The sequence below is a fragment of the Marmota flaviventris genome, chromosome 10 (assembly GCF_047511675.1).
Source record: "Marmota flaviventris isolate mMarFla1 chromosome 10, mMarFla1.hap1, whole genome shotgun sequence".
Classification (NCBI taxonomy): Eukaryota; Metazoa; Chordata; class Mammalia; order Rodentia; family Sciuridae; genus Marmota; species Marmota flaviventris.
The window spans coordinates 587,235-842,684 of NC_092507.1; the positions used below are offsets into that span (position 1 = coordinate 587,235).

At 55.1% G+C, this 255,450-nt stretch overlaps 9 protein-coding genes and 1 long non-coding RNA gene across 42 annotated transcripts; 3 read left to right on the plus strand and 7 right to left on the minus strand.

The window, feature by feature from the left end:
- Positions 1–13,163: 13,163 nt before the first annotated feature.
- On the minus strand, positions 13,164–16,344 carry LOC139707430 (uncharacterized). The gene is made up of 4 exons (XR_011708998.1): positions 16,064–16,344; positions 14,633–14,805; positions 14,004–14,116; positions 13,164–13,462 (listed from the first exon to the last, which is right to left on the minus strand). It is a non-coding gene; the product is annotated as an uncharacterized lncRNA (long non-coding RNA).
- Positions 16,345–16,612: 268 nt separating this feature from the next.
- On the plus strand, positions 16,613–30,308 carry Mib2 (MIB E3 ubiquitin protein ligase 2). 9 transcript variants are annotated; one of them, XM_071617246.1, is made up of 23 exons: positions 16,614–16,834; positions 17,190–17,313; positions 17,867–17,943; positions 18,470–18,557; positions 21,376–21,501; positions 24,052–24,320; positions 24,397–24,568; positions 25,302–25,408; positions 25,504–25,698; positions 25,818–25,960; positions 26,047–26,154; positions 27,065–27,169; positions 27,239–27,401; positions 27,475–27,608; positions 27,698–27,846; positions 27,936–28,092; positions 28,201–28,361; positions 28,462–28,588; positions 28,675–28,908; positions 29,336–29,514; positions 29,585–29,772; positions 29,855–29,920; positions 30,013–30,308. In XM_071617246.1, exons 6-23 carry the CDS (start codon positions 24,074–24,076, stop codon positions 30,249–30,251), a joined length of 2,874 nt encoding a protein of 957 aa, XP_071473347.1. In that variant the 5' UTR covers positions 16,614–16,834; positions 17,190–17,313; positions 17,867–17,943; positions 18,470–18,557; positions 21,376–21,501; positions 24,052–24,073; the 3' UTR covers positions 30,252–30,308. The 9 variants fall into 9 exon arrangements, with proteins under 9 accessions (XP_071473351.1, XP_071473347.1, XP_071473345.1 ...); XM_071617244.1 differs by lacking the exon at positions 21,376–21,501; XM_071617250.1 differs by lacking the exons at positions 21,376–21,501; positions 26,047–26,154 and having other exon boundaries at positions 16,613–16,834.
- A 1,129-nt stretch (positions 30,309–31,437) lies between these two features.
- On the plus strand, positions 31,438–34,217 carry Mmp23b (matrix metallopeptidase 23B). Of its 3 annotated transcripts, XM_027947651.2 has the most exons (8): positions 31,448–31,938; positions 32,279–32,418; positions 32,491–32,630; positions 32,697–32,864; positions 33,238–33,402; positions 33,481–33,591; positions 33,702–33,828; positions 33,994–34,217. In XM_027947651.2, the coding sequence occupies exons 1-8, from the start codon at positions 31,726–31,728 to the stop codon at positions 34,166–34,168; spliced, it is 1,239 nt and encodes a 412-aa protein (XP_027803452.2). In that variant the 5' UTR covers positions 31,448–31,725; the 3' UTR covers positions 34,169–34,217. The 3 variants fall into 3 exon arrangements, with proteins under 3 accessions (XP_027803451.2, XP_027803450.2, XP_027803452.2); XM_027947650.2 differs by having other exon boundaries at positions 31,438–31,938; positions 32,491–32,864; positions 33,271–33,402; XM_027947649.2 differs by having other exon boundaries at positions 31,443–31,938; positions 32,491–32,864.
- Positions 34,218–34,955: 738 nt separating this feature from the next.
- Cdk11b (cyclin dependent kinase 11B) lies at positions 34,956–56,510 on the minus strand. Of its 8 annotated transcripts, none has more exons than XM_071617253.1 (20): positions 56,412–56,510; positions 55,541–55,587; positions 54,766–54,881; positions 53,046–53,173; positions 52,096–52,234; positions 45,700–45,836; positions 41,104–41,226; positions 40,650–40,745; positions 40,404–40,568; positions 40,089–40,154; positions 39,357–39,532; positions 38,414–38,504; positions 37,183–37,304; positions 36,962–37,067; positions 36,526–36,647; positions 36,347–36,454; positions 36,139–36,255; positions 35,750–35,898; positions 35,279–35,468; positions 34,956–35,197 (listed from the first exon to the last, which is right to left on the minus strand). In XM_071617253.1, the coding sequence occupies exons 2-20, from the start codon at positions 55,547–55,549 to the stop codon at positions 35,105–35,107; spliced, it is 2,253 nt and encodes a 750-aa protein (XP_071473354.1). In that variant the 5' UTR covers positions 55,550–55,587; positions 56,412–56,510; the 3' UTR covers positions 34,956–35,104. The 8 variants fall into 8 exon arrangements, 7 of the variants coding, with proteins under 7 accessions (XP_071473354.1, XP_071473353.1, XP_027803319.1 ...); XM_071617252.1 differs by lacking the exon at positions 55,541–55,587 and adding an exon at positions 55,660–55,783 and having other exon boundaries at positions 40,404–40,565; positions 56,412–56,456; XM_027947518.3 differs by lacking the exon at positions 55,541–55,587 and adding an exon at positions 55,660–55,783 and having other exon boundaries at positions 56,412–56,455.
- Positions 56,511–58,278: 1,768 nt separating this feature from the next.
- Positions 58,279–77,849, minus strand: Slc35e2b (solute carrier family 35 member E2B). 9 transcript variants are annotated; one of them, XM_071617260.1, is made up of 10 exons: positions 77,442–77,837; positions 74,341–74,473; positions 69,236–69,726; positions 69,023–69,158; positions 68,541–68,668; positions 67,792–67,912; positions 66,069–66,122; positions 65,218–65,290; positions 63,520–63,665; positions 58,279–62,510 (listed from the first exon to the last, which is right to left on the minus strand). In XM_071617260.1, exons 3-10 carry the CDS (start codon positions 69,552–69,554, stop codon positions 62,267–62,269), a joined length of 1,221 nt encoding a protein of 406 aa, XP_071473361.1. In that variant the 5' UTR covers positions 69,555–69,726; positions 74,341–74,473; positions 77,442–77,837; the 3' UTR covers positions 58,279–62,266. The 9 variants fall into 9 exon arrangements, with proteins under 9 accessions (XP_071473361.1, XP_071473360.1, XP_071473358.1 ...); XM_071617259.1 differs by having other exon boundaries at positions 69,236–69,729; XM_071617257.1 differs by having other exon boundaries at positions 74,331–74,473.
- A 7,375-nt stretch (positions 77,850–85,224) lies between these two features.
- Positions 85,225–106,629, minus strand: Nadk (NAD kinase). Of its 2 annotated transcripts, none has more exons than XM_027947640.3 (12): positions 106,510–106,629; positions 96,212–96,428; positions 94,085–94,168; positions 90,735–90,864; positions 89,745–89,853; positions 89,556–89,641; positions 88,407–88,509; positions 87,980–88,134; positions 87,713–87,812; positions 87,483–87,640; positions 86,913–86,995; positions 85,225–86,586 (listed from the first exon to the last, which is right to left on the minus strand). In XM_027947640.3, the coding sequence occupies exons 2-12, from the start codon at positions 96,388–96,390 to the stop codon at positions 86,430–86,432; spliced, it is 1,344 nt and encodes a 447-aa protein (XP_027803441.2). In that variant the 5' UTR covers positions 96,391–96,428; positions 106,510–106,629; the 3' UTR covers positions 85,225–86,429. The 2 variants fall into 2 exon arrangements, with proteins under 2 accessions (XP_027803441.2, XP_027803442.2); XM_027947641.2 differs by lacking the exon at positions 106,510–106,629 and adding an exon at positions 105,452–105,559.
- Positions 106,630–109,681: 3,052 nt separating this feature from the next.
- On the minus strand, positions 109,682–180,695 carry Gnb1 (G protein subunit beta 1). 4 transcript variants are annotated; one of them, XM_027947678.2, is made up of 11 exons: positions 180,544–180,695; positions 137,253–137,354; positions 131,214–131,252; positions 129,345–129,451; positions 124,950–125,013; positions 123,283–123,445; positions 115,013–115,079; positions 113,342–113,543; positions 112,629–112,845; positions 111,467–111,578; positions 109,682–111,218 (listed from the first exon to the last, which is right to left on the minus strand). In XM_027947678.2, exons 2-10 carry the CDS (start codon positions 137,307–137,309, stop codon positions 111,472–111,474), a joined length of 1,023 nt encoding a protein of 340 aa, XP_027803479.1. In that variant the 5' UTR covers positions 137,310–137,354; positions 180,544–180,695; the 3' UTR covers positions 109,682–111,218; positions 111,467–111,471. The 4 variants fall into 4 exon arrangements, with proteins under 4 accessions (XP_027803479.1, XP_027803480.1, XP_027803483.1 ...); XM_027947679.2 differs by having other exon boundaries at positions 109,682–111,215; positions 111,463–111,578; XM_027947682.2 differs by having other exon boundaries at positions 111,463–111,578.
- Positions 180,696–196,864: 16,169 nt separating this feature from the next.
- Calml6 (calmodulin like 6) lies at positions 196,865–197,775 on the plus strand. Its single transcript, XM_027947447.2, has 4 exons — positions 196,865–197,129; positions 197,278–197,422; positions 197,508–197,608; positions 197,679–197,775. The coding sequence occupies exons 1-4, from the start codon at positions 196,865–196,867 to the stop codon at positions 197,723–197,725; spliced, it is 558 nt and encodes a 185-aa protein (XP_027803248.2). The 3' UTR covers positions 197,726–197,775.
- A 281-nt stretch (positions 197,776–198,056) lies between these two features.
- Positions 198,057–199,749, minus strand: Tmem52 (transmembrane protein 52). 4 transcript variants are annotated; one of them, XM_027947735.2, is made up of 5 exons: positions 199,657–199,749; positions 199,526–199,569; positions 199,369–199,410; positions 198,732–198,910; positions 198,057–198,636 (listed from the first exon to the last, which is right to left on the minus strand). In XM_027947735.2, exons 1-5 carry the CDS (start codon positions 199,720–199,722, stop codon positions 198,335–198,337), a joined length of 633 nt encoding a protein of 210 aa, XP_027803536.1. In that variant the 5' UTR covers positions 199,723–199,749; the 3' UTR covers positions 198,057–198,334. The 4 variants fall into 4 exon arrangements, with proteins under 4 accessions (XP_027803536.1, XP_071474778.1, XP_071474776.1 ...); XM_071618677.1 differs by lacking the exon at positions 199,369–199,410; XM_071618675.1 differs by having other exon boundaries at positions 199,526–199,749.
- Positions 199,750–201,108: 1,359 nt separating this feature from the next.
- Cfap74 (cilia and flagella associated protein 74) lies at positions 201,109–234,378 on the minus strand. Its single transcript, XM_071618536.1, has 38 exons — positions 234,312–234,378; positions 233,117–233,195; positions 232,851–233,006; positions 232,202–232,300; positions 231,627–231,731; positions 225,748–225,921; positions 224,831–224,941; positions 224,552–224,654; positions 224,201–224,358; positions 222,962–223,163; positions 222,013–222,171; positions 220,805–220,978; positions 220,171–220,289; positions 218,245–218,315; positions 217,890–217,975; positions 217,196–217,363; positions 216,179–216,302; positions 214,156–214,232; positions 213,540–213,662; positions 212,317–212,438; positions 210,899–211,027; positions 210,166–210,253; positions 209,778–209,951; positions 209,222–209,355; positions 207,729–208,005; positions 206,604–206,702; positions 205,698–205,837; positions 205,129–205,263; positions 204,885–204,994; positions 204,684–204,739; positions 204,456–204,575; positions 203,994–204,149; positions 203,062–203,191; positions 202,648–202,802; positions 202,307–202,439; positions 201,940–202,070; positions 201,721–201,855; positions 201,109–201,569 (listed from the first exon to the last, which is right to left on the minus strand). The coding sequence occupies exons 1-38, from the start codon at positions 234,376–234,378 to the stop codon at positions 201,468–201,470; spliced, it is 4,881 nt and encodes a 1,626-aa protein (XP_071474637.1). The 3' UTR covers positions 201,109–201,467.
- Between the last annotated feature and the right edge of the window lie 21,072 nt (positions 234,379–255,450).

Below are 255,450 nucleotides of genomic sequence, written 5' to 3' on the forward strand. Positions count from 1 at the left end.
GCCGCTGCGGGGGGCGCGGCGGGCCGGGTCTGGACTGCAGGCTGGACGGCCCTTTCTCGCTGGCTGTGGTCCAGAGGCGTGCATCTCTGCAGCTTCCCTTGACAGGCCGTCAAGGACTCTGTGTATTTCGGAGGGGGTACATAGTGGCTGGACCCCAGGTCCTGAGCCCATGGTGGGGACCGGCAAAATGAGGGTCCCGCCTCCTAGGTCGCGTGGGTGAGGACCCAACGTTCCTTCGCCCAGGGCTCCTGCACCACACTGCAGGAAAGCCTGAGGTGAGGCTTCGTTAGGTGCAAACTTCATTAATTCCGCACACCTTAAAAGTGCAGCTACAGAAGGGACCCTCTGTAGCTAACCCCTTGGGAGAGCCCTCCTGATGGCTCATGAAGATCCAGGGCTGTACAAAGGGAACAAGGCACCCAAGCCCATCCAGTGCGCGGCCTGGTAGGCATCGCAGGGGGAGGGGAGGAGGGACTGACCTCAGCACCCTTAGGGTCCCTTCCTGAGGACCCTGCACTGCAGATCTCTGGATAGCCATGTTCCCCCACACACCCATAGAGCCCCCTCCTTGGCGCCACTCCTGGTCACCTTGAAAACCGAGGTCAGCACCAGAATTAAGAGGTTCTGCTACAGCCTGAGGTGAAGGGCCAGGAGTCCCTTGCCCAGTCAGTGCACCTCCTCCCCTAGTCTGGGGTATCCCCACCCCAACACCAGGCAGCTGGTGAGGCCCTTGTACCTGGTGAGGGAGCTTGGGGGGCAGAGGCATGGGGAGAGGCACTCCTTGCTTCTGCCTATCCCTCAGACAGGCCAAGCCCTGGCTCTGGCTGCCCCCCAGCTTTTCGGGGAGATACCAGCTTCACAGGGAAGCAGAAAGTGAGGGTGACCTCAGAAACTCCCTGAGTCCTTGCCTCCAGACTCCCAGGGCTCTGGCTAGCCTGCTCACAGGTTCATGGTAGAAGCCTGAGGCACCACGGGCTCAGGGCATAGGTGACATGGTGTGGCCGCATCTCTGGCCCTGAGATACCTGGGTGGCCAACCTCCCAGCCCACTCCAGGAAGCAGAGGCATGGTGCACACAGATCAAGCACTTGGCCATGCTGCAGGGCCAGCGGAGTGGATACCCACAAGGCCAGTTGGAGGTCTGTGGGTGTCTGTCTTGACCATGCTTGACCTGTGCTGGGGCTGGGCGCTCCAGTGCAGAGCTTTTCCTGGCCAGGGCAGCTCCTTGCCAGCTGCCCCCAGTGGAGGGAAGGCTGCCCTCTCCTCACTGGGTTGCAGGCTCTACTCTCTCCCTGTCTGGACACATGCTCTGTCCATGGCATCTTGTCATTTTGGGTCAAAGAGAGGACCAGGTGGGGGGAGGCTGTGCCAGGCAGCCCATGGGAAGATCTTTAGGTTGGAGTAGAATCCAGCAGGTACAGTGAGTCCTGCCTCCCTCCCCAGGGTTCTGGGACAGAGCAGCAGAGGAGGTGGAGCAGTGCTGCCTCCAGAGACCATGAGAAGCCTCCCCAGACTGCACTGCCCAGCCGACACCACTTCTGCCTCTGTCCACCTCTGCAGCTGCCCTTTCCAGTGGCCAGCAAGGCCCCAGGGTGGTTTTGGGGGCTGGGGGACGGGGACCCTCTTGAGTCCTGCGGAGGCTATCCCAACCTTGGCTCTGCAAGGGTCTGGAGTGTCTCTCACCCAGGCATAGCCTGCGAGGTCAGCTGGTGCTCTGGCCATTTCAGGAGCTCTGTCACTGCCTCTGTTCAAGGTCTCCTTATGCCACCTCTCCAGGTCCCTGCCCAGGCGGTCACCTTTAAGCCACTGCCCACCAATCATCACAGAGCCCTCCCCTATGGGCAGAGAGCACAGCCCCAAGGGTGGGTGGAACAGGTGGCCCTACTGGCTGGAGCCAGCTTCCTGGGCAGTCCCATTGAAAGCCAGAAGGAAGGAGATTGGGGAGGTCATCATGGAGCCCAGGCTGTTAACCTGCTGAGCACGGGCGCGGCAAGGGAGGAGCCCAGACAGGCCGAGCTGAAGCAGAGTCTCCCAGAACTTCACCCCTGAGATCAGTGCCACTGGTGGTAGCGCTGCCTCCACTTCCTGTGAGAGGCCCCTTTCTCCGTTCTTGGTCATGGGGGCTTGGGTGGAGCGATCCTTTCCTGCCCAGGAGTTGGGAGGTGACCCAGCACCTTAACATCAACCTCTTTGCTGAGGCTCATGGGAAGGAGGTGGTTGCCCTGCCAGGGTTGGATTGCCCCACTGCTAGCGTCGTGGCCCCAAAGACCTCTCAGGGGAAAATCAGCCTGTCTCAGAAGGAAGCCAACTCTCGGGCAGGTAAGGAACCTAGTCCACCTACTTGCTTCGGGCACTGGATCCAGCCTCACTGAAGCAAGCCACGTCCTGGACTTTAACCCCTGAGTCCAGTGAGCCCCTGTTGTGCTAACGCTGAAGCACTGGCCTTCTGGCCACAGTGACTGATGGCTCCCACGGTGCACAGGCCCTACAGTTTCTGGCATAGGCCTCCAGCTACAGGCTGTGGACACACATTTAGCTCTGGGACTGGGGTCCTGGTGAGAAGCCAGTGGTGAGGGACAAGGGACCCACAGGGAAAAGCCAAGCTAAGAAAGCTGTGTAAGAGACAAACTGTTTCCCAGATTTCCTGTGGTCAGGGGGACTTGTTGGTGGGAGATGGGGCTGGCCCTGAGGAAGGAGGCGGTAACAGGGGCTTCTGTCTGGTATCTGCAGTGCAGCTAGGAGGCCCTGTGATCGCACTTGCTTCTGAGGATCACTATACATGCACACCAATGTGCTCGTTTTTGTTGTTGTTGTTGTTTTGTTTGAATCCTGAGGATTGAACCCAGGGCCTTGCATATGCTAGGTAAGTGCTGTACCATTGAGCTGCATCCCCAGCCTGCACCTAAAAACTGTTTAAAAATGGGCTGGGGTGGGCTGGGGCTGGGGCTGAGCAGTAGAGCGCTCACCTAGCACGTGCAAAGCCCTGGGTTCAATCCTCAGCACCATATAAAAATAAATACATAGATAAAATAAAGGTATTGTATCCAACTACAACTTAAAAAAATATATTAAAAAACATTTCAAAAAATGTTTAGGGGGCTGGGGATGTGGCTCAGGTGGTAGCGTGCTCGCCTGGCATGCATGCAGCCTGGGTTCGATCCTCAGCACCACATATAAATAAAGATGTTGTGTCCACCTAAAAAATAAATAAATAAATAAATAATGTTTAGGGCTGGGCTGTAGCTCAGTGGTAGAGTGCTCGCCTAGCATGTGTGAGGCACTGGGTTCAATCCTCAGCACCACATAAAAATAAATGCATAAAATAAAGCCATTGGGTCCATCTACAACTAAATAAAAATATATTTTTTAAAATGTTTAAAAATATCTTTCCAATGGGGAGTTTGTTTTGTGACCATAAATAGAATCAATCACTGTCAACAGAAGGTATTGGAAACATGAGCGTTAGGTGCTCTGCCTCTTGGGGGCTTCAGACAGACTCTGGACAGGGTGTCCCTGGAAGCCTCTGCAGTCTTTGTCCCTCTGCTACAGCCTGTGAGTACCCACAGTCCCCACCCTTGTCCTGGGAGGGGACATCCACCAGTGACTCTGCCCAGGGTACACCAGCTACTTCAGGGACAGCTCTGGGCCACCGGGGCTCACGGAAAACCCTGGTCAGGGCTGCCGAAGACCCCGGAGGGATGGCTCAACTCCCTTTGGCTAGGAAGCTGCCTGGCCTCTAGGCAGGTGCTCTCTAGGGACCCCTTCTCCCCTGCCCAGCGCCCGGGTGGCTGGAAACTCTCCACGCCAGGGAAGGTGCACCTGTGTGCAGGGACAGTGGAGACTAGGGGCTACCAGGCCAGGTGGCCCTTCCAGCCAGGACTTCAACAGAGCCTTGCAGCTGGCGTAGATCTGGAGGGACCTGGTGCACGTAAAGCCACAGGGACCAGGGGAGGGGCCTTGGTGCCTGGGTTGTCTGAAAAGAACCTCAGTGCTACAGGGCTGCAGCTGCCACTCCCTGTGCCCCATGGCCCAGGCCAGGGGGGAGGCAACAATGTCCTGGCGGACAGGCTCACAGGAGCCACCCTGCTCCAGTCCCGCACCTGTCCTGTGCCTCCAGGAGACACTCTCTTGCCCTTCCCAGGATGTGTGGTCCTCTCAAGCCCCCACTTATCTCTGACCAAGATCCCAGAGGGCCAGAGCCCCTGGTGAAGGAGGGCTGTTCTGCCTGGGTGCCACACCAGAAGGACAGTGGCCTGTGGAGAGGCTGCTCCCTTCTCACTAGCCCTTGGGCTCTGGGCACTGGGCAGTGTTGACCTGAGGTGCAGACACAGCCTGAGCTCCCTGTGGATGGTGTCCCTCCAGGGCTCCTTCAGGGCATGGGCCTGAACCATGAGGTGCTGTGGCCCATGCACCCTTGTGGCCCTGGCTGGAGAGTGAGATGACCTCCAGGGTCGCCCTGCCCTGCCTGCCAGGCCAAAGCACGTGACACATGCACAGTGTGATGCAGCTGAGAGTGCAGCCCGCGGACCTGCACCCAGGTCCCTTCTCACCTGCAGCCAGCCGCTGGCTCTCCAGTGAGGGATGGAGAGCTTTGACTCCCCGGTCCTGCTGCAATGTGGGTGTTGGAAGTCCCCCAAAGGCATGGTCCCCAGGGTAGGGCTTTAAGAGGTGCGGCTAGTGGGAGGCTTTTTTGCACCAGGGATTGAACCCGGGGGCACTTTACCACTGAGCCACAGCCCAGCACATGGGAGTCTTTAGGTCACTGGAGGTGTGCCCTTGAAGGCATGTTGGGCCCCCGGCGCCCTGTTCTCTGTTTTATGCCTTGGCCGTGAGGTTAGCAGCTTCACGCTACCATGCATGATGTGCTGCCTCACCAGAGGCCCAAAGCAGTGGGGCCAACTGGGGCCAGGTGCACAGGCAGGGCGCCTGGACTAGAACCTCTAAAACTGAACCAGCACAACCCTTTTCTCTTCATAACTTGATTGTCTCAGTATCTTGTTATAGTGATGGATAGTTGACTACCTCAGTCCCCTTGAGGAAGCCCAGCCTGCCCAGCTCCAAGGACTGTAGATCTCCAAGGGCCCCATCCAATCCAGGTGGGTGGGAGTACACTGCTTTGTGGGTTTTGGGTGCATGGACACTTCTCATCTAGGGGAGAAGCCTGTGCCTGAAGGCTCCTGGGACACAGGAACCCCACTCCTTTGACTCCCTAGTTCAGACAAGGGGGAGTGGCAGTATGAGGGGTAGCATCTGGGCCCACAGGGCCACCTGACCACAGCCTTAACCAGCCACTGGTGTCCCCTGGTGTGGAGAGGGAAACATGCTCAGAGGGTCCTTAGGCAGTAAAGCCAGGTCCCACCCAGGGCGTCACTCCCTGTGGAGGGGGCTGGAGGTGGGAGCTGCTGCTCTGCAGGTTCTCACGCTGTCCTGTCCGTCAGAAGGATGAGACACAGGGCTAGGGTCAGGGTTGGAGCACCCTGTGCCAGGAGCAGGACTCCCTGCTAGGACCTCCTGCTGGACAGAGGGAGGCCGCAGGGCCAGCGCAGAGCCGCGCAGGACAAAGCTGGTCTTATTCCTGGTGGGTGGTAGAGGGCAGCTAGGCTGGAGCTCAGGGTGTGAGTTGGCCTCCAGTGCTTTCCAAAAGTTGGCGGTTCTGAGCAGGGCAGTCAGCTGGACATCTGAGAGGCCACGTCCTGTGCGGAGTCGCTGTGGCTGTGGAGAGCCCCAGGGGCAGGGGGTGGGAGGATCAAGTTAGGGGGCTGAGAACTTGCTGTTCCAGTGACCCACAACTTGACCTTGTGTCGTCCTTGGAGACTCCTGGCCAGGGCATCCTCGCCTGCCTGTGCACCTGGTGTCTGAGGCCAGAGACTCGAGATTTACAGGGAGAGGTCCTCACAAGCCCACCAGGCTGAGTCAGGACAGCAGTGCCTCTGCCCTTCGGGGCTGGCTGGGCGGGTCTGCAGGGCTGCTCCTTCCCGGTGCCTCTCCCCATGTGGACGAGACAAGGAGTCTGCTTTTGCCCACCCTCCATTTAACTGAGCGGAGTGTCAAGCCAAGGGGACCCCATGTGTGCTCCCCGGGCCAGGCCCACGGCCCGGGGATCAGTGGAGCCTGTGGCAGCCCAGGCCCAGCAGGAAGGCAGGACAGGGTGAGCTGGCTAGCCTGGCCATGGCCTCGGCAGCTCTGCTAGCCGCTGTCCACCTGCTCCAGGTCCCTGAAGGACTCCCGTCTACTCAGACTTGTTCTGGCTCCTGCAGCGCATGCAGTCACATCTGCTCTTCAGGCCCCTAGGGGAAGGACTCCGTTGCAACAGTGACCTGTGCCCCGCCTCTCCTGAGTCTTTAGCAGCTCTTCCCGTGTCAGGCCCACCAGGAAAGGCCAGCCTCCAGCCCCTGGTGACCACTGCAGGAGAACAGCGTGAGCCCCCAGGAGCCAGGACTGAGGCAGACATGGGGTCCCTCTTCTCCAGCTGTGTGTCGTGGGTCTCTTCTGGTGCTAAGGGGGGGGGGGCAGGAGTACTTCCAAGGGTGGGGGCCCATCACCCCAAACCCACCCCGGAGTGCTGCCCTGTGCTCACGCTCTTCTGCCGGCTCGAGGAGTGCTGGGCAAAGAGTTCTGCCGATTGCCCTGTCTAAATGGAGCTGGGTCTGTCTCTGTTCACACCATCCCTGTCGGGGGCTGTCTGTTGGCATCGCTCTTTGGGGGTACTTCAGGGCTGCTGCTCCTGGTGACAGGAAGCTCTGTCCACCTCAGTCCTTGACTCCTGTTCTGTCCCTCCTGTCCCCAGCTTCTGTCTGTCCCTGGGTCTCTGGCTCCTCTGTTGCGCAGCCTGACAGCTGCAGCCCGACCCCAGGCCTCCTGTCCAGTGGATGAAGGTGCAGATCAGCTGCCCGGCACGCCGACACAGCCGGGCACCCCGACACAGCCGGGCACGCCAACACAGCCGGGGCTTGACAGGAAGACAGAGGAGAGGACAGGAATTCCTCCTGGGGATGAGCCCAGAGACCAGGCCTCTGCCTCCCTCCTCCCTGCCTGCTCTCCCCATGCCTCACCCCACCCCGTCCTCCGGCCTCCCGCCTCTGGGGTCTGGGTGCCCTCTCTGCAGTCTGGGCTTGCTCCTTGTGCTCCTGCCAGCTCAGGATGAACCTGACTCGACCCCTCCAAGGTGTCTGTGGCTTCTCAGCCCCTCTCAGGCTCTCCTCCTCGTCACTGGGCAGGACTTGCATGTGACTGCTGCCGGTCAAACGCTGCTCCCCGGGGAGCCCAGGACAGCCTGTTCATTCCCCTCACCGCTGTTGCCCAGGCCCGTCCCTCATGTGCCCTGGAGGCCTGTGGAGGGGGCCGGGTACCTGCTGTTTTGCGGCAGTTTTCTATTGATTGACTGATTGATGAGGTTTGGTTTCATTTTTGCTGCAAAAATTGTCCTGAAGCTGGGTGCAGTGGCCACACCTATCACCCCAGCAACTCGGGAGGCCAAAGCAGGAGGACAGCAAGTTCAAGTCCAGCCTGATCAACTTAACAAGATCAAAAAGTAAAAAGGGCTGGAGATGCAACCCAGGTGTTGAGCACCCCGGGGTCCAATTCCAGTACTACAAAAAAATTAAAAGAAAAAGAAAAGAAAATTACCTTGGCTCATATGCCTCTGCTCCGGTATTGGGGGCAAGGGAGGTGGGCTTTGGGGTGTTGCTGCATCTTTCTGACCACGTCGCCACCTGCTGGACACACCCCAAATCTCCATGCTGGTGGGTTCCTTTGTCAGGCAGGCAGGGCTCCGGCTTCCTTTCCACAGTGGAAATATGCTGGGCCCACGCTGCTTGTTATCACACCCCCTTTCCCAGCAGCAATAGTTCTGCCCAAGGTAGGCCCTGAGGCAGAGCAGAAGAGACCCTTTCTAGGTGGAGAGTGGGGTCTGTGAACAGGACCAGCCACCGTCATCTCCGCGTCGATGCTGGTACCAGATCACCTAGAACAAAAGCATCATCGACTTCAGCATCACCAGGTTCAAAGCCCTGGACAGTGTGTCCACACTGAGTTATGGCTGGGCTGCTTAGCCAGGAAGAAGCACTCTGAACCCCAGAATGCTTTGAGGTTCACAAAAGCCTGCCTGGGAGCTTGATCTCTGCTCCCCAGTAGGACCCTTGTCGGTTCAGAGCTGCTCTGCCCTGGGGGTGTCGCTTGGAGTCAGACACAACTTCTTTGTTTGTATGTGGTGCTGAGGATCGAGCCCAGGCCGCTCGCATGCCAGGCGAGCGCTACCGCCTGAGCCACATCCCCAGCCCTGTATTTCTTATTTTGAGATAGGGTTTCACTCAGTTACTCAGGGCCTCACTACGTTGCTGAGGCTGGCTTCGAACTGGGGATCCTCCTGCCTCATCCTCCCAAGCTACTGGGATTATGGGCGTGCACCACTGCACCTGGCTAATTCATCAAAGTGTTGTTGTTGTTGTTTTTAATATTTTTTTAGTTGTAGATGGACCCAATACCTTTATTTTATTTTTATGAGGATTGAACCCAGCGCTTCCCACGTGCGAGGCAAGCACTCTACCACTGAGCTACAACCCCAGTTCATCAAATTTAAGCTGATGCAGGTCAACTGAGCTGATTTTTTTGTTTTTTCTTTTCTTTTACCTCTCATTCTTTTGGAAGATCCATTGCCTAATTTGAGATCATGAAGGTTTACGCCTGTATTTTCCATGAAGAGTTTATTGCGTTAGCTCTTAAGTTCAGGTGTTTGATCCCTGTGGGGTAAAATTTTGCACTGGTGTGAGGTGGGGTGCACCCCGTTCCTCCCACGAGGACCTGCAGTCGCCCCAGCACTGTTTGTTGATCAGATCTCCGCCCATGGAATGACCTTGGCTCTCAGAGCGAAGGGGACGTGCAGGCTCTGCGGGCCCTGGGTCTGTGTCCTGCAGGACACTGTGGCTGTGAGGTAAGCTTTGTGTTATGGTTTAGGCGTGAGTGTCCCCCAAAAGCTCATCTGTGAGACTATGTGAGAAGGTTTACAGGTGAAATGATGGGGCTATGAGAGCCTTAACCCATTCAGTGCAGTAATCCCCCCTGCAGGGATTAACTGGGTGGTGACTGCAGGCAGGCAGGGTGTGACCAGAGGAGGTGGTCACAGGGACGTGCCTTTGGGGCTTATATTTTGTCCCTGGTCTCTGCTTCCTGATTACCAAGTCCTGAGCTGCTCTCCTCCTCCATGCTCTTCTTCCAAGAGGTTTGGCCTCACCTCGGCCCTGAGTAATGGAGCCAACCTTCTACGGACTGACACCTCTGAAACCATGAGCCCCCAAATAAACTTTTCCTCCTTAAAATTGTTCTCAGGTTTTGGTCATGGCAGCAAAAGACTGACTAGAACACCTTGAGATCAAAAAATGTAGCCCAGTGCGATGACGCACACCAGTAATCACAGTGGGAGGGAGGCTGAGGCAGGAGGATTGAGAGTTCAAAGCCAGCCTCAGCACTTTAGCAAGGCGTTAAGCAACTTGGCAAGAACCTGTCTCTAAATAAAATACAAAATAGGGCTGAGGATGTGGCTCAGTGGTTAAGTGCTCCTGAATTCAACCCCTGGTACCAAAAAAAAAAAAAAAAAAAAAAGGAAAAGAAAGAAAAGAAAAAAAAAAAGTGAGTCTTGACTGTTCAGAGACCTCTGCAACTGCACGGGAATTTTAGAAGCAGCTCTTCCATTGGTGAAAAATAAAACGAACAAAAACGGACGTTGGGCTGGGGATGTGGCTCAAGTGGTAGCAAGCTGGCCTTCCATGCGTGAGGCACTGTGTTCGATTCTCAGCACCACATAAAAATGAAATAAAGATATTGTGTCCACCTAAAAAATAAATATTTTAAAACCCCCCCCAAAATAACGGATGTTGGAATTTAAATGGGACTTGCATGGAGTCTGTCGATTGTGTTGAGTAGCAGCTGTTATCCCCCCACTTTCTTTGTGTGTGACCAAGAAACACAGAGTTCTCTGTGTTATGCTTGAATTCAGGACCCCCAAAAGACCAACAGAGACCAAGATCGATGTAAGCAGCAAAGAGGTGTTTATTGCGAGCTAGCTCGGCCTTCTGCACACAGCAACTGGTGACGCCGAGAGGCCCCAGCCCAGGGTTTGCAGCATTTTTATACACTCTTTGGGGAAGGCAGGGACTTCACATACATCATAGCATCTCTTAGCAAATCGTCACACACCGCGGGAAAATCATAAAACAACTCTAAAACATGATTAGCACAGTCACTGGCGGGAACAAGTTGGGGAGGGGTGGTTGGTTACTACAAGAGGGGGATTCATTTGAACTGATAGGTTTGGGCTACGAGGAGAGTAGTGCTGAACTACAGGGTTTCCCAACACGTTATCAACCACCATAAACTACTGGGGGGTCATCTGGCATCCCAGGTATTTCCCTGTCTCATGCTGATTGGTGGCTGCTAGGGGGTTGCTATGGGTCCCCAACTAGCCTGACTGAGTCAGGGACACCTGGTGCCACAGATCTCTCCTGTTATTTGTAGATAAACAACTCAGCAGGGTGGGTGTGTGCCTAGGAGTGCTCTGTGGGTCTTTCCCAGGACTAGGGTCCCGCCCCCTTCCTTGGACAGGCTTGGCTCTGAGGTAGAGGCCGGTTTTTCACTCTGACTGCTCTGTGCCTGGCCAGCTGTGTTTTCCCGGTGTGTCTGAGCCCAAGTTCAAACCCTGCACAGTCCCAGGTGCTGAGAAAGGCTGCTCAAAATCACCGCGGGTGGGGCTGGGGTTGTGGCTCCGTGGAGAGGGCTCGCCTCGCATGTGGGACACGCATCTGTCTGCCCAGCATGCTTGAGGCACCCTCAGCACCACAGAAATGAAAAACGGTCACGTTCCTCACGACTGAACACGCAGGGTCACTCCAGGGGAACTGGGCTGCACAAAATAACCACACAAGAGACAGAGAGCCATCTGTGATGGCTCCTCTGACCTTAGGGGTCCCAGGAGAGAGAGAGAGCGCCAGCATGCACTGCCCCTTAGGGTTAGGGTTAGGGTAGGGTGAGGAGAAGCCATTCAAATGAGGCAAGGGGTCAGGTTTCAGGGGGCTGAGTGTACCCTTGTGATGTCAGGTTGACTGACAGCTGGGAAGGCCACACCCAAAGGCAGAGCAAGACTGGGGGACACACAAAGGGCGTTTCCATGGGACATTCTGTCCCAGACAGGGCAAAGGGTCAGTAGAACGTAGCTCAACCCCATGGGTGACTTGTCTACACCTGAAGACACACCTTCGACTTCCCGGGCTGGGTTGGCGTCCCAGTGTCACCACTGTTTGCTGTTTACCGGTGACGAGTCCTTGCTTGCCCGAATGCTGAAGTATAACACTAGAGAAGCAGGCGGAGAGGCCAGCGGAGAGTGGACAGTGCAAGGCTTTATTAAAGGACAGCAGAAAAGACTTCTCCCGGAGGAAGAAGGACCCGAAAGGCGGAATCCTTGGAAGGGGGGGGTCTCCCCTTTTTTAAAGCTAAGGTCTTCTTTCAGCTTTCCCACACTCCTGTCCCTTGTTGCCCTCTGTCCTGCAGTGACAGCATGCAGGTGGGAAGGCCCAAAGGTGGGGGACAGGTGGGCTGGAGGAGTCATCTGGGCAGGAAGGGCCTGGGGCGGCCTTTGGATCAGCACCTCCCTGCTTGCTGGGAGCTGCTTCATTAACAGTTCCTTGGGGTGGGTTCCCGGCCTTGGGGACGCTACCATTTCAATTTCCCCGAGTGCTGCTCTGCTTTCCTGGCTCCGTTCTCTATAATGGCCTCCATTGTCTGCATCTTACTCCACTGATTTACGTGACTACACTAACTACCTATCTGTAAATCTGGCTTCACAAGTCACCACAAAATGTAGTGATTGGCCAGAGCCTCTTGCTTCAGCACTGGAAGGTGAGGGTCATTCAGAGTGGCTCCCCACATAAAATATATTGCGTCCACTTAAAGCTAAAAAAAATAATCTTTTTAATTTTTTTTTTAAAGAGAGAGAGAGAGTGAGAATTTCAATTTTTATTTCTTAGTTATCGGCGGACACAACATCTTTGTATGCGGTGCTCAGGACCGAACCTGGGCCGCACGCATGCCAGGCGAGCGCGCTACCGCCTGAGCCACATCCCCAGCCCCTAAATGTTTTTTAAAAAAGTCGCGGAGGGAGCCAGGCACAGTGGCCTCACCTTGATCCCAGCGACTGCAGAGCCTGAGGCGGGAGGCCGGAAAGTCCAAGGCCGGCTTCCGCAGCTTGGTGAGGCCCTGTCTCAGAATAAAGAATAGAATGGCTGGGGAGGTGGCTCCGTGCTTAAGTGAGGTGTCAGAGGTGCCCCAAGTCCCCAAGACAACACAAAGACAATGAGAGATCAACTCTCTAGAGCCCTAGCCACTGCCCTGGGCCAAGTCCCTTAGTCCTGGAGTCGCTGCCATCACAGCCTGACCCTTCTTGGACAGGAGTAGAGCATCCCTTCTCACTGTCCCTTGAGGGGACCGTGGCGGCTTTGTCAGGAGCTCCCCCGTTGTGGACCGACGTCCGACCCTGACCCTTGGGTCCTCTCTGGCATCCCAGTGGGCCCTGCCTTGGGATGGTCCTGCGTGGGCTCGGCCTGCCGCCGTGGGATTTGAACACGAGGACGGCTGCCGTGACGAACACCGTGCATATTTTTCAGGTGTTTCTTTCTTTTTTTTTATTTGTAGATGGACACGATATCTTCATTGATTTATTTTTACGTGGCACTGAGGATGGACCCCAGGGCCTCACACATGCTAGGCAAGAGCTCCGGGGCTCAGCCCCAGCCCCAGCCCCAGGTGTCTGTTTCTTTGATCTCTTTCACTCAAGGTCTTTGGCCACTTTGGTGTTTCATTCTTTTGGATGCTAGAATAATGGAATAGTTTTCTTCACTTCTCTTTTAGATTATTTCTTTCTTGTGTTCACAACTGATATTTGTGTGTTTTTGAATCCTGTGATTTTGCTAACTGTTGTAATTTAGGATTTTAAGATGGGGAGAATCTTTCCATGATTAGGAGAGTCACAAGGTAAAAATGAAGACCTTACTTACAGGCCCTGGGCTGCATAGCATGCCTGGAGGCCACACCCTGAGGTCAGAAAATTCAAGGGGCTGGGGACCAGATGGGAGACAGAGGACACCCAAGGGCACGCACCTGATTAGATCTAGGGGTTATCCAACAGCCTTCACTTTTTTTTTTTTAATATGTATTTTTTAGTTATACACAGACACAATATCTTTGTTCTATTTTTATGTGGTGCTGAGGATCGAACCCAGTGCCTCACCCGTGCTAGGCGAGCGCTCGACCTCTGAGCCCCAGCCACAGCCCCTCTCCCGGGGCTTTAACCGGCAGGTTCGCAGCTGGCAGTCTGAGTTCTGGAGGCAGCCTGTGAGGACTGCCCAGTCTGCGAGGGCTGAGGGGTCAGCAGGGCCACTCGGGCAGTCCCACAGGGAGGAGGCCTGACACATGAGGAGCTAGAAGGAGGATGGAGAATGACAGCCCTGTTTAGCCTGAGAAAGTCCAACTCATACTCAGAATAGATGCAGAGGCCATGGGAGAAATCAGTTCCACTGTGACATGGGTCTTCTTGTTATTTTCCCCCTGAGGAGTGAACCCCGGGCCACGTGCATGCTAAACCAGCCCTCTACCACTGAGCTCCATCTCCAGGTCTTTCTAGGTTTATCTGGAGACAGGGTCTTGTTGAGTTGCCCAGGGTGGCTGGACTGTGTGACCCTCCTGTCCCAGCCTCCTGAGTAGGTGGGATCACAGGTATGTGTCACTAGCCTGGCTTGTGGATTTTTTTGGAGGGGGGGTTTGGCTAGGGGGTTTTGGACATTGTCCTAGAATTTCCAGGACTTTTAGCAGTGGACTCACTCGTCTGTGGACTGAGACCTCTGAAACCATGAGCCCCAAGAAACTTTGACTCCTCTAAGTTGTGAGGTATCCCGGTCATGGCTACACAAGGCGGACTAAAGCAGAAATGGCACCAGGAGTGGACCTGTTCCTCCGACTCACCTGATGGTGCGATTCAGAAGCCCTTGGAACTGGTGTGCAGGAGGAATTGTGAAGAGTTTAGAGATGCCGGCTGGAAAAGCCACGGGGTGTTGGAAGCAGAGCTCACCGGGCGCCTGTGGTGGGAGGTGGAGGACAGAATACTGATGGGAATACAGACCACGTTCACTAGGTTGTAGAGGGAAATGAGGACACTCATGTGGCAAAGACCTGTCTATGTTTTGCCCATGTCCTGAGACTTTGTGTGAGGCTGAATTTAGCAGTGATAGACCAATTAATCTTGCAGAGGAAATTTCAAGACAGCAAAGCATTTGTTCAGTGGCATAGATATTGCTGGTGGTTTTTAGCCAGAACTGTGAGAATTGGGAGAAGATAGAGCTAAAGGAGTTTAAAACTTGCAGTTTGATCAGTAAAGTGCATGTACAGCTGGGGTCTAGGAAGGTGTTCTTGTTGAAGAGATCGCAGCTCCTAAAGTGATGTTAAGTACATTGCACAAAGACACAGAAAGATGCCTGCTGGCACCTTGGGAATTTCCAAGACCACACACACTCCAGGCTCAAGGAGCGAAGGGAAAATCCTTTTGAGATCATGTGGGCACCCTGCTCACACAGGGGAGCCTAGGAACTTTTTACCATGCTGAGCTGCTCAGGTATTCAGAGGCAGCCGTGATTCCAGGGGCTAGGTCTTGTCTTGCATGAGCTGGTAGCAGGCCTTGGCATCACCGTTGGTGCTGGTTCTGTAGGACTGCCTTAGGATTCCAGAGTTAGGGGATCATGGAGGCTTCCACCGAATTTCAAAGGAAGTCCTGCAGGACAGGCAGAGTGTAGCTGGGTCTGAATACCTAAGAGCTGTCCCTAAGTTCCCACTTAGGGGAACACATGAAGCTGTAAAGGGGAAGCCAAAGCCGGGAGGAAGACCCCAGGAACTAAAAGATGCAATAATGTGGACTGTCTGCTGCAGGCAGACAGCCATGCTCAGAGAGCCCAGGCCTCACGTGTGCTAGGTGAGTGCTCCACCGTTGAGCTACAACCCCAGCCCCACAATATCTTTATTTTTATGTGGTGCCGAGGATCAACCCAATGCCTCACATATGCATGGCAAGCACTGTGCCACTGAGCCCCAGCCCCAGCCTCAGACTTGGACTTTCGGGCAATGCTGGAACTGTCAGGACTATAGGACTCTTGGAGATGGACTTAAGGCAATTTACATGGTGAGATGCTTGTGAGCTCTTGAGGGCTGGGTGGAATGTTAGGGTTTGGATATGAGGCATCTCCCTAAAGCTCCTAATGTAAGGGACTGACGAACAACAGAGGAAGAGACCACCAAGAGACCGGCTCATGCAACAGCAAAAGGGGGTTTATTGAAGATCCAGCGCGCTGGGGCTCCGTGCTCACTCAAGGGAGCGGCCAAGAGCCCCAAGCAGGGGTTAAGCAGTGCTTAAGTACACTTTTTGGGGAGGGCGGGGGCTTTGCATACATCAGAGCAAATCGTCATGAGGCACGGGAAAAATCAAACAACAACTCTCAGACATGATTAGCACATTCATTGGCGGGAACAGGTCCGGGGAGAGTGATAGGTCAGTCCTAAGGAGGGGGATACATTTAAACTGATTGGTTTGGGCCCTGAGGTGCCTACGAGCCGAGCTGCACAAGGTCCAGGTTGTTAAGCAACTAAGTGGTCAGGGGGGATCTCGACACATATCTAATGGGCAGTTCTGGGAATTGTCTTAACTGCCACAGGAATTTCAGGTTCTGAGTGCAGTTTAGAAACTTTACAATACCTGGTCCTTTACATTTTAACTTCAGTTTCTTTTATCCTTTCCCTAATGCAGGACTATTCAGAGGTAAAGTGATTTTAAGAGCTGTAATCTCCTCAGTACATCCTAGTTTGACTGGGTCTTACCCGCAGGCAGGTGGGGTGTGGCTGCAGGGGGTGGTCACTGGGGGTGTGCCCTGGAAGGGTCGTCTTCTCTGCAGCCCCTTCTCTACTCCCTCCTCCACTTCCTGATCCAAGAGCAGAGCAGCTTTCCTCCAGTGGCCCTTCCCCATGATATGCTGCCTCACCTTGGGTCCAGAGCAACGGAGTGGGTGGTATCTAGACTGGCACCTCTGAAACCAGAGCCCCCAATAAACTCTGTCCTTTAGGTTGTTTTGTTGGGTACTTGTGCCTCCGGTACTGGTGGTCTCCGGGGATGGCGCCAGCGGGCGCAGAGCCGCTCCCCCGCTCCCGTCCTCTCCCCGGAACGTGCCCGGATGCTCCTGAGGGCAGCTTTCCAGTTCTCCTCAGGGTCTCCCAGTGAACGCCCGCCGCTGCGGCGTCAGAGAGACGCCCGCCCGCCGCCCGGCCCGCGCCCGCAGCGTCACGCGCGGGGCTTTGGGGGAGCCGCCCGCCCCGCCCCCCGGGCCTTACGCCCCGCCCCCCGGGCCTTACGCCGCGTGCGTCGAGCGCGGAGCTTCTTGGGAGCCGCCCGCCCCGCCCCGTGGAGGGGCGTCGCTCCGCCACGCGCGGGGCCTCCTGGGAGCCGCCCGCCCCGCCCCCTGGCAGGGCGCCGCGTGCGTCACGCGTGGGGCCTCCCGGGAGCCGCCCCGCCCGCAGTCCGGAGCCGCGAACTACAGCTCCCGGCGGGCCTTGCGGCTGCCCGGGACCCGAACCGGGGTCGCGGCCGGCGGCCGGTGGGCTGCGAGGCAGCGGGGCGGCCTGGCCCGGCGCTGCGCAGCAGCCGAGGGGCGGGCGCCGCCGCGCGCGCTGGGACAGCCGGCCAACACTGGCCGTCAGCCTCGCCGCTGCCCCGCTCCCCTGCTCCCCGGGGCCGAGCGGGCGCGCGGAAACTCCGGGCAAGTGGGGGCCCGGGGCGGGTGCCCGGGCGGCCTCACGGAGCCGGGATGGTGGCAGGGAGCGGGCCCGGTGGCCGGGCGGGTGGCCCGGCCGGTGTGGACAGCGTGGGCGGCGGGCCTCGCGTCCCTACCCCAGGGCGGCTGCTCGTGCGAGTGCGCGTCCGCAGTCTGGGCCGGCACGCAGCGCGGGGCGCCGACGTCCGCAGGCTCTGGACGCCCCTGGACGCCCGGCTGCCGCAGCGGGTCCCGGCCGCCGGTCCCCAGTGACCCTTCCGGGTGGGCGGGTGGGCGGCAGCACCGGGTCCGCGGCCGGCCGGCAGGCAGTAACTGCATGTCTCGGCTCGTCTGGCCGCAGGGTTGGATCGTTTGGTGCTGGCGCTGGAGCTCAGCACGGCAGAGGCCAGTCCCAGGTCTCCAGGCATCAGGGTTACAGCCCGAGTCTCAAGGCGGGCGGCGGGGGACAGTGGGCGGCCAGACAGGTGAGCTCTTCACTGGCTGTGGCCTGATAGTTGGGGTTCGGTGCCTTTGCCCTAAATGAGGCCTGATGTCCCCTCAGAGGGGCTGTGTCTGTGTCTTGAGTGTGCTTGTGTGTGGGTGAGGGAGAAATCATTTTGCTTTTCCTTTGGGTTCAGAAATGATGGAGAAAAGCAGAAGTACCAGGTGGGCTCCTGATGGGGCCAGCAGACTTAAGGACAGACCAGCCCAAGTGCAGGAGCCCTGGCCCTTCTGGGAAGGTTCCTGGCTCCCCATTCCACTCTGACCTGTTGCTCCACATGCAACAAGTATCGGTCACTCTCCTGCCAAGGTCAGCCTGGAAGTCAGTGGGATGACCTCTCAGGCTGCAGTATGCCTGAGGGTCTCCATCGAGGTCACCAAGAGTAGTAGTGGTGACATGCCTCACTGTATGTCTTTTCCCCCAGAAGGTCTATTTATTTATTTATTTTTTTAATGGTACTGGGGATTGAACCCAAGGGCACTTAATCACTGAATCACATTCCCAGCCCTTTTATTTTTTTTTTTATTTTGAGACAGGGTTTCACTAAGTTCCTGAGGCTGACCTCCAACTTGTCATCTTCCTACCTCAGTCTCCTGAGCTGCTGGGATTGCAGGTGTGCTCCATGGCACCCAGCCCAGCAGGTGCCTTGGTGTATGCTGGGTCAGGTCTCCTTGCCCCTGTCCCAGGGCTTCACCCCATTTCCTAGGGGCTGGACTCCGCTGGCACCCAGGAGCCTGTGACATACCAGTGTTTGCCAGCAATTGTGCCACACACTTGAGTAGTGTTAGAGGCAAGCAGGGTTAAAGGGAGGGGGCAGTAGGAGGGCAGCCTCGTGTCCTGAATGTTCTCAGTTTCATGTAATGTTCTCCTGAATAAAGGACCCTGCATCTTTACTACACATGACTTAATATCTATGGCTGTATACAACTTTCCAATAAAATACTCACAGACAGTGGACAGCATCCTCCTGAGTTGTCCCAGTACTTTTGTCCTGTAAGGGACAGCCGTTGCTTGTAGAAAGGAGCTCTGATGGTCAGCAGCAGCCCTGAGGCCCACATGCTGAGTGTGTAAGACTGGCTGGCTGCCTGCTGCTTGGTTTGCTGTGTTCTGTGTCAGCAATGGCTGCTAGTTTCCCACAGGAAATCTTGGTGGCTGAGCACATTTGTGACCCAGGAAGTGGCAACTAAGTGCTTGGGATGCTGACTCAAGGCTGCTGTGTGCTGTGAGGTGAGTTCTGATTTTGTTGAAGCACAATTGCCAATTGAGGCTGCCTTCTCTGACTGCCCCATGGTGGACAGCTGAAGCACAGCCTTCCAGGTGTTGGGAGTCAGCCAGAGTATGGCTCTCGGTCCGGATGGATGGCAAAACCTAGGGTTGCTGGCAAAGGGAAGAAGTTGACAACTCTGTGGGCACTTTTCCCACTGAAATGGCTACATGCACTGCCCATCGTAGCATCTAGCACCCTGCAGCATGAGTATTGGCTTTGTGTTCACAAGCAGGAATGGTTGGCAGCTGTTTCTGTGGGTCGACACTAAGACCCCTGTACACCAAGGCTGTGATGGCTGCAGTTCTTGGACCCTGCTGTCAGGGTGGTGCTCCCTGGTGCCCCTCCACAGGCACTGGGTCGAGGCTTGTGCAGGGCTGTGGGCTGTTTCTGGGACACTTTGGCAGGTCTGTGTAGGGTATCTTTCATCTCTGTGGCAGCCTGGGCCCAGAGAGAGCCAGCGGAGGGTGGCAGTGGGAATCTAGCTTATGTGCTCAGGGCTCCCAGGTACTTCCAGGAAGGTGGGAGAAGTGCTCAGAGGATCCCTGCTCTCCAGGAAGGGCTGATGTGCTGCAGTCAGCGGGCTGTGGCAGGGTATTTCCTGGAGGCTGCAGAGTGATGAAGTGCCCTCCGGGCATCCCTGTCCAAGATTGTCTGTCACCAGGACAGGGCCCTCATTCCTGCCCTACATCAGGAATTCCTGTCTTGCAGGTGCCCTGGGAAGGGACTCACTTGAGGCCTGCAGTGTGGTCTGCCTGGGTGCATGGTGCTGCCCAGACGTCTAGGCCCCTTCCCAGACTTGCTGAGTTAGACAGCAGATCCACTCTCTGCTGTTCTTAGGCTGTGCCCAGTGCCACTGGGGGCCAGGTTCTCCCCAACCCAGCCCTGAGTGGTAGCTTGTTCATGGCCCAAGGAGGACGGTGATAGCAGGGAAGCCCAGGGATGAATCCTCTGTCAACAAGCTCCATTCTGAGGTAGACAGGCCACCTGCGAGGCCTCATGTCCCCTCGCTCTCTGTGAACAGTGGAGATGGGCAGGCTCCTCACTGGTGGTCAGGATCCCCATGCTGCCCTAAGAGTAGGGACTTCCCACATAGAGGGGAGGGAAAACCAAGAACCCCTGGGGTTCCCTTCCTTCAGGGTTATTACTGCTTCCCCATTCTTGACCTGTCTCTTCCCCACTCACTGCCCCGTGTACCTGGTGGGACCTTTTGAGATGAAGTAGTGTTTACCTTTTGGGTCACTGTAACCAAAATTCCTGACAAGAACAAGTTAGAGGAGGAAAAGTTTATTTGGGGCTCGTGGTTTCAGAGGTTCTGTCCGTAGATGGCCCACTCCATTGCTCTGGGCTTGAGGTGAGAGAGCACATCATGGGGACAGGCCCGGGTGAGAGGGAGGAAGAGACACCACTGTGGTTCCACATTAACAGGAGTTTTGGGGGGACACTTTATATCAAAACCATAATAAGTAGTGAGCCCTGAGACAAGGCACAGGGGCTCAAAGGCAGGGGGACATGACCAGCAATGACATGCTGGGCCCAGGAACGAAAGTGACAGAGGCCAGGCAGGGGTGAGGGAAAGTTGTCGGGTCTCCCTGAGAGGGTCCTAGGGTGCCAAATCCCTGTGTTTCTGAGTCCCAGAAGCCCTGTCCCTTGTCTGTCCCTGTGGTAACTATGAGAGGGTGGCAAGGGGGCTTTATCAGAAGACCAGCTCAGGCAGAGGCCCTAACCAGGGCTGTGATGCCATGTAGCACGGAGGGTGCTGCCTCTGAAGACCTCTGGCATGGGCTGCTTCAGGGAAGGAGCCCTGGGGGCCACCATGACTGGTGCTTCTCTGTTCTCACCCCTTGGCACCCAGGGGGCAAGCAAGCGTACCAAGCCCTGTGTGCGCTCCTCCAGGTCCTCCCTTCTTGTCCAGGCAGTCCTGGGTGTCAGTGGGTGCTGGTTATTCAACTAAGCCCGTCCCACGTCCTGCCCGGCTGCGGTCCGTCTCTGGTGGGCTCATCTGAGTGATAGTCTTCCAGAATGTGGCAGTTTGCGGGCTAGGGCTGAGGGGAGTTGTTTGGCTGTTCTAAAACTACCAGGTGTGGTGGCAGGCAGATGCTGTCACAGGCTCGACTACCTGGTGGCCTTCCTGCTAGGCAGTTGTCAGCTGAGGTGTGGTCCCAAGTTTCTCCAGACATTGCCAGACACCCTCCACTTTGATCTCCCTGCCTCTGTCCATTCTCCTGAGGGAGAGGTTGGGCACAGGCCTTGTTGGCATTCATGCTTGGGGCACCCCCCCCCCCCCATGTCTTGTAAAAGGCCCAGCAACAAGTGGCCAGTTGGGCGATAGCTGGCAGGCAGACATGGCAGCTGGCCTGGGCAGGCAGGCTCAGGCTGGGAAGCTGGGTTCACAGAGGCCAGCAAGCTGCTTGGCTGTAGAATGACCACAACATCAACTCCCAGTACTTGGGTCTTTTCCTGCTCCAAGTCTTCTCTGTGCTGGGCCAGGTTCTCTGTCACAGGCCCCCTGCTGGTATAGCCTCCTGCTGGGCCTGTGGTTGCCTGTAACAGGGGTATGGGGTGTGGACTGTCTCCTCAGTTTGCCTCCCAGCTGTGATTAGGGTGACGGGTTCCTGGCAGGAGGGAGGGTGTGTGTGTATATCATGGAGGTCAGTGGGCTGGTGGGGGGTCACCGTCTCTACTTCCCCTGCCTCTGCCATGCCTGCAAGGAGGGCCCTGTGCAGAGGAGACTGGGGAAGGGTGGGGATGCCTGCCCTGGCTGAGCCTGTGCTTTCCCAGGATCTCCGTGGACAGAAGCTGAACTCGTTGCCAGGGCCCAGGGAGCAGAAGCCCAGCACAGACTGCCCCTAGCTGGTGACTCTGCAGATCAGGCAGTGGGGAGCCACTTGGTCCTGCTGGAGAAAGGTGTGACGTCCCTCCCAGATAGCTTTCATGGGGACTGGAGTGTTTCCAGCAAAAGGTCAAGGGAGCTGGGCCAGCTAGTGGAACTGGGCCCCAGGGCCAGGTGTAGCTGTGCTGCCTGATGACTTCCAGTGCTGGGATGTGGTGAGCACACAGTGTGTGGGTGAGGCAAGAGTGGCCTAGCCGGCTGGGCCCCTGGGACAGGGGGTCTGCTAGTTGTCCCAGGAGCACAAGCTTCCTGGGCGCCGGAGTTTTACTCGCTGTCATGCAGTCAGTGATTGTGGAGGCCAGCAGGGGCTAGCCAGCCAGGGATATGGCCATGAGTGGGCATGGGGGCAGCCCTTGGAGGCCCTGCCTTTGTGGGCTTGCTGCCTGGGCAAGGGAGTTGAATGGCATTGTGTGGGGCATCCTGGTGGCCCTCAGGGCAGTGAGGAGCTGCTCTGGCTGTACTCGTGGTAGCAGAGATGTGGGTGGCACCGCTGTACAGGCTGCAGAGGTGGCTAGAAAGGCAGAGCTGATTGCCACACCTGACTAGCCTGGTGGCTGCCCACCAGACACCCCCCCCTCCTGGACTCGCAGGTGCCCAAGAGCCTGGGGCTGTCTGGGCCTGAGGCATCACTAGAGCCACTGGTGCTGTGCCTTCTGGCCTTGGGCCTCAGTGCCACACCTTGGCAGGGTCCCAAGATCCCAGAGAGGGGAGGTCCCAGACCAGTGCGGTGCTCTCAGGACGTCTCAGGACGGCTCCTAGTTGTCCCTGGTTCAGGAGAGAGTGAGCTTTAATCCTCCTGTTTCTATGCCAGCCCTGGTGGTCCTGGGTGATGGGCAGCAGGGAGAACTGCCCAACGCTGAGTTGACCAGATGATTCACGTCCCTGAGGATCTGAAGCAGGTACAGACCAAGAGCTGGACACAAGCTTTGGACTGGTGCTGGGATGGCCTGCGGGCTTCCCGCCTCTGCCTCTAGCTGCAGGCAGAGCTGCAGTGGGGGCCTCCTGTGCCCACCTGTGGCTTCCCAGGAGGCAGAGTGTTTCCAGGACTGGCTGGCCCAGCAGACTGAGTGTCAGGCTGGGGCAGGAACAGGGACCTGAAGCAGGGCCCAGTTGGAGGGTGATGTGTTCATCTCTCCCCTCGTCACTCTCGGGCCTAGGCTGCCTCTGTTCTGTGGCTGGGCAAGGCCCTCAGGCCCCATCTGGAGCTGGAGGGACATTGGCTGATCGACGGCATCCCCTGCAGCTTCAGCCGCACCAGCCAGCCAGGGCAACCCCCAGCCGCGGTTGGAAGCTGAGCAGGAGTGCTGTCCCCTACTCTGGGGGGAGCTCCTTCGCAAGCCAGGGGCCGGACACTTAAATGAGAGCGTACATGTGACTCCTGCGTGGTCCCTGTGTCCCTGTCCCCCCCACCCCCTTCACGTCCTGTCTTTTAGCTGCATTTGTATTAACAAGTCTTCCTTCAAGATTAGCTCAATACAGAATTCTCAGGCCGTAGGTCTGAAGGAACGCCTGGGACCAGCCTCGTGGTTGGCTTCCTAAGGCTGTGACTTGGCTTGTTGCTTTTGCAAACTTGCTATACGTGTAGTGCCTGTAGCGGCCTCTCTCACACTAGGCTCTTGTCCTCCAAGCTGTTTGTGAACTTTGCATTGCTATCATTCATGGTGAGGTGGGTTCGTGCTCCCTTGGGGACTAAAACCTCGCTGTAGGTCCCAGTACTCCCTGAAGGACCCCGGCAGGTGCTTCTGTAAGTGTGCCACCTTAGACCAGGCCAGACTTCTCCAGAGTAGGTCCTAATAGGGCCATGTGCCCTCACTGTGCTGTCCCCGACTTGCGGGGGCCCAGGGCTGTGCCCTTCCTGTGAACGTCCTGGTGGTGCTGTGTGGGCTGGTGTCTGGTGAGCCTGCGTCCTGCCCAACTTGCTGCTTGTCTGACTTTCTCGTGGGGCTGTGGGGGTTCTTTCCCTGTTCTGGATGCAAGTCATGGGGGCCGTGCTCTGCGCAGCTCACCTCGGGCCCTGCTGCCTGTGCAGTTGCCAGATGGGGTCCTGTTGAACAGCAGCCCTCCACTCAGTACCTGTCTAACTAGGCTACACAAAGAAATAGTCTGTTTTCTCCCAAAGGCTGAGTTGTTTTACCTTATCAATCAACTAGCTGGGGTGTGGCTCAGGCAGAAGCCGGCCTAGCATGAGCGAGGCCCTGGGTTCCATCCCCAGCACCTAGGAACCACCAGCAACCAGCCAAAATCCTAAATAAACCAACCGACTGAAACCAGGTTACTAGCATGTGCCGCACCCTGCTCAGTCTGATTGCTGTCCCTCTTCCAGGCCAGGTTCCCTGTCCACCTTGTCTCCTGGCCTCCCCTGGTGCTGACCTGTGTACCTGTGCTCCCACCTCCCCTGGACCCAGGCCATTTGTTCCTACTCCCTGCCCCTCTGCCTCCCCCTTTTGTGTTGGTGCTTTCTGCTCCTGGCCTGCCCTCTCTCCCAGGTGGCCCTTTAGACAGGTGTCTGTGGGTAGGCTGGGCCTGGCCTCCTGACATGGCCTGAGGGTGCTCTCTGCTTACAGGTCCTGAACAGCCCCTTGCACCATGGACCCTGACCCCCAGGCAGGTGTGCAGGTGGGCATGCGAGTGGTGCGTGGCGTGGACTGGAAGTGGGGCCAGCAGGATGGCGGCGAGGGCGGCGTGGGCACCGTGGTGGAGCTCGGGCGCCATGGCAGCCCCTCCACCCCAGACCGCACAGTTGTCGTGCAGTGGGACCAGGGCACTCGCACCAACTACCGCGCCGGCTACCAGGGTGCCCACGACCTGCTGCTCTATGACAATGCGCAGATTGGTGCGTGGCAGCACGGGTGGTGGGAGGGCCAGTGTGCCCTGGTGGGTCACTGCCGCTGACCCTACCCTGCCCCCAGGCGTCCGCCACCCCAACATCATCTGCGACTGCTGTAAGAAGCATGGGCTGCGGGGCATGCGCTGGAAGTGCCGCATTTGCTTCGACTACGACCTCTGCACCCAGTGCTACATGCACAACAAGCACGACCTCACCCACGCCTTTGAGCGCTACGAGACAGCCCACTCACGCCCGTGAGTCCCCCCCGCCAGCCTCAGGGAAGCACAGGCCCTCCTCAGCCACGTGGAGGTGTGTGGATGGCTTCTCTGTGCTGGCACCCCTTGGTGCAGCTGCAGCCTGCGTCACTGAGTGCGGCCTGTGTGTGGCCATGCCAGCAGCAGTGGCATTGAAGCAGCGAGCATTCCCGTGGAGGTGCCAGGCCTGGCATCGTGGCCTCTGGCAGGGCAGCCCACTCTGGACCCAGCCCTGTGGCACAGCATGGGTGCTGGCTGTCCAGAGTGCTGTGCTGTAGTCAGAGGGTCTGTGCTGAGAGGGCGCTCCGCTGTGCTGGAGCAGGCACCCAGAGGCACCACCCCTGTTCCCTGATGCCAGCTGTCTCCTGGAGCCTCCCCCTGTGTGTTCCAGGGCCCAGTGGCTGTGTGCTGCTGGCCAGGCCAGGCCCCACCCACTGGGAGGGCAGGCTTATCCAGACTACACAGGAGGCTGTGCCCTGAGGGTCAGCCTGAGTCCCCTCCCAGCCAAGGGCATCTGATAGCTCCCACAGAGCCTTCCCCCTGAGTGTGGAAGGCACTGCCCTTCTGGGAAGGGCATTCATGGGCAGGAACTGGGTGCCAGGACACCCATCTGGTAGATCCCACCTGGTGTGGGAAGGAGCCTGGGGGTGGAGGAGCTAGTCTGGGCAGGGCAGGGCAGGGGCCTGACCGTAATACCTCTCTCCTGCATGGCTCAGGACTCACTCTCTTGCAGTGTTACCCTGAGTCCCCGCCAGGGTCTCCTTAGGATCCCACTAAGGGGCATCTTCCAGGGTGCAAAGGTGGTGCGAGGCCCCGACTGGGAGTGGGGCTCACAGGATGGTGAGTGGTGGCCGGAGGGAGAGATGGGAGGTGAGGCAGTTGGCTATGGCTCAGCCTTGAGGCTCAGCTTTGGGGTGGGGACACTGTCTCCCCAGGAGGGGAAGGCAAGCCAGGTCGTGTGGTGGACATCCGTGGCTGGGATGTGGAGACAGGCCGGAGTGTGGCCAGTGTGACATGGGCAGATGGGACGACCAATGTGTACCGCGTGGGCCACAAGGGCAAGGTGGACCTCAAGTGTATAGGCGAGGCAGCTGGCGGCTTCTACTACAAGGAGCACCTCCCCAGGCTGGGTATGGGACTGGCCCCACCAACACTGGCTGCCCTCCTGCCCTGGTTGGGCAGGGGCTAGCCTGTGATGTCCTGGGTGGGGGTGCTGCCTGAGGCCTGGCCTGCCAACCCCCCCCCCCAGGCAAGCCAGCAGAGCTGCAACGCAGGGTGAGTGCCGACGGCCAGCCCTTCCAGCGTGGGGACAAGGTCAAGTGTCTGTTGGACATAGACGTCCTGAGGGACATGGAGGAAGGCCATGGCGGCTGGAACCCCAGGATGGCAGAGGTGAGCTGCCTCCCCACTGAGCCCTGTGTGCCCTCCCCTCCCAAGCCCTCTGGACCCCCAGCCATAGTCTCTGCGACCTGCCACAGTTTATCGGACAGACGGGCACCGTGCACCGCATCACCGACCGTGGGGACGTGCGTGTGCAGTTCAACCACGAGACCCGCTGGACGTTCCACCCCGGGGCTCTCACCAAGGTGCCTAGGGGCTAGGCTGAGCCTCATCCATTCACTTCTGTAACCCTTCCATGTACTTAGGCAGCCCTGGGAGTGGGCAGGCAGGATTATGGCCCTGGTGCCCCCATGAGTCCCCAGATCTGAAAGAAGGGGCAGCCTGGTGGGTGAAGGTGGGGCCGAGGAAAAGGGGATCCAGGCATGAAGAGACCCAGAGGAGGGCCAGGCACCCTGAGGCTGCAGCAGGCAGGCCAGGGTCTGTCTGTCCTGAGGATGGAAGAAAGGTGGACACCATAGTAGGCTGGAAGTGGGGTACTGGGCTTGGTTTCTAAGATGCTACCTGTGAGTGGGAGGTGGATGCTGGGCCCAGGTTGGTGGGCACTAGCAGCGTGGACAAGGTGGACACAGTGAGCTGCCTGGAAAGCAGGACTTGGGGGATGGAGGACAGAGGGAGCAGGTGTTGGGGCGGGCATTCAGAGCATTCAGCTCTGAACTTGGAGAGCTTTGAGGGGGCACTGCAGAGCAGCGCAAGCCCCTGTGCTCCTCGCAGGGGAGGGGGAGGGGCGCCACCCTTGGCTCCGCCCCTACGTCCGGGGCCCCGCCCCACGCCGCTGCCAAGCTGCCGGCAGTCGGGTCGATGTACCGGCCGCGTGGGGCTTCACACCTCCCCAGAGCCGGCTTTTGTCTGATCGGGATGCCGCTGCCCAGCTGCTTCCCCAGCTGTCGCCCCCGATCCTCTGGGGCTGGGCCACCTGGGGCTGCTTTGGTCACCTATGGTCCTTGTCCAACCAGACCCTTAGGCTGTGCTTGGCGCAGGAACTGGGGTCAGGTTCATGCCTGCCTGACCTGTGGAGCTTGTTGGGGGTACCCTCCCCCACCATGGGCGGCCACATGTGGCCGGGGGGAGTCCCTTACGTGCTTCTCTGTCACCCAGCACAACTCCTTCTGGGTGGGCGATGTGGTTCGTGTCATCGATGACCTGGACACTGTGAAGCGACTGCAGGCTGGGCATGGCGAGTGGACAGATGACATGGCCCCTGTGAGTCCCCTTGCCCGTGTTGTGACCTCCCCTGCTAAGACTTCCTGTGACCCTACATTTCTCCCTCAGGCCCTGGGCCGCATTGGGAAAGTGGTAAAGGTATTTGGAGATGGGAACCTGCGTGTGGCAGTCGGTGGGCAGCGGTGGACCTTCAGTCCTTCCTGCCTGGTGGCTTACCGACCAGAGGAGGACACCAATCTGGACGTGGCTGAGCGTGCCCGGGAGAACAAAAGTGTGCACCAGCCCTGGCAGCCTGGGGGAGGCAGGGTGGCCCTTGGCCATCACTTACCCAGTTTTGCCCCCAGGTTCACTGAGTGTGGCCCTGGACAAGCTGCGGGCTCAGAAGAGTGATCCAGAGCACCCAGGGAGGCTGGTGGTGGAGGCAGCGCTGGGCAATGTGGCCCGGGCTCTTGACCTGCTGCGGAGGCACCCAGAACAGGCAGGCCCCTTCCCTGACCTCCTCCCAGTGGCCAGCAGGAAGGCCAGAAGGTGGCAGGTCCTGAACTCACTTGCTCGCTCTCCTGACAGGTGGACACCAAGAACCAGGGCAGGACTGCCCTGCAGGTGGCTTCGTACCTGGGCCAGGTGGAGCTCGTGCGACTGCTGCTGCAGGCAAGGGCAGGCGTGGACCTGCTGGATGATGAGGGCCACACTGCACTGCACTATGCAGCCCTGGGGTGAGGCTGGGTAGGCTGCTGGGGTCCAGAGGGGCCGCGCCTGTGGGTCCAGCCAGCACAGTGCTCCCTCCTACTCCCTCTCCCACCAGGAACCAGCCTGAGGCTGCCCGGATGCTCCTGAGTGCAGGGTGTGGGGCAGATGCCCTCAATGGTGCCCGGAGCACAGCGCTGCACTTGGCTGTGCAGAGGGGCTTCCTGGAGGTGGTGAGGATCCTATGTGAGCGCGGCTGTGATGTCAACCTTCCTGTGAGTGTTGGTCCCCAGGTGCCCTTGACCCTAACCAACCCTGGATTAAGGAGGCAGCTTGACTCCAGGGACAGTCACCTCTCAGTGACCACTGGCCCCTACTGGCAGGATGCCCATGCCAATACGCCTCTGCACTCTGCCATCTCCGCGGGGGCCGGCGCCAATGGCATCGTGGAGGTCCTCACCGAGGTTCCGGGCATCAACGTTGCTGCTGCTGACAGCCAGGGCTTCACACTCTTGCACCATGCGTCCCTCAAGGGCCACGCGCTGTGAGTGTGGGGTGGGCACCAGTGGCTGCCAGGCTTTGCCCTGCCACCTGGCCACCCCGGGAACAGCCCAAGGCTGGGGATGATCTCCCTGCTCTCACAGAGCCGTCAGGAGGATTCTGGCACGGGCCCGGCAATTGGTGGACGCCAAGAAGGAGGACGGCTTTACCGCGCTGCATCTGGCTGCCCTCAACAACCACCGTGAGGTGGCTCAGATCCTCATCCAAGAAGTGCGTGCAGGGTCCCCCCACACACACACACTGGAAGGCAGGGGCCCAAGGGGGTCTCTGGGCTGAGTTTGCCCCCCACTCCCCAGGGCCGCTGTGATGTGAACGTGCGCAACCGGAAGCTCCAGTCCCCATTGCACCTGGCCGTGCAGCAGGCCCATGTGGGGCTGGTGCCCCTGCTGGTGGATGCTGGTTGCAGTGTTGACACCGAGGATGAGGAGGGGGACACGGCCCTGCATGTGGCGCTGCAGCGCCATCAGCTGCTCCCCCTGGTGGCTGACAGGGCTGGGGGGGACCCAGGGCCCTTGCAGCTGCTGTCCAGGGTGAGGAAGTGAGGAGTGGGTGCTGGAGAGGTGGGCCCACCTTCTATCTCTGGTGACGGGCCAGGGAGTCAGGCTCTGGGGAAGGGGGCAACTTGGGGTGGGGGCATGATTTAGAGAAGCCATTCTGTGCAACCCTTGTGGGGATTCTGCACTGCTGGCCATCATGGGGAGGGGATGGTGTGGTAGCCCGGGTGGCATCTTAGAACTTATTCTTTAGGTTGCCTAGCAAGGGCACCTCTCTTGCCTGCCCTCTACACTGTTCCTGGAGCTGACAGCTTCATGCAGGAAGGGGGTACCCTTGGCTTCCCCCCCCCCCCGAGGATAGGGGTGCCCCTTGCACAGGCTGCTGGGGCTGCCTGGCGCCCCAGAGGCTTCCCTCAGGCCTGCGCCAGCGCCCATCCTCAACAACATCTGTCCTGCTGCCCAGCTACAGGCCTCAGGCCTCCCAGGCAGCTCGGAGCTGACGGTGGGTGCTGCGGTGGCATGCTTTCTGGCACTGGAGGGTGCTGATGTGACCTATTCCAACCATCGTGGCCGAAGCCCTCTGGACCTGGCCACAGAGAGCCGTGTGCTCAAAGCTCTGCAGGGCTGCGCCCAGCGCTTCCGGTAGGCCGCACCACCAGGGGGGAGCCCTCCACAGCCAGGGGCCTTTTCAAGCCCCCTCCTCCAACTGCAGGGAGCGACAGGCAGGCGGCGGCGGGAGCGCGGTCCCGGGCCCCAGGCACGTGCTCAGCACTCCCAACACGGTGACGAACCTGCACGTGGCTGCCACTGCGGGGCCCGAGGCTGCTGAGTGCCTGGTGTGCTCGGAGCTGGCGCTGCTAGTTCTGTTCTCGCCGTGCCAGCACCGCACTGTGTGCGAAGGTGAGTGGGGGCCGCCGAGGGCCGGGGCGTCTCGGGCCGCCCCGCCCCGCCCCGCCCCTCCCAACCGCGCTGCTCTCTGCAGAGTGCGCGCGCCGGATGAAGAAGTGCATCAGGTGCCAGGTGGTCATCAACAAGAAGCTGCGTCCAGGTAGGCGGGTGGGGCCCTGCCGCGCGCGCGCACGCCCACCCACCCGGATTTACCCGCCTGCGGCTGACTCCTCCCCACCCGGTCCCCCGCAGACGGCTCCGAGGTGGCAAGTGCTACCCCGGCGCCTGGTCCGCCGCGGCAGCTGGTGGAGGAGCTTCAGAGTCGCTACCGGCAGATGGAGGAGCGCATCACCTGCCCGATCTGCATCGACAGCCACATCCGCCTTGTGTTCCAGTGTGGCCATGGCGCGTGCGCACCCTGCGGCGCCGCGCTCAGCGCCTGTCCCATCTGCCGCCAGCCCATCCGCGACCGCATCCAGATCTTCGTGTGAACCGCGGCCCTCTGGAGCTGCCTCGCATCCCTGTGTTTTATAAAAAGATTCTCGGACTTTGCCGCCTGCTGCCTGCCTGCCTGGGGGCACTGGGCGGGCCGTGGGGTCCTGAGCGGCACGGGCGGGTGAGCCTGGGGTGGCCCTCGCCGCCCTGCTGCTGCTCCTGGGTCGACTCTGCCCCGGGGCGGAAACACCACCGGCGCGGCACGACACTGACCCAGGCCCCGCGCTGGCCTTCTGCCAAACGGGGTGGCCCTTCCTCCCCTGGAAGGCCAAGGCCCACCTCGACCCCCCGCCCCGCCAGGAGCTTTTGGTGTCCCGGGCCTCCTGGGTGGGTGCCGAGTCTCGGGCCGGGCTCTCGTTGGTGGTCTCGGGAAGTGGAGCAGGGGCGAAGGGAACACGGTCCTGTGGAAGAGGCAGGGCGCCTGCCGAGGGAGGCCGGTTTGTTGGAGCAGATATGTAGCCACGAAGAGGGGAGTCCTGCATGCAGCGCTTTCCAAGAACCACCCGCACTGCTCAGCCCGGCCGCCCGCCAGCTGTTTGGCGCTGTCCCCGCTGGCCAGAACGCCGCTGTCACCCTGGGCCCGAAGCCGGCATGGAGGATGGGGAGGGACAGGACGTTGACCATATCTGGCCCGGAGCAGACAGCTCCTCGACCTCACCCCCAACTCCCAGCCCCTTACCCCCAGCTGCCCCGGCGTCCCCCAGGATCCCGCCTTCCCGCCAGCATTGCCTTCGGCCGCCCCGTCGAGCCTTCCAGGCTGAGCACCGCTCCCCACCCCCAGCCAGGGCCGTTCCAGACCTCCACGCCCGGCGTCTGGCCTGGCTTCCCGGCTTCCCGGCTCCAAGAACCCCCTCCCCGCGGCCTGGCGGGGGATTCCCGGCCCTGCACCCTCCCCACCTCCAGCCAGCCTCCTCGGGGGTCCCTCCCGGCCCAAGGCCCGCCCCTCCGCCAGCCCCTTCCCGGGTTTTCGCGGGACCCTCGAAGCTCCCTACGCCTTGCCCTCTGCGGGCCCTCGCCGCCTGCCCCTTCAGCCGCCCGATACTCACTGCCACGTCCCCTTGCTCTGCGTCCCCTCCCCTCTCGCGGGGACGCTTTTTGAGCTGGCTACAGGGTCACGATGCGCTTCGCTCCCGGGTCTCACTGGGGGTTCACGGGGTTGGGGTGGAACTCCACTTGGGGGAAAAGCCAACCCGTCATGAAGTCTCACCGGCATGGGGCCCCCGACTGACGCCACTTTAAGCGCGAGCCCAGGGGCCTATCCCACTCCAAGCGACCCCACCCAGCAGGCCGTGTCTGGGCCACCGCCACCGGCCACAGGTCCTGAGTCCCGGAAGCCCCCGGGGGCGCCCGTTGCCGCTCCCCGACAGGCCAGCTGGTTCCCCTCATGGGCGCCGCGCCCCCCCACCCCCCCACTGGGCTGTAACCCGAGCCGCCCGCCGTCGCCTCCCCTCCCCGCTCCTCGGCGGCTCCATGGCCCAGGTCCCCGCGCCGCGCTGCCCCAGCGGCCCCGAGCCCGACAGCGAGTCTGCCATGGGCCGCGGGGCCTGCGTCCCCCCGAAGGTGTCAGGGGCCGTCCAGGACCGCCGGCTCGGGGCCGTGCTGGGCGGGCTGTGCCTGCTCCCCGCGCTCCTGCTGCTGGCCCGGCTGGGGGCCCCTGCGGCGCAGGCCTGGAGCGCAGCGCAGGTGAGCTGGGTGGAAGGCAGGTGCGCGAGTCGGTCCGGTCTGCGGCCCGGCGGTGCCCCCTGGGGTGGGGGTCTGTGGATGCGGATGTGAGTCCCTAGGTCTGAGCGTGACCGGAGGTGGGAGGCTGCATCTGTCTCCGGCTCCGCCCACTCCCACCGGCTCTCAGTAACCTTTTTCTCTCGCTCAGGCAGAAAACTTAAAATGGGGGGGGGGGCTGTCCAAACCCTCCATCACCCCATTGCTCTTCCACCCCCCCTTTCCACAGTCCCTTTTCCGTACCAACTCTGGGGTGTGGGGACTGTCCCTACGACTTCCCCATGCCCACTTTCTTCCCGTGAAGAGAGAGGCCTATACGCTGGATGCACCAGGGGTCCCTACAGCCCAGGTCCCCAGCCCATCTTCCCCGCTCGTGCCCCGAAAACGCCGCTACACGTTGACCCCGGCCAGGCTGCGCTGGGACCACTTCAACCTCACCTACAGGTGCGACCTGGCCCTAGGGTGGGGGCTCGGCCACAGCCTAGCCCCTGTCCCTGACCTTGACCCTCACCCCAGGATCCTCTCCTTCCCTCGGAATCTGCTGAGCCCCCGTGAGACTCGCCGGGGCCTGGCTGCTGCTTTCCGGATGTGGAGCGACGTTTCCCCCTTCAGTTTCCGTGAGGTGGCCCCTGAGCAGCCCAGCGACCTGCGGATAGGTGGGCGCTGTGCCCCTGCCCCTGCCCAGCCCAGTGGGCTCTATCTCAGCCCTCCCCTCTCCACAGGCTTCTACGCAGCCAACCACACGGACTGCCTGGTCTCTGCTCTGCACCACTGCTTTGACGGTCCCACGGGCGAGCTGGCCCACGCCTTCTTCCCACCGCACGGTGGCATCCACTTTGACGACAGCGAGCACTGGGTCCTGGGCCCCACACGCTACAGCTGGAAGAAAGGTGCCCCGCCTCCCATGGGTGCACTGTCCGCACCAGGGTGGCTGTGTGGAGAGGGCTTGGGGGCAGAGCAGGGGTTCCTGGGGTGTGGAGGGTCCTGTTCTTTGGGGTTAAGCAGGCAAGGGAAGGGAGGTTGTGGGGCTGCTGCTGGTTCCGGCAGCCCTGAGACTGCCTCCCCCATGCTGCTGGAGGGGAGCTGGGGCTGCATTCCTGGGGACCGAGCTCACCGCCCAGGCAGAACATTCTTATCTTTCCTTGGCTGTGGCCAAGGGTGGCTCCACACCACACTCCAGCAGATGTGCTGGGCCTAGGGGTCAGGCCTGAGGGCTGCAGGGCCAGGCTGGGGCTCCAGGGAGCTAACTCACAGGGTCAGCAGGTGTGTGGCTCACAGACCTGGTGCACGTGGCAGCCCACGAGATCGGCCATGCACTGGGCCTGATGCACTCCCAGCACAGCCGGGCACTCATGCATCTCAACGCCACGCTGCGTGGCTGGAAGGCACTGTCTCAGGACGAGCTGTGGGGGCTGCACCGGCTCTACGGTGAGTGTCTTGGAGAAGGTGGTGTGGAGGGGTGGGCAGGCTTGAGGTGGGCCCTGAACCAGGCTGCCCTTCCCTCAGGCTGCCTGGACCGGCTGTTTGTGTGTGCGTCCTGGGCACGGAAGGGCTTTTGTGACACCCGCAGGAGGCTCATGAAGAGGCTGTGCCCCAGCAGCTGCGACTTCTGCTATGGTGACGGCTGGGGCAGGGGCTGGGGCAGGGTCACATGCCTGGGTCTTCCAGTTGTGGCCCCAGTCTGGGGAGGGGCACACTGATGTGACACCTTCCCCTGCCATGTGCAGAGTTTCCCTTCCCCACGGTGGCCACCACCCCATCACCCCCCAGGACCAAAACCAGGCTGGTGCCAGAGGGCAGAAATGTGACCTTCCGATGTGGTCAGAAGATCCTCCACAAGAAAGGCAAAGTGTAGTAAGTGACCACTGCTAGCCAGGCCCATCCTGGGGGGAATCTGTCTAGGGTCCAAGTTGTAGGGGGTGGAGCTGCCCAGGGTCCTACAGGATGAGGGGGGATGTCCTGGGGGCTCAGGCTGCCTTCAGGGGCACAGGGCAGGTATGCAGGACCCTCCTCCCACAGCTGGTACAAGGACCAGGAGCCCCTCGAATTCTCCTACCCTGGTTACCTGGCCCTGGGTGAGGCTCGCCTGAGCATCATCGCCAACGCTGTCAACGAGGGCACGTACACGTGTGTGGTCCGCCGGCACCAGCACGTGCTCACCACCTACTCCTGGCGTGTCCGAGTGAGGAGCTAAGCTCGTCTCCTGGGCCACAGAGGCCTGACAGATAAAGCTCTGTGTTTGATGTGTCTGTGCCATTTCTTGGGTGGGTGGCCCTCATCTGGCCTATCACTGGGATGTGGGGATTCTGAGGGGCACAGACTCTAAGAATAAGGATATGACCTTCAAGATGAGAACAGCCTTGCCAAGACAGCCTCAGGAACACAGCGGGGCAAACTAAGGCCCAAGTGCCCACAATATCACCTGGGGTGGGTGCTGAGGACCAGTTTTGAGGGTGGTACAAGCCCAAGGCAAGTGGTGGGCACCTGCTGCTGCACAAGGCTAACACTCCTTGATTAGATCAGGAGCAGGACACCAACCCAACGGGAAGGACCAGCCCACATGGGGTCCCTTTTGATCCAGTCATCCCCAAGCCCAGGCAGCCAGAAGCCCTCCTCCTGGGTGCACCCAGGGGACGCAGTTTGGGGCCAGCTGGCTGCAAGGCCACCCCAGAGCGCCCCTCAAGCCTAACTGCTGGATCTCAACAGGAAGGCATGTGCATGAAGCACGCTGTGGCTGAGGCTGCCCCACGCCCAGGGCTGAGGACGGGACCTAAACCTGTGGACAGGGCTAGTCTGAAAGCCTTGCTTGTCTACGCAGACAGGCCTCCAGCCCCAAGATGGACAAGCAGTGAACCCCGAGCTGCTCTAGTCCAAGCTGGCTCATGGGGAGGGGTGTCCATTCACACTGGCATCTGTAGACATGCGCCCTTCCCCACTGGGCACGTCAACACAGCTGAAAGCAGTCAGCCTTTCCTTCCACAGCAAGGAAAATGCAATTTAATTCTACAAATGTACAAATCAAAATAATATAAAAATCACCACGTGGAAGCCAAGTGAGAGGAGGCGCGCCCAGCCTGGGGTCAGCCCTGGCTGAGGTCTGGGTCCTCACCACCAGCCAGGCTGCTGAGCTTCAGAACTTGAGGCTGAAGCCAGGGCCTGCAGCCGAAGCCCCCTGGTTGGTGGTGGTGAGGTGGAAGCCCGTCTCCTTCAGGTCATCGTCCCCCTGCAAAGTGAGGTGGATACTGTGAGGGCTGTGACCCACACAGCCCAGCCCCCTGGGGACCCTGTGGGCTTTGCCCCTCACCAGCTGGCTGTAGCCCAGGCCACCCTCAGGGGGCCGGGGGCTCGTGCCCCGCTTCACCCTCTGCTGCTCGCTCTTGGCAGGCCATGTGGGGAACATCGAGGGGTCAATGGGGAGAGGGGTCTCGCGGAAATATTCGTGCTTGAGGCCATCTTCGGCATTGATCCTCCTCCCGGGAAAGTAGGTCAAGAACCTGGAAGAAACAGCTTTGGGGCACTGGGCACCATGTGGGAGGGGGTGCGGTGTGCATGGTTGCCTCAGGGCCCAGAGCCCAGCCTGTGTTGACCAGGTGGGTGCTGTGGGCACGCAGGGGTGGGAGGCCAAGGGGGTACCCGCCACCTAGAGCCTCCAGTGTACCCTGAAGGGCTGGGTGTGCAGGATCAGGGTGTGAGTCACTAGGGCAGCTGTGGAAGGGTGTAAGCAGCTCAGGGCTGGTGCTCCTGCAGCTGCAGACCAGTCATCTCTGGGACTCACTTGTTCATGAGGTCGAAGCCCTGGTCTGAGAGCAAGGCCCCAAAGCGCTTGCGAAGGTTGTTGTAGGGATGTTCACTGAAGGTCATCTTCTTGACAGCTGGGAGGTCATTGTAGCCAGGCCAGATCTTCTCACTAGGTGTCCCCAGGTCCTGGAAGACAGGGATGCCTGAGCTGAACTGCCCTGCCCTGCCAGGAAAGATCCTGCCCACTGGCCTATGGCACTGATACCTGAGTCATGGTTCTCAGTGAGGACAGGTCACTGAGAGGCCACACTGTGGCCTCGGGACTGCAGCCCAAACCCATCCTGCACACACCCTGCTGCTGCTCCTCACAGTGCCAGTTGACCAGAAGGGCCAACATCCCCAGCACGGCGTGGTCCCCATACCCACCTTAAACACCTTGTTGATCTGATCAATTTCCGACTTCCCAGGGAACAGGGGCTTCTGTGTTAGCAGCTCTCCGAAGATGCAGCCCACTGACCACATGTCAACAGCTGTGGAGTATTCCTAGGAGTCCAGAGGACACGGTTCAGGCCCCTGGGCCAGTGTCCCTGGAGTCCACCTTGAGGCAAAGGAGGGTCTCAGACCTGATATTCACCTTGGCGCCAAGCAGCAGCTCTGGGGCCCGGTACCACAGGGTCACCACGACCGGGGTGTAGGCTTTCAGGGGCGACCCATACTCCCGAGCCAGGCCAAAGTCACCCACCTGAAGAAACAGAGGGCAAGCTGTGAGGTGTGGCGGGGACAGGACCCCTGGGAGGGGCTGCCGGGGCCTACCTTGAGGATGCCGGCGTGGCTCAGCAGCAGGTTGGACGTCTTGAGGTCCCGGTGCAGGATCCAGTTGTCATGCAAATGCTTCACCCCACGCAGCAGCTGGATCATCAGGGTCTTTACCTCCCCTGGCAAGTGACAGGGTCACACTCATGGCCCACCCACCGAGAGCCCCCCAGAGGCCCAGGGCCCTCAAGGGTTATCTATGCCCTCAGTAGCAACCAGAGACTTCTGGGAGATGGTTATCTGAGAATGCTTCCAGCCCAGGGTGGCCCTTGTGCCTACTGGTCACTGCACACCACAGAGTGTCACCACGGTCACTATAAGGACACTGCTCCTGCCTTTGCTCTGACAGCCCCTTTGATGTGGCAGAGGGCAGCGTGTCTGAACTGCAGCTCAGGGCTGAGCAAGCAGGCGCCCTCCTCTGTGCCCATGGTGTCACCTGGCAGGAACGGCTGCTTCATGGTCTCCATGAGGCTCTTGAGGTCATGCTCCACGTAGTTCATGACAATATAGATCTTGTCCATGTTGCTGCCCACCACGATCTCCTGGGGGACGAGCGTCTGTGAGTACTGGCATGTCCTCCAGCCCACCCTTGTGGCCACTGGCTCTCCCAGGCCTCCTGCCCAGAGAGGGTGTGCCAAGGATGGGGGCCAAGCTCACCCTAACAGTGACGATGTTGGGGTGCTGGGCTTTGAGGATGGTATTGATCTCCCTCAGAGATGTGATTGGGAAGCCTTCCTTTTCCTTCTCCATCTTCAACCGCTTCAGAGCCACAATTTCATCTGAAAAGAAAGCAAGCCACGGATAGACAGGCTAAGAAAACACACAAATAGGTTAAACATCTCCGGTGTGTTTAGTCAGGACTTAATTTGTTTAAGAAGCATTTGTTATTTCACAGTAGGTGCTCCTGTTCCGGCTGTGATCCCAGCTGCTTGGAAGGCTGGGGCAGGAGGATTTGAGGATCTTAGGTTCAAGTTCAAGGCCAGCCTCAGCAACTTAGCAAGACGCCATCTCAAAAAATAAAAAGGAGGGGCTGGGGTTGTGGCTCTGGGGTAGAGAGCTCGTCTCCCACGTGAGGCACTGGGTTTGATCCTCAGCACCACATATGAATAAATAAATAAACAAACAAACAAACAAATAAATAAATAAAGGTATCCTGTCCCTCTACAGCTAAATATATATTTTTAAAAAATAAATTAAGGGGCTGAGGTTGTGGCTCAGTGGTAGAGCGCTTGCCTAGAATGTGTGAGGCACTGGGTTTGATTCTCAGCACCACATATAAATAAATAAAGGTCCATCAACAACTAATAGAAATATTAAAATAAATAAATAAATAAAATAAAATAAAATAAAAAGGACTGGGGATGTAATTTGGTGGTGCAGCAATTGCCTAGCATGCAAGATGACCTGAAGTAAATATCTAGGACTGCAAAATAAATAAGAGTGTGCTGCCTGCTGTCACAGCCAGCAGTGAGCCAAGTCAGGCTGACTCTGGTTTCTAGAGGCACCAAGGGGCTCAAGATAAGACCTGGTGTTTGCAAGGCACAGGGACAGGGACAGAGAGAGGGTAAGATCTAATCCAAAGATCCTGGGGCCATGCAGAGATTAACCCACATTCAGCAAACATGGGCTGAAGCTATGTGGACACGGTCGAGGTCAGAGGGTACAGAACCAGTTGCCTAGGCCTCTGCTGATGTATGCCGCTCAACACCCCTCCCTCCCAGAGAGGGCCCTCCATGGAAAGTGGTGTCTGTCACCAGGACTTCTAAGGCTGAGCCTGCATCACTGACTGGACCTCCTCAGGAGAGACCCCTGCCTGTGCTAGAATGGGCTAGGGATTGGCTACCCAGGCCCTGCTGGCCCCACTGGGGACACTTAGGACTCTCCCCACCTGTTTTCTTGTCCTTGGCTCTGTAGACCACACCATAGGTACCTTCTTCAATCCTGTTGAGACACTGGAACTCTTCCACACTCCGGCAGCCCTGGAGGGAAGCCCAGAGCGAGGGCTGAGCAGCCACACTGGCCTGAGGTCTCACCCACAACCACATCACTCCATGCACAGGGCAGGTACACAGAAGACCCCACAAACATCCTCAGGAGGCTGGTGCATGTAGATGCGTGCCTATGTGTAAGTGACCCAGGACCAGAAGTACTCTGTTCTCTTTTCTTTGGAACTACCTAGTATGTGAATGTGAAACAAGGGCAGCACCAGCCAGGGCCACCGGGCGTCTCCTACGTAAAGCACCCCTCCCGCAGATGACACCTGGGGAGAGCACAGCCCGCCTGCCATGTGCGGCTGCCCTCCTCCAAGGGGTGGGGGCCATGCTCTGCAGCACATGGCAGGCTCTCACTGGAGAAAGGATCAGGGGGCCAGCAACGGGCCTGCTGGATCCGTCAGACAGTATCTTTCCTACGATGGCACTAATGTCAGGGGCCTGTGGTGGTGCTCCAGGGCCCTGGGGGCCACCAAGCCCTCTCCTCTTCCCCAAGGCAGCCTCACTAGCTGCTGTTTCCCTGAAGAGAAGTCACCACCTTGCATACCTGTGCTGACACACTCTCAGCATGGGCGGGTGTTGAGGAGGCCTTGGTGCCCCTCCCAACCCACCTATCCAGGGTCAAAGCAAAGGCAAAAATGAAAGCAAGCATCTCCTGGCACCCAGGACACCTGCTCAGTACTGCCGGCCACTAAGAAGGACCATGACCAGGAGTCACAGGAGGTGGGTCACCATGTGTGGCCCAGTGACCTTGCTTCATAGGACACTTGTGCTCAGACACCTGTATCTCTGGCCACCATAGCAGGGATCCAGCTCAGGCGAGGGGGCAGGGGGCCTGACCTGTAGGGCTGGCAGGTACTTGGGCAACTCCTGCTTGAGCTCAATAGGCGATAGGGCTGGGGAGTCAGGCACGTAGTCCCCTTCGGTTGGGGCGCTGCTCTGTGGGGTCCCCTCACCCACTTCTTCCTCCCCTTCTTCACTGTCCCCGGAATCTCGGTCAAATCGTGACTCTGGAACTTTAAAAGTTAAACCTAATTATGGAACGAGTAAAGAGCACCAACACTCCTCCTAATCTGGGGGGACCTGAGGGCTGGAGAGGCCACACATCCTATATCCTCCACACCAGGTGCTGCTGCAGGGCCTGTTCCCTGGACAAAGGCCCACAGGTCTGCAGTCCCAGTACACCTGGCTGACTGGATGTTCTGAGGACATGAGCAGCTGCTACGCAGGGTGGGCATGCCCAGAATTCATGCCCCAGAACCTCACGAGAGCGCTGCTGCCTGTTGGAGGCCATACCAGCCCTCCACTCTCAAGAGAGTGTCCACCCCTGATGACCCAGGACCTGCTGTCCAGTGCAGCTTCCTTCCCTCTTAGGATTAGACCTAGAGTGGCACTCCCCAGCCTCCTCCATCCAGCGTCCAAGTCACAGCGGGCCCTTAGAGGATGCTCCGCAATTAAAGATGCTCTTGGCTAAGTTACATCAGCACAGACTCAGAGGGCCACTGCTGTATCCTGGTGTCCTCCCTGCAGGGACAGGTGAGGACAGGGCCAGCTGCTAAGGGAGCTGCTCACCAACCAGGACGTGGTTCTCGTCTCCTCGCTCTTCCTCTTCACTCATCTCTTCATCGCTCACTTCCTCTGCAGGAGAAAAGAGCGCTGGTTGAGTGCTGGCCTGGGAACCCCCAGAAGCCCGGCCCTGACAGCTCCGAGCTCAGTGTGAGCTTCGGGCTCTTCTGGGCTCTCACTCAAGTCCCACAGAGGAAGGCAGCTCCACCCTGGAAATGCTAAGTCAGACTTCGAAGGATGTTCCTGCAGTTCCCAAACCCTCCCGTGAACACACAATGCTGTTCCGTCAACAAAGACCACAGAGACCCACCAGTTCCTCACCTGCAGACTGCTCGGAGGCCTCCTCAGAATTGCTCCCAGTCTCCTCCTCCTCCTCCTCCTCTTCCTCCTCCTCCTCCTCCTCTGACTCCTCACTGGTGCTCCCTTCCTCCTCCTCTTCCTCTTCTTCCTCCTCTTCCTCCTCCTCTGAGCCCGAACCTGATTCTGCTGCAGGAGAAAATAGCCACAAGGTGACACTTGGCCTTCCCTGGGCAGCAGCTGCAGGGCCTTGGCCAGGAGGCTCAGTACCTGACGAGGACTCAGCTGAGCTCGTTTTCCTCTCGCTGTCACTGATGTCCTGGAGGTCAGACAGCAGGTCTCTTTCTTCCATTTTCTCTTCTTTCACTTGTGAAATAAACCAGCAAAGATGAATTTAGGGAAATGTTTTTAGGTTAGCAACATAGTACCACCCAAAATTCAGACGTTATCTCTCACACCTTCCCTCTACGTGTAAAAGTTCACCCACGTGTTTTTAACTGGGAGACAATTCCCAAAAGGACTGGCAACAAATGACTGTCTCAGTTGAGAAATGGGTCACTGATCCAGTCCCCTTGAGACACAGGGCACTGTGACAGGAAATCATGCAGCTGGGTGTTCCTTAATTTTATAAATTGCTAAGCAAATTTTTATGTTCAACCCGCCCCCCCCCCCAAAAAAAAAGACACCCTGTGCTGGCTCCAAGCAAGTATGAGCCCGGGCTCACCTGGCTTCCTGCCGTCTCCAAGCTCGAAGCGTTCCCTTGGTGGCCGTGACGGGCTGCGGCTCCAGTGGCTGGCCTTCCCCTTGTCACTGTGGTCTTCCCGCACTGTGCGATGGTGTGCAGAGACTGGGGCCCATAGGACAGAGGGAGAATGGGTGCTGGCAGCAGCCTGGCTGACAACACACAGCCCCCCAGGTCCCACTCCACACACCTGGACAGACACACCCAACAGCATTGGAGCCAAAAGCCAATAAACCCGGGAGAACAAGCTCTAACCTGAAGGCCACAGGATAGTCCTGATAACCCAGGGGCCACACAGGAAGACATAGGACAGAATCCGTCTTATGCAATTAATGTGAAACTCTATAGAGTAGGTATGCAAATTTCAGGGGAGGCTTTGACAGCAAACCATGGTTAATTCTGGTCAATTTCAGCTCTTAGCAAAGCAGCAGCTTCTGGCTCTGGTCTCCAGGGCAAGGAGTTGCGCATGAGTTTCCAGAGCAGTTGCAGGAGGAGGATGGGTGAGAGAATCCAGCCTTCCAACACCAGAGACTGCACCCCTGCTGCTGCATCTCACCACAGGAACAAGGCTGCAGCTGTTGATGCTGCATCCTCCCCTGCCTAGGGTGACCTCCAGAGGGTTCACCACCGGGAGCCCTTATCCCCATTTTTTTTTTTAAATCCCTTTTTGGAAGCCAGACATTTAAGGACAAGGACATTAAAGCAACTGCATATAGGAGGAAAACTGGAGTGCCCCTGTAGGCCCAGAGACAGGCACAGGCTCAGACAGGATGCTGGAAGGTGTGCCAGGCTGGTCCTCAGCACTGAGAGTACTAACAAGCTCCACAGCAACGTGGCAGTCCTGGGAGGGTCTCGTTTCCAGAACTATAACAAATGTCCAGTTTCCAACAACAACCACAAAATCATAAGACATTCCAAGAAACAGGGAAAAAAAAATAAACTGAGGGAAGCCATCCTGGAGACCTGAAGGCACACTGCCTGAGGACAACGTGCGGCAGCGCCTGGAGGAGGCTGGGTGCCACCCACGGGCAGAGTGCTGCCTGGCACACGTGAGGCCCCGTTTCAACCCCAGCATTAGGAAGTAAGTAAGAGAAGTCTCAAGGTAAAAGGAGGTGGCAAGAGTAGGCCTGAGCCCTCAGCAGAGAACACACTGGCATCTGCATCCAAGCCCTTCCATGACACCCCAGCCCACATGCCTTAGCCCCCGGCAAGGAAACCACCTACCCTGGGACTGGGGAGGGGCAAGCTTTCACCAAGCGTGGCCCTGCTGGCTGCCCAGGTGTGGCCCAAAGGTGACGGGGCGGGACAGAGCTCCCTGTGCACCAGGCGCAGGAAGAACAGGACAACAACCACTGGTCCTGGGGCTCAATCAGCCCTTGGAGGCCTTGCCCATCTGGGTGTGAACACAGCATGAGTAGGTTGTTGCTCCGACCCTTCCAACAGCACCATCTGAGAACAGGGCTCTTCAAATCATTGTTAAAAATTGCCTTTGGGGCTGGGGATATGGCTCAGTTGGTAGAGTGCTTGTCTTACATGCACAAGACCCTGCGTTCAATCCCCAGCACCCCCCCAACACACAAAATCACCTTTGTACAAAGAAGCAAAAGTAAGACTCTGGGACAACTGTCTAAAAGAACTTAAAAGAACTACAGTAAGGGCTAGGCTGGGGCTCAGGGGTGGAGCACTGGCCTAGCACGGGTGAGGCCCTGGGTTCAATTCTCAGCACCATATAAATGAATAAATAAAATAATGGTCCATCAACAACTGAAAAAAAAAAAAAAGAACTACAATAAAACAATGCACCAATATGGCAACACGAGTCAAGAGAGAGGAACCCTGGGCTGGGGCTCAGTGGTACAGCACTTGCCTAGCATGCGTGAGGCTCTGGGTTCAATCAGTACCACATGAAAATGAAAATAAGCAGAGAAAACAAGGCATTCTGTCCACCTACAACTACCAAAAAAAAAGTCAATCTTAAAAAAAATAATAAAATAAAAAATAAAAAGGAGGGAGGAACCCTAAGAAAACTCAACTACTCTAGAGGTCGACATCTCAATAAAGGAACAACCACGAGAGCTGAGCAGGCAAGAAAGAAATCAGTGATGCTGAGGTCAGGGCAGGGGAGACCCAGTCTCAGGGACAGAAAGAACAACAGTGGAAGAAAACTGCATGGCAGAAGGACCAGCCTACAACCGAGGAGCCAGGGAGTGGAGAGAAAGAAGCAGAGCGAGGATCTGAAGAAGCATCGCTGAGAACGCCCCACGTGTTTCCAAAGACACACATGTTAACATTCAGGAAGCACAACAAGCTCCCAGAAGGACGAACTCGGAGGCCCACGGACATCAGGTGTGGTGGCCACCCCCGTAATCCCAGTGACTTGGGAGGCTGAGATGGGAGGGTCCCAAGTCTGAGGCCAGCCTCAGCAACTTAGCAAGACACTATCTCAAAAAAAGGAAAGAAAAAGAGAAAAGAAACCCTCGCAAGGGGGTACAGCTTGGGAGTAGAGGACTTGCCTGGCATGTACAACATACTGAGTTCCATTCCTAGCACTGCCAAAAAAGAAACAAGAAAACAAAAACAAAAGCAAGAAAAACCACATAAGACAAAGCAGAATCATGAAAGCAGAAAGAGAAGTGAGTGGGCACACACAGGAGGTCCTTAGATGTATGACACCAGCAACTGAGCCACAAGGTGTCAGGCTGATGAATTCTAAGTGGTGTAAGAAAAAAAAAACTACCGCCAAAAGTGCTATACTAGTTGTGTTCAAAATAATTCCTAGGAAGAGAGGGAGAGATGAACTGGACACACAAGAGCCACAGAGGTCCACATCACTTGACTGTCCTGCAGGAAAAACGCAATGATGGGGCTGAGGCTGTAGCTCAGCGGCAGAGCACTTGCCTAGCAGGCATGAGACACTGGGTTAGATCCTCAGAGCCACATAAAAATAAACCATAAAATAAAGCCATTGTGTCCATCTAAAAAAAAACCAAAACAAAAAACTCAAGGATGTCCCACAAGGAGAAGAGAGGACCATCAGAAGTAAACTCAAAGCCAAGAGCAAGAATGAAAATATAAGTAAAGCTAAATACAGGGATGATAAGCACTGGTGTTACTATAACAATTCCAACTCCAGTTTTTGCTTGCTACATGATTTAGTAGGCTATTTTATTTATTTTGGTACTTTACGAAGGAGCTACATTCCCCAGTCCTCTTTGTTCTGGCGGGGGTGGGGGTGGTGACAAGGGATTGAACTCAGGGACACTGGACCACTGAGCAGCGTCCCCCAGCCCTATTTTGTATTTTATTCAGAAGCAGGGTCTCACTGAGTTGCTTAGTGCCTGGCTTTAAACTCATGATCCTCCTGCCTCAGCCTCCTGAGCCACTGGAATTACAGGAATGTGCCACCACACCCAGCTCCCAGCCCTTTTAAAATTATTATTTTGAAACAAGGTCTCCCTAAACTGCTGAGGCTGGCCTTGATCTTTCAATCCTCCTGCTTCATTCAGCTTCCAGAGCTACTGAGATTACATTCATAAGCTATAATGCCTGGATAAAAGTTACTAGTTTATATTTACGGACAGCCAATAGACAAAAATGCAATTTTGTGACAACAACAACTAAAACAGGTGGGGATGAAGATTTAAGAGAACAAGGGTTTTGCATATTTCTGAATTGAAGATGGCATCAATTCAAATTGGTGTACCACTTTAGGATGCTAAATATAATCCCCTTGGTGTAACAATAAAAATAGATATGAGTATACAGGAAAGGGAATGAGAGAGGAACTTAGACATTTCACTACAAATTCAACAAAACACCAAAGACCGCAGTAGTGCAGGACATAAGGGACAAAAAGGCAACAAAGCCCAGAGAAAGCAAATAGGAAAAGGACACACGCTAGTTCCTGCCACCAGCTGATCTCCAAGGGAGTAAATTCTGGCACAAGGGAGCCGGGCATGGACGCTGAGGACGCGGCTGTGAGCCACAGTCAGCCGGGCCACAAAGCCCTGGGCGCCCCGAGGAGCAGAACAGGGGAACCTGGTGTGTAAGGGCATCCCCTCAGTCCTCCCAGAGGAAAGGGTTCTGGACACGGGTGGTGGAGGGGAAGCCATGTAAACATCCTTAAAAACGGTCACGATGGCAAACATGGGTTTTGACGTGTAAAACTAGAAAAATAGGGGCAAAGACAGCACAGGAGCAAGAACCTAAGCACAGCCGGCAGTGGGCACTGGACAGCAGCGCCTCGGCCCTAGAGCCTTCACCGCAGTGCCCCTGGGCCTCACGATGTGCAGCCTGCTTTCCCTTCACCCAGTCCTGCCTCTCACCCAGCCCAGGCCAACCCCTGGGCACAGCCCAGGGCACGGTCAGTCTACAGAGTCCCCCTAATCCGTGGCTGGTCACCCTCCGGGGAGCAGCCCGGGAGGCCTGCGGAGCAGGGGCAGTCTCCGCCTGCCTTCCCTCCGCCCGCCCTCCGCCCCACCTTCCGTCCGCCCCGCCTGCCCTCCGCCCGCCCTCCCTCCGCCCGCCCTCCCTCCGCCCGCCTTCCCTCAGCCTGCCCACCTGCCCTTCTCCTCCCACCTTCCCTCCGCGCCTCCCGCTCCTTGCGCCGCTCCTCGGCCCTGCGCTCCCGCTCCTTCTGCTCCCGCTGCTCCTTCTGCTGCTCCCTCAGCTTGCGCTCCCGCTCCCTCTTCCTCTCCAGCTGCTCCAGGCGGTCCCTGCGGAAGGAGGCGCCAGGCCTTTAGTCCAGCTGAACCGAGAACCCGGCTCTGCGCACTGTCACTGCGCAGAGGGCCGAAGAGTTAAGACGTAAGTGCACACGTTCCCAAGTGCCACTTCTGAGGAACACACCAGGACAAAACTGAGTACTTGCAAAACAAGACAGATACTTGTCAGAAACCAAACGTCCTGGTGCTAGTGCCTTCCTCCAGCTCTACTACAACAACGAGCGTCTCACCCAGCACACCCAGTATAGATCCAACAACCAGCCAGGCACGTGGCACACAGCTGTCATACCAGCTACTCAGGAGGCTGAGGCACGAGGATTTCAAGTTTGAGGCCAGCCTCATAGAAACTAATGAAATCCTCATAACTTAGCAAGACCCTGTCTCAAAGTAAAAAGGGTAGGGGATGTCACTTACTAGTAAAGTGCCCCTGGGTTCAATCCCCAGGATCCCCGCCCCCCTCCTGCCCCATCCAAATCCAACCACAAGGAGGTGAATATGCACTAGCTGCAAAAGAGGCAAAGGAGTTGCTGCAAAGGGGAGGGACCTGGGCAGAGGACTCCTGGGCCACTTCTACCCTTGCCTGAGACAGTCCGGGTTGGAACACGAGGTAGAAGGGTACAGAGGCGAGTTGCTTGCACACAAGTCAGGCATCACCTGACATGCAGGTAGTATCAGTGACTAGAGAATGTGTTCCTGCAACATCAAACGACCAGATGTCTAGAATTGCTCTCAAGTTAATTTTTGTGTTCCCAGAGTTCAAGTGCAACCCAAATAGCTAATCCATGTTTTTAAGTATCATCAGACACACAGACAAATGGTCATGTGGAAGCTGGTGAGATCTGAATAGACTGGTGGGTCAGGTCACAGCCCTGCACCCATAGCCATCTATGTAATAAGTCTTGGCTGGAGGAAGCTTGTCAGTTTCAGAATTGTAAGGTCTGATGTTACAAGCACTAAACTGTATCTCTAGATCTTTCCTAAAACTTTTGAGACAGGTTCTCACTAAATTGCCAGGAGTGGTCTCAAACTTGTAATCCTCCTGTCTCAGCCTCTGCAGTAACTGGAATTCCAGGCATAGGCCTCATTAATTTCATAGTGGTTGCTTTAGGGACTGCAATACACTTCACATCAGATTAATGCTAATTCCCACTGAAATATAGCAACTGTTATGACACAGCTCCCTCCCTTCCTGCCTGCTCTGTGTGATATCACGCACGGTGTTAGGTACAGCACAGTGCTCCAGAACTACTGCTTCACAGATCTTTCATCTTGGAGAATCAGCACTGAGAAGAGCTGGATTTACTTTTTTTTTTTTTTTAAGCAGATTTTGAGGTTTATTAAAATAAAGTATTAGCAAACAATATGCAAAAACAAATTTAAGAATTATGGTTTTGAAAAGCACAATGTAGTAAAACTTAATACATTTTTATAAGTATCAAAGGATAGCAGAATTGGAGCGTCATGCTAATTTCATTTTCTACAACATGAATAGAAGCAAAACAAGAACAAATAAGCAGCAGTCGCGGCTGGGGATAGAGCTCAGTTGGTAGAGTGCTTGCCTGGCATGCACAAGGCCCTGGGTTCAATCCCCAGCACCAGGAGAAAAAAAAAAAAAAAAGCAGTCCCACAGTGCAGCCATTGGTTTGGTCTTTATCATCTACGTATGAAATATCTTTTTAAAGAGAGTGTAGATAGGCACATACATGCAGTTTCAATGATCGGAGCTGAATTTAAAATAAATGAATTTCAAATTGGAATTTTAACCCAGGTTAAAAAAAACCTCTAGTACAACCATCATTATCATTTGTGTGTTCCTCTAGTAAAATCAAAGCAACATCATTTCCAATAATATCATAGAGGAAAATCTGACCCTATAAGATTCTTCTTTTACAAAACACTTGGATTCTTTGGCTTAACTGGTGTTTTCTTATAGCTAACACCAGTTAGTTTTAAGAAAGGCACTACTTTTTGTTTGTTTGTACTGGGGATTGAACCCAGGGGCATTTAACCACTGAGCCACATCCTCAGCCTTTTTTATGTTTTATTTTGAGACAGGGTCTTGCTAAATTGCTCAGGGCCCAGGTAAATTGCTGAGGCTGGCCTCGAACTTGTAATCCCCGCCCTGCCTCAGCCTCCCTAGTTGCTGGGATTAGAGGTGTGCACCACCGCACTCCTGTTCACCTTTACATCGCCGGCTCCAGCACTTCCCTCTCATTCCTGTGGACTCGAGCTACGACGTGATGTCACTTCAATCAGTAGGAAGGTCTCCTTTTGCATTTCTTCCAAGGCAGGCTTGCTAACAATAGATTCCATCAGCCTTTAGATTTGTTTTGAGATGTCTTTATTATTCTTCACTTTAAAATGCAAAGAAGCTGTTTCAGGTACAATATCTGGTTTTCCTTGGCAGTCTTGGAAGATGATATTCTTTATTCTCCACCTCGGCTGGTTCTCAAGCTTCCCACCCTCATGCCACATTTTTTTTTCCTTTGGAGGGGGGCGTACCAGGGATTGAACTCAGGGACACTTAACCACTACCACTGAGCCACACACCCCCAGCCCTTTTTTGTATTTTATTTAAAGACAGGGTCTCACTGAGTTGCTTAGTGCCTTGCTGTTGCTGAGGCTGGCTTTGAACTCACAATCCTCCTGCCTTAGCCTCCCAAGTTGCTGGGATTACAGGTGTGTGCCACCATGACTTGCTCCTCCTGCCACCTTTCATGTCCCCTCTGGCTCTTACCAGCTAGCTTTGAGCGACTCTGTTTACCCTACCTGAGCTCACTGAGCTACTCAGACAAGGTTTTTTTAATTTTTTTTTTTTTAGTTGTTGATAGACTTTTATTTTTATTTTTATATGCAGTGCTGAGAATTGAACCCAGTGCCTCACAAATGCTAGGCAAGTGCACTACTGCTGAGCCCCAGCCCCAGATAAATAAATAAATAAATATATATATATATATATATTTTTTTTTTGTAAAGAGATTCCTTTACTTTTTTTAAAAAATAGGCCTTTAGTTTGTTCATATATTTATATGTGATACTGAGAAACAAACCCAGTACCTCACACATGCCAGGCAAGCTCTCTACCACTGAGCCACAACCCCAGCTCCAGATCAATGGTTTTTGTTATCAAATTTGGGATGTTTTCAACCACTATTTAGAAAAACATCTTTCTGCCTTTCTTCTCTTCTGAAAATCCCAATGCACTGTGAGGGCACAATGGATGTTGTCCCACTTACACAGAAGCTCTTGACAATTTTTCTTTTCCTTACATTTTTTTTTCTTCTGGTATGTATGTGGATTGAACCCAGGGGTGCGTTACCACTAAGCTACTTTTTATCTAGAGATAAAAAGTAGCTTATCCAGCCCTTTTTATCTAGAGACAGAGTCTAGCTAAGTTGGTGAGGCTGGCTGGGAACTTGTGATCTTCCTGCCTTAGTCTCTGAGTTGGGATTACAAGTGTGTGCCACTGCAGCCGGCCCCTCCTTGTTCTTCAGAGTAGATGACTTCTTCTTCTTCTTTTTTAATGGGCCTTTATTTATTGATATGCGGTGCTGAGAATCGAGCCCAGTACCTCACATATGCCAGGCAAGTGCTCTACCACTGAGCCACAACCCCAGCTTCAGGAGTAGATGACTCCTACTGCTCACTCAGCTCCTATTTCCACACTGTTGCCAAATCTAACAGCTGGAATACTCAGCACTGGCTCTCCTCTTTCTTGACCTGGGCCAGACTTTCTTACTTCTCTGTAGATCTCAAATTTATTTTGTTTAAAATTGGACATTTTAGATAATGAAGTATATCAACTCTTGAGTTCTGCTATAATTTCTGTAGTATCTCTCTGATCCAAGTCTCAGGAATCTGTCTGATGCTGGCAAGCACTGGATACCAACACCTTATGCCGGCAAGGCCTCCTCACTGAGGGGTCCAGGTGCATTTGCTTCTTGAGCCTTCCTGTGGTGCTTCTCCAGGACTAGCCAGTGCATGGTAGCTCAAGCATCATGAAGTGCATGTTGCACATCCCCAGAACTACCTCACACCAGCAGATGGTGCTGAGTTTCACCTACTTCTAGTAAATCTAAACAGGTAGGGAGGGTGCCATCCAGCATTGTGCATGGAATGATCCCTCCCACACACTGTGGCCTGTGATGTACTGCCCTAGCAGAACCTCTACTGATCAAGGTCAGGGAGGTGACAGCGGAGGGAGAAGCTTCTGGGTTAGAGGGCCAATTTCTATTGTTTTCAACCACTTTTATTAGCTTTCCAAGTATGTGTACTTTTCAGATTATCTTCTGGTTAATTTCCAAAGCACAAATGCGTGTTTTAATGAATTTTGTCCACCTTAAGGTGTGTTTTGGGAGAAGACTGGCAGATCACGTTCATTCCACACCAGAAATCTGCCAACACATGCCCTCTGTTCTCTCTCCTGCTTTGCCTTCCAGTAAATCTAAACAAAAGCTCAAAGCCCCATCCCCCAAACTCGACTCCCATTCTAATCCTGCCTCACTGGAAAAGCCACACTTGATACTCAGTACTCGGTGGGATGAGCACGGACACCTACACACTGCTGGAGACTTGCATACCCCCACCGGGCTCAGACTGCTGTTGCTGGGCCACATGTCTCCCACCTTGCTCTGCACTAAGAGCAACTAACACTTTTCTCATACACTTTCTTTACTCACTGTTCAGTGCTGCCTGCTGAGAATGGGCAATACCTCTGCCTTCCAATTCAGACACCACCCTCCCATGCAGCAGGCCAGCTCTGAAGCTTTTCCTGGACATGAATTCAATGCACAGGAAGTGGACCCAGCATTCAACCTTGACTGGGCCAAAGAGAAGAGACCCAGGCTAAAGCCACCTGTTCCTGGGAGTCCAAGCTGTCCCGGTGGCAACTAAGAGTAATGTGACATCCCAGCTCCCAGACTATCCAGAGGCCCTGGTATCTGCTTTTATTATCCTGTCCCCATTTGTCTGAAAGAATTATAGTCTATTTTTTTGGTGGGGGCGGGGGGGGGGGGGAGGAGCGGGGGACCAGGGATTGAACTCAGGGGCACTTGACCACTAAGCCACATATCCAGCCCTGTTTTGTATTTTATTTAGAGACAGGATTTCACTGAGTTGCTTAATGCCTTGCCATTGCTGAGGCTGGCTTTGAACTCACAATTCTCCTGTCTTAGCCTCCCAAGCTGTTGGGATTACATCTAGCTTGTAGTCTACTTTTAATGTGACCCAAAGGACCCTAAGTGATCTATTTTCTGAGGTCAGACCACCCAGAACAGTCTGGTACTGAGCAGGTGCTTAGGAAACACCTGTTGAATAAATAAACCATGCCACCACGAGACTTCTCTGGAGCACTGTCCTGGGAGGGTTCATAGACATGGGCTCAGCTGACTTTCTTTTTTAGACTTTTTTTTTTTTTTTTTAAGTTGTGGTTGGACACACCACCTTTATTTATTTATTTTCTTGTGCTGCTGAGGATCGAACCCAGGGCTTTGCACATGCTAGGTGAGTGATCTAGTGCTGAGCCACAACCCCAGCCCCTGACTTTCTCTTTACCCTTTTTTTTTAAGTTGTAGGTATCTTTATTTTGTTTATTTATTTTTTTTATGTGGTGATGAGTATCAAACCCAGTGCCTTCAACAAGCTAGGCAAGCATGCTTCCAATGAGCCACAACCCCAGCCCCGCTTTACCCCACTCTTTACCACAACCTGAATCAAGGTACCTTTACCTACCCCTAAAAACTCGCAGACCTCATATTCCTCCCTGTGGGAAAGTGACTCATGTCATGATGTGAAAGGGGCATTCTCCAGGAGCAACTCCTTGCTGCACCACCCTTTTCACCTCCAGGGACTCACACATGGCCTAACCCTTACCTCCGTGTGCCTGAATTCCCACCTGTGACCTCCAGCATTGCCCTGCAGTTTTCCTTCTCCTGCCACCATCACTCCAAACCGAGTCTCTCAGGGAGTTACAACTATGACTGGCTAATGATGACTTCCATGCCAGCCTTGAGTGGAAGGCTACTCAGAGTTCTGGGGCCTTGGTCAGCTTCTCTGTCAATTCAGACACACCTGCCTCACTTCCTGCAGGACATTCCTCCAGGCGACCACCACCCAACATCTGCCATGCTGCACCCACTGTCCATATACTGCTCTACGCTAATCATGCTCAGGTATGGAATGCTCCGCTGCCCCTGAAGGACCCTGACCATCATGGCCCTGGATGAAGGCTCCTGAATGGAGCAGGCCTCACCTCTCTCTCCTGGAATGCTCTCGTGCCAGCTCCCTCCGCTTCTGTCTCTCCCATTCCCGGCGAGCTTTATCCTGTTCTTCTCGATGGCGTTTCCGACGCTCGTGTTCTCTTTCCTTTTCTTTCACTCTAGCATGCTTCCCTGAGAGGAAATGATAGGTGTCATGAAAAAACAGCTTAGTTTCCCAAAACATAACTTTGATGAGCCAAATGTAGTAGTGCACACCTATAATCTCAGCAACTGTGGAGGATGAGGCAGGGGATTGCAAGTTTGAGGCCAGCTGGGGCAGCTTAGTGAGACTCGTCTCCCCAAAAATAAATAAAAAGGGTCAGGGATATAACTCAGCACCCCTGGGTTCAATCCCCATGCCAAAATAAATAAATAAATAAAAGCAATACATAAACTACAAAGTTTTGTTCCTTTATTTGACAGACTTCTATATTATAAAACTAAATTAATTAACCAACTGCGTTTATAATAATGAAATTTTAAAAAGGCCCTCTGTTCCTAGTGCCCCTTAGTACCCCCTTGATACTGGCATGAGATTAAACCTCTAAACAAGCCAAATCTGTTACTTGAATTCGACCAAACACCCATTCTTTTTTTTTTTTTTTAAGTTATTAATGGACCTTTATTTATTTTTTTGTTTGTGTGTGGTGCTGAGAATAGAACCCAGGGCCTCACACATGCTAGGCAAGCGCTCTACCACTGGGCCCCAGCCCAGCCCCACAACCATTCTTTTTTATGTGTGTATTTTTCTCCAGTTATTGGATTGACTATTTTCCATATAAATAAATTTAAAAATAATGTAATGAGAGAGAAAAAACACCAGAAGGAAAATGGAATGGTTATTCTAAAGGAGTTTACTTTTTTATTAAACTTCTACTCCCTTTGCTATAGTCTGGAGAAGGCAGATCATGAAAAAAGGAGAAAACACAAAGACTACTGGTACCCCCTTCTGCTGAATGGCTGCGATGCCTGCGTTTCTCTTTTCTCTTTTCGTCTTTCCTGTGATGAGCCTTTTCTTTCCGAGACATCTGCTGGGGTGGTTTGATAGCCAGAGAATCGTCTTCCTCTCCTCTGAAATAAGATACAAGACACCACGTCATGCTGCAAAGCCTAGAGAGAACCAGGATACTACAGTTTCTCCAACTTAGAAAAAAATTCAGGATTCACAACAGAATAAAGCTGCATTTGATCAATCATTTAAAAAGATACAGTAGGGCTTGGGCTGTGGCTCAGTGGTAGAGCACTTGCCAAACATGTGTGAGGCACTGGGCTTGATCTTCAGCACCATAGAAATGAAGTTATTTAAAAAAATGTATCGGGCTGGGGATGTGGCTCAAGCGGTAGCGCGCTCTCCTGGCATGCGTGCGGCCCGGGTTCGATCCTGAGCACCACATACAAACAAAGATGTTGTGTCCGCCGAGAACTAAAAAATAAATATTGAAAAATTCTCTCTCTCTCTCTAAAAATAAAATAAAATAAAAAAATAAAAATAAAAAAAATGTATCAAGGGGCTGGGGATGTGGCTCAAGCGGTAGTGCGCTCTCCTGGCATGCGTGCGGCCCGGGTTCGATTCTGAGCACCACATACAATCAAAGATGTTGTGTCCGCTGAAAACTAAAAAATAAATATTAAAAAAAAAATAAATAAATAAATAAAATAAAATAAAAAAATGTATCAAGGGCTGGGTATATAGCTCAGTTGGTGGAATGCTTGCCTTGCATGCACAAGGCCTTCGGTTCAATCCCTAGCAACATACACACACACAGACACACACACATGATCAAGCTGGGCACGGTGGCGCACATCTGTAATCCCAGTGGTTCTGGAGGCTACGGCAGGAGAATTGCAAGTTCAAAGCCAGCCTCAGAATAAAGCAAGGTGCTAAGCAACTCAGTGAGACTCCTGTGTATAAATAAAATACAAAATAGGATTGGGGATGTGGCTCAATGGTGGAGTGTCCCTGAGTTCAATCTCTGGTTATCTGCCCCACCCCCCCGCCAAAAGTATCAAATTACACACTTAAATCTTTGTAGTTCATTTTGTCATTTATAGCTCAGTAAGGCTGTTAAAAAGGGCTTAAATGTTATCAACCTTAAAGATCTCAACAATTCTTTTTTTAAAAAATATGTATATTTATTAATTTTTTTTTAGGTGTAGATGGACACAACAAAATGCCTTTATTTTTATGTGGTGCTGAGGATCGAAACCGGGTCCCACCCGTGCCAGGCGAGGGCTCTACCACTGAGCCACAATCTCAGCCCTCAAAAATTCTTTAAAAAAAAGATCCACACAAACCCACAAAAACAAAAACAAAAAAAGAAAACACTCACTTAATGGGCTAAACATTTCTGACTGTGGCCCTCTCAGCATTCTACTTTAGATACATATAGAATCTTAAACTTTCAACAACATGCAAATATCTAATTGCATGATCTAAGTGGTGCTGGCCTAACTGAAGAATTATCACTGAGAAAGGAATACATACTCATTCAGTTTTTGTGTAAGAGAAAAAATAGGGATAATGGACTCCATCTAGCCTCAACTGTGAGGTGTATCTGAAGTCACAACGCTTTTCAAGTAACAGTGAGGACAGTCAAGACCTCGTTCATGTAGAGTGCTCCCCAGTCTGCTCACTCTTGCTCCTAATGACTTTGCATTCTCACCTGTCTTCCATAGAATCCTCACGTCGGTATGGTGAGTTCCTGATTGTAATCTCCATGCGGTGATCTCTCAGCTCCCCCTCCTCAAGGGAATCCCGTTTGGAATCCCGGTCATCAGACTAAGAAACAAAGAGAAAATTAGTCACTTTCTTATAAATGTATTTTTAATGATAACCAAAGTTTGTCAACATACCAAAGGAAGCTTTCACGCATACTTTGAAAGGATAAATATTACACAATATAAAAAGTAATTCAAATCCCATGGCATTAAAATTACAACTCTCTGTAACCCAAAACCTGGGATAGAAAATTTAAAACCAGCATACATGACAAAAGATACTAGACTCTGTTAGTTGCTGAGGCTTAAGCCACATTTTGTACACCAAATACTTCTGATACTTCATATAATACTTATATATATACTTTGAAATAATCTGTTCCTGATCTTATCAGAAGAGGTTCCTAATGCCAATGCCTCTTATCCAATTACTAAAAATCTTTTGATATGTTATGCAAATCAAGAAAAATACGAAACATTCATATTAATTTTAAGGCAAGTTCCCACTATATTAAAAATACTTGGAAATGGTACTATGAATACGCTAATAATGAAATGAGAAAAGTTAGTCTGTTCACACTAATGATTCTAGGTTCAGAACATTTTATTCTCCACGTAGACATTCTTATCTAGACACAGCTTCAGTGTTATCAATCTGCCTTCAATGTAAACTGAGCATGTGAATGTTTTTGTTAATTTTTAGAATAGATTTGGGCTCACCTGTGACATTTGGAAGTACAAAAGAACTTCACCGAAGAAGCGTTGTTCTAATGGAAAAATGAGGGCAAAGAAATTAAATCTCCTTTAAGAAAATCACTTACTTAAAAAACATAGCTTACATTTTTTAAGCGTTTTATCTCTGCTTTCTCCTCTTGTTCCTTCCTTCGTTTCTTTTCCTGGAGAATTTCATCTAAAGTTTTCACTTTCCAAGAGTCCTTTTCATCACCCATTTGAGTTAAAACGCTGCAAAAAGAAACATAATTCAAGCGACCTCGGGACACAGCAAACTATGGTTTGATGCTCTGCTGCTTCTGAACCCTCAGCCTAGTCACTTTTGAGTTTTCAGCATAAGTCCTCGTGAGGAGGGCTCTGAAAAGTGACTGTTGGCCTCTCGTCTCTTCTCGCTCCTCCGAGGTCTTGGGCAACAGTGCACTCGGCTTTCCCACCGATGGGAACAACACCTACCGAAAGGGATCGCGCGAGGATTACAGGAGATCATCCAGCTAAAAGCTCTTGGCTCAGTGCCTGGCACTCATCAAGCGCTGCCCTTGGTGTCAAAAGAATGTGTCAGAAAGACCACTGGGCTAGATGCTGGCACTGGCCGCTGGACAGCTGCACCCTCCGTCACAGGGCACCGAGGGGCCGGGGGAGGCAGGTGCTCGGAGAAGGACCGCACGGCTCAGGAGAGCGCCGGGGCCCGCCACCCCGTCCGCCCGAAGCTCGGAGCGGGACGCGACTGGACAGCGGAGCGGGAAGGTCGACCGCCACCGAACCCATGCCCCCTACAGCCCCGAGGGCCGCTCGCTCGCGAGACCTCGGGGCCGCCGGCCGCCCCGCGCTCCCATGCCCGGGCCGCCCCGCCGCCACTCACCCCAGCGCCACCGCCGCCGCCACCGCCACCGCCGCCGCCGCCGCCGCCGCCGGTCCCCGAGCCTGAGAAGAAACAGCGGCCGGCGCGCGCCAGGAGCGTCGTCACTTCCTGCTTTGGCGCCCGATGATGACGCACGAGAGTAGGGGCTGGGGAATTCCGACCCAGGACTCGGAGAGGAAACAGCTCCTGTCAGGCGTCAGGAGTGTCGCCACTTCCTGTGGTCGGCGCATGCTGATGACGCACGGGGCAAGGCAACTTCCGGTCTAGGACTAGAGGCGAGGAAGTCGTCGCGTGCTGTGGCTCTGAGCGTCACGGGCTGGTGACGCAGGCGTCGTGGCGCCGTCCTGGGCGAGTCCTGCCCCGAGAGCGACACTGGTTTGGGTCTATCTCTTTGAGGCCGATAGGTGGACGGAGGCGACCGCACCCTTCGTGCGGCGCCACCGCCGGGCTTGTCTGCTCGAGGGGCGGCCGGGTTCGGCGACGCGCTGAGCGCTCTGTTGCGGAAGAGCTGCGTCCTCCCGCGGTTCCCGGGGGCCCCGGGGCCCGCGACGGACCACCGCGCCGCGCTGGTGCTAAGGCCACGCCACGCAGCGGAAACCTTCCGAGCCTGGGGAACGAGCGTCGGGGCTCGGGCTGCAGGAAGCCCCGCTCCAGCCTGTCCACGCGAGCAAATTTGGGATGATCAGACATTTTTCTGTCGTAACAACTTCTCTGCTCAGGGGTCCAGTCATTCGATTCACTCCCATTTTGGAATCGCAAATAAAGCCAGTTAAGAACTTTTGTTGTAATTTGGCGGGGAGAGTCAGTGCTCCAGAACCTCGCACATGCTCGACAAGCGCTCTACCAGCTACATGCCCAGTCCTTTTTGTTATTTCGAGACAGGATCTTGCTAATTACTCAGCCTGGCAGGAATTTGTGATCCTCCTGCTTCATTTCCCGCCTTGGATGACACGTCTGCTCCATGGGCACCTGGCTGATTTTGTTTTGTTGTTTGGTACCAGAGATTGAGCCCGGAGGTGCTTAATCACTGAGTCGCATCCCACTTTTTAAAATTTATTTGGAAACATGGTCTTTCAAAGTTGCTTAAGACCTGAGAAAGGTCTTGCTAAGTTGCTAAGGTGATCCTCACCTCAGCCACCTGAGCTGCTGGGACTACAGGCGTTCAGTCACTGTGCCTGGCTCATAATTTTGTTTGTTTGTTTTAATACTTTCATTTTTTTTTGAGAGAATTTTTTTAATATTTAGTTTTCAGTGGACACAACATCTTTATTTTTATGTGGTGTTGAGGATGGAACCCAGCCCCCACACATGCCAGGCGAGCACTTTACCACTGAGCCACAACCCTAGCCATAAGTTTTTTAAAAATCTTTATTATATTGACTTATTTTTATGTGGTGCTGAGGATAGAACCGAGTGCCTCATGTGTGTGAGGCAAGCGCTCTGCCACTGAGCCACAACCCCAGCCCTTATAATTTTGTTTTTTTAAACGTGTACAAAAATAGAGCAGGGAGAGAGCTTCACAGTGTGATGCTATTGCATTGTTCTTTTGAAAAGATGCTTTTCAAATCCATGGCCGGTTTTGTTTTTCAGGGTCCCTAAGTCTCACTCAGCCTACAGAATTCAGAACTTTCTTGGGAGACTTGCTAAAATGGGACTAGTGTTCCATATATCCATGTCAAGTTATGCTGTGGACTTTTAAAAAAGTCCAGCAACATCCTGAATCATTTTGAAGAGACGACTGAAGTTACAGCCATGGATCTGAAAATGCAAAAATGCAGAAGACTAACAAGAAATAGACAAAGGCATAAAAAAAGTTGAGGGGTATTGGGATTCTTTCCCCCCTTGAATGAAATGTTTACTTCCCGAATTTTAGTTACCAGAGAGCCTTTATTTTTCCCCTCCCTCCCTGCCAGAAACTGGTGAAGGCAATAAGAAACCGAGTTTGATAATTTTGTTGGCATAAATGGAAGAGATACAAAGGAGAATGGAAGTGCACACTTGACATTGATCCCCCTTTTGCAGTACATGAGCCACTGACCATGGCTACCTTAGCTGCTTCATTTAGACAAAAGTAACCAGGAGGCATCCACAGGATTAATTACACAGTACCAATTTATTACCAGAGTGGAATTAACAGGGATTCACCTAAGTTATTTAAGAGAACCAAATTTTTTGAAAGCATTAATCTAGTCACATAAATACTGAAATTGGTGACACACAAAACAGCATAAACGTTTTGTATGATAGTTCTCCACAGTCTTGTTTGGTATAAAGCAAATGTAATTTGGCTCTGATGCAGGCAATTACTGATATGATTATCAAGTTTTTCAGCGTGGGAATGTCACCCTACTGTAGTCCTCTGGGATGGAGTCTACAATACCCTGAAGGCAGGAGCATATGTCTGCAAATAGTTTAGAAATTGCAAATGAGCTGAATGCACTTTTCCAGAAATGAAAACCAAAAACAAAAGACTTTTCAAACTGAATTTGGATGTCTGAGTAATGGTCCAGCAACTACCAAACCCAGAATCAAGAACCCCAGCAAAACAGGGAGAAATATCCCAGAGAGTGTGAAGTTGAAGTTTTCTGTACTGAGTTGCAGTTAGCAGCAACTCACAATCAGCATGATCTGAAGGATCTGCTCTTGGCTCCTTAGACAGGGCAGAGGAGCAGGGATGTTCTCATTTTTTAATTTAATAGGTGGAGGGCGTAGCCATGAGGTAGAGCACTTGCCTACCATGAGCTAGGCTCTGGGTTTGATCCCACATAAAAGAAGTTCCAACCAGGCAGTGAACATATTTTAAGAAGGAATGAAGCCCTTGGTAGAAAGCCCCACCCCCACAAAAAAATTGGGACTGGGGCTGTAGCTCAGTGGCAAAGTGCTTGCCTAGCATGCCTGAGGCACTGGGTTCAATCCTCAGCACCACATTAAAAAAAAAAAAAAAGTAAAGGCATTCTGTCTATCTACAACTACAAAAAAAAATTTAAAAATTGATTTCTATGATAACATAGGTGCTTACTTTTTCCAACCCAGGGTAACAGTGTAAATACTTCCAGACCTTAGAAAGCACAATGCTTGGAGCTGGGCACAGTAGCACACACCTGTGACCACAGCAACTTAGCAGGCTGAGGCAAGAGGATGGCAAGTTTGAGGCTAGCTTGGGTGATTTAGTGACTCTCTCAAAAAATAAAAAGGGCTGGGCTGTAGCTTGGTGATGGAGTGCCCCAGCACCTAAACAAAACACACACGCCCATCGCTTGGACAGGTATAAAAGCTGCGGTGCCTCTGCTGTCCACTGACCCATTTTAGTGGTCATTCACAGGGAAGCTAAGCCCACAAGTTTCTGACAAGTATTTTAAGACATGCTACAAAGCAGCTCTATTTTGCTGATTTCTTTATGCAGCATTTTTTAAAACTGTCTCTGACTCACTGTTCATTTTTCAAAAATTAAAGACACATTTTGAATTGTGCAAGAGTGTTCTCAACTTCCCAGCAGGCAGACTCTTAATGCTGATATACAGAAAATTATGACTATCAGATTTTTTAAAAAGCATTTTATGCAGTTAGTAGTGGAGGTTTTCATTTTTCCCTTGTAGTGCTGTGGATGGAACCCAGGGCCTTGCATACCCTAGACAAGTGGTCGACCACTGAGCTACTCCCCAGCCCCCATGGAAGTTGTTTCAATATTTGAAATCTATACACCTCTAAGTATGGGTTAAGGAAGAAGCAGACACCCCACTGGGAAGGTCTGGTTGGTGTGCTGTTTACAAGGCACAGACCAAGGCCACAGGAGGAGTTACCAGCCCAGCAGCGGTCCAGCACCTGGGCTCCCACACCACATGTGTCATGGTTCCATAAAAGACTAGACAGACATAATAAGAGAGAATCGTCAGCACAGGGCCAAGCCAGGCCTTGGGTATGTCCTAGAAGTGCCAGGAGAAGTAGGGGTTGGTGCAAGACGGGAAGGAAGGTGGGTGTGGGTGAGGGCTTGGTGTTGGCCAAGCTAGGCTTCCACCATCTTCCTGCCCAGGATGCATGGAGGTCTCCAAAGCATCGTTACAGGAACTGCCTTGCTTGCTAGTGATTTAAGGAAATCAAAACAAGCTGAGCGCTGCTTTTGAAGCAGGAGGGGAGGGGTGAGTCACAACAGGCAACTTCCTAATTCCACAGGAGACAGCGCACCAGAAATTCGAAACAATACTCGGAAGCCAGGCGCCTGGACCTCTCAGCAAACTCAAAAGTGTCTGCCCCCCACTCTGTCAGAGCTTGGTAGCATGTGCTTGGGAGTGGACCAGGCCTTGGGGCAAATCAATCCAACAGCACCACCCAAATGCCACCTCCACCTCTTTTTCTTCAGTTTTGGGGGAAAGCAGAAGAGGAAGGAAACAGAACCCTGGGCAGAATCACACAGGAAAACATCTTCACAGTGGAGGTGACCCTGCGTGCAGGAGCACACAGCTGGCCCATCCTCGCACACAGGCCAGCTTCTTTAACAAGGCGGCTTGTGGGTTAAAAGACCTCATTTTGATCCATCATCATGAAAAACCTTTTCAAGTAGGTGGGAAGAAATGAGGCATAATTATTGCTCTTTGTTTCTGGGAGTTTACTTCTGGGAGGAACTGTTTTCCTATTCCCCAGCTGAGAAACCAACTGAAAAACCAGTGAGCTGATGATGGTTGCCCCTAACCTGACGAGTGGTGAGGGGATAAGCCCGGGAACAGTGGGTGCCAGTGGCTGCAGCCCACAAGCACAAGCCCAAGCTCAGGGCACAGAGAGGTTTCAGACTGGCTGGCCAAAGAGTGCATGCACCCAGGTCAGACTCCAGCAGGACGAAGGGCAGAGCCAGTGCCAGCCTGACTGCAGCTCTAGTACCCAGTTGAGACTCAGTCCGCCCAGTGGCTGGGGCGCTACCATATCGTGGTCCCTCGGGGGCAGCCATGGCCATGTGCCTGGACATGGCCACCTGACACACCAGGTCCACAAGCCAGGTGGCTGCAGCTTTGTTGGAAAGTCGAGTGTCACGCAGCATAACCTGAGTGCTAAGTGCTCTGCAAGGACTCCCCTGCTCAGCTGCCCCCCGCGGAGTCCAGCAGGGCGGTCCAGCAGGAGATCAGGGACCTCAGAACAGCCTGCTTCACACACATGAGTCTGAGATGTGAATGGAGCTAACCCCCCAAAGAGATCTGTCCTCAGCCTCCAGAATGAACAACCACCCCCCAGAGGTGAGGGGCTCAGTGCCAGGATGTGAAGGGTGAGGGGCACGGTGCCAGGCTGTGATGGGTGGCTTTTCCCCTCACAGAGCAATTCAGTGGACAATCCCTGTCACACGATGTTGTGGCTATGGGGTCAAATGGCAGCCATAGGGCCCTCCATGAGGACAGCTCTGAAGCAGAGAGAGGAGTCTAGCCCCCTCTCAGCAGCTGAGACCTCTGCTTAGGGACCTGTCCACCTGCTCAGGTCTGGCACCTGGGAAGGTAGCCCACAGGGGACACTGTGGCCAGTGTCTGTGGATGGCTGGGGACCAGGCAGCTTCGGGGCCTGTGGTGGCTGGTGTGGGAGCTGAGGTCTCTGTTGGCACCAGGCAGGGAGAAGCTCGTGTTGGCACTGGAGCCCGGGCACATGTGGCCCAGTAGTCCCTTCAGAGGTGGTGGGGTCTGGCCCAGCTGCAGCCTGGTCAGCCCGGGGGTGCAGGCTGGTCCCTCCTCCAGTGCTCAGCTGTCAGTGGAGTCTGTGTCCCACGAGCCTCTGGCCCTCAGCCCACTGTGTAATGCAGGGGGCAGCCCTGGCTGGTTTCCAGGGACCATGCAGCGGCAGGGGGAGCATGCAGCGCCCAGGCAGCCAGGGGCCTCCCATGTTCAGGGGTGAACATGCTGTCTGGGGTCCTGGGGACCCACTGGTTCTGTATCGTCCTCGGGGACCCAGCTGGTGGCTGTGGCCAGGCTCTGCATGACTTCCTGCTGGTGCTGCCTGGCCTTGTTGTAGAGCAGGACACCCACCATCACGAGAATGGTGCCGACGGCTGACAGGCTGGTGATCTTGTTGCCGAAGACGATGATGCTGAGCCAGATGGACAAGGCGTGCTTCACGGTGCTGGCGACGCTGTGGCAACAGGGCAGAGGCAGGGGACGCTCAGCCCAGGCCACGTGCAGCCGGCCTGGAGAGTCCCGTGGGCACCCGGGTGCAGCTGCACGGGGCCTGTGGGAGACAGGGCGAAACCCCGTCCCTCCTTCCTTCCCTCTTTCTCTGGGGTCACTTTTTGTTATGAAAAATGTCAAACAGAAAAGTGGAAAAACATGGCAGCCAACAGCCACATTCTCAGCAGCTAGATTTGGTGAATAGCTTTTTCTACATGTGCTTCTTTCTTTCTTTGTGTTGAGGTATTTTAAAATAACTCATAGACACTGCACCATTTTGCCACTAAATACTTCAGCCTGTTCTCTAAAGAATGAGAGAAAGGGCCAGGCATGGTTGCACATGCCTGTGATCCCAGTGGCTAGGGAGGCTGAAGCACGAGGATCACGAGTTCAAAGCCAGCCTCAGCAACTTGACAAGGCTCTTAGCAACTCATGAGACCCTGTCTCTAAATAAAATACAAAAGAGGGATGCGGGTGTGGCTCAGTGGTTAAGTGCTTTGAGTTCAATCCCTGGTACCAAAAAAAAAAAAAGTACCCAGAGTGGGTGCAGCTGAGGGGTGGGGCACTTGCCCTGCATGGGCCAGGCCCTGGCCACCACTCCCGGCACCACACGCAAAAGGGATCCCTGTTTGGTGCTGCACCTGCTACATCTCGAGTGCTCAGGAGCCAGGTGTGGCCAGCGGCTCCTGTGCTGGACAGCACAAAGGCAGAAGGTCCCACTGTCACAGACAGTGCCACTGGCTGCTCTGTTGAGAAAAACACTCAGCCAGTCCCCAAAACGTCTCTAATGTCAACTTCTAGTGGAAACCTGTGGGGACTCTGCTCTCAAGCTCACTGCACTTCACATGGTGCTGGTGCAGAACGGCCCAGCGACTGGGCACGGGGCACCAGGCGTCACCACGGAAGATGCCAGACTTCAGGTCTTCTCTGCAAAACACCGGGCACACTGTGCCCCTCGGGAAGTCTCTGCTTACCTGAACGTCACCGGGGAGATCTTCCCCATGAGGGCATATGCAGTGACACTCTGAAGGTGGAACAGGGCACCATCTGTCAGGAGCAGGATCAGCATGTCCTGGCTGTAGCTGAAGCTTGTCCCGCTCCTCCCCATCATGGGCACGTCCTAGGGCCAGAACCAAAGGCTGCTCTGCTGGCCCGCTAAGGAGGGCACACAGGAAGGTCCCTGCAGAACTGCCACACTCGGGATCCCCCGCAAGCACACAGACGCTGTCACGAGGGACGACAGAACCACCTCACTTCTGTGAGGACAGCTACCGCCAAAAGCCAACCAAGCCAGAAAGTGCTGCAGAGGGTCTGGGCAAACAGGAACCTGCGCAACGGTGTGGTGGTGACCAGGGTGGCAGTCCCTCCAGGATTCAAACACAGGTCACTGCAGCATCCCGCAGTCCCACTGCCGGGCACATACCCAAAGAGCTGAAAGCAGGGCCTCCCAGGGAGACGTGTGACCGGAGTTCCCAGCAGCAGCACTCTCGGGGACCAAAACAGGACCAACTCGAGTGCCTACGGATGGTGAGTGGACAAACCAGAGCGGTCTGCCTACACTTGGGGAACACTCGGCCTTAAGGAGGAGCTAGGCTGGCACATGCCACATCAGAGAAGAACCTCAGAAAAGCTGTGCTGGGCGGCGGGCAACCTGGGGACAGAGCGCCCGTGGGCATGTACGAGGCCTGGGTTCCATGCCCAGCACCACACATACAAAAAAGGTCGTGCTAACCAGACACAAAACACAAGCACTGTGGATCCCACCAGCAGGAGCCCTCAGAGGAGTTGACTGCCCAGAGCCAGAGAGGAGGTGGTGGCGATGGGGCTGGGGAGGGAGGGGAGCCCTGGACAGGGCGCAGGTCTGGGCTGGAGAGGAAGTTCTGGGTGGGCTGTGTGATGGACACGGGGAACATGCTCTGCCTAGTGCCCCTGTACTTGACAGGATCGAGACAGGAAGCTCTTGTCCTGTGTGTTTCATCACGATAAAGAAATATGCAGACACGCAGCACGCTCCAGCTCTGACAAGGTGACCCAGGAAACGCCCTCGTGGGTGTACGGCACCAGGGTGGGAGAAACGCGCCACTGTTCCCAAAAGGAGAGGGCGGGAGGCAGCCAGGGCCCCCAGCTGGGCGTGTCCACGGTGGAGGGAAAGGTCTGCACAGGTGTGACGCGTGCATGGTGCGTGCGTTGGCACACGCGTGGACTCACACCACCACGCACAGGTAAGTGTGGCAGTGAGGCCAGGGAGGGCGGCTCGGGCTTCACTCCCAACACTGCCTGTTCTGCAGCAGGCATTTTATCACTTGCTGCACACCTGTGATCCCAGTGACTTGGGAGGCTGATGCAGGAGGATGGCAAGTTCAAGGTCAACCCCCACAACGTAGTGAGAAAAGTAAAAAGGGATGGGAGTGCAGCTCAGTGGTAGAGAGCCCTGCATTCAATCCCCAGCACTGCAAAAATTAAATCCAGTTAAAAAAATAATTTACACAAATCTAAAAATCCTCACACAGATATCTCTGCAAGTTGCTGCAGCTGTGGGCAGCTCCTGTATGTACAGCCCACTCTAAAGCACATACCGCACAGCCATCGACTCGCAAAGGTAAGTCATTGTGTCAGGAATTGCCAGAGAGATGGGGCCCAGCTACAGTGGGATGCCCACTTCTAAAACCCACCATGAAGAAGATCCAGGCAGGGATCAGCATGGCCACGGCAGCAGCGCTGGTGTAGAACTGCAGCTCCGGGGCCCTGTGGGGACAGAAGACTCCTGACCTCCCCGTGCCTGGGGGCTGGGATTTCCCTGGGGATTTCACGAAAGAACACATCACAGTGCTGACACACAGTCGTGGACACCCATGGCTGCCCAGAACTGAGAAGGCAACAAGGACCAGGCTGGCTGTCAGACAGGCCTACAAGGAAGCTGAAGGGTCCTTTCCCTGAGTTTTCTTTTTCTCCTATTTTTTTTTGGGGGGGTGGGGTATCAGGGATTGAACTCGTGGGAACTTGACCACTGAGCCACATCCCCAGCCCTATTTTGTATTTTATTTACAGACAGGGTCTCACTGAGTTGCTTAGCGCCTTGCCTCGCTGTTGCTGAGGCTGGCTTTCAACTCATGATACTCCTGTCTCAGCCTCCCGAGCCGCTAGGAGTACAGGCATGTGCCACCATGCCCGGCCTTCCCCTACTTTTTGACAAAATACTTTCAAAGCCCCCTAAGCCACAGGGGAAACATGTCATGTCTTCCAGGAGCATCTGGAATCTTCCTTCTTGGCACTGGGGATTGAACCCAGGGGCACATAACCACTCCCTTGCCACATCCCCAGTCCTTTTTATATTTTATTTTGAGACAAGATCTCACTAAATTGCTGAGGCTAGAGTTTGAACTCTAGATCCTCCTGCTTCAGCCTCCCAAGTCACTAGGATCACAGGTGTGTGCCATCCTGTCCAACGGTATTTGGAAACTTAAATGGGCAAAAGTCCTCATGGGCCTTACAAAATCAGATGTCCCCCCTCTGTGATACTTACGAGAAACGGTATTTGTCCCCGCTGAGGAGCTTTTTTGAAAAAACATTCTGCAAACTAGAACAGAGAGAAGAGAAGGTTAAGGATGGAACTGAGTCGGCGTGGCCCTCAGGAGCAGGGGCTGGGCTTCCTGTTAGCAGTGACATTAATGGCCATGCCTGGTGGACAGCGCTGAGCACCTGCTGGGAGCACGTGCCCCACCAGGGGTTCCAAGCATCTGCCTGCTGGGAGGTGGGCGCCATGCCGCCCGTCACGGGTGGGCAAGAGGAAGTACTCAGGGTCCTGTCTCGGGCTTCACAAAACCCTTCTTGGATAAAACTGCCACGAGTCACAGCCTGCCTCAGTCAGGCACCTGGGGCTCCCAGAGGAGGGCATGACTCAACAGACTTCACCTACATGGAGACCCTGTGGGAAAACACAGCTGGAGCTCACGAACACCAGGCTGTGGGGACACAGGACATGTGTCTTCGCCAGCACCCAGCACTCAGAACTCAGCACAGTGTGAGCTGTGACTAAACTACGCCAGCATCCTAGAGGACAGGCGATGTGAGCACTCACTGGCCCGCCACGGGCCCGGACTAGGGCTCGGGCTCGAGATTCTGTGACCCTGGCCCGAGCCCTTCCAGAGGTTCCCAGCTCCGCCAGGCAATCTGCCATCCAGGATGCTCCGAGGACAGCCAGAAACCAGGACTTCGAGCACAGGACCCAGCAGGTTGCCTGTGAACATGAAGTGCTGCCTGCGTGTGAACAAGAGGCCTTCCTGGAAATCAGGCTGTGGACACCCGATGCCATGATGCCCCTCCAACAAGCTGACAGAGACCTACCACACGCACAGGTGGTGCGGCCCTGGCACCCTCCTAGGACACAAACACAGTGCAAGAGAGTAGCAAGGGCTGTCAGGAGCTCAGGATGCAGCTCAGGTTGGAGCTCGGGTTGGGGCTCAGGATGCAGCTCAGGTTGGAGGTCAGGCGGAGCTCGGGATAGAGCTCGGGGTGGAGCCTGGGTGGAGCATGGAGCTCGGGGTGCAGCTCAGGGTGAGCACCCCAGTTCAACACCAGGACCAAAACAGAAAGATGATTCCTGTCTTTTAGAGGCAGCTGCACTATTCAGACTTGCCAGCTCTTCCCTGCTGTGAGAGGAGTGCCGACCTGCTCCTGCTCCTGGAAGCCCGGCTGCTTTTCCCTACCTCACTCAGAAATGAGAGGGACCCAGCAGTAGTCAGTAACCCTGAGAGAAGGTTTTGCAGGGCTGACAGCGGGTGGGGAACCAATCAAAACAGTGGCTGGAAGGCGTCCTGGCCTCTGCCTGCACAGGACCCCAGCACCACCGCACGCCTCCCAGGGCCTGGCTATGTGGCAGTTTCTTGCCACCAGAGGTAGCCTCTTTGCAGCTGAACGTGGACGGCCACTTAACCAGGAGAGCAGACGCACCTGTGAGCACCACCACGGCCCAGAGCCCGTGCGTGGCTCAGCCTGCGGCCTGGTGATTGTCGGCTTGAACAGCGTCTGAAGTAGGACTGCATCCTCAGGGTCAGGCTTGCTTCTGAGAAGAAGGTGCCTCACTGGGGACTTACCGCTTTGCTATTCAGGAAAAGGCACTGGGAGCCCTGCTGAGTCGCAGGAGTGACTCTGAGCCAGCCTGGGCTGGGCGTGAATACCCGTGAATCCAGGAGGAGGGCCAGCGCCATTTCCAGGCACCCCCATCCTGCACACCTTTAGTGACTCACCAGTCCATGATGTTGGTGGACAATGCAGCTGAGAAGCCCAGGATGTTGAAGCTCATCTCAGTGGCTGTGCACAGGGCCAGGCCTCCCATGACGGGGATGAGGGACAGGTTTACCAGCAGTCCTGAAGGGCAGGACGCACAGGTGACTGGCACAGATCCCTCCAAGGGCCCAGGCTCCTCCCACCCCCTCGGATGACAGGTGGGGCTTTCACTTTGACTCAAAAACAAATGCCACCAGCTCCTCAAGTCACAGGGAGACAAACCAAGAGGAAGCCCAAGTAAGGCCCACCCTGCAGCAGCCTGCACAGTGGGGCCCTCCTCTGTGAGGGGTGTATGCTGGGCCTCAGAGACCTGAGACCCACAGACACGCTCTGGCAACATGGAGAGTCATGGGAGGTCCCCAGGAACGACTGCCGTCCTAAGGTGAGCCAAGTGCTGAGGCTCAGGGGAGCATGGTGCAGCAACCCCAGGAAGCTCACCTAGGGCCCACTGGAGACCGGCCCCACCCCGGACACCCTGCTGCCGGTCTCTCCACCAGGCTGGGGCATGAGGCGCAGCGCCCTCTGACCTGTGAGCACCCTACTCCTGGTAGGCACAGGAGGCTCCTAGTAGGCACTCATGACCACTAAGCAAATGTCGGGGAGGGGAGGCGAGGGGCTGGCACTTTGTGACCGCAGGGCTGTAGCTGCTCTGAGCTGGAGCACACTGCAGGGAGGACAGGACGGTGAGCCCGGCTCCAGGGCCACTCACCCGTGTACTCCCCCAGGATCATCCGAGACATGATCACGGTGAAAATAGGGGCAGAGCTCTTCACTGTCTCGGCAAAGGACACTGCCACGTTCTTCAGGCTGACCAGCCCCAGAACCACTGTTGCGAACCTAACAGCAAGCACGGGCATCCTCAGCACTGGCACTCTGGGTCAGACCAGCCTCGCCAGCACCATCCTGCCGGCCATGGCTTAGCACCCTGAGTGTGACTCCCTCAGGCTGCAGGATACCCGGGCAGCACCCTGGGAGAAGGCACCTTCCCTCCAGCTGATGCTAAACTGGTTCTTGACAAAGAATCTGGTGAGGACACAGGGCATGGAGATGCACAAACTGCCTCCTCAGGCCCAGGCCCGACACTCCCCAGCAGGGCCCCAGCCACCGCCGGCAGAAGCACTCCCACCATCAGTGGCCAGAGGCATCTCATGCCTGGAGTAACTGGACACTCGAGCGAGTGCCAGTCTTTACCTCATCAGGCCCACAAAGAGCATGGTCACGATGAAGTTGGGTGGGTAGGCCAGCCGGGGCTTGTGCTGGTGTAGGCAGCAGGGCAGGCACATCTTCACACACCCGATGACCGTGGTCGACAGCATCTGCACGGCACCTGAGGGGCGCGGGGGCCACGCTGACCACACTGCCCGCTGAGCCCTCCGCCCACATTCCCTCCCGGCCGGGCACTACCTAGCATGCTGGGTTCGCCCTCCAGCAGGGACAGGATGTACTTGTTGAGGAACAGCGTGCAGAAGCTGAGGAAGAACCAGAGCGACAGGTAGCTGAGGGCCCGCGGGCTCCACACGCCCAGGCCTGACTCGAGGACTGTGGTCTCCGTGATGGTGACAGTGAGCAGGCTCTCCTCCGGGCTGCCCTCGCTCCTGGTGAAGGCCATCTTCTCGCTTCGGTGACCGAGAAGAGCGCCCCAGGCTAGAGCCGCCTGTCCCTTGGGCTCCTCTGCAGGGTCGGGAGCGCTCTCCGGAGCCTCGGGTTTGGTGGAAGATGACATGCTGGGGTCCTGCCCAGGAGAACCAGCTTATCTGGAGGGCGGGCAGCATAGGTCACGGCCACTGCCCAGGTGGGAGGATGCTGGCAGAGGAGAGGACGCCGTGGTCCCGGCTGGCACGAACATGGCCCCTGACACTGGCTCTCCCCAGCAGGGCGCGGAGGCAGAGGCTAGGCTGCTGAGGGAAGGAGCTGGGTCAGCACGAGAAGCCAGAGCCAGAGCCACCGGGGGCTGCACAGGGCACGTGCACTCAGGCTTGTCTTCAGATGGACCGAGAGTCCACTGCCCTAAAAAATGTACCAATGCCAGGATCCTCCTGCCCGAAGCTGGCCACCCCCAGCTGACCCTCCTCTCCCTCACGCAGCAGCTCTCGAGCAGGTCCTGAGGGCTGTGTCCACAGTGCAGGCCAGGCTGGCCTTGGCCCTTCCTCTCCCACCCCACCCAGGGCCCTGCAGGCCTTGGTCACTGCAGTAGCTCAGCCTCAGTGGTCACCCTCCTCTGGGCTCGCCCTCCTTCCTGGCAGGAGACCAAGACCCTGCTGAGCTCCGTGGCCTCCAGGCTGAGGCTGCCCCTGCCCGTGCCCGTGCCCTGCCCCAGGCCTGTGCAGCCATGCTCACGCCAGATGGCCACTCCTACAGCTGTGGGCAGGGCCACATCTGCCCATCTTCTCCCTTGTGCCAGGGCGCTCTCCTAGTTCTTGCTCCATACAACCCTCGGTGACAAAGACCTGCTCCGTCACAAGGACCAAGGTCCCCCTTCCAAAGTAGACTCACACCTGAGTCCAGGGCCCCAGCCTGACAGAGCCTCTGGAGCAGACTCCTGGTCCTGGGTTCCTGCCTCGACACCTGGCCACGCTCTTCTCTGGGCTCAGCTTTGCATTTAAAAGGGTGCCCTTCACCTTCCCTTGCTCTCCCAGTCACCCGGCCTGCAGCAGGGTGGCTCTGCTTGTCCCTGACCTCCCCAGGTCCACCTCGGGACAGCCCCACCCAGACCTCACCTCATGGGTGAGTCCTAGGCTGCGGCCTCCCAAGGCCTCCCAGCTCCCTGCTCCTCCACCTGTGTGCTCCAGGCTCCCCAGTCAGCCGTGGAGACCGGCCCGACTCCCCACAGTGTGACTGCGACCCTTCCCACTCCTGGTGCAGGCCAAGGCTGGAGGCTCCGGGGTCAGCCCCCTCCCACAGTCCACCCATCTGTCCAGCCGGCTATTACTGTGCCAGCAACCGCAGCCTCTCTCGGCCACCCACGTGCGTAGGGTCCCGCTGCCCCAGGGTGAGGACGGCTCATCCAGTCCACGCTGAAATGCTGTCTCCTCATTGTCCCAGCACAGCAGCACCATCTGCCCTGGTGACCATGCTGGTGGCTCTCTCCGGGGCTCTAGCCTGAGATGGGGACACAGGGAGAGCTTGCTCTATCCCACCCTTCCTACCGGGTCCAGGGCTGGCTGGAGGCAGACCGGTCACCTTGCCATCATCCAATGCCCTGGGCACCCTGGGGGCTCCTTTCTGAAGCAGCTAAATAGCCCGTGGGACTAGCCAGCACAGCCCTCTCCAGATGGCTGCCCACGCGCCTTCACCAGCACACCATTGCCAGGGGGCTGTTTCCCAGCCCCTTGTGGGTGCCCCCTTCCACGGCAGACCCAGATCCTGATAAGGAGACCAAGAGGCACCCTGTCCCTCCGGCCTGGGACCTGTCACACAGGCACTGCCTGAGCTTGGGGGAACAACACCAGCTCCCACTGTCCCTGTTCTCTGCAAGGGAAGACGAGGTGCGTGGGCTTCCTGTCTGGCGACGGAACACAGTCTGGATTCAGAGCACAGGCCTCTCAGCTCACCCTTGGCTGAGCAGCTCCCTCTGCCAGGAAGGTCTCCCACGGTTCCTGCTGAGGAAGTCACGGCATTCCAGGCAAAGCTGCCACAGCAGCAGGTCATGCTGGCCCCAGAGCCCAGGGCCCTTGTTTCTGCTGAGGCCATGAGGCTGTGTGACATGGGCAGCGTCATCCAGGGCTAGAGGCAGCCTGACACCTGCCCTCCCACTGCTCACTGTGGTAGTGAGAAACCAAGGGCCCAGGGTGCCACCTGGGACGCTCTGTTCCTGGCCAAGGCCTCATACAGGAGCCAGACACATGGTCCCTTCACCTCACTACCGCAGCGTTCCCTGAGAACAGGCTGCTGTGCCACTCCTCCACCAGCCAGCACCTGGGCCACACCAGCACCCACAGGGTGAGCTCCCTGGCCATAGATGTGCACAGGAAGTCATCATACAGACCCCTTCTCCCATGCACCCGCTGCACGGCCTCAGTGGCCACTGTCTGCCCTGCTCCTGTGCCCATGCCGTCCTCTGCCCTGTTAACCTCTCCACTCCCAAAGGACACTGATATGGTGCGACCTCCTCCCGAGTCTGCAGTGGCCAGCAGAGAGGCCCACAGCACCTTGAGAACGCCCCCTCACTCGTGCTCAAGGGTGGACAGGCGGACAGCCACTATGCCGCGCCACCCCTGGCACCCAGGCCCTGTGCACATCGGTGCCCAGGGTAGCTGGCAGGACAGAAGCAAACAGATTCCAGAGACTCTGCTGGATGTGACCTTTCTAGCCAGAGCAGGTGACAGGAGCAACAGGCGAAAATCACCCAGGCACTTCCTAAGCCAGGTTTAGCAAGAGCCAGGTGGCCCTGGGAGGCGTGCTCCCCTGCCGTTAAGAAGGTCTGTCTGGAGCTCTGCGGGGTCACTCAGAGCAAAGACAACCAAAGAAGAAAACAGCTGAGTGTCTCAGCGGAGGAGCTGGCAGCGTGCTTTCATAGCCGCAGGCCAGGAGGGAAGCCAGGGCCGGGGCTCCCCTGCCAGGAGCACGCCTGAGACTGAAGGGGCGACTCAAGGCTCAAGAGCAGTCGAGGTGCAGAAGTCCACAGGCCCAGGGCGTGATGGTTACACACCAGGGTTCCCATGAATCCCCTCAAGTCCAGCCACTCTGCCAGGACCGCTGTCAGATCTGGGAACACATCACCGTGGAAACACTGCCCAACAGATGAGAGGCCCTGGGCCCAACCGCCTCTCTCCCGGCATGCCTGCTCAGCAACCCTGGAGGGACCGTCAGGTCTTCATGGTGCTTGATCTCCAGTGCGCACTTCCTGGAGGCCGAGGGGAGGCAGAGCTCCCTCTGATGCTCGACTTCTTGCCTGAGCCACTCAACGCACAAACTCCATTCCACCCAAAAGAGGCACCCGGCAAGTAACAGCATATTCCCATCACTCAGGAAATCCCAAAGGCTTTAAGAGTCCTGTGCCAGGAACTAAGGACAAAGACCAAAAATAATCTCAAGATTATCTCAGGCCCCAAAACAGCTGAAGTCCCGGGAGAACTGCAGGTGTGACTGCCAGCTGCCAGGATGCGGGATGGAGGGAGCACCTGGCAGCCCTTCCTGCAGACCCACTGCCCGGCCCTTGCTCCTGCTCCCTGGAGTTGAGACTGGCCTCCGCTGCCTGTGGAAGACCCCAGCAGAAAGGTGGGGTGTGCCAGTCCCTGGCTGCCTGCGTCCCTGCAGCTATAGCCTCCACAAACTGGCCTTGGCTTGCTTTGTAGGGCTCGCTCAAAACAGACCCCTGGAGCAAGGCTTGGGGACAAAAGTCTGCACCAAGGGGGCCGGGGCGGAGAGGGCAGCAGGAGCAGTGGAGGTGGTGGCCACTCCCTCCTTTCTGGGAAACAGTAGAGCAACCCAGTGGACAGGGCGATGCCCACAGCCGCTGTTCTTCAGGCTGAGTTCGGAGCTTCCGTGTCCTCCCAGGCAATGGGCCACAGTGCCACCCCCAGGACAGGCGTGGACATTGTGGGACAGGCTCTCACTGCCTCCCTGTGTTCTGCTGTCCATCTCCTGCAAATGCAGAGCTGGAACCCAGGGAGCCAATGGCCTGCGTTGTCCAGCTGCTAGGACACACGGCCGAGTGTGCACGTACCCAGGTCCACCTGTCCTCCCAGTGAGGCAGCCTGTGTGCTGCTGGCAGCAGCCGCGTGGCGAGACAAGCCCATCACTGGCCATCGGCCAGATGGCACTCGGTGAATCTTGAGCTTCCCTCAGGGTCCAGGGCAGAGAGGAGCAGGTGGGGGACCTGGGCCTCTCAACAGACCCACCTGCTGCCCACCACATCTAGATCGGGGCCAGGAGACCTCAGCTTCGGGACGCATGCTCACTCTCAGCCTGTCTTCAGGACAGCTGGGCTCTCACAGATGCCCACTCACCTACTATGCACCATAGGTGCCACGAGGAGGGATCAGGGCCAGGTGAGGGCCAGCAAGACCCACAGGCTTTACCCAGGCCGCTGTCCTCCCTGGAGGCCCTGGACAAGGGGGCTCTGCACCCACCTGGCCTCCCTTCCACCCCTGTGGCAGGAGCCTGCCGGAGCACCCTAAACACCAGTGTGGACATCTGCGACAGAATTCAAGGAGGCCGAGGCCCAGGCAGCTGAGGGCTCACTGCTCCAGAAGCCCAGGTCGTGGGGGAGATGAGGAGGGGAGGCAGCCGCAGACCCCTGGCAGGCAGAGGAGCCGCCTCTGGGGAGTGCGGCAGGACCAGGACCTGCCAGGGGCCTGGAACAGGGCGCCTGCACCTCCAGTGGCCTCCAGGGCCTCTTGGCAGAAACCAGCAGAGACGCAGAAAGAAATGAGCCCAGAGAGGAAGGAGGGAGAAGAGCGAAGGGAGAACCTCAGCTGCCATAGACCTGAGACAGCCTCGGCTAAGCCACACACCAGGGCCATGGACGCTAGTCAGAGAGGCAGAAGCAGCATCTCACCAGGTCTCACCAGGGAGCTCCTCAGCGACTGGGAGGCTCTGAGGCCCGTCACAGCTGAGAAGAAGCCAGGGAGCAGGAGGTGGGCAGAGCCCAGCTGGGGACCGGAGAGGCAGGAGCAAGTCCTCTTTGCTGAAACACTTCCGCTGTGGGGCCGGAGAACATTTAGATACAGATCAATGCTGAGGATCAAAGATCAAGGATCAGTAGCTACCAGGCCGCCAGCAGGGAGGAGCAGCTGCCTGCAGCCTTGGGGTGGACCCAGAGGCCTGAGGACAGCAGTCTCCACAGCTGCCAAACAGGACACCATCAGGCAGACAGACAAGCAGACAGAGCCATCAGGACTGACAGGTAGGGAAGAACCAAGCCCTTGCACAGAGCCTGGCAGTGGAGCCGCACTCTGCGAACCCTCTCCCCACAGAAACCAGGGCCTGCATCACCTGCAGGTGAAGGACAGGAACCTGTGGCCAGAGGCAAAGCTCCAGATGGGAGACCAAGGCTTGAGCTCCGTCCACCCCAGAAGGGGTCTTCCTGCACCATGGCAAACCTAACCCAGAGAGGTGTCAGGCAGGTCTGAAACACATAGGTGGCACGGTCCTGGCACCCACCCGGGGGGACCCCAGGGGGCACCACAGCCTGTGGACTAGTCCACTACGCTGTGTTGGAGTTAACTCCCCACGGCAGACAGTCACACTGAGACCAAGTAAAATGTCAACGTTGAGGCAGACAGAGGGTGCACAGGAACACTCACATGGCTCTTCCCGAAGTCTGAACTTTTCTTAAGATACAAAGTTTGAAGTCTGGGTGTGGTGGCCCCATGCTCAGGAGGCTTAGGTAGACTGAGGCAGGAGGATGGCAAGTTTGAGGCCAGCCTCAACAACTGAGCAAGACCTTGTCTCAAAATAAAATATAAAAAGGGCTGGGGGTGTGAGTCAGTGGAAGAGGACCTCTGGGCTCAGTCCCCAGTGTTTAAAAAGAGAAACGAAACAAGAGACCATTTACTCTCTGAGTCCCTCTTGCTGTGCAGGCACACAGTGAAGAGGTGAAGATCAGTAGCTCCTCGTGGGGTGAGGGCAGGGGTCCCTTTCCACCTCCTCCTGGGGCAACCCCTTCGCTCAGGGTCTGGAAGCCAGGCCTGCACAGACCCCCTGCAGGGGGTATGGGGTCACCTCAGAGGCTGCCTACTCCAGCCTCACCCCAACAATCAGGGATGAAAAGTCAACCCCCTGAGACAGCACTTCAAGCCCACACTGACCAAAGTCAGTTCCAAAGTTTTTGCAAGGTGACATGGGGGGACGGCAGGCAGCAGAAGTGAACCTCAACAAGGTGTGAGTGACCGAAGGAAGGACACTCTTCCACCTGTGCCTGGCTCAGCCTGGGGCTTGGATCCCGCGCAGCACCCACTTGGGGAGGCCACAAGACCCCTGGGGGCTTGTCAGCCCCTCTCAGGCTACAGGGGGTTGAGCCAGAGCTACACAGTGTAGCAAAGCATGGAGTCCCCACTGGATTGGCCACCATCCCTCTTGGCCTCCGTGACCCAATTCCTATTCTGCAAAGGACTGAGGTCAGCAGCCGTCTGGTACACAAATGCTGGAAGGGCGTGCATGGCCAACCTCACCTGGGGACAGAGCTGCTGGAGCTGGGGAGTGGGCGTGCTGCCCACCTGCTCGGGCCAGAAATGGAGCGGGTGGCTCCTGTCCCTCCCGCCCCAGCCGGAAGGATGTGTGCAGGCTGGGCTCACAGGGAGCAAGCTGCACAGTGCTGACCCCAGTGAGCGGGCACATGCTGGGCTTCAAGGTCCCCGAGCTGCCAGCACTGCGTGCACCGGACCTGCTGGCCAGAGAACGTTCTGGCCAACATCTTCACTGTCCCTAGATTCCAGGCCATGGACCCAGTTCAGAAGCTGTTCTGGAGCAAAGCAGATGTCACCAGGTGTTCTGCCTGACTGGTCTCCATTTTTGGTGAGGGTGTCAGGGCACATCCACGCTTGACAACCCACACTCATGGGTTCAGAATCCTCACCTGAGTGGCTCCAGCCTCTGCCTGGCCTGGGGCTGCTTGCTAAGCTCTGGTCTCCCAAGTAGAAACTGGAAGCCCCCAGGAATACACACCAAGGAGTGCCCGAGGAACTCAAGCACAGAGTGCGGACAGATGCTGCCCGCCACCCTCGGCCGGGATGCCACGCTTCGGCACACAGCACCGTGCCGGCCGTGTCCAGCTCCAGTAGGGGGACACCAAGTCCATTTTTATTCCTTTTCTCTTCTACATTCTCTCATTTTTCTACACTGAAAATGGATAATGTTAATGTGAAAACCTTCCTATTTCCTCTTTTTGTTTTCTTCAGTACTGGGGACTGAACCCAGGGCATTCTACCACTGAGTTACACCCCCGACCGACCCTTTCTAAATTTTTACTTTTGAGATAGAGCCTTGCTGACTTGACCAGCTAGCCTTGAACTTGCCAACCTCCTGCCTCAACTCTCCCAGTCACTGGGATCACAGGCGTATACCACCATGCCCACCTTGCACTTCTCTCTTAATGTCCCTTTTAATGTTAGTAGTTTCATTCGGTGTTAAAATGTTATTTGCAGACTTATAAAGTACACTGAACTTGGGGGGAAAGGACCTTTAAAAAAGCCACTGAACAAGAAATTCCTGTTTAAACAGTGGTGTTGTACATTTTGTTTTACTCTTTTGTAGAAGCCTGCAAAGATGTTCCCTGCTCAGAGAACAAATTTGCGGGGAACTGCCTGTTTGTCAGAATGCCGGAAACACGACGATTAAAGCAGACTCCCCGCGCGGGACCCGCAGCTCTGGGCCTGGCTGGGGCGGGGCTGCCACCTCACAGGGCCCTGCCCTGCACCGCTGTTCCAGTTTCCCAGCGTGTTGCCCTCCCGACGGAGGAAGGGGCGACTTCGCGAGGCACATGCCACGGGGCCTTGGCCCCGGTTGGGCACCTCCCCACCCGCATCCCCGGCCCCCAGTGTCCAGGTCCACCGGTGTGGTCCAGGTCCACCGCCCGACCAGTGTCCCGGGTTCCCGAGACCCCGCCCCCGCCCTGTGTCCCCGCCCGCCCTGTGTCACCGGCTCCTGAGACCCCGCCCCCCCGCCCTACCTGTGTCCCCGGCACGCGTGGCCGCCGCAGGAGGGACCGAGGCCGCGTCTCCGCGCGGACGACCACAACGTGGTTGCGCGCGGGGCAGAGAGGACCGACCGGCGCGGGGCGCGGGGGCCGCCCGCCCGCAGGGGTCCCGGGCCAGGGCCGACGCGGGGCGGGCGGCGGCGGCGCGCTGTCATTCGTGCCGGCTCACGTGCTCGGCGGACACCGCCCGGGGGCGGCGGGCCGGACCCGCCCACCACCGCGGCCGGCCGGAGAGGGGGCGGCGCTCGTGGGCACCGCGACGCCTCGCGGGAGGGGCCCGCAGGCCCGGGCTGGAGCGGGGACAGGCCGCGGCGGGGGCCGGAGGTGACGCACAGGAAGCCGGCGCACTCCTCGCCACCCGGCGGGCGCCCGCCCCTCGGTGCCCCGCGCGCCTGGCCGGCCAGGAAGGCCGCGGCGGCACAGCCTCGGGGCCGCTGGGGCCGCCCTCGGAGCCACCCACCTCGCCCGGCGCGCGCTGGTGGGCCGAGCCTCGGAGGGCCCGCCCTGGGGCGTGGCTTCCGGGCCGTCCCGCGCCTGCGCGGCACCTGCGGTTCCGGGTTCCGCCGCGGGGCGGCCCAGCCGGCTGCGGTGTGCTCGGCGGCGGCGTCGCTGCAGGGCCAGAGGCTGAGTGTTATTGTGCGGTACTGGGGTTGAACCCGGGGTGCCCTTGTAGAGGCACTCTCTCCCCCACAGGAAATCGGAATTAAACTCCTCCAGAAGGCGTCTCCGTAACTGATCTTAGGACTCTCAGCAAGAGCCTCCGCAGGGGCTCAGGGTCCTGGAGCTTCCTGGCTCCTGTGGCCTCACCTGGCCCCCGGCCTGGGCGGTCGGCGCGCCAGGTGTGCAGCACCGCTTTACTGTTTCTTCACCGACATCTATGACTATGGAGCACGTGTATGTGAAACAGTTTGTAAAGGCTTTCAAGGGAAGTGTGTCTGCAAATGCAGAGTGTGATAAGAAAAATAGGTTCTCTTAACTAGATCCCTGGCCTTGATGTTTACATATCAAAGATAATGTCACTAGCTGGCTCTGTGGTGACAGCTGGCAGGGTGAGGGAAGGAAAGGGGAGAAGACTCCCCTTCTCAGTCGCTGTCCTTGAAGGGTTAACATGCCCAGAACAGTAAAAAGAAAAAACTTTTGTGTGTGTGAACTTGACTGTGAACTTCTGAGCCTCTCCTTACACGCTGGGCATAAAGTTCTGAAACTGCCTGAACTTGGAGTTCAGGGGGATTAATTGATTACAGCAAAAGCTGTACCCTCTGAGCCTGGCCGCAGCCAAATAAAACTGATTCCTGCTATTTTCTGTGTCCTGCCTTGTCTCCTGAAACACTACCACTGAGCTACATCCCCAGCCCTTTGGGGGACATATTTCTTGGTTGGCCTCCAACTTGTGATACTCCTGCCCCAGCCTCCTAAGTCACTAGGATCACAGGGCAACTTTTAAAGTATTACACTTGTTTTTCGTTAGTTTAGTTTCTCCACCGTCATATAGCTAAGGGTCTGTTAAGGTCAGCCTCCTCTGTCTGATCTCGGGGTAGCTGCCCTAGTGTCTCCCACTCCCGTTGAGTGGGATTGTCCCCCCAGGGACATTAGGGGTAGGTGGAGGGGTAGCGGGTATTCAGGGAGTGGGTCAGGGCTTGGGCCTAAAAATGGAAACATTTTTAAATGAAAGAAGTAGAAGTGAAACTCTAGTGTTCACCTGAATGGGAACCCCAGCCTGGCACAGTGGCCAGGTCTGTGAACACAGCCAGGCTTTTACAGGGATTTGGGGAAGTATGTATATTTGGAGGCTGTGGCAGGGCCATCACAAATTCCAGGCCAGCAGGGTAACTTAGTGAGACCCTGTATCAAAATAAAAAATAAAAGGGTTGGGAGTGTAGCTTAGCGGTAAAGTGCGCTCGTTCAATCCAGAGTAACTACAAAACATAAAATGAAATAAGAAATAAGCCCGCACAGTGGCGCACACCGGTAATCCCAGAGGCTCAGGAGGCTGAGACAGGAGGATTGCGAGTTCAAAGCCTGCCTCCTCTAAGCAACTCAGTGAAACCCTCTCTCTAAGTAAAATACAAAATAGTTTACTGGGATGTGTCTGTGGTCGAGTGCCCTTGAGTTCAATCCCCGATACAAAAAAAAAAAAAACCCAAAAACGAGCCACAGAACGAACAAGATATCAGTCTTCTCTTGCCTAACTTTGGCATCCAGAGGACTGCACAGGTCTTGGAATTGGCTAAGCCCCGGTCACATCTGAACAGAAATGCCTCCAAGAAGCCTCCAGATCTTTCACTAATGACTCTTAGGATATGGAACCGGCTTTTCAAGATTGGGCATGAGCAGGAGCCAGGGATGTCTGAGGAAGCGATACCCCAGAATTAATGCTTGGCACCCACTGGCTGTGGCCAGGAGAGCCGTCCCCCAATCCCTATACAGGGTTACTGCCGCAGCCCCTGCGAGGTGGCACATAGGCGAGAGCCCCCCACTTTCGCCCGTTGCCTGTCACTCTCAGCCCTCTCCAACACTCTGCCAGTCACTGGCCTCATGGATAGCCCAGAGCAGGACCTTTGCCAGCTACAATCAGGGCACAGCTTCTGGGGCAGAACTTCCTGGTTGGCATGAAGCCTACCGTGCTGGCAACCGCCCATCTGTCCCGGCTTTATTCAGCAAGCTGGCTGTACCTGGTAATTTCAAAAGCAAATTTGTAACAATATTGTAGAGATTTTTACATTTCACGTGGGATGTTGCATTTTACTGACTTTGAACAATGTCAGGGAGCCTGGGCAGCTTCCCTCCTGGGCAGGGTCTGCACAGTGCCCTGGCTCTGCTGCCCACACACAGACCCAGAGGCCCGGGAGACCCAGACCCCACGTGTGCGCCTACCCTCTGCATGTTGACAGCATTTGTCCCCAGATGCTCCTAGGTGACACACATTTCCCATTGAAAGGAGGCTCTGCGAGTCCTTTCACCTTGGAGAGACGCCACGGCAAACTGGCCTGTGTTTGTCTGAATTTGCTGGAGTTTACACTTCTTCCTTTGGTGGGAGTCAAAGTAGAACTTTGGGGTGAGAAAATATAGCTAGCAAAGGCCCTTCACCCTCCGCAGCCCCAGGATTCTGAGCATGTGACTTCCTGACCCTTTGCTGATTTGAATGGTGGGGTGGGATGGACTTCTGATCATGTACAAGTTTGGTCATTTTCTATTTCCTTATTACATCTTTGTATTCTTCCTTGAATCGTCAGTTTCTTTCCTTTAACAACTTTTTCTGGTAATGTTTTATGTGGACTGTGTGTTTTTTGGGTACCAGGGATTGAACCCAGGAGCACTCAACCACTGAACGACATCCCCAGCCCATTTTTCTTTTTTATTTAGAGACAGGGTCTCACTAATTTACTTAAAACCTCACTAAGTTGCTGAGGCTGGCATTGAATTTGGGATCCTCCTGCCTCAGCCTCCCAAGTTGCTGGGAATACAGGTGTGATCAGTGTGCCCAGATGGGCTGTATAAGTCTTTGTTACCAAACTTAGGTTCGGAAGCTTGCTTCCCAGACAAACCAAGGCCCAAGGGAGGAGTGTTGGGGAGAAAGAAAGTGTGCGGCATTGAGGGTGCTAGCAGTCTTGAAGGAGACAGTCATTTTAATGTCTCAAGTTCCCCTTCCAGGTCTTTGGGGACGTGAGATGTCTCCATGAGGATCAGGTTGGGGGCCACCTGAAGGATGTGGTTTCCCAGGAGCTGACCTTGGGCAGCCTGGTGTATAGGTGCCTACTATGGGTGGGAACTCCTTGTGGCCACCTTCTTGTAGGGCAGCATGTTCCAATTTGGGGTCAGATTTGTGGTAAACAACTGTTTTTTGGAATTAGCTCAGGAAAAAACCAAGCCAGCCAGGCATAGTGGTGCACACCTGTGGTCCTAGCAACCTGAGAGGCGGAGGCAGGAGGACTGCAACTCAAGACCAGCCTGGCAGTGTCGCAAGACTCTGTCTCCAAATAAAAATCTAAAAAGGTCTAAGAGTGTGGCTCAGCAGTAAAGCACCCGATTCCACCCCCAGTAACACAAAAGCCAAGTGAGGTCACAGGATGAGAGTGAAGGCCATACCTGGTGTGGGGAAGGGAACAGCCTCTGTCCTGTGCACTCCTCAGCCTGAGGCCGAGGCCCAGGACCTGGCAGCTCCCTGCTGGACGGGGTGCAGGTCTGGGCGGGAAAGACCCACCTGCAAACCACAGGCTGTTTGGTCAGCAGGTGACTAGAACTGGCAGCCACCTGGTGGCTGTGCAGGTGGTGAGTGCCACCCTGAAAGGAGTCAAGAACGCGGAAGGTGCAGCCACACACTCTGAGGAGCATGGAGAAGCCAGAGACGCAGCCACACGTCACATCAGGCTACTCTCGTTCCAAACGGTTCCATGGGAAAGGACCACTGGGAAAAAAAAAAAAAAACAAAAAACTACTTCTGCCAGACACAGTGGCACACCCTGAAATCCCAGTGGCTCGGGAGGCTGAAGCAGGAGGATTGTGAATTCAAAGCCAGCCTCAGCAATGGCGAGGTGCTAAGCAACTCAGTGAGATCCTGTCTCTAAATAAATTATACACACAAAAAAAGGGCTGGGGGAGTGGCTCGGTGGTTGAGTGCCCCTGAGTTCAATCCCCAGTATCAAAAACAAACAAACAAAACAAAACAGCTGGGCGTGGCAGTGCACACCTGCCATCCCAGTAGCTCAGGAGGCCAAGGCAGGAGGATCACAAGTCCAAGGCCAGCCTGGACAACTTAGGGAGACCCTGTCCCAAAATAAAAAGTAACAGCAGCTGGGGTTGCCGCTCAGTGGTGAAGCACCCCTGGTTTAATCCCCAGTGCTGAAGCCGGCCAAACACCATCCCTGGGGGCAGCGGTGTGCCTACATCAAGGGCCCTGGTCAGAGCTGTGGGCTCTGCTGTGTGTGGAGTCTGGTGACTTGGCTTCTGCTCCTAGTTCTGCTCCCGTGACTGGCACAGACCTGGCTTTGCCCCACACATGGTCCACTTGTGAACACCTTGAGATCTGGTTTTCCACCGGCAGGCCCTCACCTGGCCTGGCTCACTGCAGGCCTGGGCTCTACTGGGGAAGGGGACAGGCAGTAAGTGGGTCATCAAGGCATCTGGGGCGGGCCCAGGAAGGAGGCGTGCAGGGGCCTGCAGCACCCCGGCCAGCCCATCCCACTGTCATGCGACAGTCTGTGCAGATCTGCTTTCCCCTGAATCACCATGTATGACCTCTCTTCATTTTGAGGTGCTCACAGAGGATGGGCACAGGTGGGTAGAAGGGAGTCTGCCTGGGCAGAGCCTGGAGAGGGTCAGGCCTTCACGGGCACCTTGAGACTTGCCTGGTTGTGGAGCTACTGTAAAGGGACTTTGCAAAGACTTTCAAAGGGGGCAGAACTTCAGACTGGGGCCAGGTGGCATACCCAGGGGTGTGGGCAGTGGGTCTGCTTGGGCCTGTCCCTGTCTGGACTTGGCATTGATTGGGGCTGCAATGCCCACACTTCCCTGGTTCTGGGGATGCCCCTGGCCAGGGCTGTCAGGGTACAGTGTTGGGCCTGGAGGGAGGGACAGGCAGGGGACAGGAGCCAGTTGACTATTCGTCAGCAAGATGAGGCTGGGCCTGGGCTGCCTAGCTGTGGGGTGCAGAGGCCCCCAGGGTTTCCGAGCCCTGCTGGGCCTTCCTGAGTGTTCCCACCCAGGCTGCGGGTCCAGGTGAGGCCTGGGGACACTTGGGTGGATGGACACTGTCCTTGGGCATCCAGGTGCTGAGGGCCCAGGGTGGTCCCAGCTGTCATCCTGGTTGACCCTGCTGACCGGGTCCTGCGGGCCTGAGCCTGCAGCCCTTCCCACCAACAGGTGGGCATCAGGTGGGAAAACCGAGGCTGCGGGTCTTTCCAGGTCATTCTGTGGCCAGGCTGCACTCCTCCCACCCCTGGCCTGTGGCTGACTGGGCGGCCAGCTGTCCCCCGAGGCTGTGTGTCTGTTTCTGTTGCTGGTAACATGCCCAGAGTCTGGGAAGCTGTGGAGAGGTTTATTTTGGCTCATAGTTCTGGCCCAAGGTCAAGAGGCTGTCCCTGGTGGGTGCCTGTCTGTGGGCAGGGTCCTGGAGCACCGTGTGGTGAGAGGGAGCACGTGTGCTCACCGGGTGCTCATCTGGTCTGTCCCTCTTCTCCTAAAGTCACTGGGATCCAAACTGGGGCCACATCCTGCTGACCCTGTCTTGGCCTTGACCCACAGTCACAGTAAGTCGCTTGCACAGACACCCCACAGCGGGGACTGCGCTGCAGCCTGCGAAGCCTGGGGACACTCAGCCATGCCACGCCCCATCGGCGTCTCTGCTCGTCTCCTTCTGAGTCTGTCCCTTGGTGTCTCTGTGTCCCGGGTTTCTGTCTGTCAGCTCTCACTTTCCTGCCAGCTGTGTGGACCGGCTGGGACTGGATTCTGGCTCTCAGGACCTGCTGGTGGAAGTGGAGCTACTGGCCAGGGATGCAGTGTCCTGAGGCAGCCCTTCCCCCGGTCCTGTTCTCACTGGGCTCTGAAGGGTGGGCAGTCCTCGGGGCTGGTCCTGGCCAGCCCTCCTCTGCAGGTCTGCACCTGCTAGTGGAGGCTTCTGGGAACGGTGTCTTCAGCATCCTCCCCTGGTGGCCTCAGTTTACCCACTGGTAAACGCTATTTCCAGATTGTGAAGGCCACTGGGCTCTGGTCTGGGTACTTCTAGGGGCTGAATGTGGTCAAAGTGGTAAAAAGCCTTCCACCTGGCGAGCGGCCAGTTGCTGCCAGTCTGTTCCTGACCTCTCTTCCATCTTCCCTGGCATCCTGCCTTCTGCGTCCCTTGACGGCTGCCAGTCAGACTTGGCCCTGGCACACCCAGACCCACAGGGGCCATGCCAGTCTGTGCACTACTCCTGGGGGGGTTAACAGCAGCCTTGGGCCTGGCCAGGCCACCTGCTGGGGTCCAGAGCTCAAGGCACTGTCTGCTGAGACACTGGAGGCTGTTGCCTGAGGCTGCCCGGGGCCCGGGGCCTGAGCCCACCAGCAAGGCCCACAGGCTGTCTGGGGCCTCTGCCCACCCAGGCAGGAAGGTTAAGGCCCCGAGGTCAAAGGCCTTTGCTGGGGAGCAGGATCCTGGGGTGGGAACCCAACCACTGGCGAGCCTTCCCTCTGCAGGGCTTACTCCCTGCCTCCGAGTGCTGGTGGCCACAAAGGCCTGCAGGCCTGGGGCAGGGCAGCACCTGCCTCACTGTGGTCAGTGGCACCTGGGGCCTCTGCAGCACTGAACCCGTGACCCGTGCTCTTAGGCCACAGCCAGCCTGCTTCCCAGAGCCACCGGGCAGCGAGGTACTAGGTACCTGTACCTGTCCCAGCAGCAGTGGCCATCACAGAGGTCCACTCCTCCATATTTCCAGAGAGCCAGTGGGAGGCTGAGCTGGCCTGCAAGGGTGGGTGTGAAGGGGCCGACAGCTGGACCCACTGATGGTGCTGCCACGGCTGCTCTACCCTGAGCGCACTGTTGACCACTGATTGCTTACCTGCACCCACTTGGTCCCAGGACTGGGCTCCCTCCTGGCTGTATGCACAGCCAGGCTGGGGGACAGCCCGGGGGCAGCATCCAGCACAGGGAGGCCCTGGATAGGGCTGACTGGGGGGGGGGGGCGGCCCCCACCCACGAGGGAGGTGCTGGGGATCCTGCTCGATGTCCCAGAGTCCTTAACTGGTTGCCAAAAGCCAAAGAGAGGCTGTTGCTCAGCCCAGCTGTTTTAAACAAGTCTGTTTATTGAAAGGATTTGAAAATAGCAGTAAGGCCTTCAGCAAGGAACACGTGTCAAGACACCAACAACAGGAGACGACGTGACTTCGCTTCCCAACTCCCCAGTGCGCTCGCTGGCCACAGGTGGCTTCAGACCAGCCCACCTGGGGGGCGAGCTCCACAAGTGGGCTGCCTCCCTGGGGCCCCCAGCCCCACCCTGGCTTGTGTCCCCCGCCCAGGCCATACCAGGTTCCCGGGGTGGAGGAGAGGAGGTAAGGGACACACGGAAGAGGTGCTTGTGCTCGAGCAGGCCCGGAGGCCCTTCTGCCCAACGCGAGGCCTGCGAGGCCGCCTGCGGCAGGATGGGCACCTTCCCTTGGAAGGCATCGCCTCCCGCTCTGGCCAGTCAACAGGTGAAGGGGAGCTGGCGCCTCCAGACACGAGCCCCCCCCCCCCCCCCCGACACCTTGGCACGGCCCAGGGCCCCGGGGCTGCCACTCCTGCTCTGCTTCAAACAGGCCTCGCGGTCCCCGCATTAGGAAATCATCTCAGAACCCTCACAGTGGCCTCAGAACCAGGGGGCCCCACCCTGAGAAGCAGCGACTCCTCTCCTGGACCCTGGACCATTAGCGCGGGGCTGGACACAATGTAAACACTGGACTACAGGACGGTCCCCCTCTAAATCTACACAAAAGTGTGTACAAGAAAATATGTACATAAGCACTTGAGAAAGTTCAGAAGAGTCTCTAGGGTTAAAACACCTTCCGGGAGCTGCCGCACCGCCCTGCTGCAGGAGGTTCAGAGCGGACCCTGGGGGGCGTGTGGCTACCCCAGAAGCCAGGACAGCAGAGCCGCTGGTGGCCCTGAGCCCCAGAAGCACAGGGCGGAGGGGAGAAGCATCGCACCTGAAGGAGACTCTGGGCTGAGGCATTTATTTCAACACGGAAGGACAGATCAATCCTCTCCGACCCTCTGAATTTCAAGACTGATTTATGGAAAGTTCCCGACCTGGAATCGCAAGAGCCTTGCTGGGGGCTGCAGGGCGCCCAGCACGGCTCTCACTGTACTTTAGAAATGAAAAAGAGTCAGATTAGAAAAGGTAAAAAGCTGATCTGGTCGGCAAAAGGCAGACCGGGCTCCCCTGCTGCAGGCGGCAGGTGGGACGCGGTGGGATGTGGTAGGACAGCGAGGCCGGGCGCTGCCCGGTGCTGCTAGCTGTCCTCCCCGTCCTCTTCATCCTCTGCGAAGTGGGCTTGTTTCTTCCTCACGTTCCAGTGCAGACACTGGGCCAGGCTCTCGAACCAGTCGCTCACCGGGTCTCGCACACAGATGGAGGGCAGCGGGTAGCGGGAGGTGGTGATGGTGATGCTGCCCGGGGTAGGCGCACGGTGAGCCCCGCCCACTCCAGCAGCACTGGGCCTAGCACCCAAGAGAGAGGCTGCGCAGACCCTCACCAGCCTCCTGGCCCGTCCCAGTCCTGGCTGACGGGCCTCCCCATGCTGGACAGCCCACCCAGGAGGTGGCCTGAGGGGCGAGATGCCCTGGAGGACCCAGCGGCTGCCTGAGATGGTGCAGCTGTGGACCTGTCACCCTAGCTGTGCGGAGGGACGCCCAGGCTTGCTGAAGGTCCTCTGCTGCACCATGTGGCCACCCTGCCACAGGCCGCGGTCAGTCAGGCCCCAGCCCACACACACCTGTCTCCGTGGCGGATCTCCTGCCGCTTCCGTCCATCCAAGGATACCCATGCAGTGTTCCTAGCTTCTGGTGACAGCATGATCTGAAGAGATTGAGAAGGGACAAGAAGAGTAGGCCTGGCCGTGAGCTCCCAGTGCCTCCTGCAGACACAGCCTCTCTGCCACAAGGCACCTCACGGATGTCTGGGGCTGGGGACCAGGAGGCCAAAGCCAGGCAGGGACCTGTGGTAGGGACTCCTAGAAGGGTCTTTCCTCACCCGGAGCCACTTTGGCCACCCCCACTCAACAGGGCCCTTCCCAATGCAGCTGGGTGCCCCGTGGGAGGCTGGCCCACTCTCCCTGCTGCCAGGGACAGAGACAGGGACAGGTGTGGGCCCTCTCCCCTGACGCCCAGGTCTCTCAGGCCCATATGAGCCCCAGCAAGGTGGGACTGGCCTCCCAAGAGGCACCAGCCAGCCTGGATCCTGAGGCCATGGCCTCATGGTCAGCTCCATGGTCAGCACCGTGGGGGGGGGGGCAAGGCTATAGAGGCAGCTGGTATACCAGGGGCAGAGGGGTGCTTGCCCTGACCTTCAGCTCAACTCCTGCAGGGACCACGATGGGCCGGAAGGACAGTGAGTGTGGGCAGATGGGTGTGAGCATGATAGCCGGCACGTTGGGGTGGATCATGGAGGCTCCCGCTGCCGCTGCGTACGCTGTGCTGCCGGTCGGGGTGGACACGATGACTCCTGCAGGAACAGGGTGCGGGTTTGCTGTCCAGCCTCACAGCCCCTCAGGACGCAGGGGGCGCGCAGCCTTACCATCGCCCTGCACTGTGGTGATGAGGTGTCCGTCCAGGTAGACATCCACGTTGGACAGGTATGAGGAGGGGCCTCTGTCAATTACGACTTCGTTCAAGACCTGGAGGGGACAGTGGGGCCACTGCACTCAAGGAGGATGCCAGGGCCTGGGTTGCGGCGCACCACCGGTGCCTGAACCCTGAAGTCCAGCCTCAATCATCCCCGACCACTCCCCCGGAATATAGGACAGGAAGGGACAAGGCCAGATCAGCAGGGGCATCCACAGACCTGATACTGCATGGCCTGCTTCCCAAGCTCGGTGTCCAGGCCGGGGGCTGGCAGGCCATTTTCACTGAGTCCATTGTGGACGGTCATCTTCTTGCCTCTGAGCTCCTTCACCACCCTGACCTTCAGCCGGCTCCGAAGAACAATAGCTGCATTCCCTGGGGGCAGTGGGGTCAGCAGGGCCCTGCCCAGGGAGTAGGGGTCCACCCGAGGGCGCAAAGACCCTCCCTTTCTGCCCCTCAGAGCCTTGGTGGAGCCAGACCCCTCTGCAGAGCACCCCCAGCACTCCAGCCCGTGAGGCCCCTGAGGCTGCCCGGGGTCAGGGACTCTCAGTGGTGCTCCGCAGGGTTGCGAAAAGGGCAAAAAGGAAGAAAAAAAAAAAAACAAGCGGGCGAGCGGGCGTCCCCACCCCCAGGCCACCTCGCCTCACCTTCTATCACCTGAGTCACTTGGGACTGAAAGTTCTCAAAGTTGAAGGGAGTCAGAAAGCCCAGGGAGCCCAGGTGGAAGGCCATGACTGGAGGCACACTGCCCTGTGGAGAGGAAGGTGGGCGCTAAGTCCAGCCTGCACCACAGACACAGCCGCGCTGCAGCAGATGGCCGGGCCTTGGGGACTCAGCCCTGTCCCCAGGCTGCCTGCACTCCAGAGACAGCACAGTGTAGCTGTGGGGCAGGTGGAGAACTGGACCAAACTGGAAGTGGGGGTGGTCAGGAGAGGGGCCCTGGATGTGGGGGGTGCTCAGGGGAGTGAGTGGTCCTGAGACACATGGGCAGTCTTCCAGGGAGCGGTCACCGCTAGCCCTGGTGGCTGGGAATGCTGATAAGAAAAACAAGACCAAGCAGCTCTCTGGTCACAGAACAGGAAAGAACTGGGCGGTGCCGGCCACAGGGCTCTGACATGGGAGACCAGGCCCCGCAGGCTCTGGAGGGTGAGGAGACCTGGCAGCCGCCTGGGGTGGCGGCAGGGCAGCGTGGGGGTTGTTTTGACAGCCCCTACACATAATGGGGTGAGCCGAAGCCATGGTCCCCACAACAGGGCAGCCTGTGGCCCTGGAAAGGCCCACCTCTGATGTAGGATGGGACCACTCCCTTCTGTCCCAGACCTCTCTGTGCCCCTTACTCTCATCCCCAGCAAGTTTCTGGGCTCCTCACTGGCATCCAGGAGGCTGCCCTGCCCACGTCCAGGCTGCTCTCCACAGGCCTCCTCGCCTGAACGAGGCTGCCAGAGGGCTGGGTCCTGCCTGGCATGGGGTGAGGCCCAAGGGCTCTAGTTGGCCCCTGGCCTCCTTGCACCACATCCCCCTAGCTGTCCTGATGCCCTGGCCACACCAGCTGTCCCCAAGGTTGTCCCATCTGGACCTGCAGCCGCCCTGGGCACTGTCTCCCACCAATGTCCCTTCCTGCCAGCCGGCCTAGGCAGTCCCGGGCCCCGGCCTTGCCGAGTACCAGCAGCTGTGCTGCTTGCACTACTGCTAACAACGACCTGGAGAACACTGGTGTCCCCAGGGTAGGCAGGCAGAGCAGCTCGACACCCCGGGCCAGCTCTCACCCGGGGGATCTACGCCCACACCCAGCTCACCTGGAAGAGCGACGAGGCGTAAAGCAGGGTCCCGTCTCCCCCCAGGCAGATGATGAAATCAATCTGGTTGGAAATGTCGTCATAATCTGGAAGCAGACAGAACCAAGCAGCAGCGGTCAGAGCCTCTGGGTACCCACGTGCCCAGAGCAGACAGCAAGGGGACGGCTGGGGGAGGGGGCTGCAGCACACCTTCCCGGAACGTGCAGAACTTCTTCTTCACAGACCCAAAGTTGTCGTCGCAAGCTATGGCAGGGTCTTCCAGCACCTTCTTTTCCACGTACACGATCATGTTGTTCTCCTAGAGGTGGGACGTGAGGCGGAGCACGCGCCTTAGCCCACCGTGTGCTCAGCCCGGACCATGCTGCTCCTTCCCCACTCTTGCAGGCCAGGCAGGCTGGGACCAGGTGGGAAGGGTGGCGAGCCACTTCCTGCCTGCATGCTTCTCCCTCGCGCAAGGCCTCAGCGCCTTCTGCTCCAGTGGCTCTGGAACCAGGCACCCTGTGCCCTGTCCCCAGGACTCGAGGATAGAGGCTCACCCCCACTCAGGCACCAGGAGGAAACTGAGCTCCGCGGTGCTACTCATAGGAGGGGCCTCTGGAGGGGATCTGGGTCAGCAGCCAGCAGGGCAGAGCCTCTGGCTGAATCATGGTGGCTCTGAGGGACAGAGACCACATGTGTGTGTGCTGCCTCTTGCCACATGGTGCCCTGGGTCACCTTGGGACTTGGCCAGCAAGACAGCCATCGCCAGATGTGGCCCTTGACAGTGCATCTCCAGAACCGTGAACCAAAATAAGGCTCTTTGGTTAAAACTGACCTGGGGCCCCCCAGCTCCGAAGCCCGACCTCCCACACTGCAGCAGCCCTGGGGAGGCAGGACAGAGGAGCACTGGAGTGGTGGGGCGAGGAGGGTGCCACCCTCTGGGCAGTGGCTCTCCTGCCTCTCTGTGCGCCCTCCTGCCTTCCCTCTGCCATCTGAGGGTGAGCAGGCACAACCCTCTAGCTTGGACTCCCTGGCCTCGGACCCTTCTCCACAGAGCTCCCTGTCTGTGGCGTTCTGTGGGACAGACGCCTCAGGAGCCGTGCAGAGGCCGTGGGCCCCCAGCTCCAGGGTCCCCTACTCGCGCCTGCTGCCCACAGCTGGGATGCCAGCGTGCACAGGAGCCTCCTCGGGCCGACTTGCCTCCATGAGGTACACGCACAGCTCTTTGAAGGGCTGCAGCAGGCTGGCGTCCCGGATCTTCTTGATGACAAGCACACTCTTTGGAGACTTGTTCCATGTCAACCTCTGGCTCGCAGGGTCCTGAATGTGCCTGGCGGGAGGAGAGTAAGTTAGCAGGCACTGGCCCTGGAGGAGGAGGCCCTGAGAGGGGCTGCGCCTCTTGGACACACTGCACAGTGGTTGTGGGAGCCTGGCACAGATGCCAGCACCAGGGCACAGCAGAGCTACTCTCTCGGTTGCCGTAGACCCAAAGACCCTGCCTCGCCCTGCCTGCTACCTGCAGGGCTCAGCCAGGTCCCTTCAGGCACCCACCACTCACCTTTGCAGACCTATGCACAGAACCCATGAAGAAAAGAGGCCAGGAAACCAGGAAAGCCCTCGGCCCCACCCAGTCGGCTGGGATCCTACCCATTCCTGGGCCTGGCCCCAAGGACACAGCGGTGCTTCCTGCACAGCCATGGGGAGTGTCTGTGCTGCTCTGGGACACCCCAGGTGAGTGGGCTGGCCCTTGTAGTCACAGTAAAGGCTGCTTGCTCACAAGGTGGCGGCAGCCCTGCTTGCCCAGTGCCCACGGCCCTCTACTCTGCTGCCTGCAGCGCACCAGCTCGACCCCTCACACGGCATGCTGAGGGGCAGGTGGGGTCCTCCAGAGGCAGGGCCACCCAGCAGGCCCTTCTATAACTCAGCAGTCCCAGGAACCGCCCAGGTCTACAGTGCCTGGGGCACATGTGGACTGTATGTGCCACAGAGCCAGCTGCAGATGGTAGGCATGACAGGCAGCTGGCACTTTCCCTGGCGCCATACTGCCTGCCTCAGCCCCTTTCCAGCAGGTGCCTCATGGGGCAGCGAGAGCCCACCACAGAGCCTCAAGCCAGGCTGCGCAGCACCAACCACAGCAGCAGTGCCTGGCCTTGTCCTGTTACTGCTGGGAGACGAGGGGCGGCTCATGGCACCCTCTCTTAGCCTCCCCATCTGCCCGCACCTCTCTTGCAGCTACGAGGTGACCTCCACCCTCCAGGGGGCAGCCTGCATATCCACAGCATCTTGGTTCCGCCTGCTGCGGGCGGGTGTGCAGCAGCAGCCCCTCACCGCCAGCTCCACATGCCCTCGCCCCACGGCCAGCTCTGCACGCTCCAAGCTGAAGGCAAAAGGCAGCTCGCAGGACTCACGTCTTCAGGGCGACTCAGAGAGCTTCCCAACATGACGAGAATCAAGACAGTGGGTGGCTTTCTTGCTGTTCTCGCTCCTCCATCCACGTAAGAGGCCCACTCTACCTGTTCCTAGCGGAGTGCCATGGCCGCCAGCCTGCCCAGCTCGGCCTCGGCTGCAGCCTGTGCAACTGGCCAGGCCTGCTCGTGGGCCACGGGCGGGTGAGAGGCTCCAGGAGGGAGTGTGGGATGCTCACAGCCCTCTGCCCTGTCAGGTGGCGAGAGCCCTGCTCCGCACGTGGCCGCCCAGCAGGCCTGCTCCTACTGTAGCTGCCCTGGGCAGCCCCATCAAGACTCTTCCAGCCCTGAGGCCTCGCTGGGCCCAGCCCGTGTCGTGCGTGACCAGCAGTGCCATCACACGTGGCCTGGGCACCAAGCCCTCCGCGTGACCGTGAACCAGTCTCTCAACTTCCTGCTGGGTCATCTGCACAGCGGGGTGCCGACCCTCCCAGGCCCACAGGTGCAGGTGTGGTGTGCAGCCCCAGCCCTGCCTGCTTCGAGTCCACACAGGGCAGGGTGCAATCCCAACCACTGGGCAGAGGGGCTGGGGAGCAAACGTGGGCTCAGAACCATCTTCCCAGTCCACACTGTACAAGAACAGCTCCTGGAAAGCACTGTGGGGTGATGCCAGGGCCCCGGGGACCTGCAGTTCCCTCATGGACAGGAAGGTGACAGCACCGTCACAGGGATCCGCACTGCCAGGCCACTCAAGTCTGTAAAGCAGCTCCTCAAACAAGCTGAAGGTGACAGGTCCATACTTCTGCTGTCCCCACGCTGGAGTTCCAGGAGGTGGGCCAGGTGTCTCACCCAGGTGGCACTGCAGCGCCGAGCCGGCAGGCACAGTGCAGCCCCGGGGACACCAGAGCTGCCCAGCCAGCCCCTCACCCAGTGCCGTAAAGGTGCAATCAGCTGGCAACTTCCCATCTTCCGCTCTCGAGTCCACCTGCAACCTCCAGGCACAGCACCGCCCTCGACACAGCCACCGGCCCCATGGCAGACCCACACAGCACTGCATGTGACCTAGCCCTGGCGGGACGGAGACCCGAGCGGGGTGCTCCCCAACTCCAGGAGCACAGAGGGCCAAGACGTCCTTGGTGCAGGGCGAAGGTGGGAAGAGCAGAGCTCTGACCCTTTGAGGTCGAAACACTAATGTCAGATCACTTTGGTTTTTCCCTCCCACAAGCCCTACCCGCAGCCAGACCACCACGCAGAGCACAAACACTGGCTTGGTCAACACCACGCAGAGCTGGACTGCGGCGCTGTCACCAGCGGGGTGGGGGACGCTGACTGGCACACTCCCAAGCATGCCTCCTCCAGGGCACGTGGGCCAGCAGCAGAGCTGGCACAGGGAGGAGGGGACCCTGGGCTGGGTGTGGTCCTGTGACAGAGCATATGCCTGGCATGCTGAGCCCCTAGATTTGGACCCAAGCACCAGGAAAGAAAAGGACAAGGCATCCTTCAAACAGCTAAGTCTGACGGAGAGAAGCCAGCTAACACCTTTGCCTTCTATACATATATATCCATGATTTAGTTATTGATAGACCTTTATCTTATTTACTTATTTTTATGTGGTGCTGAGAGTCGAACCCAGTGCCTCACACATGCTAGGCAAGAGCTCTACCGCAGAGCCACACCTCCAGCCCCACACCTTTGTATTCTTGAAACGACTGAAGGAAAAGCCAGCATGTTGACACGGGGGCAGCCCATGCCCAGAACTCTCTCTGCTGGAATCAGAAGCGACTTGAGCTTCTCACTGCAACGCCACTCAACCTGACTTCCAAGCTTAAGGCCAGCCTCAGCAACTCAGCCAGGTCCTAAGCAACTTAGCAAGACTGTCTCAAGATAGAAAATAAAAAGGGCTGGTGGTGCAGCTCAGTGGGGCACCCGAGGTTCAACCAACGCCAGCGCGGGCCCAGAGTCCACAGGCTAGGCAGTGCCCAGCTCATCCCCTCCACTTTGCAAAGCCACTAGAGGAGATTGCCACTCAGGGGCTGGGAACTCAGCAGGGCTGGGAGGTACCCGCTCAGCTTCTGAATCGACCAGGAGGATGCGCTTCTCCCCGTAGCACCCCAGGACACACCCCGCCCTGGCCCACACACTTACATGATGGTCTGGGGGTTCTGTAGCACACAGGCCTTTGGTCCAAACGTGGTCACTGGGCAGGGCCCATGGAGAGAGCGTGTCCTCCTGCAGGGGCACAGAGGGCTGCCGTCAGAGCAGTGCGCAGCTGGCGACACGCAGTCACGTCAGACTCCGAGGACACGCACGGCGTGAGCCTGAGCAGCCACCACAGCCTCCAGGGTCAGCCCAGAGGTCCTGCCCCGGCCCAGGCACCGGGCTGAGCTCACAACCAGACACGTCCTGAGAACAAGTGAGTGCCACCTGGAGGACCTGGGCCAGACTGGAACTCCAAGGCACCCTCGTCGCCAAAAAGAATGAGCTCAGCAGCCCAACTTCTGTGGTCCCTGAAAAGGGACTCGGCCAGCTGAACCCTGACAAAGGGCCTGCTCCAGGCCATCACCTGGGGGGCCGCATCTGGGCTCCCCACCTGCCCAGCAATGGTGGGCAGCACCATGACTGCCCTCCTCAGGAGGCTCCCTCCCTGGCCTCCAGGCCTCATAATCCCCTCACGCACCAGAGTGACTGTCACCAAGCCAGGGAACCCGGACCTGCAAGGTTGCTCACCTTCCACTGCCCATCTCGTGACTCCACAAAACTGCCTAGTCCTGATGCAGATAAAAGACCTGCCCTGCCCTGGGCGATGGGCGGCCTACGGGCCATGGAGTCTGGCCAGGCCTATGCTGACACGGAGAGGGGTCACCTGGGTGCCAGGGCCTTTCTGGACTAGGCACTAGGTTTGTCTACAAAAGTCTAAAAATCATGCAGATTATCACACAGAACTCCCGCTGGGAAGGTCAAAGGTTGTTGGAAAGACGGTCCAGTGCCTGCAGAGACTACAGGTGGCCAGGTGGACGTCCACTTTCCCTCTCTGCTCCTCAGAACTGCTGTGTGCCACGCTGCCTCACCCTGGGGACCCCCAAAAGGCTGCCCAGACCCTCACCACTCTCATGGTTCAAAGTCCCGTGGACACAAAAGGTGTGCTGTGCTAAGTCCACGGGAACAGGGGGCAGCCGGCCGTCATCCCAGCCAAAAGGGAGCTGAGGCAGGAGGAGGCAGGTGGGCTGCTCGGTGAGACCCTGTCTCAAAATAAAAACTCGGCAGAGCTGGGTGCAGCCCCGGGTGGAGGCCCCACTGCCCTGTTGCTGCACACAGATGCGTGTGCACCCACGGCCACTGGACCCACCCCGGCTGTCCCCTCCCCACCCCACCACCAGAGGCTCGGAAGGCCCCTCAGCTCCCTGAACAGACGTGGGCTTTTTATTTCATAGGGTGCTTTGCCCTACCAGAGCTGGACTGAGACTCCCTCCTCGAGTCGATGGTGCGAGGTACGCAGCTTTGTCAACGTCCCCAGTGCCCAAGCAAGCAGCCTGCTCTGTACCCCACTCTCAAGACGCTGGCTTTGTTTAAGCATCTTAACACCAACATACAAAAACCTGACCTCTCGTGTTAGTATGACCTCTCCATAGGTGACTCCATCACTCAAGGTCACCCACAGGCTGCAGCACCCAGGGTCCCCCGCCCTGTGGCCTGCGACCCTGGAGAATGCATGCAAAGAGTTGCGCCTCACCCACACCCCAATCCCACACAGCACGGACACTGCTGTAGACCACACTGGTTCCTGGCGGGCTTCTCTATGAAAAGCACCAGAATCACTGTCCCCAGGATTGAGAGCCACACCCCAGGCGCCACTGGAACCCTGTGCTCATCAGGCCGCCTTCCCAAGGCCCTGAGTGCTGCTGTACGGGTGACATTGTACCAGGGCAGGCCACCGCAAAGGGCCCCATGGCCCTGCACCCGAGACCCACGTCCCCGACGTGAGGGGCTGGCCCAGCACAGGAGGCTGGTACCTCGGCCCTGCCCGCCTTCTCTCCCTACGCTGAGCAGGCTCCACCGAGCCGGCACCCCTCAGCATGGGCTCCCGGGTGGCCGTGTGCTGGCGTGGAAAGCAGACAGACACGGCTCAGCTGCAGCGTGGCACTGGACATACCCTGCTCTGCTCTCGGGGCAGCTCCCCTGGGCAACGCCTAGCCCAACCTGTGGCGAGTGTGGACACTGCTTACAAGGACTGTGCAGTGCAGCAGCCACACTGCAGCACCTTCCTGGTCCTACCTGGACTCCTTGGTGCTGCCCAGGGCAGGTGAGGCCGACAGGCTCCGAGACTTGGCACGACCCCGGACAGGGCGGCTGTAGCTCCAGGCCTCGTCCCCATGACATGCTGAGCAGCAGTACGAGGCCGCGTCTGGGCTCAGCTCCTTACTCACACTCATCTTCTCTTGTTCCATTTCCATAGCTGATACACGAGAACTTCTGCCAGAAAAGCAGACGCCTTGATCCAATGAAAGAAAGAGAGTCAGTCGGTGTGAGGTTGCCCTGGGGTGTGTGTGTGTGTGTGTGTGTGTCTCTCACACGCGCCCCTCCCTCTGCCCCTCCTCTGCCATGTGGGGTGGAGCAGGGCCTGGCGGCGGTGCGCCCACTGTTCTGCCCACACGCTCCTTCCAAGGGAATGAGCGCCAGAAGCCGCTGTACCCAAGTGCTTTGGAAACGGGCTGCTTCCACCCCAAGGGTGTTCAAGAACTCAGGGTCCCACCTGAGGCTTGTGAGTGAACCTAGAGAGCTAAAGCAGAAAAAAATAACCAGTGGGGGCCACAACAGAGCAATGGTGGCTGCATCACAGGGCAGGCCAGGGGCTCAGGGGTGGATGCTGTGCCCTGGGGCAGAGCCCCATGGCCAAGCGGGGATGCCTGAAATGAAAGGCCACGCTGCAGACTGCACAGCATGCCAAGTGGAGAGGAGAAGGCCTCGCCTCGCCTATGACCTCCTGGCCCAGGAAGGCTGTAAGGGCTCCGGCGAGGTCCATGGCAGGCCTACCAAGAGGATGAGCCCGACCAGCATCAGAGCCACAGAGGAAACCCCGGCTCCAGGCAGCAGCGAGGGCAGAGCTCTGCACCTCTGACCACAGCAGCAGGCTCAGGAGAGCAGAGGCCAGGAACTAAGGACAGCAACCTTACCAATCATGATTTCTGGAACTTTCTCCCAACCAGCTCAGGGGTCAAGGCCAAGACAGAACTCACAGGTGCACCATCAGTGGATGAGTGGCAGCAGACACAGCCCCCAGCACCGGCCCCTTAAAGCTGTGCGAGAGCTGCGGAGTGGGAAGTGGCCAGCCACCTGATCTCAGCCAACATGGAGTGAAGCCAGCCAGGAAGGGCCAGTGGCAGGAACTGGCACACAGAAGACAGAAGCCTGTCGTCCCACCACTCGGGCAGGAGGGTGCAAGGTCCAGGCAGCCTGGTCAACTCAGCAAGACCCTGCCTCAAAGCAAAAGACGGAAGGGCAGGAGCTGCAGCTCAGCAGTTCACACCCAAGTCCCATCTCGAGGAAAGAAGACAAGGAGAAGGGGCTCTGGAGAGGAACTGAAGGGTGATAAGCACAATCTCCACGGATGGTCCATCAGGACGCATGCTTCTCCTCAAAGCCACCAGGGGGTCATGAGAGAAGCCAACGGCGGCCTTGGCGACAGCCCCTGTCCTCTGGAGGCCAGCCTGCCTGGGCAGGACAGCTCAGCGCTTGGCAGACACCCTGAGGCTCGGCACGGGGCAGAGGGGAGAGCAGCCAACAGGGTCCTACAGCTGGCCTCCAGTGGGCAGGAAGCCCTAGACCGCTGGATGGAGGCTGGGCAGAGTAGCCCGGGGTTTGTTCTCCTTACAGAAGAAAATCCAGCCAGCCAGGACGCAGCAGCAGAGGTGCCAGGCAGGCCGAGGACACTGGACTGGACTGGCCTTGCCGGGCCAAGCAGGGCTGTATTTGGGGACGGGGCCTCAGCAGGTGATCAAGGGAAACACCCCATGGGTGGCCTGACCAGGCAGTGTGTCTGCGGGAGGCCTGAGGCCCCACCCTCCACCCTCCACCTGAGATAAGGCCACGTAGGGCCAGGAATGTCAGCCACTGGCGCCAATGCTGGGCGTCAGTCACTGCAGAGCCCAGAACACGCCTCTGTGCTGCTCTGTCTCAGCAGTCCGCGACGCCAAGACACCTGGGGCGCTGGCAAGGGGCAACATCAAGGTTAGAGGTGGGGCAGTCTCTGAGTCCTCGCAGCTGGGCTCTCCTTCTGGGTACATTTTACAATTGCCTGAGGTCCTTCAAAAAAAGAGAAAAAAAATGCCAACTCTTATGTCTCACCTTCTCCAAGGGACCAGGGTGAGCGCACGGCAGGGGCCTCACCTGTTAACAGACAAGGCTAACATGTAGCTAGAGCGGAGAGCACTGCCCTTGTGGTCAATATCCCCCTGAAGTTTACTGAAAATCAGACCTACAAAAACTTGTCGACAGAACCAACGGTGCACTGGAGGCCAGAGCCAGCACAGAACGGCAGGAAGAGGGGCGCAGAGGCGGTAAGCAGGCACGCACCAGACACGGACTTCTCTCTGGAAAGCCACAGAACATGTACAAGCATCCACAAGACGGCCACACCGAGCAGGTGAGTCTGCCTGCAGGTCTGCAGGAGGCAAACCAACAGGCAGACCAGGAGAGCACCCCATGGACGCAGGAAGAGAGCACCTGGGGTTGAGACACCACCGACCACACAGCAGGCAAACACGAGGCCCCACAGGAGCAGTGGAGGCCCTGGGCACAGCTGGCAGAAACAAAGGGACGGCCAGCGCACCCCATGCCTGCGGCAGAGCCCACACAACAACCACCTACAGACTCCCCCCATCCCGAACCCAAGCAGGGCTCTACACGCTGTGACAGTCAGAGCCTGCTGTTCAAGCGGGAAGGTGAAAGGTCCAGAGTACCTTAAAAACAACTCAGAACAAGACCAAGGTGGAAGTCCAGTGCCATCTGGCGTGTCACGCCTTGCTGTGCAGCTGCGGACGCCAGACACAGCAGGGCTGGCACCAGAGATCTCAGGCAAGGAAAAAGCGGCGAGCCCAGAAATGTACCCCATAACCGCAGCGCATTCTGGGCGGCTGTGCTGGGCCTGAAGCCAGAGACTGGTGCATGCAGAAGCTGGGTCCAATCCCTAGTATCACCAAAGGGAAAAAAAAAGCCAAAAAATATACAAGTCCCAGACAAAGAGTTTGCGAAGCACATTGTGATGAAGGACTTGTTACGTAAGGAACTTCCACGAGGGGCTGGGGATGTGGCTCAAGTGGTAACACGCTCGCCTGGCATGCGCGGGGCGCTGGGTTCCATCCTCAGCACCACATACAAATAACATAAAGATGTTGTGTCCACCGAAAATTAAATATTTAAAAATTCTCTCTCTCTTAAAAAAAAAAAAAAAAGAACTTCCACAATTCATTAAACAAACCCCCCAAGAAACACGAGCAAAAGATCTGAAGAGACACTTCCCCTGGGAAGGTCAGGCAGGGCAGCAGAAGGCCGGCGGCAGGACCGGGCAGGACCGGGGCCGCACTGCCTTTCCTGCTACTGGTGGCGTGGAACGGCACACAGCCAGTTTGGAAGACAGACTGGCATATGCTAAGCTGTATGTGCTGTTCCCAAACTGGAAACGACCCTCATTTGACTTCTGCTCAAACGCCAGCTCCCAGGGAGCACACCTGCCTCACCACCATCCTTCCCTCTCCTCGGAGCTGACCAAACACACCACCTGCACTGGCACTCCTCTTCCTGGGGGACTCCCTGAGCTTGGCCTCAAACTCAGCAGCCCAGCCTGGGGCAGCACCAGGAATCCTACGTGAACACAACTAGGGAGTTCGGAGAGGCACTTTCCAGCCAAACTGTTACTCCTCTCCAGGCGGGAGGGAGACAAGAGCTCCGACTGCACGGCCGGCACTGACCTGAGGCACTGACCTGAGGCCCAGACCAGATGGAGCGCAGAGGGAAGGCGCCAACCTGAGGGGCCGGTTAAGAGAGCAGGCGGGAAGGCTCTGGACGGAGGCTGAGGGGCGAGGATGGGGAGCACGGCTGCGCAAGGGAGCTGAGCAAAGCCCACAGTGCTCCCACAGCAGCAGAACAAGTCAGCAAAAGACACGGGATGGCAGCTCTGCCTCAGTGTCTGAAACATGAGGCGTCACGGCTGGGAGACGTGGTGCCCCAAAGCTTCCGTGTGCCGAGGCAGGGACGCTCACTGTGAAATGACTAGATTGAGACAGCCTGATCCGCCCAGGGATCACCTGGGTGGTGGCCACAGGCAGGTGGGTGTGGCTGGAGGAGGCAGGTCACAGGGACGTGGCTGTGGGGCGCACATTTTGTTCCTGGCCAGCCTGGCTGAGCTGCTTTCCTCCTCACACCCTCACACCTTGATGTTTTGCCTCATCCGGGCCCAGAGTATGGGGTCGGCCACCTACCTCCTGAGCACCCAGGGCACTTCAGAGCCTCAGAGTGCCCCTGGCAGGAGCGGGGAGAAGCTGCCTCGCAGGCAAGGGTGCTCCCACTTCAGGCAGCACCAACGAATAGGTGCCACTCCACGGCATGAGTGTCCCACCAGCCCTCGTGGGCACACAGCCTGGCTCTTGCACCACACCTCGTGTCCTTCTTCCTCCATGGAAGACCCAATGAGAACCCGAGGTCCAGGGTGAGCGCACTGCACCACCCCCAGCCAGCCCCTGCCTGTGGTCTCCGCTTGTTGGGAGGTTCCAGAATTTCCTCACTCTCAGTGTCCTCTTCTCTCTTTTGACACTGGACTTGGGTGCAGGGTGCTCTGCTGCTGAGACATGCAGCGGCCCTTTCTATTTTGAGACAGGCTGGCCTCGACTTGTGATCCTGTGGAGCTGGGGCTACAGGTACGTGTCACTGTCAACGGTCCCACAGTGTCTTTCAAGGGACCCCAAACAGTGCTCAGCAAACCATCAAGCATACACAACCAGGCAACGAAAGACAAGGGAGAAGGAACCCAGTGACCAGAGTGAGGCTGGAGGCAGGGCTTAAAGGGCAATGTCCCCAAGCAGCCAGGCTGGTGTGGCTCAGGGGCAGAGTGCACGGTAGAGCACACACACCAGTCGCAGAACCAGAAAGTTCTCAGTGCCGTCACCACCTGGTTCCTCAAAGACCATTAACAGCCTGGAAGCCACACTTGGTTTCCAAAGCTCTTCTCCATCGACAGGATGCTGCTCCCCACCCTGAGCTGAGCAAGGAAGGGGTCCATCAAGACCACCTCACAGGAGAGCTGTGAAAACAGCCTAAGACCAAGGGTCTCACAACATGACTCTTGGGGGAGGGACTGTCACGCAGGAGCAGTGCTGGCCCTGGGCACAAGCCGGGTCAGAGCAGTGGGAGTAGGGAGCCAGCCGACAGCTGAAGTCCAAGGGCTCCAATGGAGCAGGAACCGCGGCCAGGACGCACGACCTCCTGATGGAGGCAGGGCTGCGTGAGGGACTCGCTGGCTCTCAAAGCCTGGAGACAGGGCTGCCCCCGGCCAGAAGCTTCCAGGCCCATCCTGACCCTGGTGGGAACTGGACAACAGGACCCAGCACAGAAGGGACACCCAACAGAGGGGCACAGGGCTAGAGCCAGCCAAAGGTCCTGGGGGAAATGGCCACACAGAGTCAAAACTGTGCCTCTGGTGCACTTCCTTCTAAACCAAGAAAGTGCCACAACCACCTCGTCTCCAGCAGTGTGGGGTTTACGCAGGGCGATTTCAGGCCATAAATCCCAAGCTCTGGCCAAACCAAACTCTGGACCACAGCCGGGGAGCACACCACACAGGAGGCCCACCCACAGAAACGCCCCCATGTGGCCGCACAGCTGAATCACCTGGGGTGCCCAGCTCTGAACCTGCACCCCGAGTCTGGCTGTGCCCCAGGAAGGGTATGGAGAATTCCATCACTCCAGGAGAAGGAGAAGCAACCACGCAGCAGCCTGTGCCTCTGACTGACAGGCCTCCAGCCAGTCCCCTCCCCGTTCAGACGGATCACAGAGCTCAGGGAAACAGCCACTGGTTTATTACACAGGATATCACCAAGGACGCAGATGAAGACACGCACAGGTGGGGCGTGGGGAAGGGGCGCAGAGCCTCCCGCCGACCCAGCACTGCCCTGCAGGACCCTCCCGAGCTCTCTGGACCCTGCCCTCCGGTTTCATGGAGACTGCACTGCATGGGCATGGTGCAGCACTGTGCGTGGGCAAAAGGTTCTGATCCAATGCTAACAGACCAAGAGGAAAAACCAGCAAGGCCCGGCTGCTCATCTTATTACAGGAAGCTCTGTAATATTTACTTGCAAAGACCAGTTTGATGACCAAGCAGTCAACTAACTCATACTCATATTAAATACTAAAACTAGCTTTAAAATTTTAAGTCATCTCTACAGTGTATTTTTTTGACAACTGTGAATCAAGATTCACATTTAATTCAAGTTTGTTGGCATGCTAACCTTTTTTTTTTTTTTTTTTTCTTTTGATGGTGCTGGGGATGGAACCCAGGGTCTTATACATGCCAGGGAGGCACTCTGTCACTGTTAACCATTTCTAAAGAACATGATTCTGACTCCATCCAAGTGTGCTCTGATTCCTCAAAGCACACAAATCTAAACGTGACTTCTGCGTTAGGAAGTTTCACTGGGAAAAAAATTGAAGCATAATAATGAAGTATTCATAAAGAATGCATACATACCGTTATACCATGTACATGTACAATATGTAACAAGGGATCCCCTATTACATATAATCACAATGCATCAATAAAATTAGGGAAAAATTTTTTAAATAAAGAACTTGGGGCTACAGTTGTGGCTCAGTGGTAAGAGTACTTGTCTAGCATGTGTGAGGACCTGGGTTCAATTCTCAGCACCGCATATAAATAAATGAATAAAATAAAGGTCCATCAACATCTAAAAAAATATGAAGAACTCGTACAGCCAGGCACTGAGACACTGTGGCACAAGCCTGTAATCTTAGCAACTCAGGAGGCTGAGGTAGGAGGATGGCAAGTTCAAGGCCAGCCTCAGTAATTTAGCAAGACCCTGTCTCAAAATAAAAAATAAAAACGGCGCTAAGCATGATGACACATACCTGTAATCCCAGAGGCTTGGGTGACTGTAAGTTCAAAGCCAGCCTCAGCCACTTAGCAAGGCACTAGGCAACTTAGCAAGACCCTGTCTCAAAATAAAATCAAAAAAGGGCCGGGGATGTGGCTCAGTGGTAGAGCACTGCAAACAAAACAAAACAATTCAATACGAAATGGTGAGGAAAAACACCAAGATGCCAATAAACACGGGTTCAATAGACAGGAACAAAAGCTGCACCCGTCGACTAGAGCACAAGAGTGCTGGGGGGCAGGCAAGTGTTGAGCTAGCAGATGTGAGAGAACTCGTCCAGAGACAGAGATGGGGAGAGGCTCCTCAGGAACATTAACTCCCCCAGCAACAAGGCCGGGCTGGCAGAGATGAGACACGGTGGACGTGCACCACACTGCCCATGGGAACAAGGCCAGTGGGCCCAGCCTGCACCCCGCAAGCTAAGACCACAACTGGAAGGCAGCTTTCTAGAAAGGTGGCTCTGCTGCGTCCTTGGGCACCCAGGAAAACCTGAGACCAGCACTTCCCAATGGGAAGCCAGGTGATGCCCCTACTCAGTGTGTGTGGCACCCTCTCCCTGCCTGCACCTTCTCCATTGTTACCATCTGTCCAAAGGACCAAAACTCTTTACTTTTATTAATTTACCTGTTCCCATGCAGCGGCCCGGGGCCCACAGTGATGGGTCAGGAGATGCTGCAGATGATAAGTCACCAGTACAAACAGGACATTGAGTCCTGAAGTTGCAAAGTGACACCTTCCGGTCCAGAAAGGCCAGATGCAGTGGTAACTACCACTAGGTGGAGGTGGAAAGTGGGGCTGATGGAGGAGGCCCTATGGTCACAATCATGTCCTCCTGTCACCTCAAGGTCCCTCCCAAAGGTGTGAGGCCTCTGAAAAGCTGCTTTCTGCTGCTGAACTCTCCCATCTACAGATCTGAGGTCATCAAGATTGAGGCCATCCGCATCCTTAAGCAAACCATCTGGCTGGGCACAGGGGCACATGCCTGTGATCCAGACTTGGGAGGAGATAGAGGCAGAAGGACCCCAAGTTCAAGGCCATTCTGGGCACCATAAACAAACCTCATGTAAACAACAGGACTGCCAATTGCTTTAGCAGCACAAACTCATGAAGAAGAAATACCAGAAACATGTAAAGGGGCCACTTTGCAATAATGCTCCTGTATCAGGCTGTACAAGGACACCTGTTGAGCCACAGGAAGGGCGACAAACTCAGTGAAGAAGTGACTGCTGAGGGCAGACTCCCCACACCCAGGAGAGTCTCCAGGGGCTCAGGGCTAGGGGAAAGAGGAGACCCTGGAGCAGGAAGCATGTCATCCAGGAAGGCGCTAGAATAACACCAAGGTAAGCATGCGAGCACAAGCACCAATGAAGACAGCCTGGAAAGCACTGCCCTCAAGGCCAAGCAGAATGAGTAAGTTTTCAGCTAAAATGGAGAGTGTTCCAAAACAAGAAAGGAAAAATAACTTGTAATCCAGAATCAAAGTCAAAGGAATCCCATTGCTATGGAGAAGGGAAGGGAAGGGAAGGGAAGGCAGGTCCGTGGCCAAGGGAGGAGACTGCCATCAGCTGTGCCGGGGACGCCCTGTTCCACAACTGAGAGAAAAGGGGGCCGCGCGGTGGGCTGCAATCCCCGGACTCCCGCGGGCTCGGGAGGCGGAGGCGTAAGACCCACGTTTGAGGCCAGCCTAGGCAACTTAGTGAGTCCCTGTGTCAAAAAAGAAGAGGGCTGGGGTGGTAGGTGAGTGGCAAGCGCCCGCATCCACCCGCGGTACCGGGGAGCGAGCCGGACCGGGCAGCAGAAAGGACCGCACGGCCGGCGGCTGCGCTGCTGACCTGGGCCGCGCGTGGCCGCTGCCTGTGGGAACATCACCCGGACTTTGGGAACTTTCGAGTTTTCTGGCGAGGACTGGGTACCAAGTTACACGTGACTTTGGCGAAGTCCAGACAGCACTGCCCCAGGGTCCTCGGCTCACCGCCTTCCTCCAGGTCCGGGTCCCCTGCGCGGTCACACGCTAAAGCCCCTCGGCCCCCAGCGACGCCCCGCAGGACCAGGTCGGCGCCGCCGCCCATCGAGCCTCCAGGTCCAGGCTCCAGCAACCCAGGGCGCGAGGATGGCCAGCGGCCTCCCGAGGATGTCCCCGACCCCAGACCCTCCACGCCATCTCCCAGGCCCGAGCCCCGGCCGCGGCCCCGCCGGTGGCCCCTGCCAGTTCCCGCCACGAACCCGAGCCGCGCCGCGCTCGAACGCAGGGCGGAGGGCCAGCGCCTGCGGCGGCCACGGCGGGCAGGTGGGCAGGGCCGGCGCCCCGAGCCCGGACACCCGCGCGGCCTCGGCGGGGCTCCCGCGCACTCACCGTCCGCTGCCGCGCACCCGCGGGGCGTCTACATGCCGGGCCGAGCCCGCGGGCCCCGCCGCCCCGCCGCTACCTGGCCCTCGGCGTCCCCGCCGCCCGCCGCCCCATGGTCGCACGGACCGGCGCCGGCGCCGCCGAGCAGCACTGCACCTCCTCTCAGTGCGCAGGCGCGGCCGCCGCGCACGCGCACGCCGCCGCTCACGCGCACGCCGCCGACCCGGAGCTCCCGCCCTGCGCGCGGCCGAGGGGAGGGGGGCCGAGGGGAGGGGGGCCGCGGGGGCCGACTCCTGTCCTCCCTGGCCTCGGCGTCTCGGCCTCCTCCACGGCAGCCTGACCCTTACCCCCTGCCCCACCGCGCCCCTCGGGGCGGGCGAGGCCTGGCGGACCGCATGGCCAGGGCGAGCGAACCCAGTGGGCTGGCCTCGGGTAAGGGGGCCGCGAGAGAGGTGTCCAGTCCGCCGCCAGAGTCCTTGATGACTCGAGCGACACGACGTGGACCAGGCCCACTGCGGGAACCAGAACTTGCGAAGGAGCCTGTTAGCGCTGTGCTCCCCCAGGGCCGCCAGGCGCGCTGAGAGGTGGCCCTGCCCCTCGCACCTGCATTCCTGTCCCTTGGCCACCAGCAAGCTGCCCGATGCGCCTCGATGTGGGGGGTCTGGAAGTCCCCGGAACAGCGCTGTGCCACAGCCCACAGCCTGGAGGCAGGGGACGAGTAAGAGGCCAAGGCCACCAGAGCTGACCTGAGCTTCAGGCAGAGCTGTGGCCCCCAGTGCAGGGGTTTGCTGAACTGTGTCATCCATTTGTACTGCCTCCCTGGCCGCAGATGTCTCAGCAATGTGCCAGGTGCTGTCCTGGGCTTCTGGGTCCTGGTGGGAGACTGACCAGAGAAGGGCACCACGGGGTGCTTTGGACCAGGCTGGCCTCCCAAGCACCAGCCTGGGTTTTCACATGGTCATTCCTTCCCCATGGTGGGGCTCCCTGACATGGCACCCCTGGCCTGGTCCCCTGTGAACTTGAATCCTCTCAGCAGCTTTATGGGTCTCCCCACTACCCCATACCTGCTACTGTCAGCCTGCTCTCTGTTGGGGGACTCCCAGGATCCGTCTTGTGTCTTCCTGGGAAGAATGACACTGCTGTACATGGACCACTGCACTGTGGAGGCCCCAAGGGTGACTGGGAAGGGGGCAAGCATGGTGGGAATTTCGGGGGGATTTCTTAAGCTCTGTAACTTCCTCATGGGTTATTTTGTAAACTCGGCAGCTTCCCCAAAGTGACTGCCAGCCACACCCACAGCAGGCTTGAGCTGTTTCCAGCTCAAGAAATTATTGGCATTATAGTGTTAGATCGACATTGAGTGATAGATGCCAGGCACTGGCCTAGGCTTCGAGAAACTTCTAGAGTGGGAGCAATCACCTGCAGAGGCACCCAGCTCACATCCTTCTCGTGTGATCCCTCTAAAGGGAATTGACAGGTGCACAGTGGGTGGCCAGGGGAACCCCTTGTCTACCCTGGCCCAGCAGCCTGTGCAAGTGGCTTCCCCATTTTACAGGAGGAAGCAGGCTGTGGCTCCCTTTGGTGACCTTAAACATGCAGCTTCACAGGGCAGGGGGTTCAGGGGCCAAAGTCTCACACTGGCCCAGGACAAGCCTGCTCCAGCAAGGCCAAGGGTGGCAGGGGCCCTGAAAGCACCCAGAAGCATTTCACTTGGGCGAGTCCAAAAAGGGAGGGGAGGGCCCAGGGCTGGAAGGAGGTCAAAGTCCATAGGGCTGGAGTTGGGTGAGGAAACTGGTCATATAAAAAGGAGGGGCCGGTCCAGGAAGGGGTGGCAGCAGGGATGGTAACCTTGCCCTTTTTCAGGCCCCAGAGCTGCTAAGTTAGCTGTTAGTGTAATAATTTTGTTAATTTGTTGTTTGGTATTCTTTCTCTTAAAAATGGCCCCCATGTTGTTTACGCTTCAGACCCCCTAATGTGGTCCCCACCTCTTCTGCAGGTTAAATGAGGAGGCCAGCAGGTTTGAGAAGCAGAGGGAGAAGCACAGTGGCCTGCACCCAGAAAAGGGCTGTCGCTGGGGGTGCGCCCCTTGCTCCTAGGAGCCAGGGTGGAGTGCATGGTGCAGGCTGCACTTTTGGGCGTTGTTCAGCTCTGGGCAGGAAGTTGGCTTCAGGTGGCCTGGCTGCATGGGGTGAACAGGGTGAGCAGAGGCTGACCAGCATCCAAAAGGGAAAGTAGCAGCCGGAGGGACAGGTGGGCAGCAGGTGAGGGCCCTGACTATTCCAAGGTCATCTTGTCTGAACCTCAGCCTCTGGTTTCCAGCCAGTGCACCTGGCACAGGCTAGTCTCAGCATTCTCTGGCTTGGGAACAGAGAAGGGGGCCATCCCATCCACCGCTGACTCTGTCCTCCCTAGGCGTCAGTCTCCTGCCTGGGCTGGTGGGGTCAACCAGCTTTCTAAATGCCACGTGCCAGACACATCATGCCACAGCAGAGAAGAGAGGTGGGACAGGCAGATGGAGGAGGGGTCACAGAGCATGGGCTCAGTTTTGCCCAGGAGTACTAATGGACAGGTGTCCCTTAGGTAGGGGGAATAGCAGGTGTAGGAATTCCTAGTGGCATGAGCCCAGGGTGGTGGAGTGGGTACTGGGACAGCGGTGAGACTGGGAGGCTGCGGAACAGAGGGATGAGCCGGTTGGTGGGGACCCGGTGGAGCTAGGCAAGCCCCCTCCTAGCCTCAGGTCCCTGTCCCTGCACCCAGGCCACCCAGATGACCAGGGGTGGTGCTGACGGAGTCTGTGGCAGCTGCCCTGAGCCCCAGATGTATCTCTGTGACCAAATAGGCCACAGGCAGGGCCCTGCTTTCTGGGGTCCCTGCTGATGGCCAAGTTCTGCTGTATGTGGGGCAGTACAGAAACCTAGTAACACAGGACATAGAGGACACATGCAGTTAGTGCTGGAGACAGGACCATCCGGGAGCAGAGCCCAAGAGGCCCCCTTAATTGTTTCTACCTGTGACAGGTATGCCACCCTCCAAGGGCAGGGCCAGGGCCAGTGCACATGGGAAGAGCAGGGGCTACAGGGCAGACTGTGGGGAGTGATGTGGAAGGACTGGTACCTCCTGGTCACCCCTCAGGGCTGCAGGTGGTGATGCTGCTCCTGTCCCAGTCAATGGTGGACACCATCTGTGCAAACTGGACCTTTGGAGCCTACCATCTGAAAACACCTGTGGTTCATCCCCAGTTGGAAGAGAACGATCCTTCCCTTTTCACAACCCTGGTCAGTACTGCTGTCCACATGCCCACAATGGACACCTGTTTCAGTGACATTGCTAAGTAAACGGAACAGTGGCCATCAGCTCCTGTCCCCTCTGGGCAGAGGGTAAGGGAAAGGGGCAAGGGGTCTGATCCCACCTGTCAGCTCAGGTCTGCTTGCCAGGTGCCAGGCTTGGACCCCCCCAGGATACAGGAACTCCCAAAGAGAAGCACAGAGTAGGTGAAGTGACCAGCCCCCGTGGACTCCACCCTCCAGCCCAGGAAACCTACAGGCTTAGCCCACCAGTCACTTCCACTTTGGAGGCCTGAAATAGCACCTTACCAGGTCCATCCCAAGAGCTGCTCCTGAGGGGGACAGATACCTGCATCCAGCAAAGTGGGCCTGGCCACGCAGTCCTAGGACCAGCCTCTCTGCTGTTGGGTAGGAGGCAGAAAAGGGACATTTTCCACTTGCATATGAAAAAGTGCCAGCATCCAAGCTGTGAAGGTTGGCAGTCACCTCTAGGCTCTGCAACTGGGAGGCCCGGAAAGGACTGGGGTGAGCGCAGGAGGCGGGGGGCGCTGAGCCACACGAAGCCTAGCCCTCCTTTCCCATGCTCCTGGGCAGCTCGGTCACTCAGACAGATGAAAATGCCACCTAGCTAAGAGGAAAGGGTGTCTCTGGGGCAGCATGGCCTCAGGCACCTTAGGGGACTACAAAATAGAAGTCAGGGTTGTCAGCTTCCAAGGAGGGGATGGCAGGGTAGGGACCTGGGGAGACACCACCCAGGATGGCCCGGGTGGTAGCAGGGGGACCATGCTGTTCTGCAGGCCTGAGACTGGGGCTTCCCAGGAACTTCAGAGGGGCCAGTGTTCTGACACAGGGAGGACCATGCCTATCAGGCCTCACAGCAGCAGGGGCAACCAAGGGCGGGCAGCCATCCCATACACTAAAATCCCGCAAACAACCAGCACAGCAAAGTCCCTCATGTCAAACTGCTTTATTACATCTTAAATAACAGTACAGTTCAACATAGCATCTACCTTGCATCCAGCCTCCTTGCAGTACACCGACTTTAAATACAGAAGGGGAGAAGGGGGTGAAGAGAGCTCTACAGAGGTGCAGGTGGAGAGCAGGAGGGCCACTGTGCTCTCTGCCAGGCCCAGGCCCTCTGCAGGCCACAGCACAGTTTTGCACAGGTGGTGCAGAAGACAGGATGGCGAAGCCTCTACTGCAGCTAGGAGGAGCACTGGGCGAGGGAGGAGGGGCCCTCGAGATGAGAGTTGGAGGTCTGCCTCGGGTGCAGAAGGCGGTCCTGGCGCAAGGAGGCAGGAGGGCTCTCTGTCGCTCCCCCCACCCCTTCCCTCAGAATCCAACAGCAATCGTTTGCAACAGGACTGTATTTTTTTTTAAAGAAGTAAAGAAAACAGTGACTTATCCCGCTACTCAGACGTGTAGAGCGCTTGCTGCTTCCGATATGTGTGCAGAGTAGCGACAGGAAGTGGACAGCCGCCACGGTTACAGCTTTAAGAGGGTATTTCTTAAAAGAAAAGAACACCTAAGGACTGAGTCCTATGTGCAGTGAGCATTTCTACAGCATGCGATTCTAAGAGTAAACCACCCAACATGGCAAACAATCAAAGTGTTTAAAATTCAACTTAGAAAGTCTGAGATCATTATTTTCAAAACATTGATTTGTACATTGTTTCATACACAAATAACCGACTGACTATCCAAGCACAGGACAGGCATCTCTCTTGAGAACAGGTTCCTGACGCGGGGCGGGGCAGGGTAGTGTTAGGGGAATACAAACGTCCCTTCACAGGAAACCCAAGGTGAGAGTGGAGACAGCTGGGCAGAGCTGGCCAGGAGGACGGGCTAGGAGGGAGCTGGAGCAGGACTCTGACTGCGCTCTTGCTTCTCAGCACTCCTCGTCCACAGCCATCTGGGACCAGAAGAGAACGAGCCAGCTCACCGGCAGTATCAGAGGCCTGCCCCAGACACCCGTCTTGCTTGACTTCTGAACACAGAGAAGTATGTCTGAAAAAGGAAGTGCGAAAGCGTCCAGAACCCTGCTATGGACCTGACTCGAAATTCAGAAACAATCACAAGCTCAACAGAGTCCTCAAATGGCTCTGCATGGGTGCCACAGAACAGGACCCTGGTCTACAGTTCCACCTGCTAGTGCAGAGGCGTCTGTCTCACAATTACACTCAGGGTGGCCTTCTGGTTAACATGTTTATTGTAGTATTTCCTTTTAAAATTTATCCAAGACAAAAAGAAAACAAAGACAATGGCCCCGGAAGGAATGCACAATTTGTTTTAGTTTACAGCACAGAGACCTTCTCGTAATGGGAATTGTGCTCTTGGTTTCAGCAATAGGTGAAGGAAAAAGATCTTGCCCTTTGAAGTTCTGAGGGGAGGTGTGGGTGTCCACGTTAGTACGGTTGGATAGGATATGCTATCACTGCAGCGCTTCAAGGTCGGAATGGTCTTCCAGTCTCCGTGGCGTCCACCTGCTGCTGTGAACAGAGCATGGGTCAACGTACAGACACGGGCACTCAGGACTCAGCCCGACAAGCAGTGCCACTGCCCTCTCTACTGCTCCTGCAGCAGCCATGGCCAAGGGGCCATCCCTTCGATCTACTAGGCTCCAAGACCACACCACGTCCACGTTACTCTACAAGCCACGCAGCAACTACCTCAGGTCCTAAGAGAAACACATATAGCTCTACTCGGGGAACGGCACGTGGGCTGCTCCGTTACCTACTGGTGTTAGTTCCAGATTTTGAGGAAGCTGTCCCAGGACCCTGTCGCCACGGCCATGCCATCATCAGTCACCCCCAGGCAGCTGACGCGGTTGTCATGTCCAGCTAAGACACCTGGGAACACAAGGGTACAATCACACACACATCCAGGGGTGCCTCGCCCACTATCAGGCTGGGACAAGTGCTGGATGGCCACACCTCAGGTGGCAAGGGAAGAACACCAGCAAGGGGGAAAGCTTTTTGTTTTTGTTCTTTTTTTGGTACTGGGGATTGAACTCGGGGGCACTCGACCACTGAGCCACACACCCCAGCCCTATTTTGTATTTTATTTAGAGACAGGTTCTCACTGAGTTGCTTAGTGCCTCACTTAGCTGAGGCTGGCTTTGAACTCGGGATCCTCCTGTCTCAGCTTCGCAAGCCACTGGGATTACAGTGTGTGCCACTGTGCCCGGCGAGCGGGGGCAAGTTTTGTCCACAAGGAAATTACACCAAAGGGTGTGGCCAAGTCCAAGCTTATTAAAGGGGAGTGGCTACGACTAGTGTTTCCACAAGCATTCTCCAGAGGATGAGGAGGAACCACCTGGACAAACCCGGGGCCACTCGGACCGACTCTGGCACACTCACCTGAGAAGCTTAAATCATCAAAGGAGTGTGTGTGTGTGGGGGGGAAACAGGCAAAAGAATCAAAACCTTCTCAGAGCAGCTGACCGCATAGGCTATGGACGTAACTGACCCTCCCTCACAGTGCTGTGACACTCCCGCCCACCCACCAGGATCCCCCTTGCTCTCCCAGAAGGGCTGAAGAATGTGGAGTCCAGCTGAGCACAAGAGCAAACAGTCCTGGAGTCAAGCTTCCTGACTTCCAGACTCAGACTTGCTGGAGGATTCCCAAGGTCAGCCTCCTTCAGGTTAACGGCCATGTGTCCACTTAATAAGAAAGCCCTTTAGCACCCTTGACAGGGACACACAGAGTGCAGACCAGTAACACACTGTCACGGGCACTCACCAGGCCCACTGCCATGTTCCATCTGGGTGTGGCTCTCCTGCCTGCCACCCGAGTGCACTCCTCTCACAGGGGGAGCGCAGGTACCCTGAGAGTCCGCTCACTGGAGCGGACCCTGGTCCCGTGGCTGCATGCTCAGCAGGGGCCCCGTGGCCACCTACCTGCCCTGTCTGCTTTGAGCGCATCCCAGACGTTGCAGTTGAAGTCGTCGTACCCGGCGAGCAGCAGGCGCCCGCTCTTGGAGAAGGACACAGAGGTGATCCCGCATATGATGTTGTCATGGGAGTAGGTCATGAGCTCCTGGTCTGCACGGAGGTCAAACAGCCTGCAGGTGGCGTCATCTGAGCCAGTGGCAAACGCGTTGCCGTTTGGAAAGAACTGGAAAGAGAAGGCAAATCAAGACCATACGTAGATGCTCATGAAGAAACCATGGTAACATGACTGCTCAGTAGTGGGGCCACTGTAGACACGACTGTAAGGAAAGTGCAGCAGGTTGGGCTCTGGCAAGACTGGGGCAGCAAGATACAGCTGAGGTCGGCTGCCACGGACGGGGTTCCTGCTCCCCTGCAGCTGGCAGCCCAAAGCTGGCTGTGTGGAGAAAGAGCAGAGATCCTCCCCAGCCCAGCAGACATGTCCCTCCAAGCCACCCTGGGAGGCCAGGGGCCCAAAACCCTGTACTGAAGTCAGGTGTGTTGTGGCACCTGCACCATGGTGTCCCGGGTGGGGACGGGCCTGTCACAGATGTTTGGCAAGGCACAGCGTGCCATCAGCTGGCCTCCAAGTTCCTATCAGACTGCAGCCAGTGTTTCTCAGGGTTCCAGAGTCCTATCAACAGGAAGAGAGAAGCCCCAGCCCAGAGGCAGCCCAGACTCACGCAGATGGCATTGATGTCCGACTCATGGCCTGTGAAGGTCTGCCTGCACATCCCCTCCCGGACATCCCAGAGCTTGGCCGAAGCATCACAAGCACCAGAGACAAACAGTCTGGTGTCAGGAGCGAGAGACAGGCTCATGACATCTCCAGTGTGCCCAGTAAATGTGGTCGTCTGCTGTCCGGTCTCAATGTCCCACAGAGCACTAAAGCAGGGACAAACAAGTCAGTCTTACGTCTCAGCCCATAGGTCATCTGATATACTACCTTCCACCCACTAGGACCACAGGAAACATCAGCGCTCTCACAGAGGGCAAATGGGAACTGTTGTATGTGAGTGGCACTGGATTGAACCCAGGGGTGGTTCACTACGGAGCAGCGTCCCCAGCCCCTTTTATGTTGAGACAGGGTCTCCCTAAATCACTGGGGCTGGCCTGGAACTTGCAATCCTCCTCCCTCAAGGTGCTGGGATTACAGGTGCACACCACTGCACCCAATGCAATATGACTTTGTTTGGAGGAGAAATAGCAAAGCAAATAAACCCAGGGGCAGGGCTGGTCCCAGAGCACCTGGGCCCAAGGGCAGTTCACACCAGCACAGGGCTGAGGCTCTTCAAAGTGGGGACATGTAGGGCTCGTGGAGGATAGTGAGGCTCCCAACGGCTGCTGCTGGCACTCCATGTGCTGGTGCTGTTCAAGGTGGGGCACCCACACCACTGCACAGGGGTGGCTCAAGGACATAGCCACTGCTGCCCCCAGCAACGATCACAGAAAGCAGCAACAGCTCTGAAAAGTGCCCCTCTATGTCGGCCTCCAGGGGAGCCTTGCTGGCCTGGCCATGCAGGTCCATTAGAAGTAAGTCCCACATGCTGTACAGAGGCACCCTCACCAGGCTTGAGGGACACAAAGGAAGCAGGGAGCACAGGAGCTTCAAGGAAGTGACCAGATGTGAGCTTCAAAACCATCTGACCAAGTGTAGAACATGAGCTCCTGTAAATCTATGGGGTTACACTCCTAGGACACTCTGACCCTATAAAGCCCCAGCTGAAGGGGCCGGAGCGGGCCATGTCCCACAGACTCCACCTCCTCACCAGATGTGGGCCAACCTCATCTCAGGGGTGGTTGTCTGTGCCACAGACTGGCTAGTCACAGCAGCTCCTGGCCACCCACAAATACCTCTGAAGACCAGAAGACGAGGAGGAGCTACAACAACTCTCAGGAAGCATCTGATGACACCGTTCACTCGCGGCCCAACTCTGCTTTCTCACGCTGTGCTCAGGAGCCCCTTCCTTAAGAGCTACAGATATACGTAGCCAGGGGGAGACACGCAGAGCAAACAGAGAAACCAGGCACCTTCATGCATGACTGCAGCCTGGAATCATCTGTACTTAGTTCCAGTTAAAAATGGCCTGATAAATGCCAAGAACCATCCTTCCTGCACATGTGGACTTACCAGTGAACAGAGGAGTGGCCTCAGACTACACTGCCAGCCCTGGCCAGGTGGCCAATTTTCTTTATTCTTCAGTGATGGGCACTGAACCCATAGGCACTCTACCACTGAGCTATAGCTCAGCCCTTTTTATTTCTTGTTTTGAGACAGGGCCTTGCTAACCTGCATCATGAGTCTCTGGGACAACAGGTGTGTGTCCCGTGTCCAGTGCTGGTCTGGTACTTACCACGTGGTGTCTCCGGAGCTGGTGACTATCTGATTGTCATCCAAGAATCGGCAGCAGGACAAGTAACCTGGCAAAGAGCAGACACAATGATGACCCACACCTAGCAAGCTCAGATCCCATAAGCAAAGAAAGGCACAGTAGCCAATCAGATATGCCTGGAAGACTCTCGTCTAGGCCGGGGCAGTCTAAATATTACCTTTGGTTCCATCTGTGCACAGAGAAGCAGCTGTGTCGGAGTGCGCACTGCTGAGCGAGCTGAGAGCAGGCTCGAGCAAGAGACGCCAGGACCGCGGGCAGCACCTCACAGACCACGTGCTCTGCAGCAGGTGGTGGGGCAATCGCACCTACCAGACACCTGAGCCTGGTGTGAGGAGGCCAGCTCTCCACCCCAGAGTCCTGCTAAGTGGGCCAGGCTGGCCTGGAGCTTGCAGCCCTTCTGCCTGTGTCGCTGGGATGACAGGTGTGGTCACAACTACTGCACCTGCATTCTTCACCTGCTTTTCTGCTCAACAAAGTATTGCCTCCTGACCTCACTGGCCCTTCACCATTGTCCAGGGTCCAGTGTGGCAGTTCTGGAAAGTGGAACACAGCCTTGCATGAAGTGGATACTGCTTGCTCTGGTGGAGCTCACTGGAGTGGGTGGAGAGTGATGGTTAACGCAAAGATCATGTGAGGGAGAAGTCAGAGTCCACGCCACAGGGCCAGGCCAGACAGGGCTCGTAGGCCCCAGAAGGACCAGTGGTGGTGGGGGAGCCCAGCCTCAATGGCAGTGACTCCGAGAAGTCCAGTGGTGAGGCTCTGTGAACAAGGGGCATAGGCTGGCTTTCCAGGGCAGTGGCCATGATGTGCAAGTTGGGGTGGGAACGGTCCCTGCCAAGGAAGTGAGGCCATGGGGCTACCAGGATGTGGGCTGGGTGCAGCACATCCTACCCCATGCAGCCTGAGGAAAGAAGAGAGGCAAAACCAAGGCTGCAGCTGGGCCTGATGCCTGTGGCTCTATTGGCGCTGCTAACTGCCACTGTGCTGAGCATCGGTTTCCTGTGGCACCCATGGAGCCACGTATTTACCACAGCTCTGGGGTTGAGGGCTGGGCATGGCAAGCAGAATGGCCTGAGCCTGGCCTTTCCATGGGATCGTGGAAGCACTAGGGAGTCTCGAGAAGATTCCCATTTATACTGTGGTTATGGAAATTCTTTCCCTCCATGTTCATGCCAGAGGGCCACGTGGCCCATGAAGAGCAGAAACAACACACACAGCAGCCCACTGAGGAGCTCAAGAGGAAGTGGCAGGAATATGGGAAAACAAAGCACCTTTTCCACAGACATCATTAATCTGGCCCCACAGGAAAAACACAGAGGTGATGGACCCCAAAATACCAGTACGTGTCTAGAAAAGGACACGTAAGCTGAGCGTGGAGGCCTAGACCAGGGAGGTCAGCAAGTTAGAAGCCAGCTTGGGCAGCATCGTGAGACCCGGTCTCAAAATAAATTGAAAGATCTGGGGAAATGTTCTTGGGTTTAGCCCACAGGAAGAGATGTGTGGTCAAATTCTTCCCAGAAACCCCAGGGACATTAGGGACCACATAGGAGCTGTGGCCTGGCATGGCGGGTGGGCCCAGCTGTGGCCGCACCCCACAGCTCCCGTGGCTGTCCTGGTCCTCTTCCTGCCCTTCCTCCCAGAAACCCCATCTTGTTGGGTGTGCACCCAGATGGTGCTGCTCGGCCTCACAGCTCTCCTCTGGCCCATGTGTGAGCACAGAGGGCAGAAGAAAGGGGGAGACCCCACTGACCTCACTGGGCTGGGCAGGAGAAACACAACCTCAGACCAGGAGCAGTCCCGTAAGCTGGTGCTTTCCTGCAGGACAGATGAAATGATAAGCCCCAGCCCTGCAGCCCTGACACAAGGAGCTGGATGACTGTCTTCGGATAGTTGACAGGCCTCAGCTCACCAGGAGGAGCCACCAAGACCTGAGTGGCACCTGAGGTCCCCAAAACTGTTAGAGCCCAGACACCCTAAAGCACAGCAGGGGTGGACAATATAAGTCAGAGTTTCCAGGGTGCGCACCAGCTGTCTCTGTGGCATGTGAGGAGGGGGCTGTCAGCTCACAGTGTTACAACTCGCTGCCTGTGAGCTTTCATATACGGAAGGAATACAATTTAACTGTGCAGACACTGTATCTTTTACATGTTTTATACATATTGCCTCGCTCAGGGAGGAAATGGAGAAACTCTAACTTAGCCAGCAAACGTGCGGCTTGTTAGGGCTCCACAAGCATCAAAAGAGGAGCCCACCAAACATGAAGTGGGCAACCCAGTGAGTGGACACGGCCCAAACTGCCCTGTGAGGCCTGCCCTGCCCAGACACACATAAGATCACAGGCTCTGAAGTCACACAGGCCTGCCCCAACCTGTGTGGTGGCTACTCAGAGGCCAACAGTACTAAAGGTTCTTGTGGATTCTCCGGAGTCCCAGTCTCCCTGTTAACGAGACCCGTTCGGGGAGTATCAGAAGAGCCAGCTGTGCACATTAGAAGTTCCCAGTGGTCTGAACCACTCAGGGGGCTGAGCAGGAGGTCGCAAGTTCAGGCCAGCCTGAGCAACTCGTGAGGAGGTGCCTCAAAATGAAACAGAAATAAGAAGGGATGGGGGTGTGGCTCAGTGGCAGAGCACTCTGGGTTCAATCCCTAGTACGAAAAAAAGAAAGAAAGAAAAGAAAAGAAAAGAAAGGAAGGAAGGAAGGAAGGAAGGAAAAGGAAGAGATAGCAGAAGCAGTTCTCAGTGCAAGGAGAGCCACTGAAGCAAGGTGAGTTCCTATGTGCATGCCCGTCGGGTGGAGAGGCACGCGCTGGCCCTGTCCTCTGGGTGGTAAAGGCAGGATTATCCTGAATGTCTTGGGGACGACTAGCTGCAGAGACAGGCTTGGGGTGAGGTTGGGCAGAGGCAGAGGGAAAGGTACACTACTAGAGCACAGGACAGGTTACCAATGAGGGTCCTTGAGGACGTACCAAGGGGACATCTCGAAAGCAGATGTCACCAGGCTGGGGAAAGAATGCAATATAGGTACACACACTCATTTACCCGGAGTAGCTGCTGTGGCCAAGTGCAGCCCCCTAAGGTAATGAGTCTCAAGTGCCCAATTATAAGGACAGTCTCCCTGCTCCATGTCCACAGTGGAGAGCAGAAGATGGGAAACCACAATGTCCAACAACGGAGACAGCTTAGCACTGCACAGCAGAATGCTCCTCGACTCCCTTGAAGACAACACTGTGGTTCTAGTTAGGATTTTATGTAAAAACCATAAAAGATAATTCAAACTTCTTTCCCTCAAGTTCTACAATGAATACACATTGGCAGCTTTAGCCTCGCAGCCCGCACAAGGAGGAGGCTGAAGAAGATTCTGGGCAATGGTGCCAGTGCTGACCACTGGCAAGGTCCTCCAGGAGAAGGGCCAACAACTCCAGGAGCCTCTGTCCTCAGGAGCAAAGAACCATCCACCTACAACTGCAGGAAAAGCCAGCCGGGCCATGCTGGACGGCATAAAGGGGCAGGAGACAGAGGTGAGGAGTGCAGGACACCTGCTTCACCAACGAGAGAAAAGGCAAGTGAGGCCACTGGAGGGACCTTCTGTGAGCAACCAGAGGCAGAAGAAAAGGTGTGCAGCTCCAAGGTTTCTCACACTGTCAGGGGACCTGGGATCCATTCTGGCTCATGGCAGCTTCCTTCTGGTGCAGCAAGGCTGCTAAAATGGAAAGGCGGTCCAGCTGAGCCCCAGGAGGCCCAGGGGAAGCACTGGGGGCTGGCCTGCAGCCAGAGGGAGCGGAGCTGCTGGCAGTGGCAACTGATGGCTGGCATGACTCCCGCCGGGAATTTCATGGAGACAGTACATTTCCTTCTATGTCTGAGTTCACTAGAGCCTATGAGGAAAGACCCACACATTTCCATGGGTATGTCTGACATTCAGCTTCTCTCTGGAGAAGAAAACTGCCCAGAAAATGAAGTTGAACTTTGTCATGGGTCCCCACGCCCGAGGACAATGCTCGGTCATATCAGGAAGGCATCTGGCCAGACCTCTGCCACAATGCTCAAATGCCCGTGGCCATCTCAAACGGAAGGCTGTGTGAGGGCCAGAGTGTTGTGCTTGTACCAGAGGTCTCAGAAAGAAGCGGCTGCTGGGACAGGGATGGATGGATTCTCTCTTCTTTAGCCCCTGGGGCCAGGACTGAGAACCATCTGTGTAAGTGGGCCACACAGTCTTGTCAGAAATGAGTGTTTAGGAAACTGATTATTTTTCAAATTATTTTCATCAGAACAGAAGTTGCAAAGTTTGTTTTCTTTGCAATATATTTAAAATATTAGACACTCTGTCCCAGCCACTATGAACTCACTGGGTCAACCACTTCCAGAGTATCCTGATTTTAAAATCAGACGCCTGTGCACTGCCGTCTCTGCAGTCCTGCCACACTCCCTGAAGCCTGGGTGGCAGGCTGACGGTGGAAGCCTGGGCTGGTACCACATGTCCCCTTCAATTCAGTGGAAATAGGAAGACATCCTCGACTAGCGAGAGCCCACTCAAGAGGCTGACTGTAACCGATTCCTGACTTCACACTGCTGCACAGCACTATGGGCTCAGCCAGCCTGGCTGGGATGTCTCTAGATGTGCCAAAGAGAAAGATGCAGAGGGAGCCCTGGACCATGCACTCAGCACCCACACCAGACACCTGATGTACACTGGTAGAGAGCAGACCCCACCAATGCACTGCTGTCCACAAAGGAAAGGTCAGCACCGGAGCCCGGAGGGCAACGAGAGTCTGCAATGAGGTTACTCCAGATGGCCAGTGCACTACTACAGCAAGAGGAGTCAGGCTAGAGCCACAAAGACCAACCCTGGAAGACCACATGCTGGGATTAGCAGACAAAGACTGTGAAGGCAGCTACTTATACTGGGTTCAAGATCCAGATGAAATAGGCTTGTTAAAAAAAAAAAAAAAAAGTAAAAGTAAAACTTTAAAGCCTAAAATTAAAACCGCTTTAAAACAGAAATAAATATAAATTCTAAAAATAAAAATTAAACCTGCAATAATAAATATACATCTGTCCATTTCCTGGACACCCTCTGTGGCTCACAAGCTTGCCAACCGTGCTTTCATGCAGCTGGGTGAGATGCGCTTCCCTCTTGCTGGGACATTGCCGTTCTGACGTGAAACCACCCAAGGGACGGCCCGTGTGCTGGAGGCGACAGACACCAACTGGACACGCAGAGACACGGACACATCTGAGCCAGCAGGGAGACCACAGATGGGAGAGACACTGCTGAGCCCAGAGGGGGGATAGTAGGGGAAAGGAAAGGTAGCAGAATACAACAGTCACTAATATGCCATTATGTAAAAATGTGAGTGTGTAACTGATGTGATTCTGCAATTTGTATTTGGGGTAAAAATGGGAGTTCATAACCCAACTGAGTCAAATGTATGAAAGATGATATATCATGAGCTTTGTAATGTTTTCAACAACCAATAAAAAAAAAAATAAATAAAAATAAAATAAAATAAAATTTTCCTGGGGCTGGGGATGTGGCTCAAGTGGTAGCGCGCCCGCCTGGCATGCGTGGGGCCCGGGTTCGATCCTCAGCACCACATACAAACAAAGATGTTGTGTCTGCCGATAACTAAAAATAAATATTAAAATTCTCTCTCTCTTTAAAAAATAAATAAATAAATAAATTTTCCTATTCGTTACTACTGTCAGTCCCTTCTCTGCCTAATACACAAGTCAAACCACTACAGGTTTGGATGCCTTGGGAAAGCACAGCACAGGGTTGGTGCCATCTGCCGCTTCACTGGGGGCAAGGGATCCCTGAGGAAAGGGATCTCCAACACAAGACACATTCAAAAGCTAGTTATTTTTTTCTAATTTATCAAGATTCCTAAAGCTATTTCTTCAGAATGTTTAAAGGCAAAAACTGTAACAATGCATTGCAAGGGTGACGGCACGTGTTGATGTGATACTGATTACAAAGACCCAATGCACAAGGAGAGGCAGACAGTGGGCCCTATGTTCATATGGACTTGCACAGCATTAACTGCCTGGACTGTGAAAAATGATGCATGCATCTGTAAACCCTAGAAAACCACCAAAAATGCCACAAAGATGTTTGCCTAAAAAGCCAACTGCTAAATCAGGCTTTTAAAAGTCCAGTTGGCCAGGCACGGTGGCGAACACCCACAATCCTAGTGGCGTGGTATGCTGATGCAGGAGGATGGTGAGTTCAAAGCCAGCTGCAGCAACAGCAAGGCACTAAGCAACTCAACGAGACTCCATATCTAAATAAAATACAAAATAGGGCTGGGGATGTGGCTCAGTAGTTGAGTGCCCCTGAGTTCAATCCCAGTACCCAACCCCCCCACCCCCCCAAAAAGAAGTCCAGGAGAAGCACAACATGGCAGAGGGCAACAGAGCAGGGCCCAGCAGCAGAGATAACAACCACACAGGCAGGGCTGGGATCTGACTAGGAATCTTGTCCAGCACTGACCAGGTGCTGCATAGTACCCTGGGGATGCTCAGAAGTAGCAGCGAGCCTCATCCCTGAGACAGCCTTGCCATCACAAGGGTGCGTAAGGCAAGGATGTGTGTCCGGTGCGCTCGACACACTCTCACAGCGGAGACTCCCCATAAAGTGAAGAGCCCACGCACGCAGAACAGGTATGAAGTAACAACCGTTTAACAGGTAGAGGCCTTCCGAGGAGGGACAAGATCCATGGCCCAACTCACGCAGTGTCCAAGAGACCATGAATAAAGACACACAAAGGGGAAAGGAAAGAAGAAAAAATATGGCATGTAAACCTTGAGCACAAGGGTGGACCGGCTATGTGAGGTTGGATAAAGGAGACTTAACAAGAAACCCCATGTGGGGCAGTCCCATGAGGGATGTGGGGCATGGCAAGAGGACACCACACAAACATGCAGATGTACCAGCTAGCTGAGCACAAAACACAGGAAGTAAAACTCGACAGACTGAAAGGGAGGGATAAGGAAGGACATCCTATCAACACCCTTCCTCAGTACTTCATGCAAGTGAAACAGAAAACGTAGACATGTCACAACTTGCTCTAATTAATTAACACGTACACGGACACTGCCTAACACAATGTGGCCATCTTCACAGACCACAGGCTCACAGTTTTAAGAACTGCTTTCTGAACACAATGGCATATAATTCAAAATCAACAAGTTAACCACGAAAACTTCAGATATATGCCCCGTGAGCCAAACATTCACAAGAGCATTAGAAATATATCATCTGGTATGATAATTTAAATATGGTAGGTCAAAATTTGCAGAATGCAACTTAAATTTAAAGCCAGACTTACAGGCAACCTGTATCTTCAAAAGTGCTTATGACCGTAATGGTGTAAATGTACTTTGTATACAACCAGAGATATGAAAAATTGTGCTCTATATGTATATATGTGTAATATGAATTGTAATGCATTCTGCTGTCGTATATAGCAAATTAGAATTAAAAAATTTAAAAATTTAAAAAAGTGCTTATGAAAGCAAAGTTTAAAACCAGTGGGCTACGGGCCCACCTAAGAAGTTGGAAAATTAAGGAGAAAGCAACCTGAAGTAAGGAAGGCTATCTTAAAGAGGACAACGGACATGCTCTTTCCTGGCCCTGAGCCACTCACTCCCAGACTGCCAACAGATGTGAAGAGCAGTGTTGATCACCCGGGTGAGGATCATTTCCCTGGCTTCACGTGAGGCAGGGAGCCCATGATGTGCTGCCAAGAGTACCCTGGGGGACAGGGTTCTGAGGGTGGGGGACACAGCCATAGAAGTGAAGTACGAGATGGGGCCTTTTTTTTTCTGAAACGCTGAGGCTTGTTACGAGGGCTGGGATCCCAGGGGAACCCAGGCTGGCAGGACAGTCTGTGTGTGGAAAGCCCCTGTGCAGCAAACACACCTGTTCAGATGAGGAGCCTCCTGCGGAAAGGTGCTCAAGATGAAGACACTGCAGGAAAAGACTCAGCTATGCTACACTGATGCACACGAGAAGGTGGGGACGCCACAGGTCCAGTTACAGTGACAAGCCCGCAGGTCCTGACTGGTCCAGGTACTTCAGGCCTAGCTTTCATGTCCAGGACTTCTGGCCATTACTGTGACTTTGATTTGAACCCATCTTATTCATGACTGCCAGGAGGTGAGCATCAAAACACGCTCTGAGGACCCTGAGTAAGCAGCTTGCATCCTTTGAAGGTTATTAATGAGTGTGTACCTGTGTGTCCTGCCAGCTCACGACTCACACGCACATTCCCTTCGCGAGTTTTCAGGTTGTAAATGGAGCAAATGTTGTCCAGGCCACCACAGGCCACGTAGTTCCCAGAAGGGGCGTAAGCACAGGTCATGACCCAGGAAGAGCGCAGAGGGATGGCGTGGACCTAAAAGGCAGAAACACAGACAACAAGCTCAAGAACACTGACCTCCACCAGGTTTGGTGGTGCACACCTGCAGACCCAGCCACACAGGAGGTGGAAGTGGGGTGACTGCTTCAAGTTCAAGACCCACCTATGCAACACAGGGAGACCCTGTCTCAGAAGACAGCATGACTCAGCTTTTGCTTCTCAACATTCAGCCCAAGCTACTGAGAGAGAAATGCCTGGAAACCCAGAGCTGCACACTGCGATGCCAACCTAACGCAGAGTTCACTGAAGGCACGATTCAGAGCAAGGCAGGCATCTGAACGACAGCAGTGCTGCCTCCTGATCCAGAGATGGTAAAAGGCAGCATTTCATCAGCTTGCCAGATGGCTGAGGTTTCATTTAAAAAACAGAATATCTTTACTGAAGCAACCAAATTCCTGTTATCATCAGTTGGTCACATAAACCTCCCTGTGTTTTAGATACACTTACTAGAATTTCTGTGATCTTTAATACACATTTAGTATTCTTTAGTAAAATATAATCACATTAGATTGTTTATATTATCTGTTTGGGCTCATGATAGTACTTTTTTCTCTAAAGCATTAGATTATTATTATTTTTAGTTGTAGATAAGACACTTCACCTTTATATTTGTATGTGGTGCTGAGGACTGAACCCAGAGCCTCCATGTGTAGGCAAGCACTCCACCACTGAGCCATGACCCCAGCCACACCAGACAACATAGATTTTCTTAAGTTTGCTTTTGGGCAATGCTAGGGATTGAACCAAGAGCCTTCCACATGTTAGGCAGATGCTCTATCCCCAGCCTCCCCTAACTTTTTTGAAAAGGGGGCTCACTAGATGGTTCAGTCTGACTCAGGTGACCCTCTTGTCTCAGCCCCTAAGGAGCTGGAATTATGGGCATGCAGTCTCATGCCCAGGTGATGGGGACAGACCAGAGCCTTACATTCCCAGGTCTGGCTAAATTCTAAAAATAATTTAATTTATGATTCAAAGTAAAATGCCTTTCAGATTATCCTTTGTAAAAAGCTGTAACTAAAAAAAAAAAAAAAAAAAAAAGGGGGGGGGGGTAAGAAAAAAAAAGCTGTAACTAAATGAAAATCTGTATTTTTGTATTCTACAAAGCCAGGCATGGCGGTGCATACCTGTAATCTCAGTTACTCAGAAGGCTGAGGCAGGAGAATGCAAATTCCAAGCCAGACTAAGCAACATAGTGAGACCCTCTCTCAAAATAAATAAATTAATTAAAAAAGGGTTAGGGACACAGCTCAGTGGTAAAACACCCCCGGGGTTAATTCCCAATTCTCAGCGGGAGAAGCAGGAGTGTAAGAGCCCCACCCCCTAAACACACACAGGCAGCTAGCTGTTTCATCTCTCCTATGGGACCTCACCATTGAACACAAGACTTTCTGAGACTGCCCCCTGCCAGCCATGTCAGGTGAGGTGGTAGGAACAAACCACTCTCTGGGGGTGTTTCAGGGAAGGGTCTTAAGCAGCCTACCTTGTTTGTGGTATAGCTATCCCAGATGATGAGCTTTCCGTCCTGCGAGGCACTGACGAGAAGCCTGGAGAAAAAACAGAAGCAAACCATTAGTCCCACTGGCCACAGAAATCCCACAAAGAAATGGAATGGAATGGAAACTGGAACTCTGGTGACTTCCAATATGTGCTTCCATGTTACACTGGCTTGAGACAAAACACACCTACTGATAAGAAAAAGAACCCAAATATACCAACTGTGAAGACATGAACTCATGGCTCAGACTGCAAAGACCACCAGGTTCCTCACTTGTAGGTGCAGACAGACCCATCTCCTCTCACAGCTGCTGCCGCCTGCCTTCCCCTCAGTAAGTCAAGGAGCAGATCTCTCAAGAGCCAAAAGTGATACAAAATATTTACTATACAATTTTCTGTTCCATTCTGGCAAAGAGAAAGCCTGGATATAAATAAATAGAAAGCTTTTAGACCTTCCAAATTCACGAAACATTTCTCATCCAAAACCCCTATCAGCTGGATGCAGTGACGCATACCTGTAATCCCACTGGCTCGGGAGGCTGAGAAAGGAAGATTGTGAGTTCAAAGCCAGCCTCAGTAATGGTGAGGTGCTAAGCAATTCAGTGAGACCCTGTCTCTAAATAAATTCAAAATAGGGTTGGGGATGTGACTCAGTGGTAGAGTGCCCCCAAGTTCAATCCTTGGTACCAAAAAAAAAAAAAATATATATATATATATAGGTAATTTAAAAACCACACAACAACAACAACAAAAAAACAAACAAACAAACCATCAAATGCAGCAGCCTGTACGAACACTGGAATGCAGGTCTCTACCTAGCACCCACCTCCACAGTAAGGAGATGAGAAAGGATGCAGAACTGCACCTCAATGGCAGAGACCATGGAGCATCACAAACCTTTCACAACTGCTCTCTTGCTCTGGGCAACCATGCAAAGTTTGGGGTCTGTGTGGAGAAGCTGCCCTACCTGTACTTGCAGAATTAACACAGGATGCTGCAAAAGTAAAGCATGACTAATGGGCAAAGGAATTAAAGTCATGTGGAAAGCAAGCAGAGTGAGGGTGATTCTGGGAGCCACAACTACTCATGAGCATTCTACGGCATGTGTTGTTTTGTCAGGTGTGGTGGCCTTGCCTGTAACACCAGCTACTTGGGAGGCTGAGGCAGGAGGATGGTAAGTTCCAGTCCAGCTGGGAAACTTAGCCTGACCCTGTCTCAAAATATAAGAGGACTGGGGAGGTAGCTCAGTGGGACAGCACCCTAGGGTTCAATCCCAATTACTCCAAAACAAAAAACACAGAGGTTCCAACAGTTTTAGCTGTACGCATAATGTGGCTACTTGAAGCTAATCAAAAGCTTGAGGTAAAACTCAAATATGGATCCCTGTGACACTAAACTACACACAAATTTTCTTTACAAAGAAGTCAACAAGTTGGGCAAAGAATAAAACCTCAGCACTTTGCTACAAAACCGATCAGAACTAAATCAAAAGCAGAATCCAATCCTATTACTTTGCAGATACTCTTCTCTGGTGCCAGGGATGGGACACGGCCTTGTGCATGCTAAGCTGTGTCTACAACAGGTCTGTACCCCAGCATTCAGGTGCCATTCTTAAACCAACTTCTCCAGGTTCAGACCCCATGCGCCAGGTGCTTCCCTCCATTTCCCTGAGATAGCAAAGGTCTCCTCTGCTGCTCTATTTTTGTCTGGCCTTTCTGAGCCTTTATATGAAACATCAGAGCCACCTTTAGCAGCTCATCCTCCCAGTCAGGGGGGGTCACCTTCAGAGAGGTCTCCAATTCAAAAAGCTTAATAACTGCTGACTTGCCCAGGGGTCAGGGCAACGTTAAGCTGTGTGCTGATCCTCCAGAAGGTGAGAGAAGACAGGACTCCTAATCCCAAGGTCAGGTTCCTGTTGAGGAATGAACACAGCTCACTAAGTCTCCCGAGGTGCCCTCAACATCAAGGCGGGAGCTGGGAGCAAGCCTGAGGACTGCAGGCCACTGAAAAGAGCCATCACAGCCCCAGTGCAGCTCACCCTCATCATCCCAGAGGAGGGTGGGCTCTCTCTGCCAGGCACAGGCCTCAGCAGACTTTTTGAGGAAGGAGAAAGAAAATTAACATTAACCCCTATGCCAGAAATGGTGTCTCCAAAAGCACCACAAACCCACACGTCCTGCACCCAGCACACGGACACAAGCACTCCCTAGGCGCTCTGGCTTGAAAGGGGAATTGTCAGCACTACCACGACTAAGTGTCCCCATCCTACACAGGAAGGAGCAACCTTGGTCATGACCTCTGGCCCAAGCCACAGAGCCAGGACTGCGCCCAGTGCCTTTTACGCCAGGCAAGGGCTCCACTGTCCCTGTGAGGAACAACCTGTACAGTCGCTCAATGAAGGCAGGAAACTGAGGACGGCAATACAGGAAGACACAAGTCCCAGAAAACCCCAAAACAACTATTTTGGACTTGCATCTCGGAAAACATGGCTACTAGAAGAAACAACCCCGGAATACTTTGAACAGCAGAGGCCCAGCTCCACACTGTTCTTTGGTTCTGTTCTGTGGTTGTGTGTTATGAACCACAGCGGTTCATCTTGAAGAACGATAAAGAACAAAGCCACACACCTACCATCTACCCAGGAACAAGGGCACACCAGCAGACACCCAGTGGCCTCTTGTGCACAGGAGTGCCACCAGAGTGCCACCATCCTGAACTCAGTCCAGCTAATGTGTGCTCTTCTTCCTCCCGAATCCGGGCTTTCAAGGTCAGACTCCAGTTTGAGACCACACGGAACATGAGTCCCACACAGCAAGTGACCTGGTGCAGTCCACCCATCTTGCCCAGCCCTGCTCTCACGCCACTGCTCAGGCCAATTGCCCGAGTGCACCTGGCCGCAGCTCACATGTACCCTTCAGGCACGGAGCCCACAGCCAGGCTGGGGAAGGAGAGCACACGGCTGATATGAGCTCTGCAGACAGCATAGCTACAGCGCTGTCCAACCCAACAGCGGACACACAAGAAAGCCATATCCTGCGTCACCATGTACTTCTGATAACAAATCTAAGGTGGGATTATCAGTAAGGATATTCTTTCTTCTTCCTGTTTACAACTTTTAAAAAACTAAACAAAATTACTCTTGGGCTAGGAACGTAGTTCGGTGGTAGAGCATTTGCCTGCCAAGTTCAAAGCCCAGGGCTCTGTCCCCAATTCTGAAAAATATAAGAATGAAAGAACTCCTAATATCATCATCACTAACTATGGTCATGGTGCTGTGTGCTCATCTCTGAAGTGCACCCTTCCCATCTAGCTGAAACCCTAACCCTCTTGGCAGCAGCTCCTCACGACCCTCCGTTCCTTTTTATTCTCTCTTTGATGCCATCATTAAATGATCACGAGGGCCTATCTGCACATGCAATTGCGGGACCCTGTACAGAACAAACTAAAGATAGAATCCTTTGTTCTCTCCCTATTTACACTCTAAAGCAGACAATTCAAAAAAAAGAAAGCCAAGCAGAAAATTCCACTTTGACAACTGCACGCACACACACACACACAAACTACAAGGAAAGGCATGTTAACACTTGTATGTAGGGTCTGAAAGAGCATGTTATGGTCACACAAACCAAGTAGCAATGTATTTTATTATTTGGGTGGAAAAGCAGAAAAGCCAGGTTTTCTAGTTACCTCTGAAAGAAAAGAGGAAAAGGAGAAGAGTTTAACTAACAGACTCCGCTTTGGCACAGCTGGCCAGTTCAGACAGACCGGATGAGCGGGGTGTGAATAGGGTGAGGAAAGGGAAGGACAAGGGAGGGAGGGTGGTGGAGGGGAGATACCCAGAGGAAGATATAAGTCTGAGCAAGAACTCAACTCAGAAGAAACAGGAGCCATGAGGGGCTTCACCTCCTTGGGGTGGCACGCAAGTAGAAGGGGACACACAAATCAGGTGGGAAGTTGGGGTCAGCTGCTAAGGTGCACAGCCCCACATGCCTGCCAAGTGAGGGCTGGAGAGACCAACTAAGCCATGCACACTCCACGTTCCAGTGCCCAGAACAGGTCTGGAACCCCTAGGAACATGCTGGGACCAGAGGACCCAGGGCACAGAGAGGGAGACAGCTTCCTTGAGGTCCCATGAGCAGCAAACAGCAGAGCTGGAACAAAGGTGCAGAAACCAAAGGACAGGTGAGTGGAGAAGGGAGGCAGAGCTGAAGTGGTGACTCTCCTGAGACCATGAGTGCAACCCTGGCCAATGGAGCCTGTCCAGGGAACGAGTGCCTGTGAGCGTTGGACCCCGCCTGCTCAGTGTCTGACTCAACTTCTGAGTTAGTGTTTTGCCCTAAAAGAGCAGAACATGCCACCCTCGCACTGGTCAGGCCCGTACCTGGAATCAGTGCCCCAGTGCATTGCGTAGATCTTGGCCAGGTGCCCCCTCAGTGTTCTCCTGGTGCGCATCTGGATTCTTCCCACAGGGTCGATGTTGTTTGTGATCTTAAAAATAAGAAAGTCAGTGCAGATGAGCATGGGTGAGGAGCAACCCTCCAGCTTCAGGCTCTCTCTCCCGCGTGCCAAGACCTAGCTCTTCCACGGCTGTTGGACAGCATTCTGCACCTTCCACTGCAGGTGCACACACCCTTGGCCTTCCTTTCCCTCTCCTGTGCACAGCAGAGGTGCTGGCTTCTCCCTTTCCCCTCACAGGTGAGGTCCACAGAATATGAAGTATCCACATTCTGGCTGCTACCCTGCAGCACTCAGTGCCTGCCCGATGCGATGCGGCCACCACCACCGGAGGACAGGAGGCCTGCCCTGGGAGCCCTGCTCCCCAGGTCCCTCCTAGCCCCTGCACACTCACTTCCCTCCTCTAGACCTTTCACACTGACAAGGGTCAGAGTCCACAGCCATGGGTCTGGCTTTTGTCCTGGTCACAGTGCCTACGAGGCCTACCAAGTGATGCTGTGTTGCAGAGGCACTACAGTCCTTGTGCACGCAGTCACCCAGTCCACTGGCTGCCGTGAGCAGGCCGCCAGCCCCATGCTATTGGTGGCTTTGCTCTTTACGACTCGTTCCCTAAGGTCAAACAGTCGGAAACTCCAGATAGGAGCAACTGCCCTTGTCCAGCGTGCCCATGCCGTGAAACACACCATCTGCTCATCAGTCACTGGGCAGCTGCCAGGTTTCCAGCTTAACCTCAACACACTTGCGTTGATGGTGGGCCCATGTGGCCCCTCGGCCAGGCACATAGTGTAGGCCGTGGGCAGCAACACACCCCCCCACACATACACTGGGGCCCTACAGCTGTTCCTCTCATTAGTTCCTGCTATGGCCTATTCCTAAGCATGGCGTATGAGCCAATCTCATCGCAGGTAAAGATGTATAGGATCAGGCCGGTGCATGTGGGGCTTGGTACCACGGCTGCAGGCTCCATGGGGGTCTCAGAGCACACCCCAGGGATGAAGGGGCTCCTTAACACTGCTTGTTTGAAAACCAGTTTTCAATTCTCTTGGGCACATATCTAGCAGCAACTGCTGGGTCATATGGTAATCTTACATTTAACCTTTGTTTTAGTTATTTTTCAATCTAATTTGTTAAATATGACAGCAGAATGTATTACAATTCATATTATACATATAGAGCACAATTTTTCATATCTCTGGTTTGTATACAAACTAAGAGTCAACAACATTTATGTCTCCATACATGTACTTAGGGTAATGATGTCCATCTCATTCCACTGTCTTTCCTACCCGCATGCCCTCTCCTTTCCCCTCCCTCTCCTTTGCTCTAACTAGAGATTGTCTAATCCTCTCATGCTCCCTGTCCCCAACCCCATTGTGAATCATCATCCTTATATCAGAGAAAACATTCAGCACTTGGTTTTTGGGGATTAGCTAACTTCAACATTTAACTTTTTGAGGAACTGCCAAAGTGGACATTACACAGTGAAGTTCTAAGGCAGGTTCCGTTGATTAGAGAATGGTCAAACCCACCTTAAGACAACAGTATTTTATAACTATCACTTTTGTACCAGGAAGTGATTCTTTAATGCTGGAGAGACACTGCTTTCATTTAGAAAAAAGCCATGGCTCCTCATGCCTAGATTCAGAAGGACTTCTGAATGAAGCACCCTGCAGTGGCCTTCCACCTTACTGCACAGGAGCCCCAGGAGCAAGGTCACTCCAGTTCTGTGGGCAGGTGCCAGGCCCCACCAGCCTCTGCCCTGGGAGGGACACTGCGCTGTGCAATTGTTTCTTACCTGGGAGAGAGTTGCATCTGCACATGCTTTTCGAGCATCCTGAAAGACAAGGACAAAGTAAGTTAGTCACATCTCTTACATTCAGTCCCAGGACTCCCCCCACATGCAAGTTTCAGAGAGCCTCCACCAACTGCAAACAGCACCAGCAGAACAGGGTGGGGCAATCTCCCCTGCCTCCCCTCTCCCCCAGTGCACTGTGCTTGTGGACTGCCCAGGCCACCCTGTATAGACAGTCATGATACCCAAACCCACCCAAGCCTGCAGTACCCACAGGTCTCAGAACTTTAGGCAGCCCTGGAAAGAGCACACTGGAAGCTGGGACAGCAAAGAAAAGCACGGGAACCAACACTGCCTTTCCAGGGCCACCAGACACGTGCTTTTGTCCAGAGACACCTGAGGGTAAAAGGGGTGGGGGTGGGGGCCCCCCAAAAGACCCACTACCCAGGCCAAACAAATGTTCTTCTAGATTGTATTAACTAAGGACTTTGCTTTCAAGCCATATAATCATTAAATCTAAATTCTATGTAAACAGCAAGGAATCAGGAATCAGACACTCAAACTCTGATTAAAGTTAACTCTGGTCAAAGCTATCCTGTTATCAATCTGTATTCCCTTCTTTTTCTTCTTTTGGTGCCGGGGATTGAACTCAGGGGGACTCAACCACTGAGCCACATCTCCAGTTCTCCAGCCCTATTTTGTTTTTTATTTAGAGACAGGTCTCACTGAGTTGCTTAGAACCTCACTTTTGCATAGGCTGGCTTTGAACTTGTGACCTTCCTGCCTCAGCCGCCCAAGCTGCTGGGATTACAGGCATGTGCCACTGTGCCCGGCTCTTCATTTTTTTAAACCCAGGGTGCTTTGCCACTGAGCCACATTCCCAGCCCTTTTTATTTTGGGATAAGGCCTTGCTAAGTTGCCCAGGCTGGCCTCAAACTTGCAATCCTCCTGCCTCAGCCTCACCAATGGCTGGGATGACAGGTGTGTGTCACCATACCTGGATATCTATCAATCTGCTTTCATCTCTGTAAATCTATGGAAGCAGGTAAGAACTGTGAAGAGATACACCATGAATGTTAAATTGTTTACACCACTAAGAAGTGATCAAAAGTTACTAGAAAATGAGTCCTGAAATCTCAAATCAGCATGTGTTGTTGTAAGCAGAAAGCTCTGTATCATGAAGGAAAACGAGGCGACAGCTTTATGAGGTTCAGCATCTGAGTGGAGCATGACCTGAAGGAACCCACCACAATTCCTAGTAAGAAAACGCTTTGTCATCTGACCACCTGTTACCACCATGCCAGCTGGGGCACTGCCAGAGCAGTATTTCAGGACAAACCACCTCACTGGAGATGACCATTTTTTATGAAGTTGACGGCAATACTTGGGAACTGATAGCATGGAAATATGCTGAGATTACTATTACTGCATACCAAACCTAGATTCCAAATTCTTCTTTAATGGAAGTTATTAGTAATTCTGCTTGTTATTAAAACACACCAAAAAAGCATTTTTACATCAGTAATAAAATGAGGAGAGCTGGGCTGGGAATGCAGTTCAGCAGCAAAGTGAGCAGCCGCGGGGGTCAACTGAAAACAAGTTCTGGAGTAAAGTAGATGAGAAAGATTCAGAGTAGCAAGTCTTCTCATCAATTAATTTTTTCTGCCAAGTATGAAGCTTAATATTTATTTCCAAATACATGTGTGTTAATATTATATATGGCTTTTGCTTCAAAAAAGGCACAACAGGAATTTTTTTGTGTGCGTGTGGTGCTGGAGATTGAACCCAGGGCCTTGTGCAGGCGAGGCAAGCACTCTACCAACTGAGCTATATCCCCAGCCATACAACAGGAATTTTTTAAACAGAAGAAATAAAATACGGCACCTAAGCAGCTTAACCCTGGTTGATTTCTAACATCCATGTGGGCATCTAGACACACCTAGAGGGGGCTGTGGTGAGACCACTGCTGAAGAGCAGGGAAAGCACAGGCGAGCCCAGGCCTCTCCACTTCGGCCAGCATGGCTGTCAGGGAGCTCAGTGCCTCTCAGAACACACTCCTTCACCTGCAAGCTGTAGAAAAGCCTCCTGGTGCAAGCCAGCCCCGCACCTGCTCAAGGAGGACAGTGCAACATCCCTCAGTTAACTTCTAGTGCAATGGACACGCACAGCAGAGCACATTGTCCACTCCATCAGAGGGAATGATCAAACAAACAACCCTTCTCCTATTCTGTCCAGACAAATGGTAGACCCTAAGCAATGCCACAGGAGAGGCTTCACTCTCTTGTTATGCGGGTGTCCTGCTATCTCACACATGGAGCTAAGGCCTGGGCTCTGGCCAATTCCAGTTTCTGCACCATGTGTTCAGGGTAGCTGGTCTGTTCCTGAGTGAGTTGTGCCCTCTGAGTATTTAAGCTATGCCTTGTTTCAATCAGCATCTCCAAGAACCCATGTTTCCTCAATAATACAATCAAAAGAATAATGAAACGTCCTTTGGGGTCTTTTAAGCTGAAAATCAAATCTAAGAAAGAAAAAAAGACCCTTCTTGGAATCACCTGCTGTTTCCTGTTCGCTCTGCAGCTTTAATCAGCATGCCATCCTCGAATACTCACAAAAACATACTTTTTGAAAGAAGTTTTCTCTTCCCATTTGGGGTAATGGACTCAACGGCCTTCAACTCACCCCCTGGTCCTGTGCAAAGGAGGCAGCACAGCACCGAGTCCTCACTTCAGAGACAAAGCCCAAACCCCAGGCAAGTGTCTATGGAGTAGATCCTCATCAGGATAGCAAGGGTACAGGAATGGTATGGAGCCGCGCTGCCCACGATGGGCTCCTGGGCCTTGACCGTGTGCAGGTGAAATGCACTGGGGCGAATGGAGGCATTCCCTTAAGGGTGGGCTATGAATTGAACTCTGAAGACAAACATCTCAATAAAAGAGCACCAAGCACATACTAAAACACTGAAAGGAGACTTGCAAGGGCTGCTTGCCTCCACATTTTTAATATGGCAACAAGAGCATTTATCAAAGGCCATGTGCCACCACGTGGGCCCAGGAGGACCCTGTGCGTTCCACATGTGAGGGTGAAAACACAGGAGAGTGTCTCCCGTCAGTCTCCCTCTACCACACGGTCTCTTGTGAACAGAGCCGAGTCCACATTTATGAGCAACAATTTATGAAAAATTTTCACTTATTAGAAAAACAAAATGTCCCAGGGACTCAGGAGATAGAGGTAGGAGGATCACAAATTCAAGGCCAGCCTGGGCAATTTTTTAGAAAGTACTGGGTCTGCAGCTCAGTGGAGTATGTGCCAAGCACATGTGAGGACCTGGCTTGGATCCCCAGGATCACAAAAAGATCACAGAGCCATGGAAGGCAACATGTCTTAGCAGGACAGTCACACATGGGCACATGTCCACTCCATCAGGCACATAGGCAGGGCTTCACAACCCCTCAGCCTGTACCACACTCTGGTTACATTCTTAGCCATCGGGTTTTGGGTAAAGAAGAAATATGATCTCAAAAGCAGTAAACCAATTAGAGTGCTTTGAATTCAGGGAAAATGACTCAATTACACTAACATTAATATTAAGCAACAACATCACAGTTTTGCTTTTAAATTTACCAAAACCAGTGCTTACTTCAAAATGAATTATGTAGAAGCTTAAGAGTTTGTTTTTTGTACTGCAGATTGAAACCCCAGGGGCTTTACCACTGAACTAGACCCCAAGCCCTTTTAATTTTTTCTTTAAATTTTGAGTCAGGGCCTCATGAAGTTGCTGGTGCTGGCCATCAATCTGGGATCCTCCTGCCTCAATTTCCTGAGTAGCTGGGATTGTAGGCACATACCACCACTCCCAGCTAGAAGCTTAAGCTTTTAAGTCAGACAAATTTTTAGGCAAGACAGGGATGGAAGTTCTCACCTGTGATCCCAGCTACTCTCGGGAGACTGAGGCGGAAGAATCACTTAAGCCCATAAGTTTGAGATCAGTCTGGGTAACAGAGATAAACCCTGTCTCAAAACAAACAACCCCCCCAAACCCCAAAAAAACACAAGTATAGCTCAGTTATAAAGTTCTTGCTTGCCTGATGGGTATGAGGCCCTAGTAAGATTCCCAGCATCACCAAAAAATAAAATAGAGAAATATCTTTTGGTTTTATTCAAACAAGTATGTCAGGGAATAACTTTATATCAAAGCAAATATTTTAAAATGTATTTCATTAGTTAGTCCTGGGTAAAGACACACATTGAGGAAGCCTGACCTAATAAAGCTAATAAAAATCTAGATCCTTCTCTCATGCATTGAACTGTAGCAGGCCATTTTAAACATCCAGCTGTAAAATTCCTAAACTAGAGAATATTTTCTATTTTTTTCCAGCTGTAAATTTCAGTAATTCCATTGTTTTTTCTCAAGTCTGAGACAAAGGTGGCAAACATGAGGTTGGTGCTTCTTTCTCCCGCAAGGCTGCTGGGCATGACTGGCATGTAGAAGGAAGCCTGCGGCTTTGTCCTGACACTGCACTCAGAACGGAGCTGCTGTTCAGAAACGTGCTCAACACTGTGACTTCTTGTAAAGGGGTGCTCTGAAGGACAGCCAGAGCCTCACAGAGGAGACTAAGCCAGTCAGAGGAAGTTCCCAACAGACAAAAGCCCCGCCGATACTGGGTTTCTGCTGATGAGCCTGTCTCCTCTTCCCTCATTCATCATGGCAAGTGGGAGGACACACACACTGTTGCATTAATGTGTCTCTAAAAAATGTTCACAGAGGGGACCAAGCAGAACTAACTCCTTTTAGATCAACCTCTCCCTTATAAAAAGCCCGTGGATTCTGCAATTTAGCAATAGGTGTCGGGTGGGGGTATGGCTTAGTGGTAGAATTTGCCTTTTAGACAAGAGGACCCAAGTGTCAACCCAGCACCATCAAAACAAGAAAGGAGGAAAGCAAGAGAGAGTTAAATGTTTGTGGCCTTTTGTTAACCTTTATTCGTTTATTTTTACGTGGTGCTGGTGAGCGCTCCACCACTGAGCCACAACTGCAGTCCCGAGAATTCAATGTTTTAGAATTCCGTTGAAGTTATTCATTGTCCGGTTTTAACCTCAATCAGATACATCTAGCTTTCAGTCTCTCAAAAGTCGTAGGTTCCCACAGCCATCCCTAGGGAATATTCCTCTTTGAAATTAAGAAAAAAACAAAAGAAAGAAAGAAAAACAGGCATAGCTAAAATACTTTTGCTTTGTTGTTGTTAAAGCTCTTGTCTGTAAGCACCCTGTCTACCCTAAAGTTGGTAGCCATTATCTTCAGGGGACGGGGCAGAATTCACCCTGTGATACAGTGACCAAGTCACAAAACTATTTCCCAAGGTGAAGACAAAAAGCACAGAAGAGCCAGGCATGGTGGTACATGCCTGCAATCCCAGCTATATGGGAGGCTAAGGCAGGAAAGTCACAATTTCAAGGAAGCCTGGGCAACAAAATTAAATAAAAGGGCTGAGAATGCCTCTCAGTGGTAGAACATCGTGGGTTCAATCCCAGTACCAAAGAAAAAAAGAAAAGAAGACAAGGAGTGGTGGTGGTGGTAAAACAGACCTTTCTGAATTCTACAGAAACATTTCATATGTATTCAAATAACCAATAATTATAATGTGCATGAAAACAAAGTACTGGATCTAAGACTAGCACATGCTGAGCCAAATTAAGATTCAATTTCAACCGGATGAGGTAGCAAATGCCTGTAATCCCAGCAGCTCGGGAGACCGAGGCAGGAGGATCACGAGTTCAAAGCCAGCCTCAGCAATGGCGAGGTGCTAAGCAACTCAATGAGACCCCGTCTCTAAATAAAATACAAAATAGGGCTGGGATGTGGCTCAGTGGACAAGTGCCATTGAATTTAATCCCTGGTACCAAAAAAAAAAAAAAAAAAGAAAAGAAAAAGATTCAATTTCTGTCCGAAAGACCAAAAGCCTGGCTCTATAACCCCCTTCCTGTGATGGTACCGTCTGGTCTGAACCACATGACTAGTGAGTCTGGACACATGCAGGTACATACTCTGATTTGGTTTTTCAGTTGTTCCGCCTCCTGCCGCAACTGGTCAAGTTCACTCATCTTCAGGTCTTAGTGCTTTCAGTGCCACCTCAAAGAATCCGTGATCTGAGACAGAAACAGCACAAAAAAATTGGTAAGTGAAGATGACAATTACACACTGGCTTTGCATAATGTGACCATGTCTCACAGGACTTCGATAGTGGATTGAAAAAAAAAAAACAAAAAAAAACTTGTTTTAGCATTCTTCAGGAAAATGCAAATGCTTAACACTGTCGTTTTCTGAGTCTCCCCTATAAACCAAGGACACAAGACTAACGTTTAGAGTAGACACCACACCAAATCCCAGGGGCAGTTACCTTAGGAAACAACCACAGGTATTTGGCAAACTAGAACCCTGAAGCCACGGCAGTAACCACAGCAATCCTGAAAGGACAGAGGTAGTATCCAGCAGTCCTTCATTCCCACCAAAATGGGCCTTCTGGGCCCAGTGGAATCAGGCTAGTGGGAGCCCGTATGCCTGCCCAGTTCCCTTATCAAGAGTCTACCAAAACCGTCCTCTTGAAAAGCCTTTTCCCAGGAGGATGTCACAGGAGATGGCATTTCTGATTAGGATCTTGGCTGCTGAGTCAGTCATAAATAAGACCAGAGCCTTATTCAGCTGGAACCACCAGCACCTTATTCACTTCGGAAGTCAGCTCTTACATGCAAACACGGTTCCCACACGGATCTCAGTTTCTCATGCAAGTCACACAGGCTCACAACTTTACCATCACAATTCCATGTAAAAGTAATAGGGTTACTACACTATACATCAAATATCTAATGTCCCCGAGATTTAAACACATCTGGGGGGCTTTATCTGAATGACCCACAAAGCCTAGTTTTTTAATGTTCCTCATCACCTTCCTCTGCACAAAAGCATCCAAAAATCATCGTCTCTTGCTCCTCATTGCAGAGTCCTAATGTGTGCTCACTGATGACACCAGTCTCTCTTCAAACAACAAAGTGCCCTTGGGGGCTGCTTAGCAGGGACAGAGGGGTGAGTGTGGCCATCAGCACTGGAAACTGCAAAAAAGTGTCAGTTAAACACCAGTCTCTCAGGGAACCAGGGTACTCTCAAACTCACAAGTGGTGAGAGCGAGTCTGCAGAACTACCAAGAAAGGCCTGCACGCTTGGCTGTGACCTGAGGCAGAGTCCCCGACATGCAGACCAGGACCTGCGGTTGCTACTGTCTAGGAAAGCTCAGTGTACAGCAAGTTTCAGAAAGACTGCTGACCCTGGGGGCTGCTTCTCCAGGCATTCCTCATGAGGGACAGGAGCCACGAGGAAAGCTCCATAGGAAGAGGGCCCACGCCCAGGCTGCCTGCGTGAACAAAGTGTAGTTGGCACAGGACAAGGCAAGTTCACTGGGCAGGCCACTCTGGTAGGGAAAGACTGGGAGTCCCTCTTTTTTTTCTTGAACCACGGAGGACTCGCTTTTTTGCCCAGGCTGGTCTTGAACTGCTGGGCTCAGACAATCCTCTGGTCTCAGCTTCTTTTGTAGAGGGACAATAGGTGTGAACCACCACGCCTGGCTCTAACTCTTTAGCACACAAGCCTAAGGACTGCAATTTATGAACATCACCATGTGAGAGCAAGAAGGATCAACAGAGTACGAAACCATGTTTAGAACTGAAAGCTGGTTCACACGACTGCCCTGCTTGCATTTCATAGCAGGTTACAGTGCCAGTTTTTCCCAGTCCAGCACCCCAACAGAATGGTCCTCAGTTGTAAAGAGGCTCCTCCATCCCACCATCTGGAGGCAGTGTGAGGAAAAGGGGCAGTCAAGGTCATCAGGAGGCACAGTTCTAGTCAACAGGCAATTTAGTCAGGTGCAGTGTCGTGCACCTGTGATCCTCGCAACTCACGATGCTGTGGCAGGATTCCAAGTTCAGCCCAGCCTCAGCAACTAGAGAAAAACTAGAAAATGTAAATTTTAAAAATTTAAATGCCTGGGGCTGGGGTTATGGCTCAGCGGTAAGAGCGCTCACCTTGCATGTGCAAGGCCCAGGATTCGATCCTCAGCACCACATAAAAATAAATAAATAAATAAATAAAATGAAGTTATTATGTACAACTACAAAAAAAAAAAAATATTTAAAAAAATTTAAATGCCTGTCAATAAATTTCTTTCTCACTAGTCTTTGTAAAGATGAAAAATTTAAACACTATTTTCCACAACAAAATCTGGAAGGGGGTTTTACAGCTGAACTGCTCTGGCCCACCTGCAGGTCACAGGCACATGGCCCCAGCTGAGCTGCAGGGCAATGGATGGCACACACCGTGAGCAGGCCACCTTCTGCTTATCACACAGAAGGCTTTCCCCACTTGCTCAAGTTCACGGTCACTGTGAAGAGACAGCAGGGGAACAAGCAGACCATCCCATAAGGCAGGATGCCCTTCCATGTGAAGAGGACAGGCAGCAGTGCCAAGACTAGACCATCTTTTTTTTCTACACATAGGAAAAAAGACCAGCAGTGGCTGTTTTTGCAAGAAGGCACAGGAAGAGCGGGGCAGTTTCTGCTCTTCCCTGGGGGTTCATAAGTGGTCTGCTTGCCACCAGCTCCCCAAATTAACAGCTTCTCTATGGAGTCAAGAAGCATTTACATTATTTTCTCTACATGTTTTGGTTTAAAAAAGCGGGGAGGGCTATTGTTAACTTTTTATAATTGCTAGATAAAGTGTGCTGTATCACTGATAATAATGAAATAACAATGCAAAAATTTGGGGGATTGTTAATTATATATTAAATTTAAAAATAACATAGATTTGAATGCAATACTTCTAGTTGTTTTAGAAGAACATATACTTAGAGGCTAACTACACTTTCATGAGAATCGTTGGCCATGTTTTTCTATCGAGTCTCCCAGCGTTGGTAAAGCTGCTCATACTACTTTCAAAGTTTAAGAATGAAATGTCTGTTAAAAAGTCCTACTTACATTTACTCACTACTGCTTTTCTCCAGGCTGCGCCTTGTCCCCCAGCTCTTCTGGGAAGCCCCACCATCAATTCTGCCTGCCTGGGGCTGCTCTCCTCCAACACACCTGGGTAAGCTCTGGTCCTGCTGAGGCCGCACTTTCCACCTTAATCCCCTAAGACAGGTCCTGCTGAGGTCTCATGTCTGCTCATGACCCACATCTGCCAGTAGATTTTATTTAGGACTTTTGTTTTAGAAATACTACTCATAGAAATTTAAATGATTTAAAAGCAGTGGACTGGGAGTGCAGTTTATTAGTGCCTAGCATGCATAAGGCCCTGACTTTGATCCCCAGCACCACAAAATACAAAAACCAGAAAATGTGTACTAAAGGGATCTGCCCCTACTTGAGATGGCATGCAACACCTCTGTAAGCCGCGTGTTGGCAGGGTTCTCCCAGAAGAACATTCCACACGTGTGGCACCATGCTTGACAGGTGGTGCCTCTACCACCTCCTGACAAACTCAGGGCAGTGGCATATGCTTCGGATCAAGGCCCCTGAATGAAGCGGAGAATGAATGCCCACCACCACTGACATGCCCCCCAGGGGCACCAGGCTGCAACAGCTGCTACAGGGGCCACACGCATGGAAATGCGCTCAAGATTCTGGTTTTGCAAACGTGAAGATTATGACCCTCACACCAAAGCACTCTTCTCTGGTCTGGCTACCACAGAATGGGAACAGTGTTATCTATGTCACAGAGCTGAAATGAAGATATATATATATATATGTACGTGATGCCTACGACGACATCTGAGCAGCAGTCAGGTGAGAGCGCGCACTGCTGGTCTTGGCTGGAAGCACAGACTTCAACAGCGGTGATCCCTAACATCACACTCCTGCGACCAGGGAAAGAGGGAAGATCTGTGGATTCAGGCAGTTAAGGGATACCCTGACCAAGCAGAAAGCAGACTTGTGGAAGGAGTCACATGAACTGTGCAACTTTGTAGGTGTGACAACAGCACTACATGTTTAATGGGGCTTTATCATTTAAAGACAACAATGAAATCTCTGAAGAACAAAATGGTATCTCTGAAATTTGCTTTGAAACAACCAAGAAGGGAAATAGAGGGGGGCACATAGAAACAAGGCCAGCCATAAGCAAGTAATAGCTTAGTCTGCTGATGGAATTTCTTATGCAGATACTTTTGTATGTATTTCAATTTTCCATTGAAAACCACTTTTTAAACTGGATGTGATGGTGCACACCTGTAATCCCAGCTACCTTGGAGGCTGAGGCAGGAGGATTGCAAGCTTGAGGCCAGTCTGGGCAATTTAGCAAGACCTATCTCAATATGAAACTTCAAAAGGGCTGAGGAATATCCCCCCAAAATAAACAAACAAAAATCACTTCTTAAGATACTGGGGTCTGCTGGGCATGGAGGCATACATCTGGAATCCTAGTGGCTCAGGAGGCTGAGGCAGGAGAATCTCAAGTTTTGAGGCTAGACCAAGCACCTTAGTGATTGATGTAGCTCAATGGTAAAGCACCCCGCTACCAAAACAACAAAACAACAACGACAACAGAGGAGGAAGGGGAGGGGGAGGGGGGAGGGGGAAGAGGAGGGAGGGAGGGAGGAAAAAAGAGAAAGAAAGAAGAAGAAAAATGCTGGGATCTTGGATCTCAATTCAAAATCCAAATGTACAAACTGGGTGAGGTGGTGCACACCTTAGTCTCAGTATTTAGAAGGCTGAGGCTGGAGGATCAATTGAGCCCAGAAGTTCAAGACCAGCCTGATTTTTTTGAAGAGAAAATTGGGAAGACATCCAGGTATCAGATGACAGGAAGGAACTTCTGCTCTTTTGTTGGACATTACAATGCAACCCTTAACAGCTACAAGTGCTCGTCACTGGTAAGTGGAATGACAGATTTTGGGATTTGCTTCAAAGTCCTTCAAAGAAGTACTGAGGAAAAGGGGAGACGGACAAAGATGGCCAGTTTCTGAAAATGTTGAAGCTGGGTGACCACACAGTTATCTCTGTGTTTGCACATTTTCTTACATTAAAAAAAAAAAAAAAAAAAAAAAAAAAAAAAAAATTTTTTTTTTTTTTTTTTTTTTTAGTTGTTGATAGATCTTTATTCTACTTACTTTTATATGTGGTGCTGAGACTCAAACACAGTGCCTCACACATGGCAGGCAAGCGCTCTACCACTGAGCTACAACCCAGCCCTCTCTTACATTTTTTAAGAAGTCAAAATAGTTTTTGGTCTTTTTTGACCACATTATAAACATGTGTTCAATACATGTCAAACAAAGCCCAGGTCTGAATGAATCTCCTGGCTCTGGGAGACGTGAACGCTCAGCACTGCAGGAGCAGGTCTTGCCAGGACACATTTTCTGCAGTGACCTTGGAGCACACTGCCACTTTAACTGGTTGCTTTTGAGAAGAATTCAATGTCAGTTCTTACCAAGTTTGTGTGGACACCCAAACAGCCAGCCTTACATGTCCATGCTTCACACCCGACATGTTCACCTGGTTCTCTTCCGCTTGCCACAGTCCCCACACCTTCCCCGCTCTCTGCACAATGTGCAGCTCACTCACAGCACCTCATGGCCCTGAACTGACTCCCCGCTTCCTTGCCTTTCCTCCCACTCAGGATTCTCCTTCCCACAGGAAGGCCAGGACCACAGTCTACACACGTGCAAAAGTGTGCATGAGAGCAGAAGCCCATCCCTTCAGGACGGGAGTGTGTCTGTTACCATGGTGAGAGGGGGTCTAACCAGGCACAAGGACTGCCTGGTGAGCAGAGTTTGTCCTAAGAGTGTTCTTCCCCAAACTAAGTCCAGACAGCCAGGAGTGCCTCCCCACAGAAGGAGAGGAAACAAGCTCCACCATACAAAAACCTCCGCGTGTCCTGCTCTGTCTCCACACAGCTCTGGTGCACCTTCAAACCCATCCACTCTGCTAAACATCATTTCACAGTACAAACTGCAGCTCATTTGCTTTCTGATCAGGCTGAGTCAGAATTCAATCCCAAGAACTATAATTTTCTTTTTAAAAAGCTCAGCAGTGCTCCAAGAACCTTATTCACTTTATTCACTGCTGCCTGAACGCCTTCCAGGGGACAGGACACTGGTGACAAGGCATGCCCCTGTCCTCGGGACCACAGCAGAATCCAGAGGAATGACAGACTAACAATCATCTGAGCAGGTGGCACAGAGAATCCCTGATTTCACCACTTGGGTTTCAAGCACTTTGGAAATGAAAGGTGGGTCACAATTTGCCCCTAGATCTCCAGGGTGCCTCAGGAACCTGCATCCTACAACAGAGGTCTCAGTACACCATGTACCCACAACCCTGCCCCAGCAGTCTCACAGCTACCAACCAAACCCCTGGTTCCAATTTAGCTACCCTGAAGCAATCCATGACTGGCCAGTGATTGTCACAAGACCACCCAAGGAAATCTCACTTCCTCAGTCACCACCTATCATCAACCAAGATGCAATGAAAACACTACAGTCTTCTGTAGGGACAAAGTGACAACCTTCCTTTTAACTGCAGGTCCTCCATCTGGAAAAGAGGATTTTAGTCTCTCCACTTCTAGAGGAAGTGACTCAAAACCACTACCTACCTAGTATGCTGATGGGTTTAGCACACCTAGACATCTCACCTTGGCTCACAGCTCTCTTCCTGCCAGGAATCTCCCTGAACCAGCACTGTCCATGAGCCACATAGAGAATTTTTAATCTTACAGTGGTTTAAACAATTAAAAGTAAAATGAAACAACAATAATTTTAGTACCATATTTAATCCTAAGTGTCAAAAACCTTAGTTCAACATGCAATCAATATAAAACAATTATATCACAGCCATTGGTGACACTAAGTCTTGAGATCTGGTGTATATTTCAGTTCGATTTGGACTATGTCAGATGATCCCACCACCTGTGGTGCGTGGCCACCATCACCTCAGTAGACAGCACAGTCAAGCTCTCCCTGCATGAAATGGTCCCATTCCCACAGGGCCAAGGATAAGGAGGACTCTCCCCTGGCTCCTTAGTGCCACTTTCTTCACAACAGGTACAAGGCTGCTCGCTTACCCACCAGGTGTGGTAGTGCAGGTAAGAGCAGCCTCCCCAGTGTGATGAGCAAGTGTCTAGAAAGCCAGGCTACTCGCTCTCCTCCCGGGGCATCACACCCTTCCAGGTTGATCCCCTTTACTGACTTCGTTAGCCCTGGCCTCTTCTTGCTTCCAGGACTGAGCACATCCTAAGCAGTCAAAAATCTCTCGATAAATACAATGCCTTCAGACATGTTGAAGCCACACAGGAAGTCCTACTTTAATTTTAGAACCAAGCCTTGCATGTGATCAATGGAGTCTTAGCAACAAATGCCTTCCACTCACAGGATGACCTTCCAGGATGGGTGATGAGACAACTGCAAACCACACAAGGGTCTGTGAGCACTCAAGTCGGCAAAGACTGCTCTTCACCACGCAAGGGCCTCCCCTGTGGAGAAAGGACCCGTTTCACACCTATTTCCTTCCTTTCAACCCTGAAGGACAGTGCTTCCGTTGGCACCTGCAGGTACTGCCTACCTATGCAGGACTCGTGGCACCTGACAGCCCTGCTGGTAGGAAGCAGCATGACAGCCTATGGTTGGAAAGTAGCAAGCCCAGGTTCCAACCTAGTGCTGCTCCTTATTGCCCTGTAACCTCAGGCCAGTCTCCTGGGTAAGCCTCTCAGCAGCAAAGTGGGAGGTGTCTGAAGGTGAAGACACCAACAGTGCCCACTATACCTGCTACACAAAGTCAGTGTGTGGCCCCTAGGACAGAGACTGACAGAGGTGATACCTATTAAAAATTTGTTGTGGGGCTAAGGTTGTGGCTCAGTGGTAGAGCACTTGCCTAGCATGTGTGAGGCACTGAGTTTGATCCTCATCACCACATATAAGTAAATAAATAAAAATAAAACTCCATCAATAACTAAAAAAAAAAAATTTAAAAGGAAAACACTCATTGTGAAAGTAGTTATGGAAATTTTGACCTAAAATTTTTAAGCAATGGGTAGAAATACAGAGGAACAGGCCCTTCCACTGAAATTGAGTCTGGACACCAGAGGACCAGCAGAACCCAAGGCTGTGTGAGAAGTGCTAGTGCTACTTTCTAGTCGTTGGTTTGGTTTTCTGTGTTGACAGATGGGACGTAAGAGATGTGTATCACCTGAGGCAGCCTAAACACGTGCACGCCCATGAAACCACAATTAGGATAATATACACATCCACGAACCCCCAAATCTCCTCGCACCCGGCTGCTGTCCTTGCCCAGCCTGCCCTAACCCAGGTAACCACAAACGTGTTGGGTCGCGGCACGTCACTGTCATGTCTTACAGGAGTGTGTGTACAGAGAAGCACATGCCCTGTGCCTTGCAATGGTCTGGCTCCCGCTGTCAGCACAACTGCCTGGAGATGCTGACACACTGCTGCCTACACAAGTTTCCATTTCTCCTGGGTAGATGGGCATGTAGGAGTGCACACCGTTGGTGCTCACCTAGGGGTGCTATGACCAGGCATACCGTCGGTACTCAGCATTTTCAGAAACTGCCTTTTCCCACCCCAGGACAGCGTGGTTCTGGTCCCCTGTGTCCTTGCCCCACCTAGTCATGTGGTTACTCTGATGGGTGCTCAGTGGTCTCACGGCATTTCCCTGATGGCTAATGGTCCTGAGCACTTCAAGTGCTCACCTACTGTGTGTTCTCCCATGCAGCATCTATTAAGTCACCTGCCTTTTTCGAGTCGGCTGCTCTCTTAGTACTGAGAGTCCTTTACATATTCTGTTACCAGCCATCTAGGGCTTGTGATCTGTCAATGTCTTCTACTGACCCCATGGTGTGTCTCGTTTTCCGGCAACGCCCTTCAAGGAGCAGTGTTGTATTTTGATGAAGTCCAATTTACAAACGTTTTCCTTTTTGGATTCTGTCTTTGACGCCATATCTAAAATCTCTGCTTCACTCAAACTCCCAATGGTTGTTTTCTTCCGGGAGTTTTTGAATTCTAGAACATACATGCAGTCTACAATCCACTTTAGATAATTTCTGAAGATGGTGCCAAGTTCATCTTTGCACAGAGATGGATGCCCAAACTTCAAAGAATGACAAGAAAAACACAGAGAAAGCGCATGCCCTCGCCAGGACCCACTACCCACCAACACGGGGCACGCCGGTCTCATCACTGCACTTCACACCTGCACAGAGGGGCTGCTGCACTGGATCATGCCCCTACCTTCTTCCACATCAGGTGTTGGTGTTCCCACCAGCATCCAATTTGAGAAAAGGACTCTCAAGCTTTCTGATGGAAAATAGTAGAGAAATACTGCTCCTGTCCAGACTGTAACTCATCACCTCTTGGGACCTAAAGACTTCTTGCTAAATGCTGAATGGAAGCTTGCTTTTTAAAAAAAAAAAAAAAAAAGATGGGTGTCTTGGGCTGGGGGGTGTAGCTCGGTGGTAGAGCACTTGCCCAGCATGTGTAAGGCCCTGGTTCAATCCCAGTTACCACCACACAAACCCCTGACAAAATTTACACATTGTATTTTAAGAACTGACACATCTGGCCGCAGTGGTGCATGCCTGTAATCCTAGTGGTTCAGGAGGCTGAGACAGGAGGATCTTGAGTTCAAAGCCAGCCTCAGCAAAAAGTGAGGTGTTAAGCAACTCAGTAAGACCCTGTCTCTAAATAAAATATAAAAAAGGCTGGGGTGTGGCTCAGTGCCCCTTAGTTCAATCCCTGGTACCCTGCCTCACCTTCCCCCCAAAAAAAACAACTGATGAGTATCACTTAATACGTGAAATTACCTTAATTCAGAAGTGCTTCTGGTCTGGTCTCCAACACATGTAAATCTGTCTGTAACTAAAAGAAAATGCTGTTTGCACTATGATCAGAGTGTGATGAAAATGTTCCATTGTACCAACAGTTACATTTAAGTAACAATACACTCCTCTACCTCTCCCCTATTACTGTGCCTCCCCTCAAACTGCTTCACTTGGTACCATTGTAACATTTTCTTTTTCACTATAAAAACAAAGAAATTTGGGCTGGGATTGTGGCTCAAAGGTGGAGTGTTCTCCTAGCATGTGTGAGACACTGGGTTTGATCCTCAGCACCACATAAATATAAAATAAAGACATTGTATCCACCTATAATTAAAAAAATAAATATTTTTTAAAAAAGGGCTGGGGATGTGGCTCAAGTGGTAGCACATTTGCCTAGCATGTATGAGGCACTGGGTTCGATTCTCAGCACCACATAAAAAATAAAATAAAGATATTGTGTCCACCTAAAACTAAAAAATAAATGTTAAAAAAAAAGAAAAGAAATCTGATCTCAACTTCATATGAAAACACTTAGAAGCACTCTAGGGAAAACAACCTAACCCTAACCCTAACCCTGGCATTAAACCAAAAGAAAGGTGGGCAAGAAGCATTCAAAGCACCCACTGTGACAAGAGGCCCCAAGGCTGCCCTGGCCCACACCCCACACGTGGCCTGTTACTTAGGGCCTCCATCTGAATCCCTAGGAAGCCATGGCTGGCTGCCTCCAAATCCTGTCCAGCCTACAGGGGACCTTCCAAGCTGTGCCTCTGTTCCACCCACTGCCTTGTCTGAAACGGCCAGAGATTACAGGGGAGGCTCCAACTCCTCAACACAACTCCAGCCAGAATGAAAATGCTCAATTCTAGATTTCTTCGGAATGTCTGCTTGTACCTTCCTAGAAATTAAGTTTCAAATATATAAAGATGGTTTTTGTAACTCCCCAAATTAAATTCTGTAAAAAAAGACTACTTCTGGCTGCTCACTCTTCAAGCCAGAACTTGTTACTATTGAGAGTCCTTTACATGTTCTGACACAAGTCATCCAGGACTTGTGCTATGACCCCTAGTGTGGGGCAGGAGGGGCATCAACAAGCCACTGTCCTCTGGGTGGACTGTAAATTCTAAGGCACTTAACAAAGCAGTTTAATTTTGGAATTATACTACTTATGTAAAAGCAAGCATGTTTTTTGGAAGTAAAAGTGGGCATGCAAGAAAAACAGTTCCATGGTTCATTAAAAGTTAAACACCCAGTTACCAAAGGACTCAGAAACTGTACTCCTAGGTATATAACCAAAAGAACTGAAGACAAGGATTCAATAAGTTTGCAGAGGCCGCACAGACACACCTACTAGCCAGAAGGTGGAAACTACAGGTGCCTATCAATGGGCTAGTGGGCCAGAAACACATGATGTATCCACAAAGTGGAACTCTACTTAGCCATACAGGGAGCAAAGCTCTGATACACACTGCAACGTCGTGAGCCTCACAAACCCTGCTCAGTAATGAGGTTAGACACGGTCAGTGGCCACGCCTGTGATCCCAGCTACTTGGGAGGCTAAGGCAAGAGGAGATCACAAGTTTGAGGCCAGCCTCAGCAACTAAGCGAGGCCCAATCTCAAAATAAAAAATGAAAAAGGGCTGGGGAGGTAGCTCATTCATATAGCACCCCATGTTCAATTCCCAGTATAAAAAAGGGGGGGGGGCCTGGGGTTGTGACTCAGTGGTAGAACGCTCACCTAGCATGTGCAAGGCGCTGAGTTTGATCCTCAGCACCATATAAAAAGTAAATAAATAAAATAAAGGTATTTTTAAAAAAAGCCAGACACAAAAGGTCACACATATTTATATGGAATATCCAAGCAGGCAGATCCAGAGAGACAGGGTGCAGTATTGCCAGGGGCTATGGTGATGAGCAGCAGCTTATGGGCTCAGGATTTCCTCCTGGGGTGATGAAAGTGCAGGTTGGGTAAAAGATGGTAGCTGCACAACACTGTGAATGCATTAAATGCCAAATTGTTCTCTTTTAAATGGCTTAATTTTATGTTATGTGACTTTCACCTCAAAAAAGAAAGGGTGGGCGTGGAAGTCAGGGAACACAAATCCATCAGAGAAGGCAAACCACCGCCACCGCCACCAGCCACAGTAGCAAGGGGGGCGCCCCGAGACCGCCCGGGAGTCTCCAACCTCAACCTGGGCACCACTGACCTTGTTTCCAAGGCCATGGGGATGTCCAGTAGCCCCGTTCCCAGCTATAACTGCCCCCTGATGTGCCTAGGGGGTGGCCCCAGTCCCAGGTGAGAATTCCTCCTCTAGAACAGCATCACAATGTATCCCTCTCTCTAGACACAAATCCTTCCAGGCATGTTCCACATCAAGAGAAAGGTAGGACAAGAACAAGTCCGCAAAATAAACCACAGCTTGCTCTACTGGGAATGCCTAGATGGATTTGTGGTTCAGGTGCTACCCAGAGTTCAAGCTCCCCATTCTTTCAGAAGAAAACAGACGCCCACCATGTGCAGTGCACTAGACGGACCTCCAGAGCCAGGCTAAGGTGCAGTCATGGAGGACTCTGGATTCTTTTTCTGGCTAACAGCAAGGCCAGGGCAGGCCTGCCTCCCCAGCACATGAGCCTAAACCAGCAGCACTACCCTTAAAGAAAAATGGGAAACTAGGGACTTAATAAAACCAAGACCTACATTCAACATTTTGCAACATGACTACACTTGCTAGAACAGAAAGTGTGGTTGAGCCAGGTGCAGTGGCACACACCTGTGTGGCACACGCCTGTAATCCCTGTGGCTCAGGAGGCTGGGGCTAGACAATCACAAGTTCAAAGCCAGCCTTAGCCATTTAGCAAGGCCCTAAGCAACTTAGCAAGACCCTGTTTCAAAATAAAAATTCAAACAGAAAACATTAAAAAAGGGCTGGAAATGTGGCTCAGTAGTTAAGTGTCCCTGGGTTCTATCCCCAGTACCAAAAAAAAAAAAAAAAAAAAAAAAGGAAGAAAGAAAGAAAGAAGAAAAAAAAGTTCAAAGTATTTATGGTCAAAACTTAAAGTAGTTAAAATTCAAATCAGATTTAGGAGTAAATTCAGATTTGTCATCAATTTTCTGAGCAAACCCAACATACACAAACATCTTGAATACTCCAAACCTTACCCAACACAGCCATCCTATGCCCTCTGGAGCCAGGTGGCAGACTCTTGTCTTCTGTGGATAGACCTGTGTAACACCTGCATAGTACAAAGGTTCCAGACCATTCCTTGCCATAAGGAGGAAGAACCAGCCACCGCACAGCAGACCCCTTCCTTCCTACCACTATTTAGGGTGCCACTGGATAAATCTCAAATGCTGGTCTTTGAAGTTTACCTGACAACTCCATTTTATTTTTAAAGTCATTTATGGGTCAAGTCCTCTGAGCACCTATTCATTAAGAAATTCTGTTGAGCAGGGTGCACTGGTGCATGTCTGTAAACCCAGTTAACTAGGGAGGCTGAGGCAGGAGGATCACAAGTTTGAGGCCAGCCTCAGCAAATTAGCAAGGCCCTATGCAACTTAGCAAGACCCTGTCTCAAAATAAAAAGGGCTCTGGATGTAGCTCAGAGGTAAAGCACTCCTGGGATCAATCCCCAATACCTGCCCCCACCCAATAAATAAATGGTGTTAAGTTTCTATAATGTAATTTCATCAATGTGCCATACATTGAAGACACAAGTTAACAAAACAGATGTTGTTAGCCACACATAAGTCCTGCGTTCAAGTAGAGAGAACATGGGAAATTATCCTACAACTCAAAGAGTGAGAGGGATTCTAAAAATGCAAATTAATAAAACCAAGAGAAGCTGATTTCTTCAGAGGACCTGCAGCACTCAGGCAAGGCCTAAGAAATACACGAGCACGGCTGGGCTAAGATCCCGTGGCTGGGAGTAAAGAGCTGAAGCAGGACACATGCCATAGGTGGGGCAATCCAACTATTCATGGATATCAGGGCATTTTCATCAGGCCTGCCTCCCAGTCCAGAGCAGAGAGGTCACGTCACACAAGAAGGTATGTAGTGCATGTCAGCTATCTGCAGCGCTTATGAGCACCACAACCCTCTTAGCCAAAGAGCCCAATTGCAAAGGTGGTCTGTTTTCATGACTGTATTAAAAGTTAAAATCCTTAGGGGATTTCCAAAGATGAAATTACTACATTAAAGATTAGGTGCGAGTAGGGCACAGCGGAGCACTCCAGTGGCTCAGGAGGCTGAGACAGGATGATCAGGAGTTCACAGCCAGCCTCAGCAATGGCAAGGCCCTAAGCAATTCAGTGAGACACTGTCTCTAAATAAAATACAAAATAGGACTGGGATGTGGCTCAATGGTTAAGTGCCCCTGGGATGTGGCTCAGTGGTTGAGTGCTCAACCACTGAGCATTACTGTAGTAGTGACATGCACTACTACTACAAAAAAAAAAAGAAATAAAAAAAATTAGGTGCCTTCTCCATGATAAAATCAACCCAGCCTATGTTTGGATTCTATAGAGCTAATTAAGCAATATAAAATGATTATATATATATATTAGTCCATCTTGAGGTTTTAAGTATGATATTATTTATTTATTTTTTACAATTTACAAGCTGAATCCTCTTGAGAATTTCTTTATATGCTGCATTGACATTTTGAATCAAGCAAAGGTATCTATCAGGAACGATTTCTCCAGTTTCAGCACAGCAACAAGTCAAGAGAACACATAGGCACACCCTGTTACTCATATACAGTTTAGAGATCCCAACACCAGAGCAGAACAGGCTCATGGCATCAATTCTTCTTTTCCAGTCAGTGTGAATAGGCTGTGCTCATGTGTCTGATTGGAAGCTGCATAGCACATGCACACCTGATCTTTCTAAACCTGGAAAAGGTATGAATTCCAAGACACTCCCAGCCCTACGAGCTGTACGTAAAGAACTGGGGCTGCTGAAGACTACGTCAAGTCACTGCTGAAGAGGTCTCTGATGGAAACGTAATGAACAAGCAGAACATGAGGTACTAACTACCGCAACTAAGAACGACAGCAGCTCTACCATGACCTCCAACTGCACGTGTCTGAACTAATGCAAGGACAGACAAAAGCCAGAAATTCTTTCAAACAAAACAAGAGCTCAACATCAACAGCAAGACCTTTTAAAAACTACCAACAACAAATGAGTCACTAGACTGTATGTACACCTATGGGTACACTGAGGGCAAAAGGAACAATTAAAAAGGTCTGAAATCTGAGCTTCATGCTGCAGGACAGAGTGAACAGTGAGGTACACCTGGGAACCAGGGCTCCGACAAGAGGGCCACACACCCTGCAGTGTGAAGGTGAGGAGGGCCCTCTGGTGTTTGTGTATGTACTCCTGCACAGTTAGCACATACAGACAAATGTCCCTCTCCCAACCCTCGCCAACCAAGAGCTTCTGAAGCAAAACCCAGGCTCCTGAAAAACCGCAGGGCTCCTCTGAGAAGTCACTCATTCAAGGTATGGCACTGGAAATAATCTTTACGTCCAGGCTAAAAGGAAGGTGGCAAGGGCTGGCGGGTAGCTCAGTAGTAGAACACTTGCCTAGGATGCTTGAGGCCTGGGTTCAGTTCTCACTGTGGGGGAAAACCCTGCAATCTTGAGCATGGGGCTCATAATGGACAGACATGCATACAATCACAGGCGTACCTCCTAATCCTAGTCAGCCAGGGGTAAAGTGCTCTCCTAAATGCTGGGACTTACTCTAGCAAAATATTGAACTTGTGGAGGTATCAGGGAGCCTCCCAAGCTCCTGACCAGCTGGTCAGAAGCGCAGATGGCCTCTGAATCGAGGGTGGCTTTGCTGGGTATTGTGCCACATCCAGAGAGCTAGCATTCATGCAGACTGCAGGTGCGTGACAACCCTGCCCAGAGAAGCTCCCAATTCTCACAGAGCACATATAGTGCAGTAAACCGCACAGCCCCGGGGAGAAAAAGTTGTTCCTCCACCTTCAACTTGAAAACACCTCTTCTCCGGGTATGGAGCTCTGGATGGCCAATTCAGCCCCTTCAAAATGTCACTCCACTGTCTTCTCACTTGAATTGTCTAATAAAAAGTGCAGGGTAATTTTCTTGTTTCTTTTTTCTGTAGCTATATTCAAAATGTCATCTTTTTCAGCAGTTTGGTGCCGGGAGCTTCTGTCCCTATTGGTGTTGCTTGGAGCTCTCTGAGCGTCACAGGCCTGTGTCACCCATAGTCTTCCCTCACTGAGAACCTCCCGGCCACTGCTCTTCAAACAGCCTCTGTCCTCTTCTTCCCCCAACCCCAATTATATGTAGCCAGTCAGTCTGTCACCGCCGGGGCCCCAGTCAGATGTCACAGCAGTCAGTCTGTCACAGCCGGGATACCCTGGAGACTCTTTGTCTAGCCTTTTCCTTCTCTGCTAGCATACCTCACTGGATTCCCACTGACCTGGTCAGCTTCAAGATTCCTTCCTGGGTGCTGAAGAGTGACATGTCTCTTCAGTAGCTCCCTTTCTATGAGTGACATGCGTACACTGTCATCAGTAAAGCTTTTTAAACCAAGTCACTTGACTGTTCCCATCTGGCAGCTCCAACATCAGCTCATCACTGAGTCTTCAGTTCTACTGATTTCTTTATCTATTGGCATGAGATTATTATTATTTTTTTGTACCAGTGATTCAGCCAAGGAGCACTTAACCACTGAGCCATACCCTAAGCCTTTTAAATTTTTTTATTTCTAGACAGGTCTTGCTAAGTGGCTGAGACTGGCTTTGAACCCGTGATCCTCCTGCATCAGCCTCCCAAGCCTGTGGGATTACAGGTGTATGTGTACCACCACACTGCTACAAGATTACTTTTTAGTGTGTCTCACATTTATGCTCAGAATTAACACACTCTCCTCTGAAGGGTCCCGAGTATGCACCAGAACGCTTTTCTCCAAGAATACTGAGAGGAAAGCTTACTATAGGCACCTGCTGAAGGCCAAAACAAAGCAGAAAAGCAAACCATCCAACTTCTGCTCACAGTTTAGTCTCACATAAAGACAAGGCTGCCTCAGCCCAAGGAGTGGCCTTTGCTTCGTTCTGGCAGATGAAAGGCTAGCGTCTGTTAAAAAAAGGCCCTGAAAGAAATCCAGTGCACTGTCATGGGCAGTCGCATGCAGGTACCTGTGATGAGCTCAGACACCTGGCCCCCCAGCCTCACTCCCACCATGCAGGGCAGGTTTCCTCAAGCACTGAATGCACATGCTTTCTATACAAAGCCATGATCGGTCTGGGGACACTGGCCACCCAGATATTCAGTGTCACACCATTTAACAACTTCATAGTCACATCTTACGTCTCTCCAATCTTTCTTGAGTAAATGAAAAAATGAACTGTGCTGCCACTGAGACCATCAAGGTCTAAGATGAATTCAGCTATTTACTTTCTTTTTTGCAGTATGAGGGATGGAACAGGTGCCTTGCACATGCTAGGCAAGCACTTTACCACTGACCTCCATCTCCAGCTCTTTCACGTTGCTGGTTGGGGTTGTTTTTTGCAGTACTGGGAACTGAACCCAGGGCACTCTACCACTGAACTAGATCCCTACTTTGGGACAGGGTCTTGCTAAGTTGCCAAGGCTGACCTCAAACTTTTCAACGCTTCTCATCAGTCACCTGAGTAGCTGGCATTACAGGTATATGCCACTGTGCCCAGTGAATCTAGCTATATGCTGTATAGTATAGCCAACAAGATCTCTCCAGACTCTCTCAACTTCAGTATTAACAGGGGGAGAACCTCAGATTTAGCCAGAAAAAAAAAGTCACTTTGACATTTAGAACAGATGTGACCACTGAATATTTGACAATTATATAAAACTGTAATATGCTCAGAGCACTTTGAATCCAGTAAGGAAATGGGGAGGCACATCAGAAACAGCCCCTTATAGATTTAACCATTCCCACAAAACATAGAAACACATTTCCAGACTGAAAATATTTACGACAACCTGGCACAAAAGAGGAAAGGCTGACATCAAGGCACCTACGCTCCAGGTGGAAAACAGGGGCCACAAAAGACCAGTTCAGCCTCCCCACAACAGCAGCGGAAGCTGGAGCAAAGAGCACCATCCTAAACTGCTTCCAACCAGAGCCCCACACTCAAGAAAGCAGTGAGGATGAGGTGAGAATGGTATGTGGTGCCTATTACCAGAGGCTGTTCACAACAGAGGAGATATCCCCACACCCAGGGCTGAAGGCCCAGTGGAAGTGAAGCCTCCTTTGCCTCTCTGGCCTTGCGAGGCCCTCATTCCCACTCCACACCTATGCAGAGTCACACACTTGATGCAGCAGTGGTCCCCACTAGGTCTGGCCCCAGACATCTAGCTGTGCCAAGCTGCACGGAGCACCCTGGGCATCTGCGGTTCACAGCAATGCACAGTGAGCCTCAAGGATATCCACATTCTAAGCCATCAAACTAGATTTTCAAAATATAGCTGGGGCTGGGGAATGTGGTTCAATGGCAGAGCACTTGTCTGTCATGCTTAAAGGCCTTGGGTTTGATCCCCAGCATCACAAAAAACAAGAACCCAGGGCTGGGGTTGTGGCTCGGCAGTGGAGCGCTAGCCTAGCATGTGTGAAGCACTGGGCTCAATCCTCAGCACCATATAAAAATAAATAAATAAAAAGTCATTGTGGCCATCTACAACTAAAGAAAAACAAACAAACAAACAAACCCCAAACCTGATACCCACCCACCTGTAATCCCAGCTACTCAGAAGTTTGGGGCAGAAGGATTACAAATTCAAGACCAGCCTGGGCAACTTAGTGAGATCCTGTTTCAAAATAAAAAGGGCCAGGAGCTTTCTTTCCCTTTGGAGATGACCTGCATTCTCCTAGTATATACTACTTGCTTTATCCCAGGGCCTCTCTCAAGATTTCCCCCATTTTTCCTTGGAGGAAAAAAAAAAAAAAGCAGCGGGGCTAGAGAGGTAGTTCAGTGGTAGACCAATCTCCAGGGAAGCCAGGCGCAGTGGCGCATGCCTGTAATCCCAATGGCTCAGGAGGCTGAGACAAGAGGCTCTCGAATTGAAAGCCAGCTTCAGCAAAAGCAAGGCACTAAGCAACTCATGAGACCCTGTCTCTAAATAAAATACAAAATAGGGCTGGGGATATGGCTCAGTGGTCGAGTGCCCTTGAGTTCAATCCCCAGTACCAAAAAAAAAAAAATAAATAATAATAATAATAATAAGACAAGACAAAATTTCCAGGGGTGCAAGCCTGTAGTCCCAGCTACTGGGTCAGGTACTACCTGAACCCAAGAGTTCAGAGCCAGCCTGGGCAACAAAAATACTTTATTATATAATTTGTACATATTATTTAAAATTTATATATATTATATATCTGGAAAAAAGTATAGTGCACACCATTTTTCATGAACGATTAAATGCATCAAGTACTTATGGGCCAGATGCAAGGAGTCAGATATAATGATGCCGAGTACCACACACATGCACCATCAGATGGAGTGTCCCCTCATGCTTGGATGAGGCCAGGACTACCACCATCACTCTTGGGATGGTCAGAGGACAGAAGCTACACAAAGAGGAAAGGACAGTGAGGGTGACACCATCTAAATCCTGCATCCAGTAGCAGACATGAACACTTTTACTCCCACTTAGAACAATGTCTGTGTACATTTTTTTTTTAAAAAGAACAAAAAACCCCAGATGCAGCTTTGACATCTGCCCCTTGCTCACACTCCCCCTATGCTCAGAAGGCTCCCTCCTCCTCCTTGCCTTGCCTGCCAGGAAACTCACTGCCCTACCCCAAGGCTCATGGAGGCCTGTGTCAGCCCTTGCTTGTCACCTCTCTCCCTGTGAGCAGTTCTGTCTCCCATGCTCTCCATCCACTGCCACTTTCCTATGTGAGGGCCTATGAGCAAGAGTCATGCCCTATCCTCATCTCTGCTCTGGGCCCTCTTCTGGGCATGAGGGCTCTGTTTAGTTTACAAGCCACTTTTAAAAGTTTCCCCTTGTCCTCCTCCACGTTCCAGTCCTGGATGGCTGCTGGCTCCTGGCAGCACCTTTACCCTGCATAATCCTGTTTCGCACCATCCACCCTGATCACAGGTACCCAGATTGCAACAGACACCCAGCTCAGCTGGACCAAACAAACTCTTCTCCAACAATGAGGCAGAGAGAGGTGCAGGCTCTCTGTGTCTGGAAGGTCACAGAGTAGAGTAATGCAGAGGTGGGGGAGCAAGCACCTCTCAGCTGTTTCCTTTTCCTGTCCCTTCCTAAACTCTACATTCCAGTCCTTACAACTCAATTCTTTTTTTTTTTTTTTTAATTCTTTTTAAGAGAGAGAGAGAGAGAGAGAGAGAGAGAGAGAGATTGATTTAACATTTATTCTTCAGTTTTCGGTGGACCCAACATCTTTATTTTATTTGTATGTGGTGCTGAGGATCGAACCCAGCGCTGCGCGCATGCCAGGTGAGCACGTTACCGCTTGAGCCACATCCCCAGCCCTTGTTTTTTCTTAATTAGAGCTTCAGTTGGTTAACTTCTTGAAATGAATAACTCTAATAATGTTACAGGCATCCCCATACCTATCCTACCACCAAGCACCCACTCCTAGGTGCCAGCGCATACATTTATCAGATCCTCATTTCACAGCTGCATAAACGGTCTCTCCGAGGATTCCTGAGTCCCCATCTCTGCCCTGTCCTCCAAGCTTGAGTCCTCTGTCTTCCATTGCCCATCACATGTTCCAAAAAACACATCTTTCTTTAAAAAAAATACATTTATTTATTTTTATGTGATGCTGAGGATCAAACCCAGTGCCTCACACGTGCCAGTCGAGTGTTCCACCACCACCACCCCCAGGCGGTCTTAGCTGACCCCCGCCCCATCACAGCCACAGCCAACATCCTCTGGCTGATTTAGGGGAAACTGTTGTTCTTGAGTTCTCCTCCATTCTTGTTATTCCCCTTTCCTGGCTATAGCCTAGGAATTTCTAATTTCCTAGAAAGTTCTACATCTGCCATGTGGTAAGGGCTCAATTCCCTATCTTATGCACTGGCTTTTGGACTCCCCTTCTAAAGCAAAGCTTGGGAGAGCTTTTTCCTCCCAAACCCACTGAGGTCCCACCAATCCCCTCCAGCAGACTCAAAAGCTCCTTCCACCAAGTCACCACTCCATCCTGTCAATGTCCCTCACCTTCTTGCACTCTGCACCCACTGCCTGGCCTCCTTCCAACTCCCCTCCCTGCTTAGCCTACTACTAATTTGCTTCTCCACCCCACCTCTTTTTTTCTTCAATCCATCTTAAGCATCACTGCCTAATTTATCTTTCTGAAGGACAGCTCTGACATGTGACTCCTCCGCTCAAAAGTCTTCAAATACTCCTACGGAAGAAAACCAAACTTTTTTAGCTTAGCCTTAACTCAAAACCCTCTGCCTTACCAACTGTATCCCCAGGTACTCCTCCCCAAGCCTCTGGGTCAGAAGACCTAGGGAGGCCACTGGGTGACAGTGGTACACTCTGCTGGATTTGGATCACCAATCCAACAGAAATGCTAAAAAAGTGTTTTGCCTTGAAAAATTAGAAACAATTTTAGAAAGTAAAATACTTCCCACAGACAAGGAAAGAGACATACTTCCAAAACTCAGCAACTGAAGACATGAGTACCTTATTTCCTATAAAAACCACAAAACATAGAAGGTATTCTGGCTTGGCCATGACTCCAGCTCCAAATAACCTGTGCTGGAGAAGCAGTCCAAGGAGGAAGCAGGCCTCATCTAATACCATGTGCCAGTCTGGGCAGCAGTGAAGTAATTAAGCACATGTGTACCTGGAATCTAAGTGCAAACACAGCCACACACCAATACCAAACAAGATGCCCATTTTACAATGCTGATGGGCATGCAATAACAACATGGTCTCGACAACCAGGTGAGCCTTCCTTCGCTTAGGTACCAAGCCCCCACCATGCCAGGCACTGACACTAGGATTTGCTGTTGTGGAGCACACTTTCCAGTTGAGGCAGATATAAACAATGTCTTCAGTTTTGATATATCAGGTGCTGTTCACTGAAGGAAAAACAGCACTGGGTGAGAAAGCTGCATAGGTGGGATGGGGTCTTTGATACAGGGTAGCCAGAGAAGGCTGCTCCAGTGTGCTGACAGAAATCCAAGAAGGACACACACACTAGTCGATTTCTCACCTCCTTACACTAACCATGACAAACCAGCTGCTTCTATCTCTAGATGTGAGAAGCAAATAACTTTACTGCCTCCATTCCAGGTATAAAGTCCAGTCATGCAAGGGGTTGGGAAGTCCACTTGAAGTTCAAACATTTACTACAAAAACCTGTTTTAAGGATATATACATTTCATTTTATCCCTCATCTTCCTTCCTGGTTAAGCTTTAAGCAAGCAAAACATTCAAGGAAAATAAAAACTCTTGATCAAAACCCCCAAAGTCATAGGAATTCACTGAGGCTAGTGAATACAAGAAAACCAGGCTAGAAAAACAAAATTCTGCACAGGTGATTCATTGATGTGGACTGACTACAAGCCTTGTGAAACAAACAAGCCCCTGGTCTTTTACTCCCAGCCAGGAGAGTAAATCAGAGGGACCCAAGGTAAGGGAGCTACCTGGCATTTGTCTCCACAAAACTGGACAGCAGTGGGGACACTGAAGTGGGGAGGGGAGTGGGGGGAGCAGGCCAGGGGCATGGAGCTCGGGGCCGGCCTCTACCCACTCCTCACTGCATGCTTGTGCTGTGGGATGGGAACGCAGCAGCCACTTAAATACTTGCTTAACCTACTGGTGGACTTTTTTTTTTTTTTTTGCCTCCTCCCAATCCTACCAAATGAAGTCCAGTGATGAGCTGGGACAAATGAGAATGTGAATTCCAACAACCAGTTTTTCTTTTAAAATTCAAAAACAGCACTGGTTCAGAAGAGACAGAGGCTCAGTGTGGAGTCTCCTAAGGGAAGCACCCTAGAAATAACAACAGAGGAAGACACTCCAGGGGCACAGGGCACGCGGACTGCATGCCAGCTCCGACCTGGTCACTTCCCATGTTTCACTAGGTAGATAAGCTTCCCTGCCTCAGGGGTGAGGGCTGGGGTCCCTGGAAGGAAGCAGTGGTAGGCTAGTGTCTGCAACACAGTAACAGATCCTCTCCAAGTTACATAAGCCTGTCTCTCACTCAGGCACTATCTAACTAGCAGAAGAGTGAGTCATAAAGCATCAACACAGATCCAAACACATAAATCAGTTAACAATGTAATTTCCCAAAATACAAGTGGTCAACAGATGAGTGGCCCCTAAAAATGAGACTCAACAGAGAAACTCTTTAATGTTTTTCTTTAAAAGTATTCATGACTATCCCTATTGTCTTAAAGGCTTATTTTGTGAAAAACAGAAGGGCCCTGCCAGAATCTGGTTATCTGATGGAAGTAGTCACCTGGTACCTAACAGATCACTTATGTTTTCAATTTACCTGTCACACTTGTCAAGAAAAACTACAGGCTATCTTCTCCAAGTCTGTTTTGGACTATACATTTGAGATGATACATTTTGCTTTTTCCACAGAAGCATGCTATGAGCACTGATGAGACCCTTTATATTGTCATCCACTGTCTTTCCTGATATCTTCCAGTAGCCCCTCTTGTGACAGACACTTTTTGGCAAGAAAGCCACTTCCTCCCTAGCCAGCACTTCCAGTGGGTGGGGCCCTTCTTGTGAGAACACCACCCCACCAGTACACAATGCCAAGTTCAGCACAGACTGCAAGCCATTAAAAGTCTCGTATCCCAAATTGGGCACGGTGGCACATCCTGTCATCCCGGCTACTCAGGAGGCTGAGGCAGGAGGATTGAGCATTACAAATTCAAGCCCAGCCTCAGCAAATTAAACCCTTAGCAACTTAGAGGACTGTCTCTGAATAAAAATTAAAAGGGAAGGGGAGGTAGTTCAGTGGTAGAGCACTCCAGGTTCAATCCCCTGTATCCCACCTCCCAAAAAATCGCATGTCCCAAACTGAATGATGAGACGCCCAGGATTGTGATGAACTCAAAATCGGACAGAAGTGAGCTGCTAGCTTGAGAAGTCAGGGCCCGAACAGCAGATGGCGCTACACCCTCCCTACGTCCACAGGTCCTGACAGTCAGGTTCTCCCTGGTCTTTGGTAAGAAAAAGCACCTACCATATGTACATCAGCATGGCACAGGAAGTGAAGCGGGTGGAGTCCAACCCGATTCTGAAGTGTGAGGAAGCTCTACAGTCCATTAACTAACAATCGTGGCTATTTAAGAATATAAGTATCTTTCAATTTATAAGTATTATTCTTCCAATGGCTACCAAGTTCTTCTCACAACTCAATACAGGGAAAAAAAAAATTTTTTTTTTTTTTTTTGGTGTGGTACAGGGATTGAACCCAGGAGTGCTTAACCATTGGGCCACATCCCCAGCCCTTTTTTGTATTTTATTTTGAGACAGGGTCTCATTGCATTGCTGAGTCTGGCTTTAAACTCTATCCTCTTGCCTCAGCCTCCGAGCTGCTGGTATGTTGCTAGTATTACAGGCATGTGCCACCATGCCTGGCAGTACAGGTAACTTTTAGTGCCTTTGTGACTCTGGGCATAGTGAAAATCCTAAGACACTAAGGGTGCCATGAATTTGGGGCTCTCTCAGTCAAGACCCAAATCTGGGCCTTACATGACAGTCCATCAGGGTGGAGGGCATGGGTGGAGAAGGGAAGGAAATGGGCAGAAAGGACAGGCCAAACTGAGGAAGGGGAAAAAGAGGAGGAGACTGACAGAGAGGGGCAAAGAAAGGAGGCAAGGCCCTCACACCTACCATTCTTGGCTCACCTTCAGCCCCACCCACAAAGCATGCCCTCTGATTTAGGAGTGGGCTGTATGCCATACATTCGTCAAGAACAGGGAAGATTTCCCAATCCTATGTCTCAGAACAAAACCCAGCAGGTACCTGCTTACTGAAGGCACCTCCCAGTGAAAGTGCAGTTTGCAATGCAGCCTGAGGACTAGGAGTGGGAAGGAAGGTCAGGAAAGGTGAGGAGACAGCAGAGACAAGAAGCAACCTCAAGGAAGTGGAATCCAGCAGCCCTGGGGCCGACACTCCAGAGAGGCCCAGGACACATCCCTACAGTACTCTGCCCAAAATGAAAACCTCGACCCAACCATGACCTCAAGTGAGAGTCACTCCACAGGACAGCTGGCCTGTACTCTTTAAACGCAAGATAGCAAAGAAGAACAGACCTGATGTCTAAATGTGGCACGTGTTGCTGGACTGACTGGCCACAGCCTGAGAGAAAGTGGTGTGGACTCTGAAGCTCATCGATCTTGACAACTGTAGCCATATACAAACAAGCCCATGTTCTCAAACCCTGAAGTCTTTAGTGATAAGGGTGAAATTTAATGCGAAATTTTCATCCATTTTATAATGTACTCAAATTTATTTTAAAATAAAAATGATGTGGCTTTAGGAGAGTGACCAGGACCAAGAGCCCCAGACACCTGCTGAGGCCTCCTTTCCCCAGAGCTGCCCCTCGAGGCAGGGAGGATAGTCCCTTTGGTGAGGAGGGCAGTGTAGGAACATTCTCGGTTTCCCACCCTTAATGCCCAAGGATTTCCCCTTCTTGAAAGTAGAACTAATAAGCAAGCCAGTAAAAAAACAAAAACAAAAAAAGACACTGAGAGTGCTCAGCGGAGCACACAGGAATCACCACTTGGATGGATGCAGAATCTAAATCGCAGCAAGCCAAGGCCACACAAATGCTGCCCCACACACAAAACAGGGAGCCAGCGCCCCCCCCACCCCACCCCCCCGCACAGCACTGCTGATCATGTGGACAGACCACCTCCTCTGTGGTGGTGTGGAGTGGGCCTGTGCCTGCAGTGTTGGGACACATCTGCCCTCTGATGCTCCAGGCTATGACAACCCCAAGTGTCCCTAAGAACTCATTCCTCAACCCTTGAGAGCCATTAACAGGCTGTGGGGAGCTGCTGGCTAGGAGTGGTAATAGGAGGGCCACAGAGAAACAAGGAAATGGCAAACATCCAACCGGGCATGGGACTGAGCTCAGAACTTCCCACCTCCATGAAAGTACACCTCAGAAAAGCTCCCGCAGCCAGCGCTGGCTGGGGAAGCCCCAGAGCCGACAGCAAGCTCCCAAAAGGCACTTTAGGGATTTCCCAAGGACCTATACTTAGGAGACCCAAATGTCCTCCTCATGGCCAAGCCACAGTGGTGAAGTCCTGGCATCTTGCACATGTGGTTATGCTGTCAACTCCCGAGAACTTTACTAACACCCCCTGCTCTCTCCTCATCCAAGTCCTCCTTCTCAGACACTGCGGCACAAACACCACAGAGGAATTTTCCTAAGGCATTTCTATCCTGTGAGCATCAAAATTTCAGGTACAATAATAAAAGACATACCCTGTTACAGCCATTGTCCTACACAGACACCTACAACATTTAAGTTGAACATTTTAGACCTACCTGTTTCTCATGTGCAGGATACCCCATCATTGGACCAGCACAAGGTTAGAACACAACTGATAACCAATATTATTAAAGGAAAAGGAAAAGGAATTTTTCTGTGGGAAGCAGGGCTGCACAGTGATTGAAAACAGAAAGCCTGGGATCAGAAAGGTGTGTCTGGGTGCCAGTTCTGGAAGGTCAGGCAAACTGTACCTGACCCAGGGCTGCTTCTCTGCTGATAAGAGACCAAAGGACAACATGGTAATCAGAGCTCATGCAGGGTGGCAGGTCTTCCTGAGGAGGCCAGACGGCAAATATTTTGTACATTACAGGTGTCATGGACCCCACTATAGTAGAGGGACAGCCATAGACTCAAATACAGCATGCAAAAGACCCTAGGAGCATGCCAATAAAACCCACCGTGAAGGAACTGGAAAATAAATTTCACACAAACTGCACATGTCAAAAAAAATAGTACTGTTCTTTTTGCTTTCAAACCATTTACAGACATAAAAAACGTTCTTAGTGGGCCACACAAAGAGATGGTAGGCCATAGTTGGCCAAGCTCTGGCTCACAATATAGTGCCCACAACACAGTAGGTGACCACAATTATCATCCTTTTATTGGAAGGGTATCTTTAAATTTGAATTAACTTCAGCTTATAAAAACATAAAATCGCACACATTTATGGGGTGCCATGTGAGGTTTCCATACATGTGCATACTGTATAATGTTCTAGTTGGGGTCAACTTATCTGTCACTCAACTATTTCTAATTTCCTTAAGGTAAAAACATTCAAACTCAGGGCTGGGGATGTGGCTCAAGCAGTAACGCGCTCGCCTGGCATGCATGGGGCGTTGGGTTCTATCCTCAGCATCACATAAAATAAAATAAAGATGTTGTGTCCACCGAAAACTGAAAAATAAATATTAAAAAAAAAATTCTCTCTCTTTCTTCTCTCTCCAAAAAAAAAAAAAATTCAAACTCCTTTCCTCCAGCTCTGAGATATATGGTACACTATAAGGTAAAGGAAAGTTTATTTCAGCTCCATGGCTGAAATTCAGGCCAAAGAGCTCAATTACAGGCACAGCTACCAGGTAACAGGAAGGGCAGGGCAGCAGCACAGATGTAACGGCTGGAGCTTTTCTTATTGTCCACGTTTCCTCCCCAGTGAGTCTCCCAGCCTTAGCCAACTGAACAGTGAGCAGAGAGAACACGCAGAGGGCCCACTGGTCTAGCCACAGTCAGCCTCATTTGCCAACTCCTCTGTGCCTCTTCCAGATGGCCCAGCTGTATCTACACACAAGCTGCGTCTGGTTCGTAACTACAGGCACAAAACTTTAGCTACTCATACTCAATGTGAAAGAACAACCCATTAACATGCTAACAATGCTGCTTTATGACATCCCTCCCTCTAGGGCTGGGTACACAAGTAGCTCAGTAGAGTCCTTGCTTAGCCATGTGGGAGACCCTAGGTTTGAATGCCAGCACCACAAAAAATAAAAATAAAATCCCTCCCTCTCGCAATCAAACCTAGCTTTCCTTTTTTATTCTTTGTTTTTTTTTGTTGTTGTTGTTGTTGTTGTTTGTTTGTTTTGCTCTTTTTGTGATACTGGCAACCACACTCAGGACCTGTGTATGCTGGGTAGGTGCTCTGCCGTTGAGCTCCTGCCCGAGCCTCAAACCAGCTTTCTCGGTCTTACCTTGTCTCTTCTAAAACCTGATATTCTGAGCCAGTAAGCATTTTATGAAGACTATTATGCATGAAAGAGCTGCAAATTTATGACACAATATTATTGTCTGCTGAGGCCAACCAGTTCTATCCATTTCTGTACAAAATAAAATTTTATGCTAATTCAAACTGCTATTCAACCAGAGAGTTAACAAAGATAGGTCGACCACATGTCCCTGTCATATCTAAACTGCTAACGAGAGGGCCACACACAGAAGAAGACAATATCTGAAGCTATGAAACCAGATGATTAACAGGTCATATGACTATTAGCTCAATCCTAATAGCTGGCCCCATGAGCCAGGCCCATCGACACAACAAGATGAGAACTGTCAACCTCCTGCTTCCTCCTTTGCTGTACCCATTCTCTCTCCTGTGACATAGATTGTGCTCGTTTCTTACCCTATGGTCCATAAAATAGCAATACCAGTGTCCGCTGGAAGCCACATCATTTTTCACCAACAGTCTCCTTTAAATGACCTCTATTTCTACATTTTCCCCAACAATCCATTCTTCATCAATCTGAAGAATCTTTTTTGGGGGGGAAACGGTTTTACTGCAGATGAACCCAAGGGTACTTTACCACTGAGCTATATTCTCAGCCCTTTTGTTTTAGTTGCTGAGGCTGGCCTTGAACTTGCCATCCTCCTGCTTCAACCTTCCAAATTACTGGGAGTACAGCAATCTGAAGAATCTTGAGAATCTTAAAACCCAGTCAGCCAGGCACAGTGGCATACACCTGGAGGATCACAAGTTGAAGACCAGCCTCAGAGATTTAGCGAGAACCTAGGCAAATAGGTTAATGATCCTCTCAAAATTAAAAATAAAAAGGGGTTGGGGGTGTAGCTTAGTGCTTAAGCACCCCTGGATCCAATCCCCAGTACAAAAAAAACCCCAACAGCACCCACAGTCACTGTCCATACTGAGGCTCTTTAACTCATTGACTCCTGCTCACTCTTCTAGCACTGCCCACTAGAAAGTCCCCCCCCCCAGGTACCCCAAGCCAAGTGTCCTTTTCACCCAGTACCTCCACACACTCACCATATGGTTTGAAACTGGCTTACTAACTAGTCTGCTGTCTCCCCCAAGAGAATAAATGACTAGAAGATGAGATCAACAAGCATACTTTTGTGGGGGGGAGTACAGTACTAGGAACTGAACCCTCACGGCCTTGAATACGCTAGGCAGAAGCTCTACAACTCAGTCACCTTCCCAGATCTTTTTGAGCCAGTCACTCTCCAAGTTGCCCAAGCTGGCCTTAAACTTTCAATTCTCCTGTCTCAGCATTGTCTTTTTGTTTTTTTGATACCAGGGATTAAACTCAGGGGTGCTAGACCACTGAGCCACATCCCAAGCCCTATTTTTTTGTATTTTATTTAGAAGCATGGTCTCACTGAGTTGCTTAACACCTCATTTTGCTGAGGTTTTGATCCTCCTGCCTCAGCCTACTGAGCAGGCAATTCTAAAGGTAATGTTATAGAAAGGCTGTGATGGATCTAAATAGGCCAATCTTTGCAGCTGGCTCCTCAGATCCATCTCTGCTGTGAGTTTGTACTGACTGGCAGAATGCAGCTCCCCATCTCCTGGAACCCACACACTATGGGTGAAGGTCTGAACTAAGCACTGGAGAGGCCAGGCAGAGACTGAAGCACCCTAGCTAAAAGCCCATCTGGGGGACACCACCTGGTGGCTGGCTGCAAACCCACAAGTGACAATCCAGCGTTTTGGGGGTAGTCTGATATGCAGCAATAGATCACTGATAAAATGGCATGGTGACTTGGTTTTTTAAATTGCAGGACACATTTCTCAACTTTGGCATTGCTAAAAGCTTAGGCCAGATGATCCTTTGTTGTTGAGATGCATCCCTGTAGCATACTCCAAGCTAGGACAATCAAAAGTGTCTTCAGAGAAGGGCAGAGACAAAACATGAGAACAGAGTACATACCCACACTAAGGGAAGAATTCATGGCTCTGGGGCATTCTTTGTGTCACCTTCTTAGAGACTTCTGATTTAGACTATTGGTCCCCAAAAGACAGTGATGAACACTGGCAGCAGCCTCTACCTATTCCTGTGAAAATCACCAACAAGCTCTTTTGCTCCCACAAAAGAGACAAGACGGAACACAGAAGGGACATAAAGTGTCTCAGCAGCTGGCCCCTAGCAAACACCCAAACCCCAGATACTGGGAGAAGCTGAGGACCACAAGAGATAGGGTCTGCTAAAATTAGCCAAAACTAAAATTCTTTAAGTGCAGCTAGTTTAGGAACTATGTGTTTTTAAGTTAAAATATTTAAAAGTAAATTTGACTAGAAAAATTCTAATTTTGCATACAAACTATCTTTTAAAATTTAAAATATATTTGTCATTAAGTTTTTTAAACTTAATTTTATTGGGCTGGGGATGTGGCTCAAGTGGTAGCAAGCTCCCCTGGAATGCATGCGGCCCGGGTTTGATCCTCAGCACCACATACAAAGATGCTGTGTCCGCCGAGAACTAAAAAATAAATATTGAAATTCTCTCTTTAAAAAAAAAAAAAATAAGTAAAATAAACTTAATTTTATTAAAGTTAAGTAAGGCACAATGGGGCATGCCTGTCATCCCAGTTACCCGGGAGGCTGAGGCAGCAGGATTCCAAGTTCCAAGTCAGCCTGAGCAACTTAGGGTGAACCTGTCACAAAATAAAAATGCTTTGTGCTGGCCTCCTATCTGTCCTCAGGAAAACTACCTAAGATCTGGGTCCTCACTGTGCATTCCAAGCCTGACGGCAGACTGACGTGGTACACTCCCTAAAGTCCTCGAGTCCCAGGCTCTGGTGGCCTGATGGATCACACTACACCCACAGCTCCAAATCTGCCCTGTGAGGGAAACTAAGATGCAGGGACCTGCCACTTACACCAAGTGCCACAAGGGCAATAACTGGTCAGCTGGTGGGGCCAAATCACAGGGATGACCAGAGAACCTTCTCTGAGGAGATGACATTCAAGCTGAGGCCAAAAGGATGAAAAACCCAGCAGTGAAAATAAGCACAAGACTGGGCCCCTAGACGGGCAAGTAGACTGGTGAGTCCCACGATCAGGGGTCAGGTAGGTCAAAGCCGCGTTCAGGTGGGACAGCTGTGATTCCCTCTGGAGAGGTCAGGGAAAGAGGGAGTCTACACTGGCAGGAAACTAAGAACAAACGAAAAGGCAGGAGAACCAGGTGCCTGTGAGGTGGCACAGGCTAAGAGGAATGTGCTTCAAGGTGGCCATGGTCTGCAGGCTTCAAAGCTCTGCGGGAGTATGCTAATATCAGAAAAAAAACAGCCCTTTCAGAGAGCTCTTTCTTTGCACACAGCCACTCTCAAAGATAAGAGGAAAAATGTGATACGCAAGATCCCAAGTGCTTTCCCTCTCCTGACTTCACACTCACCTGAAAAAACCAATTTTATCCCAGAACTTGGGAAAAAAGAATGGTAGCTAGGTTCTGTGAAACACAGAATACTGATAAGACATTTACCTTTTCTATTAAATTTTCTCTTGCTAGTTTCTTCAACCTGCAGCTCAGACTTCTCTTGGCCTTGAAGAGAAGGTGAAGACATGTGAGACAAGAAATTAGGAAAATGAGAGTGAGGTCAAGGACGAAGACCTGGGTAACTGTAGAGTTTGAACAGTTTGAACCAAAACTCAGGTCCACATCTTATTTGGAAAGAGATTTTTGCAGGTCACACTGAATTAGTGTATACCCTAACCCAAAGACTAGTGTCCTAAGGACAACAGAGATTGTCAGAGAGAAGGCTGTGTAAAAAGCGGCATAAAACTAGAGTGATGCATCTAGGAGCCATTCAACAAAGATTGCTACCAATAAAGAGGGTAAGAGAAGGCCAGGGGGCTGGCTCAATGACAGCACATGCTTGCATGCATGAGGCTCTAGATTCAGGGTGCAGGTGTCTTCCCTGAAAACTTCTGAGTATGCCTTGTCCACACTTTGATTTCTGATTTACATCCTCTAGAACTGTGAGACAGTAAATTTGTTCATTTAAGCTACCCAGTGTGTGATAATTAGTTACAGAACCTGTAGGAAGCAAATATTGTACCAACCTAAAGCCCAGCAGAATCCCTGGAGACCTCAACTAAGTAACAGCTACACCCAGGACAGGAACCAAAGGCCAGGAAGGAGTGGGGAAGCATATCAAGAAAGGAGGACGTGTCAAAGGAGTCAGAAGCCATCAGCAGTAGCTGTGGAAGCTAACATTGTCAGGCCTACTAAGCATGAGGTTCCATGTTTTATTTGCACCATCTCATTTAATCCTCACAATGCCTGAGACATGAGAAAACTGAGGTAGAAGTAGCAGAACTGGCGTGTTCAACAGATGGACATGGCCCATCCAAATAAAAAGGGTTGAGGTGTAGCTCAGTGACACAGGACCGCCGGGTTCAACCCCCTAGTACTGCAATATAAATATAGAAAGACACAGTATGTAACAAAGAAGATCAAAATCTAAAAATCTACATTACAATATGATCCAAACTCTATAAACATGCATGATCAAACAAAAAACTAAAAATAAATAAATAAAAACAATCTTATAAAGTTATTTTCTTACAAGATACATAGGTTTTCCCTTTGAGTTCTCCAATAAACACAGTAAATACTTTTATTTTATTCTTTTTGAGATAGGGTCTCAAGCTTATAAGCTCAACTGACCCTTCTGCCTCAGTCTCCCAAATAAGTGGGACTACAGGTGTGCACCACCATATCCAGCCAAATGTTTACATTATTAAAATGCAAAGATCAAAGACAAAAATGAAGACAACAGGAACAAGATCCCCAAAGAATGAGTACAGTACAGATGGTAGAGGAAATATATAGGTGGTGGAAACAGAATGCCTAACTTTAAAAGAGAAAAGAGTAGTAGCTAGAAATGATATCAGGACTGTCAAGTTGCACAATACCTGTCGTCTCTGAAGGTAGAACAGAAGCCACTGAAGGAAACACTTCAGATAAAATTGTTAATAAACTTCCAAGCGGACTGCACCCCACTTTATAATACAAGAAGGCAAACAGACCACTTCTGAAATAAAGAACAGAGACAAGTTCCTGCCAGGAGGTCCACAGTGTCATACTCAGAGCAGACTCCAGGGGCAGGCAGCCCACAGCCCAGGTTCAGACACAGGTTCCGCTTACACCTGGCCAGTGACCCTGTCTCCCTGCACATCTGTGAAATGAGGTTACTGACAGCATGTGACTCGGTGAGGCAAGGACCTTACCATTATCAGCACCCAACAACTGCATACTGAGAGCAACAGCAAAACCAAACTCATCAACATGTGGCAGGACTCAACAAAAACATGCCACAGCACTGGCACCACCACCAGGCAAAACCCAGTTCAGGGTGTTGGGTAGAGGGATTGGAAGCCAGGCTCAGAGGAATTTATTTCAACAAAAAATTAAAGTACCTCTCCCAACATAATTTCATCCAAATCTATGCCACACCGGAATGTATATCAATTTTGCAGGACTCACTTCAATTGCCAGAATAGCTGATTTGAGCCTCCGTGTGCCTGGACCTCTTTCCCCAGGTTCCTGATCTGTTCTCCCACCTGCTGCACTCCATGCTCCAAGGTCTCAATCACCCTTTTTAATGTGAGGATGCCAGCAGCCCCAGTGGCCTGCTTACAGTCTTGTCCCCCAACAGGGCAGGGTGACTGCTGTTACTGCCCCTCAGCAGCCCCTCTCTGGCCCAGCTCAGCCCTGAACCCACATCTTACTGAAGACCTTCATCTCTTCCCCTTCGCAGCTACCTTCCTCTAAGCATTCCCATCTAAAACCAGTGTAGACCACAGATTTCCTCACCTACCCCGTCTACACAGCTTTCCTCACCTGCACCCTAACCCCTCAGCTTCAAACTCTCCTCAGCCCACACCACTCATTTGCTCTCAGGAGCCCCACAACTGCCAAGGGCTCTATCTATTCCCAGTGTGCCCCTTCTGACCATGCCCTGGGCTCTGAGAAGGCTGCCATGGGCTGTGTACATGCTGGTGCTCTCCCAGCTTTTCTGGTCACTGCTTTGCAAGCTCCATGACCTCTGCACATCACTCAGTGCTGTCTCTGGGTTGTTCTCCTTCTCCCCAGGAAAAGGCACAATCCTAGTGTTGTCCATGGGTGCCTGTCCCCTGGGAAGGGCCTCCAGCCCCTACAGGAAACCTGGGTCAGGCCTCTGATGTGCTCTGGGTTCAACCTCAGATGAGCACTGCTCAGACACCTTGGTCTCAGGCCCCTACAATCCCAATTGCTGAGAATCCCAAGGGCTTTGTTAGATCTACCAGGACTTATTAAGTAAGAAATCAAGACTGAGAAATTTTTAAATGTTTATTAAGTCACTTGGAAGTTAGAAGCCTATTACATGTTCCCAACAGTAACTTTTGTTTGTGTGTGTGTATGTGTGTGGGGAGGTGCTGGGGATTGAACCCAGGGCCTTGTGCATGTGAGGCAAGCACTCTACCAACCAAGCTATATTCCCAGCCCCCAACAGGAACATTTTTATGGAGGAAAAAAAAAAAACTATTTTCGCCCCATGCAGTGGCGCACCTGAAATTCCAGCTACCTGGGAGGTTGAGAGCAGGAGGATCACCAGCTCAAGGTCAGCCTGGGCAACTTAACAAGACCTGTCTCAAATTTTTTAATTTTAAAAAAGGGTAGGCATGGGGCAGGGGTTGTGGCTCAGTGGTAGAGCGCTCGCCTAGCACATGTGAGGCCCTGGGTTCGATCCTCAGCACCACATAAAAATAAATAAAATAAAGGTATTGTGTCCAACTACAACTTAAAAAAAAAAAAGATTTAAAAGAAGAAGAGGAGGAAGAGGAGAAGCAAGAAGAGACTGGAGCTCTTTAAAAAAAAAAGGGCTAGGGATGCAGCTCAGTGGTAGAGTGCTTATTCAGTACAGAATACAAAAGGGCCTGGGTTCAATAATACCCAGTACTATACGGAAAAAGTAACTATTTTCTAAGAAAAAGTATGTGGTAAGAACCTGTATTTTGGACTGGAGATGTAGCTCGGAGGTAGAGCACTTGTCTAGCATGTGTGAGGCCCAGGGTTGAATCTCCAATGTCACAAAAATAAAGAACAAAATTATATTAACCATATTTTACTCTTTAGCACAGAGAAGAGCCAGATGCCTCTACCTCTTGTATGCAGTTACAATGCATCCTTTTGGCTAACATCTAGGAGAAAACTCAACCTCAGTTGAGTTGGAAGAGAGAAGTCTTTTCAAATAAATGTGATAGTCTTCTTTGGTACTAGACTGAAACAACAAATGGTCAGGTTTTTTAGTTATGGTTTTGGGGGGGTTTTCAGTATTTGGGATTGAATTAGTGACCTCCACACACTCTCTGCCACTGAGCTGTCACCAGCATTTTTTTTTTTTTTTTTTTTTTGAGATGGGGTCTAAGTTGCCCAGGCTGGACTTGCATTTTGACCCCCTACCTCAGCTCCCTTAGTAGATGGGACTATAGGTATAGTTGCAGACAGTTTCTTAAAGGGTAGTTCTGATGTGGAACTCAATTAAATTTTCGAAGTTTTATCCAACTTCATTAATTTTACTCCATTCTTCTGTTCTGAATGGATCATTTACCCATCTGTGGTTTGTCACACCATGCAGAGACCATTTGGAAAATGTGAGCTGAGAACCATCGACACATTTCGTTACATAATATTGAAAACACTACATCCACATCACCACTGATCTCTTAAGAAAAGTCTAAATACTGGAAAGCTCATGGTTTTCTGAAAATCTAATTTTTTGTTTGAAAGTTCCTATTTTATTACTGTCAACATAATTTTAAGTATCTGGTTCACTTTGCTCTTTTTTTGGTACTGAGGATTTAACCCAGGGACGCTTTACCCCTGAGCTACATCCCTAGCCCTTTTTAAAACTTTTTGAGATAAGGTCTCACTAAGTCTCTGAGGCTGGCTTTAAACTCTCAATTCTCCTGCCTCAGCCTCCCAAGGTGCTGGGATTATAGGCATGCACCACCAGCCCAAGCCATCACTTTGTTAGTTTTCAAGAAAATATCTGGGGCTGGGGATATGGCTCAGCAGTAGCGCACTCGCCTGGCACGTGCGGGGCACTGGGTTAGATCCTCAGCACCACATAAAAATAAAATAAAAATGTTGTGTCCACCGAAAACTAAAAAAAAAAAATTAAATTAAATTAAAAATAAATAAATAAATTCTCTCTCTAAAAAAGAAGAAAAAGAAAATATCTGCCAGAACCCATATCTAAATAGCCACTCTTCTTTAACTCAACCCCAAAACCAAGCACAATCACCTCCTCTGCATCTTTATGCCTACTTCTCATTGGGATATAGAATAACAATGATATGGGTACTCAAAGCTTACGTTACCAAATCAATTTCTGCTTCTTTAGCAAGGACATTTGATTAACCGGGTTTTTAAAAAAATATTTTTTAGTTGCTAATGGAATTTTTACTTTATTTATTTATATGTGTTGCTGAGGATCGAACCCAGGGCCTCCCACATGCCAGGCAAGCGCTCTAACACTGAGTCACAACCCCAGTCCCTAACCGGATTTTTTAAACTGCAGGTCAAGAGGTGAAGAGTATTTATTTGAGCACTGTGACAATGACTGTGACCACTAGTGTAGTATCACAGCCTTGATTTGTATAAGAAGCTAGCAGTTCCACCCACCATTCGTGTAAATGCCAACAAAGCAAAAAGTCAAATGTCTTAATCGTTACAGATACAGTTTTGATCTAATAAAGTCCTGAAAAGGTTTCAGGCACAGACCGGACTGAGACCCGCTGCTCTGATTGCTGCTCCCAGGACTTAGAGCATGATCTAAATACTGATAACACCCAAAGGCCTCCTGCTTCCAGGCCTCTGAAGTCACTAATTCAACAAATATTTGGGGTGCATCTTGCTTTAGGGGCTGGTGATGCTACAGTGAGCCCAACTGCCTACCTCCAAGGTGCTTACAACTAGTGAGGGGTCAACATTAGTCTACAAAAACAGTGAGATGTGGAAATTAGGAGGTCAGAGGATGCTGTGAGCATGAGCTACTCACAAAGCCTGATAGAAGGGAGGGAGTGAACTAGTCGTCCAGGCCAGAGGACTCCTGTACCCATGACACAGAACATGAGGACACATGTGCCTCAAACCTAGCATGCACAAGCTGAACTCATTATGTGCCCCACAAAAGTACTGCCACCCAGACATCCAGGACAGAAACCTGGACTGACACCTTCTTTACCGTACCCCCTCCCATGCAACCACAAGGCCTCCTTTCCACACCAGCCAAAGTCCCTACCAGTCCTCCTACCTGCTCTGAGCACACTCAAGGCTTAAGTACAGGTAAAGATCCCCATCAAGTCAATCTCCTTAAAACCCTTCAAAGGCCTCCAGGAGCCACCCAGATAATTTTTTTTTTTAAATCAAGATTCTGATCCCTCTCTGTGGAATTGCCATTCCTGTGTAAGTCATGCTCTTATGCTCTTGTTCAATGAATAAATAATTAATGAGCACCTATTATATACTTGACACTGTTCTGGCAGCCTGGAGACACCACAGGTGAAGGAAACCAACTGGCAGCTGCATGAAAACCACTCACACCATCTACCTGCCTGCCAGACAAACCCCAATAATCAGGTCTTGACTTTTTTGGGGGCAGTACTGGAGTCAAAACCAGGGCATACCAGGCAAGTGCTCTACCACCAAACTATGTATTATCACCAGTCCTTGATTTAAAACTTTTTTCAAAGAAATCTTCACCAAACTCTAGATCAGGTCAGGTGTCCCCAAGACCCATTACCCTTCCTTGTCCCTGCTGATCACACACCCAACTAAACTATAAACTCAAAAAGGTCCTGGACTTTGCCTGCTTTACAATTTTTATCCTCAGTAACCAACAGAGAAAGCGGTGAGTAAATATTTGAAAGCCAAGATTCATTCAGCATTTGGGGGGTAAGGTCCCCTAAAAATAAACTTTGCCAGTTTTCAAAATGAAGTACCAGTTCAACATTATCCTATCAAGGCAAAGAAAGTCTTTCAGAAGAGTAAATAATGTGAGTGAAGATTTGGGAGAAATGGTAAACAAGTGATAGCATTTGAAAAGTCAGCTGATGTGTGCTTGACACCCTAATATTCCTCTAGCCAGGCACGGTGGTGCACACCTGGATCCCAGCAACTCCAGGCTGACACAGGAAGATCACAAGTTCAAGGCCAATTTAGCAAGATTTATCCAATTTAGCAAGACCCCAAGCAGCTTATCGAGACCTGGTCTCAAAATAAAAAAATAAAAAGAGCTGTGGATGTGGCTCAACTGTAAAGTACCCCAAATTCCACTCCCATGTGAAAACCACAAATTTTGTGTGTGGGGGTGGGGTTATATTCCTCTAGAACCAAGAGGAAGAACAACCCAATCTCTCAATAAGTTGTCTTCTAACAATGTGACCTAACACTATCAGAGTTAAGTATTTTACAAAGTGAGCCCCTAACAATAGAATGACCCACTCTCACAGACTGCACGGAGAGCTTTCCACACTTGTTTGATACTCAGACCAACCGCATGATAAGCTGTTGTGTGCCCTTCCAGACCAGGAAACACCAGACGTACCAGCACCACTAGTGAAGTGACAGAGCTGGGTTCTAACTCAGTGCCAGCTCTTTTGAGAAATGAGTGAATTCCTCTCCCTCCCTAGAATTTAGGAACTATTTCAAAATTCCTATGACAAATATTTTGAAACCTACTGCAGAGGCTTTGACACGCATCAATTTGAAAGTATCCAGTACTTTTAAAGCTGTATCAACTACAACAGTGGGACAAGTGGTTGAGAATCTGTAATCCTCACAAGGAATTTGGTTTTATTTTGTTCGCAGAATTAGGGATGGAACTTAGGACCTCAAATGTCCTGAGGATATCCTCTCCCACTGAGCTACATCTCTAACCCAGGGGGAACGCCTTAGGACTGAGTCAGAAGACAACCACAGACACAGACAGGAGGAACAGACAAGCATATGGTCCACCATACTTAGGGTCCCACGCTAACAGGCTAGAGAAGCCTGTTAATAAATGCATTAAGTTTAGACAACTAATTATTAATTTATAATAATCTATTATCAACAGCAAAATGAGTTCAATCGAATAACCCTAAGGATTACCTTAGATAATCTTTTCTTTTATATTAGTAAGCTTTTAGGAATGATTCTCTCAGAATTCTAATTTAGAAGATTTAATAAATCCTTGAAAAAAAAAAAGGAAGCAACTGTGCTTTATAAAATGGAAACCTTATCCATCACTGGAAGCCAGTAGTAGTTCTAGTGACCACCATGGCTCCTGTAGGGCAGCACTGCCAAGAGCACAAGGCTAAATGGTTAGTGTCCCCGATTACCCACCAGCCAGCTCCAATGTCTGCAGATTTTACCTCTGAAACGAGAGATGTGCAACCAAATGCAAAGCTTTGAAAAGGTGTGGTCCTCTACACCTGGTGCAGAACAGGGAACGTGACACTGCATCTCCCCACATATACATCTACACACACTCCTCACAGTCCACAAGAACTGCTCTTTGTTCACTGTTGAATGTTTCAGATTTGTAAATTATTTCTCTGCTTTATTACAATTTAATTTGTTCTTGCCAGGGGTTGTGGCACTTGCCTATAATCCCAGCAACTCGGAAGGCAGGAGGATCACAAGTTCCAGGCCAGCTTGGGCAACTTAGCAAGACACTGTCTCAATAAAAGGGCTGGAGATATAGCTCAAAGGCAGAGCACTTACCTAGCATAAACAATGCTCTGGGTTTGAAAAATAAGTAAAAACTAAATAATATATCTCCTTTTATCTTCATTCTACGTTCACTGGAACTGTTCACGTCATAATTTCTCCAACCACTCTCATTATCAAATGCAAACCTCAGCAACATAGCAAGGCCCTGAGCAACTTAGCAAGATCCTGTCCCAAAGTTTTAAAAAGGGGTTGGAGAGGTAGCTCAGTGGTACAACACCCCTAGGTTAAATTCCCAGTACCAAAAAAATAAAGATAAATGCAAACCTAAAGTTAGACTTTTTTTTAAAAGATAGACACAATATATTTATTTATTTACTTACTTATTTATTTTATGTGGTACGAGGATGGATGGAACCCAGTGCCTCACATATGCAAAGACAAGTGCTCCACAGCTGAGCTATAACCCTAGCTCCATGAAGTTAGACTTCTTTAAATATATTTTTCTTTTTAGTTGTAGATGGACACAATACCTTTACTTAATTATTTACTTTTATATGGTGGTGAGGATCAAATCCAATGCCTTACGCCTGTGCTAGGCAAGTGCTCTACCACTAAGCTACAACCCCAGCCGCCCTGAAGTTAGAATTTAAAACAGGGTTAAGATTCTAAAAATTTTTGTTCCATGTCTTATGAGACTTACACTAAACAGGAGTTTCAAAAAAATATGGTATGCCATATGGTCAAGCCCAGATAATAAAATTGAGAATATCTATTACTAATCCACTAATGCTAAAGCCAAAGTCCACAGACAGTAAGAATTTAATCCAATTTTGAGACTGACATGAGCCAAATCTCGGGCAGAGAAAAACAATCCAATGAAGAAACTATAATAAATGCCAATACTGCACTGCTAAAACAAAATCAATATTATTCATCAAAGTAACTATTAGCAACAAAACCAAATGATGTTAGTAAGTCTAGAGATACCAGGAAGACCTTCTACATCCCTTTCTCAAAGCTATATATATATATATATATATACCTTTCCCAATAAAATGAATGGATAACACATTTTTTTTTTTTAGTAAAGCAAAAGGTAACAAAGCTTTCATACCTGAGAGCATACCACCTTTTTCAAGAAATTAACTATACCCTCATGAAATCAATTTTGCAAGTGTTCAATAATTCTACCTGGATGACCCAAGCTTAGAAACTACTCTTCTAGGCATAAAAAAGACTTAAAAGACATTTACTCTTTAAAAATAAAAAAGGTGGGCTGGGGGTGTAGCTCAGTGGTAGAGCGCTTGCCTAGCATGTGTGAAGCCCTGGGTTCGATTCTCAGCACCACATATAACTAAGTAAAATAAAGGTCCATTGATAACTTAAAAAATAAAAATAAAAAAGGCAACACACTATTCTGTAGCTTTTTAAATCTGAGGAAACTTATTTCAGCTCCCCTACCCCAAAATCAGAAATAACTAAGGCTGTCAAATAGAGAAAACCTTTTTTTAAAGTGCAACTAACAGGCACTTGGCTTAAGACTGGTCTGAAGAGATAAAGATAGCTTTCTGTAAACTCAGGTATTACACAAAAGGAGCTGTTTTTGTCCAGTAGATGTTCATGTAAGACAGCGTCAATTCTGAGTCAAAGCTGCAAGTTCAAAGAATCTTCTGTATAAGGACACCCTGGAAACAGCCTCACAGAAGATGAAAGGCGGTCCTGACATAGCCTGAGGCCAGGCAGCCCAGCATGGGCAGGACAAAGCAAGCTAACAGGGGCCCAGTAGTGGAGGACAGTGCAGGCTAACTGGGAGAGGTCCAGGCTTAACCAGAGAACTTGACTTTGACTTTCCAGACTCTTGCCTTCTGAGAAAGACTTGTAGCACTTGCAGCACCTGTGAACACACAAGGCAGGACAGCCTCTCCCTCACAGAACCCTGAACCTCCCGGCTGCATTCCATTTCTGGACAGCACCAATTGTCAGAAAGGTCAGTCTTGTGTTAAATCAAGCCAGAAGCTGCCACTCGATTCTGCTCTCTGGAGGCTCACAGATCTGTGTGACCATCCAGGGCACCAGTTCCATTCCTGGTCACACACCCAATGTCAGTAAGGAAGCAAAAAGGGAACTGCTTATTCACTTTCTTTTTGCAATATGTACCTTCCGGAAGAATTCAGAAAAGGCTATCTTAGCATGAAAACTAAAAATCTAGTTCCAACCTAAAAGCCCCTCCCCCCAAAATATAGTGTCAAATCAGAAAATAACTTGTGGTATTGATGAGAAACCTCATCAAAAACAATGCTTGCTCAAGAGACTTTACACAGTCTCTAAAGTGGATCTGAATTTTTCACAAAACTAATACTTCCATTTATTTGCTAGTCATGAAAGATAATCTACATATTTTCTTAATCTCCCATGTGGCCCTGCAGGCCTGTAATGGGAGGCTGAGGCAGGAGAATCCCAAATTCCAGGCCAGACGGGGCAACTTAGTCCCTATCTCAGAGTAAAACCGCTGGAGAGGTAGCTCAGTGGTGGAGCGCTGGCCTAGCAAGGACCTGGGTCCAATTCCCTAAAAGTGGGGGTGGGGAGCCAATCTCATAAGCAATTGTTGACCATCTAGTATTATCTGAGATTCCTGCTGTCAGACAACAATGTAAAACGCAGAGAACCCCAATGTCCCCCAAACTGACACTACACTACTTGCCCCGGAGACCAGTACCAAACTCTGGGGCTTGTAAATGCCCGACTCCCCTTCCTAAAATAAAAATTCTCGCATCGCTGCTTTTCTGCGGGGAGGGAATGTCAAAGCCATAACTAGAGAGCGTCCCCGCAGATGAAGAAGCGCGTCAAGCTGATGCCACTTCTGAACCTTAACCCTGCCGTTCGGAGGACCCGAAAAATGCCTAAATGCCTCGACGGGTCAAGCCCCGGTGTCAGTTCACGGCGGAAGCCAGGAGGCCGCGGGGAGCGAAGCGGGTCTGCCGGGCGGCTCGGCCACGCCGGGGGCCGTCCGACCCGCCGCCGTCCCCGCCGGTCCTCCGCGCCGCGGGCCGGGCCTTTGTCTTCCGGCGGCCCGCGGGCGGCGCGCATCGCCATCTTGTCTCGGGGCCGCTCTCGGCGCCCATTCATTCGCGGGCGCCGGGGCCCGGGCAGCGGATGGGACCCGGGCCCCGCGGCGGGCAGGGCCGGAGCCGGCGGGGAGGGCGCGGCCGGGGTCCCGCCGCCGCGCCCGCCCCGCGGGGCTCCGCAGCCGCCGTCCGCCCCGCAGGAAGGCGCGTCCCGGCGGCCTTTGTTCCGCCGCGCGCCCCGCGCCCCGCGCAGGCCCGCCCGCCGCCCCGGCCTCCTCGCGGGGCCGCCGCCCGCCCGCCGCGCAGGATGCGCCCGCCCGCCCGCCGGGGGTCGCCGGCCGCGCCAGCCCCACCCGGACAGGCCAGGGAGCCGTGGCGGCGGGCGAGCCCGGCGGGCGGGTCCGGAGCTGCGGGCAGGGCAGGGCCGGGCCCCGCGGCCGCGCTCACCTCGCCCTCGCCCGGCCTGACGCGCCCACGCCGCCGCCTGGTCGTCGCGCTCGCGGCCCGCGGGCAGAGCCGGCGAGGCTGGTCGGGTCCGCCGCGGTGCTCCCGTCCCGGCCCGCTGCCCTCGCCGCCCGCGCCCGCCGCCGCCGCCGTCCGCCCCTCAGACGCCTCCAGCCATCGGGATGGGCGCGGCGGCCCCTGCCCGCATCCTCGGGAAACCCCACGCCGCGTCACCGCGCACGGCGGGCATGCGCACGCCCGCGCTTCCTCCCGCCCGCACGTGCACGAGCGGCTTAAAGGGGCAGCGTCCTGCCCGCGACGGCCGTAGGCCCCGAACGGGAACCCCCCGGGAAAACCACTCCCGCGACGCCGGCAGCCGCGGGCCCTAGGCCTGCTGGACCCTGGGAGGTAGCTCGGTTCCTGTGCGGAGCCGCCTGGGCCGGCGGACGGTGATCCTGTGGGGAGGCCGGCGGATGGGCGCCAGGTCCCACCTCCGAGGCTGGGCGCGGGGACGCGGCCAGGAGGGTCGGAAGGCGCCTGGAGCCCAGGCCAAGGAAGGGGTGGACGGTGCGCGGGGGAGCGGGAACGCGAAACCCAGGGGCGCAGGAAGGCGGTCAGGAAGGGCTGGTGGCCTCTGAAACCTCCGGGACCATGGGTCACCCTCGGGCCCATCCGCCTTTCCTGCCGCCTTCCGACCCCCCTTCCCAACCCCTCACCTCCTCCACCTCACCTGATTCTTCACTCCCACCTTACCGCGCCCGTCAGACCCCGTGCTGTCCTTTCCAAACAAAGCCCAGGGCCCTTTTTCCTCTAGGCCCCATCCACTGGCCTTCCAGAATCCAGCGCCATAGCCCCCAGGTGGCCCATCACCCACCGTCCTCTCTGCACCCTTAGGCACCTTTCTTTGCCTCCCCGCAGTTGGGCTGCCCTTCTTGTTTTGTGTAACTGGAAGAAATAAATGCAGCTTCCAGAGCGTCCACAACCTTCTCTCCATCCTACTCCCTGCTCCTCCTACAGAAGAGGCCTTCTCTTCCCCTCTCCCCTGGGTGCTTCGTGTCAATACACAGACACCCAGGAGTCCCTCCTTGCTTTTGACACAAGACACTCCAGGTTCCTTTTGTACTTTCCCTGCCCCAACCCTGATCTAGGTCAGTTCCCCAGCAGCCCTGGTTGAGCTAGTGGCAGGAGTCGGGAGAGGCCAGGATCCAGGTGCTGCCTGAGTGCTCACTGCCACTGGGGTATCCCTGATTCTAGTGCCCACCAGGAGTCAGCTGGTGGGAGCAGACATGTCCACGTGCACACACCTATATGTGCACACAGCCACATGGATATCCTCAGGTGTCTTCCTAAGAGTGATGGAGCATGGAGCACATTCAGTGCCAGGGGACAATGGAAAGGCAGAGGGGCAGGGGTTTGGGGCATTGGCAGGTGGGTCCCAGACTCTGAGGGTCAGAGGCTGTCTTCAGATCCAACAGGGCTGGTGCCACCCATTAATTCCCGCCTCAGTCAAGGATTTAAAGTAGAAATGAGAAGAGCGGGTGAGTTAGAGGGGACACAGAGGCAGCAGCAAGGCTTCCCCAGGTGAGTGAGGGGACAGTCATTTCTACAGAGACCTCTGCTGCTGTGGGACCTTCAGGCCCAGACCCTGCCCTCCTGGTCTCTGCATGCCTGGCCCAGGGCCTTGGTCGGGGAGGTCAGACTGGGCAGCACAGGCACTGTCAAGGCTGGGCCTTGAGGCCATCCATGCAGTTGGGCCCAGAACCATGGGGAAAAGCCACACGTGAAGTCACCAGCCCAGTGCCTGCCCCAGCCTTCCACCTTGGAGGTGCAGCCCCAGGGATTGCATGTCATCTGAAGGCATTTGGGGTGATGTGGGACCTTCTCTGAGACTTACCCTACAACCCTGACAGAAATCCTCATTTATGTGTTTATGGATGGGGTGTGAGGGGCAAAGTTGAGCCAGGGAGGAGGCTGCCACCTGACTCTGTTGCCTTCGGATATGCACAGTCAGGCCTCTGGCCCTGGGGACAGGTGCCTTAGACCTTGGCCAAACCCACCGGGAACCCTCAGGAGCTTCCAGACTCCAGCCAGGGCCCCTCCCTGCAGATGATAAGGAGCCAGCCTTCCCCTTTGTACCTTAGAAGGTCCAAAGGGCCAGCCTCTGTCCTCCCTGACCCACCATCCACCTCTTTCATCCCAGGCCTTTGTAATTTTTGGTTCACATCTGCCACCCAGCCCCCTCCACAGTGGGGCAAAAATCCTTCAACCAGGAGCCCAAGGCTTCTCCTGATCCCTTCCCGCGACACTACCTTCTCCACAAGGATCATAGACATCTCCTGCCAAGGGCCAGGCCAGCGGTCAGCTGCAGAGCTGAGCAGGGCCCCAGGGTGGAGGCACTGCCCAGGATCTGGCTTGGTGCCCAGCCTTCTCTCAAAACCCAGGGAGCTTGGATGTATAACTCGGATGCCCCTCCCCCATCTGCTCTTCAGCAGGAAATGGTCTAACGGGAAAGTAGGTCTTTTTAAATCTGAATTATTCAAACAATCTGTGCACGTGACTGGGACCCAAAGCAAGGCCTGGACGCACCCAGGTGCCTCTCTCCAGCCAGGCTTTGAAGGCTCTTTCTCACAGCTGCAGAGTGACTCTCCATATCTGGATACAGTACGAGGGCAGGAGTGGAGAGGCCACTGCCCCTTTGTCCTGCTGGGTATCTGTCCCTGTCTTGCTCAACACTCTGGTCCACCATGCGGACCTCCACATTGCCTCCAGGAGGTGAGATGGAGCCTGGCCCTGCCTCCACACTGCAAAGGACAGGGAGGAACATGTGATACCCAGGGGATGCAGAATGTAGGTGACCAAGAGGAAAGCTTTAATTAGTTCCTGCAGGCGACCTAAGGCAGGGTCTGGTGAAGGAAGAGGGCCACACTCCGGGGGAGACCACACTCCTCCCTAACCCTTGGCACTCTGCCCAAGTGCACTAGGAATGGGCAGGCCCAAGGCCCTTACCTCAAGAGTCCTGTCCAGCCACACAGCTGTCAGCTTGCTGGAAGGGATGAGGAGGAACATGGGGAGAGCTGGGTGGGCAGCTCTATGTGGACTGGTTAGTGAGACAGTAAGGGTGTAGACTGGAGAGACCTGGTGGTGAGTGGCCTGCAGACCAGGGGAGGATGGTGACCAGATGGGAGTGCCTGGCGAGGTCACAGGTGTGCCTTCAGGAGGATGCTATGCCGCAGAGCTAGGGCGGGGCCTCATTGCCTCCTGAGCCTCAGGGAGGAGGCCAGTGCTGCCTGTGGCCCCCAGCAGACCTTGAAGGACCCCCGAAGTCCTCCCCACAAGTACAGGGAGCCAGCGTCTGTCCCCAGCCTCCCATCCCACTGGCTCTGACCCTCCTGGTCTCCCACCTCAGTCATAGACCAGACAGCCCTGTGCAAGGGCACCAAAACATGGAAGACAGCAGGAAACCGTGCAGTGCCAGGTGGGGCAGAGGGCATGTTTCTCCCTCCCCCAGAGTTGGACCAGAAGCCTAGGGAAAGTCCAGGCAGCTCCTTGGGGCTGACGGTGTTGCCCAGCCGAGCCGAGACTAGGACTCAGGTGTGCAGCTCGGACCTGGCCAGAGGGGGCTGCCTCTAGGAGCCAGGCGAGAGGATCTGCTCTCCTCTCTGGGCTTCCTGTAGTGGGCATGCCCCCTGGAACTGCATGTGGGGAGATACCCGAGTCCTGACTCCACCCAGTGTCACCCTCATTCCTGGTGTAAAACACGAAACTTTCTAATGGAGAAAGAGGTATCCATGAGCAGGCAAAGCAGAATCCCTGCATGAAACACAGGAGTCAGGTAGCAAGTGGTAGAAGCTTAAACCAGCTTGTGTGGAAGTGGGAAATTGAGTGGCAGATATCTGGGCGTCCGGTACAGCTGGATCCAGGCCCTTAGTGAGGAGTCAGGGTTCTGTGGCCCACCCTGTTTCTGCTTTCCTGGGTGGTAGCGCCTTCTCTCTGCTTGGCAAGGAAATGGCTGCCAGCCTCAGGTACCCTCACCCCTGGAAGAGCACCACAGAAGACTCTCAGATGTCTGTATGTTAACCCCATAAGGACTCCAGACAGCTCCCTCAGGTTCCTGTGGCCCTGGTGGCAGGGAAGGGAGGGGCCGTAACTAAGGGCTCTGTCGGGTCAATGTGGAACACCCAGCACAAAGGCAGGAGGTGGGAGGTTGCTGGATGGCGGGAGAAGCAGCCCAGGTGGTCCCTGCCTGCCTGGTGGCTAAACCTGGGTTTGGCTCCAGCTGAAATGCTTCGCTGGTTGTTGGGTTTATAGCTGAGGTTAGTTTGACTGACTAACACCTGCGGCTCTGACTGCCCTCTCTCGGAGCCCTGGGCCTGACTGCAGGGGTGAGGCATGACCTTGACAAGGTCAGCCAAGGCATCTCCGAGACACTGGCTTCTCAAAGTGTCCACCTAGCTGCAGAGACAAGGGACAGCTGGGAGAACACAGCCCAGGGCCTCTCCTCCTCACTGAGGCCAGGAACCCCCTGGCCTGAGGGGATACTGGGGTGAAGCCCTGGGGTGCAGCAGGCCCAAGTCTTCCCTCCCCAGACATCCTCGGGAGCATCTTCTGGGGTAGGGGTACTATGGTCCCAAACACAGATAAAAGGGCAGGGTGGCCACAGCAGGCATCAGGGACACAACTGGACAGGGATGCAGGGACATACACCTCTGCCCACAGGAGGAAGCCAGGTGGGTGGGCATCGGGGTGTGTAAAAGGGACGGCCCAGAGGTAGCCACCTAGCTAGGCCTTGGGGCTCTGAGCCCTTGGGACAATTTCTGGGCCCCCAACCTCCTCCTCCCCTACCTCCTGTCACCCGCAGACTCTGGTGTGCTCAGAGAGGGGCCCCTGGGGCAGGTGAGCGGGGACATACACACCCTGGGTGGGCCAGTGCAGGGGACCCGGGCTTCCTACCCACACCCCAGAGCCCTAAGCCTGGAGCAGGTCACACAGTGACTCCAGGAGCCGGGACAAAGGCAGGCATGGTCTCGAGGGTCAGAACGGCGCCCAGGAGCTGGCGGGCCTGCTGTAGCCTCGGCTCTGTCGGCCTCCCTGCCAGCGCCTTCTTCAGGAAGGGAGCTCCAGCTGGTGTGGGGATTCGTCCCCCTGGGATGGTGCCCTGGGATTGGGCTCCTCCGACGCCTGCCAGGTAAACAGCTTGTACTTGGGGCGCTAGCTGGGGAGCAGACAGACCAGCCCCCAGGCTTCCACGGGGTCTAGTCCACGAGGGGCCTGGCTAAGGGGCCACAGGTGCCTCTGACAGCAAAGCCTCCCCAAGCCCCTGCCCATGGCCCTGTTGGGCCCTGCCAGGTACCTGGGGCCGCCCGGAGGGGTCCCAGTGCCTCAGAGTGCTCTGCAACTGCCCTTCACCCAAGATGTCCGGCAGAACCACCTCCAGTGTTCATCTGGGGTCTGGCCCAGGCTCCACAGTCAGAGCACGCCTGCGGGTGCTGATGCCGCAGTGCACCCGGCCCCTGGACACCAAGCAGGCATGGCCTTTCCCCTGGGCCTCCATCCTGGCCACTGTCAGCACTCTAGAGATTCCCGCTGGTCACTCCCAGGCCGCTCTGGCCGGCGCTGTACCCCTTTGGCCTGTGCGGACATCGCGGTGCCCGCCTTTCACTGTTGTGAATCGAGCCGCGGTAGGACACCTTGCCGAGTTCCTGTCTGAACATCTACTTACTATTCTTTGCCTCTTCATGAGGTGGCTCCACGTTGAACTTACTGGGGACTCCACGTCAGAGGGTCCCACAGCGGCTGCACCGCTTTCCTTCCCACCAGCAGTGCGAGGGGGCCCAATGTCTACACATATGACCAACTTGTTTCCTTTTTAAAAAGATAATAGCCATTCCTGGTGGGCTTGGAGTGGCATCTCTCCCCGACCAGTAGTGGCCTGCAGTATTTTCCCTGTGCTTATTGGCCATCCCTGGGTCTTCTTTGGAGCAATGTCTATTCAAGTCCATGTTACTCATCTTCATGTCTCTGTGACAAAACACCTGGGAGAATAAACTTAGAGGAGTAAAGATTTATTTTGGCTTGCAATTTCAGAGGTTTCCGTCCATGGTCACTGGCCCCATCCCTGTGGGCCTGTGGTGAGGCAGAACACCATAGCAAGCAGGTGTTCACCTCAGGGCAGTCAGGAAGCAGAGAGAGGAGAGGGGAAGGGGCTGGGGACAAGCTGTGCCCCTCCAGGGCACACCCGCGGTGCCCTTCTTCCTCCGACTGGGCCCTACATCCTACGGTCCACCACCTCCCAAGGGTCCCTTCAGCTCTGAATCTACCAAGGGATTAACCCACTGACGAGGCCAGAGTCCTCATGATCTGATCACTTCCCAAAGTCTCACCTCTGGACACGGCTGCATTGGAACCAAGCCTTCCATACACAACCCTTTGGGAACATTCTAGAGTCACACTGTGACAAAGTTCTTTGTCCATTTTTGTTGTTGGGCTGTAAGAGTTCTTTGTATATTCTGGAAAACACACTCTTACTGGCCATATGATTGTAAGAATTTTCCCCCATTCTATGGGTATCTCTCCTCAGGTGTTTTTGATTTGCTTGTTTGTATGGTGCCAGGCTCACTCTCTCAATAGTGTCCTTTGATGCATGTAAGTTTATGATGTTTTATTTGTGGTCCTAGGGATTGAACCCAGGGCCTTGCACATGCTAGGGAGGGGCTCTGGCACTGAGCTACATCCCAGCCCTTTTTATTTTATTTTGAGACGGGGTCTGGCTGTTGCCCAGGCAACTGGTCCTTTATAGCCCAAGATGCTTGTTAGATATCTGGATAGAGAAGTAGGCACAGGTAGGGGTGTTGGGTCCTGGAGGGCCACGAGCCTGCAGGGGCATGTGGTGGGAGTACAGGTAGCCAAGTCCTATCCTGAGACTGTCAGTGTGCTCATAAGAGGACCTATAATCCCAGCAGCTAAGGAGGCTGAGGCAGGGGGATTGCACATTCAAAGTCAGCCTCTGCAACTTAGCAAGGACCTAAGAACCTTAGTGAGACCCTTTTTAGAAATAAAAATATAAAACAAAAAGGGCTGGATATGTAGTTCAGTGGTTAAGTGCCCCTGGGCTCAATCCCCGGTGCCAAAAAGAAAAAGACAAAAAAAAAAGAGGGGCTGGGAAAGGGGCTCCAAAGGTGGGGTGGGCAAGAGGACCTGGATGGGTGGAGGGCTGCCCGGCCCAGGGAAGGTGTGTAGGCTACACCTGGGCCACCTCGACTGGCCATTGGGAGAGGGTGAGGCAAAGGGGAATGGGTAAGGGGGAGGCCTTCTTGGGGTCCTGGAGGTGACCTGCCTTGGTCTTGGGGAGTCCATGCTGTACAAGGTCAGGGCTTCCCAGGCTGAAGGTGTGGGCTGGGAGGCCGGACAGAGGGCTACCCTGGGCTTGGCACAGCCAGGATGATCCCTGGGAAAGGGGCAGGGACTTACCATCCTTGTGGGTCACTATGGCCAGGGTACCAAGGAACCCAACCTAGGACGGTTCTCAGGCAGCTCCCAGGGAGCTATGGAGTCCGGAGCTGGGCCGGGAAGTGGCGGAGTGCAACATGTGAACCCAGCCAGGAAGCAGGAAGGGCTGGGCGCCAGGGGGTGAGCTGGCTTCACGCAGGCCGGCCGAGAGTGCTAGGCAGAGGGCGCCGCAGGAGGAAGACAGTGGCCTCTGCCCGGGCCCGCCCTCTCCTGCTTCCTTCCTGGATTCCTGTTATATCTGTCCACGGAGCAGGGACGCCCTCCTCACCCACAAGCTGTTGGTGGGAAGAGGGGTGATGGGTGTGCTGCTGTCTGGAGGGCTGCACCCCAGTCCTGCTGGCCCTTGCTCCCATCCAGCACCCAGTGCCAGGTATCAGGCCAGTCTTCAGACATGGAGTAGGAAGGGCTCGTCCTTTCCCTTGGCTCCCCTTCCCTGTCCCCTCCCTGCCTTGGGAATGGGGTGCTTCCTTGCCCCTGTGCCTGCTGTCCTGGCCCTGTGTGGGCTCGGCCCATCAGCCCTGTGGGGTTATCCCTGACTAGGCCCAAAGCTCAGCCCTGGCACCTTCTGCGGTGGAGCTGGGCACTCAGGGCGCTGAGGGCTGGACCTATGGGGACAGGCGTTAGGGGCTACAGTCCCTGCCCTCCCCACCCTGTGGCTGTCCCAGCCACTGTGCTGTCACGTCCAGCAGGCACATCACACTCAGGCCAGGCCACAGCACAGGCCCTGGGCTGGGAGTGGGAGGGCCATCCAGGCCAACAGCCCTGTGCTCATGAGGACCACTCCAGGACCACAACCCTACATGACATGACTGTCCTTGGGGGAACTCGGATCCTAAAGAGGCAGCTTCCTCCTGGGAGTGCCTCTGGGGCCTGAGGGCTGTTTGTCTAAGATCTTGTCCCTGAAGCTCAGGGCACCAGCCACCTGAGGGATGATGCAAGGTGTTTCCAAAAGGTGCAATGGGGGTGGGGGGGTGGGGAGCAGGGCCTACAGCAGGGCACAGACCCGAGTGGTGGTGGGCCGTGGGGCCTGAGATGGAAGAGGAATCAGAGGAACGTGACCCCAGCTAGCAGGGATGCACCTTGGAGCTCGCAGGCCTGGGGAGGCTGGGCAAGCGGGTGCTGGGCGTTTTGGAAACCAGCAGGTGTGACCAGGCACATGGGGAAGCTGCCTGGAGCCAGGGTCCCTGGAGACTCTCACTGTGACGTCCCTCTGAGACAGGCTGGGACTTGTTGCATGCCCCCTGGGACCCCTCCTGCCCCGGCCTGCCCCTTGGGGTCCCCTGGGGGTGGGTCTAGCCTGCTGATCAGACTTCTACAATTCTTCTGTCCTAACTCTTTGCCCTTCCATCAGCTTCTGGGGTCAGGAGGGTCATTGCTCCTGACCTCTGAGACACTGTGGAGAGGAAGACACCCCACTGCAGAGGGTGATTGGAGTGTGTGGGGGGGGTTCAAGTCAACCCGGACCAGGAGCTCCTGGGGTACTGCCAAGGCCAGTCATGTCTGCCAGTCCCTGCTGCACCCCCTGCCCACTACAGTTTGTGGGCGTTGCTTCAGGCCAGGGCTGGGCAGAGAAGCCAGGTATTACCAGTCCCCACTGGCCAGGGGCTTGCCTCCTCCAGTCTGTTTGTCCTGTGTGAAGGACAGATGAGGGCAGGACAGGACAGATGCCCTGGTAGGCACGGAGGTCCCTGCTCCCTCTGAGGGTGGGGGTTGAGGTCGAGGACACTGGACCCTGCTGCAGAGTAGTGTGTGGAAGCACTTGATGCATTTGCACAAAATGACCCAGCTGTTGTCACAGGAAGACTGAAGGGAACAGGATGAGCCCCCAGCCCACAAATACCCTTGAGGGCGCCATGGAGCAGGAGCACAGGTCTGCAGGCTGGCCTACTGCAGGCTCACAAGGGGCATTGGGACCCTCAAGTGGGTACCCCGCTGGGTGCAGGGCCTGGCTGGCTCCCCTGGCGGAAATGCGGGCCCACAGGGCAAGGAGGGCTGCTTGGGGATGGAGGCGCTTTGGGGATAGCCTGGCTCCTGCGAGGACCTCCGGGGCCTGGACGTTTAGAGTCAAGTGGCATCCGTGGACCGGGTGTCTGCGCCTTGGAACTAGAGCTGTGGTCACCCTCCAGGAGGGTAAAAGGGACATTTATATCTAGCTTTGTTCCTGCAATTGTAGGAACCCGAAAGAGAGACTTTAAAAGGAGCGTTTTGAAACTGGGAACAGAATGCGGCCCACTGCCGCGGGCTCTGCGCCCCAACCCGGCCCGCGCTCCAACCCCAGGCCGGCGGCCTCAAAGGCCAGGTCGGTGCCGTCCGGCCCTCGGGCGCCTCCTGGTGGGTTCTCACGGAGCAAACGCCGGGCGGCCCTGCTTCCTGGCCGAGTGCCTCGGCGGGGCCAGCAAAGAGCAGGGGCGGGCCGCAGCCGAGTGCCGGGGCGGGGCCGGCAGTGAGCCGGGGGCGGGCCGCAGCGAGTGCCGGGGCGGGGCCGGGGCGGGGCCGGCAGTGAGCGGGGGCGGGCCGCAGCCGAGTGCCGGGGCGGGGCCGGGGCGGGGCCGGCAGTGAGCGGGGGCGGGCCGCAGCGGGTGCCGGGGCGGGGCCGGGGCGGGGCTGGCAGTGAGCGGGGGCGGGCCGCAGCGAGGGCCGGGGCGGGCTGGGGCGGGGCCGGCAGTGAGAGGCAGGCGGGGCGCGACCTCCCAGACCGCCGCCCGCGCCCTGGAGGCTCTGGCTGGCAAGCTGACTACGCTACCCAGCCCATGTAGATCTTGGAAATCGAGAAACCCCTAGAGCTGCTTTAGTTTTTATTTTAATTAATTAATTTTGTTGTGGGACATGGGGATTGAACCTAGGGGTGCTCTATCATCCCTTTTTATTTTATTTCGAGACAAGGTCTTGCTAGATTGCCCAAGCTGGCCTGGACCTTGCCATCTTCCTGCTTCAGCCTTCCTAATAGCTGGGATTACAGGCGTTCTCTCCTTGGCCAAGTCCTTTGCCTGTTTTAATAGTTGTTGTTAAGTTGTAGAAGCTCTTTATATATTCTGGATATTAGTATTTTATAGGATAAATGATTTGCCCATATATTCTCCCAGTTTTGTAGGTGGCCTTTTCAGCCTATTTATGGTGTCCTTTGATACAAAATGGATTTTATTTTGTACTTGGGTTATAATCCAAAGCTACTTGATTCATATTGTTGCCCAAATGGTACCAGCTTTGGACATTAGGAGCTCTTTCAGGCAGGTGGATTTACTTTTTTCTTTTTCTGGTTCTGGGGATTGAGCGCAGGGCCTTGTTCAGGCTAGGCAGGTGGTCTACCACTGAGCTGTACCCCCACCCCTTTTACAGTTTATTTTGAAGCATTCAGGCTGTGTTGTTCAGGCTGGCCTTGAGCTAGAGTTCTGCTTCACCTCCTGGGTAAGCAGGATCACTGGTGTGTGGCAGTAACCCTACTTACTCAGTAGTAGGTGAGCCTGGTCTGCATGCCCTTTTGTTGCATCACCTATGTTTTCTGTTTATGCTGTTTATCTTTTAATCTTGTGGCACAGGTGTGCATGAAGAATGGACTTGGATCGTCTCCTTCCCAGTGCTCCCATGCTCTGTCCTCCCTCCGGCTTAGGCTGCTCTCCTTGTTTCTTTCTCCCTTCCTGGGCTCTATTAGATTTTCTTTTTCCTGAATTGAGATCCGTGGCCCTCTCCCGAGCAGCACTGGGATCTGTAACTCACATCCTCTCGTATTTTGGGTTGGTTTAGGGGTTTGGATTTTAGGTTCCCCTTTGTTTGTACATTCCTTGTCCAGGCTGGGCTCCCCACAAGCAGATCCTGGGGTGAGGACTCAGTTTTTCTGGGAAATTCCAGGAAGTCATATGGGGAGCTGAAGGTGGAAGGGAAGGAGAGTCCGGGGCTGAGCCAGTGAGGTAAGAAGGTAGGCAGGGCCTGGCTTGTGGTTGCCAAGGAAGCCTCATTGTTGGTAACAGAAGCTGCTCCCTCAGCTCAATCCACAATAGCTAAAGTACGGAACCAACCTAGGTGCCCTTCAGTGGATGAATGGATAAAGAAAATGTAGTACATACAAACAATCGAATATTGCTCAGCCATGAAGAAGAATGAAATTATGACATTTGCTGGTAAATGGATGGAACTGGAGAATATCATGCTAAGTGAAATAAGCCAGTCCCCCAAAACCCAAAGGCTGAATGTTCTCTCTGGTATGTGGATGCTAACTCACAAAGGGGTGGGGATAGGGAAGAATAGAAAATCTTTGGATTAGACAAAGGGGAACAAAGGGAAAGGAGGTGGAATGGGAGTAGGAAAGATAGTAGAACGAACCAACATTACTATCCCGTGTTCACATATGATTACACGACCACTGTAATAATTATACATCACGTACAACCACAATAATGAGAAGTTATATGTTGTACATGTACAATATGTCAAAATACGTTCTACTGTCATGTATAACTAATAAGAACAAATAATTTTAAAAAAATCTGCTGGTGCCTGTTGGTATGCGGGTGTGCATGCAGAATCCCACTCCCATGTGCCATCCAGGTGCGTGGAATGCCGTCCAGGTGTGTCGGCAGCTCATTCCCCGCCGGGTGGTATAGCAGCTTAACCTTCTTTGACAGCCTACAGCTACCAGGGTGGGCTCGGGGGGAACTGATGTTGTTCCAGCCTTGGGAGGGCATCAGCTCTTCAGGGAGAGGCAAGCAATCAGAGGGGCCTGGGGATCAATCCGTGGGGGACAGCCACCTGGATGCCCCACCAAGACCTGACCTTGAGTCCCACTCCAGCTGAAGCCACGGGTGGGGCTCTGCTGCTCTCCCCTCCTGCAGGAGGTGGAGGCAGAGAAACCGTGGCCAGGAGGCCCCTGACGCACTTGGCTTCCAGCGCTCAGGAATTTCCCTCCCCTTACCATTTGGAGCAGTGCTTGGCAGCAGCCTCCTGACCACCTCCCCTATGTCCCAGCTCACCCCCAGTGACAAATGCAATGTGCCCAGGGCCCCTGCCTCAGCTGGGCATCCAGAGTGGATTCCAGTGCCAGGTCTTGTCACCACTCTGGCTCCCCGAAGCCAATCCAAGATGGAGTTTGGGACAGAAACCGTGTGTCAGGGCTGGACACTGCAGCAGGAAGAGGAGGGGGACTGGGCAGAGGGAGCCTCTCGCCAGCCCTGAGGGGTGTCAGATTCCCCCTGGGACTTCAGTGTCCCCTCCTAGCGTGGACCGCAGGTGAGGTGGGTTTGCAGCAGTGGCTGCTCTGGAGGGCTGGGTGGTCCCTGTGTGTCTTATCACTGGAGACCCCAGAGATGAGATGATATCTGTGTCTCCCCTCTTCTCCAGGAAGGGGTCCCGGTCTCCTGCCCTGGGAAGCACCAGGGCAGGGAAGGCCGGGTTCTTGTTGCTGCACATTCAAACCACCTACTCTGGCCTGTCTGCAGGTTCAGGTACCCATGACTCTGTCCACACCTGTCCAGAGAATGCACTGAATGCCCTGTGCCTGGGGCACACTGTTCCTGAGATGTCATAGACTACTCTTGGGGAGCCGTTCCCACCCCATGGTGACCTCCCATGTGAAATTCTCCAGAGAGACAGGAGGATGTGTATGCATATGTACATACTCATGTCTCCCTTTCTTTCTGATAGTGATGGGGATGTAACCCAGGTCTTCATGCATGCTTGGAAAGCACTCTGCCACTCAGCCACACTACCAGCCTTTTAATGTTATTTGGGGACAGGGCCTCACTAAGTTACTGAGGCTGGCCTTGAACTTGCAAGCCTCCTTCCTCAGACTCCTGAGTTACCGGGATTACAGCTGTGTGCTGTCTCGCCCCACTGGGATGAACCTCGAGGACATAACTAACTCTTAAGTGAAATACGCCAGAAACAAAATGAGAAATTGCAGTCTGATTCCACATACTCGAGCTATTTCAAATAGTCAGACTGTTAGAAACAGAATAGAATGTTGGGTGCTGGGCTGGGGGAGCGACCTCAGAGAGGGAGGACAGGGGCGCTGTTCAAGGGGAACAGAGGTTCTGTTTTGCAAGATGAGAGTTCTAGAGACCTCTGGCACAACAGGGTGCACACATTAATACTACTGTATTGTGCACCTCAAAATGGTTAAATGATGAAATCCCAGCTACTTGGGAGGCTGCGGTAGGAGGATGACAAGTTCAAGTCCAGCCGGGCAACTTAACGAGATCTTATCTCAAAACCCAAAAGACCTGGGGATGTAGCTCTGTGGAAAGTGCCCCTGGGTTCAGTCCCCAGTACTGGGGGAAAAAAAGGTTAAATGGTGTTTTAGTTGTTCTAGGATTTTTCTGTTCTTTCTTCAGTGATCAGAAGAGACACAAGACAGAAAATATCTGATTACTCTCAGGGGCCACACGGCCTGCCTGGAGGCCACACAGAGGTGATGTGGGAGGGGCGAGAGAGGGCAAGAAGGTGAGGACCTGTGGCCTCTGCCCTGGGCCCTGTGTGCTGCCCCTGCTGGCTCTGAGGCAGCCAGGGGAAAGGTGGGGTACTGCCTCAGCTCTGACTTGGCTCCAGGGGTGCAGCTGAAGCATGGATTGTGAGGCCACCGAGATGTCTGGGACCTTCCGTGCTGCAGCCTAGAAGCGTCAGTTCAGGGACTAGGGGTCCCTAAGGCTAAGCCTGTGGTCCATGGCTGTGAGCCACAGGCAGGAGGGAGTTGCTGGGTGTGGCTGTCCAGGGCCACAAGGACATGGTCTCTAACTTGATGGCTTAGACCCGGACCTCAAACCCTGGGCTTGGATCTGGGTGCTGTGGCTCACCACATCCTGTGTTGTGGGGAAAGGAGTTCAATGCACACAGCACGCCGCCTCCAGGGGGAAACAGGGCCAGAATGCAGCCAAAGTGAAGGAACAGGATCCCACTCCACCCCCCCAGACCCAGAGCCAGGTTCTCTTCCAGTCCTGCCCTGAGCTCAGCCAGGAGATGCCCCTGTGGTCAGCACAAATCTTTCAGCATCAACAGCTGGCCTGGACCCGAACAGGGAGCACCCTGCAGCCTTGGAGGTTCTGGCAGGCAGAGGAGGGAACTAGGTGGGGCCTGTCATGACTGTCCCTGAGGGCAAGCCCAAGAGGGACGGGAGGGGCACCGTAGCCCGCTAGGGCTCTGGTCTGCCCTTGAAAACCCGAGGGCTGTGGCCAGGACACTGGCTGGTTGGGGCAGAGAGGATCTAGGCTGGGCTTTGGGGCTAGCACTGCTGCGTGGTGGTTCAGTAGACCTGGGTGGGAGGAGCTGGCACACTTCTGGGGAGGGAGCAGGCGGGAGCAGAGGTCTGTGCGCCACTCTGGCGCCTGGGCACATGGATCCCAAGAGAGCCAGCTTTGCTGTTCTGAGTGGAAGGCAGGTCAGGTTTCCTCAAGAAACCTCAGAATAGCCCCTGGCTGCCGAGGAAGCCTGGCCCTGCCTCCCAGCAGCAGGCCGGTCCCAAGGCTGACTGCCGAGGCCACCTGGGCTCACGTTCAGCAGTCTCCTCCCTGAACTGCCACTCTCAGCCTGGCTTGTGCAGGCGGCTGGGGTCCTGATACCCTGACTCAACCAACCTGTCTTTGGGAAGTTTGGGCCTGTGGGGGTGGAAGGGCATCTAGGCGAGGCCCGTCAGGGGCCCTTTCACAACAAGTCTCACAAATAAGTGACACCAGCCTAGGAAGAGGGTCCCCAGAACACAGGAAAGCCAGCTCTGGGGGTGGCCAGCCTCTGGGGGGATATCCTAGAAGGCTGCACCATGAAGAGGAAACAGCATCAGGGCCCCGCAGCTGGCCAGTCCCTCTCTGTCCTGTGCTTGTCTCTGGCATGCATCTTAGGGTAAGGGGATGCCCAGGCCAAGGAGACCAGGAAGGGGCCTGTGGGGAAGGGCTGAGCTGTCCCAAAATAGGGCCGGTAGGATTTCCACCCATAAAAGGCTTCCGGAGCCTGGACCCCAGGGACCCCAGGCAGCTAAAACACAGCTGCCACCACTGGCCGCGTGCTCTGCCCACAGGGTCCCTGCGCCAGTGTCGCGTTGCTCTCCTGACCAGCCACAGACATGGTAAGGCTGCTCCAGCACCAGAGAGCCACTGGGGGCCGACTGGGTGGCTGAGCCCGAGCTGGGCAGCTGGGCAGTGGGGAGGGGGCTGGGGTAGGCCTCTGGGCCAGGAGAATGGCTAGAGGGGACCTGGAGGTATAAGGGCCCCTCTGGGAGCCTGAGCAGCAGCTTGGGGAAGGGGCTGAGGAGCGGGTGGAGGCCGAGACTCTGCCACCAACACTGCCCTCTGCGTCTTTGTGCCCCACCAAACCCTTGCTGAAGGTTCACCCAGGACCACTGCTGGAGGGGCCGGCGGAGGGGCCGGTGGAGGGGGCTGGATGCAGAGGGGGCTGGATGCAGAGGACTCTTCCTCAAGCTACCTCTGGGGCCCTGGCTGCAGGCTGGCCTTCACCTGGTCTGGTGGGGCTCCTCCCTACACTGTTGCCCAGTGCCCTTTACCTGGTCTCACCTGGTGTCCCCTGCCTTGGCCCTAGGCCTGGCCCACGGCTTCTGCAGCCTTGCTGTTTCCCTCCTGGCTCACCTGTGCCCTGGCTCCTGTGTGCCCACCTGGTCCCCTTACCTGAACCCTCTGCCTCACTTGTTCTTGTCCCTTTCAGAGCCCTGCTCACCCTGAAGCCCTTGCTCATCTAAGAGGCTTGCTCTGTGCTGGGGTGGGGGCGTGAGTGTGTGTGTGTGTGTGTGTGTGTGTGTGTGTGTGGTGCTGGGGATTGAACCCAAGGGCCTGGTGCAAGCGAGGCAAGCCCTGTACCAGCCCTGGAAGACCTCCTCTTTAAGCACATGGGTGCCCGGAAGGGTGGCCAGGTGCACAGACCTGGACAGTGGGGCAAGAGAGCCCCTGGTGAGACTGGGTGCGGGTGTCCCCTGCAGACGGAGCGCCTGTCAGCTGAGCAGATCAAGGAATACAAGGGGGTCTTTGAGATGTTTGATGAGGAGGGCAACGGGGAGGTGAAGACCGGAGAGCTGGAGCGGCTCATGAGCCTGTTGGGCATCAACCCCACCAAGAGCGAACTGGCCTCCATGGCCAAGGACGTGGACAGAGACAGTGAGCCGGGGCCGGTGGCACAGGCGGGGTGCAGCCCCGGGTTGGTTCACGTATGTGAAGAGTGGGGAGGAGACAGAGCCACCGGAGGGGTGGAGTGGGGCCCAGCCCACCCCTTACTTGAGGGGGACGGGGGACGGACCTCTTGCAGACAAAGGCTTCTTCAACTGTGATGGTTTCTTGGCGCTGATGGGGATTTACCATGAGAAGGCCCAGAACCAGGAGGGAGAGCTGAGGGCAGCGTTCCGGGTCTTCGACAAGGAGAGCAAGGGCTACATCGACTGGAACACACTCAAGTAGGGTGGAGGGGCTGGAGGGTGGGGTGGGCACAGGAGGGCACGGGCAGGGCCCATGGAGTGGCTCAGTGTGAGGATCCGGCAGGTACGTGCTCATGAACGCAGGTGAGCCCCTCAATGAGGTGGAGGCCGAGCAGATGATGAAGGAGGCGGACAAGGACGGAGACGGAACCATCGACTATGAGGGTGAGTGGGGCAGGCCCTGGGGCTGAGCGGCCAGGCCATCCAGGCTGCTGACCCGTGCCTCTGCCCCCAGAGTTCGTGGCCATGATGACCGGAGAGTCCTTCAAGCTGGTTCAGTAAGAGCAGCTGCTGTGGCTATAGGAGGCCTGCCACTGCCTGCCCTGCCCCTAACTGTGTCAAATAAATGCTGCAGTCTGACTCCTGTGTGCTTCACTGTCCCCAACCTGGAGGGAGGGGTGGCCATGGGGTGGGTCTGGAGAAGCGTCTTCTAGGGCAGCCACAGGCACATGGCCCTGGTCACTTCTGCTGAGACACTTGACCTGGTCTCTGAACAGAAGCCTAAAGGTCAGATGGCTTCATGCTTGCCCTGCCTGCCACACTGGGGGTAACTGCCTTGGGGCCCTCCTGGAGCCTCGGGGTCCCAGAGCCCTTTCCATATAGGTAGAGACCATTCAGACATAAATTTTATTCTGTCTCCAAAAAGCCATGGACACCACAGAGGGCCCCTAGGGCCTCCTCCAGGATGAGGACCTGATGGGGCCTGGCCAGGGGCTCGAACTGAGAGCATCAGCCCGCCCTCGGGGGTGGCTGACACAGGGCTGGCTGGCTGGCTGGCTGGCGTGCCAGGTCTGCAGCAGCGGTCTGGAGGGCTGACGTCCCGGGGGAAAGCAGGATGGGGCAGGCTGGGGGACCTTGGCTCCCGGAGTCAGGCCTCCAAGTGCTGTGGCTCTAGGAGGGCCCTTCTGCCTGCTTCAAGGGGCAGGGACTACTGCTGGGCTGTTGAACATTGGGGCTTGGCTCCGGGGGCCCTGGAGTGGTCTCTAGGCCCGAGGTCCCAGGAAGAGTTCCGGGTTTCTGGGAGGGGGCCAGCTCCTCTTCTCTGGGTTTTGCCATCTTGATGGCCTCATCATAGGAGGGTGGCAGCTCAGGTGCATATAGGCTATAGGCAGGAGGGACCATGGAGTCAAGGTCCAGCTCCCCAAAGGGCAGGGGCAGCTGCATGCCCAGTGGGTACTGCACGGAGCTGTAGGCTGCAGGGAACCAGAATGCGTTTATGGAGGTGGGGCTGGCATTCACCACCCTAAGCCCCCACCCACTGCTGGCTGGTGGGCCACCAGGCACTCACAGGTCACAGTGCTGTGCACAGGGCTGTCACTGTCCACAGGGATGACCGTGAGGTCGCAGGGCTGCCATGCTGGGGGCAGGTGTGTCTGTGTGTGCACCTGCTTCCGGAGGCAGCAGAACCGGACGCAGCTAGCGGTGACTCCACACAGCAGCAGCAGCAGGACAGCGAGCAGGATGAGCCTGGCAAGAGGAGCAAGGCCCACCACCAGACTGACCCTCGGCCACCAGGCAGCTGCACCCTGGGGCCAACTGTGGCCCAGCCACCTAAGATGGGACAACAGGCAAAAAGAAACCCAGAGAATGTCTTTCCATGCCAGAGACCTCCCTGGCCAGGGCCAGACTGGAGAAACCCGCCTGCTCTGGCCGCCGGCTGCTGGGCCTGCCCTACTGTCTCTCCAGGGCTGGCCAGGGGTGGCCTTGGGCTCAATCCCAGGACACACTGTCCCCAGTCAACTGCACAATCCTTGTGCCTTCTGGTGGCTGTGACCAGGCTTTGCTCTGAGCCAGCCCAGGGCCCTGAGCCGTGCCGGCAGCACCAGCAGAGGCGACTAGATGCCGCGTGGGGTCTCATGTTTCCAACAGGGTCTCTCCCGGAGGTGAACCATCTGACCAGCGGCTCTGAGCAGCGGCCTACTTACCCCACGTGCCACAGGCTGCTCCAGCGGGCCTGGGAAGGGCACCTGCAGGGACAGCAGCACCTGGAGCAGGTGGGCACGGGCCCCCGACGACCTCACCACCCAAACCTCCCCGCGGCGCGGGCTAGGCCCCGCCTCCCTCATCCCCACTCGGACTTACTGGTCCGAAGGGTCGCAGCTGCGGTCCGCGGAGCCCAGCGCCACCTGCGGGGACAGGGATGAGCCCAGGCGGGGCGTGGCCGAACGCAGACCCACCCCGAGTGCCCGAATCTCACGCGCGGCCCAACCCACCTGCGGCAACGGCAGGAGCGGCAGCAGCAGCAGAATCCCACGGGCAGCAGGTGGCCCCGGGGCCATGCTCCGCGCTGACGCCGGAGCCGAGCCTGGCTGGCTCAGGGTTTTACGAGGCCCCGCCCACCACGGCCCGCCCGCTCCCGGGGATTGCTCCGCTCCGTGCGAGCCCCGCCCCCGACGCCCCGCCCCTGCCCCGGTCCCGCCCTTGGAAAGCCGGGGCTCCTTGCAGACCCGCCGGGTGTCTCCCAGGCCCAGGGTCACCCAGGCTTGAAGCGGGCCTCCTAGGCCCTGTGCCGGTAGGTCTCCTTGGTGCTGCGCTGGCCTGTCCTGCAACTGGCTGAGCTTGGCTGCTGACCCTCCTTCCTCCTGCCTTGACTGTGCTTGATCTTGCAGGGCCAGCACCGGAGTGGCAGGAGGAGTGGAAGGAGGAGTGGACACCCAAGCACAGCCTGAGTCTGGGCCAGAGCCTGGAGTCCTGAGCCAGGTATGCTCTGCTGTCTCACAGGAGGGAGAATCTTCCGTGGAGTACCTCCTTCTGAGGCCTGACATGGCCGGTGGACCCTGCCACCCCCTCCCATCTGGCCAAGAAGCACATCTAGGGTCTGGGGGCCGGGAGGGGGGCCAGTCAATGCTGGTCAGCCCTAGTGGGGGCAGCAAGGGGCCTGGGTCTGTCACTCTTTGGTCTTCTGGACAGAAATCCTGCAAAATGCTACAGCGTCCATGTCACTCAGAGGCAACAACCGGCTTCTAATGCCAAGGGCACTGAGCAGGCACCAGAGACACTACCCCTCCATTTGCTCCGACGGCTGGCCCTGGGTTGGGATGGCAGGGGGCCAGGCTGGCTTTGTGCCCAGCAAGTCACTCTCTTGAGGAAAAGAGCTAGGAGGTGGTAGGTGGGTGTGTAGGAGCATCTCAGGGCTGGAAGTGATTTTCTCCCTTGGAGCGTGGATCAGAACCCAGAAAGCAGAATCCAGGGTTCTCAGACAAGCTGAGGCCCAAACTCACAAGCTGGGCCTCATTCTGGCCCCTGGATGGGCCTGAGTGAGGAGTACAGGTGAGCTGGGCCCTTGACATATTTGCTAAATCCTTGTTTGAGGCCAGGGTCCTGGGACTTTGGAGGTCCCAGGAGGACTAAGGGGCCTGCCCTGGATTTTGGAGTCCCTTCTCCCCTTCTCTCTTCCCCCTGTACCACTCGGAGCCCGGGTCAATCCCAACTCCAATCCTGTGCCCCCAGCGCCCTGTGCTGCCTGCTGTTGTCCCTGTGATCCAAGTTTGGGCATCGCCCTGTGTTTGGGCAGATTCCCACCATCCAGGAGGTCCCCGCCCAGCAGGATGCTGCTTCATAAATGTGCACGCACGCAGGTGTGTAGGTAGGGGCTACTTCCCAGAGCTCTATCCTGTCCGCTGGGCTGGTCATCCATACTGCAGTGGCATGGTTGGCTCCTGGAGTTTATTGACAGGCCTGTGGGGGTGGCTTTCCTAGGGGCCTCCGAAGTCTGGGCAGGTTCTGGTGAGTGTGGGTCTCTGGCCAGGAGCAGTGTGAGCTGACCAAGACTTATCCCTGGTTCTGAGGGCTCAGGGAGAGGGGTGCTCTTGGGCCTTGGGCTTGTTGAGTCCAGTGCAGCAGGAAGTGGCCATGGATTGGCGAACCCTGGTCGCGGGGCCATTCAGGAGGCTGACTATTTGAACCTGCCCAGCAGGGGATGCCCAGGTCCCGGCCCCTGGGGTGTTTGGCCAGGCCGACAGCCTCTGAGGGCTTTAGGGGTGGGTGGGAGAATGCGAGGGGCTCATGGAGCTGCTCCTTGGTCTCAGGGGCCAGTCACCACATTGGCTACAAAGATGACCTTGTAGGTCTCCTTCACGTCCCCTTTGAGCTGCAACAGGGCTGATACCATGAGAGGATGGTCCGGCTAGAACAGGAGGGAATAGGGAGGAGGGGACTCTCAGCCGGTGGGCACCCTGGGCAGAGGCCCCTCTTTCCTGCCGTTCTGCCTGTCTTGCCCCCACACTGGTGGGGCAGGGCTGGCACCCTCCCAGCCTGGCGCTCCCTCCGGCACCTACATCAAAGTCCGTAGGGGGCACCCAGGAGATGCTGATGGTCTTGGTCTGTCCGCGCTCCACGATGCCCTTGGAAGGCTCTATGGAGAAGCCCTTGTGCTGCAGCCACGGGACACTGTCCAGGCTGAACTCCACCACCTGCAGGGCGTCGGCATGGCTGGAGGGTCAAGGCTAGAAGAGGCCAGGGCTGCCCAGGGCAGGGAAGGCCAGGGGTGCCATCACCTTCTTCGGAGATGGTTGGGTGGTCCTGATGCAGCCCACCTGCAGCTCCCGGGTGGCGGGTGGGGCTGGTGTGTCTGTGTCAAACTGGACATAGTCCAGGGTCAGCAGGATGGGTTTCAGCTCCTCCACGTCTGGAGAGGGAGGGACTAGCTGGGACCACTCTGGTGGGTCCCAGGGCAGTGAGGGCAGTTGCCGAGGGTCAGGCAGAGGGCTGGAGGGCAGGCTGGTTGGCAGTGCCAGTCCTGCCTGGCTCTGCAGGTGATGAGCAGGGAATCCTGCCATCCTCTGCTGGGCCTGGGTGTGCCCACTTGCCTGCTACTCCCTGAGGTGGTTATGACCTCCTCTCCCCTCCCCATGCCAGGCTCACCCTCTCTGTGCTCTGGGTCGAGGGCAGACGTCACAGTGAGAGACTCCACGGGCACATCCAGTGGGTCTCCGCCCTCCACAAACATCATGTGCTCCCGGGCAGCACCCTGCAGGAGGATCTGGTGGGAGATTTTCTGGGGACAAGAAGCATAGTTGTCTGTCCCTCTAGCTCCAAGGCAGGGGCTAAAGCTGGCTCAGACTGGAGCCCCATAGGACCAGTGGTGCTAGACTGTCTACCTGATGACCCCCAATGTGACGCCCTTGGCCTGGGAAGTGGGAGGCACAGGGGAGGGTTAGGGAGGGGCAGGTGCCTGGAGGAGGGGGAGCTGTCCCCTGGAGCACCTTTCCGAAGAGCACCACTTGGAGCCGGTCAGAGAAGTAGAGGCTCTCGTGGTCCGGGCTGAAGGTCACAGTGAAGTCCTGCGCCTTCCCCGGCTCCATGACACCTTCCACTGGGACCACACTGAATACGCTCTGGCCATTGTGGTTCTGTGGGCCTGCGGGTCGGGCACTGGATGTCCCCAGTCCTGCTGCTTGAACCCCACCTGCAGCCTCAGCACCGCCCCACCTGACTCCCCATCTGGCCCTGGCGCCTCTGCACACCAGTCCCTCCCCACTTACTGAGTCCCCCAGCCCAGCCACCCGTCCTGCCCACAGCTCCCGCACGCCTAATGCTCGATGCTCCCCCCTGTCCCGCTCTCCTCCCCTTCAGGCCCAGCCGACCCGGCACAGTTCCTCACGGCCCCAGCGGCTCACCAACCAAGTCCGTCCTCTGGGTGGGAGAGGCCAGGAACTGAGGCAGCTGCTGTCGGGCCAGGGCCCTGGTGCTGGAGAGGCTCTCCAGCCGCATGGAGAAGTTGATGGGGAGCGAGGAGTCATTCTGCAGCTGCCAGGAGGGCCTGGTGTCACTAACTGGCCCACACCTGGCCTGTCCTCTTCCTGTAGTCAGTGCCTGTAATCTGGTCACCTGCAGCTGCACTCCACTGGGGACCAGGTGGCTACACCTCCCAGTTCCACCTGGCTGTGTCTCCAACCAGTGCTTCGGGCTGTGGGTACCTCCTCCATCCCGCCTTAGCTCTTTCCCAAGTCGGTGGCCGACTTTCCTGTCCAGCCATGTGACCAGCTCTGCGCTGCCCTCAGTCCTGAAGGCAGAGCTCCTCTTTAACTGGACGCACACCCTCCCCTGTCTCTTCCCCGCCCTCACTGCCCCTGAGAGCTCCTTCTGAACAGGACTTCCACCCTGGCTCTGCTCCCGGGATCCCACCTGAGCAGTCTGGGAGGCAGAGGTCCTCTCAAGCTGCTTGATTGAGCCCAAGACTGGGGCAGACCTCAGAGGGGCAGCAGGAGTCGGGACCTCCCTCATGCACAGGGAGCCCACAGGATAGGGTGGCCTCTTCCTGGAGGTCTGATATACTTCCTGCCCCTCAGGGGTTCCGGAATCGAGCTCAAAAGGACCCAGTGTTCAGTACAAAGCAGGAGAGTGGTGGCAGAGCGCTCCAAGCAGAGGCCCCGAGGCAGAGGGCGCAGGAAGGGACCACCTCAGCTTTTGCAGAAGCCAGGGCCCCACGTCCCCTACTCGAGAGGGCAGCAGCAGAGAGACAGCTGCTGGGGACAGCCTGTGCCTCCACTGGCTCCCCAACCAGCTGGGACTTCTAAAAGCAGGGCTGACCCCTGGCAGGACTGTTCACCTTGAAACTCGAGGAGATGGACTCTCTGGCAAGCACATAGCCCATGCTGAGCACATGGCCTTCAATGGAGCATGAGACCATGGACGCCACGCCCAGGCCCGTGAGGGTGAGCGTGAGGGTGCCTTTCTTGCTGATGATGTCCAGTGTCTCTTGAGCCTGAGGAGACCACGTCCCTTAGCAAGGAACAGCCACCTGTCTGCCAGGCACGTGCTGAGCCCGAGTTCTGTCTGTGAGCCGCTGCCTGGTGGCCTGCCCCTGCAAAACAGCCCTGAGACCCTCGCCGCCCCTGACGTGCCAGCAAGGGCATTAGGAGGGTATGCTGCTCAGACTGCTCCATCAGTCCGGGCCTGAGGGCGCAGTGGTGTCCGCAGTGCCCAGAGCCCAGGGCTGCAGCGGGGGACTCCCAAGGCCACACCTGCTTCCCAGGACCCTGGCTCTGAGGGTCTGGGGGCTGGCGCTCACCAGGATGCTTTCGCGGGGTGAGAAGGACAGCATCAGCACCTGGGTCTCGCCTGAGCACAGCTTGCTGAAGGGGTTCAGCAGAGCAAAAGGGCCACTGGGGTTCAGCACCGAGAACTCCACCTGAGGCCCACGTCAAGGAGGGAGACCTGGCGGCTCCGGGCCCTGCCCAGCCCCACCCAGACCTGCTCCCGCCCCAGCGCTGCCTGCGCCAGGTGTGGACCAGGATACGGCAAGGTCCTCGGGGCAGATGTTCTGGAGGGAGATCTTCTTTATACCACGGTGTCCTGAAACGGCAGGGAGAGTCCTGTCAGTCCTGGCCCAAGGAGCGTCTGTCCCTCGGGTGGAGCATGGCTGGTGGTGGCTTGGTAGGGCTGGGTCCCTGGGGTAGGGGAAGGAGGGGTGCTAATGTCAGGGTCAGTCAGGACTCACCTACAGCAATATCGCCAAAGTCGAAGGTGGTCTTGCCTTTGTTAGATGTCACCACGATAGACGGAGCCACGGCTGGACACCACAGCTCCAGGTACAGGGTGTTGTGGGGGCTGGGGTAGGCAAGGGCACACTGGAGGCACAGCAGGGCAGCCATGCCCACCTGGGCTCCAGATCTGCTCAGTAGTTGAGGAGGGGCAGCAATTTTGCAGCTAACCGTGCCCCTTCCTGGCTCAGTGTCCCACACCTGAAACTTAGGGGTTCGGATCCCTTCCTGTCCTTGACGTCACCACTGGCCATGACACATGGGACCACAAACTTGTCAAACTTCGCCTGGAAAGTTCGGACCAGGGCAGACTGAGCAATCTGGTACTCATGGGAACTGGAACGAGAGGGACAAAGTGTGCTGTGGCCCCTGCTCACTGCCCACCTGGGCCACAGGTCCCTGCTGGGCTCCACAAACGGGATGCCCAAGGACCTGCTTCCTGGGACCCTGGGCTCAAGTGGCCTCTCCAGGGGGGACCACAGGGGTAAGGGTCCCGGGTGGTGGCTGCCCTGTGTGCTCCGATGCGCGGGTCTTCCCCCCTCCTCTGGCCGGTGAGCTCCTCCCTGCTCCAGCCCCTGGAGTCAGCCTAGGAAGGGCATCTGTTCAGAGGGTGACCAGGCCCAAGAACGGCAGCCGGTGCCCAGGAGCGAGCACCTGCATGGGTGCTGGGAGCCTGCAGGCCTAGACCTCCAGCACGAGTCTCAGGCAGCTGTGCGGCAGCGGCCTGTGGGGAAGCCCACTGGGGCCGGGGGCGACCTCTCCCAGCCCACCTGACCCTGAGCTCCTGCTTCTCCTGCTGGGGGGCGTGGGAGGTGACAGCCTGCAGCATCCGTTCCCGGGTCCGCAGTCGGAGCACAGAGAGGGACTGTCTCCACAGCTCCTTCTTTTGGCTGAATGTATCCTTTCGGAACTGTGGGCGGGGGGGGGGGCGGCTGGCTGTGGGGCTGTTCAGGTGCTCTGCCCTGTGTCTGCAGACCCCACACTGCCCCTGAGGCTGCTCCGGGGCCCAGTCTCGCAGGCCCAGCTGACTGCTGAGGGGCAGGCCCCACCAGTTCAGCTTTGGAGCAAACAGGACCCAAGAACTGCCTCCAGGAGAGGCCAAGGGCAGGGTTTGGGGGTCAAGCAGTGAAGACAGGTGAGAGCGCAGGGCCATGAGCCCCAGTGCAGAGACCCCTGACTGCCCACTGACTCACGTCTGCAATGGGGAAATTGAGGCAAAGAGGGACAGGGAGTCTGTGGACCGGGGTTCCAGGTCCCTGGAGCCTCTCTGAGCCTCTCTGAGCCTCTCTACCTGCAGAAAGCCTATGCTCCTGGCACTGATGTGTGCACCACAGAAAACACATGGCCAGTCGAGGAGCGACCACACAGCTCTCCAGCGTCAGTGCCGTGTGCACGAGCCGTCTGTGGGGCGCCTCTCCCTGAGGCAGCTTCCGTGCCTTCCCCTGGTGGTGGAGGGAGGCTGTCCTTGCATTTACCCCAGTCCTGCCCACGTCACAGTCCTGGCCACCCTCTGGGGTAGCCCAACTCCCGCTGCCCAGTGCTGATTTCAGGAGGAGGAAGGGGTCTTGCAAGAAGACCTTCTACCCTCTTGAGACAGTGCCGGAGTCTGCCTGCACTCCTGTACCTGCCCCCTTCCCCCGATGCCCACCTTGCCCCTCCCTTGATGCTCCACGCACCAGTTTGTTCTGGATTTCTTTGTTCAGGATCTGGAGGGCTTCCTCGTGGATCACCTCATGGGACAGCACAGGCCGGAAGGCCACCTGGACCAGGCATCTCTGCAGGGAGACACTGGGACTGCCACCCTGCTCAAGGAGCCCAGAGGGCACCGGTGGCCCTTGCTGGTGCACTGCCCTCCTCAGCTCCCTGCTCCCTCCCTTGGCCCTGGGTACTCCTAACAGCTCCCCACCTTGAGATTTCAGCCTAGATGTGCCCCTTCCAGGAAGGCCCCCCTGACCACTGCCCCAAAGAAAGGGGGGTGGGCTGCAGCACAGGATATCCAGCCTTCCACCGTGTGGGTGGGCACTGAGAGCAGGGTCCTGAGTGGGCCAGGACCTCACCCCTGTCCTTGAGGCTCAAGTGAGAGTGAAACTTCCTTTCCAGCCCCTGAGTGTCAGGGTGAGTTCTTGTCCCCAACTCGAGTCCTGTGTGCACCAGCCTTTCCACTCTGGGGCTCTGTTAGCCCGTCTGCAGCGAGTCCCAGAAGAAGTCTTCTCCAGGACAGAGTCCAGGAGGGCTCACTCACCACCCCACCCCACCTGCTCAGCACAGCCAAGGCGTGGGGGCACAGGATCGGACAGAGGGAGACAGGAGGAGGGCGGGAGAGGGGAGGGAGAGACAGCCACCACCTGCAGCACCCACTCGGACACGGGAACCCTTATCTAAGTAGCATTTTCTGTTTAGTGAGCAGCATGTTACAGGCCTGTGTCCACTGAGAGAAGCCCTGCTGGGTCCAGGCAGAGCACCCTGGGCTCCTAGGACAGGCCCTACTGAGCCTCCCCATGCCCATCCACTGTGAGGTCTCGTTCAGCTGGTTTGAGGCCTGCCCACCCTTCTTCAGCCCCCAGACATGTGCCTGCTGGGGCAGCTGCCGGCGATGCTCCCTGCCTGCCGGTCAGGTGGGCGGAGGCAGGTGGCGGAGGGCACACGGCCAACCCCCACTCGGTGGCTGTGGAGGCTTCCCAGCCCTGCCGGGGCTAAGTCCCTGTGTGCCAGGGTGGGTCTGACCAGGCACCCCACCCCGCAGGGCAATGGCAGGTGGCCCGAGCCTTCACCTCCAGCCCACTGGACTAGCCCCTGCTCACCTTTCCTGGCAACACGGTCCCCACCAAGGGTGAGATGGTGATGGGCAAGTCCGAGGGCAACAGAAACTCAAAAGACGTGGCTCCCACGGGGGAAGCCTCCTCTGAGCTGACCCGGGGCCCCGAGCGGGGCAGGGAGCTCGCACCCGTGTGGGAGTTGATGACATACAGCCTGGCCACGGAGGTGTCGTACAAGGAGGTGGCTGCGAACTTGATCTGGTAGTGGGACAGCTCCAGAGGCGGGTGGACACCCACAGCTCGGCAGGACAGCTTGAAGCACCTGCAAGTCACCGGTGTGAGCAGGGCCTAGCCACACAAGGGCGTCCACGTGCCAGGAGGGTGGCCAGGATGGGCACTGTGCAGTGCCCCACGGGCCCGGACCTGCTCCTGAGTTGTCACAGTGGCTTGCTACCCTGTGGATATGTGGGAAATACCCTGCCTCCCTGTGCCCGATTTTGGTAGATGGCTAAAACAAGCTTAGGTGATTGTAAAGGAGGCGATGGATTTGTGGTTTATTATTTTAAATATTTATTGACATTTAAAATTAAAACTTATCTCTAAATCGACGCAGGGAGTCCTGCATACCATAGTGAGATGATTCCTGCCACCTTCCGTTAAAGAACAAGAACAGAAATTCACATTTTTGGGGAGTGCACTAGAGATTGAACCCAGGGGTGCTCTGTCACAGAGCCACACCTCCTAGCCCTTTTAATTTTATTTTTTATTCTGATACAATGATATTGCTAAGTTTCTGAGGCTGTCCCGAAGTTTCTGAGGCTGGCCTCAAACTTGGAATCTTCCTGCCTCAGCCTCCCGAGTCTCTGGGGTTACAGAGGTAGACCACCATGCCCCGTGAGATGCCCCTATTTTGACCACTGGGAAAGTTCACATCCGTGTTTTCTTTGCACTTCTGTGGCCACAGCACTTTCCCCATCAGCATTTATCTACTTATTTATTGTGAACCTGGGGGTGCCTTACCGCTGAGCTCCATCCCCAGCCTGTTTACTTTTGAGATGGGGACCTGCTAAGTTGTGAGAATGGCCTTGAACTTGCAATCCTCTTGCCTCAGTCTTCTGAGGCCCTGGGATTACAGGTGCCGCGTCCACGCCTGGCTTCCCCCGTAGCTTTTATCCCGTGGTGTGTGTGGGGGGCGCTGGGCTTTGAACCTGGGGCCCAGTGCATGCCAGGCAAGTGTTCGGAAGGGAACGGCATGCCAGCCCCGAATGCGTTATTTTTTATGCTTTAAAGGGTGGTACTGATTATCTTGTCATCTTGTTCTATAATGAAAATGTGTTGCTGAAAATATTTCAATACATATTTTTATAATCTGTGACACAGGCTCTAAATATTTAAAAAATATCTCTCTGGGTGGAGATAGTTACATTATTATTAGTATTCAACTAATTGAAAAATATGAGTGTGTCAAGCGTGTGAGAATCGCACATGGGCTGCCAGCTCTCGGCTGCCCCCCTGTGGGGGCCGGGCGGCAGGCTCACCTGTTCACCTCCGACTTGCAGACCAGCTCGAAGCTGTACTCCCTGGCCTTGGTGGGCTGGAAGACCACATCCAGCTGCAGAGCCTCCAGGGGCAGGACTGTCCCAAAGCCGTCATTGGGCTGGATGTCCACAAACTGGGAAATGGAAGACACCGACTCCACAGTGAAGACGGTGCAGGTCGGCAGTGTGGGGGCGTGGACCCACGTGCAGGGTAGGTGTGAGGGCACACGGCTGTGAGACGGGGGTCGCAGGTGAGTGTGCCTGAGATCCTCTGTGTGTGTGTGTGTGTGTGTGCGCACGCGCACAGATGTGAGCAAATGTGTGTGAGAGTGGATGTGGGGGCAGCCCGGGAAGGGAAAGTTCTGGAAGGCAGGGATGGGTGAGGGTCCGGAGCCCCATGGGTGCCCCCCGCCAGGAGAGGGAGAGAGCTGGGGAGATGAGGACCAGGCAGGGCGGCAGGGCCTGGGAGAGGGACGGCTGGGCAGGGCGGCAGGGTGTGCAGGCAGGAGGTGGCTGGTGCCTGGGCGCCATGTCTGGGGCTGAGCTCAGCGGGCACCTTGGGGAGTCCGACGAACCCAAACTCCTGGGGCAGGAGCGAGTGGTTGTAGAGAACGATCTCGGCCCTGATGGCCTCGTAGATGGTGCAGTGGCCAAAGTCCAGCTCCGAGGGGCTGAGCTCCAGGTCAGAGGTGGTGACGATGGCCTGCACGGTGAAGCCCACTGGCTTCATCTGTGGTACAAAGGGTGGGTAAGTGTCCCCGAGCACCGTCCCCCTCCCCTGCTGTGCAGGTGCCGGGTGGCAGGAGGCAGAGCTGCCCGGCAGGCCACAGAAGGCGAGGATGGGCGCTGCCTCGGAGGCCTCACTGGGCACAGGGCCTGGCCCCCTGCGCACTGCTCCATTCCCCGGGGGCAAGCGTCCCTCCCAGGAAGAGCCCTGTGCAGACCTGGTCGGCCACCCAGATGGTCATCGGAGCCTCCAGGACTCTGCTCTCCTTGTCAAAGTACTTGCCAGCATCTTCGGGGAGGGAGTGCCTGCAGGAGAGGGCACACCGACTCACCTCTCCTCCTTGTCAGGAGACAGCGGGGAGGCTGGCCCAACGTGGCGCTGTGACACCCTCCAAAGCCACACAACAGGGGACCCAGGTGCGCAAGCTTCTCCAGGAGGCCGCGCACACACACAGCTGTGCTTAAATAAACAAGCAGGTTCAGCAGCTGTGTTCAAGGTGGACGGGGACTGCCACTAGACAAGTCCCACACAGCGCCTTGCAAAGTCAGTGTAGAACAGGGTCTGCTCTTGCCAGGCGTGTGGCACACCCCTGCCCTCCCGAGCCTCGGTTGGAGGCCAGCCTTGGCAGCTTAGCAAGACCCAGCCTCCAAACAGGACTTGAGCTGTAGCTCAGTGGTAAAGTCTCCCTGGGTTCCATAAATGAAACAATAAAATGGTTTGCTCTCTGATTACAAAAGGAAATTCGTATCATTATAGAAATATTCGGGAAAAATACAAGAAAGAAAGAAAAAAACGCCCTTTGCCATGATGCCTCGCCCCCGGGCAAGTCCCACAGCTCTGGCTTCCACAGACGGCCCAGCACCCTGCTCCCGCCCAGCCGCTGGCCCACGTGTCCTGCCGACAGCCTGAGCCCAGACCCTGACCCCGGGCACTGGGCTGAGGCGACCCACCGGGGCAGGAACTTGAGCTGCACTGAGTAGGACGACTGGGCCTGGATGTAGCCCATCTCGGGCAGGAGCTCCATGTGGCCTCGCAGCTCCCTGCACACCTCGAACTTCAGGCGCAGGGCCACCTTGGATCTAAGCAGGTCACAGGGCGCCCGTCAGGGGTCCAGGCCTGACTGGACAGGCCTGAGTGCGAGGCGCTCACAGGAGCGCCCCGTGCACCTTTTGCAGCTGCTTCTTACGAGTCACTTATCTCTGAGATGAAACCTGACGGGAAATTCTTAAAAATAAAAATAACCGAAATGTGCCCCAGATTTGACAGGCTGGAGTGCTTTTGGGGGAACCTCCTGCCAGGGACACATGGAACGGGAGGGGGCTGGGGCGCTGCCTCCCCCTGCCCAGGGCTCTGTCTGGGCACTCTGGAGGTTCTGGGTGGCCGGGCCCCCAGTCAGGACCGGCCAGCGGAAGCCAGATGCTCCCAGCTCTCCTAACCCTGCTTGCCCTTGGGGTCTGCCAGAGGTAGCTGTGGTGGCCCGCCTCCCTGTGGTGGCCAGCAGCCCCTGCCTGCCCCTATGGTGTCCTTCTTTGTCCCTGTGAAAGGAAGCACCATTCAGTCAAAGGAGGGAAAGGAGGCCCAAAGAGGGAGGACCAGGGAGGTAGTCTGCCTGGGGTTTTGTAGGCAATGGTTCCAGAACCTTCTAGAGCCTTCAGGTTCCTCTTCAGAATTCTCTGCATGCTCCTGTCTGTCCTGTGGCTGTACAGGGTCTGGGACTGGTGTCCCCCAGACCCCACCCAGCCCTGACCCTGACAACCGAGCCCGCAGTGCCCCAGAGATGGAGGTGGAGAAGTCAAGCCACAGTGGTCCGGGGAGCAGCGCCCCGTGGGGAGCCCGCAGCTGGCCAGGCCCCAGGTGACCTGCCACCGGGAACCTGGCCTTCATGAAGGGAGGACGCCTGGTGCTCAGAGACTGTGTCCTCCTGACCCATCTGGCTGGTGGCCAAGTGCTGCTGACCATCACGCATCCCTCCCAGATCCTCTCCTGTGGCCCCGTCACCACTACATTCTGTGTCCCCGAGGGCACTGAGACCCTTGCCTGGTGCCTGCAGTGGCTGAAACAACTTTCTGCAACTCAGGGGCCTAACATCACACAGACCCATTCTGTCAGCACCTTGGGGTTCAGAAGTTCACAGAGGTGTGGGCAGGCCAGTGCTTCTGTAGCTCCAGGGGTCCTTCCCGCTTTCCAGGGCCTCCTTTTCCATCTTCAGGTCTGTCTGGCCCTCCTGCCTCCCGTGGTGGCAACCCCCATGACCCTGGGACCTCCCCCATGTTCAGGATCTCCTGCCTTGGTCGTCCTAGGGGACCCTTGGCAAGGGCTATTGCTGGTCCACAGGTGCGGCGCTCCTGCTGGCCACCAGGGGGCTCACCGCGTGTAAATGGGGACGGAGTCCTGGTAGAGCCGGTCGTACATGCAGATCTTCAAGTCCACGTTGGGCTTGGGCACCCAGACTGGCACATCCAGGGCCACGCCTGTGGCTCTGAAATACAGCTGAATTTGGACATGTGACTCAGTGGGAGTCCTCCCCTGCAGAGCAGCCAGTGCTGAGAGAGTTCAGCAGGAAAATTCAGTGGGTCGGCTTCTTGTAACTCAAATTATAAATGTTGGAAGGTCAATAATGACACCAAGCCACATTTCAGAGTTCTGAGGCATTTTTTTCATGTCACTATACTTTAAAAAAATATTTATTTATTTATTTGTAGTTAGACACAATACCTTTATTTGTCTGTTTGTTTCTATGTGACGCTGAGGATCGAACCCAGGACCTCGCACGTGCTAGGCAAGTGCTCTACCACTGAGCCACAACCCCAGCCCCTCGTGTCACTGTACTTTAAAATTATTTTTATTAACAAAAATTTCAAACTTAAAACAATAGAATAGAGCCCGTCACAGGGGCACCACCTTTTTCCAATCCCACCTACCTGGGAGGCTGAGGCAGAAGGATTGCAAGTACAAGTTCTGCCTGGGCACCTGAGAACCTCTTAAAATTTGAAAAAGAACTGGGATGTGGCTCCGTGATCGGGCACTTGCCAAGTGTGCACAGGCCCTGGGTTTGGTCCCCAGCATTGCAAAAAAGCAAAAACCCAATTTTTCATTACACAATAATGCACTATACAGAAAAACGTAAAAATTTTACCCATTAGGTGTGAAAATTTTATCCCTGATACAGACTTGTAGCTATAGAAGAGCTCGGAATTCTTGCAGGGGCACTGGAGGAGTGGAGGCAACCGTTTCCTCATCTGTCACTTTGTCCCCAGACTCCGACTCCTGAGATCTGGGGAGTCTGGGTAAGAAGAGTAGCTCAGTGGAAGAGCACCCCTGGGTTCAACCCCCAGGACAAAAAAAAAAAGAGACAGAAGAATGGAAAAAGGGTTCTATGTGTGTGCTTGAGCATGCGTGTACATGTATGTGTGTGCTGGTGCACATGCATCATGTGCAAGCTACATGTGTGTGCCAGTGTGAATCAGCTTGGGTGCCAGCCATCTGTGCCGCCGGCTCACGGTCCAAGGAATAGGGTGGCTCACGTGGCTGTGGACGTGGGCCCTCCCAGCACTGGGGCTGTGTGGGCCGCGTGGCAGCAGGGGTACTCACTGTTGGGCACTTGGGATTCTTGAACATGACCTTGAACTTGGTCTGGACCTCCCCTGGGGTGACCGGGGTGAACATGATGGGCACTCTGATGGAGCTAAAAGGGCCGATCTCCCCCTCTGTTATCTGCATGAAAGGGAGGTGCCCCAGGTCAGCAGGCCTCCTGGCCTGACCCTTACTGCAGCCACAGCACAGGAGGGCGGGGGCAGCACCCTGTCTATGGGGCCACCAGGTGACACACGGGCACTGGAGCCTGGCCTTTCCCTTGGCGACTTGCTGCCATGGGGTCCCTGCTGCGGGAGAAGACAGCCTGCCCCTCCCCTCCTCCCCCTGGCTCCTGCCTTCACAGTGCGCTCCATCCTGGAGGGTCTGCGGTCAGTGTCCTCTGCATCCGCAAACCAGCCCCGCTGCTCTGGTCCTGCCCAGTCCTCATGGGGGGCAGGGCACTGCCCTGGCTGAGACCCAGGGTTCCTGGAGGTTGGGTTCCAGCCTGCCTCCAACCAGGTGGGAGGGCCCAGGGGTGGGGTGAGGAGGACGCAGCTGGGGCTGGTGCCGGGTGGGGGGCGGGTCCCCTTCCAGCCTCTGGCAGCCGGGGTGTGAGCAGGGCGGGTGGGCTCACCTCCCCCAGCGTGATTTCTGCCTGCTGCTCGCTGGGAAACATTCCCAAGCCCCCCGTCGCAGAGGTGCCCTCTTGTTCTGGAAGGCAACAGGAGAGGAGAAACAATCCAAACGTCAGAACTGCCCTGGAAAAAGTCAAAGACATCTGATAGGCCCCAAACGGACGAGACCTCCCCTCCAAGACCTCTGAAGCCCCGAGGGAAGGCAGAGGACTAGGGAGCGGATGAGGAGCAGCACCACACTGTGACCACAGGCTGCCTGCAAGACGAGCCTCCCAAGTCCATGGGCAGATTCAGCTCCGAGCCCGTCTCTAGGTCGTTTTTTTTTCTTTTGTAGAAATCAAGAAACTGATTCTAAAACTGATATGGAAATGCAAAGAACCTAAACTATCCCGAGCAACTCTCCTGAAACAGGACACAGGTTTCCCCAGCTCACCATGCGCCTTAAGTCCACAGCAGCCAGGGCGGCGTGCTGAGTGAGGGGCAGCTGGTCAGCTGAGCAGGGCAGCACCAGAAATGGCCGTGCCCACAGTACCCATGAGGCCCACGGGCAAAGCCAAGTCCTTTCAACACGCATTCAGGAAGAGCAGCCACATACAGGGAAAAGTGCACCCGCAGCCCTGCCCCACAGCTGGACCCCAGCCTGACCTCAGAGCTGTGTCCTGGTCTCCGTGACTCTGGGACAAGGAGGTCACGTGCACGCGCACACACACGTATGATCGATAAGTTTGGAAATCTTAGATTTCAATTTAAGCAAAGACGTCTTAGAGGTCGCACCTGGGCTACAAGAGCAGGTCCTAGGGACAGACTGGACGCAGCCAGAAGACCCCAGAGGGAAGCAGGAGGGCAGCTTGGCTCTCATGCAGGGAAACAGGCTGGGGGACGAGTGACCTGGGAGGCCACCAGGAGTCCAGATGATCTGGACAACAGACCTGGCCAGACCTCCTATGTGGGCCATAGAGCAGGACACTCTAGGGCCTGGTCTGTGCCGTCCAGCAGGATTTTTGGGCTGTCCAACACAACACTACCTCTGGTCACCGCTGAGCAATGGAAACGTGGCTTGTGTGAAGGAGGAATGGTCTCTACTGTGGAGGATGGGTGGATGTAAATGGCCCAATGTGGCCAGTGACAGCCACGCTGGACAACTCGGCCGCACGTGGTGGGGGGTCGTGAACCAGCACTTTTAGAAAGTCCTTGAAAACAGCTACTGAAAGCAGCGGGGACACCCTCGACCTGGGGTCACAGAGGTGCGTGGGGAGTGTGGGGTGCTCCTGGCCACAGTGGCCCACCCCACGGGGCTGCCCAGGGCACCCAGAGCAATGTCTGTGAAGAAACACCCGCATGGTGCCGCAGGACGTGTGCACGGGGCGCGGGTGGCCGCGCCGTCCCAGGAGGGCTGGAACCAGGGAGCCCGCTCACTGCTGGCTTCCCGGGGCACACAGAAAGCCCCAAAAAGAAGCAGGGAGACAGCAGCAGTGCCGGGGAAGGGGGAGCGGCTGCTGGGCACCGGGGCCGGGCCCGGGGGCGGCTGCCCTCTCCAGCTCAGCACCAGGGACACCCACTAGTCGGCAGGGCATCCCCAGGTGCTGGGTGCACTTCTGCAGTGGATACGAAGCGCACAGCCCCCAGCCACAGACAGGGACCCGCCCCGTGGTCAGGACTCCCTGGCCCTCAGCGCACTGCCCAGCTCCTGGACGCCTCACGTCCTTCAGGGTCCACATGGATGCGAATTTCAGCCCACCCCCAAACCAGAATGGATTTGAACGTATGAATAATTTCCTGTGGACTGTCACTTTCTTGGGGACTGTCACTTACTAGGGGACAGCTGCTTAAAATGGAAGCCCTGGGTACTACTCCACACCTTCACGCTCTCGGGCCCTTGGTCTGTGGTCCACACAGAGCTGCCCTGCTGCACTGAGAGTTCAGAGTGGCCCTCCTGTCCCTCCCCTCGGCCTGTCCTGGGCAGCGTGGGAGGCGAGGCAGGGTCGAGTGTGGGGTGGGTGGTGCCCAGCCACCTGCAGGTGCCCTCACCCTCCATCTTGTCCGACTCTTTCCGGCTCTGGGTGTCCAGCGGGGAGGTCCCATTGCCTTCCAGCTGTTGCTCGGACACACTGGTGGAACCCTTGTCGTCGTAGGTGAACAGGCTGCTCTGGAAGGGAACTGAACTTCACCTCTCCCCTCCATCCAGCCACCCCCAGTGGGGCCATGGGAAGACGTGGCCGGGTCTGTGGCTCCTGTTCTGCACGTTTGGGTCTCAGGCACAGCAATGGCTTTCCCCGGGGCAGCTCTGACCCCTCGCTTCCTTTATCTGGCCAGGACAGCTCCTCCTGTGTCCTGCAGGGACACCCCATCTCGGGTGCCATCTCTGAGCTGGGAGCCCAGCCCTGCCCTGCCCTGCCCGGCCACTGTTCCAGAGCGGGCTCCGCGCCGCCCGGGCAGCCCATCCTCCTTCCTCCTCACTGACTGGCCCAGAACCCTGGTGCCCAGAGGGGCCCCAGACACTCCGTCCCCTGCCTGCCCAGGGGAAGCTCTGCCCCCAGGCCCCCATCTCCTGCCCTTGAAGCCCCTGCTCTCCACCCAGCCCAGGCAGCAGCTGCCCTGTTGGTTCTGTCCTCCCCTGGGTGAGACCCCAGAGGGCAGGCAGGCCTGGGGGTCGGAGCCACTGCTTCCTTAGGGCTGTTCCAGTACTTACAGCTGAGTGAGCAAGGCCACCTGCTCCTCCACTGACCCTGCGCCCTGCTGTGGCCAGGGCTGTCTCCTGGGTGGCCCCTGCACAGCCCTCCTGGGAGATGAGGCCCACCCCATGCTTTCTGGGCCATGCCCCCAGCCTGGGCTCTGGGGTGCCTCGGGGAGGGTGGCCCTGGTGCTCCTAGCTGCTGCCCTGAGCCCACGCCTGAGGGGATGCGCTGTGCTGTCCCCTCCCAGATCCCGGCTGACTGGCGCGTCTCACAGCCACTTTCACACACATGGGGCTGTGTTTGGGTGGAGACGCTGCCCTGCCCTGGTGGCCGCACTGCTGGTCAGAATCGGCAGCCCACTCACTATCTTCAGGAGGGGCGGGGACTCTTCATCCGTCTCGTAGACCTCGGAAGCTGGAAAAAACTTGAAGCTCGTGCCGAGGCCCCCGGTGTTGGTCAGTGTGATGGTCCGGGATGTGGTCTCACCCACCACATAGCTGCCAAAGCTGATGAGCTCCTTGTCCAGGGACACCTGCCAAAGGACCCCACAGTAAGCCGCTCTGGGCTGGCAGCATGTCCAGCACCAGGGACAGGCCCTGCAGAAGCCAGGGGACCAACGGAGCCTACCGCAAAGTCGCCACCTGCCTGTCACCTGAAGCCCCCAGGGACCACGGGAGCCTGGCCTTTCTTCCCCCTCACAGGTGAGCCTGCACCTGGCCCCAGGCAGGACAGACAGGGCCACCATAGACCTTTGCACAAGCAGTGCACCGCATAACCCAGGGACACGCCTAGCCCAGAGGCTGCAGACCTGAGTATGGCTCATGACAACCTGGGGCACCTGAGTCCAGTGTTAGGGAAAGTCAGACCTATAACTCCCTTGTCCAGGGGCATGAGGTTGCTTGAGAGGAGACACGTGTGGCCGGAGGGGTCTGGACACGGGCTGTCGAGGCTGGCCTGAGCTGCTCAGGACCCCGCCCTGTGGCGCAGCTCTGATCCCACGTCCCTCTGGGCTCCTCTCCCCAGGGACCCCAGGAGACACCAGCCGACGGGGGGCTTACGGAGCATTTCCTCGTCGAGCATTTCAGAGGGACAGAGAAGCTGCCTGTCTGAGCCAGGAATGAGATGCTTCCTTCCAGATCTTTATCTATCTGAAAAACAGAACCGGCCCAGCCACGTAAACCACTGTGACGTGACCCACGGGCTGTGTCACACTGTGGCGCCTGCCGGCCACCCACCCAGCAAGGCCCCGGGGAAGAGCCCAGAGGTGTCTCAGGAGGGGCCACCATGGCAGAGCCTGCAGGGACGTGCCAGGGGGCGGGGCTCCATGTGGCTGGCTCGTCCTTCTGCCTCTCGGGGTGGTGGGAGAATTTTTTTGGATAAAAGTGGAAACAGCACCCTGCGCGGCCCTTTGACTCACCATGGGCTTGAACGTGACCAGCACTTCACAGGACATCCCGGCTGACAGGGGCCCAGGGGGGTCAAAGCTGCAAACACCATGTCCAGGGCACACGGTGGTCAGGCCTCCTGGTCTCTCCTCACCCAAGCTGCTGCCAGGCTGCCCCAGTTCCCAGTGGACAGGAGACGCTCAAGTAACAGTGCCATCTGTCCCGTGAGCGAGTCAGAGAGGCCAGTCCCCTGGACCACTCTCCAGGAACGGGTCACTGAGGGTGAGCAGGGCCCTGACTCCCTGAGGACCCGGGACCAGCGGGGTCAAGATTTAAAGCCAACATGAGGAGGGGGACTGTGGGCACAGCCGCAACTGAGGCAGGGGACGGTCTCTGCTGGCCGGGCCCTGGGTGCAGGAGAGTCCCCTAGGGGTTCCCAACACCAGGCCTCTCCTACACATGTACGTGGGTTAGAAACGGCAGAAACTGGAAGTTTCATGCCAGCGCCTGTCCCTGGCTGGCCGTGTCCCCCTGGGCAGGCAGAAGGAGACTGCAGGCTGCTCTGATGGGGAGGAAGCACGTGTCACCAGGAGACACAGAATCACCAGCACAGAGCCCCCGGGTGAGGGGGTCAGGACAAGGAGCCAGGAGGTGTGGGGACACCACGCGGCAGAACTGAAAGACGCAGGGACTCCACCCACCCCCGCCGAGGGCCCTGGGTTCCATCCCCAGCACGGCGGGGACACAAGTAAGAATAAATGGAAAACTAAACGTGTTAAGATGTCGAAGTGAGCAGGCCCCCAAGACAGGCGCCAAGCCCAGCTCTTCCGGAAGAACTGGCCTGTCTCCTGCGGCTGGTCATGGGTGGGGCCCGGGGATGGGGACACCACAGGCCCTGGAGGCAGAGCACGGGACCAGGACGTGGGGTGGCTGGCGGCACAGGAGTGTGGACTTAGAAGCGGGACCCGGAAGCCAGGCTTTCAGAGCAGCGGGTGGGTGGACAGGAGCCACGCCCTCCGCGAGCAGACGGGTCATTCAGGAGGGAGCAGCCTAGCGGCCTCCACTGGCCCCGGGCCATGCACATGCCCTCCGGAGACCATGTGGGCCAGCAGGAGCAGGCCGCAGGCAGAGACAGAAAGCCTGACTGGAGACAGAGCCGCCAAGACTCCAAGCCAGGGCCCCCCAGCCACCCTCTGCAGACGGCTAGATACAGGGAAGAGAGTAGGGGGGACTAACATTTACAGCCCTTCCCACTCAGTCCCTGAAGAGAACAGAATATCCCAGTGGGAAAACTGGCCAGAGCCTGGGTCGGCCAGCACTGCTCACCGGGGGGGCTGTCAGGCCGACCAGGGCCCTGGAGCCTGGTAGAGAAGGGAGATTGGGATTCCTATGCCAGACGCCCTCTTCAGAAATGGCACATCACACACTGCACTCCTATACTATAAGCCTTTTTTGTAGTACTGGGGACTACCACCAAGTCACATTGCAGCCCTTTTTATTTTTTATTTTGAGACAGGGCCAAATGAATTGCTGAGGCTGGCCTCTAACTTATTTACGATCCTCCTGCCTCAACCTCCCCAGTCAGTGGGATCACCAGCATCACCACGCCCAGCTGTACTGCAACTCTTAAAGCCATTCTGGGCCTTCAAACCTGCTCTCCAAACCGTGGGGGAGGTTGGGAAGGAAGCACAAGAGAGGCAAGCTGCGGTGAACCAAGGCCAGGTGTTAGGAGTGGAGGAGCAGCACACGCGTGCAGAAGCGGCACTTAAGGCTCAAGCCTCAAGTCACAGGCACAGGCAGGTGGGGAGGTGGTCCCTGAGGGAGGTGGCTGTGCTCGCCCTGTGGAAAGGCTCTCTGGCTGCCGGGTGCCTGCCAGGTGAGTGCCGGCATCAAGACCCGGATGCAGGAGGACGGATGGCCTCCGCGCTGCCCAGGGACGAGGCTGGGGACTCACCTGACGTGGATGAAGTCCCGCAGGTCCTCGCTCACGCCCACCAGCGAGCAGGAGTTGGTGGTGTAGGTGGCGTTCACCAGCGTGATCTTCTTCTTGTACACTTTGCCAACCTCGAAGTCCTGGAGAGTCAGCAGTGGCTGACCCCAGGCCTCGGCGGCAGCCTCGAGTTGCCTGGGACCCTGCTGCTGCCCATCCTCAGGGCGGCTCAAGGGGTGGCCTGGGCCAGGGAGGGCTCCCGGGCCTCCCTCAGCTGCCCGCCAGCCTTGGCAGATGAGGCTCCACAGAAGCCGTGGGGAAGAGACAGGAGGGAGGCTCAGGCCGGCCACCTTGGCCTCACCTGCTCCTTCACCTGCTGACATGGGCCAGCAGGCCAGGGGGCTGGACTCCTGGGGGCCTTCTCACGTGAAGCCAGAATCTGCCAGGGCAGGGGCCTGGTGGCAACTGCCCAGTCACATCCCCTTCCCGAGAGGCCCAGGGTCCCTGTGGCCCACGGTGCCTCCCGAGCCTCCCGCACTCTCGGCTCCTCGCACCAGAGGCAGCCCTCCGGTCCACACGGTCCGCAGAGGTCAAGGCAAAAGGCCCTGGGGCTGACCGTGGGCTACCCAGCCCCTGCCCAGTGCCGCCTCGGGCTCACCTGGAAGTGGACCAGCTGGGGCTTGCTGTTGAAGGGGCAGCCTTTGAACTCCCGCCCCAACGCCACCTGCTTGTGCACCACCCCGCGGCGCAGCTGGGCCATCGTGCGAGCCAGGATGTCCTTGTCCATCTTGGTGCCGCCCACAGGCTTTTGGTTCACGTCCTCCTTGTGCTCCTTGGGTGGCAGAGAGAGAGGAGGCCGGGTGGCTCAAGGCCCGAAGCTGACCGAGGGCAGGGCTGAGCCCAGCTGCTGAGGAAGGCCCACTTCGGGGATCGGTGCTTCCCAGAGAGAAAAGTGGGAGGAGGAAGACAGCTCGCAGGACGCAGGGGACCCCCAGGAGAGATGGAGAGGAGGGGTCTTGTAACTTGCTGAGTCAGGATGAGAGGGGGTTTTTGGAAAGTTCTGCAGGGAGAGTTCTCCAGGGCAAAGTCGGGCCAGGACAACCTCTCGCACATCAGCAGCAGAGCCAGAGTCCAAGATGGCCCCAGGCTGGTTCTGTTCCTCCTGGAGAGGAATCTGCTCGGGTCCTCGGCTCAGTCAGCTCATGGGACAGCCCAGGCCTGACCGCCATGGTGGGAAGCCACCTGGTACCTGCCTGGCACCCACCTGCCCCCCCTCTGCCTCTGGGTCCAGTGGCACGGCCAGCCAGGCCCGTCTTGCTGCTTCCCACCAGTCAGGCTTTGCCAGAGCCAGTCACGGCCTTGCCCTGACGGAGGGAGCCCACATCAACAGGAGCCGGGCGGTGGGCAGCCCCTCCCCAAGGGACGGAGCACACGGCGGCCACCACAAGCTGGGGACATGCCTTGCGATCCCGAGGTCCAGCACTCTGGGTGGGGCTTCCCGAGGGGTCGTGGTCATCTGCACTCAGCCTTCCTCTAGAAACGCTTCCCGACAGAGAGCGGCGATGCAGGGCCGTCCCTCTGCCTTCCAGCCCTTCCCCTCCCGGCCACAGGCAGCAGTGCAGGGCTGACCTCTGAGGCCCCAGGGACAGGCAGCTAGACTCAGTGGAGAATGGGACCATTGTGTCCATGCTGGCTCCCCTGGGGAGGAGGAGGGAACCTTGAGGTTTGAAGGAGGGTGGCACTGGGCAGTGGTGGGCAGAGGAAGGAGCCAGAGATGGACAGGGGCAGCAAGGAGAGTCCTCAGAGCCAGGGACGAGGGCCAGGGAGAGTCCCGCAAGGCCCTGCCGAGGAGAGGAGAGCCGTTACCTGGTATGGCATGTAGTCTTCCCTCCAGAGCCCGGGGATCTCGGGTTCAGCCAGCGTTTCCTGCTCTCCACTGGTGGCCCCAGCGACCCCCTGCACAGACTCACTGGAGTCAGCTTTCAGGAGCCAGGAGGGCTCAGGGTGCGCTGCAGCCTTGACCTCCTGTAGGCAGGATGCAGCAAGATACACTCAAGTCAGGACTGCAGCAGCAGGAGGAAGACAGGTTGCGGGAAGCCCGCAGGAAGCCCAGCCTTCGCAGCCCCTCCTCTGCCTGGAGAAGCCGCATGGCTCCGCTTTCCACCTAAAATGCAGCTTTGGCCTTTTTACACTCCACTTTTCTGCAGTGCTCAGCAGAGTCCTCAAGAGACTCCCTTTCATGGCAAGGCGCTGGGATGGATGGATGTCTGGGACCGGCACCGGCCCCCCCCCACTGCTCTGCGGTGCTGGCAGGGGCTCCTCCTGGGGGACCTGCTGCAGGCCCAGTTGAGGAGCGGGGGAGTTGGGGTGCTGAGGGGAGGCCGGAGGCCTCGCAGGACAGAGGAGAACGTGCAGGGAAGAGCAGGGAGGGGCAGTGGCAGAGGCCCTGCCCGCTGGCTGGGAGCCCGGCCCCAGGGGAAAGGCAGGGCACAGCCGGGCCACAGAGGCCTCGTGGGCTCAGAGGCCCAAAGGGTTACCTCCCTGCCCCTGGCACCACGCAGGCCTGGGTGTGGCAGGCGGGCAGAAGCCTGTCCCTGGCAGTGGGTGGAAACGTGGTGGGCTGCCCTTGGGCCAGACCCCGCTTACACTTGGGTGCAGCAGGTCTGCCGAGGGTGGCAAGGGCCCTGGCAGAGCTCAGAGGGAGTCCATCCCACTGGGCATGCAGAGGCTGTGTCCCTGGGCCCTCCATGTCCTCCTCCGCACCTGGCCCGGGCCCTTCCACTGCAGCCGCCTGATAGCAGCAGCGTCCCCTCACCAGCGGGTAGCTGGAGGCCACAGCCGTCTCCCCGGTGCAGACGTGGGCGATGTAGCTCCAGGTCCTGTCTCGAAGAGTGCGTCCCCGGGGGGCTCTGGCCGGGAGCCGCTGCTTCTTCTTCCGGCTGTCCTCCTGGGCCACCTCTTTCACAATCCGACCGACGATCTCCTGCTTCCGGAGCTCCTGCCCCTCCTGGAAGGTCCTGTTGGAGCGGCTTCTCAGACAGGATCCGGGGGCCACTCGGGCCCAGTGTGGCTCAGCTTGGCCTTGCTGGCCGCCTCCCAGAGGCTCAGGTCCAGCCCAGCAGGGCTCTGAGGTCAAACATCCCGGTCTCAGTGAACCGCTGGCCTCTTTGGGGAGGGATGATGGGGCCCCAGAGGGCTGCCACGCTGGAGACCCAGGACTTGAACGCCAGCCCTGCCTCCCCTGCCTGTCCGGCTCTGTCCTGCTGGCCCCTCTGGCAGTCCCCACGATAGGCCTGGTCCTCACAAGCTGCCCTGTCCAGGTTCCCAGGCTATCTGCTGGGCACAGAGCAGGGCAGTGCCAGGCCTGAGGACATCACTCCTCCTCTCTGCTGCTCCTGCCAGGCGCTGCCCAAGAACCAGGCCTAGGCAGGCAGGGGCCATGACAAAGGCCCAGTGGTGAGTGCGGGACTGAATAGGTCACAGCCAGGCTCCACGACACCTCGCTCCCTGACACAGTCCAAGAGAGGGCGGGAGGCCAGCAGGGCGGGAGGAGAGCGAGGAGGAGGCCGAGGCCTGAGAAAGACCTTTGCAGGGAAGTCCCTGGGGCCGTGTGTGCAAGTGAGCAGCCCTCCTCAGAGGCCAGTCCAGGAGCCCATGGCAGGACAGCAGGCAGCACCAGCTCGCCCTGGGGAGAGCAGAGCCAAGCCCGGGCAGGGTGTGGAGGGCGAGTCCCAGCAGCACTCAGGAGGAGGGACACGGCCCAGGCCCCCCACAGATGCCATGTGGGCGGCAGGAATGGAGGGTCCCAGCCAGTGGTGGGCACAGGCCCACCTCCTCGCCTGCTTCTGGGAAGGTGAAGAGTGCAGGGCCCAGGCTCCCTGGAGACCCCCTGCACCTGGGGGCCAGGGGCAGGCAGGGGGAAGGTGCAGAGGGGGTCTTGGCAGGAACCGCAGACTGGCTGGGGTGAGGGCCGTGGCCCTCTCCCCCTCCTGTGCCCGCCTGCCCTGGAGCAGGAGTGGGCTTTGCTGTCACCTGCCCACCCTCCTGCCCTCACCTCCTCTGGGCCTCCAGGTGCTGGCGCCGTTGCTGGTGGACCAGGTGCCTGAAGGCGTCCCCGCCCTGGGCCAGGATGGCCTCCTTCTCTGCCTTGGCCTTCCGCTCGGTCAGCGCCGCCCGGGCCCGGCCCCAGGCCTGGACCCTGCGCAGTGTCTCCTGGAAAGAGAGCGCCCTGAGGCCCAGGACCTCGCCCACGCCCAGGACCACGCCCTGCCCAGGACCACGCCCATACCCAGGGCCTCGCCTTTGCCCAGGACCACGCCCAGGACCACGCCCACACCCAGGACCAGCCCAGGGCCTCGCCTATGCCCAGGACCACGCCCAGGACCACGCCCAGGACCACGCCTACCCGGCTGGCGGCGATGCTGTTCTTCAGGGCCAGCACCGCATCCATGCGCTGCCTCAGGTGCTCGCGGGTCTCCGACTCCTCCCCGCGCTCCCGCTCCCGGACTCTGGAGGAAGGTGGGCTTGTGACAGGGGCACTTGTGGTGACACCAGCCCACATGGCCACGGCGCTGCGGGAGCGGGCAGCTCTGCGGTTTGGGTGATTAGGTGGTGACGGGAGGACCAAGGAGCTGCTCAGACGCCGCGGGGTGCCCACAGGACGGTCCTGGGGGTGGGGACGCACCGTCCCAGGGAGGCCTTCAGGAACTTCACGGCCACCTTGTGGTTCCTCTGGGCCTCTTCCACCAGCGTCTGGTGTCGAAGTCCCAGCCCCTTCTGCACTTGCAAGGACTTCCTGCAAAATCGTGGGCCAAGCGTTCAGCCCTCGGGACTTGAGTCACTGTGGGAGCGGCCTGCCCAGTCCCTGCGCTCTGTGCCGCCCCACACAGCTCTGGCCAGGCTGGGAGGGGGGCACCGGGCAGGCTGGCACCGCAGGCGATGGGTGTTAAGTGAGATGCTATGGGGGGCTCTGGTTCAAGGAGCCCTGCAACAGCAGGGTCTGGCTCAGGGTGGGCAGGGGTGTGGGGGGGAAGGGACCAGCAGCAATGCTGTCGCAGGGGAGGAAGAGATGGGGGGGACACCGGAGATGGAGGCGGCAGGACCCTGGGTCCACAGGAAGGAGCAGATCTGGCCACCAGCTGGGCGTGGTGGGAGTGGTAGGGGTCAGGAGGACCCCGGTCCTGGCCTGGCAGCTGGACAAAGGTGGAGGCCAGATGTGCAGAGGAGGCTGGGGCTTGGGGCTCCAGAGGAGAGGCCTGCTTCCAGGTTGGGGAGGGAGGAGATCCAACTGCCCTGAATCCCTGGGGACAGTCTGGTAGGTGGCTGAGCAGGAGACCCGGTGACTGTTCCAGGGACTGGGCAGGAGCACTGGTTGGGGATGCAGAGAGCAACCTGGCTGAGGAGGAGGAGGAAGTGGGCAGGAGGAACGGCCCGCAGGTCTCAGTGCTGGGAGCATTTCAGGGGCAGGGAGCCTGGGCCGGGCCAGGGGAACAGACACAGAGAGGTTGGCAGTGAGAGGAACTTGGCAAGCCCTGGTGCAGAGGGCAGAGGGGTGGGCAGGAGCCAGGCAGGCACTCTGGGGCGGGGGCTGGGGCGGCTCACCGGACCCTCAGCTGCTGGTTCTTGTCCGCCTTCTCCAAGGCTTCCTTCTCCTTGAAGAGCTGCTGGGCCTCGTGCACCTGGAGACTCCTCCCCCTGGCCTCTGCCTCCTCGTGGTGGGACTTTCGGAGGGCCTGGAGCCGCCCCTTCTGGATCTCAATGTGCCACAAGGCGTCCCTTGCAAACAACACCACGGTTTACAGGAGGCCGAGACCTGCTGGCGCTGGGACCCGCGGGAGGCCTGGGTTCTGGCACGGCCTCGACCAGCACTCCAGTGCTGGACACTGTCAAGGACAACCGTGGCTCCTGCCTCTAGGAACCCTCTGGGCCCGACCTCAGCTGGAGACTGAGGTCCCCCTGTTCTGCCTCCAACCTTATGAAAATCACCGACTTGTCCAGCCTCTGACCTTGGGCAGTTCTGTCCACCATTGGATAGTGTGGCCTCTCACACACGATGCCCCTTGAGCTTCTAGCTCAGCTCGGGTGGGATGGGGGTGCAAGCAGGGGAGGGTAGAGGCTGAGAACCGTGCTTCCTAGGCCTCAGGGCCCTGCCCTGGTGAGCAGCAGTGAGTTCCTACCCACCAGAGCCCACACACCTGGACAGCTGCCCTGGGACTCCCCATTAGCTCTGCCCGGCACTGGGCTCTGTCTGCACCCACAGGTTTCAGCCCCCGCTCTGCTTCATCCTCGAGCGCACCCCACGTGGTGGGTGCGGGAAGTGCTTGGTAGATACTCTTAACCATTTTAAGAAAATCCCCTTCTGAGCCTTTTTACTGCTCTGTGCTGGGGATGGAACCCAGGCGGCTCCACTGACCACCCCCCCCCCCCAGCCCTTTTCATTGTATTATGAGACAGCGCCTTGCTAAGTTGCCCAGGCTGGCCTTGAACTTGAGATCCTCCTGCATGAGCCTTCTGAGGAGCTAGGATCACAGATGTGCACCTCTGAGCCTGGCGGCTCAGAGTGTTTTAAAACAGAATCGTCGCCATGGAGTTGAGGCCATTCTCTCCATCACAAGACCTGTGGCGGGTCCCCGTGCTGTGGCGCCCTCGAATGAAATCAGCCTCACATCCCCCCACAGTGCTGGGGACGGAACCCAGGGTGCTCTATCACTGAGCCACCCCCTCACGCCTTGGTATTTTGATTTTGAGACGGGGCCTTGATGCGTGGCCCACCCTGGCCTTGAGCTTGCCATCCTGCCGCAGCCCCCCAGTGGCCGGGATCGCAGGCGTGGCCCGTGGGCCTGCAGTCAGCCTAACATCTCCCAGGGAAATCACAGGGTGCAAGCTGGACGGGGGCCTGGTCCCTGTCCCCTGCAAGGTGCTCACGCTGAAGACCGCCATGCCCAGACGTGTTTGGTCATCAGAGTGGTGACGTGTGCAGCACGTGGCCCGTTTCCTTCTTGCTTCACCTGCCCGCCCGTGTTTCCTGGGGGACGGTCGGGTGTGCGTTTCCTTTCTTGCACTGCCTTCGTGGCTTTAGTAGCAAAGCGATACCACTTGTTGGGAGCTGGGGATGAATTGTGGGCCCATCTGAACGCGCGGTGTCAGCCCGACCTCTGAGACTGCTTCCTTGCCTTGCAAACGCCCTGCTCAAGGAGAACCCTGTGGCACGTGGAATCTATTGGCTCAGACAGGTTCAAACACACCTCCCTGGAGGTGGAAAGCGATACTAGGGCGCCCAGGTAGCCTCGAGAGACCAGCTGCTGGCGGAGGAGGCACCACCAAGTGAGGGTCCCCAGTCAGGCCGGCTTCCCACAGCCTGGCCTCGAAGGACCCTCCTCCCAAAAAGACCCTTTGGTGTGTTTCACTACAAATAAAGCCTTCGCCGGCTTCTCCCTGTGTTAGGGTCGGACCCATGGGGCTCTTCCACCCTAAACCCCCTGCTTTCAATGCATTTCTTGTTGTTTGTTTTTAAAATTTTTTTCGAACCAGGGCCTTGTGCATGCGAGGTAAGCACTCCACCAACTCAGCTCTTACCCAGAGCCTGTTTTAGTTCTTTTTAAAATATTTTTTAGTTACAGGTGGACACAAGACCTTTACTTCTATGTGGTGCTAAGGATGAGCCCGGGTCCCGCCCGTGCGAGGCCAGCGCTCACCGCTGAGCCCAGCCCCCGCCTCTTTATTTTCAATTCTACTTTTTCAGCCTTCTATTTCCGGCCGGCCCACACCTGCCATGTCGCACAGGGCCACGCAGGACGCGTGTGACAACCACTCCATTCGACACTTGGGCCTGGTGTGCTCTTTGCTGGGAAATTTGAAACAGTCGCTGGCTTTTTAATGATGGGTCCCTTCAACTCTGGGACTGGAGTGTTGCTGACTGCCCCTGAGGCCGTCCCCACTGCCCTGTGGCTCTGTGGCTGGGCCACGCGACTCCAAGCTGAGGACTTGTGCTGCCGGCAGCTCTGGACGGTGCCGCGTCCTGTTCTGTGGAGGACTTGGGTGGGGGCCCGTGCAGCCGTGGCAGAGGCGGAGGCTGGTGATCTACAACCAGCCCCCCTCGCAGCGCGCAGTCCTGGAGGCGGGGGTCCAGGGTCAAGTGCAGGAGGACAGGGTCTGGTAAGTGTCAGGTGCAGGACAGGCTGAGTAAGCTGTCTGCAGGGCGACCTGGCCACGCCGACCCTCTGTCTGGCTCTTTATCCCCTGTTTGCTTCAAGCCCAAACGCCCAAGCCCCCGCTCAAGGCTGAGCGCTCAGCCCCCCTCGCACCAGAGGCCCCATTAGATTTGGGCTGTAAAAGCTCCCTCCTGCCGGGCCCCCCCGCCCTGTTGTTCTGCTGCAGTAAGGATCTCTTGGTCACTCCGAGTCTTGTGGTCACTTTCCTTTCAGCAAGGACCTGTCCTCTTGGCTGTGCTGTCCGGGCGTCCTCGCAGGAGGGGACAAAGGGACAAGGCTGCCATGAGCCCTTCCAGAAGGACGCTGACCACCTCACAGAACCCCGCTGGTTCCTCACCTGGGCTCAACTTCCAGACCACAGTGACTCTCCTAGGCCCAGGTGTGGGGACAGGGTCAGCGCAGGTGAGCCGCAGACCCCTGAGCACCAGTGACGGTGACAGCAGAGCCTCCCTGCTGGACGACGCTGGTCCTGCTCTGCCCTCCCGGGCCAGCTCCTCCCGCCATCGCGCGCGAGGGCGTCGGCCGGGTGCTCGGAGCCGAGTGCCCTGCAGGACGGAGCTGGCTCCCTGGGCAGCTCTGCATCTCTTCAGAAGCCACTTCTTGTCCCTAAAGCTCTGCCAGAGCTCTTCACTGGGTGCCAGTGGTCACCTGCCACGCTTGCCCAGGCTGTCCGGCCAGGGAGGCGCCCCGGGCAGCTCGGCCCGGCTGAGGGCTTCTGTTCACCAGCCACGACGTGGCCCTCCAGGCCCCAGACCTACGCTGCGGTGGTGAGCTCCAGCCGCGGTGGGTGGGTGGGCCCGAGGCCAGGGCACGGGGCAGTGCCCCATCCGTGGGAAGGTGCTCGCCCTCGCCGAGGTCCCTGGCCCGCACCCAGGGCTCCACCACGTTCAGACGCCCTGTGGTCCACATCACTGGTCTTCAGCTGAAATCCGCAGCCCGGTCAGTTTGTCCAGCCCCAGGACAATGGCAGGCCACCACTGCTGGTGAGAAGCAGCAGGAGACACCCACCTGAGGGGTCTTCACCTCACCCAGTGCGTCGTCCCAGGGGATGACCTCTCAGGGTCAGCAGCAGTCCAGCAGTACCACCCTCACCCTTCCTGGCGGAGGCCCATGGACGAGGCCCAGCTCTCGGCTGGTCAGCTCCCACACAGCCAGGGGCTCGAGGACAGACGAGGACAGTGTCCTGCCTTGGAACTGAGGGGTGGTGGCCATCTGAGCTAAGCAGTCCTCATGACCCTTGAAGGTGTCATGAAGGCTTGTCTTCTCTGTCCCGGTGGTGGCCAGAGCCCACGTCACCGCAGTGACAGGGACGGCACTGGCATCTCAGAGCAACAGGTGCCACATGTGGGGACAGATCCAGGACTGGCAGGAGAGGCTGGGAGAGGTTGGCAGGAGAGGCTGGGGAGAGGCTGGGGAGAGGGTGGCAGGAGAGGCTGGGGAGGGGCTGGGAGAGGCTGGGAGAGGCTGGGGAGAGGCTGGGGAGAGGCAGGGGAGAGGCTGGGGAGAGGCTGGGGAGAGGCTGAGGAGAGGCTGGGAGAGGCTGGGGAGAGGCTGAGGAGAGGCTGGGGAGAGGCTGGGGAGAGGCTGGGAGAGGCTGGGAGAGGCTGGGGAGAGGCTGAGGAGAGGCTGGGAGAGGCTGAGGAGAGGCTGGGGAGAGGCTGAGGAGAGGCTGGGAGAGGCTGAGGAGAGGCTGGGGAGAGGCTGAGGAGAGGCTGAGGAGAGGCAGGGGAGAGGCGGGGAGAGGCTGAGGAGAGGCTGGGAGAGGCTGAGGAGAGGCTGAGGAGAGGCTGAGGAGAGGCTGGGGAGAGGCTGAGGAGAGGCTGGGAGAGGCTGAGGAGAGGCTGGGAGAGGCTGGGGAGAGGCTGGGGAGAGGCTGGGAGAGGCTGAGGAGAGGCTGGGGAGAGGCTGAGGAGAGGCTGGGGAGAGGCTGGGGAGAGGCTGGGAGAGGCGGCTGCAGCCTGGGCAGCGTGCGCTGGGCAGCTGCTGGGGGAACATGGACGTGGGAGCCAAGATGCCCACAGTCCCTTGGCGACCCTGTGTCTGATGTGAAGAGCACAGAGGCCTGCCATGTGTGGGGACGTGCCCTGCGTAGTGGCACAGGGTCCCCCAAAGGCACCGCAGTGGCCCTGTAGGGAGGGGCTCGGTGTCTCGGTTGGTGGGCAGAAGGGGTTTGGCAGCTAGCAGACCTTGGGGTCCCTAGGACGGAAGCAGAGGGGAGCCCCCTGAGGCCCCATCACTCATCGGGGTGGTGGCCGGGGGAGGTGCGCACACTGGGAAGAGGGTCCTGGGTCGGAAGCTGACCCACACGTGAGGGACGGCGGGTCAGAAACCCGCCCTCCGAGCACCACAGCAGCCCCAGGAGGACAGTTCGCTGGGGTCTGTGGAGGGAGAGGCAGGAGTGCTGGGACCCACTCCCCCCAGCCCTCGCCCGCTGGTTCCCGCGGCCACGTCCCGGGCGGCTCTGCACTTCCCGGGGGCCGCGGACACCAGCGTGGATGGTGACTAGACACGGCAGGGCAGGCCAGGGGCTGGACGTCCAGGCCCAGGGGCCAGTGTGGGTGCAGCAAGAGCCGGAGCTGCCTCTCTTGCAGCAAGGGGCACCCAAGGGAGCCCTGGCTCTCCCTGTGCCTGCTGCCCTTGAGGCTGGAGAGCCCCACTTGTCCCGGGAGTGTCACAGCACAGCCACCATCCGGCCCCCCGGCTGTGCCCAGGAGGCTTCCTGGTGCAGTTAGTGACCGGCTTCCGTCCCCCAAGAGCCTTTCTGCCTCAGCTGTCCAGGCTCGGCCACCAAGCGCCACTGGGGGTCTCAAGGCCGCAGCTTGCTCCCCGCAGGGCCTCTGGAGAATCGTGGAGGCACTTTGTGTGTGAGGGCCACTGGGATGGGGCGCAGGGCCCTGGGCCACTGGGCCACCCCCAGCCTGTTCTGTGTTCTATTCAGAGACAGGGTCTCACTGAGTTGCTGAGCGCCTCGCCTTTGCTGAGGCTGGCCGTGAACTCACGGTCCTCCGGCCTCAGCCTCCAGGGCCACGGGGCTCACAGGCGTGGCCACCACACCTGGACTTTGGAGGTGCTTTTTAACGGCTTCCGTGGAAGCTCAAAGACCCGGAAACAGGAAAAGGAAACAACCAATTCACAGCTTCTCACCCGGCAAACAACCGGAGAAGAGTGTGCACTGTCTCCTCTCAGCTGCCCCTTTAACACGCTGCCCGCCGGTGGGCACCTGGTCCTGGGGCCCGCCCTCCGCCCCGGCCCCGGGCGCTGCCCGCTTACTCGGTCTCCCCCAGCATGGCCGCGATCCTCGACTGCAGGTCCTGCTCCTTCTGCAGCTCTGTGTGCAGGCGTCTGGACGTGGCCTGGAGACGGCCCACGGCGGCCCTGGAGCACCGCCACGGGGGACGGCACAGGTCAGCACCAGGGGCCTCGCGTTTTCGGGAGTCAGTCTGTCTGAACTGGTCAGCTCGGGCCTGGGGGGGGCGCCCACCCTGTGGCCTCTCCTGTTCTCTTGGGAAGCTGCGGGCCCTCAGAGCACCCGGGGGCCCCGAGTCCCCCCTCGGCCTCCTCCCTCCTGGGCTGCCGCTCTCCCCGGGCACCACCCACTGGGGCGGTGAGCAGGTGTCTTCCTCGTGGTGACATGCTGGGGGCCCTGCCTGGGGGAGGAGCCTGAGCGGCACTGACCAGCGGCCCTGCTGTGTGGGGACGGGCCTGAGTGAGTGGTCAGTGGTCAAGTCGGGCCCATGTGGACACTGGCTGCCACTGGAATCTGGGTCGGGGGGCCGTGAGGGCCCTGGACCGCCCTGGCAGCATGGTCGTGCCTGGCCCCGGCCTACCGGCCGCATCCCACCTACATGTTGTTGGCCGCCCTCTCCCTGGCCATCTCGGCGGCCACGGTCTCCTGCTGTTTGCTGAGGAGGTCCACCCTCTGGCGACAGGCCCGCAGCTCTTCTCTGAAACGCCCAACGAGAACTGGGTGGTGGCTCTGAAGCTGCAGCCTCGCCCGGCTGGGGGCTGGGGTAGCGCCTTTCCTAGGTCCTCTGTCCAGTGACAGGACAGGGCCTTGTCATCCACGTTCTCAACATTCTGCCAAGGGACTGGCTCTGCGGCCAAGGTCACCCACAGCCCAAGCGTCCCTGAGTCATGAGCAGTTGGCACTGCAGCTGGCCATTTCAGAACACTGGCTGGAGTGGTCCTGGGGGCCTGACCACACACTGGCTCCTGTCACGTGACTTTGGCAACAAAAGAGAACCCCAAGGATGGCTGAAGGGACATTTAGAGGAGAATTGGGAAACAGCAGCAGGAGGTACCCTGGCATGATGCTAGGCTGGACCAGTCTCCCTGGGGGCCTCGTGGGTGGCGGGCATGAAGAAGAGTGCTCTTTAGAGAGCAGCCAGGTGGCACGGTCAGCAGTCTGCCGTCAAATAGTTCAGTAAGAGAAACGGACGATGCAGGGCCCGGGTGACCGCGGGGAGGCCAGCTGGGCCGCGGCCAGCAGCTCACCTGGTCTTCTGGAGGAAGAGGCCTTTCTCCTCCTGCATCCTGTCCAGCAGGTCCAGGTGCCGGCGCAGCTCCGTCTCCTGGGTCCTGTCTCCCCCGGGGGCCGCACTCCTGTCCTCTCCAGCACCGGCGGTGGCAGCGCATTCTTCTCTCGCTGAGCTTGAATCCAGGAGGAGGGCAGCGGGGTTGCCCCCTGCCCGGTGCCACCCCGCAGACCTGCGCCTGCCCGCCCTCCCCGCTCCACTGCAGGAACGCCCCCCGGGAATCACCCGCAGTCTCCCGCGGCAGCCACGCTCCCGGGGCCCTCGGGGAGAGACTCCACCTCCAACTCCAGTTCCGGGTGTCTTCCTGGAAATCGAGGTCAGAGTTAGACAGCCAACAGCAGCCGGGCGCAGCGGCCCCGCCTGAGATCTCAGGGACTTGGGAGGCTGAGGCAGGAGGATCACAAGTTCACAGCCAGCCTCAGTGACTTGGTGAGGCCCTAAGGACTTGGCACCCCTGGGTTCAACCCCCAGTAGGAAGCCGAGGACAGCAAAACCAGCTTAAACTGGATGAGCAAGCGTAGTTCTCAAAGTGTGGCCCAGGGAGCCCTGGGGGTCTGTCGGTTGTCTCAGCACAATGTCCTGTGCCTGCAGTGACGTGGCTGGAGGCCACGGGACAGGCAGGTGCAGTGTCCTCCACTGACCCAGACCACACCGTTTACAACAGTTTATTCCTGCTATGGGCGATAAGTGAATGAGTGTGGATAAGCGAATGAGTGTGGATAAGCGAATGAGTGTGGATAAGCGAATGAGTGTGGAATTACTTTCAACTTAACTTCTTAGCACAGTAAATATGGAGTTTGGGAGCCCCTTGGGTTTCCAGACTTTTTAAGAATGTCTTGTAGCTGGTTTTCAGACAAGGACTTTGAGGCTCCTGGTGTGAGTCACTGTGGACTTCCAGCTGACCAGGCCAATGGAACCAGGGGTCCCTCTCCACGCTCCGCTAGGTCTCTGTCACAGAGACTGAGAAAGGACTTTGAAAGGCACAAGTGCACCCACCACCACAAGGAGGGCGAGAGAAGGACACACCGACCAGAGGGGGACGCTCAGGGACAGGGTGCTGCGGGCAGGAGCCACCTGTGCAGACTGTGACAGCTGCCTGGGCAGCGAGGTCCAAATCAAGGACATCTCAGGAAGATTTCAGATCATCAGAAAATTTAAAAAGAGAATCTAAATGCGTCCAGGAAAAGAAAATAAAAATAGGTCACATTCAAAGGATGGGGCTAAAAATGGCATCAGTTTCTCAATAGTGACGCCAGGACTGGAGACTGTGGTCTGCACTGTCAGAGCCTCAGCTGAAGACAGCAGGACGAGCTCCCGGGTTGGGAAACATGTGGATTCAGTGGGCACGGTCTCGCGGGAGTCCAGGGAGCCGAGGGGCAGCCGTGAGGCGCGTCGCGTGTTTTTCCCGGGCCTCCTTTACCATCCTCCATGGGCAGGATGCTGTCTGCAAACTCCTCTCCAGAGACCAGGCTAGTGGCTCTCTCCATGTCGAGAGGTAGAGATCGGCTGCAAGAAAGTTATCACAAAATACAGATCAACAGGACCCAAGATCTTAAAAAATGGACTTTATAATAATCAATAACTTTCCTTAAAAAGACATTAAGAAAGAGAATAGATAAGTCACCAATTAGGGAAAAAATACTTGTAGCACAAATATCTGACAAAGGTCTTGTATCCAGAATATGTAAAGAGTTCCTGCACATCAATAACTCAAAGACCAGATTCCAGCTTAGACAGACAGAAGGTGTAGAGCCGTGTGACACGAGAAGACACAGAAATGGCCAACGAGCACGGACACGTGGTGTGACACCCAGAGTCACGGGACGAAAACTAAAGCCCTAGCACTGTGTGTCCCCGAGGTGGCCGGGAGTCACACCATAGGTGGCACAAGCTCTGGCAAGGACTCGGAGCCATCTGCAGCCGTGAGTGTGACTGGCGGGAATTTCTTGTGAAAGACCCTAACAACAGGCCTCCCCCCCCATCCTAAGGACGGCTGAGAAACTGCCCGAGGGCGTTCACGGAGGGTCACGCTCCCTCTCATAGCTCCAGACTGGAAAGAGCCCAGATGCTGGACAGGAGGAGGGAAGGACAGCTTGGGGCACCTCTGGGAGCAACAGAAGGGGCGGTGCTGGCCGTCAGGCGCGCCCAGGGCTCTCTCTCGAGGGCCTCTGCAAAGTGGTGAAGTGGACACAGGAGTACGCTGAAGCCCAGAGCAGCAAGCTCGGGCAGGGGACTGAATCCGTAGGGTGGCTTCCGCGTGCCAGGATGGACGGCCAGGGAACTTGCGGGGTCTGGGGCCACCCTCTGCCTGGCTGCACAGATGTATGCCGTTGTCAAAATGGACCCGATCAGACGTTTCTGACCTCTGTGTCTGCCAGCTGTGGTGGCCACGCCTGGGACCTAGCTGCGTGGAGGCTGAGGCAGGAGGACTGCAAGTTCAAGGCCATCAGCAACTTAACAAGACCCTGTCTCAAAGTCAGAACCAGAAGGAGCTGGAGATGAGCTCAGGGGTCGAGCCTCCGGGGTCCCTTCTCAGCACCACACACAAAAGACTTATGTGTCTTTATCATGCTAAGCTCATGCTATCTCACTAGAACACACTCACACACACTCACACACACTCACACACACACACACACTCTGCCAAGGTTCAGGGGCTTAAAGACCTCGAGAACACTGATCACGCCCTCCTCGTCTGGGGATTCTAGGAGGACGCCTGTGGACACTCTTGGTATGGAATTTTACATCCGTTGATCAAAGATTTTCCACTCAAGAAACAGTGTTAGACATAGATGCTCTTTAGTACCTCGTCATTTCTTGTGAAAGTCAAGTCTGAGGTACGACTTCATTTACTCTCTGTCCAACCACAAATACGTGCTTGTTCTAACGCCCATCGTCCGGTTCTGCTCACACCATGGTCAACATGGAAAGAGTGCGTGGTGAGTGCTTGTGTCAGTGTGTGGGCACAGACGTCCCGTGTGAGGACAGTCTCTCCCTGACCCCGGGGGTGAGTCCGGGCAGTGAGCACAGGTGTCCGTGTGGGAGATGCCCAGAGCTGGGAACTGGGTTTCTGTTGTTTAATTCAGCCACTGCTTCAGAACCAGCCGCTAAGAATATGTTCAATGGCTCAGGATGTTTCCCGGTTACATTATGAATGAATCAATGCCAGTGATTTAAACTGCAAAAAACACTTTGCATTAAAGTCCCAAAGGGTAGGATTCTAAGTGCCCATAAAACACCCACCACATTCTCCCCACGTGGAAGGACAGACTTGCCCACTGCTCTGTGCTCTCCGGGGATGTCAGAAGACACTTGTAAGTGGCCACACCTGTTCAGCTCTGTCTCAGGACCTTGGTGCGGCTACCCGACTGCCTCGCTGGACGCACAGTGGACCGCAGCATACGTATACTCTGAGCGTCCAGGCACAGAGGCGCGCCCTCCTGGCTCTCAATTCTCACCCCACTCTAATCCTCTGAAACGGTGCAGATTCCTGTTTCCACACACGAATCTACAAGGACCCGCAAACTGGGAAGTGGAAGGACGAGTGTGAAGGCCCCGGGGGTGGGGAGACCTGGGCCAGCACCTGTGCAGGGCTCGGGCACAGGAGAAGCGGCTGGAGAACCAAGGGTCACTCTGTGGCTCTCAGGAGAGCTTGGAAGGGCCACCTTTGGTACAGAGGCTGCCAGTGCACCAGCCAGCACACTGAAGTGGTAAGAAACGCTGTTTTCAAAAACAGTCTCAGGGCTGGGGATGTGGCTCAAGCGGTAGCGCGCTCGCCTGGCATGCGCGGGGCGCTGGGTTCGATCCTCAGCACCACATACAAACAAAGATGTTGTCTCTGCCGAAAACTGAAAAATAAATATTAAAAATTCTCTCTCTCTCTCTCTAAAAAAAAAAAAAAAAAATCTCGAAAGTCTAATTCCCTGCTCTCCAGAGGCACTGCCTGCGCTTTAAAGCTCAGAAAGAGGCACACCGCGGTGGCCATGAGCAGGGAGCGGACAGAGGCACCCAGCACACAATACTCTGGGCACAAGCCGTGGCGGCAGTAAGCAGCCAGCCGCCCCCATCCCCCGCTGCTCAGTGACAGGGCCACGTGCCCAGCAGATCCCGGCAGGACAGCAGGCATGGCCATGAGGGGCCCCTGAGCACACGGGCACCAACCAGCAGACCCCAGGGGGTCACACCATCCACCCAGTAAGCAAGAAAGAAGGATCCATAAAATCCAACATCCCTTTCATACTTAAAAAAGTCGTGAACTTGTGTTAGAAATGAACCTCACAATACGAACGTCAACCAACAAGAAAAGATGCTCACCATCATGGCCACTAGAGATGCACATTAAAACCACCCCAAGGTGCCATCGCACTCCAGCAGAATGGAGGTCATCAAGAACACAGGTGGCCAAGTGCTGGTGAGGGTGCGGGTGAGGTTGTTAATGAGGGTGCTGGTGAGAGTGCTGGTGAGGGTGCTGGTGAGGGTATTGGTTAGGGTGATGGTGAGGGTGCTGGTGAGGCTGTTGGTAAGGGTGCTGGTGAGGGTGCTGGTGATGTTGTTGGTGAGGGTGCAGGTGATGATGTTGGTGAGGGTGCTGATTAGGGTGCTGGTGATGATGTTGGTGAGGGTGTTGGTGAAGGTGCTGGTGAGGGTGATGGTGATGATGTTGGTGAGGGTGCTGGTGAGGGTGATGGTGATGATGTTGGTGAGGGTGCTGGTGAGTGTGTTGGTGAGTGTGCTGGTGAGGGTGCTGGTGAGGATGTTGGTGAGGGTGTTGGTGAGGGTGCTGGTGAGGGTGTTGGTGAGGGTGCTGGTGAGTGTGTTGGTGAGTGTGCTGGTGAGGGTGCTGGTGAGGATGTTGGTGAGGGTGTTGGTGAGTGTGTTGGTGAGGTTGCTGGTGAGGGTGCTGGAGAGGATGTTGATGAGGGTGCTGGTGAGGGTGGTGGTGAGGGTGCTTGTGAAGGTGTTATTGAGGGTGCTGATTAGGGTGCAGGTGATGATGTTGGTGAGGGTGCTCATGAAGGTGCTGGTGATGATGTTGGTTAGTGTGTTGTGAGGATGTTGGTGAGGGTGTTGGTGAGTGTGTTGGTGAGGTTGCTGGTGAGGGTGCTGGAGAGGATGTTGATGAGGGTGCTGGTGAGGGTGGTGGTGAGGGTGCTTGTGAAGGTGTTATTGAGGGTGCTGATTAGGGTGCAGGTGATGATGTTGGTGAGGGTGCTCATGAAGGTGCTGGTGATGATGTTGGTTAGTGTGTTGTGAGGATGTTGGTGAGGGTGCTGGTGAGGGTGTTGGTGAGGGTGCTGGTGAGGATGTTGGTGAGGGTGCAGGTGAGGGTGCTGGTGAGGGTGCTGGTGAGGGTGCTGGTGAGGGTGGTGGTGAGGGTGCTAGTGAGGGTATTGGTGAGTGTGCTGGTGAAGGTGCTGGTGATGATGTTGGTGACGGTGCAGGTGAGGGTGCTGGTGAGGATGCTGGTGAGGGTGCTGGTGATGGTGCTGGTGATGGTGCTGGTGAGGATATTGGTGAGGGTGCTGGTGAAGGTTCTGGTGAGGATACTGGTGAGTGTTCTGGTGAGGGTGCTGGTGAGGGTATTGGTGAGGGTGCTGGTGAAGGTGCTGGTGAGTGTTCTGGTAAGGGTGCTGGTGAAGGTGCTGGTGAGGGTGCTTGGGCTGCAAACTGGTGCAACCACTCTGGAGAGCAGTATGGAGATTCCTCAGAAAACTGGGAATGGAACCACCACTTGACCCAGGTATCATACTCCTCAGCTTATACCCAAAGGACTTAAAATCAGCAAACTACAGTAACACAGCCACATCAGGTTTACAGCAGCTCAATTCATAATCGCAAAGCTCTGGAACCAACCTAGGCGCCCTTCAACAGATGGGTGGATAAAGCAAATGGGGTGAATACACACAGTGGAATATTACTCAGCCATGATGAAAAATGGAATTATGGCATTCGCTGGTAAATGGCTGGAAATGGAGAACATCGTGCTAAGTGAAATAAGCCAGTCCCAAGAAACCAAAGGTGGAATGTTCTTGCTGATATATGGAAGCTAACCACAGTAAGGAGAGGGGAAGAATAAAAGTTCCGTAGATCAGACAAAGGGAGTGAGACAGGAGACACGTATTTTTAGTTCCATTGTGGTGAAAACAATCAATATTTGTACATTTAAAAATTGCCGAGAGAGTAAATTTCAAATGTTCTCACCACAAAAAGTGTTGCGTGTTTCTGTGACAGGTTGACCGGCTCGGTTTAATTGTTCATCGAGGACACCACCTCGTGCTCCTCGACTCACCAACTGTCAGCCTGCCCGTTCAGGGAGCCCTCCATAAGCCGCAGGCCCAGCCACAGACACTGAAGCTTCAGGACTGGGAACCAGGGGCCAGGCGCTGCTCAGTGCACCTGCCCAGTGCACCCAGGGCCAGGGAGGAAGAGAGGAGGAAGACCAAGAACCCAACAAGGAGGCGCTGGGTCCCCAACGAGAAGGTCCAAGGGCGCAGGAGGAGAAGCATCTGGGGCGCAAGGTAATGCGGGAGCTCGCTCACGTTGCGGAGACGCCTCCGTGACGAGAACCGAGCGTCTTTCCATTTACAACCACAGCGGAAAGAATGAAGCCCTTAAGAATAAACACAACAGCAGACGCGTGGGACTGCTGAGACAAACGGCAGAACCCAGCGGGGACATGAAGCCGACCCCTAAAAGTCAGTGGGGCCAATGGCCCAGTTCCTTCAACAAACAAAGGTCCCAGGGGGAGAGGGGAGGGGCCACTGCAGATCAGTGGGCCTCCCCACTGTGGGGACCCTGCCAGCTCAAGCCAACAGAGCGGCATGCCCTGTGACCATCCCTGAAAACAGCACAAGTTGGATTTCATTAAGAAACCACCACTGAAGCCGGGCGAGGAGCACACTTGTGATGTCAGCCACCTGGGAGGCTGAGGCAGGAGGACTGCAAGTTCAAGGCCAGACCCTGTCTCAAAGTGACCCCACTCTGGTGGCTTAAGGGATGTAGCTCAGTGGTAAAGCACCCCTGGGTAAAGAAGGAGGAGGAGGAGGAGGAGGAGGAGGAGGAGAAAAAGAAAGGACTGTGGGAATCGATGATGATTTTATGGTTATTGGTAAAGGCCACCTTCATCTACCTGGGGGTGCACACCAAAGCTCGCGGTGAGCCGGGACACCTCCGCAGTCCCGTTCTGGACCAGCAGGGGCCCAGGCTGGGTAGCTGCTGGTGCAGGGTGGCTGCGGGCCTGTGGCTCATTAGCTTTCTTCCTGTTCTCTCTCTCTCGCTCTCTCTCTCTCTCTTTAGTTATAGGTGGACATAATATCTTTTTATATTTATGTGGTGCTGAGGATCGAACCCAGGGCCCCACGCATGCTAGGTGAGCGCGCTACCTCTGAGCCCCAGCCCCAGCCTCTCTTCCTGTTCTCTCGACTCTGAAATTTCCCATAAAGAAAACATGAAAACAGAAGAAAGTCTAAATGGTAAATGCAGGTTCAGGAGACTCATGTTTCCAAGGTACCAATTCTTTCCCAATTTGCTCCATCTTCCCTAACCCCTCCAAAGTCCCACCAGGAGAGAGGGAGGGAGAGCACACGCAGGAGGACAGTGAGGGACCTGTCCCTGACTTAGCACCTACTGGAGACAGGACAAGGACAGGGTTGATGAGGAGCAGGGGGCGGCACTCTGTAGCACCAAGACGGACTCTCAAGCAGGACATGGATGGGTGGGGTTTGCAGAGACAGACGCACCGGGGGAGCCGGGGGAGCGCAAGCCTGACACTCTCTGGTGCTGGCCCGGACACAGAGCTGTGGGGGGTCACGCTACGGGGGTCTGAGAGGCAACCGGCGCCTGTGACGAGGTTGAAGGGCTTGGGTGCTCTGCTTCCACAACAAGTGACCCCACTCTGGGGTGACCCCAGTTCTGGAGGCCAGACATCTGAGATGACCTCACTGGGCTCCCTGAGGTCCCGTGTGGGGATTCAGCCCTGTTGGTTACCACTGCCAAGACGTGCGTAAGCGTGGCTGCCCCTGACCACCCTAGCTGGTCTTTCCTGCACGTTCTCCCCACAAACCCCATATTTGGAGCCCAGCCCCTGGGCCCTGGCTCCCTGTGCACCTGGCTCTTCCATGGTGTCTGAAGGCAAACCAGGTACGTTCAGACAGGATGGGTCCTCACTCTTCTCCTGACCTGGTGTGGCTGCCGCCCAGGACCACACTTCTGTCCTCCAGTCCCCAGGACACTGCAGGCTGAGAATCCTGGACCTGCACTCTTCAGCCTCAGGGCGGAGGGTGGTCCTCCCACGCTGGGCTGCTCTGGGGCAGTGAGCCGCATTTCTTCTGGAGACCCTGCACAGAGCCCCCTGCTCCCTCTCCCACCTTCTACAGCGCCCTCACTCCCGCGCCCCAGGCCCCATCCTGTCACGGTCAGAGCCCAAGTGGCCGGCTGCGGGGATTCTGGTTCTCTTCTGCTTTAAAGGACTCTGTGAGTACCCTGGGCCCACCCTGGTGACCTGGGGACACCACCCACTTGGGTCAGCAACCTCACTGCCCTGGCCTGGACTCTCAGGTTCAGAGGACAGGGCACAAAGTCACGGTCCAGCCTGCTAGGCCCTTTGGCTAGGGGGCTGTCCTGGGAGTGCACCTATGGACTCTGATGCTCTTCAGGGCACTACCCGGGTGGGCCTGCTGCAGGCCCCTCTCCTGGCCGGGGGCTCCTCCAGCCCCTGGTGCTAAGGGCCTTCCCTGCGCGGGCAGGGCTGTGTCCAGATCTCTCTCTTACAAGGACCCAGCGGTGCCCAGCAGGGGCCCTGCTCCAAGATGCCCTTCCAAAGAAGGCGTCCGAGAGTCCGCGGCCCCGAGGGTTTGGGAGATACAGACGCCAGCCCCGCGGCACCCACCTCCCCAAGGCCTGCTCGGCCCTGTCCGGCGACAAGCCCTCGTCAGCGGCCCAACCCGGCGGTGGCCCGCTGGCCCTCTCGGTGGCCCTCGGCTGCGACGCTTGCGGCTCCATGGGAACGCGCACACAGCCCCGCGCAGGCGCGGTCCGCCCAGCTCGCGGTGGGAAGGACCGACGACGTGAGAAGCGGTGGCGCTTGCGGACGGCGGGCTCGGCCCTCGCGCAGGACTCGCGGCTGCACCGCGCGCACCTGCCCGCACCTGCCCGCACCTGCCCGCACCTGCCCGGCGCTCGGGGGCTGCACGGTGTGCGCTGCGGATCCCTTTCACCAGGCTCCGCGGCCGCGCTGGGCCAGGATGAGTGGGACCTGCCCCTTCGCAGCTGGTGCCCGAGGCCGCGGGAGGCCTGGGAAGTCCCCTGCTAACCCTGGGCTGGACATCCTGAGAGTCTGCAACCGCGGGAGGTGCTGGGTCTGTTTTCCTCTCAGAATTCCGCGCTCCAGGGCCGGATCGGGCCACCCTATCAGCCCACCCTATCAGCCCGGTGACGGTTTTCCTAAGAGGAGTTACACTTGGGCTACCCCCGCCCGCCCCAGTTATGGAGTTCTTACGGCTCTGCTTCTCTGGTCCCAGTATGGATGATGGACACACTCCACGGGGAGGGGAAGGACAGTCAGAGACTGAACACAGCCACCCACAGGGAGCTGGCCCCTGGCAGGTCTCCTTCTGTGTCCAGCTGTAGAGTGGCCTCCAGAACATACCTAAGTGAGGAAATCAGGATGCAGCACCATCAGCACCGTATTGTATCTACCAGGGGCAATAAGAATACACCTGTTTGTCTTCCTGGCCAAACTAGGCTGTTTATCTGAACCTCCAAGAAATCAGGAGAGACAGAAGACAGACGATCCCCAGACAGGCGGGTTTTAGCAGGGACGACAGGGAAGCCCCTCGGCTTTAGTCCTCACAGGGAGAAGAGCTGAAGCCACCCCTTGTCAACCCTGTTCCCACCACTGCTGGATTTTACCAACTCTGCTACCATGCCCACAGAAGCACCTTTTGTCAATCTGGAGATGGAAGGAAGTCCGATTCACGAATTGTTGGTAAAAGCCAATTGGGTGTTTAAATTGAATTTGTTGAAATTTTTTGTTGCAGTTGTTTTGAGAGTGGGTCCTGCTGCATGGCCCAGGGTGGCCTCTGACTGCAGCTCAGATGACCCTTCTGCCTCAGGGCATGTGCACTGGGCCTGAATGAAGACTTGTTCTTTGACTCCTTTGTCTTTGCAAGGCCCTTGGGTGGTGAGACCCCCACGGTGTGCCTAGAAACCTTTCAAACTTGATGGAAACTATAAACTCACCAATCACAGGAAACTGTAAACCACAGCAAACCTCAAGCAGAGTCAGGAAAAAATCACACCAAGACATGTAATAATTAGGTCGACAGAGATGAGAAATGGAGAGAGACTCGGAGACGCGCAGAGGGAAGAGGCAGGTTCACACAGAGCAACGGAACATGCCCGCAGACGCCAGGGGGGCTGGAAGTCAGGGGCACAACCTGGGGACACCGAGCCAAAAACAAGACAAAGAGCCTGGCGACCTAAATGTCCATGCCCAGGAAGAACGTTCTAAAGAGCAAAGGCAGTTTTTGTGTGGTGCCAAGTATTAGTGATAAAGCCGTAATTTTAAAAAGCTATTTTGAAAAATGAAGATAGCCTGGGGTGGACCTCAGCGGTAGAGCGCTCGCCCCGCATGCACATGGCACCGCAAAATCCATAATTAAGCGAATAAGGGTACGTTTCGACCTCTGCCTGAGAAGGAGCAAGGTTTCCCTCCGCCTGAGACAACTGAAAACCGGAACAGAACATTCGGAGGGCAGGACACCTGAGAGCCCAGGATGCCGTCCTAGGAGGTGGACACGGAGGACGGGAGCCCGCACATGACCCCCGGGAAGCTCCAGACCGCGGCTCAGGGGAAGGAAACGGAAGCAAGGACTGGTAACACGGGTCATTTCAGCACGACTAAAAGCCCTGGCTCTTCAGAAGACGCTGCTGGGAGAAGGAGCCGGAAAACCGCTGGCCACTGAAGATCCTTACAAAACACATGCAGCCAAAGACTGGTGTCTGAAAAATATAAATAACTCACAGCAACAGAAGGGTCAGCATCCTCATTTTCTAAAATTAGCAAAAGACTTGATCAGAGACCACTGGATCAAGCCAGCTCATCCAAACGTGCCTAGCGTTTTGGTCCCTGGGGTAGGGCACATGAAGCCCACCGAGAGGCGCCACTGTGCAGCCGTGGAGTGGCCAGCAACCGGAGACGCACAGTGTGCACTGGGCTGAGGGGCGGGCAGCCGAAGGTCTCTGGGTGCTGTTGGCGTGCAAACAGGCAGGCCCACTTTGGGAAGCCGAGTGGCCATTTCTTACAGAGTGAAGCACACGCGCCCCTGAACCCCGGTCATACTGGACGCACCCCTTTATTGAAAAGAATGACGACATGACGACCCAAAGACTTGCGTCTGAAAGTTCAAAGCAGCAGGAGCCAAAACTGGACACAGCCCAAATGTCCGTCAACAGGGAGGGCACAACTCAGGAACAAGCCCACGCTCCTGGGGACACAACAAGGTGCTTGTGGTTGATTCTCAGGAGTATCGTGCTACCTGGGCGTGGTGGCGCACGCCTGTGCTTTCCAGCTACTGGAGGCTGAGGGAGGGGGATGGCTTCATCCCAGGAGTTGAAGGGCAACAAAGTGAGACCTCATCTCAAAAAAAAAAAAAAAACCCCAAAACAAAAAACACAACACTCTTCTGGGTGCGGTGGGTGGCACATGCCTGGAAACTGGGGCAGGCGGATCACAAGCTCAAGGCCAGATGCAGCAATTTAGAAAGACCGTCAGCAGCTTAGAGAGACCCTGTCCCAACATAAAACATAGAAAGGGGGGCTGGGGATGTGGCTCAAGCGGTAGCGCGCTTGCCTGGCGTGCGTGCGGCCCGGGCTCGATCCTCAGCACCACAAACAAACAAAGATGTTGTGTCTACCGAAAACTAAAATATAAATAAGATATTTTTTAAAAACCCAAAACATAGAAAGGACTGAGAATGTGGCTCCGTGGTGGAGTACCCTCCCACCATGAAGTATCTTACAAGCCTTTAAGTCATCAATCCAGAAACCACTGAGGGGCGATGGGGGATTGAGAAAAGACAAACACATAGGAGAAGAAAGTTGGGACGGGGGGACAATGTCCTCTGATGGAGGAACCTGGAGCTGGCTCAGCACGTTTATCATATAGGTCTTATCATCGAATTACATGGGTTGTTTTGGGAAAGTTTCAGCAGAGCCGACAGACTTGAAGGTCGCAGTGAATCTTTCGAGGCATCAAGGTCATCTTGTTATGCTCAGAATTCTCTATTCCTGAAAGTCGGTGCTTGAGCTCAGGGTCCAGACCGAGATAGCTCTGCGCCTTTGCTCGGAGCCTCCCCAGGCCAGGCATCACCCTAGCAACTGGGCCATCTTGACCTGCACCTTGGCACAGGAAATTCCCAGCATGCGGCAGCCCCAAGGTAGTCACGGGCTGTGATCCAAGTCACCACTCTCCACAGATGAAGTCGACACAGATCATGATGCCCGTGACCCATGGCGGTAGCAGGAGTCCTGCAGACGTGGGGCCTCAGCCATTCAAGCCCCGCTTCTTATCTCCCTGGCTCTGCAGTCAAATGCCAGCTGGAGACTCGAGGGTGGACGGTGGGATCAGTTCCTGGTCATCTGGGGCCTGGGGGCCTGGTCCCTCTGGCCAAGGCTTTGCTCAGCTCCCTGCTCCCTGAGCCTCTCAGCTCACGAAAGGCAGCAGACATCGTCACGGGAGCCAGACGGGAGCACCGCTGCGAGACCCGAGTCTGGGCAGGAGGACTTGCGATTCCCCACTACTCCTGGCGTGTGGTCACAAGCTGCTGGGCACAGAGCACAGTAGGGAAACAGGCCGCAGAGGCCCAGAGGCCGCTTGCAAGGCTGCCCACCTGACGTCGTGTCTTATGATTCCATTTGTGTATTTCAGGAAAGGCGAATCGGTGGTGACAGAGGGCAGGCCAGCCGTCACTTAGGACTGCCCAGGACTGGAGCCCAGGGCTCACGCAGGCTAGGTGAGTGCTCCACCCCGGGCCCAGTGCTCCACCTGAGCCACACCCCAGCCCAACTTTTCTTAAGTGATAAAATGTTGAGGATCATGAAGTTGGGTGATGGCTACGTGGCAGGTCAACATTCTATTGTGGTTTTTTCCTACGTGGGGGTTTGAACCCAAAGCCTCACACGTGCTAGGCGAATCCTCCACCCGGAGCCACACCCCAGCCTTTCTTACTTTGTTTTGAGACAGGGTCTCACTAAGTTCCCCAGGTGGACTTGAACTTGTATCCTCCTGCCTCAGCCTCCTGGTCTAGGATCATAGGCCAGGCCACCACACTCAGCAGGGGGTGACTTTTTCGGGTTATGGAAACCGGGAACATCAGGGTTATGGTGGAGGTTCCCTAGTCCTGCAGAACCCCCCAAATTGCATACTTAAAATTAGTTATTTTGTTGTACATAGATTTAATCTCAACAAGGCTGATTAAAGGTAAGATAACATACATGTAGACTCCAGGCCATGACCTGATGGGCTTTGCCTGATCTGACCCTGCCGGCCTCCATCTGCCAACCTCCCTGGTCCTCACAGCAGGCCGCCACGGCCTGGCGTTGCTTCCCCTTGGACTTGCCAGTGGAGCCCTGCCTCAGGGCCTTTGCACCATCTGTCCTCTTGGAGCCCTACCTGGGTTCTGGCTTAAGTCCCTCCATGGTGTACATTATTTTGTAAATTACTTCTCTCCGTCTTTTTAGTGTGGTGCCCTATTGTCCATCTTCTAGGGGCAGGGATCTCTTATTCCTGCACAATGCTTAGACAAATCCTTTGCACGTGGCAGGATTATTAATTCTGCAAAGGGCTGTTAAATGAGCCCAGGTCTGTGCGCTCTTTCTTGAAGAAGCTTACTGGGTGTCCTCCAGCACCAAGCGCTGAAATGACCACAGCAGACCTGCTTCTGTGACCTAAGAATGAAGGGTCAGGGTCCAGGACAGGGCAGCCCTGCGGCTCTCCTTGTGTGGTGTCCAGGTAGCCTACATGGGGCTCACTGCAGTCCCGGGTGTCTCGACTCCCCGGCATCCTGTTTTAGGAGTTTCCATGCTAGGACTCAGTCCTGCTTGTCGTAATGTGAAATGCGTCCCTCACTTGATGGACAGTCCTTTGGTTAGAAATGTTAATTTGTGTTTGACACTTTCTGTCTTTTGTCATACAAAAGAATTCAAAATGCCACATTCAAATACACAAAATCCAAGAATGGAATTCCAACCTCTGCCTGTTAAACACGGTAATTGTGCTTGAACGCCCAACTCAGTCGTGGGAAAAAAGGCTTCCAGGGCCCGAGTTTGGCCGTTCATTGGTTCTCAGGGATCAATGACAAACCAGCACCCACTCAGCCCGTCTTCCAAGTGGACTGCACCCTCCAGTTCTTTGCCTTTAATCCTCTCTGCCAAGTTCCCTCTGCTTATCCAGATGAATGGATTCCATCTGAAAATCACAGAGTTAATAATTACAGTCTAAGCTGATAAAACCCTGCTCTGCATCACGGCCATTTTCTCTCTGGAGTGCGGTTTCCCAGGAAAATAACAAAGCAACTTCACGAGTGCATCAGGCAGGGATTTTAAGTTTAGCCAATGCAGTTTCCTTTCCAGGCTGCATGAATCACCTCCACCCCCTGGGGCCCGGCCTGCTGCCACAGAGCCGCCCTGATGGATACTAGCCAGCTGTCCTCCCAAGCCTCCCGCTGGGCGCTATACCTTCCCCTGTGCTGCGAGCATCCAGCATCCGGCAAGGAATAAACTGTATCCTCCCGCCTCAGCCGGATAAACCGGATAAACCGGCAGAGCTGTGGGCCACTTACCTGCACAGTGGAGCTGTCCGGTGACCTCCCTCTGAGCTGCCCAGGGCCATGCTCTCCGGGTTGACGGAGGAGGCAGCTTTTCACACCTCCAGGGCTTATGCTGCCTTCTGCCCAGGGCCATATGGGGAGGCAGAAGGCCTCCCCGCACTGGGCACAAGACCCATAGCCACGGCCCCAGCACCCCACCACAGGACTGGGTGGATCCCCAGTGGAGAGGCCAGGGCTTTACATGTCAAATGAACAGCAAGGGAGCCTTCGGGAGGCTGAATAGATGTCCAGGGACCCAGAGCCCAGGCCTGAAGTCCCGGTTTCTTTCTCATTGCTGTCCCTGCAGTCACATAGCTGACCCCTGCTCTGCACTCTTGGTGACACCAAGACAAGGGGAGAGGAGTGTCCAGGTGTCTTCCAAGAGCGCCTGAGACAGAGACTTTCCCGTTGACAGAGACCCCTCCACTGCTGCCCAGGAACAATGATGGAGCCCGGTGAGCGCGGGAGCGCCCCCAGGCAGCCGAGCGACTGCAAGTCAGAGTGCCGTTCCAGGAAGCAGAGAGGAGAGGGGACACCAGGGTACGTACCCTCCCAGGACTGGCTCCAGGGACCCTCCTCCTCCGGCCACAGGCACCTGCTATGGTCACCACGTCATTCGAACCAGGATGCACGATTAGGTCACGGCTCTCGAAATCTCATCCCTGTATTTCTGAACATTCCTGCATTAGCGCAGGAGATTTGGGGGGACATTCACATCCAAACCATAAGAGGGGTCACAGGCTTCTGACACCCGGCCGCTCTCACCCCTTCATTCTGTGCCTGAAGAAACCAAAGCCAGGGAATGACTTCCCCGAGCCCCGCGGCAGGTCAGGAGTGGAGGTAGAGCACACAGGCCCCTGACCACAGGGAAGGGGAGCTCCTGCCACAGGGCTGGCCACAGCCCAGGGCTGGCCATGCAGGACCAACGCTCTGGCTCCTGCCCTGGTGTGGGCGTTTCCCAGGTGCCTTCCTGGTCTGGGGTGGTGGAGCTGGACATGGGCTGGGGATGGTCTGGTGTGGCAGGAGCTCTGGGACGGGAGCTCAGAAGTGGGGGAAAACTGATTCTAAAGATCTTGAAGAAGGAGGAAGGAGGAAAATTGCCGTTCTTCACCTTCAGGCTGAAGCCCCTGTCAGGGACAGAGCAGAATTCAACAAAGTGTGAGACTGTGATGGAAACACACATTTTGCTCTCAGCTTGGTCAACATCACAGGTGCTTGGAAAGGGACGCCCTTCGTCTGTGACCCGGAGAGCACTGAGTCTAACAGGTCAGCACCTGACTTCCTCACTGGCTTCTCCACGCAGGGTTTCAAATACATTTGCTCCCAGGACCCAAGCAGAAGAGATGAGTTGAGACCACCAAGCAGTTAGATCAATGGTTGAGTTGTCTGTGCATCAGCCTGAGCTATGCCCAGGAAAATTCAATGTCAGTTTTGTGCCCCAGAAAATGGAGGTGGAGGAGCTAGCCGTAGAGCATAGCTCACCCAGAAGGACTGGGTCAGGTGCATGGAGGTGGACAGCATCTCCCAGTCACCAGCCTAAGACCTCCAAGGTCAGGAGGACAGCCAGGGCCAGCTGACCTGGATGCAACCTCCGAGATCAGGGATGCTCAGAGACACTGAGGGAATGCAGCCCAGGGTGGTGTGGGCTCTTGGACACTCAGCCCGCTTGTTTTCTTACATCAGTTAAGCACCTACTGTGTGCCAGTTCCTGCTGTAGGGGGTGATAGAAATAACACTCGCCCTCTCTCTGCTTCTCGAGCACCCTGTGAGCTGCTTCCCTCTGCCACACTCTCTCGCCATGATGTTCAGCCTCACCGTGAGCCCTGTGGAATGGAGCTGGCCTTCTATGGACTAAGGCCTCTGAAACCCACTTTAACCTGAAACTGCTCTCAGATGTCTTCCCACCACATGAAGACTCTGAGTGAAGTCCGCACGGAAGAGAACAGAGTTGAGAGATGAGAAGTTCTCGACTCCCAGAAACTACCTTTTAGGGCCACAGTGGGGCAGCTTCTTTGCTGTCCATCGTTGCTCTAGGACATCTTGATTGCTTCGACCAGCCCCAGCGCTGAGTGGAGCTGCTGTAGAGGAGAGTGGAGGTGACACAAGCTGTCTTGGAGAATCAGTGTGCATGTCCTCACATTCCACACCGACAGCTGCTTCCTTCCGGACTCAGAATACCTGCAGCATGGAGTGTCACCAAGCGCGAAGGAAGACATTCTGGAAGGTATGAAGAGAAAACAGCCACACAGTCAAGCACAGAGGTCTTTGTGGGGCTACGGGCTGTGAGCAAAAGTTATTTTGACAATTCAAATGAAATAAAAATAATATATAATACCAAAAAAAATACTCACAGAATGTTCACAGCTCCTGGTAGGCTCCACGCCTGGGCCCTTTGTCATGGATGGATTAGCTCCTTCACTCTCTCAGGGGACAAAGGGGACCATGCCCAGGACAGTCAACCGTGCAGAGCAGTGTGACAGGAGCACAGGGAGGTCAGCGTTTCAGCACCAGAAGAACCCCCTCTGGGTGGGGAGGGGACCCTGGAAGGGGGCACAGGCTGGGACCTGACCGGCTGAGACTGGCTATTGGGTCTGGGAGAGCAAGCCGGGAGCCCCCTTCTCCCATGCCTCCTGCAGGATTGGGCTGGACGCCCCTGGCACATCCCAGCCTACAGCCCTCCATCCATGGCTCTGGCCAGTGGCCAGTCATACAAGGGGACTTAGCTGACTGGAGAACAGTCTGCCCTTTTAAAATGTTTGCACAAGAAGCTAATTTACACTGTCAGTTGACAGGTGCCCAGCGCTGAATAAAGGAAAGTAGGCGATGAGTAAAGTTCGTAATCAGCTGTTTAAGGGAAATTGTGCAAATTTTACTTTTGAAAGAATTAAAGTGCAGGTGTGAGGTCTCCACTTTCTTAGCCCTTTGAGGGCACAGAGGTGGGGGCAGATCTCACTAGAGGGCCCAGCAGCCTGCAGGGCCCTCCCAGGGGGTGTGAACAGGTGAAGGGACCACGGGGCACTGCTGAGCAGCGCCACCTTCCTCTGTGCTCAGGGAAGGTCCCCAGGGAGCAGGGCTGTTGGCACGGCATTGTTAGAAGATGCAGCGCATGTGGGTCTTCCCTGACCCGAGAGGACGCCGCTGGGGCGCCTTAACCTTCCCTGCCCCCAGCCCAGGCTGCCAGAACCAGCAACCCCGGCCCTGAGACATCCCCGTGCCCCCATACAGCCCCGGGAAGCCCCGCTATGGAACGAGGTTCTGCCCTGCCCGTCGGTCCACCGCGACCAGTGGGTATGGCGCCCGGGGCGCCTCCTGGGCAGACACGAGCAGGGGCCGGTTTGCAGCCGGCGGCAAGGGCAGCGGTTTGGGGGTCCCGGCGCGGCCGGCAAGGGCGGGGCGCAGGGTGCGCAGCTCGGGGCTGTTTTGGAGCGGGGCGGGCGCGCGGGGCGGGGCGGGCGGGGCGGGCTCGGCGCTCCGTCCGCCCCTCGCGCGGCGCCGCGCTCCCCGGCGCTCCCGCCCCTCTGGTGCAGCGGCGGCCGCGGGCGAAGCAACTTTGCGTGCGTCCAGGCCGGCCGGACCGTCCCGCGCAGAGCCCGCGAGGCCATGGACGCGCTGGCCTGGCTGCTGCCCCCGCTCCTGCTGCTGTGCGCGCCGCCGCGCCGCGGCGCCAGGTGAGCGGGCGCCCGGGCCGGGGGAGGTGCGGAGCGGGCGGGAGCCCCTGGGTGCCGGGGAGCTCTCGGGCCGGGGGCTGGGTCCCTCGCCGGCCCGAACCCGAGTTCGGGATGGAGGCCGGTGCGAACCTCGCGCACCCGGACCCGAGTCTTCGTCCCCGTGTCACCCTGGTATGCCCCCACGCGCGCTCCCCTCCCAACTCGCTGCCCGGCGGCGGCAGGACCCGCGACCCTCGCTCGGGCGGCCCAGGTGCTGTCCGCCGTCCCGGTGCTGAACGCGGCGCGGCGGGGCCAGACCCGGGCGTCGAGCCGCTCCGGGCTCCTCCCGCCCCCGCGGAAGAAGACAGGTCGGGTGTCCCCAGCCGCACCGCACTGGGCCGGCCGGCCCGGGCCTGGCTGCTGCCCTTCCTGGCGCGGGGCTGAGGCTCGCAGGACCAGCTGCGGGCAGAAGAAAGGAGAGACCCGAGCGCTGGGGGTGGGGAGGGGAGGAGGCCTCTGGCCCGGCAGGGCGCATCCCGCTGTGCCAGTAGCGGGCCCAGGATGCTCCCGGGTTTCCTTTCAGGAGCCATTTCAAATTGCACGGACTGAACTCCGGAGTGTGCAGCTGGATGGCAGCCAGGTGCCCCCACAGCAGAGAGACTGGGTTTATTCTGTGGGGGAAGGAGGAGGCCTGCCTCTCCAGAGAAGGAGGAGGCTGGGAAGAAAGCCCCCACCCCGGGCTGGAGCCCCCTCCCTCTGGCCTCCAGCACATCCCCGGGTCTTCCCTCTGTGGGATCTAAAATGGGCTCCTGGTCACCAGGGCATCTTGGGCCCAGCACTGAGCCCAGCCACCTGCCATGAGTCCTGAGAGGCCACTGAGAGGTCTTTCTGGAAACCATGTTGGTGCAGAAGGTAGAAAAACAGTCCCCCAGCACCCTGGACTTAAGGGTCACCTGACTGATGGACAGCGGACTGTTAGGAACCAGAAATGGCTGGACATCAGCCTGTGTTGTGGCTGTGGGCACTCCCACAGCATATAATGAGGGTTCAGAGTTTCCCTGAAGGTGGGGGGGGGAGAGGCCCAGAAGGGCAGGCTATAGGTGTGGCCACCGGGCTCGAGACCCGAGCCAGCGAGCCTCTGAGCAGTCCTATTCTCTGTCAGTCCCTAGGGACCTCTCTCCCCTCTCCTTTCCTGACTTAAACTCAAGGAAGGTGTGGTGAGAGGTACAGCTGCAGGCCTGGGGGTCTGCTGCTGGCCCAGGCCCACAGCCCCTCCTCCCAGTCTGAAATTCAGCAGTTCTGAAACCCCAAAGTTTGAGCTGAAGTGTAACAGCAAAACTCACTCGGTGGCAAGCCCTGTCCTGCTGTGGCCAGAGGGTTTCTGTGTTTATTTCTCCTATTTCAGGGCCTGTTTCTAGATCTCCTGCTGGGAAAGGCTTCAGCCTCCCCGCCCCCAAGTCTGTATATGCAGCACATTCCCGTCCTAAAATCCCAAGCTTTCTGGGGCCTTGGGTAAGGGATTGGGGGCTGTTACCAGGGCAGGAAAGTTGGGAGACCCCAGCCCCAGGGGGAGGAAGGTCTGAGGCTTGCCAGTGTTCCCATCCTGTGTGGTGGCAGATGCCAGGTGCCACTACGCTGCATCCATCCTCTGGGGTAGAATGTTATCATCTTACCACATTTCAGCATCTGCCCTTTTAGACGGTTCTCCCAACCTTCCTGCTCTTGGCCTTGGCCGGGCAACGACCCGGCATGGCTCAGGGACTAAGGCTCTCCCCAAGTGGGAAAGGGCCGGGACAGGAGCCCTTGAGTGACCTCCACATAGCATGGGCATCCACACAGGGCCTCCTGTCCAGTAGCTTTTGAATCCCCTCCACTCTAGACAGTGGCCTCCTGCTCCCTCAGGCTCCAGGTCCTGGTTCCTGGACTTTTGTGGGGGGACAGTGGGACTTTTCTGGCTCACCCCTCATTTGATTTCCCAGTGGTTGCTGGTGAGAAAGGCTTGGGGGATTAGAGGCAGGTGTGTTGAGCCATATTTGTGGGTCAGGCCCGACTCTGAGGACCCTCCCACAGCGTGCACTGAGCTTGCCAACTGCATGCCTGTGTGGGTGTCACCCCCGCTGCTGGCGCCTCCATCTCCCGGAGCTCGCAGTGCGATGGCTGGGGTGCTTCTCTTTGCCTTGGTAACTGGGATGCCGGTGAGGCGTGTTGCTCTAAAAGCAGAGCTGTTGGATCCGTGGGCTTTGTGTGCTTGGTGGACGGAGCCTGCAGGGAGGAGCCCCACTGCCTGGCTCAGCTGCGCCCACCGTCCCTTTCTGTCCTCAGGGGTACAGACAAGTGACAGGGGCCGCTTTGTTTCTCAGAGGGGCCAGGATGGGAGGGAGGCCCTATGGCATGAGGAGCAGCCCAAGGTGACAGCTCTGCCCCATGGGTTTGAATTCCTGACCTTGACTGAGAACCGGGAGCCTGGCACACGTCTCTGAGCTGCTCTGTCAAAGGATGCCCAATCCAGAGCACCCCGACTCCACGGCACGCAAGGAGCCAGTAGCCCTCTCCCGAGATCTCCATGAGCTGCCAAGGGGAGGGGGGACTTCCTGCCCTGTGCTGAGCTCCTGCTGGCTGCAGCCCTGCCTGCCCTGTGTGTCCTGATCAGAGTGAGAGAAACTGGGACCTCTGGGGCCCAGAGTCCTGCATGAAGCACACTCTGCTCTGTACCCAGGCCCTTCCCCTCTGTTCACGGCTAGGAAAATGGACACTGCCTTCCCAGGAGAGAAATGACACCGGGTGGGGGCTCCTCCCTTTTCACTCCCAGGAAACTGTGTATTATATCGCCTGCCACTCCAGGTGAGCTTCGTGGGCACTGTCTCCTGGCCTGGCCTTCAGGCCCCAAGTAGACCTGGGACGGGGGCGAGGGAAAGTGCACACATGTGTCACTGGCCTGAGACAAGCGAGAAGTGGGGCCCAGGCAGGCTAGATGGCAGCTGGACTGGTCCAAAAATAAAACACAGCTCAAACTCTTTATATCTGACCTTCAGAGCGGCTTTGCCCTCCCTCTCTCTCTCTCTCTCTCTCTCTCTCTCTCTCTCTCTCTGTCTCTGAGAACTGAACCCAGGGACCCTCAGCCACTGAGCTACACCCCAGCCCTTCTTATTAAGTTGCCCAGGCTGGCCTTGAACTTGCGATTCTCCGGCCTCACCTCCGTGGCAGCTGGGACCACAGGCGTGGCCACTGTGCCTGTGATTTGCATTCTCACTTGTGCTTTTCTGGGTCCTGGACTTTATTAATGCCATCTTACCTCTTGTTAGCACATTGCCTGCTCTGGCCGTTGCCGTGGTGGGTGGGTAGGGCGGGTGGGCGCTGGGATGGACAGCAGACCCCCATGCCTTGTCCTGTCCACTGTGATGTGTCCAAGTGCTCAGACAGGAAAGATCAAAGACCTGCAGAAGTTCATTAGCTGAACCTCTTCAGAAGAGAAGTGGCTTAGATGAGGAGAGAGGGCCTGGATACCTAACCACGATGCTTCTCTAACTGGGCAGCCCTGGGGCTACTGGGACCTGCCTGGGAGTGAGCTGGCCAGGCAGGAGCAGGGAGAGCCAGGCTGGGCTGCTTCCCCAGCCACCGCCCAGGTCTCCATCAGCTGTCCCTGTCAGAGGCCCTGCCCTGGCTCTGGACGGAGGCTCCTGGGTTATCCTGAGCTCAGCGCCCTCCTCTCCCTCCACGGACTGGACGCCGAGCCTGGACGCCGAGCCTACCCCTACCTGTCCCACGGCTGGAGCCCCTCCCCCCGCCTCTCCCTGACCACTCTTGCCTTTGGGCTCTGGGGTCACTTTCTCAGGGAGGCTGTGCCCCTGCCCCTGCTACCCTCTGTGGCTCTCATCACTCTTAAAGCCACTCATCTCCCCCCATAAGTCCTGGACCCCTACATGGCCTGGGCTGTGGCTCTGCTCATGGCTCAGCCGTGTCCCCAGAGGGGGACTTGCATCTTGGGGTCACTAGATGACATTTGTGGATAGATGGTGGATGGACAGATGGATGGTTGGGAACAACC

Excerpts from the sequence above, each read along its gene's own strand:
- Nadk (XM_027947640.3), bottom strand. The coding sequence starts at position 96,390 with ATGGAAATGGAACAAGAGAAGATGAGTGTGAGTAAGGAGCTGAGCCCA. Across the intron at positions 89,854-90,734 it reads TGTGCGTGTACCTCATGGAG|GAGAACAACATGATCGTGTA; the intron begins GCAAGTCGGCCC and ends TCCCACCTCTAG. Across the intron at positions 89,642-89,744 it reads GTTCTGCACGTTCCGGGAAG|ATTATGACGACATTTCCAAC; the intron begins GTGTGCTGCAGC and ends GTCTGCTTCCAG.
- Calml6 (XM_027947447.2), top strand. The coding sequence starts at position 196,865 with ATGGGTGCCCGGAAGGGTGGCCAGGTGCACAGACCTGGACAGTGGGGC. Across the intron at positions 197,130-197,277 it reads CAAGGACGTGGACAGAGACA|ACAAAGGCTTCTTCAACTGT; the intron begins GTGAGCCGGGGC and ends GACCTCTTGCAG. Across the intron at positions 197,609-197,678 it reads CGGAACCATCGACTATGAGG|AGTTCGTGGCCATGATGACC; the intron begins GTGAGTGGGGCA and ends CTCTGCCCCCAG.
- Mib2 (XM_071617246.1), top strand. The coding sequence starts at position 24,074 with ATGGACCCTGACCCCCAGGCAGGTGTGCAGGTGGGCATGCGAGTGGTG. Across the intron at positions 27,609-27,697 it reads TGCGGAGGCACCCAGAACAG|GTGGACACCAAGAACCAGGG; the intron begins GCAGGCCCCTTC and ends CTCTCCTGACAG. Across the intron at positions 28,589-28,674 it reads CTCAGATCCTCATCCAAGAA|GGCCGCTGTGATGTGAACGT; the intron begins GTGCGTGCAGGG and ends CCCACTCCCCAG.
- Cdk11b (XM_027947518.3), bottom strand. The coding sequence starts at position 55,770 with ATGGGTGATGAAAAGGACTCTTGGAAAGTGAAAACTTTAGATGAAATT. Across the intron at positions 40,569-40,649 it reads CTCAGCTGAGTCCTCGTCAG|CAGAATCAGGTTCGGGCTCA; the intron begins GTACTGAGCCTC and ends TTTCTCCTGCAG. Across the intron at positions 35,899-36,138 it reads AGATCAACAAGGTGTTTAAG|GACCTGGGGACACCTAGTGA; the intron begins GTGGGTATGGGG and ends CCTGTCTTCCAG.
- Tmem52 (XM_071618675.1), bottom strand. The coding sequence starts at position 199,722 with ATGGCCCCGGGGCCACCTGCTGCCCGTGGGATTCTGCTGCTGCTGCCG. Across the intron at positions 199,411-199,525 it reads AGCTGCGACCCTTCGGACCA|GTGCCCTTCCCAGGCCCGCT; the intron begins GTAAGTCCGAGT and ends CTGTCCCTGCAG. Across the intron at positions 198,637-198,731 it reads TGTGCACAGCACTGTGACCT|CCTACAGCTCCGTGCAGTAC; the intron begins GTGAGTGCCTGG and ends GGTTCCCTGCAG.
- Cfap74 (XM_071618536.1), bottom strand. The coding sequence starts at position 234,378 with ATGGAGAGAGCCACTAGCCTGGTCTCTGGAGAGGAGTTTGCAGACAGC. Across the intron at positions 231,732-232,201 it reads GAGAGGGCGGCCAACAACAT|GGCCGCCGTGGGCCGTCTCC; the intron begins GTAGGTGGGATG and ends GCGGTGCTCCAG. Across the intron at positions 220,290-220,804 it reads CCCAGCTGGTCCACTTCCAG|GACTTCGAGGTTGGCAAAGT; the intron begins GTGAGCCCGAGG and ends CTGACTCTCCAG.
- Mmp23b (XM_027947649.2), top strand. The coding sequence starts at position 31,726 with ATGGCCCAGGTCCCCGCGCCGCGCTGCCCCAGCGGCCCCGAGCCCGAC. Across the intron at positions 32,865-33,237 it reads ACGCTACAGCTGGAAGAAAG|GTGTGTGGCTCACAGACCTG; the intron begins GTGCCCCGCCTC and ends CAGGGTCAGCAG. Across the intron at positions 33,403-33,480 it reads GGGGCTGCACCGGCTCTACG|GCTGCCTGGACCGGCTGTTT; the intron begins GTGAGTGTCTTG and ends CCCTTCCCTCAG.
- Gnb1 (XM_027947678.2), bottom strand. The coding sequence starts at position 137,309 with ATGAGTGAACTTGACCAGTTGCGGCAGGAGGCGGAACAACTGAAAAAC. Across the intron at positions 113,544-115,012 it reads AGCTCCGGAGACACCACGTG|TGCTCTGTGGGACATTGAGA; the intron begins GTAAGTACCAGA and ends TCCCTGCTTTAG. Across the intron at positions 112,846-113,341 it reads CGGACATCAATGCCATCTGC|TTCTTTCCAAACGGCAACGC; the intron begins GTGAGTCTGGGC and ends TTCTCTTTCCAG.
- Slc35e2b (XM_027947470.2), bottom strand. The coding sequence starts at position 69,554 with ATGTCATCTTCCACCAAACCCGAGGCTCCGGAGAGCGCTCCCGACCCT. Across the intron at positions 68,669-69,022 it reads CTCTTTGTGGGCCTGATGAG|GTTCGCAACAGTGGTTCTGG; the intron begins GTAAAGACTGGC and ends GCTTGCTGTTAG. Across the intron at positions 62,511-63,519 it reads ATCTCCCCGGTGACGTTCAG|CGTCGCCAGCACCGTGAAGC; the intron begins GTAAGCAGAGAC and ends CTGTTGCCACAG.